Source organism: Falco biarmicus, chromosome 5 (genome assembly GCF_023638135.1).
Source record: "Falco biarmicus isolate bFalBia1 chromosome 5, bFalBia1.pri, whole genome shotgun sequence".
In the NCBI taxonomy this organism is placed as follows: domain Eukaryota; kingdom Metazoa; phylum Chordata; class Aves; order Falconiformes; family Falconidae; genus Falco; species Falco biarmicus.
In genome coordinates, this window is record NC_079292.1 from 92,326,028 (window position 1) to 92,612,933 (window position 286,906).

General features: G+C 44.0%; 8 protein-coding genes across 32 annotated transcripts; 3 read left to right on the top strand and 5 right to left on the bottom strand.

The window, feature by feature from the left end:
• Nucleotides 1–27,958: 27,958 nt before the first annotated feature.
• On the bottom strand, nt 27,959–47,327 carry CASP2 (caspase 2). The gene is made up of 10 exons (XM_056339101.1): nt 46,887–47,327; nt 41,358–41,525; nt 39,639–39,714; nt 38,098–38,192; nt 36,438–36,614; nt 35,122–35,250; nt 34,545–34,635; nt 30,741–30,890; nt 30,540–30,649; nt 27,959–29,972 (listed from the first exon to the last, which is right to left on the bottom strand). Exons 1-10 carry the CDS (start codon nt 47,034–47,036, stop codon nt 29,838–29,840), a joined length of 1,281 nt encoding a protein of 426 aa, XP_056195076.1. The 5' UTR covers nt 47,037–47,327; the 3' UTR covers nt 27,959–29,837.
• A 780-nt stretch (nt 47,328–48,107) lies between these two features.
• TMEM139 (transmembrane protein 139) lies at nt 48,108–52,812 on the bottom strand. Its single transcript, XM_056339116.1, has 3 exons — nt 52,458–52,812; nt 51,132–51,437; nt 48,108–49,859 (listed from the first exon to the last, which is right to left on the bottom strand). Exons 2-3 carry the CDS (start codon nt 51,377–51,379, stop codon nt 49,463–49,465), a joined length of 645 nt encoding a protein of 214 aa, XP_056195091.1. The 5' UTR covers nt 51,380–51,437; nt 52,458–52,812; the 3' UTR covers nt 48,108–49,462.
• Nucleotides 52,813–64,457: 11,645 nt separating this feature from the next.
• On the top strand, nt 64,458–116,645 carry LOC130149445 (rap1 GTPase-activating protein 1-like). Of its 10 annotated transcripts, none has more exons than XM_056339077.1 (24): nt 64,458–64,566; nt 75,513–75,606; nt 76,054–76,089; nt 81,407–81,454; nt 82,521–82,559; nt 82,641–82,832; nt 89,382–89,485; nt 89,895–89,973; nt 90,256–90,309; nt 90,400–90,483; nt 90,732–90,832; nt 91,468–91,597; nt 92,138–92,293; nt 94,583–94,654; nt 94,838–94,924; nt 95,474–95,608; nt 97,135–97,281; nt 98,495–98,598; nt 100,912–101,025; nt 105,820–105,946; nt 106,035–106,137; nt 111,586–111,671; nt 111,837–111,907; nt 114,004–116,645. In XM_056339077.1, the coding sequence occupies exons 3-23, from the start codon at nt 76,072–76,074 to the stop codon at nt 111,858–111,860; spliced, it is 2,004 nt and encodes a 667-aa protein (XP_056195052.1). In that variant the 5' UTR covers nt 64,458–64,566; nt 75,513–75,606; nt 76,054–76,071; the 3' UTR covers nt 111,861–111,907; nt 114,004–116,645. The 10 variants fall into 10 exon arrangements, with proteins under 10 accessions (XP_056195052.1, XP_056195056.1, XP_056195054.1 ...); XM_056339078.1 differs by lacking the exon at nt 64,458–64,566 and adding an exon at nt 67,991–68,095; XM_056339080.1 differs by lacking the exon at nt 64,458–64,566 and adding an exon at nt 70,701–71,064.
• On the bottom strand, nt 114,882–122,396 carry GSTK1 (glutathione S-transferase kappa 1). The gene is made up of 8 exons (XM_056339115.1): nt 122,298–122,396; nt 121,776–121,857; nt 120,849–120,977; nt 120,417–120,517; nt 119,983–120,018; nt 117,097–117,213; nt 116,495–116,588; nt 114,882–115,196 (listed from the first exon to the last, which is right to left on the bottom strand). The coding sequence occupies exons 1-8, from the start codon at nt 122,361–122,363 to the stop codon at nt 115,147–115,149; spliced, it is 675 nt and encodes a 224-aa protein (XP_056195090.1). The 5' UTR covers nt 122,364–122,396; the 3' UTR covers nt 114,882–115,146.
• A 3,901-nt stretch (nt 122,397–126,297) lies between these two features.
• LOC130149434 (scavenger receptor cysteine-rich type 1 protein M130-like) lies at nt 126,298–154,440 on the bottom strand. The gene is made up of 16 exons (XM_056339047.1): nt 154,291–154,440; nt 148,108–148,422; nt 146,245–146,553; nt 144,319–144,633; nt 143,198–143,509; nt 142,455–142,772; nt 141,390–141,704; nt 135,913–136,227; nt 135,091–135,153; nt 134,690–135,004; nt 134,459–134,494; nt 134,029–134,166; nt 133,638–133,733; nt 132,981–133,064; nt 130,546–130,698; nt 126,298–127,189 (listed from the first exon to the last, which is right to left on the bottom strand). The coding sequence occupies exons 1-16, from the start codon at nt 154,385–154,387 to the stop codon at nt 127,086–127,088; spliced, it is 3,285 nt and encodes a 1,094-aa protein (XP_056195022.1). The 5' UTR covers nt 154,388–154,440; the 3' UTR covers nt 126,298–127,085.
• Nucleotides 154,441–162,428: 7,988 nt separating this feature from the next.
• On the top strand, nt 162,429–203,127 carry KEL (Kell metallo-endopeptidase (Kell blood group)). Of its 15 annotated transcripts, none has more exons than XM_056339057.1 (20): nt 162,448–162,751; nt 167,041–167,114; nt 169,489–169,597; nt 179,095–179,246; nt 185,830–186,033; nt 186,598–186,722; nt 187,655–187,801; nt 188,921–189,016; nt 189,954–190,142; nt 190,514–190,659; nt 191,890–192,013; nt 193,250–193,360; nt 194,435–194,533; nt 195,021–195,098; nt 195,531–195,634; nt 196,254–196,364; nt 198,493–198,560; nt 198,802–198,959; nt 199,812–199,907; nt 201,197–203,127. In XM_056339057.1, exons 2-20 carry the CDS (start codon nt 167,099–167,101, stop codon nt 201,371–201,373), a joined length of 2,310 nt encoding a protein of 769 aa, XP_056195032.1. In that variant the 5' UTR covers nt 162,448–162,751; nt 167,041–167,098; the 3' UTR covers nt 201,374–203,127. The 15 variants fall into 15 exon arrangements, 13 of the variants coding, with proteins under 13 accessions (XP_056195045.1, XP_056195032.1, XP_056195043.1 ...); XM_056339060.1 differs by having other exon boundaries at nt 162,451–162,751; nt 188,921–188,983; XM_056339059.1 differs by lacking the exon at nt 162,448–162,751 and adding an exon at nt 165,248–165,345.
• On the bottom strand, nt 167,122–169,482 carry LOC130149456 (taste receptor type 2 member 40-like). The gene has a single exon (XM_056339104.1). The coding sequence runs from the start codon at nt 169,151–169,153 to the stop codon at nt 168,203–168,205; it is 951 nt and encodes a 316-aa protein (XP_056195079.1). The 5' UTR covers nt 169,154–169,482; the 3' UTR covers nt 167,122–168,202.
• A 25,409-nt stretch (nt 203,128–228,536) lies between the features above and the next one.
• Nucleotides 228,537–253,623, top strand: LOC130150773 (transient receptor potential cation channel subfamily V member 6-like). Of its 2 annotated transcripts, XM_056342033.1 has the most exons (15): nt 228,537–228,766; nt 237,853–237,950; nt 238,486–238,608; nt 239,533–239,673; nt 240,836–240,934; nt 241,144–241,319; nt 242,205–242,351; nt 244,627–244,839; nt 245,181–245,267; nt 246,398–246,474; nt 247,635–247,800; nt 248,078–248,144; nt 248,728–248,996; nt 250,045–250,151; nt 251,620–253,623. In XM_056342033.1, the coding sequence occupies exons 1-15, from the start codon at nt 228,636–228,638 to the stop codon at nt 251,891–251,893; spliced, it is 2,175 nt and encodes a 724-aa protein (XP_056198008.1). In that variant the 5' UTR covers nt 228,537–228,635; the 3' UTR covers nt 251,894–253,623. The 2 variants fall into 2 exon arrangements, with proteins under 2 accessions (XP_056198008.1, XP_056198007.1); XM_056342032.1 differs by lacking the exon at nt 228,537–228,766 and having other exon boundaries at nt 237,251–237,950.
• The last annotated feature ends 33,283 nt before the right edge of the window (nt 253,624–286,906 follow it).

Here is a 286,906-nt window from a genome sequence, read left to right on the forward strand (position 1 = left end):
GAGGTACAGAGACAGAAAGCAGACAGGAGGAAGCAGAAATTGTTATCCAGGGGATCTCTTTTTTGACACCGCCCCATCCTGAGCAAGCCATATCTGTAATGAGAACAAAATTCAGTGGGCTTCCTCATTCTCTGCACAGATACCAGGTGTCCAAAAGACTGAGTGGCAATCATAAAGATACCAGCAGCTATGGTGAGACAGAACTAGATGGGTGCACACTCAGAGTCCCAAGACAATTTTTCTAAGTCCATGGTCCACAAGAGAAGCAGCAAGCCCTAGTGGAGAAGTCAGGCATCCCTGTTACGCAGAATGACACCAAATTGCTCTGTGGGTATTCAGTTATGGTTATATGCAGAAATTTATTCTTGATGCTCACTTTTCCACATGCTAGAGCATTCAACAGCTTCTCCTTTCCACTCTGCCACTTGTTTCTCAGCCAGGCAAAAAAGCAATAAGCTCAGCCAACACCCGTAAGCTACGAGCCAGTGACAGGAATTAGAAGCATGTTCCAGCAACGTGGTCTAAAGACACCTCCCAGTACTGTCGGTGTGCTGCCTGTGACCATATGTCTTTTGATGGCTATTAATCAATGAAGGGCAATGAGTTCAAGATCCTAGAAACTGTGTACAAGAAAAGATGGCCCCACATCCCTCAAACACAGTCACTGAAGAGCTACTGTTAACTCCTTCTTCCTTCTCTTGTACACTGCCACCTCTCCAGAGTAATGGTTTCCAAGCTTCTCACACTGCAGAATAAGACATTTGCAGGCAGGATAGTGGGGAGAGAAAGGCAAAACACCCTTCTTTTGGGTCCAGAACATTATTTCATTTTGCTGATCCCTGTAAAACATTTCTCCTGGAGGCTCGTTTTGCTTTTTCTCAGTCTGCATGCTCCTTGAGAGTGGGGTACAAATAAAGTCTTCGAGAAGAAGACATACTTGATTTCCTCCATAAACCACCTCCTTACCTCCTACAACGTTTCTGCTAACCATATCCATACGGATATCCATTAGCAAAAATACCCATACGGATAGTGTTAAGTCTGTACAACCCACGCCTGGTGGCAGGCCAGGTAAGCTCTGAATACTTACAGAAGCAGTATGAGTGCTGACTCAAAACACACAGCTTCATCTGTTTTATTCTCACCAGCACCCACTTCACTGTCAATAAGCCATGTTCCCTGGAGGAAGACTGTGGCCCGTCAGTAGGACAAAACTTGTAATAAACCACCTTAAAGAAGAGTTTCTAAGTGACCATGTCTAGGAACTCAGTGAAGAACACCGGGATACCCCCACAGATTTCCATCATAAAGGCATTAACTATTCCCAACATATTGAGATGCTTTTGGAAGACCAATGTCACTATGGCTTACATAAAAAATTATGCATAGCGTATGCTATATAGTGTGTAAAATACAAAATACTGTATAGAATATGTGTACATCATATGTAGGAAACCTAAAGACCAACCACAGTAAGCCCTAGCAAACTCTGAAGCTGTAATACAGCTCCAGATCTTCAGTTACTATTACATTTACTGGAGGAGAACACTCATCACAGACACTGGAGAAAATTATTGGGAACCTTTACCCCACAGTGCACTCTTCTAGCTCTTGTTTTTCAAGAGGCACAAGAATAGCACATCAGAAATTGCTTCAGTATAAAAAAGAATGCCATACTGCCAGCTAATCAAACTCTACTCTCTGTCTTGCACAACACTGTGGTGGAATTTCCACGGAAAATAATTATATAGTTATAGCGTAAAATAAGATGGTCCTACCCTGAAAAGTTATTTCCTAGAGCTGTCCCTCTCAGCCTCCAAACTGGCCCCAGCCTCACTCACCTCATCGATAAAAGCATGAAGGACCCCAAGGTCAGCATTCATCAAATGGCTCTAGATGCTACTCAAACAAGAAACCTGGAGGAAGACAACCCACAAACCCCCTGTGCCCTCACTCGTACTTTCCGCAGTGTAATACACCTCACTGACTAGACCAAGTGACAGACTGACAGCTACACAGCATGAAACTGAACAACCGTTATGCACACAGCGGCACACGTGTAGACTCCAAGGACCTAGTCCTACGGACAGCTGCAGCTAAGGACCTAGCACTTCTCTCGCTCCCTGTGGGAGACCACTTCTCATCAGATAACATCACTACTTCAAATTTCTGCACCCAGATACTGTCTACCAAGGCAAAAACTGAGAACTGAAATTCACCATTCCAGTGCATGACAAAATATATGCCATTTGTAGAGATACTGGATTTATGTCACATTGTTTCCTGCGTCCTGAACACTAATCCTACCATGCTCCACAGCTTATAAATCAGTCTCTCCCTCTTTCCCCTAGGAGGGAAGTGCTTTGTCAGCATTCTGGTCACTATTAATGTCCTCTTTATCCCACAAGGCACCAGTAACCTTTTGCCACAGCCTCACTGACACTAGTCTAGTTACATTCAAAGCAGCTATTCTCAACTTGTATTCACTTTGAGATCTGCTGCTTCTGCTTCAGACTCAAAGGAAAAACCGTAGACCCAACAGCTTGTCCACTTTTTCCAGCTGTCACAGCTGACCTAATGAAAGGTATTGTCCCAGCTCTGCCCACTGTCTTGTCCACATTTTTAGATGAGCAGAGTCCCAAAGGTACAGAATACTGAGCACAGCCTGACTAGACCTGCCTTTCTGCACTGCTGCTGCCCAGCAACTGCTGCCCAATCTCCCTATCGCTCTTCCTGTAATTTCCTGCCACAGTCCTCCCTTACGTATTTGCTTCACTGCTCATCTGTCCTGCTTTACACTACCAAGACCTAGCTCTGCGTTTGTACCAGGACACAGCAGTGTGGCACTGCTGTTACTTGAGTGGCTGCCCACAGACCCAGGAGACTAGTGTGGAAACAGAGGAGGATGCATCCTGCGCTTGCAACAAACAGAGATGACCTGTATGTATGGCCTGACTCCTCTGGTGCACCTAAGCCTCTTGAAAGGGCTCACCGCAGTTCCTAGCCTGCCCCACAGCACACAAGAGGACAGGTATACAACCTGCTCATACACCAGTTCTTTCTTTGCATATTACAGGCCCTTAGAAGGACTTCAGAGTGTGTTTCTGTGGTACTTTCTTCGAGCAGGACATCTTCATGACAGATAAAACTACAGCTACAGCCTAAATTAGAGTCTTAGGTGAGGAAAAAGAAAGGAACAGAAGAACTCTTACCCAAGATGGGTCTCTTCTCAAGTCAGACATCTATCTTTCTCTCTCTTCTTCCCAGTTTTGTCACAAGTCTCCCTTTCTCTGCCTTTATTTTTTTCCCTGAATGCTTTTCAGGATGCAGAGTAGAACTCCTAGCCTTCCCATCCTACTGCCTTTATAGTGAAAGCTCTGACAGTATGGGAGGAGGGATGATTGAAGACTCGCACTTCTCTCATGGTCCTGTCTCAGGAGATTTATCACCTGAAATCCAAGTGCTTTTAATCAACAGTGTCAAGCTTGATGTTGTTCTCTGTGCCCTGCCCACAAAATTATCAGACATCATACTAACTTCTGAGCCTTTTGCTTATACCAGAGCTTTTTGGTTTTGTTTCTTTAGCAGATTCACCCTAAAAGATCTAGCCCACTTCCTGACCCACTGTGTACGAGCCTTATGACTGCAGCTGCCACTGGAATGCAACACACTGCACACACAAGCACCGCCGCAGAATGTGGTACAGAGCCCACCACCACCCCAGACAGAAGAGTTGGATTTGTGGAGGCAGGGTTATTGTTACTCAGAACCACGTATGCGGAATAGAAAAGCAGTCATTTAAGAATAAAGAAAAGATAATATTCCAAGCTTAAGAGAGCCCAGTCCAAGAGGTCCATAAGGCTGTGAAGGAGACAATATAAAAGACAGGCTACGAGACAAAAGAAACTGTAAAGGCAAAAGGGAAAAAGGGAGTTTTGAAGGAGGAGGTCCTGGGTTATCAGTTGGACTTGATGATCTTAAAGGTCTTCTCCAAACTAAATTATTCTGTGCTTCTGTGAAAGGTGACAAAAGGAGGACTCCTTAACAGTAACAGTGGCTCTAAGAGATAATAACCACAGAGGCAGCAAGAGACAAAGAAAGCACAGGAGGACACGAAGGGATGGGATGCAGGACAGGAAGAAGTCACAGCAAGTGTTCTTTACCTCAAGCAACAGCTGCAGATGGAGCAGCAAAGAGTGGAAAGGCAGGAAAAAGACTTCAGTAGACATAAGGTAAGGTAATGGCTTGTAGAGGAGAACAAGGTGCTTAAATGGGACTTTTTATTAGACAAGATACCCATGGAGGATTCAAAGAGGTACAGGAGGCAACTGGAGCTTTGGGAGAGAAATAATGCTGCTAAAAGTGTTAGGAAGAGGGAGGAAGACTGGGATAAAAGACAGCATTTATAATGAAAGAGAGAAATAGACCGTGGACTAAGGCTTAAACAGCAGCAAAAGACAGAAATTTAAGCAGTGCAGGAGCGCCTTGTAAGCAAGGCTGAACATGGGAAGATGACGACAGAGAACTCTCAGAGGACACTTGAAAGAAGGGTTGAGTTCACAGTAAAAGCAGAAAGAAAAAGTCCAGAAAGTTTAAGGGCTTTCATCGTGGAGACATAAGAAGATAATATGATGACATTCAAGAGGACATGTACTGACTAATACTAGGCTGAATAGAACAGAATGGACAGAAACAGGGCAGACTTTGAGAATCATCAGCTTTTGATAACTCAAACAGGGACATGGTGATGTTACCAGTGGAAAGGCAGAATGGAAAAAAAAAAAAAATCTCTCAGCTGAGAGCAGAAAAACACTTATAGGAACACGGGGTCATGAAGGAGCCATTGAAGCAGATGTTGGAACAGATGAACTTGGATGGAAACTTGAACAGATCATGTAAGACATGATGACACCGTGGTACAACATCATACAACAGCATGATATGCCATGACTTGGCAAAAACCAAATGAGCTTTAAAGGGCAGGCTTATGTCCTTTGTGTTCCATTTATGTTCCAGAAACAACCCAACTGTGACAGTCTGCACAGAGCACTTTGTGAATTCACCCCAAAATCAAATGAAACAAAGCCATATCTATGTTGATGCGGGTACCTAAGGTAAATTACTTATCTTACATCGCAGTGTAGTTTTGAACCGACAGCGAAAAGCACAAGCAGAGAACTTAAACCAAGCAGCAAGAGCCAGACACAGAAAATCAGATAAAAGAGAAGACAGCAAAATTAGGTGTTTCAAATGGATCCCAGCTCATCCAGAACTTCAAAGTGGATCTGCCTAGATGCCCTGGCGAGCGCTTTGGTCAGGACCAGCAGGCTTCAAAACTTAAAATAAAACAGTCTTTACTAGAATAAAAATAAGATTATTTGATTTTTTTTTTTTAAATAGAGAAAACTTCAATATAAGTCAGGAAGCTCAGAAATAAATCTATAGTGTGCACACAACTCTTGCCCACCCACTACACCCTTGGTTGCAATTAACTCGGTGACCTTCTGAGCTGCTAAAATTTTGTGCTTACACTTCATTGCCTAGGAGATTGTTTCCACACCTCCACAGCTTGGATGGCTCCTCCCCTACAGCTGCCCCTCTTCTTAAATTGCAACCCTCAATTCCCTCGGTGACTCTCTACCCTACAGCACCCTGTAACCTCTATTAAACCATTTCTTCCTTGCTTATGCTCAATGGCTTTCCAAAGGAAGAGATGTCTTACTGGTGGGGTAGAGATTGTCCTGTCTTAGAATAAGCTGAGAACAAATCAAATAGGCACAGTGTGTATACAAGTATCAAAAAGTTAAAGCAAAAAAGAAAAATAAAATATAAAAAGTAGAATTAGACTGCTGAGAGGGAGAAAACTTCTAATAACTGTATTATGCATCCAAAAGCAGCTAAAATCAAGAACTAGCAAACACATGATGAGCGGTTTGAAGGGGGTTCAGTGGATTTCTTATTTTCTAGGAGAGTAATGCTGCATCACAAACATTCTCTGAAGTAATCAGCTTGACATTTTTAGCAAAGAGACTAAGGAACATCTAGGAAATACAGATTCGTCCCTAGCGACCAAAACATATTAGAGATGCTTCTAAGCTTGTGAATGCTATTATTCCAGGACAGAGAATCTACAGACTGTCTGGGAAATTGCTCTTTACCTTTGTATCTAGATCAGGGGTCCTCAACCTTTTTAAACAGGGGTCCGGCGCGTGGATGACGTGGCAGAAGGTCATCTGCGGCTGCTCGGTTTCCCCCGCACCAACCTGCGGTGGGGGGGCGGGGGGTGCAAGGGGGTTCTGTAAATACCGGGGGCCGGATTGAGGACCCTGGGGGGCCGTATCCAGCCTGCAGGCAGTAGTTTGAGGACCCCTGGTCTAGATGATGAACTCTGATTCCAAATGGTGAATGTACCCTCCTAATAAGTCACCTGCACCATGACCTGTATTTTGTTGTCAGCTAAAACCATCCTTGAGAGATGGTAGGCAGTCCATGGTAGATAATTCGTGCCTTTCTTCCCCTCCTCCCTGTAGACTGATTGTTGCACAGGTAAAATTAATAATTGCACATTCAATCTATCAATCATGGAACTACACAGCAGCATGACTGACATCGTGAGGGTGGAAAGAAAAGGCAGTGGTCAGCTGTGCAGAAATGGGCTGGCACCGGCTGTGCTAGGGCTCCTGGTTTTCTGTTGGACTTGGCTAATTTCAAGAGAAGAATGCTACCTCTTATGTAAGTCATGGCCAACTAGGAAAAAAGGGTCATCACGGAAAAGTTTAGGAGGAGGACTGGGTTACGAAACAAAATTATTTGGAATAAGATGAAAAGGGAAGGTTTCAAGGACATGTTAGGGGTATGCTTGAGCTGGGGCTGGGCAAGAAAAAGAGACCTTGAGTATGGACAGATACCTCCAGGAGGCCATGGCTAGGATTAAAGGGATGCCAGAAAAGAAATAATTTATTTCATTTTCCTGATAGATGTTCAACTTTCAAATGCCTGAAAAGTCACTTCTTTGAGGCCCTAGAACCTATTGATCTCTCCGAGAGGGTGATCATGCTACTGATTTAGGGGACTTAAGGAGCAGACTTGTTGAAAAGGACAGTCCCAATTTGTTACGTACTGGAACTAGTGACCAAGAAGCTTGAGACAACAAAAAATTAGTTTTCAGCCTGCTCAGATCTCAATTCCAGTTGATGCATGGCCACATGCATGTTAGGAAAGGGGTCAGGAACAAACCTAGAAATTAGGAAAGGGACTGTCTTTTCTGATTGCAGCAGAGACATAAGCAACCATAAACCTTTTCTCAGTAACACTCAGGTCTTGCTTACATTTCAGACTTTCACCATTATTAAAGAAAATGCCACACTTGTATGAATTCTACAGTTGCCAAGAACTAGTTGCTGACTGTACTAGTTTGTCCTGCCCTGTCTCAGCTAACTGAGATAAATGATGTCAATATCAAAAATTGTAGCACTGATATGTTATCACTACCATTAAAGATTTTTTAAATACTTAATTTACTATCAAAGTTATACTAGTAAATCCTGTACAGTTTTGACTAAGCTTCCTGCTCTCCTCCTTCCCCATCCAAACGCAGATTCTGTACAAAACCACCTAACCGTCCTGCACAGCAAGGTTCTTGCCTGTTTCCCATAAAACAATCCCTGGTAGTAATATGAGATAAAGACGAAGTAAATGGAGTGAAGACGGTGGTTCCCTTGGCAGTGCACATACTAAATCCATCACAAACGAGGGCAAAGCAATTTCCCTGCGGCAGTAACCTTTCCTGTTATCACTGGCTGCTGACACAGGGATGATAGTGAGAGTCAGCATAACATTCACAGGACTCCCTCCCTCTTTTATAAGCCCCCTGCTTTGACTTGCAGGGAAGCGTTGGGGGAAGGGAAGAACTGCATGGGGGAAGGGAAGAACTGCATGGAGCAAGCGCATCCAGGTTGAAGCACTGGGTCACACTTCGACATGAGGCTACAGAAAGTCTTTTTCTCTGCAGGATTCATTAAACTAAAGCTGCTGTATACTTCCCAGCAAGGACCAATTTTGACTGTCACGAGGGGAAGAGGTGCAAAAAGTACCCCAGGGCCATGAGGGAGCCACAATCTCCTGATGTAAGGAATGGGTAGCCCTAGTATTTCAAGCCCAGGACAAGATCAATCATTAGAAGAAAGTGCAGGAAATGACCCACAAATGGCATTGCGTACCAGGGCTGACATTTAACGTCCATGTCATCTGAAAATATTCAACCTGGAACAATAATCCAGGGAGTAGCTGTAGATCAGTATTAGCAGCTATTGATCAAAGTCAGGAGTGGTGAAGGGGTAAAGGGCCAATGAAAAAGAAGGCTCAGAGGATAAATTATGGGAACTATTCTAACTTGCATTTAATTTGAGAACTTAAGTTCTAGAAGCTGCTAACTCACACTGTTTATGAGAGATTACTGATTTTTAGATACTATGTTCATATGTTTAATAACATTGCTCACAGTCCTGCTCATGTGCATTGTCTGGTGTTAGGGTCAGCAAAAATCTCTAAGAGTATTTGTGGTACCTTGTTCAGACAATGCTCTTGATCTGCGGTGTAACTCAATTTTTGCCTATCTGTATCACAGCCATACTCTATTCCACAAGTAGTGTTATGTCTAGAACATATTTTGATAGGCATCAACCAGAAAACAAAAAAAAAGCAGAGATGATCCTTGAGAAATTTTTAAAATCCCACTCCCTCTACTCCTCCTCCTTGTCTATCACTAGTATGGTTTACCTTATCTTTCTGCATATTTTGTACTCTGGTATCATAATTTCCCATTGATTCTCTGCCACAAAGGTTTTTATGTCCTGGTATATCTTCTGTTAGGACAAAAGACTGGTCCTACATGTTATTTTAATCCTAGCATTTGCACAGAAGTAGGTACACTGCTACTTTGGTTCTTGTTTTGGTACTCTACTTAAATGGAACCATATTTGTTTTCTATGTCTAAATTGATTGTTCACAGACTCCGAACTGCCCTGCACTTGAGGATACAGAATTATCCTTCATAGAAATGACTTAAAGAAAATGTTTTTTGCACCTGTTTTCTTCTCCTAAATCTTCAGTCTGAAAGTGCACTGATAACCCTCTTAATGTTCAGCATCAGAAGCCTGACTCCCGTAGCTGTGCTGTCCCTCCTGTACAAAGTCATTCTTTACAATAGCCCATAGCATTGTACTACCAAACAATTTCCTCTTCCTTTCGTGGGGTTTGAGCAATCACGTGACTGAGAGGTGACCAAGCTGCATTTATGGAAAACTGTTTTGATGGGTTAGGTTTCTGTTCAATCAATGGCCTGAGCTAATTTAACATTGCAATCATGGGCACTAGATCCATCACGACAGGGGCAGTAGGACAGCATGTCCAAACACAGAAGGAAAAAAATAAGCCTGCCCCTTTCACAGCTACCTACCAGTAGATCACATTATATTGTAAAACTTCACCTTGAAAAGCATAGAGTCAGCTGATATACTGTTACAGAAGCAGTTGTGTCAGACCCACAGTTCTCCACATTCAGTAGCAAAATGTCATAGAATCACAGAACTACAGAATCATTTAGGTTGGAAAAGACCTTTAAGATCATTTGATGGTTGCTCATTCTCTTTAGACAAGATTCGTTTACTACAAACCCAAACACACTGATCTGGGAAAGTGGGGAGAAGGCCAGAGACCCCTACACTTGTAAAAAAGGGGTTGTGTCGGAAGCGGAAACAACTAGACATTCTGAAACAGTCTAAAATCCTTGGGGAAGGATTTGGAAATCATGTGCTTGAGTATTTCAGGGTGTTTCCTTAACATATTATACTAACATTATACTATGCACTTGCTCTAAGGATTATCAGGTTCTGTAAGGTATCAGGACTTAGGTGGCAGAGTAGAATATAAAACGAGCAAGACGGGAAGAAACAGCACATTAAGAAATAATAAGCAAGCTGTATTTGGTGAACTTCTTGCTACCAACTGAAGATACACGAGTTCCCTCTCTTTCCTGCCCAGGACTAGCACTTTTGAAGGAAAAGGTTTCTGTTCCCTAAGACTGCTGAGATGATGGAGCGGGGCAGAGCTCACAAGGGTTGACCCAGCAGGGAACATTGGGCAGTTGTTGGTACTTCTTCACAGGTTTAAACCGTTGTGATTCGTGCTTCAGGAGTGGTGTTTCTTTAACATGCCTGTGCTTACGGGTAGCCTACATAGCATTCGAGCAGTTTCCCACAGTGATGGAACAGTAAAAGTAAAGAGTAAGGGTGACATGGGGTAGCTTAGGCCCAGAACTGAATGAAGGGTACTATGGGGAAGGGCTGCTCTTGCAGATACTCTTGACTCTCATTCTGTGGGCTTGTGGTGAAGGGCTACTAGTCAGGCTGGCACTGAGCCCTGCTGCCCGGCACACTGTGCACCTGCCTCCTCAAAAGCGAATAATGCCTCAGACCTTGAACTTCTTAGTCTCCCTTATTCCACATTTCCAGGCAAAGTGTCAAGTCTGGTCTTTTATCTTTTGGTATGAGGGCAGTTAAAAAGAAAAGGAAGTCTTTAGGGGTCATGGGGTAGGGGTAGTTCAGACTGGTTTTGGTAGGTAGGTAAGAGGTGGGTTAAAGAGGAGAGAACGCACAGTAATTCAAGATTTTTCAGTGTTGGCCTGAACCTTTACAGTTGCCTCAAAATTGTGAGCAGCATAAAGAAAGACAGTCACATTCCTTTCCTTGCACCAGCTCTGATATATCTACCCTTAGCATTGTGAAAGCCAGTGTCATTCCAGTCTTCAAAAAGGGCAGAAAGAGGGACCCAGGAAACTGCAGGCCAGTCAGCCTCACCTCCATCCCTGGAAAGGTGATGGAACAGCTCATCCTGGAGGTCTTCCTCCACATGCTTTGAGATAAGAAGTTCATCAGGAGCAGACAACATGGATTCACCGAGGGGAAACCACACCTGACCAACCTAATAGCCTTCTATGATGGAATGACTGGCTGGGTAGATGAGGGGAGGGTGGCGGATGTTGTCTGCCTTGACCTTAGCAAGGCTTCTGACACTATCTCCCATAATATCCTCATAGGTGAGCTCAGGAAGGGTGGGTTAGATGGGCGGACGGTGAGGTGGGTTGAGAACTGGCTGAATGGCAGAGCTCAGAGGGCTGGAATCAGCAGCACAGGGCTGAGCTGGAGGCTGTAGCTCACAGGGTTCCCCAGGGTCAGTGCTGGGGCCAGTCCTGTTCAGCTTGTCCATCACTGACCCGGCCAAAGGGGCAGAGCGCACCCCCAGCCAGTTTGTTGATGATACAGGACTGGGAGGAGCAGCTGGTACCCCAGAGGCGGCGCTGCCATTCAGCCAGCCCTGGCCAGGCTGGAGAGCTGGGCACCGAGGGACCTCATGGAGTTCAAAGGGAAGTGTAGGGTCCTGCCCCTGGGGAGGGACAGCCCCACACACCAGTAAACGATGGGAAAACATTTGTGTCTTTATGCTGTTAACTGCTCAGGGTCCTGCTCTGATTGAGTTCACCCTAGGTCAGGGAAGCAGCTCTTAAGAAGCTGTTACATGCGGTGGCCAACAGACCATCTCAGCTACAATGTACATCCTCATATGAAGCGTTGGAACACATGTTTAGGTAAGAGCAGGACTTCACTTGACCCCTGCTTAGTCTTCCCAATGTAAATATTTCCATATACATATGGAATAAAGTTCCTACACACGTCAGCTGTCTCTTCTGTCACCACTACACTGCACAGCTGCGATGGGCTCCATCTTCCATTTGCCTTTACCGTTCCTGCAAAGCTCAGGTGAACCTGCCGTTTGTTCACCCTACGGGCCTGGAGCATTATGGACTTCCAGTTCATGGAAATGAGGTTTCCGACGTGCCCTGTTTCTATATGGAACTGGAACTAAAAGCAGCATACACTCAGCGCCTTATCCTCTACCACTGACAATAAACTTGATGCCAAGCAGTGTAACATCAAATACCTCTCTGTCTGGAAAAGGGCTCACATTTTGTTGGCAAGTCATTCAGAGGAGTAAAACCAAAGGCTGGCTGAAGATGACTGAGCAATAAAATGACAGATGAAATAGTCGCAACAAACATAAAGTGATCACTGTGAGGAGGAACAGACATTCTAGCTTTGCATAAACAAGAATCGTCCAACTGTCACTAAGCTGACTTTTACTATTCAAGGTCTTGGGGTTAGATAGAATGGTCATGGTAACGACTACCTCAGTGTTTTTTTTAGAACCATGGCTTAAGAAGTAGGAAAGTAAGACCAAATTAAATGCAATGTGCACCTACATCTTGAGTAATATTTGCATTTCTGTTTCTCCCAGTCTCAAAAATAATATAGTAGACTGGAAGAGTTTCAGAGGATTGTCAAAATTATGGAACAGCTTCTGTATGAGGAACAGCTAAACAGACTTGAACCTCCCAGGCTGGGAAGAGCAACGAGAGCTGGATATTAACAAAACCATGAGTGATATGGAGAAAGCCAACTGGCAAGTTTTGCTTTGCTATGTCTCAGGAGGTAGGCGGTGGGTTCAGAACAAAAAAAATATTGTTGGGCAGACAGTATGCATCTTGTTCTATTAAAGCCACAACTTTTGGGGATTTAGATGCAGGTAAACAGTTTCAATTTGCTTTTCTGTAATAGAAGTAAATGCCATTTTTTTTGTGAGTCCTTTAAAAATAAGGGTAGATAAGAGAGTTCATTACAGATGAGGAAGTAAAAATACATTGTGTCATACACAGAAGACAATAATCTTGTCAACCAGTAGGTAACTTGCACTACTGTTCCTCCGAGTACTTTAGTTAATTACAGAATCACAGTGTATTTGAGCTTTGGATGGGACACCTGCTGTCTTGTCCAGTACCATGCTCAAGCTGTGTTAACTGAAGCAGTTTGCCCTGAGATATGTCCAGAAAGCTTTTGCATATCTCCAAGGATGCAAATTCTACAACCTCTCCAGGCAACCTGTGCCAACACTCAATCACAGCAAAAAAAACCCTATCTCCTTATATTCAGACAGAATTTCCTGTATTTCAGTTTGTGCTTGTTCCATCTTGCCCTGTCACTGGGCACCACTAAGAGGAGCCTGGCTTCATCATCTTCAGCCTCCCATCAGATGACAAGATCCTCCCTGAACCTTCTCTTCTCCAGGCCAAACAGCCCCAGCTCTCTCAGCCTTTCCTCATCTGAGAGATGCTCCAGTCCCTTCACCACCTTTGTGGCCCTTCACAGAACTGTCTCCAGTAGCTCCGTATGTCTTTTGAACTGGGGAGCTCAGAACTGGACACAAAACTCCAGATGTGGCCTTGCCACAGCTAAGTGGACAGGACTTATCACTTCCCACAACCTACGGGCAACACTCCTCCCAATGCCACCCAGGATGCCACCAGCCTTCTTTGCAGCAAGGGCACACTGCTAACTTGCCTTCAAACTGGTGTCCACCAAGACCCCCAGGCCCTTTTCTGCCAAGCTGCTTCCCAGTCAGTCAGTCCCCTGCATGTACTGGTGGATCGAGTTATTCCTCCCCAGGTGCAGGACTCTACACTCCCCTTTGCTGAACTTCATGAGGTTCTTCTCTGTTCCTCCAGCCTGCCAAAGTCCCTCTGAATTGGCAGTGCAACCCTCTGGTACATCAACTACTCATCCCAGTTTTGTATTATCTGCAACTTTGCTGAAGTTTACTCAGTTCCATCATCTAGATAATTAATGAAGAAGTTAAACAGTATTGGATCCAGTATTGACCCTTGGGGTGTACTGCTAATGACTGGCTTCCAGCTGGCCTTTGTGCTACTGATCACTACTTTATGAACCCTGCAGTGCAGCCAGTTTTCAATCCACTTCAAAGTCCATTTTAACCTGTCCTTAATCAGCTTGCTATGAAGATGCTGTAGGAGACAGTGTCAAATGCCTTGCTAAAGTAGAGGTAAACAAAATCCACTGCTCTCCCTTCATTCACCAAGCTCTCTTCTGATCACAGACAGCTGTTAGGCTGCTTAAGTATGATTTTTCCCTACATAAATCCATGCTAGCTACTCCCAATTGCCTTCCTGTCCTTCACGTGTCTGGAAATGGTTCCCAGGATGAGCTGCTCCACACCTTTCTAGAGAGCGAGGTGAGGTGGGCAAGCCTGCACTCTGCTTGACTTCTTGCCTCTTCTGAAGATAGGAGTGACATTTGTTTTCTTCTAGTCCTCAGTCCTCTTCTCCATTGCCTTTGTTTTGCTGCACGTACACCTGTAGCAGTCATTCTTGTTGCCCTTCATGTCCCTCACCAGATTGAAGTCCAGGTGAGCTTTGGCTCTTTTAACCTCATCCTTGCACACTTGGCCAGCGTTCCTGTATCCCTCCCAGGTCACATGACCCTGCTCACACACTTATGTCTGAGTTCAGCCAGGAGCTCCTTGCTCATTCAGGCAGGCTTCCTGCTGCCTTTCCTTGACCTCCTATTTATCAGGATGGGTCACTGCTGAGACTGCAGGAGACTATTCCTGTACATCAACCAGCTTTCTTGGACCCCTCTTCTCTTCAGGGCCATATCCCATGGGATTCTTCCAAGCAGCGCCCTGGAGAGCCGAAGACTGCTCTCCTGAACTCAAACACCATGACCTTGTTTTTAGCCCTCCTCAGACCCTGAGGCTGTCCCAGACCCTCACACCCCCAGCCAGTCCTTCCTTGTTTGTAAGTATCAGGCCCTTAGCACCTCCCCTTGCTGTCTCCTTGATTATCTATGTTAAGAACTTGTTGCCAATGCACTCCAGAAACCTCCTGGATTGTGTGTGCCCTGCTGTGTTGTTGATCCAGCAGACTGCTTCCAGGGACTGTGAACAGGAGGCTCTGCCAGCTGTCTGAAGAAAGCCTCATCTAATTCTGAAGTCTCCTTGCAGGACTGTGGCCTCTACCTAGGCTGACCACATACTCAAAAAATGGGTATTTCTCTGTAGCTGTTAAAGGGAGTAATTTCATTTTAACAGTGAAACATTTTGTCGGCTTCTGTGAGTGATCTTCAGGCAAATTCTGTTCTCGTCAGTGTCCCAGCAGAGCTTTGGGTAGCTCCTCCGAGTCTCAGGTTATAGACATCCATAGTCACTACAGTAGTTTACCCAGAATCAAAGAATGTGTATACTAGACTATGCACCATCAAGACTAACTGGCCTAATTTCAATCTGATACAAACTTGAGGGTCCACAAGGTAATGTACTTAAACACTGTGTTTCCTCACATCATCAAAGCAGGAAAGAACACAATGCATGTAATTTGTCAGTTTTTAATGCTGCAGGTAATGGCTTTCTTTGAAAAGGTGTAGGTGCCACTCACACTTGCATTAGCACCATGCAATAAATACGGTAAAGATGCTCTGTAGTCTTACGTACTTGTAGAATCCACTCCCCATACCGACAGCTGACAGGCAAGATTCTTGATCCATGACCTTTCATAAGTATTTGTGGAAATGGATGACTGTCAATGCCAACAATCACTTGTTTCCTTTAAAGACACATAAGCATCAATTACTTCACCAGGAGGCTGGAATTTGTTATAGAGATACATGGCTCAGTTTTAACAATGTCAGCAAATCCTTTAACCCTGCGCGTATCCTTAGTGATGTCCAAACACTGAAGTCTCTGTTGCAGCAACTTGTGGAGGATCTTTTTGATGCTCCTGTGTTCAGTGTGGAGGCTTGTACCATTATCAAACACAACAGCATAGCATTGCCTTCGCATGAATAACCAGTAATGAAATCTGGTTCCCTAAGTAGTTCTAAGTCACTTAAAAGTAAATGAAAACACTTTAAAAGCAGTTCTGATAAGGTAGCCTCCAGCATTAATACCTACATCTGTCTTCCCTTTGTGTTAACATTTATCATTGCATCATGCAGGTATGTAGAAGCTGTTCTATCAACACTGGCAGCAGCAACATCATCAGCAACTTCCCACTGCTTCAGTAAAGCAAGCGTTGACAAGATAAATTATTTTTAGGTAGTGTTTACTGCCAGCTTCTCTCCAGTGTGGCCAGGTTCTTTGCTGTGATTTTGTGGAGGTTCACAACAGCAGGGGGTTTACCTTGAGAATTTGTAATTGCTCTACATTGCTGTATTGCTGCATTATTTCTCATGTACTGTACTTTGTATGCCACCTGCTGCACAGCTTGGGCAGTAACCTCTGTATTCCAGTTGCCCCTCTACTACCATTGTTGATGATTTTACCAGCAACAGGTCTATCTTTTTTTTAAATATCAGGAACGCTAGTACATGGTCTTTCTGCCCCACCCTGAACTTGTCTGAAATAATTTAGTCTGCTATACTACCAAATTACCATGCCAGTATCAGCTGTCAAAACAATGATGTACTTTCTTAGTCCATGTAAAAAAGCTTATAGCATGCAGCTACACGACCAGGTTTCAAACAAATGTGGAATGCCCCCTTACGCCATTTACACACAAGCAGGTTATTTTACTTCTTACAGCACAAGATCAATGGGAAGGGTTATATTGATCAGCATGCTGCCAGCCCTTAGCATTTATCGCTTGGACATGAGGTCTGTACAGGTTGTGGAAAAGCTTCAATTTTATAGCATTATAAGTAAGGGACATGTAACTGGACAAACCCACTTAAGTATACAGATATTCTTACTGCTACTGTGCTATGGTTGTGACAGCTTTCTCAGGAATAGACCACTGCAGTGCTGAGAGGCATCAACCACCACCACTCTTCAGCTAGTTCCTGGTGTATGAGAGCTCCACTTTGTACCTGGACACCTCGGATTGTTTGGAAATATATGAGAACATATAATCCTGGACACCTTCACGACAGAACCCAGTACCTGAACAGTGTTGGAAATGGGTGAAAAATCTGTTTTTCTGGAAGTAACAGAAAAGGCCCCTTGCAGCACCCTGTCAGGACGGTGCCATCTAGGGTAGGGTGCCTGCAGGCAACCTGCACCTGTCAGGCTGCAACTGCCCCTGCAGTTTGGTATGAGGACAATGTGGGCGACAGCCCGGCAAGATAGTGCTGAGTGGCAAGCAACATCTTTGGTGCTGATTCTGTTGCATGTTACTGTTACATCAAACTTTCTCCATAGGAAAAGCATTTAATAATATAAATCATTATTTATATATATATATGAATTACTAATAATAAATTAATAAAAAATAAATATAAACATAAAGCAGTAATAAACAGCAGCTGTGGGTGTCACCTCAGGAAGTCTTGCCTGGGTTGCTGACTGGAGAGGCTGATGGAGCTGGGTTTATTCACCGCGGAGAAGAAGAGGCTGAAGGGGATGTGTCTGCTGCCTGCCACTACCCAGGAGGGAGGGCATAGCCCAGTCGGACCCAGGCTCTTCTCAGAGAGGCCCAGGGAAAGCCCAAGAGGCAACAGCCATGACTTGCAACAAGGGAAATTAATGACTAAGCAGGGGCTTGAATTGGACACTGCCAGAGGCTCCTTCTCATCTAAATGTTTCTGTGCCTCTCTTGTTTTCACTTCAATAGAGACAATAACAAAATACCGGCAGATAAACTTTGATTATTAATATAACTATGAAGACCAGATCTGCTAGCAATACAAACTGGAAATGATTTGTTCAAGAAGCTGCCAGGTCTCACGGTGGAGCTTATGGCCACAGCAAAATATACGAAAATTTCCTATTCCCAAGTTTTAAATGGGTAGGGTAGCTCTGAACATCTCTCCTTTGCAGTGATGGACATAGCACAACTCTTGTTTGGGGAAGAAGTTCTTAAACAAATTATTTGCAAACAGGGTAGACAGGACAGCTGTTAACAGTGCCTCATGATTTGTGTCTAGGGCCTGGCACTCCGGAGAAGCAAATCTATATTCAAAACACCCTTTAACCTGCTCCTAATCCAGAATCAATGAATGCCATGCGTCTTCCACCTTACTAAAATCTTCAAGTAAAATCCACATTACTTTAAGAAAAAGCTAGTTGTTACTAGGCCTGGTCTCATTTTTCTTTTCCCCAGCCTTCCTCCTGACATGCCTGGTGGCCTGGAAAACCTTGCTGTTGCCCAGTGGGATTCTGAAACCAGCCCAGCCCTCAGCTCTGAAATGTCCAGGCACAGTCCCACAGCACAAAAGCAGGAGGTCTGTTTGCCCGGGGACTGGCTGATGGTTACAGGAGAGGAGTACTGCTATGTGTACATCAGAAGGCAATGCCTTTCAGCTCCCCAGGCATTTGTACCATGCAGCCAGGACAAGACCCTGTCCCTGATTTCTGCAGCAGATTTCTGACAAGGCAAGGTATTAGTTGCGTGATCCCACTAATGGGAAGCAGGGAGAGAAATCAGTGCAGATCTTCAAACATGCCTATAGAACTGAGTCAGTAGATGCCAGAGCAAGGGGAAGTAGACGGCAAGGTGGGTGTGGTGGGTAAGTGGACAGGAAGCCTTTAACTTCAGTAGATACTAAACTCCCATCTGACTTACCGGAAGATGGGCAATGGACCTATTCTTTTCTCCTCCATTAGTTTCAGCAGAGGCTAGCCTGTGAGCCAATAAATACTGCCAGTATCCAAGAGGTGACTCTCTCCCCCCACAAAGACTGAATATGAGAAGGTAAAAATTGTTCTCAGATAGCCGTAGGTGATGCTTCTAAATGCCTGCACTTTTAATCAGACAGTAAGAAACTGAAGAACTCTTTTTCTTCTTTTCTGTTGTCATTGTCAGCAGCCTACAGCTTGCCCTGTAGAGCTTGGCCCTGTATTAACAGTGAATGTTGCACTGGAATTAGCGACAAAAATCAGCAGAAGTGATCTTTCTCATGACCTCAGTTCTCCAGGTCTCTCCTGCCTTCTAACATTACTTTCTGAATGATTGACAACATCTTCAAAAAGAGGGGAGGGGGGGCTGTGGAGAATACCCTCACTGCCTTGGGACAGCACAGGGAAAGGGTCATATGGGATATTTTTAGAACAGAATCCAATGGCAGTGATGTGAGGAAGGCACAGAGAAAAACACAGCTGTGAAACCTAACACTTGGCTTCATATATACTGAGGGCAGGAACAGCAGAGAAACAAACTGAGGAGACACAGAGAAAGACAAAGAGTGAGGAAAGGGTGTGTGAGGATAACAAGAAAATGTTAAAAGCATAAGTGACAGAGAGGCAATAAACACCTGAAAAAGAAACGGCAAAAGGCTGAGCCAGGAGGAGGAAAATTTAATAAGGTGGGCATGTTATATAAATAACCAGAGATACTTTAATCACAGAAGAGATCGAAGGACAAGAAATGGTCTGCTGACTCATCAGCACTCTTATGCAGATGATATGTGACCTTGAAGGCTGACCAGCAACTACCCAGTCTACCATCTCCCCTCATCCCAAGATAAGGGCTTCCTAAGTGACTTTGGTTTTGGATTGTGCCACTGCAATAGATTTTCTAAATCAGAGGAAAACAGAAGTCCTTCCTACAGTCTTTGAAGACAAGTGATAACCTACTGTCTCTCTTCTACTACAGAGCAGCATGCCCAGAGTAGCGATTGCTCTATGTATGAAAACTGATGTATGTAGCATTAGTTTCAAAGTGCTCTCTGCTACTGTTCACTTACTAAACAAGAAATAACATAACTGACTACATGGAGTGCGTAGTGGTAACGATGATACTTGATAGGAATATGCTCCTAATGATAGCATTTTAAGGCATAAATTGCTGACACTCAAGTCCGAAAAGTGTCTGGGATCCACTTGAGGCAACTACATCCACAATTACAGTCCCTTGTTCACGAGCTACCTAACCCTTGTAACTATTCTACATTTTTCTTGTTTTGAGAAGTAATTCATCCTTCATCAAGGTTAGTGATTCAGCATCTACTGAGCACTGATGCCTGGGATTAGATCCAGCAACTAGATGCTCTCAGCAACTAGCTGCCACTCTGTCTGTGATCCCTAAGAACTCAAGTATATATGGTAATTCTTGCAGAATTTCTAAATTTATAGCCACCCCTTTAACAAAATAGGTTGTAGCATAGTTGCCTCCTTATCATAAAGCTCATTATAAAGGGATGTGAGTGACTTGAATTTGATTAAAGAAGTAAGCATTTACCGATGCGAACAATTGAGGGATCAAACAGCTACCATTTATTACACAATCCTGTCCTGTCCAGAAGCCAAAAAAGCTCTCAATGGTAAATATTTGGGATAAATTTTTTAATAAATGAAGATCATAGAATCATTGAATTATTTGGGTTGGAAAAGACCTTTAAGATCATCGAGTCTAATCATTAACCCAGGACTGCCAAGTCCACCACTAAACCAGGTCCCTAAGTGCCACACCTATGTATTTTTTAAACACTTCCAGGGATGGGGACTCAATCACCTCCCTGGGCAGCTTGTTCCAGTGCTTGACAATGCTTTCAGTGAAGAATTTTTTCCTAATATCCAATCTAAACCTCCCCTGGCACAACTTGAAGCCATTTCCTCGCCTCCTATCACTTGTCACTTGGGAGAAGAGACCAACCCCCAACCGCCACAGGCTCCTTTCAGATAGTTGTAGAGAGCGAGCAGGTCTCCCCTGAGCCTCCTCCTCTCCAGACTAAACACCACAATACATTGTCTTCCTCTCCTAAACAGCTATTTAGTAATGTACAAATGTTTTGTCAGACTTGCCTTAGCTCGAGCTACATAGATGATGCCCTTTGAACTCAAGAAGTCTAATACTAGTGTCTTCTCACAAGCGTGCAAGAAAACTGTCACTATTCTACTCTGACTAGTCTAGTTCTAAATTAAAGAATCTAAACTGAAAATTCTAGAGATTCATGAGTTTGTTACAGAAGAAATGCAGCCATTTTTCCCATATAGCATACTCACTATTTTTGCTGTCTCACGCTCTCTTCTTTTACCACTGCATTTGTTCAGGTCTGTAGTATTCCCTTACAGTTCAGTACCTCATACAATCTGATCAGCTCAGAAACCAACTCAGTCTGAATTTTTGACCTCAAAACCACACTCCTGCTCTCCCTCCACAAACCTTACATGTCTGTATACTGTGCCGAGGCCACTGCAATCCCAGTATGTCTGCTAGGCCCAGTCTCAGTGCCCTAGTGTTGGTGTTACTCAATCCCAACACTAAGGATGCTACATTTTGTACTGCACTACAGAAAGCCAGGCCAACAGAGATGAAATATTTCATAATCTAGCCATTCCACTGTAATGACCAGCCTTCAGCAACGTTAGTAAAACACTGTTGAGCTGAGAGCCTTGCTTGTGATGTGCCTATGTGGAGTGCTACGAAATTTACGTTCATTACATAAGTCTGGATTTGAAATCAAGCCTTCAGTCATGAAGGGCTACATGGTCACACTAAACATTGTGCAATTCTTCATTCATATACAAGAGCAGGGCTCAGTAGCAGAAAACGTTGGACCTCAGACCTCAGCTTTCTGTTCCCGAAGGCAACCATACACTCCTCTTAGCAAACGGTGTTCTAGCTTCTATAGAAAGTCTCTCCACCTTTCTTTGCAGCAGCTCAAAGAAGAAGAGATTTAATGTTTTCCTCAGCCCCAACACAGTCTTACTTGTCTCCAAACACTGCCACCTTTAAAACCCTGCGTGCTCAGGCACAAACATGCCACCATTCGTTTTTAGAGGCTGGGATTCCATTTGCACTGTTCCTTAGGCAACCTGGAGTGCAAGATGCCAACTCTCACTTCAGTGACAAAAGGCAGTAGCTTTTTAGATACAGTACAAACTGCTACCTCGCCTTGTCCAGAGAAGTGTGAGGACTCATGAAATGCAACAGATCGCAGTTCTCCCTAGTTGGCAGTAATGTCTTAAAAGTACTTAAACCAGAAAGTGGGGCAACAGCCTATATCCTAACACCTATAAAACAAAGACCCCACTCTCAGATGTGCCCAAAAGACGCCATAGAGCAACACGCTCTGTGCTCTCACAGCACCCAGTAACACCCAGCACCGCAGAATCCTAATCACACCTTCTGGCAGCTGTAACGAAGGGCAGAGACAGGTTTCAGTGCTTTATCTGTGGTTGTCTGGAAAGAGGAAACCTATTTACAACCAGCAGTTGCATTTCTACACAGCTCTGCAGACCAGGCATCCCTACAGACTCAGCCCTCAGTCTCTCCAGCACGTATTCCCTTGTCTGGTGAATACAGTGGTGTATATTTTTCACTCAAGGGAATTAGGAACGCTTCCCGTTTCCATACTGACGAAAGGAGAATATGGCCTCGTTCTGTCTTGGAGGAAGATGCTACTGGGCATGTGCTCAGGCAGAACCTGCACAGATTCTTCCTAATGCAAACTGGGAAGGATATTTTGCAGGCAAAGGAAGTGTTTAGCCCCTTGAACAGAGAAGGGAACCGCTATCATGTACAAAACATTCTGTCCTTCTGCAGGTATTGTACTCACCAGAGTTTGCTGGTATCGGAAGGCTTTTGTTGGAGAGGCATCCCCAGTCATATCCCCAGAGACAACGTTCTGTGGAGTAGGGGCCGTTCAGGGCGATGTCTTCCCGGCTGCTCTCCACAGCAAAATCATGGGTGTGCAACAGACATAAGGCTTTAGCTAGAGTCCCACCGAGCACCCTGAGAGAGAAGGTTACTGGTGAGGGAAAGACAGAGAGGGACAGTGTAACCAGAGACTCCCTGGCCCCTCCTGTTCCCTCTGTGCTGGGACACAGCAGCCGCTTCCCTGCTTTAATATCTCTCTGCTGCCCTGGCATCAGGACAGCTCAGTAAATTAACAGGAGATAAGGTTTCCCTCTCCTCTCTTGGGCAGTATCATTCTTCACTGAATTTGGAAGGGATCAACAGCAGGACCATAGAAAGAATGGGGGCTGATGACGGACTAAGGAAGAAGAGGATGGAAGTAAAGTACCAGAACTAGAGACAAGTGAAGCATCCTGCAACTTCAGAATAATTATTCCTACAACCTGTTTCAGGGACGACTTTGTGAAACACCAGCATCTGAGAGGGCAAGTCCTCCCAGTGGGCCTTGGGAGATCATTCCTTATATAAATTGCATGGCGTCCTAACATTTTAAGTTTTCTTAAAGCATACCCATTATTGCAGATTCCCTGGCCACAACACCTTACCACAGATAAACAGCCTTCCTCACAGTCTTTGTACCTTCATGAACCTTCATCCACTGGCATAACCAACACTCAGTACCTTTTTCATACAGAATCACAGAACAGTAGAGGTTGGAAGAGACCTCTGGAGGTCATCTGGTCCAGCTCCCCTGCTCAAGCAGTGTCACCTTGAGCACGTGGCCCAGGACCGTGTCCAAGCAGCATTTGAGTATCTCCAGGGAGGAGACTTGTCTGCCTCTCTGGGCAACCTCCCACAGTGCTCAGCCATCCTCCCAGTGAAAAGGGGTTTCCTGGTGCGCAGGGGGAGCCCCTGTGTGTCTGTGTGCCCACTGCCTCTGGGCCTCTCGCTGGGACCGCTGAGCAGAGCCTGGTGCCCTCCCCCTCGCGCCCCCCTTCAGGTGTCTGTATGCAGTGATAAACCTCCCCTTGAGCTTTTTCTTCTCCTGGCTGAGCAGTCCCAGCTCTCTCGGCCTTTCCGCAAAGGAGAGATGCTCCAGCCCCATCCTCCTCTCTGTGGCCTGTTGCTGGCCTCTCTCCAGCACCCCCGGTTGTGCTGGGGAGCGCAGAGCCAGACACAGGACTCCAGGTGCAGCCAGGCCAGAGCTGCGCCCAGGGGAAGGACCCCTCCGCAGCCCAGGCAGCGCGCCTCCTAAGGCAGCCCAGGATGCCATTAGCCTCGCATGCTGGCTCCTGGTCACCCTGGTGGCCACCAGCACCCCATGTCCTTTCCTGCCAGGCTGTCTCCCAGCTCTGCCCCCAGCAGGTGGTGGTGCATGGGGTCGCCCCTCCCCAGGGGCAGGGCTCTGCGCTTCTCTTTGTTGAACTTCATGAGGTTGACTTCATGAGGTTTCAACTCAATGATTCACTTTCCCATCTTCCCTCCAATTTGCTTTCTAATGTTTTGAAACATTTTATGATACAATAGATACACTAAAAGAATGCACATTCTAACATCTACATATATGTAATTTCATTCCTGAGAATTATCTTGAAAAGATCTCATATTTTCCTCTTGGGTTAATGTTGGGTTTTTTTTCTTAATCTCCGACTAGAAATGATATGGGAATATAGAAGACTACAAAAAAGCTACGCTTAACCAAATGTTATACCTAAAACCAGTCAAAGCTGCTCACCTGCACAGTCAGGAAGGGTTGATGGGATGCTGAGGATCCTGGACCATCAGTAGTGGTGCAGAGCGAAGGTCCTTCCCCCTGTGTGTTCTAGGCCTTTGGCAGAATACAAGAAAAGCAAGGATGAACTAACAGGGTAGAAAGGGCAAAATCAGGTTGCTGCTCTGGGCTACCACCTTGAGAAACAAAGCACTGAGGGAAGTATGGGAATTTGATAAATTCTGTATCTAGGCAAAACAGTTACTTAGGGCAACATCAGGGCTTCCTGAGCTGTCTCTCTCACCAAATGTTACATAAGGGTATGTGAAAGCTGAAAACACCTCCTTTATTAAGGTTATCCAGGCAAGCACCTTTCCAGTACAGAAGGTGACAATAAAGAAAGGGGGAAGCCACAAACAGGGAGAGACAGACCTGAGAGACGAGCGGTAACAGATACCATGCTAAAGACCAAATGCCTCCAGTCACTATTCAATGGGCCACAAAGGAACTACAGCCACAGCTCTGGAGAGGGCCAGCCGGGACTTAAAACTAATAAGGGGAAATAAGAGGAACCTAAGGATCTGAGATATTTGAACTGGGCAGTAGTGCTATGCAAAACTTGTCAAGGAAAAGGGCTGGGGAGAAACAAAGTGGGGATAGATGGAAAGGGGCCAGTTTTGTGAAAACCAAGCCTGGTCAGCGTACTTGTCTGACTGAGCACTGACTCCTGATCACCAGGGTCTGTCCTATCTCCTTATTAAATCCTTTCTTAACTCTCACCATGAAATCTCACTATCCCACATACTAGTGTTGTAAGGTTGAGGTGCCAACAACTGGCAAGACAGGCACAAACAAATTTGGGGTCAGCAGCTGTACTGAGACCAGGGGCGTAGGGGCTCTGGGGCCAGGAACTGGAGCAAGTGGGGTCCAGCATCAGCAGCTGGAGCTGCCATAGCTCTCTGGATCATCGCACTGGGTGCCCAGGGTGCTAGCTACAGGTCAAATCTGCATGAGGGGACTTGGTGCCAGCAACTGGAGTCAGACCAGGGGTGTAGGCACCCCAGACCTGCAGTGTCAGCAACAAGAGTGGATGAGTGTCTGCTCCAGCCTCTAAGATGGGATCAGTAAAAGCCCTGGGCACAGCTGCAGAAGGGACCAGCATGAGCAAGGTAAGGTGGGGAGGACTCTGTGCCAGCAGCTGGAGCAGGGCTGTGGGTCACAACAGCCCTCATGCTGGGTGCCAGCTGCTGAGAGTACATAAGGTGTTGGCAAGCTTCAGTCTGGATTAACCAGCAAGCAGGAGACCCCGGGTCTGGTCAGGGTTACTGGGTATTCAGTAGGACCCATGAGCATGGGGTGCCTGTGTGAGGAGCATGTGCACCTGCCTGTTTGCTAGCAAGCACCAAGCTGGACTCACCAGCAGGTAGCAGACACACGGAGCAGGTAAGGTGGCCTAAGATCCAGGCAGGAGTATGGGGGTGATGGAGAGGCCACACTCCCTGCATACTCCATGGATCCATGAACATGCCTATGAATCTAGAGAGTGGGGGTGTGACTGCTTTTACTACTGACCTTCAGTCCTTACTAGCTGAAGAGAAGAAAGGGGATGTGGCTGTCTGTATTTATGCTTTGAGTCCTGGTAGCACTGAAGTTAGTGCTGCTGCAGGCAGTGCCTTAGATCTGTCGCAGTCTGTGGAGCCAGCCATGTCAGCATCCTTCATACACGCGTCTGTTTCTGAGATGCACACTCAGCCTTCCTACCATTTCAACCTGCAAATAGAAAATCAGCAGCTACAGCCACCAGCCTGAGACACAAAGCCCGGGGTTTCTGGGCTGGGCAGGAGACAACCACAGTTTATTACCATCCCTTAACTGTTTATGTTAAATCAATTTAGAAAATTTAAGCCTATGTGTGACCTTTTCCCCTCACATTGTCACTTTAAAAGCAACTGAGTAACTAACAGCTAGCTAGTTTGTGTTTTCTTTACAAATTAATTATTTTCTCAATGCAGCATGACGTTCACCTTTGTCAAAGCATGGTTTGTGGGAGGTGTTACTGTTTCTCCTTAATTTGCAGCTGAAAATCAACTTTTAGGAGTGACAAAGTAAATAAACAACTAAACCACAGCAATTCCCGTTCTCTTTCTTAATTTAGAGAAGTCTGAATACAACCCTGAGCTCTTTCAAAGATGTAGTGAATTACATAGAAGATGTGTTCTTAAGAATTTGTGCACACGGGTATTAACAGTTTAGGGAAACACAGTCTGGAGACTAACTTCAATACAACAGGGACCATAAGACACCAAATGCAGATGACAGGAAACAAAAGAATACCAAACCTTCACAAGACAGAGTTCCACAAGTAGAACTGGCAAAAGCAACAACGCTATGCCAAACTGCACCGAGCAGTACTTGGTACTCATTCCTTGTGACACAGCCTCACCAAGGCTGCCAATCCTGTGACAACAGTTGATTATTAACTTCTCTGGAGATTCTTGTTTCATTTCCTTCCTTTTAAAGAAACCGTTTTCTGTATGCATGTGCTGATGACATCATCACTGTAATGAAATGACCTATTAGTAACAATATCTATTCTTGCATTTCCTTCTCCTAACTTTAATAATTTAGTGTTGTGGTGCAGCGAAGAGTTCTGTACCCTGAAGACAAGGGTAAGAACACATTGCACAACACAAGTACAGTGTATGTTAGGTGTGTCTGCTTGGCATAGATTTTATTTTATAAGTTGCTTGGTAGATGTTTAGCCAAATCTTTTCATGCTTTAGAAAGTATATCCTCTTTCAACACCATTCTGTACATCCTAATTTTTAAGGGGATAAATGACTATTTTTACAAAATCAAATCCTTTAAGTATCTCACTTTTGTAATGGCCAAAAGGGAAACAAAATTAGTTTAGAATTGCTACAATTTGTATTCATTTACTGACTTGTTCTATTTATAAATACAATGATTTTCATGCAGCTCAAGATCTGCTAAATACCTCGTCTACATCCTGTACACTGTTGTCACTCCCCATCCCATGAAACTTTTGACCTTTTTTGGTTTCGAGCCAAAACGTGAACCAGTTAAACTTTCCTACTATCCCACAGTTATTAAATGTCATTCCTATGCTAGTTGCTCAAAACTTACTTCTCTGAACATACAACCACACACTGGCTTTCTCCCAGGTGCAGTACTGGGGTCTCAGCTTGCCTTCCCAGTAGTGAGATCACTACTGATCTGTGAAGGTAGAGCAGAAAGCTGTGTTGGTTCTGTGCTGTACAGCTGCTCCCAGTCACCAGTCTTGGGCATTACACATCAGGGCCTCTGGACGTCCCCTGGCATTCACTTCCATGCAGCTCACTGATCCCCTGGACATTCTGCAGCTGGCACCTTCACCTTCTTCCTGGGCCCTTCTTCCCTCCAAGACTCCCTTTTCAGGAATGATTAATTTTGGCACCAACTCTTCATTCACGAACACCAAGCCTGCAATTTCCCCAGTCTAAATATTTTATGTGCTGAAACACATCAGCCTCCTGCTGGGTGGTTCTGCCTCATTCTCTTGATTAACATTCACTTTCATTTAGTCCAGGTGTTATCAAAAAGTACAAGCAGCCCATACTTGCTGCAGCTAGCAAGCAGTAGGCTTCTGCCTGAGAGCTCAAAAGTGCCTCTGTGAGGTACTACCTCAAGAAATGATGCAAAAATCTTTATATAGAAGCTCCATTTCCACACAGAGGTATAACTCTCCAAAAGGGAAGGTACTGCACAGATTAATCAAACAAGAATTATTTATTTTGACACTTCAAGGCGGTAAAATACAAGTATACAAAAAGAATATATGAAAGTGGCAGTGATAATGCAGCTTGATGCAATCCTACAGATATCTAATCCATCAGAGTGGACTGCTTCATCAATATACCTATCTGTAAAATATTGCACCATTTCAAAGAGGGAGCACTCAGGAAGAAAGTGTTCATACTCCAGGGAGGTACAACAGCCCCTAAACTGGTATCTTAAATTTCAGAGTAAGGCACCAACTGGCAGGTATGATCCTTGTTCTGTTCATCACATCATGTTGCAAGGTAAGTGCAAGATACATGTTAATGCTGCACCTTTGTCAGACGGAGGAAACACAGCCTTCATTTTCCTAGACAGAATAAAAAAAAGCACATGACTAGTTTTCCAGCCTTCCTCCATATCCCTTTGTGCTTCCTATTCATAATTCTATCATGAAAAAAATATTTTTAAAGCCACATCTACTTTAAAAGAAAGACAGATACTATGCTAACTTACTGCTACAAAAATGGAGAAGATAGAGACTCAAGTGAACAGACCATAGTCCGTATGTAACCCAGTATATCAGGATTTAGGCTCTACCACAAAAAGAGAACAACGCTCATCTCCCATGTCACATCAAGTGGGAGCAACTGCAACCGGACACAAGCAAGAGACAAATTACAGCATGAAGAGACTGTGTAGGAAATTTCCAAAAGTCGTCATGGATTATGCCACAACATTGTTGATCAGCTGAAATGATGCTTTGCAAAAGTATTAGCTAAACAAACAGCTTTAAATGATGATGACTGAAGAAAGAAAACTCACATAACAGGATAATAATGTGAAACTCTTCTCTTTGATTTAAAAGGGAAACAAATTGCAGTGATATATAATCCAAGCAACATGCCTGGACTGTGAAGAGCTGCCTTGAATATTTTTGTTAATTAAACAAAAGCCAAAAGAGCCTTTTGTAGAACTCTAGGGATTCAGTTGTACAGCGCAGTTTATAGACTCCCGAAAAGCTAGTGGACTGAATGCTGTGCCTGTTGTGACACACAGATACTATGGCAAACAAATTCCTCAAAAGTAATATTCCATGCAGTTGTTCATTCTTGGGACTAAGGGGAGCTAATCTGGAATTTCCAGATTCAAAACTATTTCTGGGGCAGTTCATGGAGGCTTATTTGTCTGTATGAGAAATGCTGGATCTCTGTTTTGTTGATAGCCTGGGATGTCTTGTAGTTCTCTTGATAACTTGGCTGTAAGAAAGAATGTGCAAAAATAGACTTTTAAGTGATCAAGATGGATAGGAAACTGTTCAAGCACTGATAACAATAACCTTCCATTTAACAAGGGGAAGGATTCTCTTTCACAAGGGAGCCCTTTTCTAACGTGCACAGGAGCTGACTGTCCCACATGAAGAACCAGGCAGAAAGTATTTAAAATTTTTACAATACAAGAATAAGTAGCATTTTATGAATCACTTTCCTTTCAGAAAACTTAACTTAAAAAAAGCCGTATGAATAGTCCATTTCCCTTTTCATATTCACTTTGCTTACAAATGTCCTTATGTATTCTTCCAAAGGATGCTCCCAGTTCTTCCCAGTTCCAGTGCTGATCCTCTTTCTATCCATTTCTACATACATGGAATAAGTCAGGATACTAGAATTTTAAACCCTGAACTGAATCAGATTAAAAAGAGAGCTGCCAGACTATTTTAGACAAAAGACATCAAGATTTGGACTGGCCAGATATAAACAAGCATTCCTTGCTTACACATCTGATGTCACAGCCTGTCAGAATGGAAACACAGACATCCGTACTCAGAAGTCCTGCTTTGGCAGTGTCTCTCTTCCAGCAGTGCCTGCTGGGTTATTTTCCTGGCAGATAGCCAGGAAACAGGTAAAGGTCCCGACAGAGTGTGCTACAATATTCTGACATTTCCTTGCAGCGGTGAAATTCTGTGCCTGGGGCATAACCTTCTCGTTGCTTGATTTGCCTATTCACCTAGATGTGAAATTGGAAAAAAAAATATTACTGGAACGATTTAAGATGACACAAGTAATAAAATGTCACTGCTTTCTATACTCATAGATTATTCTGTTTAACTTATTAAGTAGTCCCCTACATATTCTCTAATTATAAGAAGTATAAAGAATTAGGGTGCAGAGCTCCACAGCAGCTCAGGTTGCTGTAGTCACACTGCTGTCTCCACTTCCTCTTCCCTTATTTTCTTAAATGTTTACCTTATGTAAAGGTGAACCAGTTTAGGGAATAAATCCACCTGAAAAAAGCAATTTCTATAGAGGAAAAGTAGTTCTTGACAAGCCAGATTAACAAGTGAAATGGAAGGACTGAATGAAACAGCAGTTTTACTTTGGTTAAACTGCTGTGGAACTGCATATAAATACAAATATATATATATAAAACCATAAACATAAAAACAGAAAGTAGTAATAATTTTGCTACAATCAAGGCAAGAACAATTGCTTTAATTAATCCTAGCAATCTGAGGTACTGGAAGGCTCCTCAGAAACCAGGTAAGTGTGGGAGAGAAAAGACACACCACCTCACCTTCACCAACATGTCAGCCACGTGAGTGTCTCGGGAGTCCTCTGCAAACACAGAGGTGAGAGCCTCAATATACCAGGATCCACGCTTGGTGTTTCGCATGGCTGCAGTGCCTGCGAAGAAAGCACGTATGATAAAGTTTGTGGAACACAGATGCACAAAACCTCCTTACGCCCCCTACCAACCGGAGCCTCTCCCCAGTACCTTTCAGACAAGCATATCCACAGATCATATCAGAGCATGTAGGCAGACGCAGCTTGAGATTTTCTTCCTTGTTTGCATCACTTTCCTCACAACCTGGGGAATCCGACCATTCTTTCCCATCCCTTTGATCCACTCCCCGATCAGTCTCATCTAGGGGGGGGGCAATAAACAATGGGGGCAAGCAGAAGGGGGGGGGGGGGGGGGGGGAAACAAACGAAGAAATTACTGGGTGTAGTTTTCTTGCACTTTCTTTGTTTTGGGCTCTGGTCAGCAATGCCATAACTGCTGTCGAGCAGAAAGCTTTTGCATTAACTTTGAGTTTTAAAAACAGCTGAAAAAGCTTATCTGACAGTTCTTCTGCACAGACTAATGCAGATACCCACACCTGCTGAACTTGCTCAACCTAACAGGACCCTTAGTCCACACACCATTTGATTTCTGCCCCCCACCCCCTCCCCCCCGCCTTTCCTAGGCAGATCATGGGATAACCAGAAAGCAAAGAAGTTTCTGATAGTTCTTCACCACACATGGAAGGATTTGACTGCCTAGCCTTAAAAAAGTTTCTATTTTCCACTTTCACCTATCTTAGAAATGTCCAAAAATGTCTATTCTAGTTTGCAATGCTAGCTACCTACTTACTGCAGAACTCAAATGACAGCTATTATTTTAGTTACTAAGTCCTACCTCCAAGACATCAAGAAAACATGGACCAAATACCTCACCTCGTTGTAAATCTTGACTAATATCAGTTTCTCAATCAAAAGCATAAATTGTGTAATAGTAAAATGCAAAATAAATTGACCCCGAACATGAGAGAGAATTCCAGTACATGGAAATTAGCTTAAAACCCAGAGACATTTAAAGTCCTTTCCAGGATTCATTAGTATGTATTATGACAAATGTAGATATTCTCAATTGGTTGTTTACATGATGCAGAGTTTCAATTGTAATCTAGACCAACTGCTTAGTGGCGATAGTCCAGATATGCTGTATTAAAAATAAAACTGCATTTCACAGGTTTTCTATATGACTTTGCCCTTGTGTTTAAGATGAGAATCTACTATTCTACTTCCATCCTAACAGCACGGGTCAGATTCTAGTCTTAGGAGGCATAAGCCTCCACTTCAGAGCTTTCCTGCTGCGATGATTCTAGACTGTTGTTGCCAGGTCATGCCTAGAAATGCATTTGGATTTCTAACCCTTTTAAAGACAGCGACACTGGTGGCATCTCAGTTGTGCCCAGGAAATGGTCAGTTTGTAAGTCACCAACGTTATTCTTTTCCTCTATGAAAGCAGCAGTGGGAGGGGTGTGATTGATAGACTAGATATAGCCTATAATTAAGGCTCCATAGCTCAATTTCATGATTACTTCCATCAAGTCCCTTCATCATCTCTTTAAGGTTGCAAACTTTTCCATATTTAACCACTTTTCATGGTTTTTATCAAACTTCTCCAAATCTTTACAGTTCTGTATCTTCTTAAAAATAGTGTGCTGTTCACAGTGTATGTTATTTCAGGTAAGACTCAGGTAATTTGACAGTCAGGCTGTATTATTCACACTGACATCATCTCATAACATACAAAGTCAAAACCTTTTTCATTAAAGCTTCAGAATTAGATGTCTTCCTCATGCATTTGTCTTCAAGCATCATTCCAGTCAACTTATCAACAGAACTAAAAAGTGTAAAGCACTAACCCTATCAGGATATCCTCCACATACTTAACCTCTAATTTATATCAGCAGTAACTACCACTCAGATTTAAACAGACAGGGTCAATTCTACTGAAGCTCCCGGATAGCAGTTACTTAAATCAATTGGCAAAACAGCTAACTACCGATTTGTCATTATCTACCCAAGTTATTTATTTTTCTGGATCAACCACTATATTTAAACACAGATGTAAAGTGGCTTAAAACATCTCCTTTTATGCTGTAGTGAAATCCAACTAGTTGTCTTTTCCCATTGCTTTCTGTTGCTATTGGTTTTTGATCCGTAACTGTAGGTCAGCTGCTTCAATCCTTTAGTAGACTTCTGCCAAAGGCCTTTTGGAAATTAAGTAGACTGTACCAACTCTTCATCTACATTTTTTAATGTGTCATTAATAGATGACAGATAAAAGTCTATTACATAAACTTAGGGAGAAAGAATAACCTGTGCATTTCTCATTTTTTTTCAACTAGTTCCAGCTAACTTGTCTGGCAAAGAGATACTGAGTAGTAATTTGAAGTTATCCACACTATTTATACAGTCTTTTAAATGCTGCTTTTGAAAAAAAATTTGTATTGGCTAGTCTAACCTTCAAATGCTAACATGAAAAGATACACATTTTTGTTGATAGCTCAATTACCTTGTAACTATCTTTTCCCTCCGACTATTAATCAAGGTTTACAAGAAAGGTTAAAAAAAGGCAGGTTTGTTTTTGTTTTGTTTTGTTTTTTTTAAATTGAAGAAAGTTTTTTCCCTTTCAGTTGCTCAAGTCTCAACCCTTGGCCTACTGCAGTATCCCAGTTCTACATCATTTTGCACAGTGAGCTTACCACCCTTAACCAAAACCTTTTTGGGAATAGGAAGGCCAAGCCTGATTTGTTGATGTGAACAACCCCTTATGGTAACATTACAGTAAAATAAACCTAATTACCCAATTAGGTCAGTGGCAAGTTCTGGCTTATTACACTTATTTCTACACTGTTACGAGTCTGCATTTTCACATTTGTTAGAGTATCTAAAGGTTGAATAACATAAGGAAAGCAATCACATTCAATTTGTATTGTAAACATGCACATTACATTATTTCCAAACACTTAGAAGGAACAAACATTTCTGATCACCAAAATACTTCACATAGACTTTAGGGTTTTCCCTGCATTGGGATTTAAACACAAGTAGGTAACAGGTGAATGAAACATCCACTTGGCTAGAGGACAAACTATAAAGCTCTGTTAAAAATGGAAAAGGCAGACGACAATGCAAGAAACATGGGAAAAGAAGGGTAAAGAGCATAATGTTAGAAAAATTTCTCTACCACAAGGGAAAAAACAAAGCTTTCTACAACAGAACTTCTCTTTGGAGTATCTGCAGTTTCACAGCAATGTCAAAAAGTCCAGACACTTCAGGGGAAAATTTGTGGTCATTAGCAGATCTGAAAGGTAGGTAGTTGCAGACGTGTGTTTAGAAACAAAAGAAGGGAAAACAAATAGCAGAATAAAAAAGGAACAGAGTGAAAAAGAAAAAGTCTATGAAAGTCAAGAAAAGAGTTCTGTACAACAGTATGTACAAATTCTACTACAGTATGTGAAAAAGGATGTATGGAAAGATGTCATTTGGAGGTTCAAAACAGGACAGGGTAAAAAAAAAAAAAAATACTTTGAGCCCAGTTTGATAGCTCAAGAGACAGCAACACATCCAGGAGCAACAGAAAGACAGGACCCCAAACAAGACTCCAGTGCTAGTGTACCACTCCATGCTGTGCCACAATTTGATGCAGAGTATGCCCCACTCCCCCTCCTGCAGGCATAGCAAGAGAAAGCCTCAACATATGGTGGGATATGATAGAGCTTCACATCGCTATGGTGCTCTGGGGTCTGCAAGTCAATGCACACACCTCATGCAGAGCAAAAGACACTTACAGAGCAACAGATGCAGTGGCAGCAGCAGGGCAGAGGGAGGTGAATATGGGTCCCACTTACACCTGAGAGAAGCAAAGAGGAGAGTTGACAGCAAGTTGAATGTGAGGGTGTGTATGTGTGTAAAATGAGCCTTAATGGCATGCCAAATACATGGCTTTTAGTATTAAGGCACTCACCTCCTCGGCAGGCCTGAATAAAGAACATTTTCGGCTTATTCTGGAGATTTGGACAGTTTGCATTATCAAAGAGCCGGAAAGCCTCCTGCAACTGAGAGAAGAAAGAAGATAAAAATTCTTCACTGCAGCCTTCTGTGAGCAAAACCCAGTGTCACCTTGCTTCCCTGCATTTTGGCGATTACCTCACCAGTCTTGATATTTCCTCCTTTATCTCCAAACTCACCATGTGACAAACACATCCCCTCCCTACCCTTTCCTGGGGCTCCTACTAGTCTGAGTTCATGCACTCTACCTAGTACTTGTACAGGAGGAGAGAATGAAAAAACCTCCCCTACTTGCCCTATTTGTATGCCATTCTTTATCTTACAGACCTCTTATAATAAGACAGCCTCCTGCCCTTCCCACAACCCTTATTTTCTCCTTTTAGAAAAAAGTGACTCTTCAGTCACTTCGTTGTTCTTTGAGCAGGTTTTGGTTTTGTTTGATTTAGGAAAAAACCCAAACATTTTTTCCCCCCATTCCATTGTTACTTTCCAAGAGATAACCTACAACACCACGTCAGAACATAGCAATATACCTGTAGTAGTTTGCCATCACTGCCATAAACCCCACCCTCCACACCGTGGGAAAGTAAAGCTACAATACAGGAATCCACATCCCGATGATCTGGCAGCTTAGAGAATCTCTCCAATGCATTCTGCATCTCCTTGAAGAGAGAAAAAAAAAAAGTTCAATGCTTTCCAGACTTGCACAGAGGAAGTGGGTCAATATACAGGGAAGAACATACACAGTCCTCATGTTATGAAATAAACCTTATGTACAGCAAATTTATAGGACTAAAGACATGTGTTCCATAAAAAAACCACCAGCAAAACATTCTTGCTCTTTATGTAACATTCAGTCTGAAGTATAACACTGTGAAGTAGGAATCACTTAGGCCAACAGGGGGATGCAAGAAGTACGAGTTGGTACACACAGATTCAACATAAGAGAAACCAACCAATATTTTACAAAGATTTTACACTGACACTTGAGTCTGGCTGCGATACTGCAGCAACTTAACAGATACATACCCTGGTACTTAGGCATTCAAACACTAGTGATCAAAACACAATTTGAAATGGAAAACTTTAGGAACTCTGACAACATGGTAAGTACAAAAGTCTTATTATATTGTTGCAAAAGCTTCCTTCTTGAATAAAATATGCTTTTAACAGGTTATGTATCACTTGGTTTCATAGGGATTTAAAAGGAGGAAGAACAAATGAGCCTGGACAAGGCAGCAATTGAATTCCTAGGGAACAAGGCGGCTTCATTCAGTCAGGAAAATTGGTAGCTCCGTGACTAAGTGAAGCACAGCCACTTCTCTAGCAAAGCAAAGACCAAAGCAGTGGAACTGAACCGCATAAATACTGGAAGACTGATAAATAGGATGGCAATTGACTCCATCAGTGAAACGACATGAAAATATCACTTAACACTTGCAAAGACTAGGTCAAATATTTGCAAAGTTTAACTTTTAGGATAGCAGAACACTGGAGAAGCCTATCTAGAGTAAACTGGAGACTTCATTAATTTGTGATTTTAAACACACATGCCAAGTATGGTCTAGAAATTCTTGCCCCTTGCACTAGTCAGACCAGAGTAGTAACTCTTGTGGTCCTTTGTGATCCTACTTTCCATCGTAAGTCCTCTGCCTTCCAAGCTTCTTCATATTTGTCAGTATGTGAGCAGACATTACCACATTTAGCCTTATTTTCTATTCATAAGTGATCATTCACATCTTCCTGTTCAAGCTTAGTTCTACCTTAGGGAACCTCTTCAGGTGTTTATGTCACAGTCACAAACTCTCATCCATACAGATTGTGAAGTACTGGGATCCATCCTCCTTACCTGTGCAGTTTGATCATGAAAGACAGTCACTTGATACCCAAGATGCTTGAAAAGCATCTCCAGGGCACTGCAGTCCACATCTCCCCCTGCACGATACTCCAAGTCCTTCTCACTGCTGAAATGGACGTTGCTGAGAATAAGTGCTAAGCCTCTGGGCTCTGATACCAGTTTATATGCCTGAGAAGATTTAAAAATCAGTAAATTTAGACTACACAAGGAAATAATAAAGTGTTACAGTAGAACAGCAATCACAACTTGATATGAGAATTTCTTGATTGAGAAGTCACAAAAACAGCAGAGGTCAAATTTTTGAAGTTTGGTTTTGTCTTTTGTTGTTTGTTTGGTTTTTTTTTTGATATACAAATGTTTGTATTGCAAAGGGTCCCAAAGACAACTGCAAGTGTCCACAGCTGATGATGCTACAACACTTGCTAAGATGTTACACTAGCTTGCCTTAATTCTCATTTTAAAAGAAACACAGTTAATCCATTTTAAACTGTGAATTAGGTCTTGCTAACTTTTTTCCCTTTCCCCACCTTTATCCCAGCACAGCCCCATATATTTCCATCACCGGCTTTAAGACAATACTATGCAAAATTTAGCTAACATTTTTTAATTGCTGTTGGGAGCAGACAGAGATGTAGAATTGCACATGTGCAATTCTAACAGCACGGGACTGTGAGTCACTGATCCTGAAAGTTATGCAGCTGACAAAAAAAGTTAACAGGGAAAGAACTAATTTAAGAGGGGTATCTTCAGATTAAGTTCCCTCTCTGCCCCTCCCACTAACAACAAATCAATAGTACATCAGTTACTAACGCTCCTGTAAATTTTAAGTGAAATTTAATAATAAAGGAGCATATCAAATAAGGTTTACCCAGGCACAGATGTAAAAGGAGCCAAGTCAAGATCACACCAACAATGCCTAATTAGGTCTCCTCAATAGACAGTAAAAAAAACCCAAATCTGTTTTGCCTGTACACAGAGCCTGTAACAGAGGTGTTAAGTGTTAGCACATTGTGTAACTCTAGCAAAGTCTCTGCCCCCTTACATAAAACTATTTTTTCTTCTTAAGACCACCCCACCATAACCTATGCTTTACAAACAGAATAAAGAGTAATTAGACTCCCTACATAACTTCAATGGTTGCAGAAGATTAGAAATTCCAGTTGATCTACCCAGTACTACGCAGCACAGGTTCTTGAGCATAAGGAGAGACTCTTCTGGGTATAGCCAGCAATTAAAACATCCCAGACTGTGACTACTGGTTGAAATACAGTTTTGGTACCTTGCAGTCAATTGCAGGGTGTGTCATCACACAGAAGGGGATGAGGATGCAGACAAATACAAGGCAATAATACTGACAGCATACACAGAGCAACAGAACAGAAGGCATTCTCCAAAGTTCTTCGTGAACAAAAACCAGAGAGAAATTCATACAGTTACAGAACTTCCCAGAATTTCTTGCAACTTGCAGATGACAACTACATCGAATCGAACATGATTCGATGTAACACAACTAACAAACAGCACAATACTGATCTGCATCCCAATGAAGCATGTGTTTCGACTCAGTTTTAAGTAGCACTTGTTCAGTTCATATATCCAAACACCTCACATCTTTCACATGTGAAGGAGATTTTCTCTGTCAACTACTTACCAAGTGCTGATGATCATGATAAAATTCAGGAGTGCAGTACTTCACCAAAGGTATCAGGGGACCATCTCCATTATCCAAGGAATGTTCCTTTGGTTCTGTGCAAAACAAACGTATCAATAACAGTAACAAATTCCAACTACAAAACCTCTGCATTAAGGTAGTAACTCACAAATTCTGAACTATGTGGTCTAAGGCATATTCCTTTATCATACTATTCATACCTCTAAAAACTTTGCTTGATCATGGACTACAGAAACACAATGAAACATGGCAGAAGAAAACAAAGTACCAGAATGGTATACTTTTTTCATAATTTCAATTGGCAAATACTTTTGTTGTGTATGTGCGTTATCTTTACCCAAGGCCTAGTAAATTTGGTTCTACAGAGTATGAAAACAGAATTCTTATTTCAAATCAGAGCTGTGTGCTTTCTGTCATTTTGCACAGTATGTTATTCCTTTCACAGTTAGGCTGACAAACCATTGCTAGAAATACTCAAATAGAGTATTTTCCTTTCATAAAAGGCCTCCCATGCTCACTACATACAACTGTTTATTTTTTGCTGAACACATGCGTAAGTGATCAAACTTGACATTTCTAACGTCCATAAAATGCAATGCCCTTTTTTGTTTATCTGCCTCTGAACAAGCCTTTCCTCTGGGTAACAGTAGATGAGGGGAATGATAATCAATTATTTGCAATTTGCAGACAAACACTCACTCCTCTGTCCTGAAGAAACGGAGCTAAAGACATTCACAATCTCCTTTCAAATCCTTTTTCAGCCTTCTGAGGCATGGCTCTCCTGGTTGGAGGAACATATGCTCTAAAAAACCAAAACAACCCACCCTAAAACCTTTGCACCTAAATAAGAAAATAAACCTTCAAAATCTAGACACTTATTCTTTAGTATCAGAGAGCTCCTAGTAGCCAGCATACAGTTAAAACCATGGTTAGAGACCATGATTACTCCAAGCATTACCAGAGGTAACGTAAAAACTACCAGGGAGATTCACTCCAACATTTAGTTCCCTGACTGAAGTCACAAATGCTTGCTGAAGAAAAGCTGATTTGCTGCACTTGACAGAAGCTACAGAAATCTACATTGGGCCCACGTAACATACGTAAGGCCTTGTACTTACTTGCTAAGAAGGAAATCTAAGTTAAGGACATTACCCCAAACCAGTATCTTTTCATAGCTCTAGTTCAATTAAACTCTACTACAAATCTTAAATAATATTTTTGAAAAATCTAAATTTTACTGACATACACTGTTTAAGCAACAAGATTTCCAGTAAGAATAAAGGAAGCTACCTAGAAACTGACTGGGTTCTCTTTCCCAGTATGCTACTTAACTTTTATTTTCTAGCCTAATTCTGCCTCCTGCATCTGATTGTAACATGGTCAGTTCACTGTCAGGTTTGTATTCCTGGAACGAGCAAAGTGGTGGCAAGCTTATTTCTAGAATAAAATTAAGACAGTATTAAGAAGTTGGAAGCAACTAGATAGCCAATCAAGTATTCATGATGTCCTGTGCAACTCACCAGTCCAGCGCCGTCTTTTTGAATTACATGACTCACTGGCAGGGAATGGAAGATTTGATCCATAACAGTGTTCAAGCTACAAGACATCCAATAAATCCATGAGAAATAGTAGCACAAAACAGCTATTTTTTTCTCTACGGTACAAGCCTGTAGCCATCATGTAACAAAGATACATGCATTTACACACACACTCATAAAACTACAAATATTCTGGTTCATATCTAAATCAAACGACATGACAGCAACAGCATTTCCTGTCAATGCAAAATTCCTTCCCTCCTTTGCTCATCTTTCCTGGGGATTTGGGCAGAAGTAGAACTTCACACTGAGGTCATGGTATCCTCCTTGATTTTGCCAAAAATTGTCTAGTGACTCCTATATTTTTTGTTTGCTTTCAAGACTTCATTGTATAGTAAAGCACAACTGAAAACACAAAAACAGAAAGGGTAGTCTAATAAAGCCTACATTTTAATAAGGGAACATCTCTGTGCAAAAATATCTGGTCTTCCCTTATTTACTGTGAGTTTCCACGCTTGTCCATGCACTAAAAACACTGAATCTTTGCTAAATTCTTTCTTTAGCCCAACACTACCAACTGCAGACAGTGAAAAGGTGAAAATAACAAAAGAAAGTCTCTCTCTCCTCAACTGACCAGACTAGCTTTTAGTAGCTTTCTACTCAAGAGAATCACTGAACTAAAAGATTTCAGAGAAAATATTTCCTTTGCAGCTTTTGGGTTCTTGATAACACAGCCATTAAGAGTGCGCTGGATGTTAAGAACGTCCAGGAACCTCAACAAAGAGAAGCGCAGAGCCCTGCCCCTGGGGAGGGGCGACCCCATGCACCACCACCTGCTGGGGGCAGAGCTGGGAGACAGCCTGGCAGGAAAGGACATGGGGTGCTGGTGGCCACCAGGGTGACCAGGAGCCAGCATGCGAGGCTAATGGCATCCTGGGCTGCCTTAGGAGGCGCGCTGCCTGGGCTGCGGAGGGGTCCTTCCCCTGGGCGCAGCTCTGGCCTGGCTGCACCTGGAGTCCTGTGTCTGGCTCTGCGCTCCCCAGCACAACCGGGGGTGCTGGAGAGAGGCCAGCAACAGGCCACAGAGAGGAGGATGGGGCTGGAGCATCTCTCCTTTGCGGAAAGGCCGAGAGAGCTGGGACTGCTCAGCCAGGAGAAGAAAAAGCTCAAGGGGAGGTTTATCACTGCATACAGACACCTGAAGGGGGGCGCGAGGGGGAGGGCACCAGGCTCTGCTCAGCGGTCCCAGCGAGAGGCCCAGAGGCAGTGGGCACACAGACACACAGGGGCTCCCCCTGCGCACCAGGAAACCCCTTTTCACTGGGAGGATGGCTGAGCACTGTGGGAGGTTGCCCAGAGAGGCAGACAAGTCTCCTCCCTGGAGATACTCAAATGCTGCTTGGACACGGTCCTGGGCCACGTGCTCAAGGTGACACTGCTTGAGCAGGGGAGCTGGACCAGATGACCTCCAGAGGTCTCTTCCAACCTCTACTGTCTTGTGATTCTGTGTGAAAACTCTCTTCTCAAATTCTTTCCCCTCTGCTTTGACTGAGGCTACTACAAGTTTCAATTTGCAACAAAAACCCAACCTGTCCTTTGTAAACAATTTTTGGTTTTTTTCCCCTTTGAAAAAGATCAGTTTGTGCCTAAACCCAATCTGAAAGGCAGTCCATCCATCTTATTTTTTTAAAACTGCTGTACCCTTGCAATCCCATGGCTCAGGTTGGATGCAGTCTTCAAGATCACTGCCTCCAGATGTTGCTGTTTGGTTTCTTGTAGTGCTTCACAGAAGGCTGAGAAGGCATTGGGGCCTCTCTTGGGCAGCAAATTGAGGAATTCCACATTTTGGCTGAAGCTCCCAGACTTGGCCTAGATCCAGAAAAAAAAAAAACAAAATCCACACTCAAAGTAACACCCCAACACAATCAATTTTCAATGCATCTTCAGGACAACTGAATTTTTTTTACTTCATGTAAATGTTTCACCACTATGCTTAGATATGCTATATCCATTTTTATAGCTCTTCACAGCTGATTTCACTCCCACTTCTCTGTTCGCATTAGGTGAAGGGGAAAAGCATATGGCAACACAGCAAGCCATCAATTCACACATTATGACACACCTCTTCTCTCTAAACTTATTTCCAGTTACTGTTGGAATAGTATTTATTTCCCCTCATTGAATACATAAGTCCAGAGTATGCTTCCACTACTCTCCAATAGCTTATGGTCTCATGAACAAATATGTAAACCCCTCAGAAAGTGTTAAATAAAATACTTAATTACATGCAGTCAATTCCAAGAAGATACTACATAGGTATAGACTGTAACATTTAGATCAACAAAGCAATATACAGTAGTATATGAGAAAAATTAATAACAAAAATGAAATTTATGTATCTGTAAATAATTCTCAACACGTTCTAATTCTTAAAATATTAATAGGGCATTTGCCAACTAATGGTATAATTTATACAGTAATAACCTTCCCCGTGAAATCTAAAACACACCAAAACGTCATGTACTAAAATACTGGGTATCACAAATATATGTTATCCATTCAACAGAATTAATCCTATTTTTTTTAATCACCCCTTAGATCCAAGATCTTAGCACCCATGAAAGGAAGAGAAATAGCTGGTGAGTTACACAGAACCAAGGCCTAACACCACATTTGCAATCGCAAGAAAATCTGAAAAAAAAAATAAAGCCTCGAGTCACTCATGTAAATCCTCTGCTACAGAAGATTTCACATCATCCAATTTCCTCCCAAGCTTGGTGTTAAAAGTAGTTTGGCTTTTATTCCATCACATTATTTGGAAGGATACTGCAAAGTCTTACTGAGCCAATGCTTATGAACCTATTCTGAAATTTCAGACCTATGCTCATTCATGACTGTCTGATAGCATTTATTTATCAAGTGTCCCTTGACTGCAGCCTTCTCCTGTCCTTCCCCTTATTTATCAAGCACCTTTCCACAAATCTGTCTCCATTGGCTACAGTACACAAGCTGCTTTCTTTCAGCATCCCTGAAAATGGCCTCTTCCCCTTGCCAATGCAAGTACCCCTTCCTATTCCCACAGAAACCTCAACTTTCAGAGCACTGTTGCCTGGAAGTGCATACAGCAGTATCTCACCTGTGCCTTCCCAGATGCAAGAAAATATTTGCCCCTTTCTCCTGGTAACACTTCTCCATCAGTCCACAGATGATAACTAGCTCCATACACCTATATCTTGCTGTAAGCCCACTGAATTTTATTCTGCCTAATAAAGTAAAATGACAGCTGATATTCTAAAGTACCTGTTAATCGTTTCTTCCTTTCTAGTAGAACCGTAGCTGTTTACAAGCTTAGAATTATTAATGTTCTTCACTTTATGCCTTCATAGTCTGTGACTCTAAGCCATAAGTCATAACTAAGAACACAATCTGACCTCAAGAATCGAATCTTAAATTTTATAGAAAAGTTAAGAAATTTCCACAAAGTTCATATTCTGCACTTTGTATATACAGCAGTCAGCTCTTGGCAGACTTCTTCCTTAATGCTCCCTTAAATACCCAAAGTGCTGTACCTCCTCATTTAACTTTCACATGAACATCACATTTAGATTACACTAAATAACATTCAGCAAACAACAGAACTAAAACTTTCATAAGACAGATTTCTTCCATTTCATTTTCTAGTACATCCTTAATTTATTTTTGTGCTCTCACAGATGAGTTTGATAATCTGGATAACAGGAACTGGTTGCACAATAAACTGAATTCCTGTCAAAATCCCATAGTATTAGTTGTCTTACTGAGCCTGAACATACACACAGACTCTGTAGAGAGAGCATATATAGTTGACAAACATACTAATGAAATTTGTCACTTTGTCTAAGCCAGTGATCCCTTCATTACTGTCTAGTGATCAACACAGAGCATTTAAATCTCTGTATCTACACAATCTGATCATCTTCCATTACAGTACAGAGTATTCAACTTGTTTAAAACCTAAGTGAAAGCTTTTGCTGTTGTATCTGCAATACTGAAGGTTCATCCCAGAGCTCTGGAAGAACATCTGATGCTCTGACAAGAAAGCATTAATGAAGTGAATTTTGGACTTCATCTTAAAAACAGCTGTTTCCACTTGTCCCACTATTTCCACTATAATTTTTGCTCTGTGTTTGAAATCCCTCTCTTCTGAGCCTTCATCTAGGTAACTATATTTACATCATCTTCTCTGCACAGTGAACGCGGGTTTTTTTTTCTTTATTCTTTCTTTAAAGTGTATACAAATGAAAAAAATCCAATTGCTTAGTTTCTTTCTGAATGACACAGTTTAAACTAATTCCTGTCAGTTCCTACTCTCTCCATTTCAGACACCAAAGGAAGCTGCTCCTATTTATTAATTCTTCTCCAGTGTATACCTATAAATTCTTTACTTAGTCTTCATATTCCTTGTGAGCTCTTCATCCAGCTCAACCACCTTTGTCTTCAGTGGCTCTTCCTGCAACGTCGTCGTCCCCCGCACCTTTTTCTTCTTTGTGGTAAAGTTTCAGTACTTGTTAGCACCTCACACTACTAAGGAATTTCACCCCTCCTTCATCTCCCTGAACTCCTCTGTTTATATCTTAGATTACAAAAGTTTAAGTGAAGTGCCCTATTTCCAGAACCATTTTGTTTATTCTTCAGTTTAGTTTAAATCAAACCAACAGGACCAGTATAATTGTGTTTTTAAGACAAGACAATTTAAAACATAACTACTTATCCAGATCTTGATTTCCTGACTTTTGGGGGGAGCAGATGGATACATAGAACCAATCAGATAAAACAGCCAAGATAATCTATGCTAAATCAACAGACATGGTGGCACTTGTCTCCTCTTGCTACCAATAGAGTACCTGACAATTAGCGTCACAGTAAATGTTCAAGAACAGGCTACCTAACAGGACTCCCAGGAGTTTTGTTCACATTTGAGCCAGAGAGTAGAAGACTGTTACAAATTCACAGACCTACTACAGAAAAAAGAAAAGTAAGTAAAAATATTTTTGACTGAAATTATTTTTTTGATGCTTGTTACTTTGTTTCTCTATAGCATTATTATGATTAGTACTATCCTGCAAATGTTCCCTTCATTTCTATCCTTCTAGTACACTGCATATTTTGCAATACTACTGTTCCAGTTGTGAATGTTTTCCTCCTACCCCAGCCATATTTCTATTTTTGCCACAACTTCCAGATTCATACCCTGCAACAGTAGTTTAAGACACTTTGTTCTCTTGCTCAGGCTGCCGTCACTCTTTATATACATTTAAGCTCTTAGTTATGTGTATACATTGTATTATGCACGCTTTTTCCACTAAGCTATTACTATTTATCTGACTTACCCACCATAACACCTTTCTCCTTACTGATAACCCTAAGTATTGCTGCATCTCCTTTTACCCAATCACACCTGGAGGGGAAGATTCCCTCAGTCTTCCCCTCCATCTCAGTTTAACAGTTCTTAACTACAGCAGCATTTTGCCAAAAAGAATATTTTCTCCGGCATTATCCTACCTTTGAAAGGGTGGGTTTTTTCCCTCCCCTCTTCTCCTTTTCTTCCCTCTCCCGCACTTCAGTGACTAGCTGCAGGCCAGCAACTGAACATCCCTACTAACCACCCAGACTTCATCAGTATCATGTTTAATTCCCGTGGGCTACCATGCACCCATACAGCTGCTCAGCAACCCCCTCCCCAGCAGGATGGTGGGAAGAATTGGAAGGGTAAAAGTGAAAACACTTATGGGGTGAGATAAAGATGGTTTAATATGTAAAACAAAAGCCGTGCACGCAAGTGGAGCAAAATAAGGAATTCATTTACTACTCCCCATCACAGGCAGGTGTTCAGCCATCTCCAGGATGGCAGGGCTCCATCATGCATAATGGTTACCTGGGAACACAAACGTCGTAACTCCAAATGTTCCCTCCTTCTTCCCACAGCTTTTATTGCTGAACACAGCATCATATGGTATGGCATATGCCAGTGATCAGTGTCAGCTGTCCCAGCTGTGTCCCCTCCCAGCTTCTTGTGCCCCCCAGCCCGCTCACTGGTGGGATGGTGTGAGCCACAGTAAAGCCCTTGGCTCTGTGTAAGCACTGCTCAGCAGTAACTACAACATCCCTGTGTTAATCAACGCTGTTTCCATAACAAATCCAAAACATTGCCCCATATAGACTACTATGAAGAAATTAACTCTATCCTAGCCAAAATCAGCACAATCACTTCCTGATTCATTCTCTTACTTTCACTGTCCTCTTTCACTAGAGACCGCAGCTATGCCAGGTGAGACTGCCTGCATCTCCTGCAGCTTAGCACTGGTATCCTCAACAGGCCCCATGGGGAATTTCACATTACCTTTGACACACAACAAGTCAAAATTCATCGGGAAGTTATTTCTTCATTGCTTTCAAAAACCTTACCAGTCTCAGGTCCACACCTTCTGCGCTAGTACCCACCAAATAGCTCATAAATCTATTTTTCAGCATCTGTTTTTATCGCCAGGACCATCAACCTTACTAAGGGACCAAAAAGTCCCTTAATTGCTTACTTGAGTCTTGTGATACACTTGATGTGCATTTTCAGTCATTCTTTTTCTAGTTTACTTTCTCTTTGGAGACTTGTATCACCATCCTGCACAGCCTTCAGTGCATTAGGCTGTAGGATCCAAAGCTATTGCCAATGACTTCTCTTCACAGTACCTGCTGCTCAGGATAAGTCTACGAACAGCATTTGTTATCTGAGAGCGAGTCTTGGATCACACAAGGCTCTTCACACAATGTGCAAGAACACATAAGCGGTACAAACTCTTTAAGTGAAAGGTGACACGACAAACTGGATTATAACATATTCATTTACCTACCTGCACTGAATTCTTTTGGAAACAGGTATTACTCCGACTTCTACAGATGGGGGGGAACGCACGAAATAACAACAAAGGAGTGGAAACTACTCCCTAACTCCTGAAGTGCAGCCTGCTGCATCTGCACACCAGCATGCAAGCCTCCGATAAAATCCGCACTGCCAAGAGCGGCCAGCAGTTCTGCTGCATGCTGCTGTCAAACCCCACTCTACTCTGAGCGTTCTACGAATGTAATCACACTAAAATATTCGGGTAAAACATGAGTTTTACCGCGCTGGCCCTGCCACAAACGACACGAGCTCCACCAGAAGCGCAGCTCACCGCGCAGCGGCCGCCGCCCGCACACCTGTATGGTCTCCACCATCTCGGCGGTGATGATGTCCTTCTCGATCATGTGCTCCATCAGCTCCTTCAGCACCAGCTGCCTCGCCAGCATCACCCGGTTCTTCTTCAGCGCTTCCTGGTGGCACCGCTGCATGCCGCACGCGGCCAGCATCCCGCCGGAGGACGACCCAGGCCGGCCTCAACAGCCCCCAGCTGCCCGCCTCCCGCCCGCGGGGGCGCCGTCGCCACTTGACCCGAGGTCCCGAGGTGGCGGGAGGCCGCGGGGATGCTCGGGGGTAGCGGGAGACCCGGGGGTGGCGGGAGGCCGCGGGGAGGCCCGGGACCACTCTCCCGTGCCCAGCTGCCGCGGAGCACTCCCCACCGCTCACCCGCGCGCCGCCGCTTCCCGGCGGCCCCAGCGATTCAAACCGCGGGACCCGCTTCCTCCGGTCACGTGACCAAGGCCGCGGCCCCGCCCTCCGCGGCAGCGACACTGCGCAGGCGCAGCCGCCGTGCGCACGCGCGGGGCCGCCCACTCCGTGGCTCGCGGCGCGGAGGCTTCGCGCCTCTTCCGGGCCGGGCCGAGGCACGCGGGGCGTGTCCCGGTGGCTGTCAGTCAGCGCGCGTGGCCTGCCCCCCGGTGCAGGGCGGGGCCCAGCCGCGGCGGTGGGGCGGGGCGCTGGGAGGGGCACCGCCACGGGGCGGTGGCCGTAGCCGTGCGCCTCAGGGTGCGGAGCGAGCTCAGCGTGCGGGCAGCGCCGAGGAGTGCGCAGCCGCCGTCGCACGCACCCGCCCGAGCCGAGCCGAACCAGTGCGGCGGAGCCCGCAGAATCGGCGCTGATGACACTTCGCGGACCATGTTAATCTCCGCCGTCACCTGAACCTCGCCCGGGCTGCTGCCCAGGGCCGGGGCTGCCCCGGGCGGCCCCGAAGTTCCTGCACCTGCGCTGTGTGTCGTCCCCCCCCCCGCCGCTCCCTGCGGGGTGTCCCCCTTTACCCCCTGCGAGGTGCCCCCCGCGCTCCCTACCACCTTTGCCCCCCCGGCCATGCCCCGCAGGACTCGGGGCACAGCTGTCGCCGCAGCCTCATCACCAGCGATACCGAGCGGCTGGGGTCCCCCGTTCTAGGGCAAGGCCACCCAGTAAGCAGAGCGCACGCAAGATCGTGGCTTTGTGGGGTGCTTCTTTTGGGAAGAAAACCTGATGATGCCACCAGGCATTTTTAATACAGTCTCATTTATTTGTAAACAACATTAAAGGTCTTTTTTTTCCTTTGAACTATAAAGAAACAAGAAATAATTTATTTGCTTACGGTTTGATGGTTCCTCATATGAATTAAAGACAATGCAGTTGCATGAGACAAGGCTGTGACAGCTGCCGCTCCCCACCATGAGGAGGTTCAGGCCACCACATTTTTATTTTTGCTTTGGACATTGCCCAGGCCTGTGTCAGTCTGTGTACTGCAGACGGCCGAGACGCTGCAGAGCCTGCCAGTGTCACTCGCTGGCAGCTTGCACTGGCTGCGACGCAGAGCCACTGTGACAAGGACGGCGAGCGCGCTGGGGCTCTGACTCAGGTGCCCTCGGCTGTGGCCTCAGCAGGCAGGTGGCCCCTCCTGGGGCTGACAAGAAGCTTCCATGCACAGCTACAGAGAATCGGAGGAGCATGTGCCTTTCTGCACAAACGCTGGCCGTGAGGACAGTGAAGTACAGACAGTCACCTGCTTGGGTGGGTCTGTAGGGCAGCAGAACCCCCCCCTCCCCTGTGGGGCTGTGAAGGGCAGCAGTGCAGGCAGAGGATGCCTCTGTGGGTGCATCCCACTGCTGGCCACTCTCACGGGTGACACATTGCTATTATCTCCCTCTTGCCCACCATGGCGGGCCGGGTGGGATGAGGACCTGGTGAACCACAGAAGTCATTCCTGGTGCCACGTTTGCCTTCAGCGCTTCAACCCCAAATGCCAGGTACCAGGCAGATGAAGGAGGCCCGCCAGCCTCCCCCCAGCTGCGCTCCCACGCAGTGCAGCGAGGATGTGGAGAACGTGCAACAGGGGAGTAGCAACAAGCAGCACAGACCATAGATCTGTATTGCTGTGAAACAGCAGCCTGGGTCACTCTGCAGGGATTTTAGGGTGGCTGGTGACTGCACAGATCTCAGCAGTGCTGCTGTTTGCAATGTGCAGGTAGAACTGCCTCGGTGCAGCTTCTGTCCTCCCCCCTCCCCCAGGCAGCTTCTGGCTGCATCCCACAGTCCTTCAGAGGTCCTTTGGCAAGCTTGTCCTCTCTCGTGGTTCCCTCTCCTCCCCCAGGAAGGTGCATCTCCTGTTTGAGAACTGGTGCCACTGAGAACACAACTGTCCTCACAGTGGTTCTATGTATCTGCCGAGACAGTGTTGTGGTATTGCATTGATTGATATTTTGTGCAAAAATTTTCTAGTGACATTAGAAGCTGCGTCTGTCTCTCCACTCTGGTTGTAAGAATGGTGAGACCAACTTCTGCAGTTCCAGGTGTGAAAAATCTCAGCTCTTTCACCTTCCCTCTAGGAGCATCCTGTATTGGGGTGGAGGGTTGGTTCTGCAGTCACGGAAGGTGAAATTAATCATAGCATGGTAGGCTGGAAAGCATCTTCGAAGACATCATCATTGATGGCAGTCTCATAAGCAGGTGGTGGAGTGAGTGGTGCCAGCGGCTCAAACCTCTCCTCAATGCCTTTCACTTCATGGATGTCGGAAACAAAGCGCTGCAGCCTTGGGGGCAGCACCAGCTGCAGCTGGAGCCTGGAGCCTGCGCCTGCCTCGGGCTCTGATGCCACCGACACCCTGAGAGCCTCCACCGTCATCTCCTCTCGGGAGGACGATTCAATAACTGCGTTGTAAGGAGGAGGCTCGTTCAGCGGGGAGGGCACCGAGCCTGGGTTGGAGGCAATCGTCCATATTGCTGGAACTGATGTGGTCATCACCTCCTCATAGGTGGGCGCTTCGTAGGCAGCGTTCACCCTGGGCACCAAGAGGGGAAAGGCAGTTGCACTGGTTATTTTATTGCTGTTAATGCAGAGGCAGGTAGTCTGGGTAAGCTGCTGTCGGGACCGTGCCACGAACCCAGCCAGGGCTGTGGCAGGCTGTCCCTCCCGCCTGGCGCTGCTGTGTGACCCCCAGCACTGAGCATCGCTCCCAGGGCCAGCATCCCGCACCGCCCAGCCCCGCGTCCTGGGCTTACCCCGCTGCCCCTCCTCTAGAATCTCCTGCCAGTTACAGTTTATTACTAAGAATTACTAACTGCTAATTACTTCTTGGAATAGTACAGGACCTTGCTTTTTTAATACGTTAGCTCAATGTTCATCTGTTTTTAAGGAGTGGAGAAAATTTAGTATTTTCATTTAGTTTAAACAAGGACTAGTTAGTCTGTGTTAAAAAGAGTATCTGCAGAGCAAAAATGTTACTTTAGAAACATTTTTCTTTGTAGGTCATATTTTTAAACAAATAGATACTGACTTTCTTCTAGCACACCCTCCAAGCTAGCAAAGCCCAATGTAGACTTCTTTTTATGTAGTCTTTCTAAAAATAAACACATTATGACATTTTTACCCTCCTACAAACCCTGTAGTTGAGAATGTCAGGTCATTTATAGATGTAGGTAATGATTACCTGGATTTTACAGACACGGAAGCAAAGATACAAAATTAAATTCTTCAATTACAGCAGGCAAATCGGGGTTAAATTGGGTGATGCTGAGAACCTGCGAATGTACATGAAGCCAAAGAGATGTGGGAGCACTCAGAGCCTCTCAGAATCAGGGTTTATCAGTGGCAAGTCGGGCTTTTGAGACTGGAAACACACCCAGTTACAGGTCCCTTTTCAAAAGTTTGCCGAGGAACATGTGCTCTGGAGATAAGGTTTATAGAGCTAAACCCAGCTAAGATTCCGTATTGCTTCAGCGTTTTTTCTTTTTCCTTGTCTGACTCATTGTTTGGCAAGGCTTGATTACTCAAAGGAAAATAAAACTGGGCCCAGATCTGTTTAACCTTGGAAATAGTTAGTGGATCAGCTCATGGTGGGGAAGAAAATACGTCGGACAAGACACAGGACATGCACAGCATAGATGTTTGCAACCTCCACCTGAAGAATGAAGAAAAACAACCTAAAAAGAACCTTTTTCTTCTGGAATGAAGTCTGTGTTTGGTGCCCTAGGGGAAAGGCAGCAAACCAATACGTAAAATGGCCATGGCTGAGGAGAGTTATAGCAAGAGGGGTAGCCGAGTTGCTCCTTACCCTGCTTGGCTTTGCCTATTTGGAGGCGTCTCATTCGCATCACGTCGGTGCTGATTGCTCAGGTAACACTCGACAAACACACTCAGCAAGTAGCCAATGAGGCACACGCCCCCTACCCCCAGGAAGAAATAGCCCACTGGGTTGATGTTAGATGAGATGGCCAGCATGGTGACCCCGATGAGAAGAGCAGCGGTGAACAGAAGCAGCAGGGTTTGGCGGATGTTCTTCCAGTGTGTCTCTAACCACATGGCAAGAAAGGAGGCAGCAGGCAGCTGACAACAGGTGAGCGGTTAAGGGGACAGACATCTGTGGAAGGCAGAATAGTTTTTGCAACATGAAGCATGAGTATCCAAACACAGCACAAGTATCGCAACCAAAATAAGAACATAGGCACTCTGGTCGACACCATCACGAGAACACGCAGCTATGGACATATGTCATAAGCCTGGGAAACCTGTGCATAAATGCATGCCAATATAAGCATACTAGAATTTCCTACACACATGCTCATTGATAATGGGAACACGTGGACACACAATTGCAAGACATAAAATGCATAAATAGACCATCAGCACTTATTGCCAGGGTTATCTAAAAAAGTCTAGCTTCTTAATGGAACTCAGAGCAGTCTGTGGTGCAGGTCTGAGCTTACTACAAAAATGAGACACAGAACACTCCAAAGGTTAACTCTAGGACATTTGTACCTTGCATAATGAACATTCAGACACTAGGTCAGATCCCGGAAGAAAACCAGCCTTATTCACGGGGCCGTCTGCCCCAGTGGAACAAGTGTCTGGCTTCAGTGTAGCGCTGCAGCAATAACTTTACTTCAGGTGCTAGATATAGCTGGGGTATGTCTGGTTTTGCCAAACGTGGACATGCAGTTCAATATTAGCCTGTATCCTCAGTTCTTTTTCTGTGGATGTGCTTTCTTGCACCATCCTCAATCAGGAGAGCCCCTCCTGTCCGCCGTTCCAAACCCCATCTCTGTGAAAGAGTGCCCCAGCTGCTGCAGCGGTCAGTATGGAATGAGCACCAGGGTTCTGTGGTATGCAAGCATACTGTAATTAAGGGGTCATCTTGCAGGTGTTATACTAACCTACATAAATCCCACCATTTTGATGAAGACCCCTTTGAAGGAAAAAAGAATGACAGTGGGCTTATTTTTTATGAATATGCATCTCCAAACAAACAATTTTATATAGTTCCACGTTAAACTTTGTGCTTTTGCACACTACATGCATTCGCTTGTTACAGCAAAAATAGATAGATGTATATATACAAATGCCAGAAAAAGAAATACATTCTTTTCCAGCATATACTTACCAGAGAGGGGTTTTGGTAGGTAGGAGCAGTCATGCTTTAACTTCTCTCTTCATCACAAGGAAAAATGTGCAAGCTCTTTTGCCCCCGCTTCTTCCCCTTCAGACCTGAGTATGGGACACCAGTAAAACTCTCCCTTCCTCCTTTTGAATTTTCTGGTAGGGAGGCAGCAAAGGTTTCTGTTGAAACTAAAAGCTGGAAACTAGTGAATGTGGGAAGATAGGAAACGATGGAAGATCCCGTGGTACAAATTCTGAGCGGAAAACTAGAACCTCGTTTTCCCAGGTTCTGAATCCAAAGCAATTTCTAGACGATCACACACCTTCTGCTCTGTTGCAGCTCTCCCAGGTCTGTCCCACAGAAGCAGGAAACTCATTCGGGAAGAGGGCGGAGTGAGCAGTGGGGGTGTGCTTACCTGTGTTGGAGCTGTTTGGTCCGCTTTGCTTTGGTGAGAGAAACTGCCCTGAAAATTATGTGTCCCCCCTGCACAGCAGAGGAATCCTGATCCCTGTCTCAGAAGGCCAGAAGGGCTGCTGGCCCAGCCCACGTCACACGGCCTCCAGATAAATCTTTTTATCAGTTCTGTAAAGCACAAATCTGTACGTTTTTCTATCCTGATTAGGGGCTGTTTGTCAGGTGTTGGGTTTTGCCCTTTTTGATTTTACAAACAAAAGGAAAAAAGGAGGCAATGGGTTATTGTTTCACGGAGAGCTGAGTTAAAATCCTTTTTGCCCCCTGATGTATCTGGGAATGAGGGGTACTGATAAGCAAAAGAAGAGGTACTGAATTACTTTGTGAAGTCTGGTACCACCTGAACCTTTAGAGTGTATCTGAAAATAGAATAGAATAGAATAGAATAGAATAGAATAGAATAGAATAGAATAGAATAGAATAGAATAGAACAGAACAGAATAGAATAGAATAGAATAGAATAGAATAGAATAGAATAGAATAGAATAGAATAGAATAGAATAGAATAGAATAGAATAGAATAGAGTAGAATAGAATAAACTATTTCATTTGGCAGGGACCTACAACAATCATCTAGTCCAACTGCCTGACCAGTTCAGGGCTGACCAAAAGTTAGATCATGTTATTAAGGGCACTGTCCAAACACCTGTTAGACACTGACAGGCGTGGAGCATCAAGCAGCTCTCCAGAAAGCCTGTTCCAGGGTTTGACCAGCTCTTGGTAAAGAAATGCTTCCCCATGTCCAGTTTAAACCTCCCCTGGCACAGCTTTGAACCATTCCCACACATCCTATCACTGGATACCAGGGAGAAGAGATCAGTAATAGTAAACCAAGGGATGTGATTATTCTACTCTACTCAGCATTTGCTAGGACACACCTGGAATATTGCATACAGTTTTGGTCCCCCCAGTTCAAGAGAGAGATTGAAACATTGGATATGGTCTGGTGAATTGCCACCAATATCATTTGAGGGTTGGAGAACTCTGAGAACGTAAGGAGCTGGGTTTGTACAGCCTAGAGAAGAGAAGGCTTGGGCAGGTGCTGAGTGTCTGCTCACAGTTTTACCATGTCCGGTAGGTAGTTACGGAGAGGAGGGAGGTACTCTTCATGAGGGCACATGGTGACAGGACAAGAGGCAATAGAAAGAGGGTAAGTGCCCCTGGATTTAAGAAAAAAAAAGTCTTTAATGTGAAAACAGCAAAACGTTGCCATTACTTGCCCAGAAAATTGGAGGAATCACCTTGGCTGGAAATATTCAAGGTGCAGCTGAGTCTTAAGGCTCTGCTTTCAGTGGGAGGTTGGACCAGGTGATCTCCACATCTAGCCCAGACTTGTCAATGTTCCTATGTTTCGAATATTTCTTCCCTTATAATTGCCTTTTTGACTGCTGACAGATACAGGACTGTCAGGTCTGGTTGTTACCCATTCTTCACTTTCAAGAGAACTCCTTTGAAGATGCCAAAATTAACTTCCATGTGAAGGGGAGCAAGTCAGGCTTCTGGTGCACGGTAGCATGTAATTTTGCAAGGCTGAAATTTAAATGGGAAAACCAATTTGTTTCCTACAGCTCTTTCAATTTTGGGATTGCCCAGTGTGGAGAACACCTTAACTGCTAAGGAAGACTGGACAAAACTGTTCCCGCAGCCTCTCTACCCAGAAAGCATACCTGAGCTGTGACGGGGTCCGGACGCCTCGGTGCTAACAACAGCTTCCTTCTAACTGGGGTTGCTGGTGGCCGTTAGCACTGTTCCTTAGAGAGAGATTTACATCCCGCAGGGTTGAGGAGGGAATTAAAATATACTACAAATGCTGGCTAAGTGTTCTGTTTACTAAGCTACTGTAATACAAGAGCATCATCGCTATAAGGATTCTAGCAGTGAATTTTCAGAGAATAGGGTTCTACTTTTTGAAGTAGCGAGCGAAAGTGTGGTTTGACAAGGCAGCTGAACAAACCTAATAGATAATAGCTGCAGAACATGGTAGTCCTTTCCCCTGCCTGCCGCTTCTTCATCTCCTCCTGTCCTCCTTGCAGTGATCCTACAGCTCAGCCGATCTCTTGCTGGGCCAGCTCAGCTGCCTCAGCCGGCGGGAAAATATTTATGTTTTTTTAGAGTGAATTTAGTGGGCTGAAGCTTGTCACCAACGGATCATCTAACCACTAGATTCCCATTTGAGGCAAGCAATGGGAATGCATAGCTAGAGTGCTGGAGGGGAAGAGGGGAGCACAGGAATGACTGCCAGGGCTGCCGCAGGCATGGTTTGGTCAGCCCAGCCCCACCGGAGGGGAAGGAGTTTCTTCCTTCTTTGATGGAGCAAGCCCCACAGAAAAGAGTAGAATCTAAGAATCATCTTGTCCTCAGCAAATCCTGTTAATTACATCAGGGATTTCCAGTTCAGCCTGATGACTTTAGGCAACTCCCAGCTCTGGTACTTGCACTGAGTATCACAAAATTCCCCCAACAACCTGACTGTTGTTGAATGTCTGTTGTAAGTACCCACAGGAGGCACTTACCCTTCTGTAAGCTGTGTGGAGGGAGCTGAGGCACTTCACTCTTCTGCACGTTCTCTGGTGAGGAGTGGGCACATGGCTGCTTTGGGCTGGGCCTTTTTGCTAAGTTAGGAGAAAGTCAGGTGAAAAAATTCTTCATTGTTTGGTGGAAAACTACCTCTGTGATGGGAAAGGCTGTATTTCATTTGTGGATGGATAGAAAGATACAGGTTCTGCTGTAAATTTGTGTAGTAGTTTTGATCAGTGCACCATTTAAAAAAATATTTATAGACGTAGTTATGAAATATCAGAGTGAAAAAGGCTAAAAATGGTAGGTGTCTCTGCTGCATTAGTTGTTGCTTGTATTCAGTTTATTTTAGTTGAAGTTCAGAGTTTGGTAACTCCTATACATTTTACCCGTGGAGTTGCATGGATGACTGGGCTGAACCTTTAGGAATTATTTTTATGCATTTACAAGAGCGGTAATTGCCATGCAGCTGTGAAAGCATTGGTTGGATGCATTTATGAATGTGACACTGACTGCTTTGTGGATCTAAGGGGACTAATCGGGATGAACTGTGAACTAACCTTTGCAATATGATTGCTAGCAACACGGTGCTTCTATATGAGGCCTTTTGGCATTTCTGAAGGACTTCCGAAATCTTTACCTGTCTGCCCCATTCTGAGTCTCTTCATGGTCTGGTTCAGACTGTCATTGGTTACCGGCGGCGGGGGGGGGGGGGGGGGGGGGGGGGGGGGGCGGGGTGTCCATAACAAAGAAAAATTGGTCACGTAGCTGCATCAGGAGGTTTTTGGTTATAAGATTCAGAAAATGGGGCTCGGGCAGGGCCTGAGAGGTGTCACTATGCCGTGTTTGTGAAATGAGGGGAAGAAGTCAGGAAGAGTAGACGAGGACACTTCCACTGCCGTCCGACACTGTCTCCCTTTCATGTGCAGTAGGGGTGTTTTTACAAAAGCTTTCCATTCTCCCTTGTTCAGTCATGCTGTGGGGACTCGACTTCGTTTAACAGCAGTTTTCTTTAGTTGAGAGCACAGATTTCCTTCTCTTTATGCTTCCTTTCTTGCAGTATCTCACTGCTGATCGTTGTTCTCCATCCAGTCCCTAGGAAGCATTTCACCTTTCCCCTGTTCCATCTCACTATCTACTCTCCCTCCTGCCCAGACTGCTACTAATTAACTGCGTACCTGCAGTAAGCTCACTTATCAGCTCGTATGCAGAGAAGCTTGCTTTATTCCCAAGGGCTTGTGACATACATACCACAGCATGATTAATCTCCCTGTAATCACTAAGTACATTCTTTCCTATAACCTTGTCCTGAAGCAGTTCCTGAGAGCCTGAGCACGTACTGGGGACAAAGTGCTACCAAACCGCCTTCTCCTGTCTGGGTGGCCTCTCCTTTTGTCTCCCAGGTTCTGCCTAGTCACCTTTGTGAAATATGACTGTGATTTTTCTGTTCAGGAGCACGATGACGTATCTGCAGAGGTCATGGGGCAGCCATGAACTAGGGTTGATATGTTTCTGGTCAGTATAATGACTTGAGCAGGAGAAAGCAAAAGCCAAAGGAAGTTATGTCTATGCTCGGGTGTTCAAAAACTTTGTGTAACTTTGAGAAACCCAGTTGTTCTTGACCTTCCATAGCTGAATGTTCATATATTTCTTGGAAGCTGGCAATCTCCTTTTGTCTCCCAGCTTATTCCAGTTCTTACAGGACAATGGTTGAAAGTTATAGTATGTGTAGTCACTGTATGGTGTTTTTTTGGCATCGTTGTCTTCTACCTGCCATGGCTCTTCTCTTTTGATCAGGGTTCAGATGTGGTTACAGAAGGACTTATACTGCAAGGAGAGTATCTGCTGCTGCTCCTGGCTCCTCAGGTGGCTCAGGGATACCTGAAAAGCATCGACCTACAGAGGCTCAGAGACACTTGTTATGTTGCACAGAACTGTGGATTTCTCTTTTCTGAAAGTCGGGGCATCACATTTAAGGTGAGGAGTGTTTTCAGGGCTGTCTGCATGTTGCGACGGAGGGAAGACACAGTCACTCAATATGAGTGATCAGCAGACTTCCTTTATTGTCTCTTACAGTCACCTTTTATGCCTTCTTATAATTAGCTCATACATATTACAAAAGTTAAGCTCATTATTGGTTAGTTGCCTAAATACCAAGCCCACCCCTAGTTTCTCTTCTGTAGTTTTCTGTTCCCACCTGCAACATTCTTTTCCCACCAAAATCTTCCTGTTATTGTGTAACAAGGACAGCCAAAGACAGTGTATTTTGCTTTACTTCAGATAAGCTGAGAGCGATGTGCATTTTTGTCCAGCCAGCTGGACTATGTCTATGTGACCCTTTTCAGCTAGCCAGTTATCCACATCTGCACACCTAAAGTTCCTAAGTATTTAAAATTAACAAAGCAGCACCTCCTCTTCTGCCATGAGAAGGACAGAAAAGTAACAAGCATTTACCAAGGCTGTGATATATGACGTTTTTTATCTCCTATTACAGCCTTTTAAATTCACTTATGTCACATATTTCACTTTTTCTCTGCAAAAAAGAAAGTGAAGGCTAGAAACTTCATCATCTTTTTGTTCTGAGGTCTCCTTAGGGCAGGGGCTTTAAAACTGTGAGGTTTCATTCACATCAGTAGAACTTTCTGCAGCTGGTTTAGTGTGATGACAGAGCCCGATCTGGTCTGTATTATTTACTTTGTGTTGGGGAACTTTGTATACTTGTGCAGAATCTCTGCACATGGCAGTGCTTCTGCTGGTGAAGGAGCAGACACTGTTGCGTACAGGTTGTAGACAGGTGGTGTGCACTCTTTTGGAGGAATTCACCCTGGTGACTGTAATGCTGCTAAATGGAATACTACAGTAACCCCTCTTTTGTGTTAATTTAGAGCTCCTAATGTGGATCAGACAGAGGAGGAGACAACTTGCCTGTGACTAAAGGTGAAGGAGAATGAGGGCAGTTAAGATCCTGTTCCTGGAATATGGTGAAAGAATCAAGTGGAATACCTAGCATGGGAAGAGCAAGCGAGCAGAAAGGAATAGTTTCAAGATGAAATTAAGGAATCGATTGAGAATAGTTAAAAGAACATGGGAAGAACATTTGCTGTCATTGTAGACTGTACTAGGTGTGTCTGGAAATAAGAGAAAATAAGACCTGTATACTCTGATCTGTTTTACTATAGAACAGTGCGTTTCTTTTCTCCAGGTGTAGTTTCACCATTCCAAAATGGGCAGGGTTTCAGCCAAAGGATGTGAGATGCAGTGAGAAAAGTTGATGTGTAAATGCCACAGACATCCTGTTCTCAATCTTCCTCCCTGGTCCTAGGACATACTCTTGCTGCTTATGTTGCCAAACCTGTTATGCACTGGAGCCTTCCCTGACATGTTCTGAATTGCTAACAGGGCGTAAAACTAACCAAGTAAGAAGGAAAAAAGTGCTATTTTATGTTGGGTTAGTAAACTAACAGGCATGCAAACCTGCTGGAAGCACCAGTATAGCCACAAGAGAGGAGAAAGGACCTCATGGCCTATTTCTGTGCTGAAGGATGGAGGATGCCCTTTTCCTTTCAACAGCTTTAGATGGTTCTGCTAGGGAAGCATACCTGAGATGCTGAGGAATCACCACCCAACATTAAAATATAGCATCTGTGAAACTCATTGTAATACTAAATAATTGTGGATTGAAAAGTAATAGGCATGAGAGGAGGAGAAAGAGGTTGGAGTTGCTGTCGCAGAATGTAGCTTGGTGAGCAGGAATTTGGCTTGGTTCGCTGTTGCTGGTGGTACCCACGGTGCCTCTCCCTCAGGTACTCTTACTTTCCTACTGCATAACGCACTTTCTTCAAATTCTTTCAGTAAATAGTGGGGTGGGAGAACAGGGGAGATGTTGCCAGAAAAAGGGCTCACAGGTATTTTATTGATGAGCTATGCCCTGGAGATAAAAGAGTACAGTGCTGATACCAGTATTGGTCGTTCTCTGAGCACTGTGCTTTACAGCAGGTGCAGCGCAGAATCCCACGTGCTCTTCGGCACCTGCTCCCAGGAGCCCAAGGTGCTCATAGTCTGAGGCAAGTGTGACAAAGCCACAGAACAGTTTGAGTACGGAAGGCCAGAGAGAGACAACTTGGTAAGAAAACAAATACGAAAGAAAAAAAAAAGTAAAATTATTTTAACAAAGGCAGGTTTTGCTTGAAAACTAGATCTATAACAGTGACGCTTTTTTTGCTTCATTAGATGTTGTCCGTCCAAAGGCATGTGGTTTGTCCCAGTGCTGGTTTCAGTGCTAGTTTTCACTGCGCTGTGCTCCAGCCACGAGTCATACAGGCAGCACACCTCTGGAAGAGGAAGCTCCACGGGCTCCTTTCTCTGCCTCCGGAAAAATGAGCGTTACATTTCATTTGGATCGGTGCAAATAGGTGTTCATAGGGGTCAGTGAAAGAGCATTTTCTTGGTTACTTTATGAAAGCAAATGGAAATGGTTACTTTATGAAAAACATGACCTGAAAAGAACACAGCTTTTACCTTGGCATGGTTCCTCAGTGTGAGAGCTGTCAGTTTATTTAGTGATATGTACAGGTTTTATCCAGTTCCAACATGGATTTGCATTTCCAATGGACACCACCAAATTAGCAAGAGCACATCATAATGCATTTCTGGTATGTGCCATGATCATGCCCTGCAGGATTGCAGATTGTATGGCATCTGAATCGTTATCCTGGTACATTCTAGCTTGGCATTGTGAAGGTGTTTGGGATGTTTTTTCCTGTGGAGTGAATGACTGTTTCCAAGGGCAGCCATCTGCTCCAGGAGCAGTCCCGTGAAGAGCACTGTGCCCTATCGCTGCCAGAGCAGGCTGCTGTGTGTAAATCAGCGACAGGAGAACAATACACCACTTCTGCTTTTCCTGAGGCAGCAGCAGTAGTGATACAGCAACTCCTACTGTTTGTGAAGGGGAACTCTTGTTTAATCAAAGCTTCTGTTGCTGAGGGATAGCTTTCTTGTTCACTGTAGGCAATAAAGCCCCAGAACCCTCAATATGTGGAATGAAGTGTATGTCTGGTTGAACAGATGGTGTTGACAGCAGTTACTGATGGTGATAACTGTGCAAGTTTGCTTGTCATGTCTGTATGCATGAGAAAATGGATGACTGGTTGCAAAGGGTCTCTCTGCGAGCATGAGAAGTTTGCCCATGAAGGGAGAATTTCAGGATCGAGTGGTCAGAGTTCGTAGACATCTGTGTTGGACTGAAGTCACACTTGATGCCAAAGATGATCCACACAACAGTGCCACTGTTTCCTGAAAAGAGTTGTCAAGTCTGCTGGCTATTGGCAACCTCTGGTTCATAAGACTGTTCTGTAAAATCCCTTGCTGATGAAAGATGTCAGAGGGATTCAGGAGACAGTGTTAACTAGTTGAAAAGCTCTCATTGACACTCAGTGCCTGGGAGATCACAGGTCTGGCTGAAGAGACTTCCTTGAATATACTGGAACTACCGATGAGGTGTCTATTCTTGTCCACTGCCGCCCCTGTTCCTCCCCGCTTCCTCTGAGTTTTGTCTCACTTGATTAAACCCAGGGATAATAAATAGCCTGTTGTCAGAATCACCTTTATATGACCCTTTACTTCCCACACTTGTAAGTATGGCAGTGTGTGACACCCAGATCTCTCACAATTTTCCAGCCCACACCTGGCTGTAGATCCATTGATACTGACAAAGTTTACAAGTCGCCAGTGATGTTGATGAAGTTTCCAAGTCTTTGATACATGGTGGTGCTATTTTCACCCTGACTCTCCTGCTTATCTGTCGTGAATGGAGTGATGCACTTCACTGGTAAGAGAGAAGCAACAATATACTTTATTGATATAAAGCAGTGGTTTAACAAAATTCAGTGGCAAATGCAACAGTGGTTCAACAAGATTCAGGGGCAAGATGCACTTGATTATGTACTGCACAGAGGACAGGGTCAGGCAGAACCGTCAGGGAGACCCTCGTGTTCAGTCACAAGGTTCAGAAAGGACCCCCTTGATTTCCAAACTCCTTATCAGAGAGAAGCCCGGTGTGGCTGGATCCAATCCCAGTCCCAGACTGGCTCAACGTGTTGTTATCTGTCTCCCCGAGTTTCAGAGTGTGTCACAGTTTCTAAAATTCCAAACCTCAAGTACACGCAACTGACAACATGAGTTTCTACCAGATCAACACACTTCATCACCGGGCTGGAGAAGGCAGAGATACGTTAATTTCCATGCAGACTACGAGTGGCTGATTTAATGTAATTAAGACCAAAGTATGAGTCATTAGAACACTTCTAGAGCTCTTTCCAGAGATTATTTTTTTACGCTCCTATGTTGTATTTTGTTAATTTGCAGGCTGAATGTTTTTCCTACAGGTTGTGTTGAAACTGGTAGGTCAAACAAGAAGTGTAGGATCTGACTGTAAACATGTTTCCAAAATAAAAACCACCCATAGACAAAAGGAAGGCTTCTTGTGAATTGTGGCTCTCTAGATGGAGACATTTTGGCTGGAAATTGCTGCAGTAAGAGGTTTTCGTGGTAGGCGGGTAAGAGACAACTGAAGTGGAACAGCTTGAAGAACACACAGAAAATGGTGCAGAGCAAAACCTGATAATCTCCGAATCAACACTGGATGTATGCCTTTGGACAAGACAAGGGGGGAAAAATTACTGGTTTTTTGGTGACAGATGAAATACCAGTATTGTAAACAAAGGGGCTGTGGTTAGCTGCTTCCCCACATTTGACACGCCCATGCAAAACTCCGCAGGATGAGAGAGCAACTGGTTGTTGTTGCTGCTCCTGAAGTCTCCTGTTCAGCTGTTGACCCTTCTGAGTTCTCTCCACAGCATTCACACCAAGCCAGTTGGAGTTTGAGCACTAGCACAGTAGAAATACTTACTGACCAACAAATCTAAGTCTCCTCATTTTGGTAGAGGAGCTCTACTTGCTGTTAGAAGATTGCTGGATGGTCTCTGTGTTATGTGCCACCAAAGCTTTGCTGGCATTCTTTATTTCAGGTCCACAATTTCCAGGAGTTTAGAGACTGGATGTCTCCTATTCCAGCCAAGTTGTCAACTGCTGTCTAAGAATGGCTGGATGCACTTTATCCTGTGCTGATGTCACTGCAATCTATGAGGGGTTTTTTTATTGTAGCAGTCCAGCTCCATGCAGTCCAGGAATCCCACTTGTCCACAGTGCTCTGTGCAGGGTGATTTTCCAGCGGTGTTCAGTTGTTTGTGCTCTTAGCACTACCCAGGCCAGTGAGGTGCCTAACAGCGTGGTCTATGGAATCCCTTCTCCTTGGTTGTTCGGTCATGTAAGTACGATGTGGAAACACTATTTTGTGGGACGTGTTTGTTGCCTGACAGTGCTCCAAAAGGTTTAGGAAGCATTTCTCTGTAATACAGAAAGGTGAAGCTGTGGATTCAGTTTTTATTGTAGAGCCGATAGACAGGATATATTATGTATTTTATAAATTAATGGGTGCCTACATGGTACAGCCCACACATCCCGAATGGAACCATGTCCTGCTGTGGTATCTACTGCAAAACACAGCAGGATATATATTTAGCTATTCAGGCAAGTAAGGTATCCCCCACATTCTTCATTAACAGATTTTCTGAGTGATTGGGGTCAGCATATGGCTCCGAAGTGGTAGGCGTTCCCTTATAGAATACCAGGGAGTGCTTCTTTTAAGACCTTACATATTTGTCAAAGCGAGCGTGGGCTGTTCTCTGCTGCGGCACACGCACTGCTAGACCCTCCTGACCGCGGTTACCGGCTGGCCAGCACACGGCCCGTTACCTGGGCTCCTGACGCCGCGCCCCGGGCGGCTGGTGGCGGGGGGTGACTGCCCGGCGCTTTCTGACGGAATTGTCCCGAGGACCGGCCGGAGCAGCCCGCGCTGCCCGTTTGCGGCCCCGGCCCGAGCAAGCCGCCAACCCGTCAAGTCCCTCCCCCGCCCCAGAAGCCGCAGCACCGTTCCCGCTTGCTGCAGCCCTGCGGCTGTGGGTTGAGCAGATCCCCCGGGTCGCTGCGGGGCCGCTCGGAGAACGGATGGGTTCGGAACGGGGCCCGCGGCGTGCGCTGTGCCCGGCGTGCGGAGCCGAGGCTGTGCCGGGCTGTGCCGGGCTGCCCCGCAGCCGCCCCGGCGGGAACTACCGCACTACGGCTGCTGGCCGAGCCTGAGGAGCCACCGGCACCGACCGCCCCTGCCGCGGGGCTGCGCGGGGCTGCGGGGGCTCGGGGGGCGCGTCCCGCCCGGCTCCACGGCCCTGCTTAAGGCAAGGGGCCTGCGGCGGCGCCCCGCCCCGCAGCATCGCACTGCCCGGCTCCGCCCCGCCCCGCCCCACCCCGCAGCACACCGCCCCCCCCCCCGCTCCGCAGTGGATCGTGCCGTCCACACTGATGAGCAGCGGCTGCTGCCCTTAAAGGGGACGCGGCATCTTTCTCGTCGCTCAGGGTCTCGGCAGAGGGCGGACGCCCCAGCCGGAGGGGCCTGGGCTGCGGGTGTGCTGTGGCCAGGGGCTGCCCGGCGGGGGGGGGGGGGGGGGCCTGGCATGGGCCGCTCCTTGTCCCCCCACTGTGCTGCGCCTGCCTGAGCCCCTCCGGCTCCCCTCGGGCCGACAGGGGACGCGTGGGGGGCACGATCCGATGAGCCGGGCTGCGGGAGGCCGGGGCCGCTTTGTCCCCAGCTCTGCAGAAGGGCCGTGCCCGCCCGATGGCCCCTCCACGCCGGCCGCGCTCCGCCGTCCCCGGCTGCGCCCCCCCGAGCCTGACCTCCCTCCCCCCCTCGTGTGTCCCCGGCGGCCCCAGGGCTCGGCTGGGCGCTTGTGGGTCCGTGCATGGCGCAGAAACCCCGCCTGGGGCTGCCTCCGTCCCGCTGCTGCCGGCTGTGCCCCCCCCCCCCCCCCCCCCCCCCGCCGGCGCCCCCGGCCCGCCCCGCCGCAGGGACCCGCCTCGCTGCCGCGGGGCCGAGCCCGCCCGCCCGCAGCCCAGCCCAGCCCGGCGCCCTCCCGCCTGCCTGCCGGCCGCGCAGCGGGAGCCCGCTGGCAGGGGGGCTGCGGGCACCCCCATATCGCTGCGCTTGAGGGGCTGGGCTGACTGAGAGCATAAAGTAAGTTATTCTTCGTTCACATTATTAGTTGGAGCCAATTACGAGGTGGATTGTGCAGCAGAGCCCAGGTACTGAGTCCTTCCTCGGGGTGGGGATCACCGCGCAGATGGGCGCTGGGTAACGGGCTGGCCGGAGCCCGGACCCGCCCGGCGCGGCGTGTGGCCCCGTTGGGTGCTGCGAGCCCTGCGGCTTGTGGAGCTCTCCCCGGGGCCAGCGTTCCCCGGCGGAGTGGCTGGGAAGGCTGGTGGCTCCTGGGCGGCAGCTGTCTGTGAAGCACCTCTGCTCGGTTGTGTCCTGACGCACTGCAGCGCTTGAAGCTCTTAGGTTTTGTACAGAACTTTGAGCTTTGGAGTGCTCCATGATACAGGTGTTCTGACGTGCAGTGAGCAAAATCACAGAGTAGATTAGGATGGAAAGGTCTCATTTAGGTCAACTACCCTGCACAAAAGGGACAACCTCAAAGCTAGAAGAGGTTGCTCAGGGCCTTGTCGATACATGTCCTGAAGATCTCCAAGAACAGATTACTCAGCCCCAGTCGGCACTTCTGCCCAGTACTGAACCGCCCTCACAGGGGGAACCAATTTTTCCTCACATATTGCTGAATTTTTCCTTAGTGCAACCTGAATGTTGCCTCTTCTCCTTCTGCTGGACACATATGTGAGAACCTAGGAGGAGCTGCTTCCTCTCTTCTGAATCGTGGCCCCATTCCAGTCATCTCTGAAATTAGCAAGTAATTCCATAACTTCCATCCATATGAATTTTCCTTGCTGACAAATTATCCAGAGTTATAGTGCCAAAAACTCCCCAAATTCATACAGTACTGATGATCAGAAAAATTAATAAATATTTCTCATATCATTAAGTTCTACCAGCAGGCAGCTTTGCTCAAAGCTTGAAAATAAACTGAGTTGTTATCTTGGGGCTCTGCCAGGAGATTAATGATGCAGTTTCACAGGCCAGCCTAAAATTCTGTTGCTTGTGAAACAAGGAGTCCTGCCACATTTCATGTCCATCCCTGGCCACTTTTTCCCATCCCCTTCTCTGCACCAGTAGTAGCAGTGAGGATGCTGCCCGGGCTGGCGGGCTGATGCTGGCAGGGCTGGCGGGTTGGTGTGGTACACAGACAGCTTTGGCCATTGCAGCTGTGCTGAGGGGCTTCAAGCTCCGCTCTCCTTCCCCAGCCCTGGGTGACAGTGAGGGTTCATCTCTCTGTGCAGGTTTATTGGTCTGTGGAGTAGCGGTAATTATGGGAACCAATATCGGTAACGTGTTGTGAGATCTTCGGATAAAGGTGGCAGGGAAATGTGAGGTGTTAGTGCTTATATGGAAACAATTTCTTCTAGATTCTTTATATACAGCTGTGAAGGCTCAGGCTGTTTATAATCTAAGGGTGATTTATAGGCTTGTAGAAATGGCAGGATATTATAATTGTATTAATTAGGTTACAAATAATACTAATTTAAAGTTGTAAGATGCCAGGATAGTCACACAGTAAGGCCAATATGAGTCTAATATTCAGAATAAGACGCCTAATTATATATCTCTATATCTAGGTAGATGGACAGGTATCGATACCTGCTGTTTAGTGGAAAGCTAAACATGATTGCTTTTCTAATGTTTACAGTGCCAGTTTTCTTACTTTCATTGAGTTTTACCATATTTTGTTCTTAGCCTGCTTTTCTGGAAACAAACCTGTATTTTAGGCAGCCCTATGTGGGTGTGTCCATACACCATCACCCCTCTGGTCACCTTTGGAATAGTTCTGCCAAAACCAGGGGACTGAGGTCTCGGAGATAATTTGTTCCTTTGATAATTTTCTCAAAATGGTACTTTGATAATTTGACAATTATCTCTCTGATATAACTTTGATAATTATCTCAAAGAGAACTAGTTTTCTGATCTCAGAGAAAAGGTTCCTATAAACTTAATTAAAATGGTCAACCAGGAAAAAAAATTTTCTGTAAAGGTCCCAAAAGAGATGGAGGTTGCAAAGTGACACTCATCAAAGATTCAGCAGGAGAGAAGGCTCTTATAAGTGCTCCAGCAGATTCAGGCAGAACTCTGAGACCTGGAACAACTAAACAAAACAAATCCATGGGAATTTCATTGCTGTTCCAGCTATAGAACTCATCGGTTCCCATGCTCATGTGAAAACAAGAAGGTGCTGAGTTTTTCTTTATTTAAAACAAAGCATTTCCAGCTTGTATAATTGTGGAGAAAAGCTTGACAAAGCTTGATCCATGAAGTTTTGAAAGCAAGAACATAATTGAAACCAATTGTAGATAAAACCAATCACAGTGTCCTCTTAAAAAAGAGTTGCTGGTTTTCAGGAGTCTTGCTCACAGCTGAGGTTGCAATACTGATAATTTCTATTAGGCACTTTATTTTTCACTTGATTTCAGGAAACTATTACTTCTGGTAAAACTCCTGCAGATATATTTTAAAAATATGGGAAAAGTTCACTAGGACAGAGAAGCCAATGATGACCTAGTGTTTGAGCAACCTTGTATGCTTTTTGTGTCTCTGTGGTGCCTCTGCCATGGCTCTCTGGTCATGGGAAGAATTAACAGAAGAAATTATTGTGATGTTTGAGATGACATAGTAGGAGGTGCCCCTTACTGATGGGACCAGAATGAGTCAGGCTGAGTTACTCCAGTGCAAAATGGAGTGGTTAATTTGGCCTGGGAATTAAACCTGATTTTGCTCTGAGGCAGATCTAGAGCACTCACCCAGCAGGTAATAGCCCTCTGCAAAGGCAAAATGCTTTAAACACCTCACCTAGGTCTGCCAGAACTAATTTTACCATTGCCTATGACTGGTACCACATAGGAAATTCTTTAATTATCGGCAAAAATTGTGACTGAACAATCATTCCAATCCACAGACCGTCTCATGACTAATGATTACCAAAAGCATTTGCAGAAAGTCCCGTGTCACCCCATCCCCCCAGATTACCCCCTTTCAGTGCCTTTGCTATGGGGCTAAGTCAGGACTAAGTCAGCATCTTTCAGATTTTTCCAGCCTGCTACTTTCCCTTCCTAATCTGATCTATACACACTAATTCACATGACCCATTTCACTATCAGCAAATAACTGTCATACTTGAGAGAACTAAAAAAATGTGCTTTTCTGGGGGGGAAAAAAACCCACCCCAACAACCAGCTCTGGATTGTAAGGGTCATGGCTGCGGGGCTCAGCAGCGCAGGGAGCAGGATGGGGTGCATGCAGCCCCCCGCGCTCAGGCCCCTGCCGCTGGCATTGACCTCCCATGCTGGGGAGCAGCAGCGGCTTCTGTGCAGCCCACCCTGAGCCCCAGCTTCCAGCTGACAGCACCGACCTGTCTCACTGTTCATCTGCAGGTGGGGGCAGCGGGGGAGAGAGAGGGAGAGAGGGAGGGAGGGAGGGAGGGAGGGAGAGGGAGGGAGGACACTGCAACCTACGTGAATAATTGATGGTGCAAGGAAAGGAGAGCAGCTGGGTTCCCTGTCTCCATCTGCTCACCAGCTGGGGATGAGAGGTCCTTGCTCAGGTAGGGGACGAACAGCTTAGCAGCTTTATTCTCATCTTGCCTCCAATGCCAATTAAACATATTTTGCATCTAGAAGGAAGGGGAGCAAAGAGAGCTGGGGGAGGGCTGATCCAGATCTCCTGCGCTGCTTGCATGGCGTTGTGTAATGGACGGACCTCGGGGCAGCTCCAGCCTCGGCAGGGAACATGGCTCTGTGATTTTTAAAGAACATTGTGCTGCTGCATTGTATGTAGGGCAGCAGCCGGGAGAGTGAGAGTGGAGATGGGGGGCGCGGGTGCCTCTGTAGGAAATGAGACAAAGTGAAGAGGTGGAGGAGCATGAAAGAGGGTCTGTCCGGACTCAGGGGGAACCCACCCTAATTCTGTCAGCCTTTGACATAAAACGATTCCAAGCGGGCCGTGGGAGGTGCTGTCTGTGCACACTCAGTACTATATTTAGAAGCTGTGTGCATAGATCTGTGGAAACAGCTGATGGGAAAACATGTATGTTTTTATTTGTGGGTGCAGCTCTGGGCTTGTGACGACCAAGTGTAATATTTTAGGAAAACATAAAAAACCCAACCCAAACAGTTTCTGCCCTGAAGAGTTTACTGTTGAAGGATGTGCTGCTGTGTGTACGTGGTACTGCGCAGCTTTGGTGGAGCTTCTGATGCTCTCACAATGACTCAATTAATAAAATTGCAGAGATCAGTTTCTGTTTTACAGCTAATACAGACTTACCCTTTATGAGCGAGATAAAATGCTAATGCAAGTATAAGAAAGAAAAAGTTCTGTTAACAAAAACTGGGAAAAATACATAGCAAAAGGTATAGACACCAATTACTGTAGTACCTGTGTTAACATACCTACAGGGGTACCTGAAAGAACAGAAATTTGTGTCCCAGTCCCTAAGCCACATGATAGCTATAAAATGCATAATGATTATGCAAATGTAGACAAAGATATGGATTACAATGTAAGACTGTAAGTACAGAGAATTAGTCTAGGAACTGAATCTACCTAGTACAACTAAAGGCTGGTATTAGGTGATGTTGTTGCAGTAGCTGTGTGAACAGTAGCAATGGTTAGCTTGATTGTAAGTCGAGGAACCGTAAGGGGAAAGGGGGGCCTGTGATTTGCATACATGTGGAAATGATTTATTCATATGATTATTGCTAAAGAAGGCTAATTAGAACAGTAACTAGGGTATTTAATAATTGTTTGCTTGTGCATCTTGAGGGCATTGTACACAGCTGGAGTTGCACAGGAGGTTAGGTAAAGCTGCGAGGCTGTTAAATTGAGCCCGGTGTGGTTTTGTACATGAACAAAGTTGGCTCTTGTCCACAGTGGCAAGTTGCCAAAGAATGGCAGAAGAACCTGGGCCTGTCCATGTGCTTGGCTTTTGCCGGGGCCAGGCTCACCAGTGCTGCTGCGGATGTCCCGCGGTGGGGGTGGGCAGCAGCCCCTCTCCCCCCAGGAACCGGTTCTTCTCCCTTCTGGCCACAGCGGAGCGGGCAGGCCTGGCTGTGGCTCCTCGCCCTGGCCCATCACGCTGCTTGGAGGCTTGGCCAGGGAAGGACGAGCTGCCGTGCATAGAGCGGCTGCCCTGCCTTGCCCGAGCCCTGCCAGCAGCACTGGACTGGGAGCAAGGGGTGTGCTGTGCCGGCCCTACGCCAGCACCTGAGCTGCCAGGGAGAGGAAGCAGCTGGCCTCCAGGCAGGTTCCTACAAGCAGCAAGTGGATCCCTTCTTCATCCATTCAAAGCTGCCAGCTGCCTTGATTGATTCCTTACTCCTTACAGGCTCTCTTCCCACCCACAGACCCCTGAAGCCCCCATAATTTCTATCCAGGCCCTGCATAAGTAAAACTTGCAGAGAGCATTAGGATGAATTGCTGCACTCCTGTCCCTAAAACTTTGGTGTAGCTGCTTGCTTTCTCTGTTTGTCTTTTTGCCCGTCTATATTAGCAATCTCATGTTTTCTGTCTGGTCTCTCCGAATTCTGCTTTTGCTCTTCCCTTGCGCCTTCCTGCAGCTCCTCCGGCACATGCTGCCTCTGGTCCCATGTTCCCTACTGTCCCCTTCATGGGTCAGACCAAGCCCAGTGTGAGGCTGACACTTACCTTAAAGCTGGGGCTGCTGCCTTTGCAAGTCTGCATGTAAAGAGGAAACATGACATCATCCTGTGGAATGAAATTGGGAATCACAGGCCAAAAATGTGTCTGGAAGCACTCTCTGCTTTTATTTAAACAGAAGTGTATGCGTGCTCTTGCGGTGGACGATCATGTTGTCATCCTCAGTTTTTGTCAGGAATTATGATCTATTGGGGAGTGAATGCTAATACATGTGGCTGAGGGGTTTCTGCCCCTGAAAATTTGGGCTTCCCTGGAGACCAGCTTGCACATCAGGTCAGGGAGCCGTCCCGTAAGGGGGGCGTAGGGCCAGATCTCCACAGCCTTCGATGTCCATCGGCTCCAGGTACCAAGGGCGGTTTTGGTACCCTCCTGGTCTACCCTGGGAGGGCGTGGGAAGCTGGGGGGGTCGCCTCGATGCTCACTTTTCCCGCTGGATACTGAGAGCCTGGGGAAGAGCTGTTGCTGTGCCGTGGAGCTGGCCAGGGGCACCACGTGTCACCGTCCCTGCGCCCCGCGGCCGCCCCCGGGCTCGGCAGCCCCCGCAGCTCCTGCGGCGGCGCCCAGCGAGGGGCGGGGGCTGAGCGTCCCCGGCGGAGGAGGGGACAAGGCACCGCTTCATCCCCGCGGCTTCATCTTCCTCAGTCTCTTCCCGCTCCCCCTGTGCCGCGGATGCGGGGCGCCCTCCGCGCTCTGCTCCGGGGCCCGGCGGCGAGGAAGAGGAGGGCTGGCGGGGGAGCCGGGGGCAGCCGCGGCCCTTCCCCATGGCGGGGCGAGGGGCGCGGCGGCTCCCGGGGGGGCAGCGCGGCCCGGCCCGGCCCCTTTCCCCGGCCGCGGGTTCCCCGCCGCAGTCTGCGGCCGGTACGTGCGGGGCTGGGGCCGGGCAGCGGCTGCGGGCGGGGGAAGCTCTGGCGCGGGGCCGGGTGGCGGCGGCAGGAGGGGGGTCCCGGGGTTCTCTGCGGGAGCCTGGCGGGGGGGAGGGTGGCGGCCGCGCACCCCCCGGCCGCCCGGACCCGGCCGCCCCGCGTCCCCCCGGTGCCGCTGCGACGGAAGGGGGGGAGCCGGGCGGGTGCCGGGGTGGGGGGGGGGTGGGGGGGGGGGCGCGGGGGCGGCCCGCTTGCTCCCCTCCCTCTCCCGGGGAGCGGGGGGCTCACCGGCGTGGACCTGCCGGGCGGGATGAATTCCCCGGGGGAGTTCCCCTTGACCCGGTCCCGCGGGGGCGGGGGCCGGCGGGGCTCCCCGGGTCCCCCCGTCGGTGCGGGGGCAGGAGGGGCTGGGGCAGCCGCCCCGCGGCCGGGAGGGAAGTCGGGGGTCCCGGCTGAGCGCAGCGTCCGTGGGCTGAAAAGTCTGTGACCAGCTGAGAGCAAACTGTCCCGGCGGCAGAGGGACCCCCGGGTTCTGGCCTGGTTCCCCCCGTCCCCCCCGTTCTGGGCTGGCCATTCCTTGGCGGAGTTGTGGGAAGGGGCGCGGGTGCGCACAGGAGGGGGCCCCGTGCTCTGAGGCTGCCTGCGGGTGTGGGGGGAGGCAGATGTGCCTCGCTAAGGGGGGAGAAAGGGCGAGAAGGGGCAGCAGCTGTTGTCTGGGGAGCGGTTGCACAGAATTTCTCTCACAGGCGCCTCGGGGCTGCCGCTCCGGACTCCGCGCGGCGCTGGCTGCCTGGCCCTGCTGGGGGGGCTACAACGTGCCCTTGTCTCACTGCAAGAACCAGCTGTGAGGCTGGGACTCGGTCAGTGTGCTGACTGCCATTCCATAACTAGCTGCAAATCATAGGACAGGTTGGGTTGGAAGGGACCTTATAGACCACTCGGTTCCAGCCTCCTGTCACAGGCAGGGACACCCCCCACCAGCCCAGGTCGCTCCCAGCCCCGTCCAACCTGGCCCTGAGCCCTGCCAGGGATGGGGCACCCACAGCTGCTCTGGGCAGCCTGGGCCAGTGTCTCACCACCTTCACAGTGAAGAATTTATTCCTGATACCTAATCTAAATCTCCCTTCTTTTAGTTTAAAACTGTTCCCCCTCGTCCTGTTGCTACATGCCCTTGAAAAAAAGCCCCTCTCCAGCTTTCTTGCTGGCTCTTTCAGGCACTGGAAGGTGCCCCAAGGTCTTCTGGAGCCTTCTCCGGGCTGAACACCCCCAGCGCTCAGCCTGTCTGCAGAGCAGAGCACTCCAGCCCCCTGAGCATCCTCGTGGCCTCCTCTGGACCCGCTCCGATGGGTCCTTATACTGGGTGCCCCGAGCTGGAGGCAGTGCTGCAGGGGGTCTCACCCGAGCGGGACAGAGGGGCAGAGCCCCCTCCCTCGACCACGCTGCTGGGGATGCAGCCCAGGGCTCAGCTGGCTTTCTGGGCTGCGAGCGTGCATTGCTGGGCCATGTGGAGGTTCTCATCCCCCAGCACCCCCAAGTCCTTCCCCTCAGGGATGCCCTTGGTCTGTTCCCCGCTCAGCCTGTGTCAATACTGGGGGTTGTTCTGATCATGCTGTATTGTTTCTCCTACTGGAAGGCTTCAGGTTAGCAGAGGTTTTTACAGTAGCTATACGCCTGCTTCCCTGTGAACTTTCAGGAGGGTTTACCTGAGGGTTTGGGGCACTTATCTCTTCAGACACTTCTCACTTCCTTAATACTTATGAAAGATGGATGAAAGGATGGATGGAATCTGTCAAGGCTGACTTGTGCTTTTCTCAGAGCAAATATTTGCATTGACTTGGTTATTGAACTGGCTCAGCTATAGCAGATGGGAATGATTTTGAGAGAGCTGTACAGACTGATCCCAGGAGTAAAATAGCAAAGGATGCTGCCAGGCAGGAATACAGGGGGTGAGCAGAGCTCTGTGTGTGGATATAGTGGCTTGGAGGTCTGCAAAGGTCCTTTACGTGCTGCTGAGTATTGAGAGTGGCATTGTTAGTGGTGGATCAGCAGTGCCTACTTGTAGTTTGGCTACCTGCTTGAAATTAATGCACTGGTTACTGTCACTAGTAAAATCCTAGTTTAGTTTTTGACATTTTCTGGGCCCTCTGCTTCCCCTTGTTGCTATTTCCTAAAAATAAAGGTTCAGCCAGGATACATTTGCACATGCGTATTCCTCTCCCTGCAGAACTGGTTTTCTTTCTGAGAAGGTTGATATTCTGCTTTTCTGTGGCCAAGGAGCTTGAAGTTCCAATTTGAAAGGCAGTATGTTCTCTTTCTATAAATAAAGCTTAATGTTTTTCATTCAAGAAGTTTTAAATTCACAAATGGACTTTCAAGCAATAGTTACAATGGCCCCAAGCATTTGTAATATTTTGTGAAAGATAACATAAAATCTAAGTCATTCACCTGGATTTTTGAGTTCCCTCAGCACATCCCTAACCTGAGATAATGACAGAATTGAGAACATCTCTAAATGTAGGATAAGACCAGTGAGTCTGGCATCTGCTGGAGGACCTTTGACACTAGGACTGTGCTTGGCTTGAGCGGTAAGAAGCAGCCCTGTGCGAGGTGCCCTGGCCAGCCCCAGGGGCAGAGATGGGAGCGGGGCAGGACCGGCCACGCTGACCTGCCCTGGGAGCTGCCAGCTTCCATGGTGCTGGCATGTGTTTTGCTCTCTGCTGAATGATTCAGGATTCAAACCAGTGACAGGGCAAAAAAACCCTCTACAGCATGTAGCAAGGCCCCAGAGCATCCAGTTGCACAAAAGTTCTGCTATTACACTTCTCTGGAGATGGCTAGTTTCTGAAAATGAAAACTTATCAAATTAAGCTCTTACCTTTTTAGGGCTTGCAGAGCAGAAACTTCAGATTCCTAAAAAACCCAATGAAAATATTTCGTGTACTGCTTGGACATAAATTTTGCTACTCCCAAACTTGCAAGTAAATGAATAAGATGATAAATAAAGCATGTGTTGGTATGATATTAATATTCATTTAAAATACATTTGCCATCTAACTATTCCAATATTTGTTTGAGGATGTCAAGTCTAACTCCTGCGTCTTTCCTCCCATATACATTACGGCTTTAATCTCTAGATGCATTGCACAGATCTCTCTCATTTTGAATTTTAGGAGAAAATTGTGGGATGGAAGAATTGTGTTATTTTGTGTAGATCAGCCTATATACAAGTTACGTGATGTCATTGGGCTACTAAAATAAATTGTGAATTGTCAGAGAATTGGTGGGCATTGAGATTGTTGGAGCATGTAATGGAGTGTGGCTTCATGATGACGGGAATGCATCGCACTTCCATGCAACAGGGAATGTGGCAAAGCAAGAGCCTGCATGACTTACAGGTGCTGATCCCTTTGCGTGGAAGCAGTAGGAGTCTGTGCATCAAACAGCTGAAGGACAGCAATTTATGATTGTGTTATATGATCACATAACCAGCATATTCATGATTGCATTACAAAGCGGACAAGTCTTGTATTAGGAACTTGGGCTTTCTTCCCCGCCCCACCTATGCGACCTCTACCATGACTTACACCCCAGTTGTCATTGTAGTAAAAACTGTGAGCAGCACAGGAGGTTTATTAACTAACAGTAGGAGAGCTGCAGCTAGCAGTGAGGCTGCCCACAGCGCGGTGGCTGATGCAGGGTATGTCTTTTAAACTACAGTGTATTGTTTGTGTTACTTTTTGCTTTCTCTTCTATGAAGTCAAATAAGTGCTGCTGCTATTTGTTGACACTGCAGCTCCAGCAGGGCCAAAATAACAATGTGTTTTCAACAGAAGATGTGCAGATAAAAGCTCATCCAGCCTGCACGCTGGCTTTCCCAGCAGCAGTAACCCGCAGGCTGCAGGAGGGTTGCAGGCTCCTCTCAGTCCCGCTGTAGCACCATCTCTGCTATGCTGCTGTCTCGGACACTGATACCCAGGCTGTGGCAGCTGGGGCTGTCCTTTGGGTGCTCATTTGTCATTTCAGTGACATTTCAGAACTTTCTGCTCTTTTACTATGGTTCAGCTTTCAGATCTGGTCCCGTAGCTTCCCGTGTCCTGTGTTTATTCTGCTACAGATCTATGATAGAGGAGGAACCTAGCAAAAGAGATCGTGCAGCACTTACAGGACAGTGGTGAGGAAAACAGCATGCGAACAGAGGCGGAGCAGTCGGGGCCAGGCGGCTTTTGCTGTTACATCCAGGACGTTTGCAGGTGGCAAGTGGTGAGCTGAGACAGCTCAGGGAATCTCACAGGGCGTGAAGGTCCCTCATGGGCAGGAAGTGGTCTGGGGAGAGGAATAGTAAGCAGAGGGCAGCAGAAGGCAGAGGCGGCACTGCAGGCAGGCACTGGTGTCTTGAGATATCCAAGAGTTAGAAGATTTTCCTTCTTTCTCCTCCCCTTGCAGGAGGTCCGAGGAAGGGGTGCGCTGCTTCAGTGATGTTATAGACTCTCCCACCCAAGGCTTTCCATATGCTCTCGCTCCTGCTGTCCCCAGCAAGGTAAAGACAGCCCATGTCCCTCTGGCTGAGGTTGGAATGTGCCTTGAACCACTGAGCAGAAGAAATGACTGAAGCAAGCTTGTGTGCGTGCATGTCTTATGGCTGTAGTTGCTCACTTCTGTGGCAATCCCAGGCTTCATTTATTCATTTCTTATGCTGTACTGTACTGAGTCAGTGGTCTGGCCCATTGAAAGAGAGAAATTTCTAGTAACTGTTCAACCAGGTTCCAGGGCAAGCTTTTGCCACACAAGCTGAAGACAATTTGGCTAGTTCTTTTGTCCCTGCTGTCAGCTAAGGAAGAATGATTCCATCTTGTCTTCAGCGAGCAAGTAGTTTCTGTGCCAAAATGTGGAAGGAGCTGTTGGCTCTTTTGGTGTCTGAGTTAGCATGGAAGATAATGTTAGCTTCTGCAAATGTTAAATTCTTTTCCCTGTTGTCTTTTCACAGACTGTGGACTTGTTTGAGATGATTGAAAAAATGCAGGTAAGGAGAAGCTACTCTGTCAGACTTTGACATTTTGTGATTTTTCATAGCCAAACAAATAATTGGCTGCAATTTGCGTTGTCGCTTTGCTCCCAGTATGCTTTAATTTAGTCTTGCAGAATATTTAGCTCTCCCAGGCCCAAGCACCTACACCTACCCTTAAATGGGGTTTCAGAAGTGTTTCCCTGTGTTAATTTTTCCAACCAGCATGATGGAAGGAATAGATGCAAATATTATAGTTATGTTCTTTGCAGAAGTGTGATTCTGAGAAAATCAAAGTTGCATTAAGGTATCTCTGGCATCTTCAAGAAATTGCTTCTGCTGGGCAGCAGCTGCTAATGACAGGTGATTAATAGGATGTTAACATAACTGCATTTAGCAAGGTCAAACAGTTTAATAAATAACTACTGCAGGCCCTGTCTTCAACTTGCACAAGAAAGAAGGACTGGCTTAATTCTGTTACGGCAATACGTGCATTTAATAGCATATATTACATTATAAAATTAAAATACAGTAAAAGGGAGGAAAAAAACCAATCCTGCCCTACCAAATAAAGAGATAATAATCTAATAATGTTATATGTGTTACATATCTAACAACAAAATCTCTTCCCAGAGCATCCTTACAGATTACCGGTATTTTCTAAGTGGTACACCTTTAAAATGCTGTGGGTGACTGGCCTGACCTGACATGGCACACAACTCCTGCCTCCTATTATGTGCAGGAATTAAACTTAGAAGAAACAATTAACTTATTTTCTGGAATTTGGGTGATCATACTGTGGATATGATGGAAACACAAGCTTTGGTGGGAGTGTGAAGGTGAGGAGGTGGACGGCAGCAGCGCAGCACCAAGCGTGGAGCCGTGAGGCTGAAGTGCTGCCTGGCAGGCTAGGAGGGGGTGCGGGGGAGGGGGTCTGAAGGTATGTCTTCTGTACAGGGGGGGTCTGAAGGTATGTCTTCTGTACAGTAATGTGTAGGCAGGCACAGACCTTGAAACCACCGTGCTGCCCCCCCCTCCCCATTGGGGTACGTTCTCGGCACGACAGAACTGCAAGCGCTGGCTGTGCCAGGCCATGGGGCGCGCTGGGGGGAGCTGAGCGCGGGGCTGTGGGCGCTGTGGGCACTGTGGGCGCTGCCACGGCCTGTCCAGCCTCTGCCAGCTGGGTGAACACCGGCTGCTGCCAGGTGTCCCTCACTGGGACACTGCGGTACTGAAGATCTCAGGGTTCCTCAGCTCCCCGTTGGCCGTGTGAGAACTACATCCCACTGGATTCAGACCGCTTCAGTTAGGGGTGTAACGAGGAGCTGCTGAGAATTGCTGGCATATGCAGACCACCTAATTTTGCATCTGTATTGGTTTCTTAGCTGCCCATTGTTCAGACTGTCTAGTAGTTTGTTTGTTTGTTTTTTAATTTAGCTTGTTTTGTCACCTGACTTGCACTAGGAGAATTAATAGCTGCTGCTTAATTATGACAGCAACTTTTTGAAAGAAGGGAGATGTTTTCCAAAAGAACTCTCCCCAATTTATTTTTATTATTTATCTTTAAATTGCAATCTTTCTTTAGATTTTTACTAATTATTTCTTTATCCTTTTTTTCTCTGTATTTGCTTTCCCTTTCCTTCCATTTGACTCCAGCTATCCTTTAGATTTGTTGAATCACTCTTGAAATTTAAATCTGGGATTTTCATTACCAAACAAGTGAGTAAAAGGCAAAGCAGGAGGCTTGGGCATTTCTCCGTAAAATAACAACAACAAAGCCACAGGACAGAATTAGTATCTGAGTACTTTAACAATGGGATTGGAGTAGAATCGCTTGACTGAAAGTTAAAGTAGCCATTTCACATTATGTGTGATGAATTAATGCGTACTATCTTCTTAAACTGAAACCTGCCTCTGAAATCTGGGAATGAAGTTTGCTTTTTTCCTTTTTTTTTCTTCCTTTGTAATCTTAATACTCATTACTTGAAGTAAACGGGCTACTGGCCACATTGTTCTGTGCTGCAGATGTGGTGATGCCACAGGAAATACCCTCTAAGGGTGCTGGGCCATACGATGTTCCTTGGTCGCTCTGCGGTGCGGGCAGTTGAAAAGCAAGCAAATCTGATTTCAGCTGATAAACCCTGATGTTGTAGGTCTTTGCATACTTGCATAGCCAATCCTTCCTCACTTACCTGCTTTTGTCTTTTGTGGTGTGATGTTACCACCTCCAGCCTGCATCCGTATGGTTCCAGCATACCCTTCCATCTCATTTTCTCACAGCCACCTCCATGTTTTCTTTCCTGTCTCCCCTTCGTATCCAAGCTGTCTGCTTTGAACCAGTGCTTTCCCTGCAGAAAGCGGGTGTTATCGTTAGGCCATGGTGGACCCGGCTGTGGGTCCGGGCAGTTTTTCCTCTGCCGTCTGTTCTGTCCCCGCTCAGGCCAGGCACTCCCGGCGCAGGACCCTGGCAGTGTGGGGTCCCCAGGCTGCTGTCTGTGGTGGGCTGGGGGTGGCCAGGGGGGGCCTTGCCCTAAAGGCAGCGCCAGCAGCTGAGCCGCCCCGAATGCCAATGGGCTCCCAGCAGGTGGGTGACGCTGCCACAGGTTGTGCCCCCCTTTGGGGAATGACAGCCATCTCCACCGGTTGTTCCGCCTGCGCTGCCACCCATCAGCAGCGTACGTGCCAGTTCCCTGAGGCCCTGGTCACCCTCTGGAATAAAGCCTCGGGCTGCACAGCTCAGGGCTGCCTTAGAGCTGTGCCAGTACCTCGGGCTTCACTCCAGAGGGAAGCTGGTTGGGTTCGGGCTGCGTCTCCTGCTCCCTGGAGCTCCTTTAACAGTGCAGAGTCATGGAATGTGCCGGCGCATTCCTCCGTGCTCTGCAGAGCCTCCACTGCAGGCAGCACCCCCTTTACAGCAGCCAGGGAAGGTTTCCTTCAGGCCACTCTGAACTACTGGTCTCCTACAGGGACCTCCCTTGTAACTGGAAACTTTCTGCACTTACCGGATCTGCCAAAAATGCCAAGGAAGGGGAGAGAGAACCCGCAAAACCACGGTTTCCCCGCCTGCGTTTCTGTGTGCAGAAATGCTCTGGAGTGTAGCAAGCTTGTCCCAGTCCTTCCCAGGGCTTGTCCTGGAGGGGCTGGGGCTGCTTTGTGCATATGCGTACCTCCCGTCTCAGTCCTGTTTGGATAGAGCATGGGCCTGTCTTGCCCCAGAGACCTGTTCCTGAGCCCAGCACTCCCTGTGAGCCCTGGCTGACCAGGAAACTCCAGGCTGCATCAACAAAATACCCGTTCACACTTGTATTTCATGCACGCCCCTTTCTTAGCCTCGTGACCTCCCCAGATGCTAATCGGTCACTACTGCCTCTGCAAAGGTGAAGATCGCTCGCCAGCCTTTGTTCCCTCTTAATTTCACAACCCACCACATCCTGCTAATGTTCGTTTTGTCAGTGCTGTCTACTGACACTGCAATTTGAAACAGGTCTTCTGATGTTGCCCTATGAAGAATAGCTCTAAATTGGTATTTGTTCAGGCTCCCTGTTGAAAATACAGTTTTAAAAATATACCTTTTCTTGGGGGAGAGTAATTCTCTCTAAGCTCAGCTTTTGTAGTTTGGTCCTATGTCACCCTGTAGACGTTTTGACAAGCTTCTTTCTCCTAATGTAGTTAAGGAAAATAATTCTTTATTTTTGTTATTATTATTGTTTATTTCTGTTGCTATGTTATCTGCAGATTGTTCCTCGCTTGCTTTACTGTGTTTCTGTATTTAACCAACTAAGATTTGTTGTTGTATCTATTTTTTGTGCTTGAACTCAACTTCAGACTTATGAGGAATGCCCTCGTGCATCTGCTACTAGTCTCCCTTACCCTGGCGTTCGGCCATTATAGCTTACTTCTGGTGTTTCTAGGAGTTTTTGGAAGGTGTTATGCATTTGTTGTAAGCTCAAGGTCTGGCTCCTCATAATTTCATGAAGGTTTAGCTCTTTTATGGCTCGTTTAATAAGCTTTCTCATTTTTTTATGACCCCAGTTATATGTGTAATGGATGTCCTTTTTTTCTCTCTCTCTTTTTTTTATTTTTCTTTCTTTCTTTTGTTGCTTCTTCAAGGATCGTTATTAATCCATGTTGTAATGCTGCTATTGCTCGATGTTAATGTTGTTGCTATACTGGAAGTTTTTTCACCCTGCATGGTGGAGCATTGGCCTCAAATGTTTGCTCTAGAGCCTCTTCAGATCCCCACTGCAGGGCTCCAGTGAGAGTTACTTATTTCTACCAGACACTAGTTTACAAGCTAGTTCCACTGTAGAATACTTGCATAGACATAGCTGTTATAAATCAGATCCTGCTTATTTTCAGAACAAAGTTGAGAGCTACTTCTCCTGTCTGGAATCCCTGATAGCCACTCTATTGCGCAGCGTCACTGATGGTGTATAAAAATGTTCTGATATGAGTTACAGGATTTAGGTGCCAGTAGCTGAATACTCAGGTGTTGTGTCTAAGAGAAAGCTGCAACTTAAATCCTGGTCTGCAGCTTCCTATCTGGTGATGCCAGTTTTGCCTCTTACTCTTTTGCGTGTACTGATGTCGGCTTGGACAGTGGCCAGCATGTTGTGCAGCCTGCTGCCCCCCGTATCTCTGGGGCTCCTCCTATTCTGCCTCTGCTCCGTTCATGTTGGCACTGTCCTCGCTACAGTTTCACTGTTCTGTGTGCTTCTGCTGCGGAACTGTGGTGCACACAAGCTACTCTTGCCACAGTGAGAAGGGAGGATGGAATAGCCTTAAGAAAGAAAAGCAAGTCTGGATGCCGGCTGCTGGTTCAGGAAGCAGCCAGGCATCCAGTCATCTCCTGCCCTGCATCCCAAGCCACCTGCCAGCAAGGCTGCCTGGCGAAGCAGCCCCCAAGCTCTGCAGCCGCACTCTGTGGCACATAAGAACAGATGTGTTCTCTTACGTGGATGGGAGCAAGGCACATAACCTGCTTAATAAGAAAAGTCTTCTCGCCTAGCCCCAATTGTCAAAACAAGTGTTTTAAAGTAGCTAGAAGAGATTAGAGAATTAAGTAAGAGCATCAGTCTGGGAGATTGCTTTTGATTTCTGCCAGCTTTCTGTTTTTTAAGAGATGTAAGGTGGCCAGGGGAGCTTTTCCGTTTACATGCCAAGCCAGGGGACTGGCCAAATTCTAGCTTTGCTCCTCCTGTTTACTCCAAACTTGCATAAAGTAGAAAATTAGAGAGGCAAAATATGCATATTGAGGGTACAGAGAAGGGGACAGAGGGTAACAGAAACAGACTTGCTCAAACATAGGATTCACTGTCTGTGACTTTGTTTCCAGGGGAGTCGTCTGGATGAACAAAGATGTTCCCTTCCAGCTCCTCTCAAGGTCAGGCAAAGTCCTTGTTGCCTCCGAAGTTGCTGAGAATGACAGATAATTACTGATCTGGTTTGCAGTGTATTTTCATCTTGAAATGAACATGGAGCCTACAAACAGTGCAAGGACACATATACGCTTGCCTTTTTTTTAAGTCACTGCACAAGAGGGTGAAACTATGTAGCTGAAATAGAATCAATGCTTCCCTTTTTCAAATTTAAGTGGTTCCAGTAAGTGTTTATTATTAAAAAACTTAGTTTTGGCTAAGTACTTTCTTTAATTTTATTCAGTTTAAGAGCTATAATAATAATAATAATTATGAAACCATGTTGCATTTATTTCAGTATGCTTGAGGACTGCTATGGATGCTACTAGAAAGCTGCTCTGTTTCCCTTACTATTATGCCGATAAGAACAGATTCCCATCTTTAAATTCTTAACTCTTCCTCTCCATTCCTCCAGTCTCAGCTCAGCCACAGTAACCTTGAAGTCAGCCATGACCTTGAATTTAATCCTTTAATGGCCTTTAAGAGCAGCCCATAGAGCACTGATGCCGCTGGGCTGTGGTGGAGCTGGCCTGGCTCTTGGTGGTGGAAGGGGCGCCCACCTGGTGTGACATGGCTGTGGCGCTGCCCCTGGCCCTGCAGTCACGCCTCGGTTGTATGCCACAGCTCTAGCTGTGGAGATGGCAGAGCCTTGGTCTCGCTGCAGGTGATGGTACAGTTTCTACCATCTCTGCTGTCACCTGTGCAGAACAGCAGCTGGCTGGCACTGGAAGGAAAGGAGACCGGCTGTCACTCCTGACTTCACCCATGTGCCTGTATGGCTGCCTCCTCATCTGGCGTGCCTGTATTCTGTGTAGTTTCAAGGAGGAAGGTGGGTGAAGTCGGACTCCTAAATTTATTGTTCTCAAAGTTCTGTATGATAATGCTGAGACCTGGGAAATGGAGCCTAACCTTTGATCCTAAAGTAAAGTTCTAAAGGTGGATGAGGGCAGAGCAGGGGCTGAGGACACAGCTTGCGCTGTTGTGAGAGGATAACACTGAACCTTTTTTGCTAATGGTCTCTTCTGATTTCAGACAGAAGAGGAGTATATTCCTTACCCCAGCATCCACGAGGTGAGTTACTACTGCTCATTTCTGCTTTTCCTTGGACTTTACTGGCCTGTCAGCTTCCATGTTCTCTGTCCTTCTGAATAGGTATTACAGAAAGGGTGGCCGTATCCTCTCATTATCTTACCCCAGTTTGGGGGCTACTGGATTGAAGGGACCAGCCACAACCTCTCCAGACTGAGTCCAGCCCTGCCTGATGTGCCCTTTCCATGGAGTGGGAAAGTGAAACTGGAAAGCGACCCTACGGCCAAGCTGTACCGCAAGCACTTTCTGGGGAAGGTAAGAGCCTTCAGAGCCTTCCCTGCCCACCCAGCCTCGAGGCTGACATGCATCGCGGGCTGTTTCTGATAGACTTGGAAGTAACTGTGCCGCCGCTCTGTTTGAACCCCTCATGATGCCTCGAACTAATGCCAATAGGGTACGTGCCCCTGTGTGGCCTGTGGCATGTCGGTTCCGTCCCATCCCCCTGTGATTGTGCATCACCCTGCGCGCTGACAGGTGAGAAGGACTTGCACAGGGAGTGCTTATGTTTGGCCAAGAAGCTCTTTTGAGGCTCCTGGACAGATACCAACCTTGGGGTGACAAGAGGAAGGAAGTGTCATGATACTGGAAACGGAGACGGTATTATTTGTAGAGGGGGCTTTGGCGCTGGCAGCGCGAGCCCCTCGGTCATAAGCCAGATGGTCCGTTTGCCTTGGTGTAGATAAGTAGCGAGTATGGTCACCACAGAATGTGTTTGAAGAAACTGGGCAACATGTTTTATAGTTGTTTAAGAAGGCCCATCTGGGTTGGCCTGTTTAGGGAGTTGGCTGATTCCTGGACTGGATCTCAGGATGATGTCAACCATCAAGAACAAGCGTGAACAAACTTATGATCTTTCCTGAGTTTCAGTTCGTGGCATAACGAGATAAGAGAGCCTGATAAGGTATACTCACGCTGCATCTTATCCAGCGGTTTCCCTCTGGGGCTGCTTAGTAAGTTGAAAAGCAGGAGGAGGTGGCACTTTGAGCAGTGCTGAGGACCTGTTCTGCAGTAGCTGGGCTTGTCTGGATGATCTTGTGTTGCATACCACAGCCACTAGCATGCACCACTAGAAGCTGATGTGGGTACCCCTGACATGTGGAGCACCGCTCCTGGAGCCTCCTCCCTACTGACAGATCTGGTGTACATCGACACTCATCCTTTGACATTCTGGAAGCTTTCAGTATGCAAACTGTAACTATTTTTCTGTCGTGGTAAATTTAGGATTGTGCTTGAAGGTTTCCAGAGCCAGCTAGGATGAGAGGCAAACTGGGATATGATTTTTTTAGTCTGATTGTAGGATTTACTGCTGACCTGGTATTCCAGAATCACAGAACAGTTGAGGTTGGAAGTACCTCTAGAGCTCATCTTGTCCACACTCCTGCTCCGCAGGGCCGTATTGTCGGTGTGCTTCCAAGTGAGATTCAGGAATTCCCCTGTCACCAGACTCCCTGCATTTGCAAAGGTGTCTAGCTATCGTTGCTACAGAAAAACTCCTCACTCCTATACTCTTCCTTTTCTACAGTGTTCAGTGCTTTATTCTTTGTCTTAACTGATTGAAAGTGTGTCCGTGTCCAGTTAAACATGCAAGTCTTTGAGCAAGCCAGTGTCAGAAAAGAACAAGGTGAGCAGGACTCTTGTCGCAGAAACCTCTACCCAGAGGTAGAAGGCTGTTCCTGTGTCTTTACTCGTGGCTCAAAAGCTTAGGTCAGGAGAGAGCTCAGAGCTTTTCCACAAGGAGGGTGTTTCATCAGTGCAAAATCAGAGAGACCAGTGATTTTGATGCTGTGTGGATTGGATCCTTTCTTGCTGATAACACAGGAAGGTTATTTTGAAAGGTAAGGAAAGGTGTCCTGCATGCTTGGAGTAACTGCAGATGGTTCTTAGCTGAAGAAGAGTCCATGAGCATCACGCGATGGGAGAGGCATAGCCGGTGGTTTAGGGAATATCCTTTAAGCAAGACAGGAGATCAGAGCATGTGTGGTATTACAAACTCAATGTGTGTGTCCTTGTTGCGGGTGTGCATATACGAAGTCACTCAAACTCGGACAATTCTTTTGACACTTTTTGCACCTTACAGCAGAGCCTATAAAACAAACAAACAAAAAATTAATGCTAGGACATACAAGCCATAGCCCAGTTCCTTTTGTTTCATGGTCTGTATTTTGTATGACGATTATACGGTAAGATTCATTTTGCCTGTAGGAAGACGGCTGTAAAACCTTCTGTCTTGTGCTGTGGGACTATGATAAAGAGAAATAGCCTGAGGCCAGGAAGGATTTAATAGAGGTATGCACTGGACGTGCCAGGCAGAAGAACCCTGGGGTGCCGTTTCACAAGCATGCGGAGCTGGCAGTGCTGGTTAGAGGAGCTTTCTTGCCATGCATTGGTGCGTGGTCATGTATTTCTCCATCAGGCTGTCCTTTCTTTGTGCTGGTTAAAGTGCTGCTGCTGTAGTCCTGTGGGCTGCTGGGGAGCTGACTCCCTGGAGTCCTCTCCGTGGAAAGAACTATGCTTTAAGTTATTAGTGTGAAATTCTAGCTTAACCTAGGACAAAGAGGCAGAAACCATCTGAAGCAGTCAAAGGACATTTTTGTTATTAGGTATAATTGTAATGATCTCTTCTGCTGTTTTAAAGTCTCTCTAATTTTGTTTCATTACTACAAGTCTATGCTTTTAGTGAACGTGCTGTCTGAGTGTGTGCTTTAGTGAACTTGCTGAGACTGCAAGTCTTTCATATTTAGGATCATTTTCCTCTGGTATGCAAATACATGTCTTTTGGAGCTTGCCGCTATTTTCCTGCCATGGCATGCTAACATCAGCCCAAGATAATATTTTTTTCTTTTTAAGTTTTGTCTAAGCAGAGGTGCAGGGGGGGCCTGCAAGGAAACAGCCTTATCAGGTATTATTTCAATACCAGCCCACCCTCAGTGGGTCTGTGTTCTGTAGTTACCAGCAATGGCAGCAGCTTCCAGGTCCTCGTTGTCATCCAACTGGCAGGCAACACCTTACACTTTTCCAACCAGAAGGCTTGCTGCAATAATGATGCTGTACCAGTAACTTATGTACTTCAGTACCATAAGTTTATTGGTCTTCAGTATTGACTGTAAAGCCTTTTGACGGTTCATCTCTAACTTCGGGACAGCTAACAATAAATGCTTTTGTATGCTGAAGGACTCTTGAGTCTGCCTCTGTTGCCTATGTGCTTTTACAAAGAAAGAAAATCACAGAAGAAAGAAAAAGTAACGAGGAAATTATAGTTTTGTTCATACACGCAATTACTCAGATCTCAGTTTAAAACCCAGGGTCACGTTCAGGATCAAGCTGGGCAGCCAGAGCAGCTTTGGCAAAGACTCCATTGTGTAAGATGCCCACTAATTCTGGTGCCCGTTCCCCTGTGCAGACTGCATCCCTTTGGGCTGCTCTGCCTGGCTATGCTGGCTGCGGAGCTGAGAGCCCAGTCTCCAAAGCAGCAGAGACCCCCATGTGTCAGACCTGCCGGGGTCTGGCCTAGGAAGGCGCATCCTCTTTCCTGGTCTCCGCAGCTCAGTGTTACTTTTGGCTGCAGCTGACCTTAGGCTTTGGCTCCTATTCCTTTGTTCTGACTTCTGGCCCTGACTTTTGTTGGCATTGTGACATCTTTTTTCCTTAACAGCCTGTCTTGGGCATCTGCCCTAGTGTATGCCTTCTTTGGTTTATGGACTTCTTTGATTCCAGACTTCAGCTGACCATTGAGCATGCTCTTGTTTTGTTCCTTGAGTTGGTCTGTTCCTCAGCTGCTGTCTTTCTGCCCTTGCTCACAATGACTGCTGCACCTGATTCTTGTTTGCATCCCAAAGATCTGTTAGTATCCTGAAAGCCATGGTCAGAATAAATAAACTGCCTGCTCAGCCTTTGTGGCTTCCTTTGATTTCAGCTTTTCTTCCCACGTGCAGGGAAGTTCAGTTGCTGTCCTTGACTTGTGTGATGCATCACACTGGACTTTGTGATCTGAGTGCTACAGCTGGAGGCCATGTTATTCTGTTTGCCGCTCTTTACTTACCTTATCTTTTATAGGACCCGCTTGTTTGGCCTGTTTCAGCAGAAGGTAGACTATGCTGCTAGCACCAAAAGCCATGAAGTGTTTTCCATGCAAGTCAGTAGCAGGGCAGTCCTGGCTGTTGATTGATTGATTGATTTATTTATTTTCATCTCAAAGAGGAAGTGAGGATGACGATATCTCTAATAATTGAAGAAGTTCAATAGCTTCATCTCCATGTCCAGGTTCAGGATAGTGACTGTAGTTTTAGTTATTCCCCCCCTTTTTTTTTTCCAAAGTGGGGATTGATTTATGTCTATTGACTTCAAGATGCCTATGTCCACATAGGTATCAGTATTTCACTAGGTGTATCTTTTATTTCACAGTGAGCCAGGAGTATGACTAATACAAAAAATATTTTAGATTTTTTTCCACAGCAAAAGGCAATCTCATCAGCATCTTGAGAGGGGTTGCAATCCACCAGAGACAGAGCAGACCTTCTGTATTTTCTAGGCAAAAGGCTGAGGAAGGAACTGTCAGACTAGCAGCTCTTTCTGATCAAATTATACACTTTGCTGAGTCAGTCCTTATTACTAATTTATTGTCTCTGGAGTATTCCTTTCACAGAGCACATTCCAAGTCATGCAAGTGCTGACCAAACAACTAGGCACCTAACTTGCTGTCCCAGTGCATAACACTTTTGTGTTAGGATGCACTAATATGGTGCCTCCTGTGATGCTCCCTCTGAGTCTTGCAGTCCTGATTACTGGCTTCATGCTCCTTGGCCGTCTTCTTGGGTTGCAAGTGACTGTCCTTGATTTGACATGACTGCTGCTCTGGCGGTAGAACAGCCTGTTTATTATTTGCATGGGAATGGTGTTTTATATCTCTCCTCCATTGAATTTGACCGGCAAACACTTGGCATTTAGGCTGGGGACATCACTTGTATGACCAAACAGCATAAACCCACTGGTGTACATCAGAACAGAATCTGTACACGCTGAAATGTATGCAGAGTACTTTGATTATATCTTTCAAGTTGGTGGTGAGCAACACTATCATTAGAAAATGTATCAACAAACAAGATACCTCTTCTCTGTGAGTGGGTACCTCTTCTCTGTGAAACAGTTGATAAGTGGAATTTGGGAATCAGACTCCCCATTAAAGTGTGTGTATGTTATCTCCTGGGAGCATCTGACTTCTCAATGCATGGACAGAGCTGCTTTTTCCTACAGAACCACAAGTGGGAGATCCAGCTGATATCTTGAAGTACGTCATCTGGGATTTGGAAAATCCCAAGCTTTGTCTACAAAAGATACCAAAAGAAAGCCTTGGTTTAATTTTTTTGTCTTCATTGCCTGAACTGTTATGCACTGAAGATCTCTGTGGGCACATGCCCGATTCAGCTGTCAGTAAGACTGCTATATAACTTTCTTCTGATTTTCATGTTCCCAAGGCATAAGGAGGCACTGATAATTCTGCCTGTGATAGGGTAGCTGAGATTATTTTCATTTTGGTATTCTTTATTTTGTTTTATTTTGTTGTATTCATTATGATTTTGCTTTGCTGAGAAGGAGTTTTACTCCAGCTTCCATCATGGCTAGCTCAGAAGTACCATACCCCTGGGTTGGAGGCTAAATACTAGAATGTACTTCTGCCCATTTCAACAGAAGTTCTCATTAGCAGCAAGAGATTATGATATTAATCTAAGAAAATCTAGTCTAAAGGGAATTGGATCCCCTGCATGACATTCTCATTGATCTCTCTGTCCTGCTATACCTCAAACCAAATAATTTTGCACTGTTTGCTGAAAGCATGAGCTCAATCTCAGCTCTTTGTTTGGTCTGAGTTAATGTAGCAGACAGTTCCAAAACTTGGCCATAAAGTGGTGTTCCACTAGGAGGATGGGAGTGATCTAAGCATTTCTGGGTGATTCCACCTATATAGTATTCTCGTTGTGCTAAAGGTTTCCATTCACATCCCTTGTCAAAAGGCTTCATAATCTTTTGAGGTTAGAGGCTATACAAAGCAATATGTAAGCAATATGTATGTTTTATATACATATATATATGTTAAAAATATATAAAATATATATTGCTATACCCAGACCATTGGAACATGACTGTATAGCCAGAAGAAACGTATGGCCACAGCCACTTCTGTACAGAGCCCGTGAAAACGTTTGCGTTATGGTTCCCTGTTTGACCGAGTGACTCCCTCTGTTGGAGGCTCACTCCACAAAGCTCGGGCGGTGGCAGTGGCACTGCTGAGAGCAGTGTTCATCTGCAAGGCAGTTACCTGCAGCTCTGACTGCATCCTCCTGAGATGCGAGTGCTCTTAGAGATCAACCGTTTGGTCTAACGATCCTGCCGTTACTGTTTGTATAAATGAATTCCCAAGACCACATCCAGCTGAGTGTGCTGGAGACCACTACTTAGTCACACAAAGTCCAAATGGATACAGGAAAATCCATGAAAGATATGAATTTATTTACAAGAAACCTGATTTCTTAAAAATATGTTGCTGAATGTTCTCATCCTGTTCCTTCTTGGGAGCCCTTCGGATGATGCGCAGCTGGGGAGGAGCTAAACTGACAGTGGATGAACTCTGATATGCTCGTGCATTGATTGTCCAGGGGGCTGGGAGACAGCATACACGTGTCTTCAAGCATGCCATTGCTAGGTTGTGGAAAGTTAGCTTGTCTTGAGTGACAGGTTGTATGCAAAAAATCTGGTAAACTCGTGGTAGGGTTGTGTTGGGAGTAATGTATTTTGGCTTCCTGTTTTCAGGAGCACCAGAACTTTTACTCCAGTGACGTGTCCTTGGGCTACCTGGTACTTTCTGTGAAGTACGAACAGATTGAGAAACAGGAAAACCTGCGCCTGCTGCTGAGGTAACGATGCCTGCTGAAGCATATGTCACTGTGCTGTGCCTCTCGTCTTGCCCTGAGCTTCCCCTGCAGGGATACGGGTGTGAACCTCGTGTCTTTCTCCTGGGGAGGACTGCAAAGAAACCTGTGAGCTTTCCTTTCTTGCCTTCTCCTCTCAGCAGTTTTCTTTGGGAAGCCGAAATGGCATTTGCAGGCACATCTTTAGAGTTCATGAGAGAAAAACATGTTCTTCCCTCAAAAAGGAAGTGTGCTTGCCTCCCTCTTTGAGTGATTTTATGCACCAGGCTTAAAATGAGTCCTCTAGAATTAACTGCATTAAGGATAATCTGGAAGAAAGGAGACCGTTAAAGAGCTGCTGTTGCTTGTGCATCCCCTCAGCCTTTGTCCTAAGGCATGTTTTGTTTTGTGTCAGGACTCGGACTGGCACCAAACATGATCTGATCCCAATTTCCTGCCTGAATGAGTTCCCCAATGCTGTCCAGATGGCCAAGGTGAGATCCATGCTTCGCTGTTCACTCCTGACACCTTGTTCTTCAAGTCCTTTTCCCCTCTGTCCTCCCATTTCCTTCTCTTCTGCCATTCCCCAACAGTACTGTCATCTACTTCCCTTTTATACCTTCATTAACTTCTCTCTCTTCTGACTTTACCTCATAATTTTTGCCTAAAAGGACTCGTGCCAGGTAATGATAAGCGGTGCCTATGCCCTTGTGCCCGCAGTGAGCTCGGGCACACGGTAATCACCCTTCTGCTTCCCTCCCTCTCTCACTCCACAGCTGCTCTGTGAGGATGTGAACGTTGAACGCTTCTTCCCTGTCCTCTACCCCAAGGTATCATCTTCTGATGTATCTCTCTATCCCTTTTCCATCAACGTCTGGCTAATGGTGTCCAGCTGATAATTTGTATTTTCATTACCTTAGGCTTCACAGCTTATTGTTGCGTTTGATGAACATGTAATAAGCAATAACTTCAAATTCGGGGTCATCTACCAGAAGCCTGGGCAGGTAAGCTCCCTCAGATCCCGTGACACTTGAGACAAAACACAGAGTCCGTTCCCTTAGCTTAAATGTCATAACATGGTCTACTCTACCCCATGGCAAATGCAGATGCCGTAAAGAGAAGGGAGGGAAGCGTTCCCCATGTCGGTCGGTGTGTTTGCACCAGTCCTCAAAACTGGTTGAACCCCGCGTAGAAGTTCCCACCTGCTGTTTGTACTACTGTGCTCCTTCTGACTCCTCCTTTCCTTTTGAAGACGACCGAAGAAGAAGTCTTCAGTAACACAGAAGAGAGCCTGGGCTTCCTGGAGTTCCTGGATTTCCTTGGTGACAGGATTCAACTGCAGGATTTCCGTGGGTGCGTACCCAGCACAGCTGGAGAGCCAGGCTGGGCCAGGGGATGCGGGTGCTCAGGGCTGTGACTATGACCCTGTTAGAGCCCTGCTTCCTGGGAAGTCCTGTGTCCTCTGAATCCAGTGCAGGTGGAAAAGCCCAGGATGCTCTTGTCAGCCACCATATCTGGGAACAAGTTGGAGCTTTGGTCTCTGCTGGTATTTTCATTTAAAGGTCTCCTGGTCTCTCAATCTGACCCATGGTACCAGTAAAGAATAATGTTATTTGACTGTGTGAATGCATGTTTGTTTTGTGATGGTCAGGGTGGGTGTTGTTTTAGTCTCCTTCTGTGGGGTAGCCCATCCTTTCTGTAGTTGTAAAAGATGGTTTTTGTTGCTCAGAAGAGTGCCAAAGAAAGTACCTCCTTTGAGGATCCCTGGTTTAGCTTCATAGATTTTAGCAAGCAAGGATGCTCCTTGGCAGAAACGTTGTGCAGCTTCAGTCAGTGCATTTGTTTTGGGAAGATGTGGTGCCTCACTATCACTGATTTCTTAAAAATTACCTTTGATAACATCGATGTACCATGCTACTGTTACTGATACTGTCTTTCTTCTCTCCACTCTCTCCCCTTTGTCCTGCCTGACCCATGGACTTTCTCAGGTTCCGGGGAGGCTTGGATGTCACCAGAGGTCAGACGGGCACTGAGTCCGTCTATACAAATTTCCGGGGCAAGGAAATCATGTTCCATGTGTCTACAAAGCTGCCCTTCACGGAAGGAGACTCCCAGCAGGTACTGGAAGGAGAACTGAGGCATGTGACAGCCTGGCTAAGAGATGAGGGGTGTTTGCTGAGGGACAGCGAGGAGGGGGGAATGCCAAACTGTGTAATGTGGGGAATTATGGCTGGAGTAATGGTAAAAATAGAGACGAGGGGTTTGGTTGAGCAGAGGGGTTGGGGATGCTAGGCAGCTGGTGTTTGTGTGGCATATTAAGACACGGACCCCAAGCCAGTGAAGAAGTGAGATCGTTTATTGCGTGCATAAGTGCTGATTATATACAATCACTTATCTACCCAAATTCTGCCTTGGAATGTGCCTACGTGCAGCAAAGCACCTGGGAATATGTCTACATGTAGCAAAGCAGTTGCTCCTTACGAGCTGTTCACGTGCTTGCGGTTTCACGGCCAAATTTGGCCACTTATCTGTACACTAACAGCTCTGCCAATTCAGCCTTGTTCCTCTACAAGGTCAGCTTATTTTCCTCCCTTACATTTGAGGCCCATTGTATCTTTTTCTGCTTTTTTTCACCTGCCTTTATTTTCTCCTCTCCAGCTTCAGCGAAAGCGTCACATTGGGAATGACATTGTAGCCATCATCTTCCAGGATGAAAGCACGACTTTTGTCCCTGATATGATTGCTTCTAACTTCCTCCATGCTTATGTGGTAGTTCAGCTCACCCACGGCACCACTGGGAACACCCTCTACAAGGTAAACGGAGTCAGTGTGTTCCTCTGTACTGACTTGCCATTGCTGATCCTCCAGGTGGAAACCTGTTCTTGTGCCTCCGGGAGAGGTGCGGTTCGGCCAGCTGCCATCTGACCTGTTGAGTATCTACGCATGAAAGTAGAATGCAGTTGCATGTTGTTCGAAGCAGCTCATGCATTCCTGAAGCTTGACACTTGGGAATTGAAGCAGGATGAGTTCAGAATTCAGAAAAATTTTGTTTACATCAAAGAGCATGAGGCACAATTGACCCCATTGTGGGGGATGTCTTGCTTGCATTATACAAGTCGGTAAAACGCATCCACGTCCACGTGGCTTGTGCCACACCGCGCTGTGATGAGAGAGCGCGTATGGCCGGAGCCTGCAGGGCAGATACAGCTGCTTGGTCTCACCTGTGGAATCCATAGGAGGTACATCTGCTTTTAGGGGTCACCAAACTGATGCCCACCTGTCAGGGAAGTGCTACCTGTCAGGGCCCTCCAGCTGAAAGAAGCCCTGCTAGGACATGAATTCACTATCTGCAGCCCTTGGACATGGCTTTTTCCCTGTCACACACCTCTGTATGGGTGTCTATATAACTTTATGTTCAACTTAGTCACTCTGAGAGAGCAGAAAATACATAGAAGCTTGCATTCTGTGGTGGATTTTCCATTGTAGCAACATTTTGATCAAAGTGCTGTGTCTCACATTACGTAGCAATGCTGATTTGGTGATGATGAGCCCTTATGCCTTGGAGGTCTACAAGAACACCACGAATATAAAAATTTGGAGAGGATCCCCATCTCCTCTGCCACGAAGGAGGGTGCTGGAGCAGGACAGCCACCCTACATGGCTCCCGACACTGTGGGCAGCCAGCTCTGGAGGGACACGATGGCCTCATGCTGATCAGGGGCGCGGGGCCCCATTTCTTCTCTCACCGTCGGCTCTGTAGGGTGCAGGAATTCACTGGATGGCAAGAGGAAGAGCTGGGGAAGCTCGCCATTCGTCTTGTCTCTTCCTGCTATTGTTTTCATCTTTGCCTGTCTGCACTGCCACTCTTTGTGTCTGTGTAATAGGGCTGCTTGTGTCTTTTCATGAAAAAGTAGTCCTGGTCAGGACCCTAGAGCCCACACAGAGTTTTCTGCAAAGGCTTTTGCAAGGGGGTTTTAACTCATTCTGCCTTGAAGCACTCGAGTACATCAGAGACTGCAGTTTGGGAAGACTTTTTTCCATCTGTTGTTCCATTTGCTTCAGCTTTAGTGCCTAGTGGTTAATTCGGAATATTAATGGAATTTATTTCTTCAAACTAATTTTTGCAATCACAAAATTAAAAATGCAAAGCAGGATTTTAACTGGTAGATGTCTATTAGGAGGGAGAGGGAGGCCTTGTAATTAGGGAGGCTGGCCTGCAAGGTGAGAAACCTGATTTAAGCTCAGGGCCCTTCTCCCTCCTCTTGTTAAGCTTGTGCCTGGCATTGCCTCTGTGACATTTACACTGGAGTGTTATTTTGAGGCAGTTGCTGTTATTATGACATTGTTCCCTGTTGTATGAAATGGCAAGTAATGGTATTTTTCCATCTCAAACGTGACAAAAAAAAGCCAACTGTGAAATATTCTTAAATGCTGTATGTATCTGGTAAGACAGCTGCATGTAATTACAGGTAAGTGCTGTGAAGAGCCAAGTGACAGTATGTAAAAATTGAACTGCATTACAGTTTCTTTTTCTGGTATTGGTATATCAGGTAGGAGCATGTTTTGTTGTTTGTTTGTTGTTATTTTTTAAAAAAAGCATGCATTTCCATATCTCTTACTGGGAAAGTGCTTTTGTATGTGAACCACATGTGACTTAGAGAGGTGGTGTCACTGAGCTAGCCCCTTCAGCGTGCAGTGCATTTCCACTGAGGAGTCTGTCAAAAAAAATAGGTCAGTACAACCATGTTGACAAAAATTCTTCTAGTGGAGGTAAAGCTTGCAGGCTGAATGGAAGTACCTTAATTTTATATATTTTTTTGTTGTTCTAAACACTCTGGTTATTATTAAAAGTATTTATGAAAAATATTTTTTTAAAAAGCAATTGGTTCAACTGTTTTTTGTTGCTTTTACTGTGTGAGCATCTAGCTTACTGAATTTCTGCGGGATACATCAGCACATCCATTCATGGAGTGCAGAAATAGATGGGTGCACAGGACAGCATGTTAGATCTCTTTTGGCTATGTAGATGATTCAGGTGGGATCAGACATACCTTAGCAGTTTGAAGTTATGATACTTACGTTTTTCTCCTTGTATTGTTCCAGGTTTCAGTCACAGCTCGAGACGATGTCCCCTTCTTTGGACCCCCTCTGCCAAACCCAGCCATATTTAGAAAGGTTCGTTTCTCTGTTCCAGTGTTAGATGGTAGGGATGCGATACACAGCCCTGTGTTCTGGGTCAGTACTGCCAGTCCAGCTAGAGGACTTCGGAGGTCTAAAGAGTAGTAAGGTAGAGCTTTTCTCATGGGATATTTTTATTACTGTTTTCATCTCCAGTCTAGTCTTCATTTTGTCTTGTAGAGCGCAGAGTTCCGCGAATTCCTCCTGGTCAAGCTCATCAATGCTGAGTACAGCTGCTATCGAGCTGAGAAATTTGCTAAATTAGAGGTGAGTCTATTACCTGGTTGCTTCCCTTTAAAATTATAAAACTGTATTACTGCCAGATTAAGAAAAAGTACAATTATTTACTTTCTTCTAATTTTGTGTTGCTTAAAACAGGAAGAGTAAATGTACTTATGCTCAGCTATGTGATGCTTCCTTTGTGTTTCACAGCAGGCATGATAGAATATGAACAGGTACATTCTAAGGTAAAGATCTAATGGTCAAATAAGAATGGGAATGTGATGCGTACATTTTGCTGGAGGAAATTCTGTATTACCTGAAACTCAGTATTGTGCTACAGGATGCGTGCAGATACAACTGGATTTTGGTTCAAGGCACCAAAATCCTGTTCCAGACTCTGCTGCTTGACTGATCTAGAAAAAACATGCCTCCGTTGCATCACCTGTAAAAAAAGTACTGATGTCCTTTATGACTTGCTTTAGAAAGCGTTTAAAAGTTTGGGTTTAAGGAGAATGTGAGACATTGCAAAAACGAGGGAAAAAAGTCTCTCCACTCCCAATGATAGCTGTGTTTTCATTCCCAATGTTGATGCAGGAAAGAACCCGGAGTGCCCTCCTGGAGAGCCTTTTTGAGGAGCTGCAGCTTCGCAGCCGCAGTATGATGGGATTACCCATAGGAGAGGATGACAAGATAGAGAATGGCAGTGGGGGCTTCCTTGAGAATTTCAAGGTGAGCCATAGAGGACTGATTCCTTACCCAGTTGCTCATGCTTAAGCTCATCGTGTGTCCCTCCAAGGAATATTGGCCCTGCTGACCAGCTGTGCTCAGGTCATCTTGCCATCCAGCAGCCTTTCTTTAGAGCATCTTCAGCTGTGCTTCACAGTATTTCTCCAGTAAAGACATTTCCCTCCTGCCTGTGCTCCTTCCTACAGAGCAACAACATAGTCCAGAGTGGAATTCTGTCCTGTCCCTGAGAAGTCAAACTCTTTATGGGTCATGTTGGCATCTGGTGTCAGATGGGGTTTCACTCCATGACTTAGAGAAAAAGGAGTGTTTGCAAGAGGAATTGTAATAACTAGTAGGAAGCAGCTTTCAGTGCCTACAACAGATCTCTTCCAATTAATTTTCATTACAACTGAAGGAGTTGGAAGAGCCACTGCAAGGCAATTTTAACTTACCTGCAAGTGTACTGTCTAGAAAAACTGTGATGCTTTATTTACCCTCCAAAAGCCAGAGTTAATTTACCTTTGTTCTATGTAGATGATGCTTTTTTTTTTTCCTAATAAATCAGGACTGGGTGACAGAATTTACTTTGGAAAGTGATCAAGATGATAAAAGAAAGCAAAGGTTTATTACAAACAGGCAAACTGAGGTTTGAACTGATTATACACAGAGAAACGTACATCACTTTCCTATCTACTTCCCCTTTCCCACTGCTGTGGGAAGTGCCTCGCCACTTCTTTTGTATAATAAGTTACCTGTCTGAACAGAGGAATGTATTACAAACAGCATTTCTTCAGACGACCACCTTGTATGGTAGGCTGGTCAGAGTCTTTAAGGGCTGTGAAACTAATCCATTCACATATAGGTTTGGTAGCCATACGTGTAGCTTTGATCAGAGCTGGGGTGCTTTGGTGAGGTGTATTTTTATGTACGATCAGTCTACTCCTGCTAACCAGGAGTTTCATACCCATCCATGGCACACCCTAGTGATCCCCAGATGTCCTTTTCTGACTTCAGCAGATGCTGTGATTCGCATGTCAATACACAGGTGGCCTTTGTAAAAGGCTGAGTAAACTCAGAAAATGGCTTTTTCAGATGCCTCAGGTTTTGACATGGCAGCTTTCCCCTTGGACCCAGCACTCAGGTTCATGCAGGACTGAACCCCACAGTCTGGAGGAGGAGGAGGAGGTTGATTGTGCGTGTTGCAGCCTGTACTGGGTGGGATGCTCCCAACACTGCTGCCTTACTCAGTGCGCTGTGGTGCTGGTCTGGAGCCCTCACTTACTGCAACAGGACAAGGGAGGGGACAGTAGAGAACCTAGCTGAGGGAGAATCCTTCCCTGGCAGCCAGCTCGGACCAAAAGTGGGCAGCATCCATGTCCGTGCCTGCTAGGAGTTGGGGCTTGTGTGGTTCTGGTGTTGGTCTGTCCCAGCTCTCCACCCAGCCTGTGGTGCAATTCGTACTGCCCTACCGTGTGCATGTCTATATGTGTACCTGTGTTTGTCTGTTTCCCTGCCTCCCTCCTGTTCAGCGGGTGATCAGAGGCCGCAGCCAGAGCCTGGATACCATGGGGATATCCATGAGAAAGCAGCAGCCGGCCACCCTGCCCAGCCGCCCCACTACCGCTGGCCTTGCCCTCAGCCAGAGTGTCGCCGAGGGCCCTAAGGCCATTGCTGCGGTAAGGTACTTGGGTGGGTTCTAAGGAGAAACCTGGCATACCTTTTTGACCCACCCATACATTTTATTTCTCTTCCCTTATTAGTTTGCCCTCTTGTCCTGCTGTGAATCTTTTTGCTGTGTCGCCCCACTTCCCAAGTGGTGGCAGCATGTGGTGCCAGCTGTTTTGTCTGTGCCGATATCCAGCCCCAGATTGTCTGTAAACTAGAGCCGAGATTGATGCAGATGGGGGAAAGAAAGCCAAAGGTGGCTCTGTGTCAGACATCTGTCCTGGATTAGGTCCTCTGTGTTGCCATACCTTAAAAAAACATGTGCTGTGGTTTGACTAGAATGGTGCTGTACTGCCATATGGCAAGAGCTGAGAACTCGAGCTGTCCCATTTCCTTCAGTCCCACTAGACAGGCTGTTTTCTGTAATATCAGCAGGTGCACAAGTTTATTCAAGGTGCTGTTTTGCTGTAAATAGCATGTTGGGAACAAACAGCAGAATTAATAGTTTGGGGTGAGAGAAAGAGTGAATATTTCTAATCACTATCAAAGTCTTTCTTATCTGATAGGGACACTAAACATACATGATCACCGTGAGCGTAATAAATTCATGACAGATGGTTCTGGAAAAGGATCTGTGCTTCTGATAGTGGAAATATGGTTACCTTGGCCAAAGTGTATACAGCTGATTGCAGTCTCTGCACTAGCAATGTCAATACAGGCAAACTAAAAAAAAAATAAAATAAGTAAATCTCTGAGTAAGCCAAGAAGGTGCCTTCCAGTGAAGAAATCTCTTGGTGACCCTTTGTACACATTCTTTATCTCAGGACAACAAAGGCACAGAACTGAGCTGGGTTTCCTGCTTCCTTCTCTCCTTTAACTCCTGGTTTTCCCTACCTTTCTGATTCTGCCTCTCCTTCTGTCATACTATGGGGATACGTCCCTGCCTGGGCCTCCTTCTCTGCACACTGGCTGTGTATCTTGTTCTGCCTTTGTTCCTGTGTCCCGACGTCTCTTTCTCATAGCCCCTTTGCAAGCTCTAGCTTCCCATTCTCACTGACAACAGGTACTCCTGCTTGCATGGAGCTGGGCTGTGCTCTTGCATTGCAGAGCAGAGGAGAGGACCTGATCAGCATCACAGACTCCCTCTCCCATGCTTCCAGTTCTCCACAGCTTTTCCTGTCTTGTTCCCCTCCACCCTTTCTGTCACACTTTCCTTTTTTCTAGTCTTTTGCCTTGCCTGGTAGGAGCCCATCACGTACTCGAGCCAGCCGCTTCCATGGGCGACGGAGTAGTGCCATTGGTATTGAGAACATACAGGAGGAAAAGAGGTATGAGCCATGGGGAGAGGAGACAAAGCAAGGGAAAAAACAGAAGGAGATGAGAAAAGGGAGGTATAGAAGGGCAGGCAGCGAGGGCAGTCCGTGCAATCGACAGGAATGAGAACTGAAATGGAAATGGTTGGAACAGGAAGAAAAGCCCGATCATCAGCTAATGGACAAATGGCCAAAACAAAATAAAAAAAGGACATTTGGGAATGGGGAGAATCAATATTTAAGGAAGAAGGGAAGAGGTGGGTGGAGGAACATGGTAAGATTGCTATGAAGCATTGTGCAGTGTGATCCAGGACTCTTGATTCTCCTGTTCTGTTTTCACCACTTTTAGATAAGAGTTGGAGGAAAGGATTTTCTTGGGAAGGGGGAATTGGGTGCTTGATTGTTTGTTTTCATGTTAAAAAGTTAAAATAGCTAAAACTTACGATCTCTTAAAGGATTTTTTTTTAAAAAAGTCAAGTCAAAATGACTAGTGTTTAAATTGGGTGGTCTGAGAAATAATTATAAAGGGGTACCATATAAGTTGTAGGAGTTATATGGCATATTTGACTGAATTGTAACCATTCAGAAGTTGTCTACTGGTCCTGAGAGACTGGTTAGTTAAAGCAATAAATTTATCTCTGCTCTAGCTGTCTCAAAAGTCACATGAATGCTCTGCATCTAACATGCTGTTTTCCCAGTTGCAAGAATTCCAGGGAACAGCTTAGAGGCTCAGTGTAAAATGGGAGAAGCCGTCTTTAATGTAGAAACTGGTGATTTCACGACAGGAAGAATTACTACATTTTCCCTTCTTTCCATTTATTCTGTTGGGCCTTTCCTTAATGAGGTGCCTATGACTAATCTGGATAAAAATAGCATAGAACTTTCTTTGAGACAAATAAAATCTTCTGAAACAGCTTCCCTGTAACAGCCTAAGCCAACACAGTAGCCACAGCTCCTCATTACTTTAAATAATTTTTTACCTTATGCAGCTGTGCCCCTCAATCCATTACTTCATGTACAACATACTTTATCCCCTTAGAAGTTCTGTAAAAGTTTTCTACAGTAACAAAACCCCTTGAATTTCTTTTCTTTTTTTTCCTGCTCTTTGCTAGGAGGGAGTTGGTAAGCTCTTGGGTTTATTTTGGTTTCCTTTGGCTTATTTGCAGTCTTAGATACAAGGAACAGTGAGCCTTATCTTCTGTTTTATGAAAGACTGACTGGGTGGTTCTTGAAGGTTTTACTGGCAGCTGGTCTCTCCGAACAGCTCGTTGCTACTGGAAAGCAGATGTATTTCCCTTGCCCACTGTCTCAACTACCCCATCCTGCTCCACTCCTTGGGAGGGCTCAGATGCTTAGTTGGACCCTTCGTGGAACTGATTCAGCCCATTAATCTAACAGAAAAAGTCTCAACTTACTCTTGTTGGTTAATTGTCTGCCAGATTCTGCTGTGAACTGGCTCCTAGGGGTGTCTCATGGGTACCAGCATGGGTGGAAGCACCCTGGACAAGAGTGATGGAGGCTGGAGCAGCCCTCTCTGGCAAGGGTGAGCTCAGTGCCTCATGGGCGACTTCGCCCTGCAGCTGTGGTTGAATGATGTGCAGAGGCTTTGATGGCAGAGCTGGCCCAGTCCGGCCGGCTTGTTTGCGTGTCATGGAAATTTCAGGGTTGCCTTAGTTCCAGGTTTGTTTTCTGTCATGACAATTCCCTGTCTTGCAAACCATTGTTTGAGCACAAGTGAGGGCAGGAGACACTGTGATGTGAGGGGCACGGGTAGCACCAACTGGCCAAGGGAGCAGAGGAGGCACTTTGTGAACTCCATCACTGAAGCTACAAAACCAACTCCAAAATATCTGAGTTTTCCAATCCTTAATTAATCACACCCCACTTTTCAGTTACTCACACAACTTTCTTCATAAGTATCTTCACAAGTGCTAGTAGCAATAAAACTATTGTAGCCAGCCTGAAACAGTGAAATTTGCTGAATTCTTTTTCTTTATGCAATAAATATATAAGCTTTCTAATCAATGCTAAAGCTTCTTAAGACCAATGCAATGGGGAGAGTAGAAGAAGTAGTTGAAGAATTACTATTTAAATTAACGTACAGTTTTATATCAATTCAAAAGGAGTTTAAAGTTGGCCATTTCTAATCTATTGCCCTCAACAGGTCACATCTAAGGAATCTGCCCTTTTCAGCACAACCACATTTGCTTCCCTTCCATGTGTATATGAGAGATCCAGCTTTGTATCATGGCTTGTAAGGAAGTGTTAGAAGAGATAGAGGTTAACTCTGGTCCTGGGATGTAGCTGGTTTCTCTTTTGTCCCAGCAGAGATGCTGCAGAGAGGATACAGAAAGTGCTGGACAGTCCAGGAACTTTCTTTGACCTGAAGTCTGATGGATCATCCAGTCCCAGCTCCCCAGAGTTCCCCAGCAGGAAGAGCAAGTGAGTTGAAAATAATTTTAAAATATTAAGTACACTCACTGTGTCTGGTATTTGCTTAAGTGTGGTGCATGTCTTGCTCTGTGGGAGGCTTTACTGAGATTGTGCATATCAGGCATTGCAGCATCTTAAAAGTTAGATGTCTGGCCGTGGCACAGTAATTCAGAGCATGTAAGTAGAGAACTTGGCTTTCTTAAGCAGCCAGTGAAGAATGACTGGACTACTTAAAAGTGATTTTGGCTATATCTGTACTGTATTGTTAGCTTACATCCAACAGGATACGCAAAGCCCTAGCTGTCCAGTTATCCATGCTTACTCATGTGTATGTTTCCTCTATAGTTTGCTCTGGAGTGATTTTGGAGCTTCAGGGAGAAGCTTGGACAAGGGTATGTTGTGGTGTTGGGTTGTACTCAAGTTCTGCCCCTTGAAGCAGGGTTCATGCTGCTGCTCCCCACCAGCATGACCCAGCCTGTCTTCATCCCTCCCAGAGTATTACAGCAGGGTCTTGTGCATTGCCCCTCTGTTTCGCTGCTAAAGCACACCGCACCCAGCGTTCTCCTGCCAAACACTTCCTGCAGTAGCCTGCAAAATCGTTCTTCAGTTTCTGGTGGTCAAAAACTGGAAAAATGCACTTTCCTGGTAGTGCAGCTTTGTTATTGCTAAGCTGTATTATGCTGGGATGTGATCCTATCTAGGATACTCCAGGTCTTCGTGGAAACCACACGTTTACATTTACAAGACTGCAGAGCAGCCTGTCTCTAAATCCAGGACTGCAGCTGGCTTTCTGGAGCAGCTTGCCACACCTGATTTTTTTTCACGAGAACTTGCATGAGACCTGTGGCAAAAAAGGCAATAAGTACTTTGTGGTAGGGCATGTCACTGGGACTGGGGCTACCCTAAGACAATTTTGAAACGTGCCCTAGAACCAGGCCTCTATGGCTGTAGTTGCTCCAGATGCCAGACTGACAAGGAAGGACCTTCCTTCTAACTAGACCTAATGCTCCCTAAGAATCACAGGCTGGTGACTAACTGCAGTAGCCCAGCTCCTCAGTTGTGCCTTGTAGGACTGCCCAGAATTTTGTCACAGCCAAGGTGCAGAGTTCTGGCAAGTATGCTTTTGTGATACTAGATTTAGGGTTGGGTGGGTGTCCAAACCTTTGGTGGGGAGGAGGATGGGAGCACAGCTAGGAGATAGAAACTATTTAAGACGCTAGCTCTAACAGCCAAGGACAAGAGAAAATACAGGACGTGAATTGCTGACTGGTCAGCAACGCCCATCTTCCAGCATTACCACATCATTCCATCTCCCCTTCCTCATCTTGCCTGGGACCTTGTTAGAGAACTGGAAGTTCCTGGCTAGCCATGGGTGAAGGACTTGCTCCGATTAGGTAGCTGAGATAACTTTTCATAATCAGCAAGAATTTTGCCTAGTAAGAAAACATCTCGTAGCTCAGCTAGTGCTGCTTACCCTACTGTACAATGTGTGCGTGTCCTGGGGAAAAAAAAAAGAAAAAAAAAAAATGAAGCTTTCTTGCCATCTGTTCTTGATTTCTGTGTTTGGTTGTGGCTTCCCCCACTTCCCAACACCCATTTTCCATTCATCAGCTTAGGAGGTGACCCAGCTGCAGTTGGTGTCACATGCTTTCGGAGAGCGAACATGGCATGGGGTTTCACTCAACAAAACTTGCATGAATATTGTTGTGCACATGAGGCATGACCTGTATGATTTGGCAGTCTGTCTGCTTCTGCCCCCAGGATTCTCTCTATGCATCTTTTTCCAGTCATGGACTCAAAACCACTTGTACACCAGAAAAAGTTTCTTCACCATTATGGTGGTTTAGCCCATTTCTGGACAGCTGGTTTACGAGGTGGGATGTAGCATGGAGTTTTGCACAACTGGTGATTAGCCAGCTTTAGTTAGAGCTGTGATCTAGTAGCGTAGTGTTAGAGTTGTGACTTCATAGTCAGAGACCATCCGATGTGCAGTCATACCTTCTGCATTGTATCGGGGACAGGGGTTCAAGGCCGTGTAATTCCACGTAAAGCACACCATTTTCATCATAATGGTATTAGCATTCTACTGGAATAGTCTATTCATTGTTAATTGTGGAACCACAAGTCAGGGTCACGATATAGGCATATTTCTAATAAAAAGGAGTTCCAGCTGGTTCTAGAGTAAATGACGCAGCCCATATTAAACATGTTATCCCTGGTAGTATGTCATCAATGCACTCCTGGTTCTCACCAGGGAGTAGCGTCACAGGAAATCTATTGCAAAAATGTCCAGCGTGTTGCTGCTGGTCTTGAATAATTGTTTCCAATTCCCAACTTGAATGATCAAGCTCTTCACCTACGTGCTACTATAACCAACCTGGAAATAAATGCGAAGGGAACATGTAAATAAGAGATTCATACTTTTACAGTAGAGACGAAGCAGGACTTACTTTCTGTCCTTGCGTGCTGATTTCCAACATACCCTTCTGCAGGGATCGAGCAGCCTCCAGTCCCTGAAACCGCATTGTTCGCTTGGGCTAACAGTGTCTTCTCTCCCACATGCAGGGGCAATTGTCCTTAGTTTGTCTGCTCTGCATGCAGGTAGCCTTCCAAACAATCACTCTTCCCAAGGGACAGATGCAAAAGAGTGAACCTAGCCTAAGTAACCGGGTAGCAAAACTCCTCGGGATCAGACAGCTTTCTGGGCTGCATCGGAAAAATCAGGCGCTGTACTGTGTATGTCCATATCCTAGGAAAAGTACATGGGTGTTTTGTGTGTGTGTTTTCCCTCCTCAGACACATCTGAGTGGGGACATCAAGCCTGTCAGGAGTGGACCGGATGCTACTCAGTCACTGGTTACCTCACTGAAGATACTGGCGGGACTTTTGGGGTGAAAGGAGAGCCCTGGCTAAGAGGAGCATGAACTTACTTAGAGGACCTCAAGGACTGTGGAGAGACCAAGTGGCACCAAGTAACGCTCCACTGGCCGTTCCTGCAGCAGGAGTCCCAGGAAAGGGAGATGGACAGATAGTTCCCATTGGAGCACTTTGGCTCTGTGCCCTTCCCATTGCCCAGTCAGCAGCCACTGAACCGGCCTCTACTAATGGTGGGGGAAGGGGGCCACCTTGAGTGCCCCCCCTCCTCTCCCCTGCCCCTCAGATGAGTGAGAAGAGAACCGCTTGGCCTGCAGAAGGCAAGAGCAGAAGAACATGTTTCCACCTCTGGTCTCTAGTGCCTTTGGATGACATAGGTCAGGAAGTGCTGAGGAAGGAGACTGAGAAGGAGATAACTTTGCGGAAATCTAGGTCCCAGCTCACTTAAATTCATGTTATTGATTTGCTCTGCCAAGGGAGAAGCATGTTGGCCTTCACTTCCTCCAAAATATATTTCCTAATCTCCTGAGGAAGTATCTTTGGCCTATATTGGCCCTATCTTTACTGTTCTCCCTGTTGCATGCTGGCATGTAATATGCCTGGGACTTTAGGTTTCATTGCTGCTTGTAGGTCAAGACTGGCCACATTTTGCAGTGCTTCTGAAAGAATAAATATATTTAGTATGTTAAAGGTGTCTTTATCTTTCTTGCCTCTCACAGCTTTTTTTTTTTTTGAGTTTCTTAACATTTCTAAGCACTTAATCTCGCTTTTATTGGCTGGTCTCTTGTGCAGGCAGTGTGTATTTCACCATAAATGTTAGGCTTACATGCACAGCACACCTTCCACCACGTAAGCATATTGGCCTTGTGGGCTGCTTTTTCTCCTAGATGACTGCAAGCAGTGGATCCCAAATTCTGAGCTGGGAGAAGCTGGCCATAAGGGTCTTTCTTGACAGATCTGAAACGTGCACCAGGCTGCCTCAGTGTCCATGAAGTTTGAGAGAATGGTGGTCAAGTGATCCAGTACAGTTTGCTTTGAACATTCCCTTTGTAATGATGCTGTGAGAGCTAAAAGTCTAGTGGGATGGTCCTACAGGAGCCAGTCTGTTGGCAACTAGGCACATGCAAAATCACCAGGATGGGCATCCTGACGTAGGTATGTTCCTGTCTGTAAGCAGGGGGAGGGTTCTGACCTGTCTGTGCAAGAGGTTGGCACTTGATCCTAAATAGTTTGGCACTGAGACAGCCTACGATAATGCAGATCTCAGTAATTTGTTTCTACCTCCCCATTGCTTCCTTAAACTTCCTTAGTTAATCATTCTGTAATACTGGTTAATGTCTCTGTGCTGTCCTGACTGCTCCTGTTACAGCTGCCCAGAAGCACAGCAGTAGCAGTTTATAAGCTCTATGGCATGAAAAATGTGCTTTTACAGTCACCTTGTACTGTCTGGAATTTCACCTGAGACCAGCTGTGACAGGCGGAGAGTGGCTGTGGGAACGGGTGGGCTAGGCTGGCTACCCAGTTTAACACCTTGTCACATTGTGTTTAGGCTCCTGCCATCTCTGACAGCCAAAATGAAGGTATCTGTTGACCTTAACGAATGTCTACAGGTAAACAGTGCTTAAATGCATGTGGTTTACTCACTTTGCTTTAAGACACTTGGATCTGTGACTTAAAAAAATCACTTAGTCTTGTCCTTTTATATAGTTATCCTGAATGGAAACAACAAGTGGTGCTTCTACTAAATAAAGCAGCAACAAGGAATGCAAGGCCGTTCACCTGAAGTCTGTTCCTAGGTGGAAAAACTAGCTGTGGATGACTAATTTCTTCTTACCGTTTCTGACTGCTATATCTTAAAGCTATGTCACAAAAAGTGCAAGCCTGCGTGTAACAGTAAGCATGACGATGTTGAATGCTTGCATTTCACAGAATGCTCGGGAGTCAGACTGCAGGATACTGTGTGATGCAGCCATTCTCACGTTCTTCATCCAGTGCAAGCAGTTGTTGTAGTGGTTTGAGGGAAAATGAAACATCTGAGGAAGAAGAGAACGGCAGGGTGGGTGTACGATCCCCAATGAACATAGGCTACCTTGCCTGATTTTACCAAGTACATTATTAAAACACATCTTCTTTGCCCTCTCCAGGAGCTGACGTGCTCTCTTGAGGGCCCTCCAAAACAAGATTCAATGGTTCAGAGTATGTGGCTGGATGACAGTGACTGCACACCCAGTACTTCCAGCTCACCAGGTAAAAAAAGAAAGAAAAAAGCCTCTGCTTACACTTCTAGAAGCATATGGGAGGTTGAGCCACATCTTTTGTATGCTGCACTTAAGATTTGAGGAGCATAGGTAGATGACAGGCTCAGAGAAAGGGGGACAGAAGCTAGCATGCAAACTTTAATGGGGAGAGGATGGGAGGGGGAGTTGTTTCAGTAGTGTGAATGAGCAGTTTTTTACACGCCATGGACAGAGTTAGGGGAGATTGCAAATAATTAATATGTTTATGTGTTTCTATGGAAAGCATGTATTTCAGTGATTACTTTTCTGAATGCAGTGCCCATGCAGTTTATATCTCCTTATAAACTAGATAATTTGGATATGGGAATTACAGAAACTGCTTCCTGACCAAAGCAGCAAGCTCCTGAGAGGGTGGGTAATCTCATTTCTAGCCTGCACTGCCCTTTTTGACTGCCAAGGCTGGGCTCTTAGTGGAGTACTTGATTGAAGTTGAAGCAGTTGAGTAAAGTCAGCTTGGATCCATTCACAGCGCAGAGATGATTATAGTCGTTAGAAGTTCTTTTTAGTCCCATAGCAGGCAGAACCATTGCAGTATCTGCTGTTGAGGCTGTACCAGCTGCCTTGACCTCAGACCCTGTTTGCGGTTGTTTCACTTCTTTAACATGAACTGTTTGGGATTGAAGCATTTCTTGTTGAGCATCAACCTAAAGCTAAAATTATGGAAAATCTAAATCAGTTTCAATCTGTTTCTGAGAACGAAGCTGAAGGGACTGTGTAAGATTTTGAGAAAGTATGATTGAAAAAGACTAAACTTTTGAGATTGGGAAGTCATTGGGAACTGTGGAAGGCAAAGCTTAACATTTGTTTCTAAAAAATTCTGGAAAAGGAACTGGTTGTGATGGTACGAGGTACTAAGGATTGTGTTGGTGGCAAGGAAGAGAGGTGGCTGGAAGGAACAGAAAAACCTTTATAGGAATTTTGTGAAAAGGAATTGTTGGAAAAGATTACAAGGGTCAGGAAGTGGAGCCAATGTACTCTGAAGACAGATTTTGGTGTCTCAGTCTCTGTAGCGGTCATATCTGAGATACTAAGAGTGGCCATCAGATCCCTGCTTAAAGTTGCTCGTATCTCAGTGACAGCACTTAAGATGTGGTACTGTGCGATGTTCTGCAGAGACCTCTGTTTGGTGAGATGCTCAGTAGAGCTTCTCTACTTGTGCAGAACAACTCACAGTGTGAGTACTTGTATACTGGGAGGCACAGGAGAGCCCAAGGGGCTGGCAGTGAAACTCCAGAACAGGAAAAATGAGCAGAGTTGTTAGTCGTGGGAAGGCAGGAGAGCACCATAGCAAATGCTATAACTAGGAAGTGAGGTGCTGTGTACAGAGCCTGAGAGGCACGGAGTGGAGCGTTAGGTGTGGTGATAAGAAAAAGCAGCGTGTCAGGAACCCTCACAGCACAGGACAGATAATGGGCTGCTATGAAGAGGCAGAAGTTGGGAATGAGCTTCTGCAGAGCCTTGTATTGAAGGCAAGGAAGGGAGAGTTCAGTGTTGCCCACTGAGAGCAAGAGTGATAAATAAATCCTGTAAGGCCAGGAGGCCCAGCACTATGGAACTCTCTCTTTTTGAAGGGCGCTGGAAATGGCACCGTAAAGGTAACATCTCCTTTGTGCCTGGTGTTGCGAGGGTTTCCACTGCATCACCATGGCACGGCCCAGGCCACCATTCCCCCAGGCTGGGATTACCTGTAGCAGGTCACAGCTGCCCTCCAAACGCTTGGGCCATATCCATTCCCTTTGCCTTGCGGCACCACACTGGGAGCAGGCAGGTGTGAAAGGTGGTTCCTGGTTGGAAGCGAATGAAATGCCTGTGTTTACTTGTGAAGAGAAATACTAACGGGAGCAGAAATGTAATGTAAATGCAAACTCGTTTGTTTGGCTCACACATCAGAAATTGTCTATTGGCACCAAGTAAAAGAGTTCAGATTGCTTTTGACCTTGTGGGTAACTGCAGATCCTCTCGCCCTCCGTTCCTGAGTGCACTCCCAGGTGCAGGCACAGTCCTGTGCTGTGTTTAACAGTGTTGTGTGCCTCCCCTGCCATGGCCCATCGTTTAATCCACGCGTGATTTTCCCACAAATTGACTTATCGCTCCCATCGACCCGTGTCACATAAAAGTGGAAGCAAGCCACTGTAAGGCTCCGTTATATTATTGCCTTGGCTTCTCTTTCCTTTTACCCCTCTACTCACTTGTGCAACATTTTCTTTCCTGCAATTCTTTTTCTTGCCAGAAAATCCCACTGAATCCTGGAGCTGTAGCTGAGCTGTGGAACTTCAGATCCAGTCCCAAGTGCTAGGTTGATAGTGCAGCTCGCTCTGAGCTCCCAGCTTGCTGCCTCGGGGAAAAGCTGACTTGATATACTGCCCAGTAGAAAAGCACTGGAGTATTCAGCCTAGCTGTTCCTTTCCTCACAGATATTGGCAGTAGGTGTGCTTTCCAGTGGCCTCTGCTGCTCTTCCCAGATAGTTTCCCTATCTGCTGATGCCTTATTATCCCACGGGTGTATGGACCATTAATATACATCACTGAGAGTAACAATTACAGAGAATGTCATGTAAAGTTAAACATAAATGTTAGGTTTTATACACTCCATTGCCAATGGCAGTGATCTGATACTGCCGCTGCACAACTTTCACTGTGGTTTCTCAGTACCTTGGCATGGTAAGACAGCTGCACCCTGCAGGAGTGGTGATGTTTTGCTGTACCATATCTACTTGTCTATCTTCAGTGCAGATATTTTTTTAAAAACTTTTTTTTTTTTTAAATAAACGTACCCCAGCAAACATGCAGGTTTGCATAAGGATTGAACTGCTTTATGTCAAGAGAGCCGTGGTTAAAAGGGATAAAGATAGTGGATACTTTTTCTGACTAGTTACATCAAGTCATCTAATCTGGAGACTGCAGAGATGTAGTCTTGAGAATGTGTTTGTGGTAACAGATGAAGGGGCAGAGCAGAAGGAAATAAAAGGCTACGTGTGTGTATGAGGTACATGAGGTAGCAGGGTTGACCCTGCATTTTCTAAGGACAAAGTGAAATCTTGTACTTAGGAATTTAAAAAGTTTTTAAATTTTATTTTCCAGACATTCTGACAGTTCTTGAGCTAGAAAAAGACAGGACTAAGAGCAATTTGTTGTGCTAAAAAAAATTAGGAAAAGAAACAGGATGATATACTTATTTTGATTTTTGCAAGTACTAAAATGTTTTCTGTTTATCTACTACAGCCAGTCCTGATAGAAGACTAATTACCAAAAGATCGAGTATGGCAATACATGTTAATATTCTTAGACAAAATGACATTTAAACGAACATTGTTATTTTGGGTTAATCTAAGCATCAGGGAAGAACTGTGATCATCTGTAACCAAGCATAATAAACTGAAGAAATGCCAGAGTTAAGCTAAACTGAAAGCAAAGGAAACACCTTGGGACAGAGCCATCTGGGTGTTTTAGTTTTGCCCTTCAGTGAGCTGTAAAGTAACTACTCAGCTGCAGTAAGGTACTGTGTAAAATTAGACTGAACTGTTTTTTTATGAAGGAACCTAAGACATTTTAGATGCCCCCTGTAGGTCTGGATCTTATGCTGAATGATTCTAGAATTCCTAACCCATGGATATATTCTTGGATTCTCCAATTTGCCATTCAGATTGAGAGAGCAAAGTTACAGAAAAGGAAAAAAAAAAAAAAAGAAAAAAGGGCAGCAGCCCATGGCCATGGGGCTGCCAGAGCTAGATAAAGACACAGAGAACTGCCGTCTTAGAACAGCTGTTTTCTAATTTGGCATCAAAGCACCAGCATGTCTTATAGGGCAGCGCATGTCACGTAAGGCAGATGACTTTCCCCATAGCCTCAGGGCCAGGGTATAAATTAAATTTAGCTATAACCCTCCTTAACATTATATTTAAGAAACTTCTATGTTAGTTAATATGCATAGATGTTTTAGATGTGTTTTTATTCAGTTACTTGGTCTATTAGTCACCACCTGCAAACATACTTCTTAATTAAATTTCAGAGTACTGGAGCTGAGATATACACAAAATGGAGACGAACCCTACTACTGCAAATTTGTGTTGTTTAAAGCCACGGTTTAGCAACAAGTAACAATGATTTACCAGCTATGTTTTTAAACTTTAGAGCTTTAAATTAAATCATGAAACTGGGAAAGAGGGTAGTCTGCTCTTGAAAAACTGCTGAAACATGGTTGCATCTCATCTGTTCCCTAGAAAATACTGGTATCATCATGTATAGGTCAAAAAGAAAAAAAAATATCATTTGAAGAGCATCTTGGCTTACCATCTTTCAGGAGGCCCTTGTTAGCTGAATTTTACAGCTTCCTTAACTTTCCTGATTGAATGGTCGATAGGTATGCCATCAAAGTCATTCCTCTGCTCCTTCTGCCCCCTGAGCACATTCCACACTGACGCCAACTCTTTAATTCAAACTCATTCCATTTTCCTCTAATTCAAGGAAAAGAGTTATAACACAGATCTACTGTTGCAATACAGCTATACATGAGCTCCCAGAAACTACACTGTTTATGAAATTATGATACTTAATAATTTTAAACCATCCTTAGTGGATAGGATGGAGGGTCACCTAAGAATAAATTAGAATGGTGTAAGAAAGAGGGCTGTTACATTAAAGACTTCATACTCATTTCTGAAGATGATCATGGAAAGCAAAAGAATGTTTAAGGTTTGTGAATTTTGCGAAGTATTTCATCCCTGGTTTTGCCATCGTGTTGATATGTGATGATAGGCAAATTCCTTCAGCCCTGAGATCAGATGTGGGAATCTGAAGGGAGGGTGCAGAGAGAAGAGAAGGAAAAGAAACACCGTGAGAGCCCAAGGCTAGACTGCGCTTCACAAAGTGTATTCTGAAGGATAAGGCATTCAGGTTGCGCATGTGTATCAGTAATGGCATTTCATAATTCAGCTGCATGATGCTGTCACCTACTGGAACCTGCCATATTATTTTAAACTTTTTTTTGTATATAACAGTAGACTGTAACAGAAATTGAAAACTGGACTGATGGAAACATTTGGGATAGTTGGAGGATGCCTTCATTACTTATTAGATAGCTATAGGTGTAGCTTTTTCAGGCAAGAAGCTATGGCCGGAACAGATATACGGCACTGAAACACAGTGTGGAACCTGTGGCCAATGATTTTTTTTTGAATGAAAGGAAAGCCAAGTAGTCACTTTCCTTGTGTTTCAAGCTGGAATGAGAAGCAGACCAAGGTGACATTAGTCAAGTTGAATGTAGATACATTCCTTACACTCTTACCTGTGGATGAGCCACAGATCTCTGAAAAGTTTGGGGTAAAACCAGCTATGTGTGCAGCTCCTGTGATACCCTCTTGATCATTTTTTTATTGTTCTGTGCTTCGTTCCCTTCTAGGAAGCAGGTTGCTTCCTTCCAGCAGTGCTGCTGGCTCCACTGGAAAAGGAAATGGCAGCAAAGCAGATGCTCAGCACCATAACCCAGTAAGTGCTTTAATGAAATGTTTCCTTCTCACTTGCACAGAGATAAGGATGGGAGAAAAAGAGACTTAACTGAGTTAAGCAAAGCTTAACTTTGCTTGCTGAGGGTTGAAAGGACAGCAGGCAGGTGCTTGCAGGGGAAGGTTAAAAAGCTGCCTTGTTCTGCAGGCCTCCATTTTGTGCTGCATGTGAGGTGACGGTGGAGGAGCGTCCTGGTGCAGGCTGGCTGAGTGGCGCAGGTAACACACAGGGCATTGCCCTGGCTCAGGCTGGCGGCAGCTCCTGGGCCAGCCTGGCCACCGGGGAGGGTGCACCAAGTGCTGTACGGCTTCACAGCAAACAGTCTGTCCCACATCTTCTTTCCCAAATGATGTTCAATGGCCTGCTGGCTACAGCCTGATCGGTCTGCCGAAGTGCTGCCTTTCCTGGCTGCCTGCTCCCTGCAAGGGAACAGCATCTCCCATTGAGACACCTCTTTCTGCCCCGATCCATGCTCAGTTTTATGCTCTTTTTCTTTCATTGCTCAGCTGCAGCCTAGCTTTCTGTCCTTCCCACACTTTCGTTATTTTGCTGAACCACTTTCATTTGCCCATTTTGTGACTTTGTGCCTATCTCTGCACTTGCTTGTTTGCTTTCAGCCTAGCGTTGGTGGGACCTGCTGCTTCATGCCAGTTTCACAGCCTTTCCCGATGCAGGAAGTGGGACTGGATCTCCTGGTGAGGTCTGTGATAAAGGGGAACACAGCTCCAAGTTTGTTCCTCAGAGTTCATAGTCCAGTTCTGCCTGCATTTCTGCTGCTGCTGAGCTCTTTTGGCTCAAAGTCCCTTTCCTTGCCCAGTACCTTCTCTGGCCTGACAGCTGAACAGCATGCTACCATGAAAGCCATGTGGATGTGAGGCTCTTGGGAACTAGTCTGGCATACAGCTAAGTAGGAGAGAGATCTTTATGGAAGAAAATTCTTCCAGCTATTCCTAAATATCTGGCAGTTCTTATTAGTGCTTAGCATCTGCCCTCCATGCCTGACGCCAGTTTAGATCCTCAGTGTTTTTTCGATGCTCCGTTTTTTGCTGCCCTGGCACCTGGTGGTATTAAAAGCAGGCAGATAAATAGTTCAGCTCCATGCAGTGGTGGATGGCCACAGTGTCACAGCAGACTGGTATTTTGACAGCAGATAGAAGGGGAAGCCAGGTCAAGCTGCTGGTGCTCAGCACTGAGGCTCGGTACTGAGAATGAGAGCGTAGCTGCCAGCCCAGTGTCACTGGGGCAGTCACCAGCGTGCCTGCTGAGAGCTTGTGCTCCTGATCGTGTCTCTGTAACACAGGAGTAAGGCTGCCTAAATAGGAGGCAGAATTTCCTCAAAGTTCCGCTCCCAAACCATGAAATTTTTGCTTGAAGTAGGTACGCGGTCAGAATTGCAGCAACATGCATACTCATGGATACAACTGCAAAGGCTGTAACCACTCACTAGTGGTTACCACAGGCAATAAGCAATGTAAGGAAAATGCCAAGTTTGGATTTTCCTTGTCTCAGTAATGTTTAGGTACTATTTTAGTACCTAAGGCTTTAGGCATTTCATTTCCGCTGATTTCAGTAAGTCTAAGGGCCTTTAAAATAATTTTGGGAAATGCATAGCAATCCATCAGATCTGTCTCATTTGGTCCATCTGCCAAATCAACAATGTAGTCACAAAGGCTGTTTGGTTTTTTTGTTTGTTTCAGTCAAGCTGGTTCCAAGGAGAGTTTCATGAGGCCCTGGCTTTCACCATCAGCCTATTTCAAGATGTTTCTTGCATTCTCCCCACCTTCCCACAGAGTTCATTACCTCCACAGCACTGCATTCTAGCCATTCCTGAAACAGCACTGCCTACAGCAGTGGCCCAGGTCACTGAGGTGATCTGGCTTAAGGTGATGTTTCAGTCATTCCATTTTTATCACAACCTCAGAATCAGTTTGATAGCACAGACCAGAGACTAGCAAATTTTTTGGGGGGGGAATGGTAAAAAAATTATTTAACATGGCTTTAAGGGATTCTAAGAAACCTATGGCATTACCACGTACGTACATAATTTCCCAGCTATTCTAACTCCTAAATGAATGTAGCCTCTTGTATCTCACAAAGATCTCCTTAAATCCCAGTCTGGATTTGCCCAAGGACTAATGGGTGCACTGGTGGAAAGAAGGAATACGTTCTTAAATTATAGGATATTTCCTGAAGAGCTGAAAGAGGTGTAAGAAGGAAAAATTGTGGGTGGGGGAACAAATGATACTCCGCCAACACTTAGAGCTGTAAGAACATGAAGGGTACAGGTTATTTTTTTTCTGATGCTTTGTTCCAGGATTTGCTGTTCCAGTGAACAAGCATGAATATGCTTTACCTTAAAGTTCAGGAAGAGAACAAAAAACAGAATTCCAGCTGCTGCTAGTTCTTCTGCTTCCTTCAGTGATGCGTCAGAGACAGCCACAAATCACCAAGAACTCAAGCTTCATACAAATCAAATTAATTCAAATCCAATTCAGCCAATACAGGGCCAGATTCAAACTATTTTAGCATGAACTTTCTGAATGTTAGTTTGCACATCCTTCCCTCTGCAGACTATGGGATGGGAAGCCCCTCACAGCCACATCCAAATCACCTTCGGATAGGCAGCAATTAGGCCATCCCTGAGGAAGCAAAGCAGAGTCTGATTCAGTTACCAACTAAACTTACATGGTATTCACTGCTGTCCTCCAAAAGACATCACTGTAAAACTGGCATTAACTCAAAACCCCTGGGGTTGGTGCCCAAGAATGCATGTGTGCGGCGGTCCCCTCCAACATTGGTCACTGCAGAGCAAGCTGTACGAAATACCTGCCCAGGAGGGGAAAGTTCATTTTGGAATTGAACTTGATTGATTCCCTAGATTATTCTCTGGGCTGGAATTGTTCCACTCTCTCCCACTTTTCTCTCTCATGTCCTCTCCAATTGCCACGCTGCAGAGTTAAAAGGAAGCATGAATACTTTGTCCCTGTGCTTGTAGCGCCTGTGTAGTACCTTGGACTTGGAATAAAAGAACATGGCCAGCTTCTCATAGGCTGCATGTATGGGTATTTTTAAAGGACAAGCAGGAAGGTATGAGAAATCCAGAGACTGCAGTCCCTTAACAACTTAATCCTCATGCTTTTAGGGTAAGAGATAAAGAACTATTCAGGAAAGAATGTTTTAAGCTGCAAGAAGTTAAATATTTAATGTTTAATCTTTAATGTAAATCATTAATCTGTTGAAAGAAAAGAAGCACATTTGTATTGGTAAAGACCCCACCAGACTGGTAATTACTGGCAAACCTTGAAATTCTTCATCATTATAGAGATGAGACTGAACTGTGAAGTTAACTGTTAAGGATGCGAAAGCCATCTCTCCATAAAATTGGATACATTCAGATAATCACTGAAGATTGACCATGTACATAAATGTTCAATCTTATATATTTCCCTAGGACTTTTCACATCTTGGGGCTTGGAACTGATGGAACTGGTCCCAGCCATTTTTCACCTGCAAAACAAAGCAGCACAGAAGAGAATGTTAAAATTTAATACACAGAAGTGACTGGCTGGTCACATTTCTGCAGCAGGATGACTGTTTCTACTCCTTTTTTGAAGGGTAACTACTGACGATGGAGTACAGATTTGTATCTTGTTTGGTTTGCTTCCACCAGCTCCCTAAGTCTTTCACTGTCTAGTCACAACTGAAGCTGTACAGAAGAATTATTTTCCTGTGTCACAGACAGATTCTGTAGGTCTGGTGCATTCCACACGAGGGTGAAGCCAATTCTTTTTAGGATTTCTTTTTTGAGGGGCTGGAGGTAAGGAAGAGAAAAAGAGTGGAAGGCTGGGGAGTCAGAGAAACAAAAGGCAAATGGGTTAAAAGTCCTTGGAGCTGAGAATACAAACCAGGCCACAACATTCCAATTCAGATCAGCACCTACTGGAGTGGGTGTTGGGTATTCATCTTCCTCACTTCTCATTTTTATCCAGAATATTTTTATAGAATCAGAAACCCATCCAGAAAAGAAAATACCCCCCCCCCCCAAATTTCCCTTCTGTTTAAGCTTATGACTAATTTTAATTTACATTAAGATCTTCTGCTGAAATTTTTCAACAAATGCATCAGAGCTAATGATGTATAGAACTCTTATCTAGTGACAAACTCAAGTGCCAAATCTGGAGATAGCTTGAGTCAAATGCCCTCTAACTCATATAAAAACAGGTGGCTGAGTTTTATTAGTTAACACAACTGATTCCAATGCTCTTTAAAAATTTAAAGTTTGTATTCAATTGACCATCCTTCTCTTCATTTTCCTGTTAATATATGAATATTCGTTAAAAAGTTGTGTAATCAGGTAGTTACAAGACATGGATTGGAGAGCTGTGATAATGTGCTTTTTATTAAGAAGGAACAGCTATAAAACGAAAATCTTAAAACTACAAAAAACCCACAACCCACTACCAGCCATACTCTTAACCTTAGGTAAGACCTAATGCCCAGTACCACAAGGTTAAATATGAACATTTTGAAAACTAAAGAGTTTCAGCAGTAATTTGAGAATGGCATGTGGAGCACAAAGCCTTGAAACATACCGAGAGAGGATGGAGAACTTGTTACTTCTTGCCTGGAAAAGGACTACAAAGTCACTAACTATACCGAGATTACATTCTAGTCTGCAGTTTCATCCCATGAGAAGGATACCACACATTATTTAATATTTGGAAGACCTTAACAGTGTTGTATTTAGCTGTATTAAGTATTTCATTAAAAAGAGGGTGAAAGCATGAAATCAGAAGTACACTCACCTATAATGCTGCCTAGCAGCTCTAAACGATCAGAGCCAAAAAAGAGATGAGGTTCCCCATGAAAATGTGCCACAACAGCAGGCATCCCAAATGCCTATTGACACCATGGACATGAAACAGAGAATGTTATAATGAGAGAAATTTTTGCTGACATCAGTTTTAAGGAATAAAAAGCAGTAACTTTGGCCTTTTTTCCTCCCCTTCTTTTCACCTTCTTCATTCTTAAAGATGAGTCTAAGGGAGCCATCAGAAAGTCAGGAACTCCCTAAAGCCTGTCTGCCCCTTTTTACAGGGCAAAAAAAGCAACCTGACTAATCCAGTTTTGTGCGAAGTAGCAATAAACAGTATCTCCTAGTGCTGGTCCTGTAGGTCCCCCATCCTTGCTCTCCAGATGGAACGAGCTGAATGGGCCAGCCTTGGTTTCCCGGATGACAGTGAGATAAACTACCAACAAGTTAGCTTTCACTGTTCAAAGACCACCTAAGAGAGATGGTCTATATAGTGCTTTCTAATCATCACCTTCATTGTTCCTTGCTTCCCAGTGTTCTCAATAGGGAAGGAATGCATAGCTGTGATGCCACATGGCATGGGAAGCATCTCACCCCGTATTTTAATGCTTCCTCTGTTGTCTCTTTCAGGCGGTTCTTCACTGCAGGGGTTGAAATCATTTCAAGTAGCTTCTGGCTGAGCTCTGATGTTAGCCCAGCCTGTCTGGCAACCTAAGAAACGATGATATAATTAAGAATACTCTTAATACTAAATATTCTAAATCCTACTATGATCTAATTAATTTAATCTTTAGTTTTATCACCTGAAGTCTATTACCAAAACAAATTACAAAATACCCTTGAAGCACTTCTTGCACAACTGTCTTGCTGTATTCCCACCCCATTCATCATTTATCAACCCTCAGATATGAAGTAGACAGGGTATTTTAAAATTCTAAGCCCCAAATCTGCACTTTTTTCAGGAGTTCCTAAAGAAGGAGGGGGGAAGATAAATACCAAGTTCAACCTCTGAGTCAATGACTTATCAGGTAACAGAAAAAAAGAAAAAAAAAAGTTGTTCTGAAAAAGTAAATCTTACTGTACAAGCCTGCCAAGACAAAAACAGTTTGTGAGACAAATGCGGCTGCATAGAACCTCCAAGTGATACTGCATGAAAGAGACTGTCACAGAGGTTCAAGTTACTAGTAGTATTGCTGTATCTTTTTAGCCTCCTGTCTGTCTCTGCCACACAGGAATGAGATAAAGTTGTCAAAGGTAAAGGTCCAGTGTTTATCAGATAACATTGAAGTATTTCACCGAAAATGTTAACTTCCATGCCACCTACCTGGATGACATGCCCTTGCTTCTTCTTAAAAAAAATTAAATGCTTACAGTATTACACATAGATAGTAATCCTGCACATGCAGGTGTTAATGATTTTTTCTTTCTTTCTCTCAATCACTTTTCATGTCACATCCACATTTTCTTGTACCTTCCCCTACTTCACCATCAGGGAGATTAGGAGCACTTTTCTTTCTGACTGCTTGAACAGGAGATTAAATGAGTGTAGCATTGGAGCAGAACAAAATTATGTGTATGCTTGGTAGCCACAGTGTTTAGACTGCCATATTTACACACAGATGTAGTATCTGGTCCTCACCATTTTAGGCCAGAAGGGGTATTTAAGTGGACTGCGGCAAGACTCGAAAGACTACATGTTGCTTCTATAGTAATTTATGTGAAGCTACTGCTGACTAAAAAAAGAAGTTAAAAATGCTAAGGAACTATAGCAAGTAAACAACATTCCATTTTTCTAATTGATGTGTAAAATAAATTCACCTATAAAGACTCAGATGAAAAGGGTTGGGACCCCTCACCAGCCTCTGGATGGATTACTTCCATGAGAGGAAAGCTATTTGCTGCAGGGGTGAATGAAGACAGACACAAGCAAACAGGGAGATGCCTACCTCTCTGCCTTGCCGAGCACAGGCGGATACTCATAGGCTGCCAAACAATAACTGAATTACACAGAGATCTTTCTGAGTATTCAGTTTGTTTCTCTGAAGCTCTGCGTGTCCTTGCTTTATCTTTTTTTAAATAATGATGGATTCAGAGACTATGTGGGGACTTTCCATATATATTTATGTACTGGGTCTGGCTGAGATGAAGTAAGTTTTCTTCACAGTAGCTTCTATGGTTCTGTGTTTTAGATCTGCGACCAAAACAATGCTGGTAACACATTAATGTTTTAGCTTTTGTTGAATGATGTTTGCACAGTGTCAAGGCCATCTCTGTTTCTCACTCTTCCCCCTGCCCCTCTCCCTGCAACGAATAAACTGGGGGGGTGTGCAAGAGGCTGGGAGACGACACAAGGCAGATAGCCCAAACTAACCAAAAAGATGATCTATGCCATACAACATCATGCTCAGCATTAAGAGCTGAGGAGGGGGTTTAGGAAGGTTAGCCACCATTTGCTTGGGAACTGGCTGGCCATCAATCTACCTGTGCAAGGTGGTGAGTGATTGCCTTTGCACCACTCATTTTGTTTTCTTTCTCTCTTCTTCCACTTCTCCTCTAACCAATTTTATCTTGACCCGTGAGTTTTCTTGCTTTTATTCTTCTTTTCCTTTTCCCCTGTCCCACTGGCCAGCAGGGGGAAGTGAGCAAGCACCTGTGTGGTGCTTAGCTACCTACCAGGGTTAACACACCACAGTTTAATTATATCCTTCAAATCTTGCCTCTTGAAAAGGCAAAATGCAAACCTTTGCTGAAAATTCTGCTAAAAAAGGTACACTAAGATGAAGCTGAAGTGCAAGGACTAGACTTCTGGGGAAACACCAAGACTGCTGCAAGTTTTAAGGTTTCAGATAGGGATGTTGGATAGGAGACTAGTCATGGACAATTTCTCTCTTTTCTTCATATTCCAAGAAATTAAAAAATAACGTAGAAACGTGAGCCCTTAAAGAGGATCTCATGGCATACTAACTTACATGCCATTACCGCTTTTACTGTAATAAAATCTAGACAGCAAAAGAAAATATATGACAAGATTACAATTTCTAAGCACATACAAGGGCATTAATAGTAAAACTTGGTTCCATGACTCCAAGGAATGTCAAATTCCCCAAAGTGTTGCATTTCACCTGAGGATTTTATATAGCAGCAAAACCTCAATGCATTCTGGAGACACTGTTCATACTTTCACTACTGTCAATAAAACTATTAACAGACAATTACTTGTCCAGCTTGGGTATCTTGCAACATGAATTAACAAAAAAGGACATTCTGGCTCTGAGTATCATTCAAAGCATGACCAAAAAAACACATTCCAAACAGAGCTGCTAAAGAAATCAAATCTTTTTTCTTTTATCTAGCTGAATTTTTTTAAAACTCACAAGTGATCATTGGAATCAGCTGTCTTCATGCCTAATTACTGATTCAAGTCATCAATAAGAATTTGTATCAGAAATGCAGAAGCACCAACAAAAAGCAGACACTTACAGTCAATATGTTGTCTGGCTGACTGATATCTTCATGCTGGTAAAAGAATAAAACAAGTAATTCAGTACTTAAGAACAAAGCTCAGCTCTGGACTTGAAAGCAAGTTTTCTAAGAAAATAGAAATCAAAACAATACTAGCTGCTGGAGAAATTTCCTCAGAAAAAAATTTAAGCCACTAATTTAGGAGTGTATTAAGTGCTTTCTGGTGTGAACTACGGATCCACTCAGCCCATGAGACCCACCATACATACCTAGAGAAGGCAAATTAAGCTGATTAATTTCATGTAATTAAGATAGCTGTAATGACTCCTGAACGACCACAACCTTGTCTCCTACTATGACTTTTCATTAAAAGACATTTCCTTTCTCTTGGTTGAATTCCACAGGACAGGAAGGGTGACAGGACCAAGAAGCTGGCTTCATAAAATACTGACCTGTGACCAAAAACGCATCCAGAACTCCCTAGATAAATGTTCCAGGTATCGTGGTTCTGTCATATCGATGGCTGTGATAAAGCGCATGGCCTGAAGACTGCCTGGGGTTAGCGGGGACACAGAGAAACATACTGATACAAGGCACAGGATCAGAATCAGGTCTGCACAAGCACTAAGAACAGTATGATCTTCTCTGTAACAATCCCTGAATGGTAAAGCTTATATTGATTCACAGTATCTTCAATGCTAATATCAGTCATAACTGTATTTTTCCAGAAACTCCTTTTATGGTTAAAAATGTACAGACTTCGTATTGCTCACAGATACAGCAAGAGGCTGTGGACAGAGAATTCATCTTCACCTTTACTGTTAGGGAGAATTTGAAGCAGGAGTGCTAGAGCTGAAAGATACCAGCTAAGCCAAGTGTCTTACTTGTACCAAGGATACGACGGAAGACATCTTCTGAAATTTTTACAGGCACTTGGTAGTATTTTGCCATCCTTTTTATGTCCTTCAGCATGTATTCTCCACGCCGTGGCAACATTGCTGGGGGCTTGTTACCTTTCAGGAAAAATTTCTGTTGAGATTTTTCAACTGCATTATAGTAACACTGATCAGAACAAAATCGGACAAATTAAACCTCATGCATAAAAGTGCCTAAGGAAGAGTATAAGTTCATGTTGGCTAACTGAAACATACACAGCTTTCCCAAAGATAATGCTGGGATTTAAACATGGCTTTTTTTTGGTTTTGCACAGATCAACCCTTTCAGTTAGCAGAATCAGTTTTAAACCAAGGTAAAAGTTTTCTAGCAGGGATTTATATGTTTTATATAAATATGTTTATATGTTTTATATAAATATATATTTATATAAAAGATTACTTTTAAGGTAAACAACTACTAATGCATGGGTGAACAAGTGTAGAAACTTGTTAATTTCATGATTTGTAAGTTAGAAGTCTCAGTGATGATTTCCTTCTATTAAGGCTACAAGTACTGTTTTAGGGCATGCTTGGATCCTCCACGCATATTACAAACTGCATGTCTTCCACAAATTACTTCTGGCTTGTAGGCAACAGGAAACTTGTAGGAAAAATTCCATATCAAGTTATTATTAACGTATTTCAGAACTGACAAACTTTGGCAGAGACTATGTGTCGCAAACAGCGGCTCGTAGTTGCAACAGTACGAAATCCCTCCTGTCTGATGCCTCAATCCCCGCCGAGCCCCACAGTCCCGTAGTTAAAAGTTATCGCTGCCAAAACTGAGCGTCAGGCTGGCCCGGCGCTCTGCGCTCGGCAGCTTGCCCGCCAGGTCCCACTGGCCCAGAGGGGGCTGCGCGCCCCCGCCCCGCCTACCCGTCGCCTGCATTATGCCGCCGAGGAAGGCCGGCCGAAGGCGCAGGTCGATGTTCCAGACGTGCTGGTACCGGCAGAGCACCTGCAAGGAGGCACGGCGGTCAGGACGTCCGTGCAGCCGCCACGCACACCGCGGCGCCAGGCGCTGCAGGTGAACCCTTCCGTTACCGCAGCGGCCGCCCGGACAGCCCGGACAGTCCCGACAGCCGCGGGGGCGCTGCCAGCGGACGGGGCCGGCAGGGCCGCGAACGAACGCGAAGCGCGGGCCGCGCCGCCCCAGTGCCCCGCCTTTCGGCACGTGAGGCACGGGCGCCGCAAAAATAACTACATATACTTACATCGGCATAAAAACAACGGTATCTCCCGAGCGGGACGAAAACAGAAGCCCAGCAGGAGGCGGGCGGACGCGCTGCCCTTCAGCCGCCTCCTGAGGGCAGCCGCCGCCGCGGCCCGGCCGGGCGCCCGCCGCCGCACAGGCCCGACCGAGGGGCGCCCCGAGTCGCCCGTGCCCCGCTCCCTCACCTCAAACCCCAGCCAGGAGTAAGGTGACACGACGTCGTAAAACAGCTCCACCACCGTCCGCGCCATGCCGGCCCGGCCCCGCTCCCGGCCCGGCCCCGCCCCCGGCCCGGCCCCGGCCCCGCCCCCGCCCCGGCCCCGCCCCCGGCCCGGCCCCGCCCCCGGCCCGCCTCTCTGCCGCAGGCTGCAGCGCCCCCACAGAACCCGCCCCACCAAGCCCAGGCGGTGGCTGGGTTAGTGTGTGCGCACCGAGAGGGGCTGCGGGAGGCCGTCGTGCGGGGGCCCCGCTGCCGCGGGGCGGGGCCGGGGGCGCTGCGGAGTTAAGGGTAAAGTCCCCGAGCCACGCGGAGCTGCAGGAGGCCGCTGGTGCCATACTTGTGAAAAGCTTGCGAGGAAACTGCGGTGCTGCCAGTGCGGCCGGGCAGATCCGGGTGGGCGAGGGGCTCCAGCTGGGCGGTTCTGCGGGAGAAGGAAGTTGCGGATGCCGCAGGAATTGCATCGCGCTGGATCCCGCAGCTCGGGAGAGGCAAGGCTGCTGCGGCTCCGTGCCCGCCGGGTGCAGCCAGTGGTCAGGCTGAAGATGATTCCCAGTAGGTGCACACGCACATGAGCCACAAATGCACGTACTGCACAGCGTACAGGTCACAGAGGCACCTGGAACACTCGGCACCCATGGCCTCATTCTGCTGCCCCCTGGATGAGCAAGATGAAAGTCCACTAATGAGAGTGTATACGTGTATACACACGTGTGTACGAGGTGGCTTCCTCCCGAGGCTGGGCTCGGACACAGCCTGCTTCCAGAGCTGCCCCTGGATGCCACTCTGCCCCGTCGCTGGCACCTGTAGCCCTTGAGGCTACAGCCCCCTCCAGCTGCTGGTGGTACTGACTGTCGCGTACACACAACACAGAGCCAGCCAGGTCTTCCCATGTCCCAGCAGCTGACCCCCCTGCAGTCTTGCCCTTAGAGACCAAACTGTAGCAAACTACATGTGACTGGCCCTTTTATCCCTTTACTCTGTTTTCCCACATTTATTCCTCCTCCAGTCACCTAAACCTGCCCCGTTCCCACCTTTGGTTCCTCCCCTAACCATCCTGTAAGAAGTCCCACGCAATCCCAAAACGTTCTTCCCCTGCATCCTGTCACGTGTCACAGTCCCCTGGGCAGCAACCCCCTTTAGTCCGATATGTGGTCTGGAATATGCTCCTGATGAATCATCTTGCTGTAATCTTGGTTTTTCAATGAAGCAGCTTTCTGAAATTAAAGTTACTTTAACTCAAGGATGAAAAATCTGAACTGCCAACAATAGCTTGTGACATCTCATTGACATCTTCTGTAACACCTGAGTACTGGGCAGTGAGCCAGCTGTTAAGAAAGGGTTTCAGAGACTGCCAGGAAACCTCAGCGTGTGTGAGGCCTTTACCAGCTGCATTGGTAGACGTGGTAGCAAAAAAGAATTAATGAACAATTGAATAAAAAAGTCTATTTAGAAGAACTGGTAGGGCTTCTTTAAAGGAGAATCCTGCCTTATTGTTTTTCAAGAGGTCAACAAAACTGTAGTGTATGCCATTAATGGATGCTACAAGACGCTGCCTCTGGCATCCTCTGGGGTCTGAGTGTTCTTCCTGTCAGGCTGCTGGAGCCTATGGACGTGGCTACTGCTTCCTTACGTGCAGGGCCAGGCAGTAGTGAGGCTGAGTGGGTGTCCCACAAGATACAGTCGTGTATACAGACAGAGGGGACGCTGACACAGAACACAATGGACAGGGCACTGCCTGTAATGACACTGGCATACACTGCTACCAGAACTCAGAAAGAAAGTGGTGATAGTTCAGTCCTGTTGCTCTGCGGTTTAAGGTCACTAGTGAAAACACACCCCTTCATCTTTTAGATTCATGAGCACATGGGTATTTGCAGGTCTCTGAAATATCAGCATGGGCCCTCAGCCCCTCTCAGGTTCACACCCTGATCATGAGCCCTCTTGCCCAGTATATGGGTCTTTTACTTGCCAGCTAGTTCAGTTCCATGCTCACTGGCAGAGGCATGCACTCACACATTTGTCTCACAAGCACTTTTACACTTGTCGATCCCTTGATCATCAGCAAAGGCTCCCAGCTTGGTCCACGGGCTGTGCTCTAAGCTCCTGTAGCCACCTCCCACTCAGACATGAGTCTTTCCAGGTTTTCCTCCTATGAACTGGGTTGTACAGCTTGAAGTTATTAGGTCATCTGATGGAAAAACTAATCTGCGCATCCACAGAGGAGCACAGAAAGATGATGGGGGGTGGGGGGAAGCCTAAGTGGTACCCTACCCTGGCTGCTTCCAGGCTGTCACAAGAGCATGTCCCATCTCCCCCAGCCCAAAGGTGCTCAGGGGTACAATGGCACATGAGAACCCAAATTCCACTGTTCTGGGCTCCTTCCAGGGCTGTCCCCAGATAGACATCAGCCCCATGGTGTAGAGGTAAAATCCATTACATCAGCAGTGGGGGAAGGTGCTGCAAGGGGGTCTGGGATGCAGGGAAAGATCGTTTTGGGTTTCTGGTTGGACTTTTATGGGAGGAAACAAAGGCAGGGAAAGGAGTGAATGTTGGTGATGTTGGGAGGAATATGGGAAAACAGAGGTATAAGGGGATAAAAAAGGCTGGTTGTATGTAAACGTGACTTGGCTGCCGCAGGGGCCCAGGTTGTCCCGGTGAGCTCTGTGTGCACGCTTGTATGTCTGCATGGGTGGGAGCCTGGCATGGTGCACCCAGGGAGGGGAGGGCCTGTCCTCTATAGGTAGTTCTAACAGGGATAAAGTGTGCTACACCTATTTCTGGGATAGAATTGGTTGCACCTGTCACCTTCTGCTGCCTTTTCCTATTACTTGCAGTACTCACTATTTACTCACTATTTCCACTTTCCTATTTTTTATATTAGTGACCCAGGAAAAGTAGGTGGTGTGATGCAGTTAAATTACATGGGTATATGTGTTTCTCTCCTTCTGTGTCCCACAGTGTGCCTGTAGCATGCCTCTCAGGTCTTGCTGGTGCTGCTGGAGAAGCAAGCAATCAGCAAGAATTCCTTTCTCAAAGCCTTGGCTGCTGCAATGGCTTTATGTCCTCCTGTGATCCTAGGTTTACCTAGGGAAGAAGTAAACCACTCTTGGCTGGAGCTAGATGGCAAGGTGGTTGCTTTCCCTTAGGATCTTTTTTAACAAAGTGCCTTGTCTTCACCAGACGAGCCTTCCCTTCTGCATTTCCTCCTCACTGCTTGCAGTGTAGCTTGGAAAGGGTGAAGGTACCCAGACAGAAACATCCCATGCATCCCAGAATCGTAGCAGTGCCAAGTACTCCTCTGCTTGCACAATATTCCACGGGAAGTTCTGTTTGGTGCTGAGAGGAAGACAGCCAGGGAAGTGCATCTTTGCTGGGATACTCACCGATTACAAAGAAGTATTCCGTTCATCTCAGTGCAGCCTTTTCTGCCTCAGTCCTTGGCACGGGGTGGTAGGGGGTCCTGGTGCTGGGCTAATGAGGTTAGTGGGGTTGTGTGGGAAAGGATTTGCTTATCTGTGTGTCTTCTCAGCTGTCTGAGACAAACTCATATTTCTTTATGTATGATGATGGCTAGAACAACAGTTGTGTTTATGCACAAATGAGTCTTGTCTAGACCGTGCTGACTCCCACAGGTATTTCTTCTAGGCATATGATGCTGGGGTGCTCTGGACAAGTTCTCAACAATCTGCGTTTCCACAACATTTACCCTCTGATCCAAAAAATCATACCCATGTTGAAGTTTCAGACCTTATTCTTTTCATATACTTAGTTGATCTGAATAAGGTTCATTAAAAAAATCCTTCACATTCTTCAATAAATTAGCAACTTTCTTGGGTGGAGAGGGTGTGTCTACTGGAAGGGTATGGCTTGGATTTTGAGCGATAAATGGAGGCCAAGAGAGATGACAGAATGCAAGGGAGGTTTTTTCTTTGAAGGCCTGAAAGAAATTCCATTAGGAGACAAGGCAACAAAACTTCACCTTCTATTGCATCAACGTGGACTTTTTCAAACTACCTTCATATGATTAAAAGAAATTACATGACAGACACCTGTAGGTATGACCACCACTTGCCATTTGTGGAAAGAAATTTTCTCTTACCATATGATTGGTACAGCTTTGGGAGACAATAAATCATCATGGTATAGAGAGAGAAAAGAGAAGAGAAGCTTTTCCCTCCAATCGAATGTGTGATTCACTTGTACATAATTCAGATGACAGACCTGCATCTAAAGCAAGGACAAGAACAACCTTGTCGAGTTTCTCTTCTCACAAAGTGCTCTCTAGAAAATTTTTTCTAGTCCTCACATTCTATGTGACAAGCATCAATACCCAAAAGATGAAACAGAACTTTGATGATTTCTTGCAGTTCAGTCTCCATTCCTAACAGTCTCCAGAAAGCCGTCCTGTGTGTCTGGAAGGAGAAGCATAAATTTGAGAAGAGATCTTTAAACCATTTCTAATAAGAAAATATTGTAAGATGAAAAAAGTTACAAAGAAAATATTTAGAAATAAGAAGCACCAAGTGTCCAAGCAGTTTTGGCAACAAAAAATTGTAAGGGAAATAAGAAAAGTTTTCTTAACAGTCACGCTTGTATGTCTTCTAAGTATGCAATCACTTCTCTGCAAATAAACCAAACTTAGGTAAACTAATCCTACATGCAGGTTGTTCTGGCTCTGCTACTACCCAGTTAGCATTTTATGGACAAAGGTGTATTTCGAAAAGTGGTCGGTACAACTCAGCAGCCTCTGTCACTATCTCAGCTCTTCAATGTCATCATAGCCTGTATCTTCATGAGCAGGGGACACACGCCTCTCAGCCCCAGCAGTCCTGTTTCCTGACGCGTTCGGACTCCTGTCTGAAAACATGAAGGGAAGAACACCGAGGTAAATGGATGTCCTGTGCATATTACCTGTACATGGTTGTGCAGCTAGCAGCATGGGCTGTCAGTTGTCTCCTCCAGAAGTTAGAACCTGAGATACGCATGGCTGTGAAAGACCTGAGGACTGCTTGTCTCATTTTACCTCCTGCTACATGTACACATGTCCAAGGATCAAGCTTGCTGTTCCCAGAAAACAAGCTACTGATCAGACTTTAAACACTACTAATAAGGGCAATTCTTCAAAATCCCTAAATAATTCCATTTTACTACCTCAAGTGTTATCTGACACATTGCAAATTTAGTAGGTCTGTCCTTGTCCATCCCACAAATGTGCCCTGATACATCATGTCCCAGGGCTGTGACGGAGTGCTCAGCCCACTGGGTTTGAAGCCTGTGAAGAGGATGTCACCCACCCTGGTGACCGGGGAGGCACAAAGGCATGGGACTTGTTGGGTCATACAGGGGAGAACATCTTGGGACTATAGACAGCTTACTATGGACTGCTTAGGGGAGGAAACAGAAGCACAGAGAAGGAGGGGTCCATGTAGCTTGGGGAGGAACAAACATGAGCAAATAGAACAGTAAGTGGATAAAAGGGGCTGGTAGCCTGTAAACAGGCTGCTGGCCAGTCTGTGTGTTTGGCCATGCCCTGTGCCTGATCAGCAGTATCTGTCCTGTTGTCTTCTTGAACTCCATCTCTAACTGCTTCCCTCCCAGGTGTCTCTGTTTGGTGTGTCTGTGTGTGCACAGGGGTCTGAGTGCCAGCAACCAGAGCTGGAGCATGGCTCAGAGGGGTCATGCCAGTAACCGGAGAGACTGGAGTGGGCAGAACTCTGAAGTGCCACCAGCTGGGGTGGGACTCAGGGCCTGCCCAGGTGCCAGCAGCTGGGGTAGGGTACCCAGGGGCCAGTTGCCTGGGAGGCTGCATGTCTAAGCCCAGGTACTGGGGGACCAGTAGTGTGCACGTGGGTGTGTGGAGTAACTGGAAAGCCAGGGGCTTCCAGGACCAGTTACGGGATAGGCCGAGTGTCTCAGTTACTGGTGGAAGTATAGTGTGCATGTGCACGGGGAGGTGCATGTGTGTGTAGGTCTGATTACCAGAAACTGGAGTGGGTCCATGGGTGCCCAGGGTTAGCACATGCAGGTGCCAGCAGCTGGACGAGCCGGGTCCTGGGACAGCTGCTGGACAAAGTGCCTAAGGCCAGCAAGGGGAGGAATCCCTGCCACGTGTGTACATAGGCATGTTCCACCAGTAGCCTTTCACCCTGGTCAGCCAGAGTGGGGAACAGGATGAGGCCGTTGGTGCTGCTGGTGTTTGAGGGCTACGTTTGCTGTCTGTGTTGGCTCTGTAAGCCAGCCCTGTGTGCCTGCGTGTGCATGCCTACACGTGCTCAGCCTCACCCCTGGCTGGAGCTCCATCCCACTACCAGATTTAGCAGGCCCTAGCACCTCCTAATTTTTAGAAGACAAGCAACAGACCAGAGAGGTGAATATACCTTAACTATATGCAGTTTTTGCAAACAGCAAAGTTCATCGATACAACTGAGCAGCTTTGTATGAAGTCAACAGCAAGTGAGGTTCACAAGGACACTGAGAATTCATTTGAGTAAGGTAGAAGTGTATAAAACTTTATACATAATGTTAGAATTAATATAATCATGGGCCGTGAAACCCCCCCAACTCTCTAATGTTTCTCTAATCACTTTGAGTCCTAAAATATTTTCATTATTTTTTTCACACCTTCAGTCTGTCAAATATGTTTATCCCTACCCCAAAACGTGGAGCTGATCAGAAAGTGTTCCATGGTTACACTAAGTACACAGAGAAAGAAAAGTCTGTCTTAAATATTTTTTGTTGATTCTTTCTGAATTAAGTGCCTGACAAAACTTAGTGCTAGGATATAAACCTAGCTAAATCCACCCTCCAGGCACTGTCCATTGTCTTTAAGAGCTCAAAGAGATCAGGCTCTGAGGGACTGGAAAAACATGAACAACTTATGCTGATTTTTAAGATGGTGTGTGTGGGAGAAGAAAGAAGATTAGGAGTTACAGAAAGTTCAGCTTCAGAAAGGTATGTGAACAAATAAACTCCTTGTAAGGAGACAGAAGAAAAAAAGCAGGTAAATAACAGGTAACATGGATTTAACAAAAATAAATCACAGCAGATAAATCTGATTTTTCTTTTTGATTATTTAAAAGTGCTTTTATAAGGGAGTAAAGTAAATTGTCACTCAACTCATGGGATATTTTTGTAAGTAAATTAGAGTCTAACTCAAACCTCTGTAGACTGGGTACATATTCAGTGAAAAATGGTATTCTTAGTGTAGCTCACTGTACCAGGTGAAATTCTTTGACAGCCCTAAATACAACTAAGTATTTTCATTAAGTCCTAAGATAAGAGAGACATGTTCTTATTACATTTTCCAGATGATGCCATACTGACAAGGTTTTGAGGGACATAGAATGAAATCTAGTAACAACATTTACAAGACTACAGATGAAGGGGGAAACAATCAACTGCATAATTAGAAAGATCAGTGTCTAATGGTATGTAGCATTTTACAGAGTGGGATTTGAAGTTGCATCAGGCCAGGGACGATGAACCCAGATCAGGATTCAAAGTCAGGAGTGTCATGTTGTTGCAAAAAAGGGAAACATCACACCAACATGCATAAACAGAAGGATAACCTCTAAGACATAAGAAGTAGTCCTTTGGCTCTACCTGATACTAGTAAGGTCTTAGTACCATGCTGTACAGAAATACTGTAAAATATTGTTTCTGAAACACTTATTGGAAGATATGAACCTACTGACACAGCCTGAGTGGAGACATACAGAATAAGCAGAAGTCTAGTCGACAAGAAGCAGAAAATTGACTGATGTAGGTTGTGGTAGTCAGAGAAACAAAATGCAAAACCGAACTGAGGGGGGATATGTTAACAGTCTTCAGGTACTTAAAAAGGGTGTTACAAAGATGAATGCAACTCCTCTATTCCCACGGTCATTGGAATAAGAAGTAACAATTCTAATTTGCAGCATTGAAGACTTATGTTAGGCCGCAGGCATTTTGTAGCTGTAAGGAAGGTACTGCACAGGTATATGTTACCTGTAGAAGCTGTGGGAACGTGGGAATGTGCTACTGAATGGCTATAAGAACAGAGTGATGACATCCAACCTGCATCCTCATGCAGGCAGGTAGCGTTCCCCCTGACAGGGCTTAGATAGAGCCTGGGTGATCCCCTGAGGTACCCTCCACCTTGTTTTCCCCTGCGTTCAGTACAGTAGCTATAGATTATGAAAACAAACATGAAAGCACTGCCCTTCTGGCCTCACCCGTCTGTGGATCCTGGTTTCCGTCACTTTCTTCAGAGATCCCAGTGATTTCCTGTCCATTCTGCCCAGAAGAAGCATCATCTTTAGGTCCAAAAGCTTCTGTTGCATCATCATAACCATCTTCCAGGGCATTTTCAGGCAGCGGGGAGGCCTCTGGAACAGTACAGGTATTAATTATAACAGGGAAAGATCCTCCACGACAGAAAGCAGTAGCTGATGATCCAGCAATAAGGGCCTGTAATACTGATATTATGATGCTAATGAACAATAATAACCCAAGAATCCCCCTGAGGACTCTGAGGTGTTTCAGACAACAGTGATATAACTCCAATAATTGTTATACATTGCTGTTACAAGTAGAAAGCGAAAATCAACACGGAGTAGGGACAGGAGGCAGAAGACGATCTGAAGAGGGAGGCAGTTTGTGACAGGGTTTTATTTCAGACTAAGATTCCCCACTGCATTTCATAATTGCACAATGACAAACTGCTCCTTGTTTATCCCTCTGTGGCACCTGCTTCTTACTATTTTCGTTACTTTAACCACCTTCTGTTAAATTGCCCTGAAATGGTCTAGCTAAGTAGCCATCCTTGGCTGTTTGCATATGGACATGTGGCTACAAGCTTAGGGCAAACTTCTAGAGAAAAATACCTGCAGTTCTGCTCCTTTTCTCCAGGCTGAACAGCCTCAGCTCTCTCAGACCCTCTCCACAGCAGAGGACTCCAGCCCTCTGATCACGTTTGTGGCCTCCTCTGGACCCGCTCCAACAGGTCCATGTCTGTCCTGCACGGGGTGCCCTGAGCTGGAGGCAGCGCTGCAGGGGGTCTCACCCAGGGGCAGAGGGGCAGAGCCCCCTCCCTCACCCTGCTGGCCACGCTGCTGAGGATGCAGCCCAGGGCTCAGCTGGCTTTCTGGGCTGCAGGTGCACACTATCAGGTCATGTCATTTGTCACCAGCAGCCCAGGTCCTCCACAGGGCTGTTCTCAGCGCGTTCCTCGCCAGCTGGTACTGACCCTGCGGATTGCCCTGAGCCAGATGCAGGACCTCGCACTTGGCCTTGGTAGACTTCATGAGATGAGGTTCACATTGGCCTACTTATCAAACCTCTCAAGGTCCCCCTGGGCGGCATCCCTTCCCTCACACGTACCAACTGCACCGCTCAGCTTAGAGTTACCTGCAGACCTGCTGCAGGTGCGCTCCATCGCACTCCCTGTGTCATTAATAAGGATGTTGAACAGTGCCAGTCCCAGGACGGACCACTGAGGGACCCCATTTGCACAGTGAGCTGCTGACTGCAGTTCTCTGGATGCAGCCATCCAGCCAATTCCTTATCCATGGAACGTTCTACCCATCACACTCACTTCTGTGCGCAGCCAGCTCGCTCTCTCATTTCTCAGGGCAGCTAGCCCTGTGGTCCAAACTGCACTGGAATCCACCCCTCAGAAAATACTGGTTTTCATTGTTTTATGGAATATATGTATATATGTGTGTGTGTATGTATATATGTTATATACACATAGACATACAAATAATACATACATAAAATTAAAATACATACAAAAAATAAAAAGCACTCTTATTTCACTTTTTACCTATTACTCAATATTCAATCTGAATAAGAAAAAGAGATCTATTTTGGAATAATTATCCTCTTAATAAGTATTTCAAATCGTGTAAGGAAAAGAAAAGCTTTTAGTTTTATTTTAAATAATAAACCCCCTTAATATAAAAAAAGCAATAGAAAATAAAATCAAAGACATGGTACAGCAGAGAGTCTGGGATATGAGCAACTGAGGTCCAAAACTGCTTGTGCCTTTGACAGTTGATCTCTCAGAGACCGGGCAATAGCTAAGAGAGCATTTTGATCAGCTCTAGGAAAATGAAATTCTTCTCCAAACACTTTCTCTTACTCAGCTTTTTCAAATTATAAAAAACAAAAACAAACAAAACACAAAAAAATCCCCCACATCTGGCAAACTGCATTTTCTTCAGATCACTCAGATTAAAAATCTTTAATCAGCTCCAATGACCTGCCAACATTCTTATTTGGAGCATGTTTTTCCTGTATCTTAATTCTCCTCATTTATCTCAGAAATGAAGGAATAGCTTACAAGCTGCTACAGTCTCAATTTCTGGGAGAACAGTGGTCAAATTGTTAGATTCATATGACTGGATCCTGTGAAGAGTGCAATACTGCCAGTAAACATCTATTTGCAATTTCTCATATAGAAGAGAAGACTAGCACTTATATATGAGATTGCATTGCATTCTCCAACCACAAGAGTTAAACAGAAATTTTTGGTTCACATCAAAACATCACTAGTGGACATGAAGTGCAGCAAGAAAAAAATTTTTAATGGCCAATAATGCTTTGGAAATTAAAAGCTGCCCTGATTTTGAGTCTCTTTCTTTGTAGGATCCCCATCTTCCATTACCTTGAGTTGCTCCGGGACCATTTTCTTCATCACTGTCCCCACTATAAAACTGTGCTTTTGGTTTTGTACTCTCTGAATAAGAATCTAGGCAAATGAGAAAGACAATGGTATCAGATCAAACTCGCCTTAGCTGCTAAGACTGCATCATGAGGACAAGGGTAGGCTACAGTAATACCATCCAAGGTCAACAGATTCCTGGGCAGCCAGTATTACTCCTGCAAGGTAAAGAGCTTACAGCGCAGTAACCAAGGATCCACTAGGAGCCCCATAATGCCTCCTGTGGCTCATGGTGGGGTGCAAGCCACCAAGGAAGAAAAGAGTCGGCAGGGGGAAGCCTACAGAGACACAGCTGCTGGGAGGGAGATACAAATTATTCCTTTATTTGTTCCTGCTTTAAATAATGGCAGCAAGAATCTTTTTATTTGTTTGTTTGTGGCAGGTTTTCTTGTTAATTGGTTTGATCTATATGGCTGCAGTGAGGACAGCACGAAATGAACTGTCCCTGTGAGAGGAACTTGCAGGGTCCAGTGGGCAGGAAACTTCTCAACTCAGATCTAGGAATTCTGTTTCCCTGGATATTTGGGACCTGCAAAGTTTCAGCTTGGGATCTGAGCCACCAGGAGGAATTTTCCCTTGACAAGAGGAAGACACACAGACCTGCCAGGCCAGCCATGCCCTGCTTTTCCTTCACCACGTCGTAGTCGATCTCCTCATAGACAGTCTCAGGGAAGGGGTCATAGGACAGTCGAGAGCCTGCAAGTAAAAGGCAGTGATCAGTCACACAGCCTCTGCTCATACTCAGGCTGGGGTCATGAAAAGGAGAAGTCACCTAAAGGGGTCTGCGTGGCCCGGCCGGTACCCAGGTCACCGAGAGGTGCTGGCTGAGGATAAGCACTGCTGGGCTCTTTCCCAGCCAGACGGTAAGTGAGAATCTCAGTGTAGCAGCACATGCCACTCATCTCAGTCACCCAGCCCCAGCCTCCCCAGCCAACTAGACGCTTGCCAGCCATGTGGAGGAGGCATCTCATACCAGTCCCAAGGGACCCACCTCTCTGCTGTGCCCTGGCATGTCGGATCTGTCCAGCAAGAATGGCAAGGACCAGGCAGAGAAGGGCCCCCAGGACAATGCAGAGGATGACAGGCACTGAAATTCTTGTACTGTCTGTTGGAGGGCGGCGGGGAGGATCTGAATGGAAATGGAGAAGCAACAGATAGAGAATCAGGTGACCCAAAGGGCTGATCCTCTGTGGCCTCCTGCTGTGCCCACGCTGGCAGGGTGAGGCAGGTCACCTGCTGCCCAGTGGTGGATCCCGCTCAAGCAGCTGGAATTCAGCAGCTGGGGATGGTGCCACTGAGCTCTCCTTTACAAAAGGCTGCTGGAGATGCTTGCTGATGAGCTGGAATATACTGCTGATGGATCAGGGACTTTAAATTCTCATTTGATGGAAGAAAGAAAGAGGGAAGAAGTAATGTGTTACCTGCTCTAGTGGGTGATGCTGTTGTTTCTGTCATACCTGCAAAAGGAAGGTGAGTCCAGGTTAAGGAAGATGCAAATGTGAAAAATAGGGAGAACATCTTCATGTCATTCATAATATTACTGCAGTCAGAATTATGAAGGGGCTAGTCACTGGGCTGTACAGCTGGCACAGTGTGGCTCTATCCACCTCCTTCCCAGATCTGTGTAATGAACCAAAGGACCAGTCACTAACCAGAGCAATCCACAGCAGCATCTTCTTTATGATCACAGGTTTTGCCCACCAAGGGCTTGGCAGGACAGTCCCAGAGAGACAGCTCCATTCCTTTACAATGCACCTTCTCCAGCCAGATGGGACCAGTCCCTTCCCCAAAGGCAGCTTCACCCAGAGCAGACACAGCAGATCCACAGCCCAGCTGCCTGCATACGACATTAGCATCTGCCACATCCCAGGAATCGTCACAGACCGTTCCCCAAGAACCTTGGTGCCAAATCTCCACTCGGCCTGAACATCCATCCTCTCCTCCTATGACTCGTAACTTCTCCCTGTCTGCAAGACACAGAAACCTTCTGTATCGCTGAAACAGCAGGAAGGTCCGCAGGGAGTGGTAAGGAGAACCAAAGAGGTAGAGGTACCTGAGCAACTTGTAGCGTTCGGGCACTCAGCAAATGAGGTTGGGGTCGTTGCCTCTTTTCTTCCTGCAAAATTTAAATACCGAAGTAAATAATTATTCTCTGAAAAGTGCAAGGGAGAATAAAATGCTTGAAAATTCATCATCAGGTTAATTTTTTCCTATAACATACATGGCCCGTACTTGGTGAATCACTGTTCGGCTATTGCTGTGAATTAAATAATCTTCCTGATGACTCTGCTTGCTTTCTTTCATTCTTCTTGTGTGAGGCAGCTGCAATCCCTTTCAGTAGATTTAAATGTCATCTAGAATTCATTTATATTACAGTGGGAACCCACAGATATGAAATACTGTCATAAAAGCAGGCACTAGAAATGGACCTTTAGAACTAAACTAATTCATACACTTGTCCATGGCTATGTGCATGCATGAGTGTACATGTACATATGCACTGATGCACCTCCATACATGTAGAAACACATACATGCCTCTAGACGTCTTGAGAAGTCTGACCTTAACTCAGATCTCACAGACTGACTGTAGCATAGATTTTTTGCTTTAAAAATATGCAATGGCACCATCCTATCAGGAACTTCCTTGGGATTTTCACTGTGTAACTGCACTCGGTGCCATTCATGTAACTATAATTTACTCATTTATATCAAGGACATAGACAAAAGAAAATGTTTGTGCCATTTGCATGAAACTAGAAATAATATATACCAGATAACAAATGAACGTGAGGTAATTAGTACAATGTCCATATATGCTTGCGTAGGTTTATGTGTATGTCTGGGCAGTCCCGTACAGATGCATTTCTAATTACCACGGCAAGAAATATGGGTCTCTTCTGCGCGGTTATCACATGACTGAGGATCCCAGGGGTCTGACTGACATTGCCAGAGAGAGCTATGTTGCTCTGTACACTCAACGTGGTCCAGCCACGTGGGCCCAGAACCTCTGCCGTACTGGAAGTCACTTGCGATTTCCCCATCGTCTCCACAATTCAAGTGTTTGCATACAGTTCTTGCAGTGACTTGAGACATGTAATTTGAGCAAATGCTCCCCCATGTCCCATTGTAGAAAACTTCTAGCCGCCCAGCACAGTCATTGCCATTCACCAGCCTCAGAGCCAGGAACTCTAGAAGTGAAGACACAAAAATGTAATTAGCCAGGAACTTGGCTGTGATCAGTGAAATCCAGAATCTGCTAACAATCCTGTTCATCATGCTGAGTCAGAAAAAAACCACTCTGGAAGGGACAAACACTTAAACCCAAAAGTTAACATCATATACCAATCTCAACATATATTTGTTACAAGATTCAGAACTTGTCCCTGCAAAATGCATGAGCAAGAATATAGCTTATGAGGTAAAGTAAGATTACTGTTTCCTATGCCATTTTTGTAAAGGCACACATTTGATTGTTCTTTTTCCAAAGACCAGCCAATAGGCAAACCCTGCTCTTCACACAATAGCAACCACTGTCTTAGGGATTGCAGCTGTTGCAGGCTTCCCAATCCAAGCATCCTCAGGGCTGGCTGGTACTTCGTCACTCAAATAGGCCTAGGTTTTCTCCTGGGCTGCATGGGTTTAAATAAACCATTGCTCAGCTCTACTTTCCAGCTGCCTGGTGATGTACCCACTCCACTCATTCTCAAATGGTTGAATTTTTATAATGACTTATGTTGTCTGATTCCCGCCTAAGCGGCAGTGCCAACAGGTACTGTTTATATATCCCTTCTAAGGTGCTACCTGTGCCTGCTGTCTGAGTGGGGAAAGCTTCTAACCACCGTGGTGGTGCTCTGCCACTGAGACCATAGCATCTGCCGGTGTTGCTGGGGAGGAAGGTGTTGGTCGGTATAATCCATCGCCAGCCATCTCCCAACATTCACTTCTCTCACCGTGCATACTGTTTCATCATTCATGATGCGTGGTGTGTTACTCCACAGACATCACACTGCCACATTGCTTGCATTGTGTCTTTCCAACACAAGCTTAAGCAGCCTTCTCTGTCCTCAGTCCCTCACAGCATGGTCAGCAGTTTCCTAGGCTCATCTGTCTCCAAATAATTTTCCTTTATGCTCCTGTCCCAGATCTCTACTGACAGTTGAGCCAGCTGGTCAGCTTGGTTGCTATGTTTCTTGAGTTGCCTTTGAACTTGGGATATGTGCATTATTAGCATGACATACTAAGTGGGTCTTCCTTCAAGCAGCTGTTGTACTGCTTTCCATACTTCAGCTCAAAACAGTTTTCCTCACTGCTGCCCGTTATCACACTTTCATTCAAGCCATTTCCTTACCACATTTTTTCACTATCCAGGAGCCTGTATACATGGGTCTGTTGGTGCTCCTGGGTATGTCCCAAGGCCCTTTTCAAGGCCTTTCTAATTTCTTCAAGTCTCCTTCCAGATGGCAGCTTCTCCTATAGAGGGGTTCCAAGGATTTCCACCTCCTGTATCCTGCCGTGCTTTTACAGGATCCATCAGTAAAGAAACTCTGTTGTTTATTTTTGGTACTTAATTCACCATATGCTAGGGCTTTGACAGCCAGAGGTGTTTGGTCTTCCTCATGCTATTGATTGCTGGCCATTGACTTAGTTCAACTAATCCTGCTCTGGAGCTTGAACCAGTGAGTGCAGATGGGAAAAGGGCCAGTAGCCAGTTTTGCCATGTAGTTGTGGTTGCTCTTCCCTTGGTGGTGTTGAATCCTTGAACCTAAAATTCAGGATGGCTGGTCTAGGGCGTAACCGCAGTGGCTGCTCTGCGCCCACTTCAGTGGCACCCAGACACCCTCTGCATATGCAGCGAGGGCTTCTTGCTTTATAGGGCAGTCGACATTTTCTGCTCTTTTGTGGCTCTGACACCAGAGTGCCAACAGTGTCTCTCATCTCTTGAGATGCTCATAGTACCACAGACTCCATATCATGTTTTTCTTTCCTGTGTGTGTATATAACAAAGTTTTTACATTGCTACCTACCTATATTGGTCCTAAGGCCAGGGCATGGACTACCTTCTGCTGATTAGCTCCAAAGATTGCTGGTGTTCCTCTTCCCACCCAAAATGAGGCTTAATTTCAGGTCATTTGTTACGTGGGTTTAGTCCATTGGCTATCACCAGAGATATGCATACATCAAAATTCAGCAGTGCCCAAGAAAGCTCAGGTTCTTGTTTGTTGTGTGGAGGTCCATGGTGCTTATCCAAGCAATCTGGTCAGCTGGCATGTATCTGCATCCATTTTGTGTGCCTAAAACACGTATATCTTGAGGGGCCCTTTTTACTTGGGAGTGCTTGATGGCAAACGCAGCACTGAGAAAGGTATGGTTACCTAGAGCCCTGTACTTAGTACTTCTGGAGTTGTTCCTCCAATCAATACATCATCAAGTTAGAGGAAAGTTCTTTGGAATGCTATTGCTTTAAAATCTGGTGGATGATGCTATAGCAAATAGCAAGGGCTGTGTTTCCACGCTTGGGACAGCTGGTTCCAGATGTGCTGCACACCACTCCAGGTGAAGGCAAACTGAGGTCTTGCATCTTCGACCAGTGGGATTGAGAGAAAAGAGAAAAAAAAGTATTTGCAATATGAGTTATGGCATACCTGGTACATTCTTTAGCTTCTAGCTCATACAAGAGCTGCAATGGGTCTGGAACTGTAGCAGCTGCAGCTAAAGGGTGTGTGACTTCATTCAGAGTTCTGAAGTCTATTGTAAACCATCATCCTCCAGCAGACTCCACACAGGTCAAACAGCACTGTTGTATGGTGTGTGTTTAAGACCACCGCTTGCTTTCCCACGGAAACAATTATTTAGGGGATTTTATTGGCAGCCCCATGGTCAGGTTGATAGTGCTTTCAGCAAATCGCTTGGATCGGCAAAGGACTGACACCGGGATCTATTTAAGCAAATTCAGCAATGTTTGGATGATTAGAGAGTCCTGGGGAGTCCCATAGCTTGTTCTCACCTGTGCAAGCCACAGTGCCTATTCCAAAAACCCTGAAGCCTTTCTGTCCCATCCATCCATCTCTGGTGGTCAAGAAAGTCAGTGTCAAGGGTGACAGGGGTAGTAGAGCCAGTGGCAGCAAATAGGGTGTGCCAAACCCGCCTGTTCAAGCTCAGATTCCCTTCCTCCAGAGCTGGGCATGTTTCTCCTCCAGTTACTCCAAGGACAGTTTATTTGTCACTGCTACACAGAGGGGATAGTAAGATGCCCCGAGTGCTGCTATAGTTCAGTATTGACCCAGTGCACAGTGTTGTTGAGGCAAGGGTGCCTGGCCACCTTGTCTGGCCAGCCTAATAACTTTGGTTAACTTCATCCACTGCCAGGCCAGGGGACACCACCCCTCAGTGCAGTAAGTTCAGATCAGCTGCAGAGCACAAAGTGGTCCAAAAGTGGGGGTAGCAAAAGGGAGTGGTTTAAATAAGCTCTCACCTCTCTCCTGTGCTCAAAATTCTAGGTCTATGGACCTAGAGGGCTTTTCCTTCCAGTCTCTCATATTGTCTCCCTTTTCTTTCAGATCCATCCTTAAGTCTCAGTGTGTAGGAGGGGCACACACAGCACTCCCATTCTCATTTTCCTGAGGCTGGCCATGCTGCTGGTTCCTCAGTATTATCCTAGTCTGCGCTGCTAAGCTTGCACTCTTCTTCTGGCATCCTCACTCCAGAATGGTATACATAAGTCACTCCTTGACTTGATCAGCAGGGCATCCCCCCAGGTGGTACCAGAGGGGCACAAGTAGCTGTGCCTAGCCAGTGGAGAACCCAAGCTCTAACATTAATGATCACAAGCATTTCAGGATCTCTCTCCCTTTGCCTGTGACCACACTCCAGCAGTCCAGGAAACTGCAGTTGATTATTCGCTCCTTCCCAGTCCTTTCAGAGGGGTATTTTGTTTGTAGAATCAGCACAATTAGGCACTGTTCAACATACCTCTCCATAAACTGGTCCCAAAGCCCTCCTACGTTGTGCAGTATGATCTTTACAAGTGGCTTATGACCTGAACTCCCCAAAGCCCTGCTGTCTGAAGCTTTCAGCTCTATCTCTTCTGCTCTGGTGTCCCAGCAATGCCACAGCCACTGCAGAGGCCTCTCCCTGGAGCAGTGACTGCAAGTTTCTCCATTTATGCTCAAAGACCCATCGAATGGTCATAGTCTGCAGAGCAGCATACCCTTTTCCGTAGGACTCTGTAATTACTGTAACTAGGGCTGCTGAAAGGACTCGGTTTTTTAATTCATCATAAGCCCCCAGTTTCCCCTTCCAAGGTGTCAGGGTCCACTTCCAGGTCAGCCAATATGAGCTGTAGGTGCTCCCACAAGCAGCAATTATTCCAGTCCCAGGGCATGCCAGGTACTAGTGTTGCTGGAGTGTCTCCTACATTTACTGTCTGCTATCATGGGCAAAACAGTTTCCACTTGGGAAAAAGAACTTTTTTTTTTTTTTTTTTTTTTTTGCACTTAATATAATCTTAACTATTACTTTGGGTAACAAGGAAAAAAGAAAACATTAACAATTAAACATTAGGGAAACTCCTTTGATCCACTCCATTGGTCCTAACTTCCTTTATTTTCCCTCCCAATTCCTTCAGTGAGGGTGGCAGTGCAGGAGGTTGTGTTTTTTTCTGCTCCTGGCTTCTTATTCATTTTCCTCTACTCCAGCATGCATGCATGCTCCACAGCCTGCAATCCCTTCAGGGATTGTATTTTCTCCACTGTGGGTGCTCCACAGGCTGCAGTGCCCTCAGGAGTTTATCTGTTCCAGTGTGGCTTACCACAGGGACAGCATACCTCCTCTGGCACAGAAACCATGTCTTCATCCATGTCCCCAGCAGTGTCTTTTTCCACTTCTCCTTCATTTCTGCTTTCTTGCAGCTGCCACTCTGTCTTAAATATGCATAGGCAGAGCCACCATATGCTCCTCTGATCGGTGATTGCTGTGGGGCCCAAAGGTTTATTTCTGTTGGTGTCAGAGCCAGTCATAACTGACTGTAATGGGGACATGGCAGTTGATGGCCTTTCCCACACGAGGAACACACACAGCCCTTTGCTGTGGAAATCTTTACCAAAACCCTCAAATTTACCACCCAGTTATCCCACTCCACCACACACACATATGCATGTGTGTGTTAATGCAAAATAAGGACTTCTGTAGACCCTTTGCATCTTGGTGGGACCAAGGGGATGGGCTGACCAGCTATGCTTGTAGCCTAGAAAGCAAGAGGCTGTCCAAGCAACTCTCCTCTATTCTCTGCTTCTCCTTCATGTAACCCTTCCCTTTCAACCCACAGACTCAGAAAAGGCTTTTCCAAACATACCTGAGCACAGGACTCCAGCATCCTCTTTGTGTTGGCAGTTGTGCTCACCCCATGCCCTAGAGGGACATGCCCAGAGATCGGATTCAGCCCCAGTGCAGTTCACATCATCCAGCCAGATCTGTCCTGAGCCTTCACCATAATGAGCAGATACAAATGCCTTGATGGCATGTCCACATCCCAGCTGTTTGCAAACAACATTAGCATCTGCTAGATCCCAGTTATCGTCACAGATGGTGCCCCAGATGCCATCATGATAAAGCTCTACTCTCCCAGCACACCGCTTTGTTCCATTCACCAACCTGATCCGTCTGCTACCTGCAGGGAGAAAACCCAGCTGTCAGCACGCAACGTAACAGTGATGCACAGGCCAGTGCAATGGATGCACGTTTAAAGCACTGTTAAGGCATCACGTTCTTGTTATATTCCAGTGTTATATTCTTGTGTTATGGTTTCTTGGGTAGAATGCCTGTGATGCTAAAACCACACAAAAGGGAAGGCCTACTCCTGCATCAAGTAAATGTTTGAACAGTTCCTGTGAGATGTTGCAGAAAAGGAGTGTCTAGTCATAGCGAGTATATGCAAAGATCACCTTATCTTAGAAAGCCGGAGAAGCTGTTTTCTATCTAAACTCATTTAGTTTGGCAGAGACAGAGACAGTTTCTGTTACAGATGGATTACAAGATAAGAGTAGAAACAGTTCTAATTTACCTTGGAAAGACTGCAGCTATCTATACATACAGAAATGTCACAGAATGTCACCTATTTAATTCCTAAGCGACAGCCAGAATGTGTGGCAGTCGTGGCCAAATTAGTGTTCTTATGGCTTCTGTATTCTATTTTTTTTTTTTTTTTGATTGTGTGGGATAAATCCTCTAACAAATCCAAATGAAGGAAACACTATGTAAATTACATTTGCTTCCTTAACTATCGTTGTCCCCTAGAGTACAGAAGCAGGTGGATTTTGCAAGCTCAGCCCCATGCCTGTTTAACACCGGGTGAGGCCACATCATGGTGGGCTAGAGGCAGCCCTGGGAAGCACCGTGTACCTTTTGCACAGTAACTCACCTGAGCAAATCACACCAACATCTTCAGCAACTCCCGCTGGCTCTGCCTGGAAAAGGGAGGTCTTACACAGCATCAGCTGAGTCTCGGTTCCAGCACACTGGACATTTCTCAAGCCAACATGACCCACGCCTCGCTCAGACCTTGGGAGGTAATAGGCTTTCTTGGCAATTCCACACTGGAGCTGCCTGCAGACCACATGGGCGTCTTTAATGCCCCAGTCATCATCCAGGACTCTGCTCCACGTGCCATGGAGTGAGATCTCAACACGCCCATCACAACGGCTGTTACCACCTGAGAGTCTGAGCGATTCATCAAGACCTGGGCTCAAGAGAATTGGAAAATGTATTGAATAACATCTGCCACTCTTACTGCAGTAGAAATAACACGCAGGAAAGATGGGAAAGACAAATCTCTATGTTGGTAAAAGAATAATTCTCACCACTGGTTAAGGAGACTGCATCTGTTAAGGATTTATTTGCTTGCATGCACACAAGGGTCTGTAATGGGAAGCGAGAAAGGCTTCCCTAGCTCAAAGACTAGATCCTGTCAGGAGTCAGGCACATCTAAATAATGTGAAGCCTTCTACTACATGAAGTTTCTGTGCTGAAGTAAAGGTTGGAGGCAGGGGGGAAAGGAAAGGCCATTAAAGATAGGCTGACATACCAGACTTGCTTGGCAGGACGAGATCACCAGCCGTGCTCTGGTCTGAAGTTGCACTGCCTAAATGGCTGCTCCTGACTTACCTGAGCAAACAACAGTGGCTGCTTCTCTGGCTGAGCAGGCTGGATTGCCCAAAGTCACTTGAGCACAGTCCCACAGGCAGGACTCTGTCCCTTCGCAGTGAAAAGCATCTCTCCATATAGGCCCACTCTCCTCCACAAAACGGTCTCCTGTCTGGATTGACTTCGCATAGCCACAGTTCAGCTGATAGCAGAGGACGTTGGCAGCTTGCAAATTCCAGTGGGAGCGGCAGAGCCCTCCCCATGTGTCTCCATGGCGGATCTCCACCCTGCCAGAGCACGTGGTGCCATTCACCAACCTGCCCCCCGGGCACCCTGCACACAAAAGAAGGTGAGCACTGAGGTGTCGCACCGGTAACTGCTCATGGGCATGACCTGAAAGGGACTGGGAAAAGGGAATGAGTTCTCCTTAGCATTCAGTAGCAAAAATTACTCCACTGGACCACTGCAACTTCCATACTCATACCTAGAATTCAGCCCATCCTATTTTACTGAGAAGAACGACTAGAAATCAGGATCTGGTCCCCTTTGCAATTTTTAAACTCAGGGCACCAGGTTTCAGGGCTCTGGCTGAGCCATTAGACCTTGATTGTTCTGACCAGCCTCAGCTGGGGTGTCCAGCTGTGCACCCCCAGGTTGCTGGTCCAAGGCTCTGAAACTGGACCAGACCTTCAGTCCTTGCCTCAACGATGTGACTGGTTTAACTGTCTCCAGTCCCATCTCTCGCTAATCCTGCCAACCCTCTCCAGCTGGGCCCTACATCTGATTCATTACTTTGCCTTGTCTGGAACTGACCATAGACCTTGCCATCAGCACCTTCCCCTGTGCGGGTGGTGTGGACTGTGCCTCGGTGCATAAGGATGCTGCCTGTGTTGTTCTCACCCTCTGCCCCCAACTCATCCTACCTGGCGGAGCAGCCCTGTTCTTGCTGTCCCCTGACACCAGGAGCATTTCACAGAGAGCAGCCTTGTGGCATGAGTGAAAGTGCAGCTCAACTCCTGGAAATGCCTGTAGCAGTGGACAAAAGACAGAGCCTGGCTCCACAAACACCCTCTGGAGTCTGGGTCAGTATTTTTCCTCAAAGAGATTTTTCTTTTCTGCTCTTAGACCTTTCCACTGCTCACCTGAACATACCACACGAGCCTCTCTCCCGGCAGGGCACTCATCGTGACCCAGCACACTCACAGGGCAGTCTCTCGGGTGGGAGCCATTCTTCTTGCAGCTGAATGTGCCGTTCCAGACAGATGCATTTCCTTGCCCAAAGGACCGTCCACTTGGTATCAGCACAGCAACTCCACAGTCCAGCTGCTGGCAGAGGGCATTGGCAGCTGGGAAATCCCACAGGTAGTCACACAGGGTTCCCCACATGCCTCCATGAAGTAGCTCTACTCTCCCTGAACATGTGGTACTGCCATTTGCCAGCCTGTACCCACCATAGCCTGCAGGAAGAATACAGGAACTTAGCAGTTACTTTTGTGTGTGTGCATGCTGTTGCACTGAAATTTGTAAGAGGGATGCAGCTGCAAGGAACTAGCAGTTGCTATGTCTGAAGTTACTGGGAAGCATGTTAGACCAGGATGTTCATGAGCCAGCTCTGAAAATAAGTCTTTATTGTCCATGCTGTAGCCTGCACTACATGACTAAAAGTGTCTTGACTCTTTAAGTTCAGCCTCTCCTCCTCTGCTCTGCTGTCTCCTCCTCCCACAATACTGCTGCTACCTTGCAACATTTTTTTCTCGCAGAGGCAGTTCCAACATCACACCTTGCATTTGGAGCATGTGAGAAACTCACAGCAGGAGCTCCCAGTAACACTCTCTCTCTCCTAGTAGCTGGTCATCTCACACTACCTAGTAAGCAGCAGCTGCTGTGTGCAATTCTCAGCTTTCATCCATGCCACAGCACAAAACTCTGAACACAATGGGCCATGCCCACAGGCAAATTCACGGTAATTTAAGTGCAGCATGGGTAGGACTGTGGTACCCTGCTGCTGGCCCTGTGCAGCCCCGCTGCCTTCCCACGCTGTCACTTGCACTTCCCTGGTCCCTGCAGCGTACTCCCCAACAAGACCTGTATTTCTGCTCCAAGCTGTGACTCTTGCAAGCGGAGGCAGGAATCAAGACTTGCCAGCTACTGATACCTCAGCTAACGGGGCCACTCAGCGGGCACAGCTCATCTGGCACAACTTGGCTGGCACAGCTCAGCACAGCTTGGTGGGCACAGCTCGGTGTTTGGGGCTGCAGGTCACCATGGCTGTAGGGAAGTGCCCACAGCAGCCTTGGACAGACTGCCGCTGCTCAGCTGGGGGGCGGCTGAACTGGTCCTTCCCAGGCATGTCTGGTGGCAGCATGTTGTAGCAGCTCTGCCCCATGCTCAGTTTACTCACTTTGATTTGTGCCCTTGGAAAAAAAGTTGTGTTTGCTAGGTCTACTCACCATTTTGGTAGTGGCTGGCAGTAAGTTAGCTGTATTTAGAGCAGCCATAGACCATATGGAGTTCTTAAATAATGTTATCTGACAGTCACATCTAAAGACATCCAGGCCTCTGACAACTTTTTTTTTTTAATAGATTTGTAACTTGTGCCTCCTTTAACCTTTTGGAGATATGGCACCTCTCCCAGTTTCATGATTAACTGAAATGCCAGGGATTAACACACACACTGGCAGCACAGAAAATAATTCCGTTTCTCCATGTTCCTGCTTGTCTGCTCTGGCCATCTCCCCTTTTATGTGCATGAGAAAGACCTGGAAGGAATTCTCAGCACTATAGAGTGCACACCTCTGGTAGCATAAAATAAGTCACAGCCTTTTTGAGATCAGCACCCCTGGTGCAGAAGTGAAGTGACAGTAAGGCCTGTGTGAGGCGCGGGCTCTCGGCAGAGCAACCGAGAAAAGGCTGGGCTGCTCTCGACTGTGCCCTGGCCTTCCCTGGGTGGCTTGAGGCACGACAGGGGAAGCACCCCGGAGCCCTGAGGCGGGTCTGAACTGTGGGTCAACAGGAAGACGACATAGGAATGTCACCTATGAATGATGCCTCTCAGTCCGAAGTCTCACCTGAACACGCCACAGTGGCACCATGCGAGCAGGCCTCGCTGCGGTGCGGCGCCCTTGGACAGTGTGCCAGGTGAGTCTCATTCCCCACACAGTGAAACTCTTCTTGCCAGGTCACTTCACTTCTGTCTCCAAAGTGAGTTCCTCTCGAGATACCCACAGCGTGGCCGCACGCTAACTCGTTACATACAGCAGAGGCAGCTTTGAAATCCACATGTGAAAAGCAGACCGTAGCCCAGGTTTCTTCTTGCTTTACTTTCAGCTGTCCTGAGCAGGCAGTGTCCCCTCCAGTCAGACGCAGCTCAGAGAAACCTGGGAAAAAAATTCCGAGAAATCCATCATCAAGGGCTGGTTGTACTGACCTGATTTAGAAACTCCCATAACTTTGTGGGCAAGACAAATCACCGCTGTGAGCAAGACACCTCACCTCTGTGAGGACCACTGACGCTTTTAAATAACCATTGTGGCAATTCCTGTATGCCACTAACAAGAGAAAATTGTGTGCAGGAATGCTGATTTCTTAGTATGTGAAAATACTAAATCCTTGGGAAACTACAGAAGAAGGGAAGTTTTGAACATTTGCCAAATGCTTGGGGAGCAGCAATCCCCAGATAAACAGATAAATAAATAGCCATTTCCTAGTGTGTGTCCTTGAGACTCCATTGTTCAAATGAATAGGAAACCAAAGTGTCCCAGAAAGAAGACAGGAAGTTGCACCCATCCTCGGAAAAAGCTAAAAAGACAGCCTGGTGATCTACAGGCTGGTCAGCCTCCCTTGGTACCTGGGAAAAGCATGGAGTGAATCCTCCTGGAACACATTTCTGGGCACAGGAAGGTGAGTGGGAAGAGGCAGCACAGATTTACCCAGGGTAGATCATGCCTGTGTGACATTACTTTCTCTGATAAATTTAAGTGACTGGATTTGTGGATGGGGGGAGACCAGTGCATGCCATTTACTTCACATTTAGCAAGGCCTTTGACACTCTCTTGAACAATAGCCTTGTATCCAGACTAGGATGTTACAGTCTGGGTGGTTGGACAACTACTCGGCTGGAAAGCTAACCAGAGGATCAGGCTCAGAGAGGAGCCATCAGTGGGTGGCACTCTCCCCGGGGCTGGCAGCACGGGAATGCCACTTGTTGGGCCCTTCCTGGGAACTGCTCTGTTCAGAACCTTTTCCAAGAGCCTGGAGGAGGTGGGAGTGCACTCTTATCCGTTTAGGGGGTTGGAGAGATAACCCCAAGGGCAGAACTGCCGTTCGGAGGGACCTAGACAGGCTGGATTAATGGGCTTGACAGGAACCTTATGAAAATCAAAAAGGACAAATGTGAAGTCCTGAAGCTGGGAAGGAAACACCTCCTGCGATGGTCCTTTATCCAAAGAGCAAAACCAAGCACATTTTGCAGAGGAAGGCAGCCACACAGACATTGGAGTTTTTTGCCTTTGTAGATTGTCTTGTCTTAGCTTACACAAAGAGCTGGAGAAGAGTAGCTGTATGGCACAACATAGCGTTTTCTTGCTTCTCCACCTACATCTGCTTTTTTAACTCCTATTCTTGGTCAAAGACAAGTTTAGTACTGCTTACCTGCTGCCTGGGATAGCTGTGATAGAAACCAAGTGTTTCTTGTCCTGTTCTATGTCATTTACTATGTCTGCTTCCTTTCTATGTCATTGCTGTGCCCCAGCAAAGGAGCCATACACTTGACAGTCAGTAGAAGACATAATGCTGATGCAACGTGCTTTGGCGGAGCGGAGGCCATGGAGAAAGCATTACCTCTACGCAGTACCTGGTTTTATCCAGCTAGGACAAAGTTTAATCTCAGCCCTGTAACATTTTCCATTATACAAGGTTGGATGACTTCTTACCTGAGCAGATCACTCCAGTATCATAGTAATGAGGGCAGGTAAAAGCACCCCATCCTGTATGTGAACAGTTCCAGAGATTGGGTTCATCACCACGGCAATCAACCCGATACAGCCACGTCGGTCCAGATCCTTCTCCAAAAGGAGATTGTTCAAGGGCCTGAACAGCAGATCCACATCGTAACTGCTTACAAACAACCTCAGCATCATCTATGGTCCAGTCACCATCACACACAGTTCCCCACTGCTCCTCATATTTTACTTCCACTCTCCCAGAGCAGGGGCCAGTTCCATTTGACAGCCTCAATTCAACAGCACCTTTGTACACAGAGACAGAGCCAGGTTATGGAAAGGACAGTGCCTAATCATGATTACCTATTGCATATGGTTAATGAGATTATTACTACTCTTAATTTACTATTAAATTAGACTTATTCAGTTCACCTTTCTAAATAGTCCAACTTAAACTTTTTTTGCAGGGAGTTGTGTCTGTATTTACAAGTTTGAGCTAACCATACTGCTAAAACGTAAATTATTTCTAATGACTGGTGAGTTTTCTCTTTTTCTGACCTGACAGGGCTCGGAAATGCTGAGTGATGTCCCTGCTGTGTGATTCACAGCGGCTTCAACAGGAACGCCTCCTTTTTCTTTGCTGTTCTGCCATGATGATACTCAGCTGAAAATGCTTGCTGGGCACATCCCCATATTCCTTCATTCCTATGTTCAGTACGGTGTGAAGAAGCAATTTCCCTCATCTGCCTCAGCTTCTTCCTCTCAGACAAACTATTACTTGCACCTCAGTGTTCCAATACTCTCTATTCGTTCCCTCCTTTCTTGCTCGAGACACAGGGTCCCCAACAAGAGAAGAGGATTACTTAAGGGCCGGGGGGGGGGGGGGGGGGGGGGGGGGGGGGGGGGCAAGCTATCTCAGGAGATGCAGCAGCATAAGCAGCAGAAGGACAGGTAGGTCTTCGTGTTGTTCCTCATGCCCCATCATCTCTTGGAGTGGGGCTGATGCCCAAAGAACCCTCTTTTCCTGCTCTGCTCCCAGGCATGCCTCTTTCCTTTGGTATGGATACACTTTTCCCAGTTCTTTTTCCTGTGGACTCACAAAATAACATTGCAGTAACCACAGAGCACTTGACAAAGAGCCTGACAGAAGAGGGAAGATGCACACATTGGTTTCTTGCTCTACAATGTTGGTCTGCTACTACAGATGCTTCAAATACCATATAGTAGCTTAGCACAGGGATTTAAAAGGTAGAGAACACAGAGAATTTTGTTACAGTCAAATGCAGGAATAACGGTGGGACCCAGACGCAGTCCTTAGGAAGCCAAGCTACACAAAAACCTACTGGGACCCAAGAAATGCAGGGGAACAGGTCTGAGTCTGCACCTTACACAGACACAGTCAACACTGGAAAAACTGAAGTGTGTAGTCTAAGGTGTAATGACACCTAAAGAAAAAAAGTTGACTTGTTCAGGAACTGTCTTAATCTAGTTTTTTTTCCGAGTCAGGAATTCTAAGGCAAGAGTTTTGGAACATATTTTCATTAAAAAGTTTCTTTACTTACAGGAAGGTTCATAGCTGCTTTGGTGAAAAGTATACACAGAATCACAGAACATGGTGAGTTAAGGTTCTGAATTGACATAGACAATGATTTTCTGTAGACGTTTGTGGAAAAAAATTGTTGAAACAAAAAAAACCCGCCCAAACCTTCTGCCAAATTCCTTGAAAACAGTCACCATTGTAATTAAACAACAATACAATGGCATGCATTTGTTAGGATATGTGCTAGAAAGCTTGTCTCCACGTGCAAAGGAGAACAGAGGCACAATGGGTGAAGGGGTGGCCCTGCCCTGACCCTCTCTGGGACCCTGCCAACAGAGCCACCAGCTCTGCTCTGCAGCTGTGATCAACGCAATGGCTTCCCCGGTCGCTGTAGAGGCTCAAGGGGATGGAACACCATGGGATGCATGGGAAGAGCATCTTGGACTTGCACAAGGCTTATGATGGAACATTTAGGAGAGGAATCAAAGGTGGGGAAAGGGAGGGATCAAGGATGTTTGGGTAGGAGGAAGTGTGGGAAAATAGGTTAGGTGGACAAAAGGACCAGAGGAAACAGGCACAAATTGAAACACAGGAGCTTACTTCTGAACTTCAGGAAACACTTTTTTTTTTCTACGAGGATGACTGAGCACTGGAACAGATTACCCAGGGAAGCTGTGGGGTTGGGTCCCTTGGACATACTCAGAAGCCATCTGGATGTGGTCCTGCCAGCTGGCTCTGGGTGGGAGGCTGGAGCAGATAGCTCCAGGGGCCCCTTCCAGCCTCAGCCACTCTGTGATTCTGTGAGAAGCAGCCAGGGGTGGGTAGGTGGGCTGCTGATCGGTATGATTGTCTGGCTACACCCTGCACCTAAGCAGCACTGTCCATTATGTCTCCTCAGTAAAATGTTTCTAGCTGTTTTCCTGGGTGAGGTGACTAGTCGGTGTGCATGTGTGTATACGGAGGGCTAAGTGCCGGTGAGTGCGGCTGGACCACAGGTCACAGAAGCACATATCTTTGGTGCTGTACTGGTTTTGGCTGACAGAGTTAAGTTTCTTCATAGCAGCTCGTATAGGGCTGTGTTTTGGATTTGTGATGAAAAGAGTGTTGATTAATGCAGGGATGTTGTAGTTACTGCTGAGCAGTGCTTACACAGAGCCAAGGGCTTTTCTGCTGCTCACACCATCCCACCCCTGAGTGGGCTGGGGGGCACAAGAAGCTGGGAGGGAACACAGCTAGAACAGCTGACCCCAACTGACCAAACAGATAGTCCATACTATATGACATCATGCTCAGCTTATAAAACTGGTGGAAGAAGGAGGAAGGGGGAATATTTGGAGTTACATTTGTCTTCTCAAGTAAGCATTACACATGATGGAGTCCTGCCATCCTGGAAGTGGCTGATGGGAAGTGGTGGCTCCTGCCTGTGATGGGAAGTGGTGAATGAATTCCTTGTTTTGCTTTGCTTCCACACACAGATTTTGCTTTACCTATTAAATTGTGTTTATCTCAACCCAGAAGTTTTTCCTCACTTTTACCCTTCTGATCCTCACTCCATTCGTGACCACTCGCTCAGCTCCCATAACAGCACATGCTGAGGGCTGCTGCATGCCCGAGCAGCGCCTCAGGCCAAAGGGGAGCACCAGGTAGGCAGGACCTGTGCCCAGAAAGAGCCAAAGGGCCATCATAGGGCCACTGTCACCTGCAGAGTGCTGGCTCCTGCTGCCCCTGTCTTCTGTCTGGCTGTTTCTTCAGAACCTGCTAACTTATGGAAATGGTATAGAGCAAACCTCCAAGGTGGAAGGTATAAAACATCACAGACAACAGCACAGAGCTGAGCTGGAGGCTGTAGCTCACAGGGTTCCCCAGGGTCAGTGCTGGGGCCAGTCCTGTTCAGCTTGTCCATCACTGACCCGGCCAAAGGGGCAGAGCGCACCCCCAGCCAGTTTGTTGATGATACAGGACTGGGAGGAGCAGCTGGTACCCCAGAGGCGGCGCTGCCATTCAGCCAGCCCTGGCCAGGCTGGAGAGCTGGGCACCGAGGGACCTCATGGAGTTCAAAGGGAAGTGTAGGGTCCTGCCCCTGGGGAGGGACAGCCCCACACACCAGTATGAGCTGGGGCTGACCTGTGGGAAGGCAGCTCTGTGGGGAAAGACCTGGGAGTGCTGGGGGGGCAGCAAGTTGCCCATAGGCCAGCAGTGTGTCTGTGTGGCCAAGGGGCCAGTAGGACCCTGGGGGGCATGAGGAGTGTGACAAGCAGGTTGAGGGAGGGGATCCTGCCCCTCTGCTCTGCCCTGGGGAGGCACATCAGAGGGGCCAGCAGAGGCTACGAAGATGATGAGGGGATGGCAGCATCTTGTTTACGAGGAAAGGCTGAGAGAGCTGAAGCTGTTCAGCCTGGAGAGGTTGAGGGAGAATCTTATTAATGCATGCAAGTACTTTAAGGGTGAGTGTCAGCAGGATGGGGCCGGGCTCTGTTCAGTGGTGCCCTGCAACAGGGCAAGGGGAAACGGCCACAAACGGCAACATGAGAAGTTCCATCTGAACACAAGGAAGAACTTTACTGTGAGGGTGATGGGGCACTGGCAGAGGCTGCCCAGAGAGGCTGTAGAGTCTCATTCTCTGGAGACATCCACACCCACCTGGACGCAGCTCTGTGCAGCCCGTTCGAGGTGACTCTGCTTTAGCATGGGGTTGGGCTGGTTGATCTCCAGGGGTCCCTTCCCACCCCAAACATGCTGTGATTCTGTTCCTAGGTATCACACTGCTTGCTGTCATTTGAGACTGAAACATGAATATGTCATTTTTATTTGCATTTGAAACCAGACCTAATTTCTCTCTCTGTTCCCTGTCAGTATACCAGCCCATGAACTGATGCTAACGCAGCCACTTCCTTCAGTCACTAACTATTGCTTCATTTCTCTTCCCAGAGTAAACTGCTAGTCAACTAAGAAGTGATTCTGCCTCCATCTCTGTCCGATTGTAGGCTGATTCTTGCCTGCTGCATCAGACACAGACAATGTAGCTCTGACACATGACTTCCTCTTATACATAGGGAAAAGGTTTTACCTGTTTGCTGACAGTGCTGGACTTTCTTACAATTTATTCTTTATTATTTAGATTCTGAAATACAAAAACTTTAAGGTACATTATTCAAGTGACTGACAGCTAGTAACTTACAAAACCTATTTTTTCTGTAGACTAGCCTCGCTCCTCAAGTTTCCTGAGTAAGAAAGTCTCTTACACACGTAGCACGAGCCTCTGATCACTACAAAATCCCTTGTACTTGCAACTTGTTGTCTCAGGAGTATAATCTTTCTGTAAATAATCTTTAAAACTATTCTGAAAGATGTTCTGGAGAGCAACCCACAGTGTATTTGCAGAACATGGTCTGAAAAAGTTTTCACAGCTAAAAGTATGTGTATTTAAAAGAGAAATAATTTCTAAGAGAAGTTCATAGTAAATTATTAAAGGAACAAGATAACTATTTCCATAAGCCATATCCAGGAGTAAAACACAGCTCCTCACTTGACCGATCAACCTTTCTGCAACTACATTTTTAAATAATCCAACACCTGCTGTTTTCAACACGCGGCAGCATGCAGGGCTGGGCGCAGAGGCAGCATAACCCAAGCAAGGGGCCGCGTGAGCGGCAGGGGCTGCAGCGGCGTGGGGATGCACTGCCAGGGCAGAGATGTGGCTCCTAGGTGCTGCTGATGGTCTCAAGATAAAGCTACTCCTGTCTGCATCTGCCAGTCAGTCTCTATTTTACCATTACTATTTATACCATCACTGTTAAAAAGAAGTTGGCAGAAAACTTACTCTCATTTCTACAGTACTGCTCAGCTGACACTCAAACATTGCTACAAAGAGGTCTAAATACAAACGTTTAATATTGTTCTTCCCACTCCTTTGCACAGAAAGGCCTATACCTCCTCCTCCCATCCACTTGAACCATGACTACATCCACACAACCAGTAAGAACCTTTAAGACTAGGGCCATGCTACATCAAAATATCAACCACAGCGAAGTCTTGTTCTTGTTATATGGAGATGCAACCACCACCACAATACCAAAGTGCCACCTCCACGTGTACAGGGAAAAAGATGAGGATTCCAAATCAGTCTTTTATTATCAGCTTCAAACATGTACACAGAGCTCTAGAAGAGCAGAGACAAATAGCGGTAAGCTTCAGATATACAGGAACAACGGAGGGGACGGTACGTTATCCAGCCAAACCCCACTGGGCACACAGAGCACCACAACATCATCTTACTGATGTTGGATAAAAGCCTGGAGTTATTAATTCTGTATACACAGAGCTCAACAGGGGAGGCAAGGCAGTAGTAAGGATACCTAGCTGGTTTCCATTACAGTTTGGCTGTTTACTAAACCTGGGCTCGAATTCCTGTGAGAATGGCCAGTCACTGATGTCTGAGTAAAACACAAAACCATCACACATGGCTTACTCTTCGTTCTCTCAGGATTGCCAAGGAGACTGAATCAAAGACAGAAATGTATTTAAACACCTTCCTGTCACTTTTCCTGGCAGATTGATGGAATAACAACTTATTCATATTGAATTTACAGTATTTTCCTATCTCACTGCCTTATGTGAAAAAAGTATGTACTTACCCAGGGAGGCCTGAACAGAGAGGAGAAGCAGCCACAGCACTGGAGTAGAAAGATGTCCTTTTGCTGTCATCCTGATTGCAGACAGATGAAACATCATGCTCTACCAGGCACTGCCTAGACCAAACTCTGCATGGGCTTCTCTGTGCCTCACGAATGACTACAAAGGAGGAAATATATAGGTTCACATGCTAGCATGAACTAAGTGAAGGAACCAATAGAAATACTGTTCACCTTTTTAGACATTATCAGCAGATTAATCTCAAATCTGAAGGAACCAAAACCTCCAATAAAATTTGAAATTTGTGCCTATGGCCTTATATGAAGGACGATTGCATTTCTGACGCCATTGGTATTGCCTTGTTTTATTATGGGACCAATATCAGTTGTACAGGCAGAGCAGTACACAAAATGGTTATTTCTCACCTGGCAAAGTAATGTGAAAGTGCAGAACACTGGTCATTTTATGAGTCACTTCAGAAAAGAAAAAGACGAAGAAAATCCCTAAATTTGTAGCTTATCCATCTCCTTGGGAGAAATCGTACTCTTACTATAAAATCAACAGAAGTTATGTTTATCATCAGTGGTGGTTCTGTGAGTAAAAAATTATACTTGCACTGTCTTGGAGGCAAGCGCTGCTCAGGGTTTCCTTATTCAGCCCAAACCTGAGGACTGTCTGGGCAGAAGCCCTTGAAAGCCCATCTTCCCCAGGGTGCAAATTACGTGAGCTCCCGCTTCCTCTGCTCAGTTTCTTTTTGTTTCAAGTTATGTATACTGGTAGCTCTGCCTACTCGCTCATTCACTCTAGAATGGTGAATTTAGGGAAATAAAAGCTGCTGTTAAACACACCGTGGCTACTTCCAGTTGCTCATTCTTGGCAACTGGAACAAGTTGCAGGGTGCTGTCTGCTTACTCCCATCTAAACACACGCTCCTCTTTATGACACTGACACACACATGCCTTTTGCCTGATGGCATGTCTGGTGTTCAGCTAGAATCCCAAGCTCTGTGACATTCAGGGTGTCAGGTCCTTTGAACAAGCTCTGTAGCCTCTTCCCCTTCTCCCTGGGCTTTGCCTGCCCATGCGAGGTCTGTATAACCTTGCAGCAGTGTCAAACTGCTGTGGAAAGAGCTGCATGAAGAAGAGCAGGGAGAAGTCTGGCTAGAGGCTCCCTGTTCTTTACTCAGGAGCTCAGACACTTGTCTGCGGTCTCTGCTAGAGCTATATGGCAGCCAAGTTTGGGTCCAGCTGTGAACTTTGCTCATACTGACCCTGAACTGCTAACTTGACTTTATGGTTTTATCTTGGACCTACTATCTTACCACGGCTTTGTCCAGATTGCCAGGACTGCCGACTTAACCTGGTTGCAGTCACTGCACCTACTCTACTTTTGCTGAGGTACTGTGGGACTGTACCTCTTGCTGAGGGACCTGCTTCATGCCTGGCTTGCTGTCAGTGTTGGCTCCTGGGTGACCTTCTCTTGCAGAGCAGCCTGCTTCTGCTGCCTGATATGGACCTCTGAAAAACAGTCACTGCCACTCTATTGGAAGTCTAATCAGGGTGAGGAAGAAAACACTACAGGTGTGTTAATGAGAGACAGACAAGGGTTGTGGTTTAACCCCAGCTGTCAACTGAGAACCAGGCAGCCATTTGCTCAGCCCTGCTCTCCCCTGGTGGGATGGAGAGGAGAACTGGGAAAAAGGTAAAAGTTGTGAGCTGAGGGGAGAATAATTTAATAATAGAAATAAAATTTATAATAATAATAATAACAACAACAATTGTAACGAAAAGGAAAGAAGGGGAGAGGGGGAAGAAATCCAAAAGGAAAAATAAAGCTACAAGTGATGCACAATACAATCTCTCAGCACCCACTGAGCAGTGCCCAGCCGGTCCCCAAGCAGTGATCCACCAGCCCACACCAACCCCCCCCCCCCCCCCCCCAGTTCATATACTGAGCATGGCGCTCTATGGTATGGAATATCCCTCTGGCCAGCTGGGGTCAGCCCTGGCTGTGCCCCCCGCAGCTTCTTGTGCCCCCAGCCTGCTGGCTGGCAGGGCCTGAGGAGCTGAGAAGTCCTTGAGTTGGTATAACCACCACTGAGCCACAGCCGCAACCAGCCGCGGGCTGCCAGCACCGCTCTCAGCCGAGCCCAAAGCACGGCACCGCACCAGCTGCTGGGGAGGAAATCACCGTCCCAGCCAACACCAGGACAAGGTACCCATCACAATGCCTACTCCTGTACCGAGGTTCAGTGGTTTCACTTAGCACTCTTTTCCTTGCTGATTACCAGCTGTCAACAGAATTCTCATTGACATTTTAAAACCTCTCCAGGAAGTCTAAGAGTGAGATCTGTTTCTCAGCATGCAGCCCTTTGATGGCTGGAGTCTCCTTCATGGGCACTGTGACCAAGGAACCAGGTACATGCCAGTGCCTGTGGATGCTAGAACTCCAGAATTCCCAGCTGGGGAGAAGCTGTACTCCCCTTTGCTTCTCTTTCCCATTACAAAGAGGCATGTCATCAGGACTGGTAGTCACTTGGGCCAAGACCAGCAGCAGCAGGGATTCCCTGTGCCCCATGGGCATGAGGGCTTATCTAAAAACCACAGTCCCCACAATGACTTCTAACAAGTCTTGAATATGTCTGGTGACACCAGGATGTGCTTCCAGGTGATCCACAGGACACTTTCCTATCCCACCAGGAGAAGACATGTATTCAAGAACAAGTTCAACAGCAACATGACACTGCATCCAGCCTTATCTACCTAGCAACAGTTGTGAATGACCTTAAGGGTATCTTCTCACCAGACACAGAATGTTCCTCTATGGAAAAGTAACCCAGCGGTTAGCATTGCACAACCCATCAGCACTGTTGGTATCCTTTGTCTTGATAGACAGGCACTCGGGGGCATCTTCTGTGCTCTGGCAGCAGAAGAAAAAATCCAGCACCATCTCCACTAAGCACAAACATCTTGGTCTGCCTATCCAGAGGAATACAAAGTCTGTCTTACAGTCAAAAGGTGATGAAGAGACTAACAAAAAATGTCAGTCTAAGAAAACAAACTTCTGCATCTAAGTATCTTCAGACAGGTTAACACTAACTGCAGGGCTGTGTAATGTGAAGAAAAGTATGAAGTTGGTGTGAAGATATGTAAGACTGGATGTCACAAGGAGGCTTCTGACAATCAGAAAAATGAGCTCCTGGAAGAAACCTCCAATAAAAATAGTAACAGAAAGAAACTTTTGTAGTAAAGGCCGAGGTCATAATCACTGAAAGGAATTACTGGACATGTTTCCTTCAGTTAACACAGGTGTGAACCTGACAGCCAAGGTGGTCCCCTCAATTCCCTTGCCCCATAATTCAGGAATTACCACAACAGACCTTCTGTATAAGCCATACTTTTGCTGTAAAAACACAGCAAATACATAGTGCAAGGTGCAATAGAACTACAAACTCCACTGTTCCCTGGAACTACCCAGAGAAGTAAATCTAAATTTGAAGAGAATGTTGCTGTAGAGTAGACAAAAAGCCCTTACTCCATAGCTGCCATGTGACATTTTCACCTGGTACTTGACAATGGACTCTCCGCTGTAGACATGTAAAATCCCAGATTTCCCTACATCGCAACCAACAAAAGGGGGAATGAGCAATATTAGTGGAATATTTATTGGTCAAGTGAGGTACAGATGGGACTCGGGCAGACAACAACTGATGAGCCTGAGCTAATCCTAAAAAGACAAGCAGGGGCAAGATGGTTTCATGAGTAGAACTATGAATTTTGCTGACAGGTGTCCAAGTCAGCGAAGACCACAGTTGATGTTTATTAGATCATCTTTTCCTGGTTAAACTGTTAATAGAATTAATCTGTTATTATGAATAGCAGATAACTATTCACAGGGAATGCTCAGTTACCGCCTCCCATGCAGACACCAACAGTTACCTGTTTAGAGCAGGATCTGGGAGGCCCATGCGGTATGCCAAGGGCTGGCACACCAGGACTGCCAGCTGAGCTCAGGAGGAGCCTTTAGGGCCCATTTTCAGTAGGTCTGAATGCAATCCTGTTATCTTTGTGCATGGAAGTCACTGCATCCTGGGAGGCAGTCGAAGTTACACAAGCCACTGTTGGTATCATTGCATGCTGGTTAACGCCAAGAGACTTGAGGTTCTTGTTCTGTTTCCGTGTTCTTGTGGACCCACAGGACTGAGGGTCTCCACACCATGTGTGTTTCCGGAAGACTCTTGCATGTTGCCTTTCAGCACCTACCCGTCCTTCCTTTGATCTGATTTCTGGTTACCGTTTTTCCATTCACACACGTAGGCACCACTCATTCAGGCAAATTCATCTGATATGGGCTTTTATGACAGAAATGCAGTGCCTGAGCTGATCCATAAATCTGCATGTGATCCACAGGACACTTCTCTCCAGATTTCAGCTCGCAGCTGCGATCTTTACCACGAATCCCTTTGGACACAGCTCTCTTGTATTTATGTACAATTTATACCTTTATGGTTGCTGCACATTAAAACCTAGAATTTTAAAATATGTCACTCAGTGCAAAGAAACCAGGAGGCAAATAGCTATAGCCCGATTGTTTTAATTCGGTCTACCACATGCCGAGACACTGAGCCCACTCAGATGACAGGAACTGGGTCTCCACAGAGCTCTGTTTTCTGCAGTTTTGGCTCCAGGGGTGTTGGGTTTCTAGTTAAACTGGCAAAGCACAGCAGATCCTTGCCTATAAGTTGTGGGTCTCCAGCCCGCGCAGCCGGACAGCATTCCAGGGACTGTCATCCTGCAGCTGCTTCTGCTGGCCCTCAGCTGCTGCCCCGTCAGCCCCTCTGGCCCCAAAAGGTGGGCAGGTGGGGGAGCCTCTGCCCCAGCCAACATAGCCACTTGCTCTGCAGCGTTCAGGGAGAGCTGCTGTACTCCCCACTTACCAGACAGTGCTGTTGGTAAGGGCTTCTCGTAAGCTGTCAAACTGCTGCAGGTAAAGCCAAACTCCTAAATATTTATCCTACAGTGTTATTGAATGGACTTAATCAGGATACGAACCTTTTTGTGCAGAAGGCTGTATTCATTTCTAAAAGACTCCTCCAGGTCTTAAGACTTTTAGTCCCATAGGTCTGTGAAAGTGGGTGAGGAAGATAAACACACATCTTGTTATCTAGAGTTAATACAGTCTGCTCCAAAACTTGTGTGGGGGCTATATAAGTATGCATCTTTGAACTGCTGTTATCTTAAAACAAAACATAGATGGAGCTAATACGCGATGCTAAGGTAAAGATGATTGTGTCTGCAGGAAAACAAGCAGTTAGGAAGGAAACCACTTTCTTACTTGGGCTGTGCTGGAGGGATTATGAGTTTCAGAGAAATTAGATGTATCCTGTGGTTAAGTTAAACCTGAGCATTGATAAGGATTAATCTCTGTATCTCAAACTGACAATGGTTTAAACAAACATCTGAAATGAAGTCATCTGAAGTGGCATTTACCTTTGTGTATCTTTACGAATGTATTTTTCAAAAACTTCCAAAAGCTAGTCATACGTTTTGTTACTCTTGTGGGCCCAAATGCTTTCGGAGAAGTGGCTGTAAGAAATCTTCCAACAAAAGTATGACTTGAGAAAAGTGTACTTTAAAAAAACACATGTATTTGACAAAATTTGTTTTTATAGAGGGCTTAAGTGCAAGCCAATATGATTTATATTGTAAGAAAAATTAAGATGTCATTCAGTTTCAGAATAAACTATATTTCAATCTTATGATCCATTGAATGTCTGTGTCCCCAAGAGTTAAATAGAAAGTAAAGTCTTAGTGACTTTTTCTTGGAATTGTGGTCTAAGGCAGATGTTTGTGGTGCACTTTCTCTGAGACATTTTAATTTATACATGGAAACTTTGGTGGCTTCTTTTTGTGGCTATTATTTCTTTCTGTCCCATTTTTCCTTAAAAATAATAATGAAAAAAATCTTTTAGTATGATTGTGTTGCTTCCCCCCCCCCCAGTTTTTATTAGTTCCAAGTAGTCATGAAATCACTGTTTATTCAAGCCACGTATGGTAAAGTTAACTTGAGGTAACTGTCCACGGTTTCATCATGAGTATGCAATCAACTAACGACAGAACAACTGATCCAATGGCTCCTGAAAAGTTGCATTAACGATGGTGCATTATGCTGTGACCTTTGCTTCAGAGGATTGTGAGGTGACCCCTGTTTTTTAATTAAATGCCAGGACCTCAGTTCTCAAGATCAAAATGTTTTTTTCCAAGTTTCAACAGAAGGGAGGTGATGTGTGTATGTCTGTGCTTGTCCCTTTTCTAAGATAAGATTTCTAAACTTTTTCTCTAAATTTTTAAATCCTTCATCCCTGAACTTGAAGGCACAGATAAAAACCAGTGGATCAGGTGTCTCTGGCAGCTGTCTCCAGGCCCTCAGGTCCTCCAGTACTTAGCTCCTAAGCTTCTTACTCTACTCACCAGCAAGCCCAGCTTGAAGTTTGCTGGTACACCACCATCTCCATCTGCATCTGTGTGGTACCACACTAAAAAACATCAACTTTGTCTTACATTTAGGTGTGTTTTGTAGCCTATCAGCAAAAGCACAAAAATTCTTATCAGCCAACTGCCAAAACCAAAACTCTGCTGTGGACCTCCTGGGGATGCAGTGGAACCAGCGATGCCCAAAAATGCCAGGGCTGGCGTGACAGCTCATGGATGCAGGCTTCCCTCTGAAGGAATAAAGATGCCCAGGGACAGCTGTGCTCCAAAAGCCACCAAACATGAGGGGTAGCCAGTGGTGCTGGGCTGGCTTCCTGAGCTGCTTGTGTGTGGTGAAGGAGCTAGTAGCACCCAAAAGCACCAGGCTGTGGCATAACATAACCCCAAATGTTGGAAAATTCCAGAGAACACTTGAGAACAGGGGTTCCAAGTCCCTCACTTCTGCCAGCCACACCTCCCCAGGATGGACTTCTGGTCCTTCTGGTTTGTGGGGAACAGAAGAGTGGACAGCACTGCTATGTGTATCCCATAATCTCCGTTGTTGGGGGGTTGGGAGGATCTTTGAACAGGAAGCCACGAACCTCCTATAATTTCTTCATAGTTCTGAACCTGAGGCCTCGGTTTCCCCAGGAAGTCGAGGCACATCCTCCTGTCCCCCTCCCCGCCCTCCCAGAAGAGCTGCACAGGCACATGCATGGGGGCTGCTGGCTGTTCTGCACACAGGGTCAGGGTCAGCTCTCCGTGCAGAGGGGCTTGTGGCAGCCTTCTGCAGGGGGTGGGGGGTGGGGGGGAAGACCAACACTACCCCAGGTGGGGCTGGAGGCTCTGCTGCCTTCACAGCTCAGACGTGGAGAGAGCAAGAGGCAGAAATCCACTGGGCAAGAGAGGAAACGTGGTTCCAAGTTGTGGTTAAAACATGCAGTGACCTGGGTTAGCTGACAATGACAGGTAAGAGCCTTAAAAATTGTGGAACAGAAATTAAACCAGTGAACACAAATGGAAACATTAAAAACAACTGTTTTTCAAGGTTAACTTTCCATAAACATGTAAGAGTGTGTCCATGTCCTTGTCCTATGTAACAAAGCAATGCTTTATAACATCTGTTACAAGTGACAGTCCATAACAGAACCTCTTTAGGGTCACAGCAGAAATTGCACTGAAGGAGCATCTCCCCTGAAGTGAGAAGCGCTGTTAACAGGTTTCTACATGATGCAAGTAAACAAGCAGGACATGTTGGGGATGACAGGAAATTACTTTGCATAAGTTATTTTGAAGTGCATTTCAGAAACTGGAGGAAGCCTTTTCCCAGATAAACTCCACAGGCTGGAGTTCCAGCAGGAATTATTCTGGAGTGAAAGGTTTTACTAGAGCATGACTGAACATTTGTTCTTCAGGATTCTTTTTCCCTAGGTATCAAAGAAAGATTCAGAAAGAGCGAGACTGAAAATAACTCTAATCTAGCTTAAGAAAGTGCTTTCAGATGGTGATCCTAGGGATGCAAATCAGTTAATAACTTTCTACTGCTGCCCACAACATTTGCATATTTTCCAGTGCTAGTGATTGATTGTTGCTAATATTGCAATTCTGGTTTCCTTTTGTAATTACATTAGGGGTGTGTGAGTGAATCCTACACATACAGGAGAAAAACAGGAAAAACCAATTCTATCTAGTACTGTAGGAAGGAAAAATACATTTAAAGGAAGTCAAGGGAGTGGAAAGAAAGACTGCAAAAAAGATCTGAGCACCTCTTCATGCTCACTGTTCTGGCACAAGATCTTCTTGCAAAAGTTCTCATCACTACACCACAAAAATCATTCTGTATGAATTTGTGTAGGGTGCAGGTGGAGAAATATTTAACAGAAAGCAGCAGGTTGAAGAACTGAAAACTGCATGCTTAGAGGTGTCATGAGAATGTCTCCCAACCACTGATACACTCCAGGCACCAGTGGTACTGTGGAACCCACAGGAACTGGTAAGTTCAGAACATGAGAAGACTGACGGATGGGTGCTCAGCCACCAGCACCCACTGGTGTCAGCACAGGTTGAATAGCTCAGGGCACAGCCAAGGAGGCAATGGGTGTTATATACAAAGATTATAAGATTAAATATATACATATCTATGTATATTTGATGAGAGGAAGGATCCCTTTAGGAATTTTCTGAACATTGTTCTAAAAGCTGCAGTTGGGCAGCTGTTGAATAAACAGCTGGGGCTGGTCTCTCAGCCATTACTCTGAGCAGGCTACTGCAAGTGAGTATGTGTGTGTCGGGGGTGGGGGTGGGTCTATGTGAGACAGAAAGAGAGAAGGGAACTGTGTAAGGGGGTAAGCATGTACTGTTCAAATAGCTATCTATTAATGAAAAAGGTATTCTAAGAAAACAGCAGCTTAATTAGTAAAAGACATTAAATATTTTTTGTGATCTGGGTTTCTCCAAGGTGTAATCTTCTGTCAAGGAAAGTAGGATTTGCAGTAACCCTAATATCACATGTATTGATACACAGAAGGAGACAATCTAGTCAAGAGTTTTAAGTGCTCCTGTTATGTATGTCTGATTGAATCCTTACATTTTCAAGTTTGGAGAATAGAAAAATGCCTGTATCTTTCCAAGGAAATAATTTCAGCACTGAACATTTGGGTGCCAAGTATGATGAGTCACTTTTGACTAAACTTTCAAGGTTTTTATATTTTTACATTACATACAACATATATTGAGCACAATTTCAAGATACTGTCTTAAAATTATTTATCACCCTTTGCAAGTACCATCTGTGTACAGACATTAATCAAACTAAAATCAGGATAGCAGTACTGCTCTTCAAATACTACTGTGATAAACGCAGAGTTGTGGATCCCTGGGAAAGCCTCCAAGATGCCATAGGATTTTCCATTTCTCTTAGCTCAGGAAAGAATGCTTTGATTGTAAAAGCCCCTCAGTAACCACAAGGATGCAAACTACAGTGAATGGCTGTTTGCATATACTGTTTGAACCATTTACCTCTTTCTACATTTAACCTGTATTGTCTTTCTGCACAGTTCCATCTTGTGTCCAGAAAGAACAGGCAATAAAAAATTTAGGAATTAACTGGAAGCTGTGCCAGTTAAGCTGCATTTGCTTTGTAACTACTGCCTGAAGAGTCTACAGAAGTAGAAATGAGTATTGCACACCTAGAACAGAGCTGACCTAGCCAATACCAATAACCAAGGCTCTGGAGGTTACATGACATTGATTAGGGAAAGCAGAGGGATAGAATCCCCACAGGGGATTTGGAACCCATGTACAAAGAAAGAACACTCAGGGCTTCTCTAGAGCAAAATATAGGCCAACAGCACGTAACCCAAGCGTAAGCATGACATCAAATCCCCAGGAACACACTACAGCTCCTATCTGTAGGATTGGATCTGCGTGGGGTTTTTTTCCCATCCTATTTCTACTGGATTTTTGTCCAATAAACATTTCACATAAACCTGATAACCCATGACAGAAAAGGAACTGGAAACAAGGACTCTGCTCCCTGAGCTTGGACAAGACTTGTGCAGCCTGCCATACCAGATACACTGTTTTAGGCACACGGAATAGCTGCATTCCGCTAGCCCCACAAATTATGTGGGGAGGAAAGAAAATGAAGTGTAATGAGAAACTATGCTCTTTTAAAAGATCTATTATTAGGTTTAATTAGTTATCCAGTTTAATGTTGAAGTCCTGCCTTCCATTTCTGTAAGCAAACGCAGAGGTGTAAAGAACCATCATGCAAGACACCTGGTTGTCAATATATTCCTATGCATGTATATGTTGGTGTGTGCCTGTAGTGTTCATTTCAGGAAGGTCTGTGAGGAATGAACTGTACATGTACTATTGATAGCTCTTCCTATTTCTTAAAATGATGTTCTGACGGGCATTGAAAATAGCATCCATAGCAGGTTTTCCAGAGTTTCAGTTATGAAAATTCCAGCTGTGCTTATGGGTATGCAAAGCAGAGAAGGATCCTGTAGTGATCAAGTCTGTCAATTACATAGCACATCTTTGCATTTCTTGCCTGGAGCTAATGACTAGAATCAAATTACTGTTTCATTACTTGGAAAAAAGGCAAGACTGATTTAGAAAACAAATGAGAGCTGTTTTCCTTTTCTTTCTCTGAAGTACCCATTGATGATCTTTTATTGTACAAAGGGATTTATGATTTACCATTCATCTGTAGGATATTTTAATACCATATGTTGATATTATCACAAACCTGAAGTTCTAACTGTAACCCATTTTATTAACCATTTTGTTCAGAGCCTTTTCAGTGTATGGCTTCATCAGTATCCAATAGTCCACAGTCTCATGCAGCATAACAAATTGCAATTTGGATTAAGACAAACAACAAAGATCGTAATACACCCATATCAATTAGTTGCAACGGCTCACCTCTCACTGTGTCTGTTATGGGGCGCAGGTTCTCCCACTTGCCTCAGCTACGCTGGGTGCCAGTTGTTGCAGTCAGAGCCCAAATCAGTCAGCCTCACATGGGGCACCCACTGTTGCAGCACAAGCAAGCTATCAGGCTGCAACAAGGCTTTTATGGTCAGTCAGATTCTACTCTCCATGCTTTTTGCTCTTCCTCCAGAGGCCATGCCAGGCCACACTCTACTCCTCAGGGCTATTTAACTACTTAGCAGGAACAAGCTACAGCGGCACATTGTCCATGTCAATCAACCCACTGCCTTGGTAGCAAGGCCACAGCTGCAGATTATCAATGCTCATCAACCCTCTGCCTTCACTCCTCTACAGTAACAGAAGTAATTTTCTGTCTGTCTGCTACAAAGGAATACTAAAGGCCATATACCTTGTTAAAATACAGTCATAATGTTGCCATACTTTAATACTTCCCTTCAGGGAACAGAAATCACATCACATAGTAATTTAAGAGGAATTTGGTCCTCAGACAAAAATAAAGGCTTCTGATTAAACCAGAAAATTACAGAACTCCAGAAAAGTCTTGTTAGCGGAAAAGAGTTCTGTTTTAAATGCTGGCATCTTTGTTTTATGCTACATTTGAGCAGTTCCCTAGAAAATCTTGTCTTTTTTCTTTTGTCTTTTTTTTTTTGTTCCTGCATCCTCAATACAAAGAACTATAAGACAACATGATTTGTATCATCTCATTCTGCTGACATTAGAACAGGATAAGCTTTGAACTTTGCTTGTTTCCTGATCTGATTTATGATACCAGATTTTAAATAGACCTGCCAGTGCATCTAATTAACATTGGCGTGTGTGGAAATAGTTGGGATGTTTTAGAAAGATCTGGTAAGATGAATTTCCAATCTCCTTCGTGATGGGGGAATCAAACCAACTTCCAGCTTACAAACAAAACAGAGAAAAGAAAAATGCCTACTATCAGATAAGATGCATAACATTAAAGAATCTTAACTCTAGTAACTATTATTTTCTTACTAGCAAATGGGTTGGTTTTTTTCCCAGAACAAATATTTGTCAATCTTATTTAATAATTTATCTAATAGAACAACAAGGATTTAGTAGACTGTGAGATGCATTTTAAAGATATTTTTATTAATATGACAAGTTAGCTGTTACAGAAAGAAGTTACAGAAAGAAATATCTGCCAGAACATTGACCCTACAAGGTGTATTCCAGTATTTCTGCCTACTTTCTCTTTTAGATTCCAAAACGTGTGTTGAGGCACAGGTAACTCTTTCATTTAACTCTAGGCAAAGAAAGCTTTGGAGGGAAGACCCATTTAAAGAGCCTTAAAGGTAACACAGGAACCTCTTTCAAAGCACATGTCCACTGAGGAACACGGTTAGGCTCTTTGTTCATGAGGGGGGAAATGGAAAAGAAACAACATAATGTAAATCAAATCATATGATAAGGGCTATTCCTGCTGAGCAGCCACGTACCTTATGGCTCAGCCTGCAGCAGGACAAAATGCATGTTCTCTGGGTTGACCGTACCCCATGTGTCTTGCTTGTTCCTGTGGCCAGAGAGGTCAGAGTTTGTTTCCCCAGGGCCAGTAAGAGCATGCCATACAGGTGCAGAGGGTACACCAGACCTCCCAGCACATGTGTTTTGTGCTGCTAAGCTGGGAATAACCCTTTTTCACAGATGGTGAAGATGCCACATCATGGTGTCATTGCCATGTCCTGCCATAGAAAATTCCTCTGTGAGCCACTGCTGTCACCTGTGGAACAGTTTATAAGGGGAAGAATGACTCCCAACAGAAATAATTATTTGACTTGGTATTTTTAAATCTCTTTGAAGACCCAGTTCCAGCACTTGCTCAGTTGACAGATAGATTGCTTCAAGCAGACTGAACGTGATGACATCAAAACCAGGTATGTGAAATCAGAATGGGCTTTGTCCACACAAGTGATGGTCACTTTAAAAGAACGTAAACTCCCACTGCAACTGAAAAAGATCATAAACTTCCAGTCCTAGTCTAACGATAATGTGCTGAGTTTTGGACTCTGCCAAAACATGTGATTTGTCCAGGAAATTGTAATTTATTTCTAAAGCTGAAGGAATTCCTGTGTAGAAAAAATTATAGGACACAGCTTGTCAAAATTGAGACACTTCACGAAGATGTGCAATTTCTAGAAAATTTTAAAGATAATATCAAGCCATGCATTTAAACATTTCTGAACTACTTTATCAGTAATGCTAATTAATTAATTTAAATATTTTAGTAATTTAATGATACTTGACAATATTTAAATGACAAAAATCCATGCTTCTGATTTGAAGAATCTATTCTCCATAGCAAATCCCAAAATAGTATCCTGTCAATTCATTATTCAGAAGAGTCTGATATTAAGGAAATTCTTTTTCCTATCCAATATACCTTTTTGCTGGGAACAGAGACACTGATTACTAGTTCATCAATAGCAGGAAGCTCAGAAGGCTGTCTCATTCTTTACCAAATCATACTGGAATCTTAAAGATGCTTTTAGAATCAACAAATATTTTTCTACTTAGAGAATCAACAAGCAGTCAAAAATTTTTGGGAATTCCTTAGCATCCTCATTATGTGCTAACTGACCAGAAACAGCTTTCAAGTTTCATATTCACATTTAAAATTTGCACGTGCTGGTGCTTAAGCAAGTCTGTTCTGTCAGCATCATGAGTCTGATTTGTAACTTAGAGCATTTTGAGTGATTACATTATTGTCCAGGTCTTGGCCTTGTTTTTCTGCTGTCTTAGAGAAACAGTGGTGATTTCTAAAGAAATACAGCAAGCAGAGTACATGTATTCTGCAGGCAATCATCTTTCAACATAGGAGAGAACTTTTAGAATTCTTCATTACAAGATCATGTCTAAGTGAAGCAAATTCCCAGCTTCTTCGCGTTTCCTATAGCCTACTCATTCATGCTTCTATTACTTCATACCTCTGGTGGTGACTTGGATCTAAACTGGAAAGCCCAGACTAGCCCACTGTCTTTTCCATGGATCTAGTTCTGACAGGACAGCTTGCATGGTGCAAAACCCTAGCTAGTAGCTCTCGAAATTTGGGGTTGCTCCATATTAAGACCATTGAGTGTCCTGCAGGACAGGCAGCCATTACAGCTATACACATGGCTTCCCCGATGCTTAAAGGTAAAAAAACGTCAGCTAAAATTGGAACCAAAGAAATAAAATACGTAACATAGAAGATAAGGAAGGAAAGGACTGACTTGATGGCACCAATATGGGCCTCTAAGCTGGGATTCCTGAAGCCAGTTGCACTGTTTTGTATCTGCCTGGTGTGTATCCAGAGAGATCTGATCAGCAGGATGCTTGAAACCACAAACACTATTAAAGGCAAAGCTATACCAGCATTACAGAGAATAATCAATAAAAAGAAACTAGCTTTCATTGTGACTCTCCTTTCTGAAGAATTTGTCATGGTTGAAGGAGCAGAGAAGTTGTCGTGCACATCGTAGACATCCCAGGCGAAAGGAAGAGAGGTTGCAAAGGAGAAAAGAGATGATGTTATCAGCACCCAGGGCACGAGACAGGAAATTCTTTGCTTCAACCAGATGAAGAAAGACTGAGTAAAACTAGCAATCTTGATACAATAGAAGGCACTAAGCCAGGCTGCAGACCAGAAGCTGGAGTAGTTCAGAAACATAAAAACTGTCTTTAAAATTACAAACAAATGTTCTTCATAATAGGAAGTTTCGCAAAACAGACTTAGGAACAAATCCAGCATCATCCAGGACTGCAAAAAGAATCTGGATAAACTCAGAAAGATCATAATTGCATCATATGAGGACAATATTTTGCTCCTGATGCAGCTAGTTGAACTGGCAACCAAAATAGTTCCATTTCCTAGAAGTCCTGCCATGGATTCAATTATAGCAATTGCTAGAAAAAGGAGAGAAAGTAACATGGACATAGCAACTCAAGAACTCGCAATTTTTACTCAGCTTTTCATGGGCTCCTGAAAGCCTTAGACTTTCAGGGCAATGCTACTAGCTGTTAACAGTGCATGCTCACCTATTTATATCAGAGGAAGAAGTATCATAATAAGTCATTTAATATCTATGTTATTTTACATTTTTTGATGATTAAAATAGCTCAGCTGTTTTCTCTAATCATGCAAATTCGATAAAGATTCAGTTACAGACTTTTCAGTTCAGAAAAAGGATTTGCATTTAAAGGGCTCAGATGCACTTTTAAAAACTTGTGGTAATCCAGTTCACAGAACTCTCTGAATTTATGTATTTACAGGTGGAGAAGAGTTTCACATGTGTGTATGCTGTCTCATGCTAGGACTGGGCCCCATGCCCCTGTCTGTCGGGAGAGAAAGATCATTTCAATATCAGAAAGTGCAAGAAATGTAAGACATTTTCAGAAAATACACAATTAACTAAATTTTGTACACAAATGCTTAAAGCATCTTAAACCTGTTTGAAGAGCTTGATCTGATTTCCACATCTGGCCATGATGCAGTTATTCTTCCTCTTCCCTCACTCCTGCACCTGTTTGGCAAGCATTCTCACTGTGGGTCCTAGGTTTGCAGAAAAGACATTCAGCTTGGCTACTATTTGCTTTATTTTTCCTAACAAAACAAAGGATTCAGACCTTGGTTCAGCTTAAGTAACTAGAATGGAATAGCTAGTGCTACCTAAGGGGAGCATTTGTCTGGCAACTGACTGACAAGCTAACTGGTGCTGCTGCCATGCTGCTGGGTTTTATTCTGCTCCTGCTGTCGTCTCAGGTAGATTTATCCAGAAAGTACCGGACCAATCTTTTTCTCCAGGAAGGGGAAAACTGAGGTGCTGGAGGGTAGATAATTTCTTCACGCTGCAGAAGATGACCCTCCAGCTCCTGAGGTCGTATGGTGTTATGTGCCTGGGTGGGCCACAGGAATGGCCAAATTTTGACATCAAGAAGGTCACCTTCAAGGTTCTATGCAGTAACCTAGTGCCTGTCACCAAGTGTCACCTTATCACATTCTGGGTGCCAACACTTGTGAAGAAGGTCCTCTACTGCATTGTGTAGCCTTACCATCTCAATGTTGATTGCTAGGCAGCCAATTTGAAGTTCATAGCACAGATGGAGGTGCAGGTCTCCCAGGCCATTTTCCAGACTGTTTACCCATGAGTCAAAGACATCACAGAGATAAGATGGGTGTTAGCTGAACCTGAACTCCCCATCTTCATGGACACAATGTGTACGTACATATCCCTGTATGCTATTTATGAAGAGGCTAACATCAGTACATTTAAAAAGCTACTCAAAATGTTGCAAGTCCAGAGAGACAATTATGGATGAAGTATGCATTACAATGGCCATGGGTGTCAAGGAGTATCAGGAGGAGCTGTTCCATGAGGGAAAGTGAAGAAGTTACCAGAAGGCAAGGCAGGGACAGTAAGGGCAGGGTCCAGCATGCCATCCCACAGCATATGAGCAAGGATACCAGATAAGCTCTGTGATGGTAACTGGGGTCAGCCAGCAGCCCACTGATTGTCAGACAAGTCCATAGTGATAAGGCATGTCCAAGACCAAGCCAGGAATTCAAGTCTGCAGGTCAGGATCAGCACCCAGACCAGCTGAGCATGTGTCAAGGCACAGGCATAGCTGCAGTGCTGCCCAGGCAGAGACCAAGGGTGAGCATCCTAGAAGCATCTCCTGAAAGTATGGGGGGCCAGGCCCCACTGCAGCTTCCCGCAGCAATCTGTGTCAAGGCTGTGAGTGCTGGCTCTGCACTGAGGCAGGCAGACACCTCAGCAGGGGCAGGGAATGGCCCAAGACCTGACAGCACTGCTGGGGCAGCACCTGAGAACTTTGTCAGTGAGTCCATTCCAGTACCATCTTTCTGACATCTGGTGGTAAAACGAATAATATCAGTGCTATTCAACACAAGTAAATTCCAAGGGTTCGACCAAAAAAACCCAGTTTGTTTAAACAGGATTAACTTCTGCAGTAGATAGGTAGTTAATTACTAAAGTAGTTCAGTAAATGTATAGAGAACAAGTGTACCGTGTACAGTATTCTGGGCTGTTTGAACAGGAGCATAGCCAGTAGACCAAGGGAAGTGATTCTCTCAGCACTTTTTAAGACAGCATCTGGAATGCTGCATCCAATATTCAGGGGTAATTTTATTTTTCTAGTGACTGGAGACTATTAAATCTGCAGATTCAGTAGGTTTGGATTAGGTGCAAAGTTTTTGGAAGACAGATTCAGAATTCAAAATCATCTTGACAAACTAGAGATGCAGACTGAAAAAATATGGACAGATACTTATAGACACAAAAAGACATGCATAAAAATGCTGGATGAGGAAGAAGGTGTCAACAGAAGTACAGGGAAGGATCTGGTGGGTACAGCAACAGTTGTGAAGACAATCATAAAACTACAGCTGGGATGCTGTGAAATACAAACAGCAGTTTTTGTTTGCTGTACAAATTAAGGCATTGTACTGTTCTGTGTAGCTCTAGCAAGGTTTTTCTGCAGAACTGCAAATTTAAAAAAAAAAATGCACAAATTGAAAGCACCAGACTTGTTTAGTTTAGAGAGAAGAAATCTGCAAAAGGTCTTACGCATGCAAAAAATAACTCTGAAGCTCTTCTCCATGTACATTATGGGGAGGGCGAGGAGTGTCAGGCTTCATAATAACTAAGTCTGATCCTTTTTACAATTAGAGTGTTAAAACTCAGAGGAAAAAAAGTCACATATATTCTTATTGCAAAATTTTTAGAAGATTTTGAACAAGAAGCTGCAAGAGTGTCACAGAGGGAAAGCTGATCCTGCCTTTGAGAAAAGAAGTGAATGACAGCACAACTTGGTCATTTAACTACGTAGAAGTCTAGTAAACATGCATTTGTTTCCACTTCATCAGTCTGGGAGAAAATCTTTCCCAGCTAATTAGGCTGTTCAGTTTGTCTTTTGACTTTGTGTATTGGAGTCTTTACTTCTTAGTAATACCTCATAGTCACGCAGGAAATTAGCTAATTTCAAAACATGCCACATTGCTGGGCAGATACAAACCACTCCATTTACAGATGCATCGGTAAGTTACCTGGCAGCTCAAACCCACACGGTACGTCGGGATCAAGGAGTGGAACGCGAAATCTCCAGAGTCCTGAGTTTAGGCCTTAACCGCTGACAGAGTGCAGCAGCTGGAGGTACCAAACAGGATGAAAAGCATAGGAAGAGACAAGATAAAATGAAAACTTAGTGGAAATACACACCAGGCAATTGAGGGTTCGGCTCAGGAGAGACAAGGTGACTTTTTCTTTTTTTTTAAAAATATGTCAGTCCTCTTTGTGTTTCACAAGCATTTTTTGTGATACTGCAAAGTATATGAAGAACTTTAGAATCAAGTACAATCTAAAACACAGAGGGGGACAGCAGATTTGGGGCCTAAACAGAAGAGGAGAATTTTTATGACCGATGACACTTCAATATCTGGTCCACAGCTGTAATTAAAGGTGAACAATATGGACGTACTTTTATTTGTAAAAAAAATTGGAAAATGGTGTTCTTGCTGACACCTTTTAAAGCATTACCAATGGCCCTGGAATTCCTATAGTTTCTAATTTAACTGTAAACACTATGCTTCCACATAATTTCTAGTTGTGGCATTATAGTTAAAACATACATGTTGAGACACAAACCTCTGAGTTTTGGTCATGACCATTGATTTTAACAGTCATGACTCAAGTGATTCTGCATCAGAAGAACTTAATCTACACATGAAATATAGTTGATTCTGTTTACTAGCCCCATAATGTCTGGAATTACTCTGAAATTTCACCTCACACATCAGCACCCGTTAAGTCATAAGGCTTAGCTCTATTTTGCTGCCACAATCACAGAAGTTAGCCTGGGCATGCTGTAAGCAGGTATTAGTGAACAGCTCCACATCTCACACAAGGCTGCCTCTCATCTCAATCAATTCTGTAGGGCCAATGTGGGCCATAGCTTCGGTGTCATTAAATTCACCACTTTTGATTGTGTTGAATATGAAAGGGGATTTTTAGTTCTACTGACTTTTCAGAATAAGAACTGAATTTTAGAGCAAATATCCTTTTAAATCAGCCTGTAAGCAATTTTAAAAGACAAAGAAGGTAGCCAGTACTTCAAAGAACTATAGAAAATGTTTTTTTAGGATGTATCTCAGAAGGTGGGGCACTGCGAAGAAGCAAGAGCAGAGCTGGTAGACATTCAGTTCTAACAGAGTCCATCTGGCAGCCTGCTCGCCTCAGACATTCCATTTGCCTGACCATGCCTCCACAATAGCAGGCTGCATGGCTGCTTATTCAGGGATTATGTTTTTACCCTTTCTTGCCCTCCTTCATTTTAAATAAAAGTTTCAGAGGCTAAGGCTTGCTTTTCTGAATGGAAAACAATGCTTCGTGGGGGTTTTGGGATGATTTCACTGTTAATGTTTGACTGTGTGAAAAGACAGGCAACTACAGAAAAACCTTTTTAATATAGGTCTTTACCTGGTTGCATAGAAAAAAAATTCAGGTTTGCACTAGTACAGTAACTGCAACAAACTACAAAATCATTAACAATAGCCTGAAGTGTTATCATAATTAAGCTTATTTGTCCTTAGAGATTGTGCCCAGTGAAGCAATAAAATGAGACACTAAAGTGAGATAGACAGTAACACAAGACACTCACATAGGGCAGGATTATGCCCAGGGAAATCCAGGAGAATAGGGTGGGTGTTTTGTAGTTTCAGCTTCAACATCTTCTGCCATTCTTACTTTCAGTGCTTTCCCCTTCTGGCTTCTTTGGCTAACCTTCTTTACCCTTCTGTCTTAATTCTCAGGCTTCCCTTCTCTACTATCTGAAACCCACCCCTTTTCTTTTCTGCCATCAAGGCTACCCTTCCTCTCTACGTCTGATTCACACGCCTTGCATCTCTTTTATCCACTTGGCTTCCAGGCCTGAGTATGCTCTTCCTTTTGGGTGGGTTGATGAACCTTCAGTTAGAAGGACCCAGACAGGTCAGGCTAGCCCTCCTTTTTTCTCATCACCTTTAACAGATTCAGCCAGGTAACTGAACTACCACACACTGAGCTAGTCCATGCTTACAGCCTTTGTCTTTCCTCTTCTTCCTGCCTCCTCTGAACCTAATGTCTTTTGCCTGATGTTAGTGGTTAGAAGAATCAGCAACTTTTCTGTCCTTTTTCCTAAATAAAGGTGTTAACAAGTGGCCCAGAGAAGTTGGAAGAACAAGTTGCCCAGGGAAGCTGGGGATGCTCCATCACTCGAAATGTTCAAGGCCAGGTTGAATGAGGCTTTAAGCAACCTGATCAAATGAAAGATGCCCCTGACCATGGCAGGGGGATTGGACTACACAATCTTTAAAAGGTTCCTTCCAGCCCAAACCATTCTGTGACTCTATGATTCTGTGTACCTGGTGGGCTGAAGGTAGATGGGAGAGCAAGTATTTGGTGGGATAAAAAGGCAGTGAAAAGTTCCCATCTGCCTATGTGACTAAGAGTCTCTGAGAACAATTTTGCCACAGAAGGGATCACTCTGTGCTACCCATAGGGCAGTTAGAACACTCTGCTAGATCCCTGACTGGCAGCTCCTGTTCTGGGCTGCTTAAAATGAGTTTATCCTGCTATCAGTCCTCCCATCCACAGCAGAGGACGAGGGCTCTCAGATTATATTGCCTCCAGTTTCCTGAACTTCTCTAGTGAAGCAGCAAGCTCTCGCAGTGCTTTGGTGTTCTGATGTTTTCAAAACAAATTTGTGCTTTTGGTGGTGACCAAAACTACTACTAGCCTTTGGCAGACAGTCTTTCATATAAATAAGAATTTCTTTCATGTTGCTTTACCCCACAAATGACACTGCTCACTGGTAGTAGGGCCATCGGTGACCATCTGAGGTAGAAAAGCTCGAGTTAGGCAAGCTTGTTTTTGAAACTAAGCAATCTCTTTGTAAGGGATAACTTTTCCACATGAGTTTCCAAGATGTCTGGTGACATTAACATTGCTGCATCATATTTTTCTAATGTTCGTTTTTTCCTTTAATTACAAAAATCTGGCAAATTTTTGTGCAGTCTATGATACATACCTATTTTGGAAAGGTTGAAGCTGGGATATCAATCTATGAAGTAAAATTTTGCCCTGCCAAAGTGCTGCAGGGGAATTTACCATTCACACAATGCTGAAGATCAAAGTCCCAATTCAATTTCACTTCAGGACAGATATTAAGAAAATAATTTCTGAAATCTGCCTAATTTTCTAACTCTTGAATCTATAAGGAACGCTTATAACCCCATCTGTCAAGCACACATCAATGCACTTAATAATTCCACATTTCTTTGAACCATACACCTATTTAAATCTAAGTCTAAAAGATAATTGCCATTAAACAGTTTTATGTGTGACAGCTGGAAGGCCTGTCCAACACTATTTTTTTCAATGTGCTGATCAGTGTTACATTTGGAAAAGCTAGTGTACTGCTAGCTAGAGAAGAGAAAGAGCCTATCACACAGAAAAAAGCCAGGGGTCCTAATTTGTGGACTCCAGAGAGCAGAGCTGTCATCTGTGCCTCAAAGATAAGAAGGGAATCAGCCGATAAGGATTACTCGTGACGTCTCACACACACACACACACACCAGTCCTTCTTCCTGCATCAGTAGTTAGAAAAAGTTTACAGGGAAACTTTGTTGTATTCAGCAGCTGATAAAGGCATCTTTAAAGAAACTTATGTGCTAGCAGGAAAAAACAGCATGTATACAGCACCATGTTCTTGTACATGTGAATACTGCACGTATGCAGCTCACAATATCCCTGAAGCTCTACAGGCTGTATATTCAATAAAGACGTTGGACTGCACACTGCCATCATGCAATACCCTCCAAGGCAGACCTTCTTCAAGGCTTAAATGCATATGCAGCCATTACACTGTCCTGTGGCACCTAACTTGAAGACTTCCATATCCTATTGATAGTGTGGAAAATGTAAGATATGCTGCCCCAGCTTGTTGCTGCCAGATGCAAATGTGTTCTGCCCTTACTCCAATATGTGCAAGAAACTCTGCTTGGAGAAGTACATAACTGCAGTGTCTGAGTTACTCAGCTTCAGCTAATGGCCACAGTCAGGTTTTTCTGAAGCATGGGTCATCTAATTTGGGGTTAAATATGTCTTATACCTGTGTATCTCAGAGCACAAGCACAGAGAGAGCATATGTGTGAAATAAATCCACATTTTCTCCAAAGAAAGATATGGCTTTTTGAATAAATACAAATCTTAATGATTTCATTCTCTCCATAACAGTTCAACCTTCCTACTGAATTATTTAATGAGCTCTATGCAACAGAATGGTGCTCAGGAGCACAGTCTTCCAATGGAAACCAACAGTCATGTCTGTCAGATCCAGTGTATAATGTTATTATGATCTGTGATGACTTAAGAGATGGAACATAATCTCCATGCCAGATCTTGCAAGACAGTTTTCTCAGCATCACAGCACCACTGAAGCGTGTACTAAATTCGAAGACCCATGCTCTTCACTGAGAAACTGATGTGCATTTCATGTCCTGAAACATCCTATGCACACCTACACTGAGACTGTGATCCAGCTACTTTTCAAGATGTGTCCTGATTCATTTACAAGATCGGAAAAAATTGTCCGTATATACACATTCAAAGTGTTTCTAGATAATGCATGTGGGACAATCCATTTGGTGTGGCATTATTAATGTAACATTTTGTCAAGTTATTTGGTAAAATAACATTTAATCAGCAGGAGGTAGCGGACCTGTTAAAATATACGGGCTCATGAAACCATGTTAACTCCAATCATAACTCACTGGCATATTAAGCAAATGGCTTTTTTGCTCTTCCCAAATTCCATTTTAAAGCTGAATACTTCAGCCAAGATTTTATTACTTTCTTCAATTTGAATTACATTGTGTTCAAAATGATCATAGCCACTTTATAATCAAAAAGGCAATAAATTCCTTGTCCAGAGAAATTTCAAAGCCTAGAAAGTGTTCATGAGAAAAAATAGAAGTAAAATTAATTTCATTACTTAAAGCTTGAGAACTTTAGGATGCTGTAATTAGAAGATGGAAGAATTCAGACACATGGATAAAGCAGATAAATAACCTACATAATGTTATGAACAAATTTGTCCCGTCTGTTTACAAAGGTAACTCCACAGTAAGATCACTTACAGTTAAACCTAGCCAGGCCACTATTGTACCATTTCTTTGTCTATACTACCAGTGCAACTACTGAAAAGCATTTGTGAGAGAGTACTGGAACTGCAGATATTGTGAAAAAAGATGCACAGTAGGGAAGAGTGGAAAAGGCTCAAAGGGGAATGCAGCAGAAACATATGGAAGACTTAAAGCTATGTTAAACCAAAGGATTAAATGGGTTGAATTTTCTTACATATTCCCATTTTGCCGTTTACACAAAGATTTGAGATTTGACTAGCTGTAAATTAATTTAAGCCACAACGAACAGACCACCTCTGTATCTGTTGGACAGTGTGGATCACAGTAATGCTGCTCCCAGCAATGCAAGAGTTGTGACTACCAAGAGCATCTTGTTACTTCCACTAACAAGATTCTCAATCATTTATGCAAGAAGTATTCACAAATTGGATTCTGATGTTAAGATGAAAGGAAGTAGCCTATTGCAAGGCAAGAAAGGTCAACAGGGACCTTTTTTGCTGTATGCAAGGGCCTTTTTTACAGTATGTAGAGCTGTTTGGTAAATGTAGAAATGTATAGCTACCAGCGACCCGAGTGGTGGAGAGGACTGGCAGTAAGTTACTGCTTTCAGTCATGTAAGAAGTCTGTTGTCACAGTATAATCAAAGATGTTAAGAAATTATGCACCACTACAGGAATAGGGGAAAAAGTCAAATTGATGAAGGTGAGAAGATTTGGACTTTAGGACAGTGACCAAAGATTTGGCAAGCTCTGAACAACTGGACAGTTATCTAATTATCTTCAGACTAGTGAACCAAGGCACCATGCTGCCCTGAGAAACCAGTGAGGTGGGGAGGTAAACAGTTCTCTCCTGGTATTCTGCTTGGTTCAGTCTTTTTGGAAGCTGACACCAAACTGCTCCCCACCATCTTTCTCAGCTCCTAGCTGCCACTTGAGAAGGTCTCAATTCCCAAAGTCCACTACTCAGCTTTTAACATCTTAGGGAAGGAATCTGGTTCCCAGTCCGCAAATCAGAGAAACTTCCCTCTCAGATCTTTCCAATATGCATCCTTAGGGAAACAATGACCCCCAGGCTGGGCCGTCACCTGAGAAGCCACAAACCACTGTAAATAGAATCCGTAATGAGCGGTTTCTTTTATGCCTCTTAATGAAAAGAAAAAGAATCAGAAGTAGTTGTGTATTCACCCCTTGAATGGACTTAGGGGTGCAGATGAGCGACAGCACCAAGAGAGTCAGGATGCTGGCCTTGCCTGTGCCGGGGGAGGAGCACGGGATCCAAACCCATGCTATCTTGTGATAGGCAGGGGCCTCCAGGCCCCAGAGCAGCAGGTTGGAACAGGTTAGCAGCAGTGAGAATATCAGACCAAAACAGGCTCGTTGGGTGGGCAGGGTAGTAAGGCTGTTGGGGAGAAAGGGAGCAGCAAAGGGCTGAGGAGAGGCTGGGGGAGCTGGAGAATCACCTACTTCTGTTCGAAAAGGTTTCAGTCCCCTCCAAGGCACAGAGAGACACGTGGATCATCAAGGGAGGCAGAAGGGAACAAAAAAATACACTTTTATGAGAAGCAGAGGTGTTGAGAAGAGAAGGTGGTGGAGAGCAGATGAAGTGTATCCATCCCCCCCTCCCATCTTCTGTAAGGGTGTTTTTCTCAGGGCTTTCCCTTTCTTTTCTCCTCCCCACAGCAATCAGCCAAGCTGGGAAGAGGAGATTGTCTCTGAGCTTAGCGGCGTGTCTCAGCACAGAAGACTGGTAGTAAACAAGCAACAGATCTGCCGGCTGTGGAAGCCACAGGAGCAAAGCCTGAGCAGGGACCAGGATGAGCACTCCTGCAGAGGTAAGAACACAGGCTTGCCTTGCGCCCTGCTGTGCACCTGCGCTGCACCCCTCTTTGCACTGCTGCACTGCGCCGCTCACTGCCCCTGGAACCGCAGCGGCTGGGTCTGCAACAGGGTGTTCAGAGTTAATGATGTGGTATGTGGTGTGAGTAGTCAGAGGTTCTTGCCTTTCTTGTTCCTCATCCTAAAGGCCACTCTGAGGCTGCATTTGGATCTGTCTGAAGCACTGGCCAATACATAGTAGTAGCAGTAGTAGTAGTAGTAGTAGTAGTAGTAACAATAATAACAATTAACAATAACAATATCTTTTATTGTATCCCCATTTTTTTCAACAAATTATTTTAAGGAGTTACTAGTGCACAAAGACACAGATTTTTCCCCCACAAATAATTGTGGGTAAACATGGCATAATGTTCTGAATGTATGCTAAGCCTAATTGCTCCCCACTTAATGCGTTGTCCTTTTCCTGATTTGATGTCTTATATAAATAACTAGTGAAGTGCTAATTGCATATTTACAGGCAAATTGCACCAAACTGAACTGTTAGCTCAGTGTTGCTAAAATGTACAAAACATTCAAGGACAACAGAGATAAGTAAAGTTTTCTGTGTAACTAAATAATACAAAATAGAAATGTGTATGTTTTGTTGTGTGAGAGCTGTTCAATGTATTGCAAGAATTGTGTCTGTAATACAGTCACTTTACCTTGTCTGTAATTTTCCGGCTGAATAATGTGCAGAAATGTTTGATTTGTGCATCCATTATCATATTTCTGTGTGATAAAGATCAGACAACAACCACAATTTTAAAGTTATTGGCTGTGGTTATGCTTCAGGCTTTTAGTACTCCAGAATATGATTCAGCAAACTTTCTGTTTAGTTCCTCATGTTAGCAGGTACTATGGCTAAAATACTATTTCTCAAATGGCATACAATGTGCTCAGTTTATATGCTTAGGTGATTTACTGACAAAAGATAAATTTAAGAAAATGTTGATGTTTTTCTGAGTATTGAGGCATTAGTCTGAAAACATGTCAACCATATAAATAATGTGATAAACACAATTTGGGTAATAGCCAAATTCAGTAATTCGTGGATAATCTACTGGCTGAAAAATAATACACCAAAACTGTCTGGTAAATAGTTATGAAAAATAACTCCCATTCTCCCTGCCTTTGATGTCTTTATTTTAATTTACTAGATTTTCATAAAAGTTAGATGCTTCTATTTCTGCATCAGCACTAAAACACTGGGAAAATGCAAGGTGAGGAAGAAGCGCACAAAAGAACTTCAGTGTCCCTTGCAGAACTGAAGAATGGCTCACAAACAGAAAGAAGGAGATGCTGAAGGAAAATAAAGTTCTTTGGCTGATTTAATTGCATCAAATAGTTCTTGTTTTAGTAATAATAGTACCTGTCAAGATTCTGCTAGCCTAAATCACGCTCATATTTGAATTGGCTGATTCATGTAGTACACAAATTCAAAACTATTCATTTTATAATTAAGGACAATTATAAGTCAGCTTTTAGTCATTTTACAGGCATTTGATCTCACTTAGCTACAGTGAAGCCATTTAAATCTGAGCACTTGCACATTCTTCAAAGAAAAGCATGAAAAAACTGAAATTGTAGTGGAAATTACATTCACCTTCAACTTCATGCAAATACGAATCATCCTTCTCACTTACTCATAATCGAGGCCCATATGGAAAACCTCTGTCAGAGCTTAAAGGCGTTCTATTCTGTTCCACAGGCTTGTTCAAACTATTCACTTGTCCCTTTATGTGGAGCATGCTGGCTGAGGCAGCCAAGCCTCAAAACACACCACAATAAAGTGCTTCTGCTTCCTGCAAGTGTATAATGCTCCTGCATCCTGAGCGTGAGAAGTGTTTATATCCCATCTCCAGTTCCATCCAGTCAAATGCATACTTCCTCGACCAAGGGTCTCTGAATTAGGAAGGGCTCTGTTTTTCGGTGCCTGTGAAACATTTAGTCCATTTGTGGCATAAAAGTGGAGGTCACACAAGACAAGGATTCTGACAGGGCTATTGCCCAGGTCAGTATCTTGACAAGAGTACTGAAAGAGCAGGTGTTTGTATGGTTTTCTTTAAGCTGTTGTCATGGAAAAGATATAAGGGAAAACTAAGTATGACTGCCTTCCTCTATTTTCTTGGTTTATGTAAGTCCACAAGTTCTCTCAAATTCATCCCCAGTAACAGAGTAAAGATTAGAATGACATTCCTGTTGAAGGTGGACTGTTTGAAGAACACTGTTTATCCTTATGGCTCACGTAACACAAACCTTAATACAGTTTCCAAGTAGAGGCACACAACCAATTTCCACCCTTGTCTCTTCTTTTGGCGTATGCTGTGCTCAGCCAGCTACTTCACTAGTTGTTTCACATTGGGTTCTTGAGGGGGACAGTCTAGCTCTCCTACAGTTTTATAAAAAAACTATTATTTAATGCACTTCCCATTTCAAAACGAACATAATGTATAAGCCCAATATAGACCTACTGTTAACTGGGATTTCAGCAGAAATTGCTGTGACAACCTTAAAATACCACTGTCTTGCTAGGATCTCCACAGCCATGACATATCTTACTCAAAAGAGAGAAACAGATGTCCTCTGATAACATGAAACCAAAGAACTGCAAACTTACCAATATTTTGTACTAGGAATAGGTCAGATTTTCAATGTGAAAAGCAAAATGTTCATTGCAGTAGAGAAATCTGGAGCATTGTGAATGTAAATAATTCACTCTCTCCCAAATGGTGAGAGATGAGGGCTTGCATGTTGGAGAATACTTTTTCTTATTCCTTTTCAGCCAAGCAAATTTTCTTTCACTCACTTCCCTGCCATACTGTTAGGTCATGATACTTAGTCTCTACTTGAGAGCTTTTTTACTACAAGGGGTGTATGAAAGGAATTTGGATTTCCTGCTTTATATTTCCTACACTGTATTTTGCCAGTATGATCATGTTCTGTATCTAGCATCTTTTAATGCCAGGATTCACTTGTATGTACTTGCTCTCCATTTAGTTATTCTGCATCCTGCCTAAAGAAGTCAGGAGAATAGTATTTTAAAAGGGAGAAAAGCTGTTAGGCACTTAACCCTTGTTAGCATTTTCCATGAGTCAAGTAAGCTAACGTCTGCTCTTGAGAGGCTTCTGTTAATGACTGAATAAAATGCACATTTGAAAAATATAAAATTATGAGGTCCATTTTTCTGTTTCTTTCTGTGTTTTCTGTTCTGCTAATATTTTTGTACAGGAATTGTACATAGTATATTAGGCAAGATCATTAACAGCAGACTTATTAATTTCCTTGGCTTTCCTTTGCTTCATTTCTTCTTGTGATTTTTGTAAAGATCTGTTTTCTGTTTTTGTGGAAAAGAAGACAGATACAGAGTGTAGTGACAAATGCGGTTTACCTACTGCATGTAAGGGAGCAGCAGGGTAGGCAGTCTAGCAACTGAGAGTCATGACAAGGCAGGCAAAAAGTAAAGACTTCATCAGCAAGGGGTACACCCCCACAGCATGGGAATGGGGGTAGCGGGTGAGGCAGGTCTGGTGGCAGTAGCCAGGGTGAACCAAGAATGCAGATTGCCAGGCAAGTCCATTGCAAGGAGGCAGGACCAAGGTCAAACCTGCAGAATCGGGTCTGCAGGAAGGTCAGGACCAGGGCAGTGGGTTACACAGCCAGCTGCAGGCACAACTGCTGCTGCAGCGTAGCTCAGGTGGAGATCATGCACGGCAGCTGCATAAAGCAGCTCCTGGGTGAAGAAGTGGGCACCTCCACCGAGGCTGCTTCTAGCTTTTTCTCAAAGAGTTCCAAGGGCTGTCAAGGTTTCCCAAACAGCTTTCTTTTATTGGAGAACCAGGCTTGAGCACAGGGAGCTAAGCTTGAGGCTGTTGGGACTGGCCCTGACACTGGCATGTAAGACTCTCCAACTAGCACTCCCATCAGTTTTACACCTATGAGTTTTGCTCCTTGCTTGCTGTACTATTTCTTCTCTATCCCTGTTCCTCTCGGGTTTTCCATTATCTTCTGCTTTTCTCCCTTTTGCCTCCATTTTCTCACTGTATATTCTTATTCAGTTATTCCACTTTTTTTTTTTCCCCAGTTCTTTCCCTTTCCTTATATTACCAGCGTCCATTCCTGATCTGTTCTTTTGTAATCTGCTGTTCTGCCCTCTTATGTACATCAAAGTAGGTAGAACCAGTGGACACATAAAGTAAATGTCACTTTATCTAACTTTATTCAGGTAGACATCAGAGGTGTATCCTAACATAGTCAGCTAGCTTCCTTCATAGTCAACAGAGAAAAAGACAGGTAACTGGGCAGGACACTTCAGCTCATTCTAAGGCAGATGTCTAAAACAGAGCTGTCCCCATAAGGTGCCTGGCCTTCTCCACTGGCTAAAGAGACACACCTAGATTATGAACACAACTAAATTAAAGTGAGATAAAATCTGTATATAACATCTTCTCTGTGACTTACTGCAGTTTTTAGACTAGGGCAAGTCTTTTCTCCTGCTTGAATTGGACTAGAGTGCTTAGGATCCAGGAGCTATTTCTTCAGGAGGAATAAGAAATTAGTGCCCAGGTTGCCAGACTGTAACAGAATAAAGAATGACCAGTCCTAGCCATCCTGTTATTAGCTTTATGGGCTCAAAAAGGCTTTGATATCTTCAGGAGGTGTATGCAAGGTGCATAAACCAAAAGGAACTATGGCGGGACAGACCTCTTCAAGGCAAGCTGGCTTCTCAATGCATTATTCATAACACTGTTCAACAGTTGTAGCTGGAAAAGACAGGGAAACGAAGGAGGTGAGAAAGCCCCTTGGAATAGAGTCACCTAGATGACTTGGATGACTGTTGGTATTCTGGCAGTAGTCCTGCAAGTGATTTTCTAGTAGATTAGATGGAAGACAGAGTATATGACCAGTGCTAGCTTTAATATTAATTTTTCTGTCTTCATTTTTTGTCTTATTTTTCTCTCTTCAGACCTGTGACCAGCAGCTGAGAACAGGTGCAACAAAAGAACGATGCCTTCAGGGGAAAAGCCTACTTCTGTGTACACTTCTTCTCAGTACTCTCCTTGGCTTTACACTGCTTGTCACCTACATCATGATGACTTGTGGTCTAGGTATAAGATGGGATATCCTTTTCCCTGCTTCCTCATCCACCCCATTTGTAAGACCCCTTTCTCTCCTAGATGCCTCCATTGTGTATTAGGCTTCGCATCTCTCTTAAGAATCAGATTTTCAGTATCTCAAAGAATCCTAACACCAATTGTAAAAAAGGTACACTATTCTGTATCTTCCTTGGGTCATAGTGGGGAGGGAACCCCAAACTTGTCCTCCTTCTCTGCCTGCCATTTAGTATGCCTGGGCCCAGTTTTGAGGGAAAGCATCATTATATTGCTTGCATCTTATCATCATGTCATGCTCTGTCTGTAGTCACCTCCAGGAAACTGGACTGAATATGAAATTTGGAGCTCCTCCTCCACCTTTTTGTCTCTGACTTAGTAAGTCTAGTCCTAGTTTTCTAGTACAGATCAGTGCAGTCATAGTATCAAAAGAAAAGCTACAGTCCCTCACTAATGGGGGAGCTGTGAGCATAGCCCAGAAATATTAATTTGCCTTTCAAATTTGCTAAAGGACTATCTGAAGAACGGTCCATGTAAATGTTTATGCATATGGAATGCTTGGTACTAAAAGTGCAATTACATTGGTGGATACACACATTCCCTGCTCAAAAATAAATCATTGACTCTTCATGTACTATTATTCTTTTGCCCCTGTTATGTGTTGGAAACCTACATAGACCGAGGGAAAACTGTTAATTTAGATCTTGTCTGCTTCTACTCTGCCTACCTTTTACCATGTCAACTGTTGAAACCATAGTATAGAATGCTTTACTTTGATTTACAAGTAGCTTATCTCAGTAAATAATTGATCTGAACTGATGTTGATACAAGACACTGAACCAAGATGAGAACACATACCCAGTGATCTACAGCAGTTTAGATAAAGGGAGTTTTAGATCAAAGCAAGATGTACTAGAAAGTCTTTGTCCTGATTTAACAGATGTGATTGCTGAGAAAAGTTTCCCGTACATGAACATCTCCCTCCACATTTTAAACTTGGCTTCTTATTTTCTCTGTGCTCTGCCCTTCTTTTGCTCCATACGTTGACACCATCAGTTGCTTCTTGCTTATCATTTGGCCAGATTTGGCTGATTCAGAGAAAATACACCGAGAAGGCAGAATAATCCAACCTGTGACTGCCTAGGCAGTATGAACGAAGGACACCATCTCTGGACTGATTACTTGTCCTTTATTCAAAGTATCTCCCTTGTAATGTGCAAAGGCAGTCTTCCTGTGAAGTGAAAGAGCACGCTTTGTTGCATATTCAGCAAAAACTTACATGGAATTCAACATTCTGCATGCAAAGGGGTTTGTACCAAAACTAAATCTTTCAGGGGAAATGTCCCACAGATAACTTCTCATTTTTTCATTTGGAGTTGTTCTCACTCTCCACTGTTACTGTTCAGTTCTCTCCTATTTACTTCCTGCCCAGGATCCTGTGATGCCGAGCTGGGTCTTACACTGTTGGCCAGACTCCTGAATTCTAGGAATGACACTATAGACCCCTGTGAGGATTTCTACAAATATGCCTGTGGCAGCTGGGAAGGCAAACACTCAAACAGAACCACAGAAGAATCACTAAATGTATTTGATGTGTTGTTGGAAGAAAACCAGTTGATCCTGAAAAGGCTCTTAGGTAGGGACAGATGATTGGTGTGTTACCTTCAGCATCTTCCTCAGTCAGAGCTGGGAATACTAACTGAGAGCACAATCATTCCTAACAGGGACTGTGTCCAGCCTCTTCATTCTTCTGTGTATGACAATCTTACATGTACAGATTTATTCTTGATCATATCATATTACAACAGCTGCATTTAAAACATTTTAGTACCCTTTACCAAATCTAACAGATGAAAGTCACACTTTAAAATTCTGACAGCAGCCCAAACCATTTCCTGTTGCCTTGTAAAAGCAGACACTGTGCTTGTCTGAATGTGCGCTCTGGTCATGTGTCCTGACTCCAAGTGGGACTGAAGCCCAGATGTGTACCACCTTCTGCTTGTGCCCCTGTTCCCATGCAAAGAAACTCATGTATTTGGCCTCAGGAAGGGTCATGGCACTAGAAGGTCTCTTGCTTTGAGTGACCATGGAAAGTGTGGATGTATTTACTAAATTGTTCTGAATCAAAGCACAGTATAATATTTTCTCACAGCTTTCTGTGCTCTAATACTGTCCCAAATTATTTTTTTTTTTTCCTCAGAGGCCCCACAGTCTGGGATAAGAGGCTCAGCTAAGGAGAAAGCAATCCGGTTCTATCGATCCTGTATGGATACGCAACGGATAGAATCCCAAGGAACTCAACCATTGAAGGACTTCCTAAATCAGGTGAATGTTTCTGCTGTCTCCTCTCCCTTTAGAAGGTAATTCCTGCAGGGAAAAGGAAGTTAGGATCATATGGCCCTACATATTGGAATTTTGCTGGCAGCTGGCCCTGAAATAAGCTCATGGTTCACAGTACAACTTCTAGGTGTTAAATCAGAAGTCTAGCTTTAAATGCTGTTTCAAGATGTGATTTTCTGACATCAGGTATCTGAATCATTCCTCATGACCTTACATATTACTTCAGGACTGAACAACAACCAAGACTGCAAAGAGGGATCACTTTTAATCTCAGAAGCTCAGTTCAATAGGATCCAACTTCCAGATCAAGGATCATCTTGCAAAATGGGTGAAATTTTTGTGTCTGAGATGTGATGGCCATCCACTACTCCAGGCTTCAGGGGAGCTTGTTTAAAGAGGAAAATGCTTTTCTTTCCATTCTGGGAGACTCTTCTCAGTGCCAGGGATGGTTGTACATGGCTGCCATGCTAAATGTGATTACACCCTATCTCCAAGGAGGATGCAGAACCTTCCAGCAGAAGGAACAGTGACTGCAGGTCTATCTGCAAATCTGCTTGTCAGGGAGGTGGGACCTGTAATCCCTGATCCCTGGCTGTCCTTCTGGATGGCTTTAGAACAGAGACCTTTTTCGTCTCACCTTCTCCTGCTTTTTTCCTGTATAACTTGTTCTGTTGAATACCATTCCTTTTCCCTGTGTCATTTTGCAGTTCATTGCTTTGCTTAGGTGAAAGTATCAGGTCATTTTAAAGCCAACAGGGTATGTAGACTTCTTCATGAGTTTTCCCTGTTGCTATTTGCTTTGTTGCTTCTCAGTTGTCATAATGACTGAGCTCATAGAAGTGAAAAATTATTTTGTAAATATGGACCAAACAAGTGTTTTTCTCACCTGCTGTCATGCTGTGTCTCCCCCTCTCTAGGTTGGTGGATGGAATATGACAGGTGCAGGGAAAGCAGAAGACTTTAATGAAACTCTTCGGACTCTCATGGGCAGATACAGCACATTTCCCTTTTTCAGAGTCCATGTAGGACCCAGTCCTTTTGACCTCAAGACCAATATTATTCAGGTAAGCAGGTTAAAGAAAGAAATTTTTCAGGAAGCACTGGGAATAAAGAGTCAATTACATGGCCCATGAGACCCAAACTTGCTGAATTTAAGCCTATGTTCTTCTGTGAAGAAAGTTTTCCCTAAATTTCAGTAAACTTGATTTTATGACATAAAAAGCACTTATTTCTGGAAATAAGCAGATAAGGAAGAATAAATTGCTTACTTCTTCTCACTTCTCCTGCCTGACAGTGTAGACTGTACTTCATTGTGGAAGGGACTGTTTCTTCTAATGCTGATTGGTATGACTAGTACAATAACGGACTCTGAGTGCTAAGTGTCTAATACACAGTGTACTATGAATTTTGCAGCTCACTGTTGTGACTGAAACCTGCTAGGCAGCTAAGCACCACACAGCTGCTTGTTCACACCCCCACCCCAAATCAGAAGTATAGAAGTGTGAAAACTCACAGGTTGAGAAAAAGATGGTTTAATAGTGGAAAAAAGGGGGAAAAAAAGAACAATAAGGTAAAAAAGGAATAGATGCAAAACCCACCAATTGCTCACCATCAACTGACCACTGCCCAGCCAGTTCCCAAGCAATGGCAGCCCTTGCCAACCTCCTTCACACCCACTTTTATTATTGAGTACAATGTCATGGTATGGCAAACACCGGTGGTCAGTTGGGGTCAGCCGTCCCAGCTGTGTCCCCTCCCAGCTTCTTGTGCCCCCCAGCCCACTCACTGGTGGGATGGTGTGAGCAGCAGAAAAGCCCTTGGCTCTGTGTAAGCACTGCTCAGCAGTAACTACAACATTCCTGCATTATCAACACTGTTTTCATCACAAATCCAAAACACAGCCCTATACGAGCTGCTATGAAGAAACTTAACTCTCTGTCAGCCAAATCCACTACATCATGTAGAAATATTCAATGTGGTTTACATTTGACCATCAGTCACTGCAGATTGTAATGAGCTTGTAAATGAGCTGCAGAATATGACAGAGCCACAAAAATTACTTAGCAAACATTTTCCAAAAGTAAAAGTAAGACACAGAAATTAACAAAGCCTGTTAAGCATATTCTCACATTTCTAGTGTTTCTGAAAATAGTGAGATGCTTTTCCTTTACTCCTTTTTGCAGATTGATCATCCTGAGTTTGAGATGCCACCTGAGAGTAAAATCAAAGAACAAAATTATCTTGAGGTAACATATCAGAGGCTGAAGAAAGGTAAAAAGGTATTTGGTGTAGGAATTTCCTTGAAATGCCTCCTGGCTCAGAGTGGTCTGTTTCCGTGGGTTACAGTCACTGACCTCTGAAAATGTCTCCAGAAGGAATTCTTTACAAAAGTCTCTACTTTTCCAAAAAGGTAGTTTGTAAAGTGCAAATCATTTTATATGCCAGGATTACAACTCCTAGTGTAGAAACAGAATGCTATAGTTCAAATTTGTATTTGCTAAATAACATGAACCTGGGCTTCCCTCTAGGTTCCACCTTGAATGAACATTTATAAAAAATACCATCCAAAGAAAGGCTTTGTAACTTTAAATCTGTGTATTGGGGGAGGGGTAACTAGCATTTTAGAAGTTATTTTAAAATGTTTTAACCTAAGCAGGGGAAAAAAGCTCTTTGACTTTGGGAGTCATTGCAGCAAAATTAATTTAATCAGAGCTCTGTAATTTTTCTGAACTTTATAAAAACTGAGTTTATTTCAGTTTCTCGGTCTGACTTTCAGAGAAGTCCTCAAAAAAACCCAAAAACCCTGTCTACCCATCACAAGCATTCCTTTGATACCTCATAAACATAGAAGTAAGACTCTGGCATTTTGTTTCCATCAAAAATACTGGTTCATTGTATTACTACACATCTCTCCTTTGCCTTCAGAAAAGGCAGGCCTACATCCCCAAAATTACTCTGGTATTTAATGTAATTGTAAGCTGGGACAAAAATAACCTCTTGAGAATTCAGTGTTCTTCACTGAGAGAGAAGCTGTACTTGGCAAACTGATTCCACATGAAGAATTACATGAGGATGTTGCAGTGAAGAAGACAGTTTTAGGTACAGGGATGCAGTGGTTTTGAAAAATTGAAGCTTATATGGCCAAGGTGGTTGGATGGGTGGGGTGACTAATTTTCGGTCATGTTTCTCCCGCTGATCATATGCTTTGTATTGCAGGTTCTCCGTGTGTATCTCTCATATTTGAGGAAATTGGGGGGCCTACTTGGAGGGCCACTGGATGATCCCACTGATTCCTTTTCCCTTACTTTATCCTTCATCTCTAACCTCCAGCGAGTTGTCACCCCACTGCAGGAAAGACAGCAGAGGGGGATGCTGTTCTTTCGCACTACCATTAGGGAGCTACAGGTATCTATGCCTTCGAACTCGAGCAACACAATTCCATGTGGCTCATACATAGACATTCCTAAGATCTAGATTAAAACAGATATGAGACAGTCTGTTTAGATACTATTCCTTTGCAACTTGAAGTCTGTTGAGCTTTAAATAATCTATTAACTTACGATCTTTTATTGACAGCAGTTGGATTTTTCAGGCCCACCCCTTCCCCAGTGCTAATTTGATAAAAAAAGGCAATTGTCCTTTTCTACTATAATCAATACCCACATTATGAAAGCAGTTTAACTTGTTGGAAGTATCTCTTTACACAGTATTAGGGAGACTATCCCAGGTATTTCTTGGATCCATAGTTCAGCATGTAAGCTCCATTTTACTTCTAGGAAAAGGCACCTGCTATTGACTGGCTGTCGTGTCTCCAGGCTGTCTTCCACCCTATGCCAATGAACCTCTCTCAGCCAGTTGCAGTGCATGACATGGATTACTTAAGAGGCATGTCACAGCTCATCAAACAGTGGCACAAGAAAAGGTAGGAGTCAATATCTCTGGTTTTAGTTGTTCACGCCTCAAGAAATATTAGAGGCCTATGTTAAAGCCTGCTGAATCCAGTAGCCTAATGATTGCAAGGGTGCCGTGGCTCTGTATCCACAGGTTTAGCCAGTACTAAGGCTTAGCATATATTCCAAATAGACTTGCACATGCACACACCATATATGTACACACATACAAATGTATGTGGTGTCACACAGATGAACAGAGATGGAACAGAGTGCCTTTACTGGCACCCACCCATGCATAGCATTCATACAAACATGAACAGCCCAGACAGCCTGATCCTGTTCCTCCTCTCCAGCTGATCAGTATTGGTCTATACTAGTGAAATATATATATGAACATACACAGTAAGGATCACTCCAGTAGCTGGTCTCAGATATTCAGTCTGTCCAGAAGCTGGGGCCAGATCCCCTGGTGTCCACAGCTGCTGGCACCTGGATGTATGAGTTCCCGAGTCCTGCAGCACCACTTTGGTTGCTGGTACTCTGGTACCTTCCTGTTACAAACACACATATACAGGCAGATCTCTCCAGCAGCTGGTCCAAACTGCTAGTCTCTCCAACAGCCAACCCTCAGACCCGTGCTGTCTCCAGCAGCTAGCCTGAACCAAAGTCCCTCCAGCAGGCAACTCTCAGACTCCTTGTCTCTCCAGTATCCAGTCCCATCCCCACACACTGAGAACAGAATGTTATTTAAGAACAGCATTTAATAAGATAGGACAGATTCTGGTGACCATGTGCAAGGCTCAGTCAGGCAAGCCACGAGTTTATGCTCAACCATTCCCTCTTACCACTTTTCCTCTCCACTTTCCCACACGTGTTTCCCCCAATACACCATGATCCCTTCCCTTTCCCTGCCTTTGGTCCTTCCCATAAACATCCCATAATAAGTCTTAACGAATCCCACAGACCCCTCAAAATACTCTATAAGTTTCACCCAGTCCTAAAAACACTCTTTCTCCTGCTTCCCACAAAGAATCCTGTGCCCCAGCAGGCAATTACCCCTTGAGTCATCAGTGTTCTGGGGAGAGCATTTCTTTGGTTGACTCAGCCCCAGGTGTAGCCCATCCAGAGTACTTCATTGTCATTGTTCAGGTTACTGGAGTTCCTCTGCATTAAATTATTCCTCTGATACTTGCCACGCCTCTGTGTTTATTGTGACCAACCTTCAATCTTCAGTCTTTTTAAATGTCATTTTCCTACAGGATCCTTCACATTTATATGATTGTTTGTCTGGTTGGGAATCTCTCACCAGCCCTTGACAGTAGATTCCAAGATGCACGCCTGGAGCTATCTAAGATTCTTTATGGAAAAATGGGATCTAGAATGGTGAGTTAGCCCTTAACCATCTTCTTCAGACTCCCCAGCAGCTGAACACACCAGGACATGCCTTCTGGATGTTCTCTTGATGCCTCATCTGGATGGAGTCTCTCAAATTTGTGACTCTTACTCTTACTGGAGCAGGGGTCCTCAAACTACAGCCCATGGGACGGATACACCACCACCACCCCCACCACCACCCCCACCACCACCCCCCACCACCACCCCCACCACCACCACCCCCACCACCACCCCCCCCACCACCCCCACCCCCACCACCCCCACCCCCACCACCCCCACCACCACCACCACCACCACCACCACCACCACCCCCACCACCCCCACCACCCCCACCCCCCCCACCACCCCCACCCCCCCCCCCACCACCCCCACCCCCCCCCCCACCACCCCCACCACCCCCACCCCCCCCCCCCACCCCCACCCCCCCCCCCCACCACCCCCACCCCCCCCCCCACCACCACCACCACCACCACCACCACCACCACCACCACCACCACCACCACCACCACCACCACCACCACCACCACCACCACCACCACCACCACCACCACCACCACCACCACCACCACCACCACCACCACCACCACCACCACCACCACCACCACCACCACCACCACCACCACCACCACCACCACCACCACCACCACCACCACCACCACCACCACCACCACCACCACCACCACCACCACCACCACCACCACCACCACCACCACCACCACCACCCCCCAGGGTCCTCAATCCGGCTCCCGGTATTTAAAGAACCACCATCCCCCACACACAAACACACCCGCTGGGGGCTGGCAGGGGAAACCAAGCAGCCACAGATGATTCCTGACATGTCATCCGAGTGCCAGCCCCCTGGTTAAAAAGGTTGAGGACCCCTGCCCTAGGGCATTAACTGCTTCCTTTTTCTCAAAAGAAATGTGGGAGTAGACATGACACAAAACTTTAGAGAGCTAAGTGCACTGTATCATGGGGTGTCAGCTAGCATGTGAACTTCATCTTGTGTGGAAGTAAGTGAAGTAAATCGTAAGAAAATCAGTCTTCTACTTGATTAAAGCTTTCTGAGGTAGCCTAAATGGAACTACATTACTTATCACTCACTGCTGTCATTTTTAGATAGCGGCGTATTTGATACTGACTGCATGTTTACATATCTTTTTACTGTCTTCCTATCTCTTTGGCCTCACTCTCATGTCTTTATTTCTTTCTCTGTTCTTACAGGTCCCAACTGAGCGCTGGAGGAAGTGCTTGACTGATACCAGCTCTTTCTTTGAGCCAGTTCTAGGGCAGATGATTGTGCAAGAAATTTTCCCTCAGCAGACCAAGAAACTTGTAGGTATTCATCCTCTTAACCATCAAGCAGAGCTCAGCTTCACTTCTTTCTTTTTTTGGCATGCCAGTTTAAGACCACATTAAGGCAGCAAAATCATGTGTAGGTTTTATACCTTTTTACATATTCCCATACTTACACACTTCACCTCCTATTTTGGGTATGAAAGATGTCAGACCAAGACATTGCTGTCATTTCTAGAATAACCTATGTTAAAATATTATTAAAAAATATCTTTATCTCAATTGTTAGCAAAGTCATGTGTGCAGCACCAATATCTATGACAGCCCTACAAATGCATGCAGTCTCCCTGTGCTTCCTGGAATGGCAGTATTAACAGTATTCATTACCAATCTGACATATCAAATAAGATTTTCAACTGCAAAGCCATTAAACCATTGTATGACCAGTTGTACAAAAACAAATCAATGCCAAAACATTCTGAGTAGATCCACAGTAAAAGGAACACCTGCCTGCAGTGTGGAAAAAGATATATTTTTTTCCTTTGATGATTAGCGTTCCTTTTTCTTTTGAAGGAAGTTAATGTAGGTGCTAGGTTTTGTAAAGAGTTTGCAGTGTAAAAAGTGACAAGAGTAAGTAATCCCAAGAAAAGTTAATGGGAAAACTAAGACTATGTGTAGTGAAGCACAAAGCTGAATGAACAAAGCATAATTTTGTGAAGAGACTCAGATTGCCATAACTGTGGAAAGGGAGACACCAGCATGAAATACTTGTGGATACTGAATTTTCATTTCATTAAAAAGTGGGGCAGTCATCTGGTCCATTCCTATCCCTGCAGGGATTGAATGAAAAAAGAATTATGTTTCCCTAAGTTACCATGAGAGGCAAGATGAAAAGGTGTATGGGAGAGAATGGTGAGCCCTGTGAGGAACCACTGAATGCCAAATAACTCAACCTAAATCGTTGTAGAAACTGAAATCTCCTCTTTCATCACAAGAAAAGGAATTTCCCCCCAGTTATTCTGTGGCTGAATTGCTGGAACATGGAGTGATGGTACCTAAGCCTGAGCAATGTTTTTCTGTAGTCCTGAATGTGCCTTCTTTTCTCCGTGGCAGGCTGAGCAGATGTTCTCTGAAATCCAAAATGCTCTCTATGGCCAACTGGATCAGTTGGAATGGATGGATGAACAGACCCGCCAAGAGGCTAAAGTCTTGGTGAGTGCAGAAGGCAGGAGTTGCTGAGGCGTTCCTTTCCCTGAAGTCTTTGGAGAAGGAAAGGAAGGGGCCTGCACCTTCACATATTCCACCTGCTTCCACAGGCACACAGCCTTAAATAGATGTCTTGTACACGGTGCAAACTGTATGTGGTGTCTGCAAGTGCTATCACACACATGTGGTCATACGTTGATGTGTAGGCATAGAAAGGCTCATTGTTTATTTGTCCACAGATAAAAACTATGCTCTAAAAAAAAAAGCAGAGTAGAATAACATTAGACCTCAGGTCATTGAGTTAAGAAAGCAGAGTAGCAAGAGTAGAAGTCTTGTTGAAACAGAGTAGCTGTCATTTTGAAGGGTTGATTCACAGATTATATTTAGGTTGTTTAGAAATAGAGTTTAAATAGGACTTCTAGAATGTAAAGCCTCCCATCGGTCATGTTTCTTTTTGTTTGTCTGTTTGTTTGTTTGTTTATTATAATTTTAGGTTTCCAAACTACAAGTGGACATTGGCTATCCAGCTCACATACTCCAGTCTGCCAAAGTGAACCTGGAATACCAGAATGTGAGCTATACAATGTAAACATGCCTGCCTCATTATTGGCAGTTTACCTGTACCAACTGCTATCTTATCTGCTGCTAAAAGAGGCTATGACCTCTGGAACAATAATAATTTCCTACTGTTCATTTTCTGGGAACATATGGGCCCACAGAACCTTTATCTGTTGCTTCTGTACTGTTGCCTGTGCTGTCTCCTATTCAGAGTGGCTGGCCTGATACAGATTGTTTGTTACCTCCTTGTATGTTCTGTTCGGCCTGCAGATAACATTCCTGTCATATCTTAAACTGAAGATCTTTAGAACTGGGGGAGAAAACCCACAAGTATTCCATTGGTTTGTTTTTTGATGAATCCTTTTTTGACCCATGAGACTTTTTCTCATACTAATTCACTTCTCACTCATGCCCTATGAGTCACATTACCTGTCTCTTCCCTCAGTTGGAGATAAATGAAGACACTTTTTTCCTCAATGTGGTGGCTTGCTTGAAAGTACTGAGGGAAAATTCCTACTTGAAACTCCTTCAGAATCACTCACAGGATAAGTAAGTGACAGATACTGATCTGAAAAATATAACAGAATCATGCACTTGTGGACTAACTGAGGTTGGAAGTGACCTATGGAGATCCTCAAGTCCAACTGTCCTGCTCAAAGCAGGGTCAGCTAGATCAGATCACTCAGGGCTGCGTTCAGTTAAATGTCTGTCTCTCTTCTTCTGAGGAAGGAGGGACAGGACAGGAGGGACGGGCAGGGAGGTGGGGAGAGCTGGACACAGTACTTCCAGCTGTGGTTTCACCAGTCCTGGATTAGAGGGACATAATCACCTCTCTTGACCTGCCAGCAACGCTTCTAATCCAAGACAAGATGCTGTTGTCCTTTGCTGCAAGGCTGCATTGCTGCATGCTGCTTAAAAAAGCCTTGAAGTTGTGAGAGTGAATCCCCTAATGTGTGTGAAAGTTAAGCTAATAGGTCTGACCATCTGTAAACAAGTGAAGGTTTATTTCAAACACCTTTAACACCAGACAATGTGAATTTCATCATTTGCTGCTGCTGTATGAATAATTGTATTGAGGAGACCATTTTTGCAAGCCCAGTGGAGGAAAGGAGCAAGGTATGAGATAAGGAGTTAACACATTCTCTCATTTCTCTTTTTCTGCTTCTAGCTGGTATGTGTCCCCCTGGACTGTGCGTTCTTACTACTCAATAAGGCACCACATGGTGGTCTTTCCTGCTGGAATGTTCCGCAGCCCTTTTTTCCACATGGAGTTTCCCAGGTATGGAGGGTCTGCAAAGGTGGAAGATGGATGTAGGCCCTTGGCTGCACCATGTTTCCAAGGAAGAACCTTAATGGGTCTGTCTTTAACCTCTTTCTTACTGCATCCCAGAATGACACTGTAAAGGGGGAAAAAGTAGCTTTTTCTAAAGCCACATGGATACTGCCTTATGAATTCTGAAAGAGTGTGATCATTGACTCTGCTGGAACAAAATCAGAATCTAGGCGAAGCTAAGCTAAGCCAAGTATATTACTCCAGAGCGAAAAGACAGAAGTCCCATGTAGCTTAACTGCAAAAAATATGTTTTACATTTGCCTCTAATTTCTAGACTCCAAGAGTTCCAGCATCTAACCCATAGAAATCTAATGCAGAGAAAATAGGAGCCTCACAGAGCAACTTCTTATCAGAAGTCTTTTTCAAATGGATCAAACATAGTTCTTCTCTTCCTTTTTTTTAAAGAAACTTTTTCTAAAAAGGAAATACATTTTTCATTCTGAGTCTTCCCCTGCAACAATGACACTTCTGTGGGCTACACTCTTAGAGCTGGGTTCTTTCATCATATGGAATAGATCTATTAAGTGATTTTTTTCTGATATTAAAAGCACTTAAAACAGTTGACTGTAAAAATATTATTTGATGTCCTTTTTTACACAATAATGGATAGAAACTTCTCCTAATCCCATTGTACTGAAAGCTAATCTCACATTGTGGTAAGAGGCTGCATTTTGAAAGAAACATGTCTCAGTTAAAAGCAATTATTTTCTCCATGATGATCTTCTACCACTAGTTGTATGACATCTTCTAGCGCTTGCAGTATTTAATGAATTCATTATAGCATGAAAAACCAGACACCTCAAAAGAATAACAGGAAAAAATAAATTTTCCAGTGGTACGGGCTGTCACCTGCCATATCCTTCCTCTCTGAAAAAGTGTCTACAACTTCTTAATCCTTTTCTGTTGAGTGTTAGTAAAATATATTTTTCTCACTGTCATCCCCATCGAATGAAATAAGTCAAACTTGAACAGCTTTTGGTGAGTTGGCACAATAACATTTTCTCAGATGATGCTCCAAAGCCTAAATCTTACTGACAAAAGCCAAATCAGATGACTGTAAGGGAAATTTTTAAAATAAGAAGTCAGCAAAGCAATACAATTGTTATGGAATCCTAGAATCATAGAATGGTTTGGGCTGGAAGGGACCTTTAAAGTTAACCAGTCCAATCGCCCTGCCATGGGCAGGGACACCTTTCACTAGATCAGGTTGCTCAAAGCCCTGTCCAATGAGACCTTGACCACATCCAATGGTGAGGCATCCACAGCTTCTCTGGCAGCAATTACAAGTTATCAGCTACAGAGCTTCTGAAAGAGCAGTTCTAAAAGAAGATAAGCATTAGTTGTTTTTTGTCACTTCCTAGTGAGTTCCCCGTGATGATCTACTACAATAATTTCATGCTTAAGCAATGTTAATCAGTACATGTAAAGAAAGAAAGAGCTCATAATTTCATATTACGGAAATGCATTTTGAGTGTACTCTTGTGTGACTGTAAATTCATTGCATAAATCATATATATTCTGATTAGAAAGAACTGCTGGAGGTCTCTTGTGCAATCTCTTGCTTGCAGTGAGATCACCAGTGCTAGACCAGAATAACTGTAATCAAACTTTCATGATTTTAATTTGCCTTGCCAGTTTTATGCATCGTCTTTCATTAGACAACTTTTGCAAGATTGCTTCTCCAACCATCCTGCTTTTGTATGATTACCATTGCAGTTAGTTTGTGCAGTTCAGCCCGTAGTGGGTAAATAAGGCCATACCCCAACAATAACAAATATGAGTTAATAAAGGCAGAATCTTGTTCACAGACTCTTCATTATTATGATGGTTTATTAGCTATGAATACTTTAAAGCAAGCCCATAGTACAATTTTAAAGATTAATAGAGTAATTTACACTTGTATCTGCATTTTTACAGTGTACCGCATCTGAGAGACAATAAATAGAAAATGCTTCTGTGTGCTGTCAGAATAGAATGTTCCTGTGTAGCCCACAGTTGTGCTCAGTGGCTATAAAGAATGTTCATCTGCCCTCTTTTTCTTTTCAAAAGCACTCTTTTCATGTTCATTTTTCAGTGCTGTGAACTTCGGAGCCATTGGGGTCTTCATGGCGCATGAACTTCTTCACACATTCTATGGCTATGGTGGGTACCAGCTGTGGTGTCTTTCTTTGCTCTTCTGGGTCCCCACTGGTGCTTTCCCTCAGGGCATCTGAAATCATGGTCCTTATATAAATGTATAATATATATATTATTAAGGTAGATGAAGGTAAGGAAAACCCATTCCAGGCCATGCTGACTACTAAGAAGACTCGGTGGTTAATGTGAGGAATACAGGTGAATGCCAGGAATACCTTTACTTTCCAGGATTTTTTTCCCCCTACAGTGCTGCCTGGGGGCTGTCCTACATGCAACAGTAGTGCACTACAGAAATCTATAGACTGCTTGGTTGAACAGTATGAAAGCTATGGCTTTAAGGTCAATGGTACTTTTACACTGTTGGAGAATACAGCTGACACTGGAGGGCTTGCCATCGCTTACCAGGTATTGTAGTCTACTTAATTCTCTAATCTCACAGCCTTACCACATAACTCAATGGCCATATCACAAGACTGCTCTGCTGCATCCCTCTCCTGCATGCTGCTCCAGTTCGAGATTGCTTGCACGCCTGTGCCAGTGCAGCATGTGTCCTGCATGTCCTCTGCTAATCCAGACACAGGTTCCTCACAAAGCTTTGCTCATAACCTCACTAGTTCCATGTAAGACCGCTTCTCCCCTTCACCAGTCCTGGGATGGGCCTTTCTTTACTTCTCTATTTATGTCATGCACACAAAACCATGTCATTATTTATATGTTTATGTTATACCTGAGGATCTAAGGTGAGACATGAACCAGAATTCTGTGTGGTGGTAAAATGACCCCATAATGATGTTTTCAGCAATGCTTTAGTCTAGAGAGAATTTTTTATTTGCTCAAGCAGCTCAAGCAGCTCATGAATGCAGGGTGCTCTGGGATCTCTAGGTCACAGATTGTTACTTGTTACGTTCTTGCACAAAGAATGTTGGGAGGGAGAAAGTCTTTTAATTTTTCTTCAAATACTTGTGACTTGCTTTGAAAGTAATTTTCATTCTTTCATGGTGCAGTCACCCCATCTTCTGTTATGACAATGTGTGGGTGTGGTAGCGTCTGAAATGGGAAGGAAAGGGGTTATATTGTTATTCTCCCATCTTAGAGTTATTCAGGGCATGGCCAGCAGCAGGGAGCATCCCAGTGAGGAGAGAAATATACAAATTTGCGTATTTATTATATATTAGATTGATATAATTCATTGACAGAAGACATGGTTTTGGGACACTGTCTGAGGGGGGATTTATTAATAATTTTCTTTCTCCGCAGGCCTATAAGAATTGGCTGAAAAAGCACAAAGAAGAGAAGGATTTACCTAAGATTGGACTTTCACATGACCAGCTTTTCTACCTCAGTTTTGCTCACGTAATGAATTCTAGGCTAGCCATATGTCTCTCACTCTCCATTGTCTTCCACATTATTAGAGTTTGTCTTTCTCAATATTTAATCACTTTTCCTCTTATTCACAGAACTGGGAATGTCCGATGTTCCCGAGAGATGCAGAATCTTATTTAGAAAACTAAATTTCACATGTAGGGCCCCTAACCTGTTACGGATCTCAAAGCTAGCAAAGGGCTTGTCTGCAAATATATCTTTTACAAAGCTTTGAAATCTACCAAAATTAAGCTGTAGCCGATAAGCTGTGTCAGGGAAAGCATGCTTCATTGCCAGCTTCTGAGTATATTTTTCGCTGTTGTGAGCAATGTTACACAGGGAAAGTGGAATTTTACTGGAAAAGGCATGTCTCTTTCCATCCCTTCCTTCATCTGCCTCTCTGTTGTGGTGAATAACTAGATGTTGTATCATTGAGTGACTGATAGTGAAAAAAGAGAGTTTAGAATGTTATTTAGAGATAAAGAACTAGAAGTACATGTACACCTAGTTCAGGATTTCTGTGGGAACCTGGTTTAAGGATTTGTGCCAAGTTGTGTAGTTGTGCATAACTGTACAGTTGAGTTCTTCATCATAGATCATTGGATTTCTAAGTCACACCCTTGTAAGTCACTGTAATTGTACAAAGGGAAAAGTTTTGTGCATGTATTGACATTAGGTCAGAGCAGTACGTAGAAAAGCAGTTCTGAAATCGCATATTATTGGGTCTTGGTGGCAAGATTTGCATTTCAGAGGCTATCTGGCAGCTACTGCATAATTTATCAATGAATAAAGACTGAAATCACAAGAGTGAAGACTTGGAGTGCTAGTTTAACACCAGTAAAGTCACATAACCTTCCCCTCAATCTCTCAAGTAGTAATGAGATGTTGTGTTCTTGATGAGCTCTCATTGCTTTTGCTTAAGATGCTGAATCTGGACACTGAGACTACATCTATACCTTTATTTTAGATGGAGTCCAAAGTTGCACGAGCCTAAACTCCAAGGTGGTCTAAATTCCCTGTGTTCTGGACTACACAGTATAGAAAGAGAGCAGATGGCTTTTCAGATAGGAAATTGGAACAAGGAAGTTTAGGGAAAGAGAAAACAGTCAGAAATTGTGGTGGTGAAAGGAAAAATCTGAACATTGTCGGCACCCACATAAGTGTGTTTCATTGTTTACTCCAGCAGCCTCAGTCACATGGGTGGAGGCACGAGGAGCCTTAAGTCTTGTTCACACAAGGACTTTCAGTCAAACTGACTTTCCTGTTTTGCCTCCTTTCAGGCAATGTGTGGACACCAGGATCCTGAGAAACTACAGTCTTCCCTGAACACAGATCCTCACAGTCCTTTGCCACTTCGTGTTTGTGGGTCTGTCAGCAACAGCCAGGACTTTGCCAAGCACTTCTACTGTCCCAGTGGATCCCCAATGAACCCACACAAGAAGTGCCACATCTGGTAATCTGCCTGGAAAAGGAGGAAGAGAAGTATGTCCTCAGTGAGAGAAAGACCTGACCTCCTCTACCTTTCTTTTCTTGTTATCCTTTCCTCAGCAGCTGATGGTAGCAAATTTTTTCCACTGAGCTCATAAGGAAAGAGGCTCTCCTCCTACTGCTCTCAGCACACTGTCCCAGATTAGACAACTCTGGAGTTCAGCAAGTCCCACATTAGTAAGATGACTAGCCAGTCTCTAGTAGGCAACATCTGAGAAGCTGTAAACAGAAGGACTGTTACATTATTAGTCCCTCTGTTCAGTGTATTTCCTTGTCTACTCCAGCAGCCTCACAGTCATGTTGAATGGACAGGTCAATAAACTGGAGGTCTAAGACCTGTTCATGTAAGATTGGCTCTTAGGGAAATCCTGTGCATTACTATGCAAACCACACATGTAAGTTAGCAGAGAGGGAAGAATCTTCTTCTTTTCTCCTGCCAATAAATGGAGATGGGTACTAGGAAAGACTCAGTGGCTGCAGCTTCTAGGCTGAAGGAGACATCACTTAATAATGAAGGTTACTGAAGGCCTTCCCAGTTCTGTTTTTGTTTCATCAGGAAATCTCCTAGAACATCCTTATTGGTGGGAGGGGACTGGAGGCTGAGCATAGATTCTCGTTCTTCTTCCTTTTCCAAAAAGGTTGTCTTTTTTTAGTCTTTATTTATGGTTGAGGATATGGCTGAAGGTGGAGTATGGGACAGTCACAAGGGTTTCTAGAAGTCTCTGAAGACTGAACAATTAGAATTCCAAGAACTTCTCTGGATCTGAACCTGGTTCTCTCATGCTAAAAGTTCTTTCATCACTACATTTGTAAATATTTACCATCCAAACAGAGAAGCAGAGCTGCTGTAGGATTTTACTTTCTATTTGAAATTGAGTTTTAGGTATTTATTTACTTTAGAGGAAAAAGAGAGTAGGAAGTAACGTATTTTAAGGTAGCAGGAGAAGTGCTTAAAGCACATTCTCAAGATTAACACAATAATCATATCATTTTCAGGTTCTGATAATTAAAAATTTATACCAATGTTCTAAAATTTACCAAAGTTAATAAGTATACAAAATACTCTTACTCTTTGCATACTCTTCAAACTGTTCTTGATTATGGGAGCATTTTTATTTTACTTGTTATGTTAGCTGCCTGGGGATTGTTTGTGGAACAGGTGATGGCAAGTGGGAACATCCCTTATCGATGTAAGCTTTGTAAAAATTGTGACAATCCTAAAATTGTGTTAATCTTTTCCAAATACTGACCAATACAGCAAAACATTTTCTAAGAACAGACTGTTCAGAGATATTTTTTCATTAATTAACTAAAATATTAATAAAGTGTTTGCTTCAGAGGAAAAAATTCATTGCAAACTCTTTATGACCAGGCCCACTTCTTTGTTCTGTATTTGTACTGTTCCCAGCATGACTGCACAAGTAATAAATAATAATACCTCAAAACAATTTGACTTATTTACCCATCATGAAATATAAAAAAATTGGGCTTGTGCTTATCTTTACCATTTAAACACTGTATGCATTTACTCTACTCATTTAATTGATTTTGTCCTAGCAGAGTGTCCAGACGGTCTTTCTTTTAGATGCTAATAGCAATTAACATTGTACCAGACCTTGTGTGTAATACAGAAGTTATTTTAGTGTAATGAGACTACTTGGCTTCTTTGTTTATTATGTATAGAAAAAAGCAAAAGCTATTAACAGTCTCCATATTAAGCATCTTTAACTTTTCTTGTATCTATCTTGTTAAGTGTATGGGGGGAAAGTTCCCTGGAATATGCAGTTTTTTCTTGTTCTTATAATGTATGATGGATTTACGAATACTCTGTTCAAAAGGCAGGGTCACCCTTGAAATTGGTGAGTTGAATCAATTCTTGTTTATTATCTATGATGTTTTTACACAAAGCACATATGGGAAGTGCAAGAAGGGAAGTCTGGCTTAGAAAAAATTGCATGAGTCTTGGACTGAGAATTTATTGTGTTTCTCAAAAAGATATGTGCACAAGGCCCCTGCTCTTGTTCTCAGTGTTGCAAGTTCCCTGGGATGTGGTTGGTGAAGAGAAGCTATGCTCCCTAGTAGGTAATCATGAAACGCAGGTAGATGTTCAAATTGTTATCATCCATGACCATAGAAATTATTTCATGCTTTATGTCACATATATAAAAAATAGAACAATGCTGACAGTGTTCAGGAAAAGAGCCAGATCCAACAGTGGATCTTTCACCACTGAATTCCTCAGTCTCTGTGAGTCCTCATGCTGCACCATGTCGATCACCTCCATTCCTTCTCCCATTGACGAGGCCACAAATGTTTCCTCCATTTGCTCGTACCCTGTAACTGGGGGTGGGTAAGAACAACATAAGCTTTCTTATTCTCTTCTTTCATACTTGGATAATTTTCGCTTCTGTTTCCCTCCCTCTTTTCTCCCCCTGTTTTCTATACTTTCAATTCCATTTCAACCTTACCATGTGTCCATTTTCTCCTTCATACTACACAGGTTTTCATCCATACCCCTTCCCACTCTCCACTTCCCTTGTCCTTGTTTCTATTCTTCCTCATTAAGTATATATTCCTCTATGCCCACCCTCCCCATAGCATCCTCATAATTCCCAAGTGTGTTTTCTTCATGTGTATAGATGTGAGTGCGCAAGCCTGACCTAAACTTCTCTCCCTTTGCCCTGCTAAGGGCATGCAATTGTAGCAGGGTGGTAAGTGGTCATTCAGGAAGGTGAGACCATCATTACTGCTATTTTACAAGGGGAACTGAGGTACAGAGAAGCAAAGTGCTGGAAGGACTAGGGACTGGAATCTGGACTCCTGTGATTTGACACTTGCAGGATTTTTTTTTGTTTCCCATCTTTTCTCAACACAATCTTTCCCATCTTCTTGTCACAAGTGCGTCTGTCTTCCATTGATTTCTCTTCTCTCATTTTCTCACTCATACATTTGATCAATTTCTCACTTATTCCTCCACACACTTCCTCCCTGACTGTTGCCTGTCTTGCTTTTTCTCTTCCCACACTGGCTCTGCTTCTCAGACTTATTCTCCCTGAATTGCAGCACTTTGGTTGTTTCCTGGGTATGCTGTGTGCTGTGACAATGTCTCATTTTTCTTCCTCAATTTCATTGCTGCATGACAGACAGTAGAAAAGTGTTCAGTTGAGCAAAGAGGTAGGAGGACGGAAGAGGAAAGAGGAGCATCACTCAGGCCCTTCCCAGGAAACAGTACTTGAATGGCCAGCATGTCACAAGCTGTAATTTGGTTTTTTTAAAGAGGAATCTATTGTCAGGTGGAGAGGAACTGAACACTTCAGAAAAGGTGCCAGATCTTAAACTGAGCCACAACTCCAAAGATAGCAGATCAGGGTCAGAAGCCGTTGCCTTTTCCACTGCACAGCCAGTTAGGTATTTTTAGGGGCATTGATTACCGACTTGTCACAGGCCAATTTAAGTTGTTTTAGATATTGTTCTCTCAAGCAGCAAACTGATTTTTAGAAGGAGTTATGTGTTAGGAAAAGTTGCTGCTTATTGCAGGTAGGATCTTCTCAGAATTTATCTTCTTCTTAGAAAGTTTTAACTCTTGCCTCTAAGATTCTGACAGGACTTCTGGCTTCCTGGTTCCACCACACTCAGAGGAAACTTGGCTTGGAACAAACCAACTGCTTCCTTAAGGCTCTATTCTGAGAAACCACTGGTTTTGGGGCAAAGAACTTTAATATTAAACTATATCCCCTTGAGTAATAGTAGGAGATGTGGCACAAGAAAGACTGCAACCACAGTGGCAAATGTGACTGTCTCCTAGAATGACTATCCGACTTTGCTCTCATTTCCTGTGCTCTTCCCTTGTAAGAGTCACGCCAGATTAATTCTTTTATCTTTTCAGAGCCATAACTGAATAGGCCTTAATGGCCCCTACCAGCCTCAGCTTGGCATCTCCACCCCCATCCCCTGACCATGGTTCCAGGGGCAACATGTAAGCTCAGACCTGAGTCTCCAATCTATTTGTGGTCTGCTGCAAGCATACCTAGCCCCCACTCCAGTGCCACCACAACTGTGCCTGACCATGGATCCTGTTATTCTGAATCTTGGCCTACAAACTGACTTCACGGTTTGACCTTGAAATATGGCTTATCACTATGGGCTTGCCCAGTAGTCATGGGACTGTGCCTGACCCTGGTTTCTTTCATTGGATCTGATCCTGGCCCTGGCTCACTGACTTTTATTCCTGGTTTGACTTTGAGCCTGCCTTATGATTATGGACTTGCTTGATGGTCTGTATTCCTGGCAGAATACCTACCTATCCCTGCCAATGGGTACCTAACGTCATCCCCAGGCCTGCCTCGTGTGGGGGCTGTGGGGGCTGGGCCCTTGCGCGTGGGGCACCTGCCCAGCCATCTCCCTGTCCCCTAGAAAGCAGCTGGAACTCGCTGCTCCCTGGAAGTTAACTCGGGCTTTCTTGAGCACTGAGGTGGCTGCCACAGAGACAGGCCTGCTGCCAAGCGGGGCAGAGAACCCTCTTACAGGAGCAGCCTGGCCCTGCGTACTGCCCCCAGGGTTCTGAGTGAAGCCTCCTGCCCTTCTGGCTGCCCAGCCTCTGGGGCTCCCTGGCAGGGCCTGGACTTTTCTTCTCAAGCCCACTGAACCCCCAAAGCTCCTCTTGGGCAGCCTGGCCCACACCTCACCCCTTTTCCCCAGGCTTTAAGCCCCCCATATGCCAGGCCCATTTCCCAGTCTTCCATCTCTTTCCTGGCTCTTTACCTTTAGAAGTTGCCCTGTGGCATCCCATAGCAATTAAGCCACTCTACAGCATGTCCATTCTGAACCCAGCTCTCTGTAGGTCATGAGGGGGGCCTGCCGAGATGGGAGGCTGCCGTCAGGAACATGAGTGAGCCAAGGTGCCTTGATGTCCTTGGCCAGCCTGAACCCATGTGCCTTATCCCTCAGCCCCTGCCTTGCCTGGCTGCCGGGCTGGGCAGCTGCGGGACTGCGTCTCTGGTCACTGCCACTGCATCTGGTTCTGACACTGACCAGCATTCCTCCTTGAACTTGGACCTATCTCACCATCGCAGACTTCCCTGGTGATCTCTTGTATGATCCTGATGACGATCCCCAGGCCTGTCCTGCAGGGAGGGGGCCCTGTCTGCCTGCTGGCCTTGCCACTGCTCACTTGCTGGCTCCCTTCTCCTTAGGGATCATTGGACCCCTCTGGCCCCTGGCACATACCTTTGCATTCCTCTTCCACTTTTGTCTTTGCAAAGCCGAGCTTCTGTGAATACACTGCATCTCATTTTCTGCCTTTACTCGCTCTCCAAGCCTCCTCTTTCTCATTGTCCCACCTCAGCCCACCCTCCCACCTCCTGATGGACTCCCTTCCTCCCACTGACCATTGCTGGCTGTGCGAATCATGGTCTGGCTTTCCAGCAGTGTGACGGCTTTAGCGAAGGCTGAACAGTAAGTGGCTGGGAACACAACCACCAGACAGATGGTAAATCCCAGGGGAGCTCTCAGGGCTGCATTACCCTCCATCCGACTCTCCCATCCAGCACAAGACACTTTAGCCCCTCAAGCCTTTCCAGCTGACAGAGTCAGGGTTTCCCAGTGCCACGGTCCTGCTCGGGCACATTGTGACATCCCTGGGCGTGTATGATGTACAAAGGTGTCTCGTACACTGTTCTGCAGCATCATGTGTAGCTAAGGACACCCTATAGCATGAAAAGTGTGGAAGCTTTTGGGAATCAGTAAAAGTATGTCTCTGCTCGAAGTTAAAAGAAAATGGAATATTAGATCATAACGACCCATCCTGAGAGTTTCTGTAGCTCCCCCTCAGAAGCAGTGCTCACAAATAACTGACTGAAACTGGACAAAAAATGCTTTATAAAACTGATGCTAGTGGAGGGGGAAGGAAAATGTTATGACCTTCTCAGTTCATTGCTTAACTAATTATTAGTAGCTTGTGCTGTTTGGCTCACACAGCCTCTGTGAATAGAAATCAATTTTACTAAACCAACAGTAGAATGACAAGCATGTGTTTTCAAGTGTCCCCTAGATGGTGATCTAACAACGTCGTGCAGAAACAGCTCACCTTACAAAGCACCCGCGGGTGGGGGGTGTGGATCTCAAGTCTTATTAACCCTTGCCATTCACTTTGCGAGACCAAATTACCCACTCTAGTTGAGTCTGTCCAGACCACATTTTAGGAGTCTAATCATGACTTTCCACCATGTAGCCTGGGAGACAATTTTCTATTTATTTTCAAACTCAAGTTTAACGCCAACTATCATTTGCTGTACTAAATATCTTCCACACTTCTTGAATTTACATACAGTTGTATGTTACCATTGGCTTTCCCTTTTCCTTTTTGGGTTGGTGTTTGTTTGTTTGTTTGGGGGGGTGGGGGTGGGGGTGGGGGTGGGGGTGGGGTGGGGGTTGTCCTTTTCTACTATTAATAATGGCATTTTTATTCAAGACCTTCACATTTTTTTCTGAGATGCCCAAAAAACCTGTCTGGAATTTAGGCAGGTTGGGAATTTAGCTTGTCAAATCAAGATAATAATTATTCCAAGCCTTTGAAAGTCACTACAGAAGGAAGCACATGCAAGGATATATAGACTCTGATTTATAAACACTGAGATTTCTACACCAGGCGGTGGTTCTGGGTCATCTTGCTGTCCAAAATACTAAAGGATTTTTTTCCAGCTAGTTTTCAAAAGATTTTACACTCAGCCCAGAAAGTGCTAATTAGAACCAGACTTCAGGAACTTCAAAGATTAATTTGTCAGAAATATTCATTAAATTGAATTCCTGAATATTACATGGCTGTATAAAATTCTTATATACGATCTCCTACTGAACAGTGTATAATAAGGAGTGAGATGAATATACCAGGTATGAGTAGTTGAGTACTCTCAACATAGGAGAAGGCCAGAAGCTTCAACAGATCTGAAGACAGAGTGCATTGGATAGAGTAAGAGGGAGTGGGACTGGAACTTGAGATTTTCAGTCCTGCAGCATGACTAGTAAAGCAACTTCAAGGGGCATGTTCCCTACAGAGATCTCTGGATCTAAAGGAATCTGTACCCAGTTCAGCGTAAGATTATATATCAAAAGTGTTCAGCATTCCTCACAGGGAGTGTGGAATACTTACAAGTCCTCACCCACACCTCTAAAACTCTTTATTTAAGCAAAGTAGGTAAGTAAATAGATGCCAGATGTGGGAAATCATACTTCTACCGAGGTCATGGTGACGGACTTACTCTGACATCAGACCAAGCTCCTGCCTCAGGAAGGGATCCTGCTACCAGACTCTTGCTCCTACATCATTTCCTGTGTTGGTGTGACTCAGTTAATGAGGTATATTAGGTGACAAAACCATTTTAAATACAGGCTTTACTAGGTCAGTTTTCTAATGGATGAGTTTTGGATCCAGATAGCTGCAGTGACACAAAGGCTAGTCTGCAGCAAGGCAGAAGACACAAATGATTAGGGTGGGATTAGGCTAGGCTGCCCTTTACTGAGTGCCGGACACTACACATTCAATAGAAGCCATGGTCTTCAAAAGAGACAGAGTGACTACCAAATCCTTGCTTGAGTTCAGAAAATTCTGGCTCTTCTTTCTCTTCATTTGTTGTTCTATATGTTCACCAGCAAAGAACATGTTGTGATAAAGATAGGAAAGGGATGTACTAAGATGAAATGCAGAATGAGAAAGATTCAAGCTAATAGCAGCACTTCTGAAACACAGCTCCATCGCTGAAGAATTGATAAAAATCAAAATGCAAAATTATTTTTTTAAAAAATAAAAAAGATGGAGAACAGAACCAGACAGTCTAGCAAATGGATTTTTGCTCAGTCTGGCTGACAGTAGTAAGATATTCAGCTGCCCATCTCAGACCTTATATGTATATTTCTCTGGATGTTCCTTGTTACAGTGTTTTCCATGTGTGGGTGCAAGTATGTGTGAAAATTTCAATTTCCATGCATTCAGCATAAGAAAGATAGAGCAAAGAAAGGCTGAAAGAATTAATATGGCCTTTTTTCCCTATTTAATTTCTGTTCCCATAATTAAATCATACTTTGTCTGCATTGCCACCCCATGTGGAGGTAAAGATTGTTCTACATTATACAAATCTATCTTCAACACATTAATTAAACTGATTTGTTTAAAAAGTTGTTGGATATTGTGTCTAAGTTGGACATGTTTTGAACTGAGCCTTTTGGTGCTTGGGCTCCCCTGGCCTGCACACTAGTAGGTTAGCATCACTTTACTTCTGAAGAGGGCTGACTTCTGTTCAGAAATCCCATTCCACATGGCCTTGTCCTTTCCTGGAATCCTCACGGTCATTTCTGCTTATTGTCACACTGACTGTGCTGGACATCAGATCCTGGCCTAAGGCTGTAGTTTTCTAACCTAACAAGAGATGCAAGTTCTGCAGACAATGGAGCGGATTCTTAGTGTAGTCCAAAGGCCTGCCCTTGGACTACTCTGAGGTAGAGGTTCCGAGGTAGAAAGGAACTGTGGATATGGATTCCTCAGTCCAGACAGTGGATCCAGAGTGGCAGGAAATGAGCAGCCTATGAGAGACATTAACACATTGAAACAATTGGATAAACCAGAGTCATAGCAATAATTTCTCTTTCTGGAGATTTTGACTCAATATTTCATGTTTTCCTCCCTTAGCTAATTCTGCAACATGACCCAGTGTGAGGTGCAAAGGCAAGGAAAATATCCAAGGCAGTACCGCATGCTGGCCGCTGGTCTCAGATTGGGCTGGGACAGGAGGATAAAACAAACTAATTAATGTACGCTTTCTCCCTCACCAGGCTGGACAAGCTGGTGCATGAAATCTAGTAAAGCAGCTCTCCGGTCCAGTGAAGCACAGGAGAATTGGCAGCACCAGGAAGGTTATCACTGTCTGCATCAGATGACTCTCCTATGTGAGGTCAAAGCTCCATGGATTTGTAATGAGGAGGTGGAGGAGGCTGCAAAGTCATTTCCAAGATGGAGCAGTGAGGGCCTTGAGGCAAAAAGGAACCAATGGAGGGAAGAAAGGAAATGGACAAAAGATCATAATCAGTGAATTTCTGCATCCTACCCCAAGGCTGTATTCCTCAGAGAACAGGGTAATGCCAGGAAACTAAAGGCACACAACTTAGTTGATGCCGTGATCAGAAAACTGAGATGGAGAACTTGGGGATACTCTAGTTGTAATGGGGAACTTCTGAGAGCAGATCCCCTTAGGAGTGCCCAGAACTACGAGGGCCAGGGTAGGGAGAAATGCCAAATGCAGAACTGTGTGAAGATCCCAGAACAGGAGTAAGTGGACAGATGCAGGGCAGGACAGAGGGAACTGGCAGAGGTTTTTTGGGACCGTAGGATGGGAATGGCTGGGCAGCTGCAAGACAGGAACGATGGGTGTTGGAGGTTCTGGGCTGGAGATGAATGAACTCCTCAGCTCAGGGCACAGACACTTGCCAGTGGAGGTGATAGCAGCGGGTGCCGGGTGGAGCTGGACGTGTGTCGGCGGTTTGACTGAGACAGGCGGAGCGAACGGGCTGTTAAGGGTTAATCCAGGCTACGAACCCCGTGTGCGCCGGCAAACGCCGTTGTGCAAAAAAGGCCCCTCGCAGAGGCAGCGCCCCCAGGGGCGAGCGGGCGGGGGGGGGGAGGGGGAGGCTCATCCCGGGCAAAGCTCGGTGCAGCCGGGGAAAGGCAGCTGCGGCGGGGGGAGATCGGCACCCGCGGCCCGAGAAACCCCCCTGCCCGGCAGAGGGGGAGGCTGAGCGCGCGGGCTGATGAAGGCGCGAAGCGAGAGAACGTAAGACAGACGGGACGGAGCACTGAGGAGTGACGGATCTGGGTGGCTTGTAACCGCGGGGGGCTGATGGGTTTGTACGCCGAACTGCATAAACCGTGCGGGCCTTTGACAGCGGGGGGCGGCGCGGGGGGCGGGGCGCAGCGCCGGTGTGGGGAGGGGCAGCGCCGAGGGCAGCGCGCGGCCCCTGCTCCGCGCGAGGGAGATCGGTGGGGGCGGGGCCCGGCGAGGGGCGCCTGCAGGCAGCTCGGCTGTGGCCGCGGGGCTGGTCGCAGGGAGCCAAAACGCACACTGCAAATTCCGCACTGGAGATAGTTCTTTTTATTTTTCTGCCACGCTTATTGTCAGATTGGTAACTAGTCTGCTGGAATCTCATTTTCATGACTGTCACATCCGTTACACAGGAAGGCACTCGTTCTCCCTCTTCGCTTTCTCATGCAGAATTTACAGCTGCTGAGGTCATCAGTACACAGAAAACTTAGAAAGAGGAGTGAGAAAGAGCAGCAACCTCTCTGGAGTTTCAAAAAATGGCCATTTTCCACCACTAGTAATGGATCCTGAAACTGAAAATGCCTTGCTGCTTCTAATAGCAGATAGCAGCAGGCAGGGTGTATCATTCCACACAAGAGATGGAGATAATCTCCATACCCCAGAGGTTTAATCTATCTCACCATGACACAGTACAAGAAATTAAAACCTCCTGAGCTGGGAGCCATGGTGACAACGGCTGATGATCTTGCAAAAAAACAGTGTGACATGGATTTCCACTGGAGGATGGGCTGTGTTGCCAGTTTCCCTGCTCATCCTCTTCTTGTCCCATTTCTGTTTTCATCTGCCCTTGTCTTGATTGCTATTAATTATTTAAAATAATAACAGTGGAAGCATAGGCAAGCTACATTGTGTGAATCAAAGTGCTATTAAGCCTAATCATCTTTGATAGCAAGAGGAGGAGTCACCTCCAGCAGGGAATCCTTCCCAACTAGCTCAAACAGCTGCACTAGGACAAGATAAATTACTTTTTACACTAACTCAGACCTAACTATATTTTAAATACCTAGATTTAAGTGAGATATGCACCACTGCTTGTAATTTTGAAGAAAGTGAATTCAGATAAAAGAGGACTTTCACAGCTGGAAGCTTCTAAATCAGACCACTCCATCGCCTGTCAGGCCCCTTCTTTTAAACACGAGGAACGTGATGCCTTCAGCAGCAGCCGAGAAGTCAGTGTAGCCAAGGGAGAAGAAGTTTTAACTGTTGGAAGCACCTTGCTGTCTGGCCTATCAAGCCTCACATCATTTATCCAAATACTTTTATGGCTCTCATCAACCACCTCCCTATGCGTTCAATAAATTCTGAAATCTCCTTTACAGTCATCTTATTATGTTTGTTTTAAAGCATTTTGCTGTTTTTTTCTCTGATTTACTTCAAGCTACCCTGACTGAATTTAGACACAAGATAAAACATAAATGACTTCAAAAGAATTTCAGCTTCCCATTATTTCAGAAAGTCACAGTTGTTAAGCGAGTTCTTAAGAAAATTAGTAGACTATCTTTAAGATTATAGGAAACACAATATGGGAAATTTTGTTTTCCTTATGCTCTCTGAATATACTTGCTTAATATTTTCAGCGTTCTTTTTTTAGTAATGAAATCTAGGAAGTCACTTTTTTAAAAAACTGCCAAAACTCAAGGATGCAGTCCAATATGCACCATAGGCTTTGAAGGTCTTTCTGCAGAAGTCATCGTAGTGCTTGTACAATGCAAGTTATGTTCATTTCCCATGGAATCCACGTATATCCATCCCTCTGATTTTTATGCAGCTTTTATGATGTAAATGTTAATGTTTTTCTTCGTGTGTGAAGTGATATAAGGCGTATGCAGAAACAGAAATAATTTCATGATTATTTAATCAAATTTGTAACTATAATTAGTTATTATTGTTTAATACATTAATGTATATCATTATGACAATAGAGTGAGACCTCCAAATGGGTGGAGGCTACATATACTCAGGGTTCTTGCAAATGAGAATGTTAGGCAACTCTCCATGGGCTTAGGGAAAGTATAGAGAAGAGGAACAGAATAGCTACTGTGGGAATGCAAAAGTCATTAGGTGCATGGTCAGGGCCTGGAATCCCTTCCTCCCCAGGCAAAACATCAGTGGCATTGTTCTGACGTGGTTTTTTTATGAATGGGCAATTATACAAGGTTCTGTCTTAATTTCTTTTGAACCTGTTCCAGAGCTGACCACATGATGTAACTATTCATTAGATAAGGTACACAAATCACTGCTACAATCTTCTTCCAGGCTGTAATTTGGTTTGGGGTAAATCAGGGCAGTACAATGATAAGATGGAGATCCAAGATAATCAGGTAGTTTGTAAGAAAGACTGTGATAGTTCACTGCTGCCAGAGGTGTTACTATGAACTGTCCCTGAAACTGCACAATCTGTGTCAAGCAACATGTCTTAGTCACTCTTACTAGCGAAGAATATTTAGCACTAAAAGAACTAAATAAATAATTGTGTTCAAACTTTTAAATGTGATTATTAAGAAAATGAGTCTTACTTCATTCTTATTATTCTAATTGTTTTCTTCTAAATAGCCATGGAAGACTGTGTTAACCTCAGTGACTTTCACTTCTGAATTCCCATGGATCAGTTATCATTCCAGTGTTTCTCTGTTCAGAGAATTTTTACTCTTCCAATCTCACTGTTTCTTCTTTCAGCATTTATAAGCCTGGTTTTTCCAATACTGACTTGCTGTATGGGGATAGGCAGATGTAAGATATTGCACTGCCCCTTTAAATGTAACTGCACCCGGCTTTTTAAAAGAAGTTGCAAAATAGGAATGCCTTAATTTGGAGCCAAGATTCTTTTTAAGTAGCATCTGCATATGTACTAGCTAAGTGGGAGTATTACAAATACTCTTCAAGGTGTTGATGCAGGCGGTTACACAATACAGTGCTCCGGATGTTTCAGAGTGCTCCTTGTTTTCCATTGTTTTTTGGGGTTTGGGTTTTTTCTTTCAGTTTGCTGAAACAAAACCAGTTAACCCACAATTAAAGGTTTGTGTTATTTCTTGGTAAATCATTTGAACTTTACAAACAACAGAGTTGTCTGGAGAGGGAGGGAGAAGTATTTGTGGCTGTGAAGCACTTGGACTGAGAGGACTGTGCTGCAGGACAGACTGGACAAGTAACGGCTGGCTGCAGCTGCAAAGATAGGATCTTAGATGCTTTGCATTATCTGCATCTTCTGTAATGTGCTTGACCTTCTCTTTATCTATTGGATAAAGTTTTTTTAAAACTGGGGCCCTCCCTTTTACAGAAATTCCTTCTAAAATGGGAATACATATGTACTACCAACAGGTGACATTCCCTGTTTATAATGCAAATGGACACGTTCTGAAAACCTAGTTGTGGCAGAATACTCCCTGGCACCATGATACTGTCATGCTTTCTCAGAATTGCGCCAGAGGGCAGAAGCTGCCAGAATGTACATTCTTCCCATAATACTCTTGATAATGCGATGCCTGACCCTCAATCTGATCTGTATGTTCCGGCATGCAAACTGTGCCCACAACTACAGTAGAAGCTCAGCTCCATGCCGAGTTTCTTTGTGTGTCCTGTAGTCTAGCCCTGGGAAACAAATAGCAGAAGTTGTTTTGAAGATTTTTTTTTTTCTGTTGTTCCTCTTTCTTTCCAAAAGATAGCAGATTCACAAGCAGATTCACCCAAAGGTGGAGAAGTTCAAATGCCTTACATTTAATAACTTACGTGACTGCCTTCTGAGCTCCGTTTCATGTGAAATGACATATCTAAAATGTATATTTGTAGGGTTTTCTTCCCATGAGTTCCTACTCATGGCTTGGAATACTTGTTGTTTCTACGTAACATAATCAATAAGCATACTGTTAATATAAAATATGTTATATAATTTCATAGGAAAGGATGATATTACTCAGAGCACAGACAATATTAAAGAACTGACTCAAAAGATAGAATGGTTGAAATTATATATGCTTTCTGGTAGTGAGAAATATTCTTAAAATTGCAAAATGATCTTTTATTAGCCCTATGGTAATTTACTCCTGGTTTTTAAAGTAATTTGTTCATTTGGGTAAGGTTTCAATGTATATCACTCTCCTTGGGCAGATAGGTGTGGAAAAACTGACCATTTCAATTATTTGGTGTTACATTCTCTTATACTTTATTATTGTATTATCATTCCTCTATTATTAAAAAAATTATCTCCCACAAGTAATGCAAAAAACTCAACAGTAACTGAATGACTGCCCTAATTCACAGAGTCATCACCAGGATATCTTTACAAAACACTCACTGTATGGCAGCATGTGAACTAAAAATGCAGCTAAGATGCACAATGCAGTTTGTTCATCATACCACAGCAAAGAAATCAGTATAGGTAGTTTCAGATGTAGTTGCAGTAACAGAAGGAACTACCAGTTCAGATAAGAAGTTCAGTAATACAGTTTAAATTTTTATTCTTGGTGTTGTTGCTTCCAATTTTTCTATAAATAGTAAGTAACTATCAGTCCTCAACTTCTTGACAATAATGTGTCCTTTTCAAAGGCATTTTTAACCAAAAATGCTATGGAGCTAACAGTGTCCGTGAAACAGTGGCATTGCTGCAGAGCACTCATGGGTCTGCAAATCAGTAATGTTTTGTGAACTGTGGAAATCAGCTGGCAAAGTAAGTCCTATAAGGTTTCATAAGGATTAGTGTATTCGTTATATGTATGTGCTTCCCATACTCCAAGTTCTGATTTCATTATTTCTGAAAAATAAACAGGTATCAGGGTTTTGTTACTGGATGATGGAAATGAAAATGTCTCAAACTGTTGGGAAAAGGAAAAGGAAATTTCCAAATGAGGAAAGATTAAAAACACTACATAGTTGTTTTCTTCCTAAAGAAGAAAGGAGCAAGAGGTGACATTACACTTTTTAAAGACTGGAACCAAAACACTAAACTGATAAACTGATCTGTAATAGAAATAATCTGTTTTCAAACAAAGTTTGTATATGGTATCACATGAAAATAGATTGGGAGTCAACATTTACAGTTGATTTCAGAAGGAACTTAAGAGGCAGAGAAGGCTTTAGTATATAACAATTTTCCTTGGCAATTGCACATACAGGAGAATAAACTTGGTGACTCCAAAGGGCAAATTATGGAAAAATGCCGTGGGTGCACTGGGGATGTTCAGGTGGAAAAATACTTTGTGGACTTTTCCCCAGGGTTTGGATGAAGGTCACCCAGATTCAGTGTTCCTACAGCAGTTCTAGAGATGTGGCCTCTGATCTTACAGGCTTAAAATCAGAAGATGGGCAAAGACTTGGGCCGTAGTGCTGGTTACTCTGCCACATTAATGGGAAATCAACTACTCAAGAGCTTCAACTGATCTGATTTAGTGTTTGTGAAGGTCCCAGTCTAAGTGAGAGGCTACACTGGATACCTCAAGAAGTGTCTTCCTAAAAACATGTGATTCTACTTTTTTTCTTTTTTTTTTTTTTTTTTTTTGAGAATGATGGCCTTGAACCTCCAGCAACTTGACTCTGAAAGCATGACGAGCAGATATGAAGTTGCTTCTTCCTAGCTATAAATGCAAAGTTCATATGTGTTTCAAGAGATACCAGATTAAGAAGCAGAATGGTTCATGGTGGACTCTTGTGTGCAGAGAAAGCTAAAAGGGTTTTTGTTGAAGCAGGTTTACCCTGCAGTCTGTAGTGATGAGATACCCCAGCTAACCAAATTAGCTAGCTTGGTTAGTGGCAGCAGTATCAGTTTACACTGAATTCTGAGCTGCTTTGGCTGTTTGGTGGCAGGTTCTGGTTAGCTATATCCTTTAGCTAATACACAGAGCTACCATGCTGACTACAGCATGGTTGTACCCTTGGTGTGTATATATTCCAGACAGGTCAAGGTTAAAATTATTTGGTAGAGGGTACATCTTGGGAAGACAGTTGTTTTCCAGGCATTATGAGAGGCAAATTATTCTTTTTTCCCTGAAAATTGAGATCTTGCAAGTTTATTTTAGCAAAATTCAAATCCTCCAAACCACACGTATTTCAGCTCAGAAAAGAGTTTTAAAAACAATTCTACAATGTGAGTTGATCTTGTTTCCTAAGGTCAGCTTTTAAAAATTAATTTTCAGCAGAAATAAGAATTGCAGCTTTAGCTTTCTACCACTTGTAAGTATAATTTGTTGATTTAGCTATAACAACTCATGACTATATCACAAATAGAAGCATGTTTGTAAGCAGTATTCAGGTCCAGCAAGTACTGAAAATACAAATAGGCTTGTTCGCACACAAAACCCTGAAGAACACGTTTATTGGATATTTGTTCACCTCCAGTATCTATTTTGGCTAACACTTGAAGAAGACAGTGATGTAATTTTGAGGGCTGTACAGTTCTAGCATGTACTAATTTCAGCGAACAGGTAATGATTAGATACAGAAAGTCCATATGTTAATGAACAAAATACAAATTCTAAAGAGTTGTCAAATTTTTTGTTCTTAAAAGCACTTCTATAGATTCATAGTCTTTAAAAGGGCTGTACTCTCTCCTTGCTCAAAGCAGTGAGAACATCCAAACTAGATCAGCTCGCTGAGAGTCAGTTTTGAAAAGCTCAGAGAATGATTTCACAGCCTCTCCTGACCACCTGTTCCACTGCTGAACCATCCTCACTGCAGTGTTTGAAAGTTGTTGTTTTTTGTCCTTGGTAGCTCTGAGAAGAGTCTGGCTCTGTCTTCTCTATGCCCTTGTCTAAGCTAGTTAAACACTGCTATTAGACCTGCACCTTCCCCTCCCCTGTGGCTATCTCCATGATAAACCCAGCTCCCTCAGTGTCTCCTTGAACAGTGTTGTCCATCTTAGGGTCACTCTGCTTGACGTGCTCCTGTTTGCCAGTCTCTCTTCTGTGCTGGGGAGCCCAGCCCTGGACACAGCCTCTTGTGCGCAGTGTAACCCCTCTGAAATGAAAGGAAATAATTCTGCTTGACGTACTGTCTACAGTGCTGCTAATGCAGTCTTGCACGTGGTTGACCTTCATTGCTGCAGGGGCACGCTGCCGGCTTCTGCTTGACTTGGAGACCCTTTTCTAGAGAGGTAGCCCCAGACCAATCCTTCCCTAACCTGTACTGACAGCAGAGGTTTTCCAACCCCAGACCCAGCACTGGCTTTGTGTCTGTTGAACTCCATGTTACTTCATTTTATCAAGTAGCCTCGGAACAGCAGCCCTGTCCCCCAGCATTGCAATCACTCATCACACTTTGGTGTCATCTGCAAACTTACTGAAGGTGCCCGTTGTGCTTTGAATGTATGTGTGATACCATTAACGATATGAACAAGCTTTCACCCATCCAGAAGACCGTGGTCGGTCTCTGCTAAATAACCCACAGGGCACAGAGGAATTTCAAAGCATACGTACACCCCTACACCAGCTCCTGAGTAGGTTAAGAACTAGGACACCCACTACGGAGATCCCTGGGAATAACTAAATACAGTATGCATTTATGTTTGTTACTCGGTTGTTGGGCATTACATGAGCCTTGAGCTTGTGTTTAGTGAGAGTGGATATACAGTGACCACACCTCCGTCTCCGGACACAAGGACTGAATCAAGGAGAAGTGAGGTTACTACTGAGTCACCTCCTAATGCCATTTTATGATATCACACCTGTAGTAATTTTTTAAGTTGTGATCTTTGTGTCTCGTTATCTATACTCCCTTCAGCAGCACAAGTGATATTTTTGTTGCTCACTCAAGGAAAAAGTGTCATTTTGGATCACCTAAACAACAAAAGAAAGAAATCCTTCACTAAGATGTAGTTTAAAGAATATTTAAACATATTTAATTGTTTGGTCCATGGCCACTGGTAATAAGAGACTTCAGGGAGGCTATAAATGAGCCTTTGACTGGAAAATGTCATGAATCATACTTGAAAAGGGAAAGGTAACTTTTTATTTCAGGTTCTATTCTTAGAAACCCTCAGAATGATAGAATGCTTGCTTTAATAGTTTGTTTTCTAAATGTTTGTCCTATTCAGAGTTATCTAAGTCAACGTAACTTCTTTCCCCATAAGATCCTAGTTGGTAGTTGTTGCAAACATGTGCTTTGTATGCTTCAGGCAACTGAAGAATAGAAAAATTCAACTGTTACTTGGGGGGGGTGGGGGGGATGGGACAACAGTTGAACACACACCAGAGACAAGAAGTTCATCACTTTGGCTAAGCCCAGTGCCTGAAGACCTCACTTCTCAGCATCACTTTTGCTCTGTACTCAGTTTTTAATCAGTGCAGGTCTGTTTTAAGGAACAGCTTCTTGGTATATTCAACATTCTCAGTGGGAAGAGAGGGTAATGTTTAATTTTGGTCATTCATCATGTTCTTAATTATGTGGTTGTAATGACAAACCTGTTTGTGCTGTGGAGTAAAATTTCTGTCATCTTGTTGGCGGGGGTGGGGGAAACAAATCACCAATGCACATACAGCTGTTGTAGCTCTTCAGGTGTCATGGTATATCAGGCTGAAATTCATTAGCTGATGAAGTCTAATTGGATAACATGAATGTGAAGAAAACCTCAACATAATGCAGAAGAATGATAATGAAATGAAACTTTCTGATCTAGCACAGTGTTTTGGCAGGCACAAAAAAGGATTCTGCATTATTAAATAGGGTGAAAACAACAGAATCTGAGGAAAAACAAAAATTCAAACAACAAAAATATCTCAACCACCAACTTTTCCAGCAGAAAAAAAGGGGAAAATAACTAACTGCTAATAAATAACTAAATTTACAAATAAATTATTTGAGTCTTAGCAGTTAAGAAATGCATTAAATAAAAAAAAATAACCAGTTCCACTTTACAGGAGATTTGTCATTTCCTTTCTCAGTGCTGTTAAAATTTCTTATAAAGTTTAGTTCCCTGCCTTCTCCCTGAATCAGTTTCACTTTGCGTACAGCACTCTTCAGTTTCTACCGTAAAATTTTCCATGAGGTGTATAACAGTCCTTTTCCCAGAAGTTCAGGACAATGAGTGCTACAGCCTTTGAGTATCTTTCTTAACTATTGCAAATCAGTACTGCACAGAAAGAACAGGATTACTTGCAGAGTAACACAGGAGCCTGAACCTTCCCTGGCTTAACTAACCAAAGATGATTAACAGACAGACTTCCTCTGTCTATAGGCGAGCCCATTGATGAATATCCTTCTTCAGCATAACCTGCTTGAGAGGAACATTTCTAGTTTCTATGCTATTTTTCAGAGGAGACCTCTTTAAACTCTCTCTGCTTGGGATCGAACTCACCTAATCAAAGGGCTTCCAATAGTTAATGCAAGAAACCACTGGATCCTTTGTCACTTCTCTGCCAGAAAAATTCTATAAACAGTTCTTCAGATACCAGAAGTGGACTCTACCATTTCTCGGTGATTATTTATTTTCTGTTGTTGAAAGCAACAAGTTCACATAAGCAGAGATACTTATTTATACTTTAATATTACTTCTAGGAACAGTGGGTTATCAAAGCTGATTTTGCAGAACAGCCAGTCAGATCTGGCCTCTTCCCATGATCTCTTGCTACTGCCAAAACTTTCAGAACAGGTCAAGACTTCACTGGGACAATCTTTGATGCTGCAATTTGAAGAGTAATAAGTGCAGAGGTATTTATAGGACCACTTAAATTGTGAGGGAAACATTAGGAAGCAGCAAGGGCTGGCTGCACCCGAAGGGATGGGAAGCTGAGCATGACTCCATGCCAGACTACAGAGGCCTCATCACCCCAGGTACAGCCCCACACTGCCAGAGCGAAGTGAGCAGGCAGGCCTGGAGATGGTAGCCAGGTTCAGGCAAGAGCCTATATTGTCAGGCAGTTTTGTGGTGATGAGGCAGGTCTCAGATCAAACTAGGAAGCTAATTCATTGATCAGAATGATGTCCAGTGGTCGTAACCAAGATTCACTTATCACTAGGTAGGGTCCATATTGACAAAGCAAGTTTGAAGTCAAGCTAGGAGTTAGTCAGCAGGTCAGGGTCTAGACCTTTGGAGCCCATGGCCAAATACAAGCAGAGCTGTAGCTGAGCTAAATATTTATGCTCCTACAGAACAGATCAGGAAGGAATTGAAGACACAAGACAGATTTTAAATGGGGCTCCATACTCGTGGCCAGGGTGTATGTGTGTATGTGGTGTGTGTGTTTGTGAAGGCTGCGGGCTAGACTAGTCAGGGCCAACAAAGCCCATTAGTGTACTCAGGAACCTAATAGTGTCCCCTCCCAGCAACATGTATCCTCACACCTTACAAGTATCTGGGGTCAGAAAGGACTGTTAGCAGAGTGGTTTAATTGTGGGGATTTGTAGGACTATCTCAGGAGACACAGCACCAAGGACAGGGTACTGAGAGAAAGAAGGCGTGGGAGACTTGGGGCTGGGTAGCAGAGCAGGATGCTGGCCAGGTTTGAGGTGATGAGTATGTGGGTGGACACCCCATGTGACGCTGGTCAAGGCCATTAAAGCAAGGCCATTACACTCAGGGACCTGGCCAAGGTAGGAGAGGGGTATAAAAAAAGAAGTAAAATATTTTGACTGTAATCTGTGATTTCACAGGTTACAGGTGTTTATAGCATGCCCTATGATCTGTGATATATGGCTCTAAGAAACCATCAGCAAATAACATTCTTAAAGACAAATATTTAACAGAGCCCAGATTTCCCATGTTAGCCAGGACCAAAGCTGGACCTTTGTCATAAGCAGTTACCCTCAAAATTCTCCCTTTTCCACCAAAACATATATTCAGGAGCTCCCTAATGATGCTTTGGACAACAGCATAACTCAGAGCTGCTTGTTCCAAGTACTAAGTGGTGTCACCTGTTGTCAAACAAATAAACCAGCCACAATCCAAGTTTGATTTCTTGTCTGTTATCCTGACACAGTAGCACAATTACCACGGGCTAAGACCCAAATAACTCAAAGTCAAGCCAGGACAGATTCATTTTTCAGAGGTTTCTAAGAATCTTCAAAGCCTGATGCCAGCAAGCTATGAAACTGGGAGCCAGCGTGCTCACACTCAGTCTGAATTCAACACTATAAGGCACGAACACCCAGCAACTTTCACACTAACTTCTTCCTTTTTCCAAATGGAAAAGTGTTGCTAGCCACAGGTTTGGGGGTTAACATTCCGGTGTATGCATCCCAAATACATATTTTCACCCTTTTCTGTATCTTCAGGAGAATTTCTACTAAAAAGCAGGGTGTACCAATTCCAACACTTCCATGCAGAACTTTACAGTTACTGAATTAAAGACAGGTATTCATATGGCACTCCTGACCACAAGGTAAAACTAATTAGTGAGGGGCTCTTTTTTGCTAATGCTTTCTCCCATGGTAGAGGCTGGTTTAGAGATTCTTAGTATCACCTTTGGGCTGTTTTAAGATCCCAGACCTCATTTGAAGAAGTCCAGTTGAAAAGGCTCTCATGGCTTGATTTCAACGTCTCAAAGCTTCAGGTCCTACTGTAACAATTTTTATGCTAGCCCACAGTCCAGGTGAGGTTCCAAGCCCTTTTCTACATTACCTATTTTTATGTTAGGACTCACTACCAGTTCCCTCTGTGTAGAACTAGAATGCTGGTTTCATGTTCACTCATTCCATCTTTTCCAAAGGAATATACTTCTGCTTTTATTGAGTACGTGAGTCCCTGAGACACTGTCCCTGAAGGGGAGGTTGGGGGTTTGGTCTCTCACTTAAACAAATGGTAAACTCTAAACTCCCCAGCTCACCAACAGAAAGCTTTCTGACTTAATCTAATAGCTCAAATGACAGCAGTAGGAAAGCATCCAGGACTCCCCAGTGGGGCAGAATCCCACTGACCCACTCATTCAAGGTTACTTATGAATTAGGAAGTTTCTTGACAATCCTCTTTTCACTAAAAGCTTTCCTTTACTATAGCTGCACTCATCGGGGGCCTTCATTTCTTGCTATTGTCTCTTGGCTTTTCCTGGAAACACTACAGTCTACTGCAAACATTGGTGGGGTCAGTTTTATGAAGTCTAGTGATCTTTGTGCCACTGCACCAGGATTTTCTGTAGCACCCAACAAAACTATGGCAGCTCCCTCATCTAACTCACCAAGACCCTGGGAATGCATCTTTCAAAAGGCACTGGTGCTACCATTCCCCACCACAGGTAGCTAGCCTTGCTCCTGCTACTCCAAGTCAAAAAGTAGAGATCTACTTCACTTTAAGTCTCTTCTTAAACAGGCTTACTGCCCACACATGTTCACAAACAAGAAACACACACTATTAAGATAATTCAGTGTAGTATTTTATTTAAAGCAAGCTTGCCTCTAGCCTTTTATGTTTTTTCAGGCTGGGAGAGGGATTAGCAGAACTGCCCGCCAGTATTAAATGCTTAATATATTGTAGAACCTTAAAGATTTCTTGTTTTTTAATATAAAACAATATTAGGCCTTAATATAGTTTTTAATGCATTGTTAAGTTACCTCTATTTCTAAGTTATCTGTGATATACTGGTAGTTAAAGTAATTCATATTTATACCATAGAGGAGATCTTGCGACCATAAGAGTTTCTCAAGACTGGTAGAGATAAGACTACTAGTATGCTTCTTCTGGAATATCTACTTATTTTCTTTTGTTACTTAGGTTTGGGTTTTGATATATGTCACCACTCAGTTGTGTGATATGAAACTACATAATACTATGCATTTGCATGCAATTATCCACAGCTTTGTTTTCCTATGCTACACAAGTAAGATACTGTAACTTGAATAACTGGAAATATCACAGTCCAACAGGATTCCCTAACATATCTGTAATACATCAAGAAATTGTTGGCTAGTCATTATTACAACCTTCTCCAGTGGAAGATTATCTATTATACATATGGAGAAACTACATCACTGCTGACTTGGTGAGTTCTGGATTTTGTTCTTTGGCCTGTCTATACTCAGAAACTTATCTTTCATTCCATTTTCCTGTACTTCTGCTTCTCTCATTCTTTTCTCTGGTAAGTCACATCTCTAGGGCTTGTATTAGGTGCTGTGATGTCAGAAAAAGAATTGCAGTAGAACCAGAAATGTACAGGGGTGATGTTGAAAGACTGAAATCTGGTTGTAGGCTGAACTTCCACTCTTGCTCTTAAGATGGTAGCCTAAACTTGAGTATGCAATCCATACGCTTTGGTTTTGCTGTTGCTGAAATGACAGCATTTGTTTTATGATTTCTGAAGCAGGAATCTTTTAAGAGCAAAATTTTATGAGAGGTAAGGTGAAAGATTGTTGCAAACGGGAGCAAATAATAGAAAATGGCATTTTATTTTTAATGTTTGAGCATGTATGTGATTCTGAAGGAACATATGGAACAAGACAGGGAGAAATATGCAGTGGAAGAATAAGGTCATTCTGAAATGGCCTGGAAGCCTGTGGCTCTGGTGCTGTCCACAAGTCAGCAAAACAGGCAAGTCTTTTTGCTGAAATTTGTCCAAGCAGAAAGGCTGGGGCAATACTTATCTCTGTATATAGACAACTTGGGTTAACTAGACTGACCAAGGCAACTTAGCCACTCAGTGGCTCCACAATGCTCTGAAGATATGTGAAGCATCCAATTATGCTACTTTATTTTTCTACTGGATATTTAACATGGGGTTTTGGGGTAAATTTGGAAAGCAAATGTAGAAGATAATTTCAATTCATCATAATATATAAGTTGAATCCTCTTTTTCTTCAAAAGCCACTTTGTCTAAGTTGTCCTGGTACCATTCATTATGTACTTTTCTGTGATTAACAGAAACCTTTAAGATCTTTTCGGAAGATATAAAAGGGGGACTCCTACCATGTGCAGGTAATATTGTTTCTCCTGTAGGTTCAACAGGCTTCCTTACTTTTACAATGCCTTTTGTCTTGTTTCCTGCTAAGCACAGTTCATAGTCTCATGGATTTTGTGAAAGACTGGGATTACATTTAGATCTTTGTAGTAATTTTAAAATACCTTGTGGCTCTTGTAAATTTCCCCCTTCTAAAGAAATTGTAAGAGAAAGTCAGAAAAGGCAAAAAAAGAACATGCACTCCCATGTCACCAGATAAGCACATTTGATTCAATCCTACATGCCTTCAGCACTCAAAATTCCCAGGAAGGTTAACAGGAGTTTTGTGAAAACGTGGAATATAAGGGTCAGGGCCATTCAGAAGGAAAGGAATCCCTGCCATGTACTATGCAAATTATGTCTCTCTCTGCCTTAGCACTGAATCTACTTTTATGATAGGTCAGGTAATAGCCATTTTGGTTTATCTTTGAAAGAAAGAGGTGGATGGGATGAAGACAAAACTGGAGATTATGTAGAAAATTTTCCTGTAGTCTTTATCTGTAATTTTTCGTTTTCAGGCATGTTGCTAGAAAAGTCTAATTTAAGTTCCAGGGTCACCAAAAGTCAAGCAATTCATACTTAGCTATTCAGATGTGGTTGTTTTGTTGTTGTTGGGGGGGTGTGGGGGGGTGTGTGTTTTGGTTTTTTTTTTAATCTAGGCTGAACTGAAAGAAATGCAATGCACTACAAAAAAGTGAGAGTAGTGTCTGGCAAGATCATGATCCCCAGTGGCAAAAATGGCTTTCTTCTTCCTTTGTAGAAGGTATGTGAAAACAGGAATTCCTTGGTTATTGCTGAAGTATTTCCACATATTGGCTTATTTACACAGTTTCTATAGCTCTGCAAAGGGCAGCACATGCTAACTGCCATATGTAATGTTGATAGATCTTTTAGAACCATGGGGTGACTGAACTGCCCAGAACCAATGTTGTCCTATCATTGCTAGCCCACTTCCAATTTTGTGTTGTTAGACACTGTGGTGTGAAGAACACATTTGGCCAGGTTGTGTTTTGTAGGTCTTCATGCTTACATTGCTACTTGTGGCCTATGGACATATGAGGGAAATTGTGTGTAAGACTCTGACATCAGCTGTCACATTTGTTAGGTAGGGCCAAGCTGGAATCAAGAGATTCTAGGAATTGGGTCAGTCAGTGTCAGCCCAAGTCAGAAATGGGAAGTCAAGGCACATGACAGGAAAGGGCATCACTGGCAGCTGGGATCAAGACCCTATTTGCAGTGGGAACCTGGGAAAAAGGACAGTAGAGCCAGAATAATGTCAGGAGCTACAGTCAGGCCTGGAGAACAAGGACTGGGAGCCAGAGCCACAGTTGGAGCTGGGAGGGGAGCTGTGGAAAGGGATACAAAGAGCTAAAAGCAGATCCCAGGAACATGGAAACCCACATACACTGAAGCTGTACAGATGTACAATCCACCTCTCAACTATAGGCCTTATCAGGCCCTTGGTTTCTGAAAAGCTGTTGGCAGCCTGCTGCTAGACTGAGAGCCCGGCAGTGCTTAGGCAGTGTGGCCACGATCTGCCAGAGGCTTTGGTCCATGTGATACTCGCATCTTATTTCACCCGTCTTTTGTCTCTGCGCTTTGACCTCTGTCATGAATTACAAGAAAACATCTTTTGCAGTATTAAGATATAAATATTTATGTAACAAGTGGGTAAAGGAAAACTATGGAGTCAGATTTAGTGCAACTTGAGGCTATCATGAAGCTGTAACGAACACCCCAGACCCTGTGGGTAGCCCAGTTGACTCTGCCCTAGTTTCAAAGTCCCTGGGCCCACCCTCCCCTCAGCCTGCTCTCTTGGCTTCCTCTGATTTTGCACCTTGGAGTAGCGTTTCTGGGTGGCTGTAGCACTGCTGACCAAGGGAGGGAGAATGGTGTCCCTGCCAGCCCATCCTGCCAATACCAGGCTTCTAAGGCTTTTGCGCTTTGGAGGGGCAGCAGAAAGTATTCTCTGCCTGGGAGAACTGCTCAGGAAAACAGGGATTGTGTCTTCACACATTTAGACTTCAGTGTCTAAATACCTTCTCAACTTTGAGTGGGGTTGCTTCCCCTCCTCAAGAATGTTAGGAGGGATACATTACTGATATTGTTAAAACCCCTCACACTTTGCTAGTCGGGTCTGCCTGGTATTATGCTCTAACCTCTCAGTGTAGCGAGTAATAAATTTTTCCCATTCTGACAGTTTAACTCAACACTTCCTCCCAGAACTGGACAATTCAGTGAAGCTTGCATTGTACGACATGACTCCTCAAGTCTGCCTTAAAGCATTGTTTTTTCTGTGTGGTAATTTATACTTTTATAGGATAGGACAGGACACATCATGAGTTTACTGAAGTTTAGATGTGAATCCTGGTTTGGTAAGTAAGTGACCTCAAAACAGAGCAGGAGTTTCCAAGAGGTGACTTAGCCCTGCTGCTTTACACACTTTTCCCCCTGACCCACTGATTCTGCCCAGCACTCTGAACCAAATCCTTTTTCCACTACAGCAGGAGTAAGAATGAAGGGACATGTCTGTTGATTCAAGATGCAAGAATATGACAAGTCTTTAGAGAAAGAAGACTGGAAACTAGGAGCTTTTATCTTTTTTTTTTTTCTTCTCCTGTAGCTTCTAGCTTCTTTGCAAGAAGAAGAATTATCTCCTCTCTTCATTTTGATATCTTGTCTACTGCTTTGCAGACACCGCCCTATGAACTTGACGGTGTTTTTTTCTATACCAAAACCTAGGTTCTGTTACATAGAAATTTTCATCCCTTTCCTAAATAAGCTTTTCTGGAAGAAGTGTGAAGAAAGAGTGAGAGATTGTAGAACATTAAAGGAAAACAAATATGCAAAGTTTACACATTAATCTACATAAATTCTTATTCCAGCTTGTGAGGTAGAGTGATTTTGTTTGATGCAGAGGAGGTGGAGTCTATAATGATGATTTCTTTGCTGGGATTTGCAGCCAGCTGGGGTGGAGGTGTGCTCTCTGTGCTACCTTCCCAGAGCACGGTGCCTTTTAGGGCACGTCCCCACATGTTCACTCACTTAAACGGTGTTCACCTGACCTGTTCAGCTGTTGATTTCAAAATACCTTACATGTTGCTTTCCAGAGGAATTCAGAGATACATAAGAAGGATGATTGCTTCTCAATTCTGGGCTTCAGAAATGAACTACTAGAAGCCTAGGGCATCGATGCTGTGTGAATTCCTCGGCGCCGTATAGGGTCTTTGTGAGGGGCAGGCTCCGGGTGAGCTACTTCTAATTAGACACACCTTTGGGTTGGGCTATTTTGGCAACTAAGTACTTCATGAGGCTCAGGGTACGGTCTGCTAGGGGCAAGTGATTTTATTTTGTGTTTTTACATGTACTTCGATCAGCTGATGCACTGATGGACAGTCTTCTCTGTGGCAGTCCAGGGGCAGAGGAGTCGTGACCTGCAGTGAGCCTTCCCTGAGGTTTTCCAAAGTGAGGATCGCTGGCTTTCAGGCAGATAGGCAAGAGAAAAAAAGGCACGTGCTATGGGGGTGCCTTTATTTGGGGACAGCAAGCCCTTCTATTTCCGAATCTGGAGTGGAGTAAGTCAAAAGTTGCAAAGCAAAAAATCCTGGGATAAACACCTGGATGAAATCTACTTACTGCAGCAGAAAAGGTACAGTGTGTTTCAGCCTTCTTCCCTTTCTTCTGCTGCTCTCTCCCTGCAGCTGATTCTCACTCTTTTCCCTTAGGCTTTTCTGCCAGTAGATAAACTTTAAACAACCCTGGAGCACTTTTCTCTATCAGATTTCTTCTTTCAAGGTGGAATGCTTCTGAAGTTCCAATCTTATCTGCTTTCACAGGTGGGTTTACTAGGTCGCAATTTAATTACCCTGAGTGCCGGACTCCAGTCACAAATTAATAATGTACACTCTTGTCTTCCCTGCTTCATTGGCAAAGCTCATGAGAAAATACATGAGGGTTTGATTTCCTTTAGTTATTATTAAGAGTGTGTGTGACACATACGCTGCAGCCAGCTGAAATAATGGCTTGGTTTTTGCAAGGATTCTGCTTTCTTTTTCTCTAAAGGTTGCCCTTGCTGTGGGATAGAGTGGATTTAATGTTGTTCCACACCCTGGTGGTCAGCCTCTTGCTGGGGTCGACTGCTGTCCCTCACTCCCATGGCCCAGGTGTCAACACATACAGCGACTCCTGTCAGATTATCAAGATTTCCTGTGTCTTCACATGTAAATACTGAGTCAAGGCTGTTTGTTACTACTGTACAGGGTTGCTTCCTCTGCACACAGCCATGCAGGACTATTCATGGAAATCCAGCTGAATCTGTTTTTCATTGTTCCTTGTAATTTCTGCATGCACAAACTCTACAGTACTCAAATAACAAATTGCTTCCAGTCCCTTGTAAATTTTTTTCTTTCATAACAACACTTTGAACATCTCTGGCGACAAAACGGTGGCTGTGTGGGACAAAATCTAACTATCTATACACAGAAATAAGTAGGATAGTACCTTAAGAGGGACAAATGTACATATCTGTCTGTAGACATAAAAACTTACATATATCATCATCTAACTCCTGACCAAATAACAGAAGCCTGTTCTATTATACTTCAGAGAAGTGTGACTTAAATATGCGTAAAAGGGGAGGGACAGTGGGAACATTAGTGTCTCCACAGAATGCTGAAGCCTTTACATTTTAGTATATCCATGAAAAGCATCACAGGTAACTGAAAACTGAGTTCTCAGATATTCTGTAATATCCAAATGAAGGTGTGCCAAAGAAAAGTATAAATATATCAATATTTTTATAATTATAACATTAACTTCATGTTTTTAAGTCATTGAGATATGGAAGGGACATCTGGACATCTCTGTCTAACCTCTCCCTTGAAGCTGGGCTACTGCCAGCAACAGATCATGCTGCTCTGGCTTTGTCTAGCTTGGTCTTGAAAGCCTCCCAGGGCAGAGATTCCACCGTACTTTTAGGTACTTGTTACAGGGTTGTGGTAAACTCCTAGTGAAAAAGGGTTTTTCCCAAATGTTCAACCTGAACCTCCAAAATCATTATTTGATGCTGTAGCCCCTTGTCTTACCATCTGTTGTTACCAAGAAGGGTTTAGCCCCTTTTGTTGCTCCGTTTCACATAGGCTGCTATTAGATTGCCATTCAGCCTTCTCTTTGCCTGACAATCCTGGTTAGTGATGTGCTGCAGGCACATGAACATCTTGTGTGTTGCTACACATCAAGGGAATCAGAAAAACTGTTAGGCATATAAACACTTCTTCATAAACTTCTCTTAGAACACTACAGTGCAACTCCAGTGGTCCCAAAAACTAACATTTTTGGTCTTCTTTATCAGACTCTGTGTAAAACCACATTTTCTGCTTATGATATTCTTGTCTGTGAAATCAGTGTTGCATGGGGACACAATTCTTCCCTTCTGTTTTAGCTGTTTCCCACAGCTTTCAACTAACATAATTAGCCTTCTGCTATGTGGTCAGAAATTCCATGGTGCCAATATGCAGATACTCTTCCTAAAGAGGGACGGGACCATTTCTCCCTCTTATTATCTTATCCTTTCCTTTCTTGTCCCCAGAGATGCTCAGTTTGAGGTGAAAGAAAATGAACATTTTGCAGAGGACTGGAATCAGTTTTATTGCTTTCATATTCTTAATTATGTCCAGATAAAAACCCAGAAACACCTGTGGTGCCTCATGTGTGGGAAGTACTCTTATAAAACTTTTGCTTTTGTGGAAAAACTGTTGTAAGCCAAGAGGGCTTTTACTTCATCCTGTCGCTTTGTTGTGTGGAATTGCAGTGTTATGGCTTCAGCTTGAGTTCTTAGTGTTAATGGTGCTGGAATACATACAGTAATAAGCAGCAATTAAATTCTGCTATTACCTTATTGAAAACCATTGGTAAATATGTTGCTATTTAACTAGTATGCTCTGACTGCACAGAGGAAGTCTGCAAGAGAACTGTGCTTTTTCCTGACCTGCATCTGGTGATGACGATACCTGAAAGCTAACTTCTTTGGTACTTAACTTGAATTTATTTTGCCTTATTTTGCTCATTTCTTTCTGTTCAAGGCTCTTGTTTTTAAACAGCCTGTGTGTTTTAAACAGCTCTGTGTGGAGTCCCAGGGAGAGTGGTCACATCTTGTATGTCCTTACCAGAATTATCTTTGAAAATAAACTCTGGGATCTACACAGCCTGGAGCACATGAACCTAAAACCCCAACACAGTTCATAATCATGGGGAACAAAGAGATAAATACTTATGAAAATTCAGACCTGACAGAGGTGAAAAGAAATCACATGCCTGTCACAGTCTAATAGATCTAATAGATCTTCCAGAAACTGAGAGCTATTGCTTGAGTTTTGTTTTGTTGTGGGTTTTTTTGTAATCTGGTTTCCAGTGTAAGATGTTCTAAGGAAATGTGAACAAAATCTCCCTAGCATGTAATTTTAGAAATTCCACCATATGAGAATTGCAGTGTTCATAAAAAATAACTAGTAAATGAATGAGAGGAAGGAAGCACATGGATCCAGGACAATTGTTATGTTTTTCTCTGCTGTAGCCTGCCTCTATAATTTTGGTTGATTTAATAATCTATCTTCTGTGTGTCTCTTCTCTCTCACAGCTGCTGCTTAAGAATTAGCGGTATCACCTGGCCTTCATGGGATGCTCTGAGGCTTGATTATTCTAATAATGATAAAACAGTTGTGTGATACATTAAAAAAAAAAAAAACCAAAGCATTTTTACACATTAGTTAACTATAGAAATTTGCGCTATGAGAAATAGCGCATTAGAGGTGCTTGGGATAATTTGCATAACTAGCAGAAGGCCATGGTCATTCCAAACATATTGCAATAAAAAGTTTATATCCCCTCTAATTTCCAAATCTTTTTGTGGCTCTTCAGTCTTACAGATATATTACTGAAGTGCTTTGCTTACCCTGAAAACGAACATGGCACAAATAAAAAGTAGCTCAGCCTGACACTAGTAAACTAAGTTGCTGAAGAGCTGTACAGGGACCCAGAGAGCCTGCAGCTTCTAGACAAGTCTCTCTCAAGCTGGTGGTGAATAAGAGATATCGCCATAGTTTTGCTGTTTGTCTAAACAACTTCCCTGAGTTTTCAGTGCACAAATTCACACAGGACTGTCCTGCTTAAAATCCACAGTGTCTGTCTCCATATGAATCTGTTCCTTTGCTCCCAAAGGTGACTGTGCAATAAAGATGCCATCTCCCAGCTCCACTGCTGCCCTTGTGCTGTGTCTCAGTAACAGCTTCTGAGCAGTCCAGAGGCAAACAGCAGCCTGTTGGTAACTCTTCTGCTCCATGAAGTAAGATGAAGTCAAAGCAGCATTTCTGGACTTAAGCTGTTACACTTTCATCCTAATGGAAGTTTTAAGACTAATAACAGGCAAATGTGCCTCCTTAATTTTGCAGGTGTAAAGGTCCTGCAGAGCTCACATTTTGCCAGCAACACACAGGCACATGCACAGCTGCCCTCAGTGCCTGAGACACGGATTGGGCTCACAGATTGAGGAAGCAATCTGCTACCTTAAACTTGGCTATAGGTTTCCTTGTGAAGAAGTAAACATGAAATTTGTGTTCTGAAAATTAAAAACAAATCCTACTTAAATTTAAGAAATTGTTGGCGAAAACTAATTAGACACAGGGTAAGGAACACAACCTAGAATAAAACTGGAAAAAAAAAACCCAACACCCAGGCTGGAAGTTTTGATGCAGGATGAGGTTTATGCTTCAGAGAACACATTTGTTTTATGAGTAGCTCAGTGATAATAAATAACAACTAACCTCTGCTGAACTGATAATCCAGTTCTAGCATGAGATTGTTCTTAGGATGGTCTCAGATGCAGAACTTTAAAAAAGGAAATTAATGCAGGGAGTTTGCCCAGCTGGAAGTGACTAAGATCTCTATTGTTTAGTGTGGTAGATGGCTAAATAGCTGAAAGGAGAAGGCTTCCCCATCAATTTATTCTCTAGTAGAATCAGCAATTAATAACCTGTTTAATTTATTTTCAGGCACGCTCTGTTTACTGTCAGCTGAGGGGGCTTTGGCATACATGCACAAGAGATTCCAGTTAATTTGCTGAGCCTTGCTGTCGGTGCTGAAGGGATTTGCTGACCCTGACTGCCCAAGGCCCTGTTATTTGCCTACTTTTCACTTCATGCTATTACTTCCTAACTCATTTTTTAGCATCTTGTTAGGTGATCACTCTGATCCTTTTTTTCTGGCTCCTTGGCTTTCTCTGAGCACTTCTCTGCTCTCTTGAAGTCTTACACATGTTTACATAGACATAATAGCAGAAGGAAGGAAGAAGATTAATCTTCTCTGGCAATTGCATGATGAAGTGCTGAGCATGGATATTCTGAACACCACAAGAGGGGAGGAAAAGAAAGTTGAAATAATACCCTGCTGATGAATTTATAGCTCAGTTAGATAGAATTGCTTTAGACCCTCAGTAACTGACAGCCTTGGGGATGAAGCATGAAGCTAGCAGATGCCAAACTTAAACTAGAGCAAACAATAAGAAAATTGCATACAGTGAATGACTCAAGTAGCAGAATCTGAGAAGGGAAGGGAAGAAAGAGATGCTCCATTGCACCTCTGGTGAGCTCAGCCTTGAAAAAGAATCTTCAGATTGGTGGTTGTCCAGGCAGTTCACATATTTAACTTATTTCCTTGTTTTAAAAGAATAACCTTATAAATCCAAATTCTTCTTTTCATAAGAGTTAAGACTTATAGACTTGCCCTTGCATTCTTTTCCTCTTCATAAGTGTAGTGAGAGGGATGCTCTCCAAAAGAAGTGTTTAAGAAGCTGTAAATCGGAAAGGGTACATGGTACCAGCAGAAACTGCTTGTGAAATCCTTAACCTTGTTTAAAAGCATTTTACATGACTCCCTCAGTTAGAATCTGACCTACATTCTATCTGCTCCTTTGTTTCACAATGAATTTTCAGTTATCCCTTATTTTGTCCTCACCTATATTGAAGAACAGCTCACAGCTTCCTAAGCATATAATTGAATCATCTGTTAAGAAAACTGACTGACAGTAATGCATGATCGAGGCTTACCAAGTGCCTCAGCCCAGCTAAGTTCCTTAGCTCAGTAAGAACAACTCAGGAATGCTTCCAGGTGGATACTGTTGTGTTTTTTGTTGCCCATCAGAACTACTGGCTAGCTGTGTAGCTGTGCCTGTCCTAAACTGATCCTGCCAGGCAACATCGGTATTGCCTAGTGTCACAGACCTAACTCAGCTGCCTCAGGAGCTGAGTGCCCCTTGACTCCATAGCTGATGAAGAGAATGATTTAGAACAGGAGCTTAACTTAGATGTGCTGATTATCGTCTGAGTGTCTCAACAGGTCTCTGCTGAATCATTCTCCGAAAGCCACCCACTCCATCCAGTGACGCAATGGCACTTTACAGAAACTCAGCGTCTGCTGTAGGCAGCGCTGTTAAGAGACTAAGGTACAGATTTCACCTGCTGCTGCTTTGACACACAGGAACTAGAGTTGTAAAATTCATGCTGTGTTTGATGGGTCTGGAAGAAAATTGGTTAGATATGCAGAACTTAAAGAAATTCAAATGTTTTGAAGTGTATAGATTCAGTTGACTTTGTTTTATTTTTATATTGGTGAATTTGGCTCATCTAGTACCTCGCATTTATACACTCAGTACATTGCTGTAATGTATCAAAAAGGATTTGATAATTATAATGGTATGTTTTAAATGGGAGCAAATTATTTCCCCAAATATGGGACAGAAAATTAAATGAGAGTAAAAGCGTATGGTATAAACATGTAAGTCAGGGACCTTAGAGGCATCAGGGGTAGTGTGCCACAACACCTACTAACCTTTCTGGGTTCTTCTCCAGCCTGCTGTTTGGCCTGGGATCTCCAGTTCTTTAAGCCCAGTTGGAGGTTCCTACATAATTAGAAAGGTTTGACAGTTTTGCCCTAAATTTCTGAAAGGTGAGTATATCAGTTATTAGGTATCTCCCTCTTTGCAGGCTTGTAGTTTAATTAGTTGTTTATAAGGGCTTTGGAGAATTTTGTGAGAAGGGTATTGTGTTTGTGTCCTCCCACATTGTCTCTTGCCCAATCATTCCTCCTATCTGAAGTCATTTGAGGGATAAAGGCCTGCCCAGTAAAACACTAACGTATTAATTGTAGCAGTGTTTATACTATAGAAACCCCACCTCCTTCTCACGTCCTGCCTCTGACACTTCTATTTTCAGGAACACAGGGTCTTTCTCAGCCAGGCTAATAGCAGGGGTAGCAAGCTTGCCTTGCTGATACCTGCCCTTATGCTTTTGCTCAGAGTGCCTTTTTATTTTGTTCCTGTTTGCCTGACCCCAGGTGCAGTGTTCTCATCAAATCATCTTGTAATTAGCAACTAAGGCAACTGGCACGTGAGGAAGCTGAAGAAGGAATGCTTCTCAAAGCAGAAAGGCTGGGAGTTTGAAGGACACACAAAAATATCTCAGAATGGCTCCCTGGGTGGTTCAGGTTGATTCTTCGTATTCTGAACGTTTTTATTTCTCCTATGTTCTTCAGCATTTTTCTAGTCTAGTTTCTAGTGACTTAGGTAATGAGGTGCTGCCAGTGACAGGAAATGCTCCTTTTGTGGAATGATAAATATAATGTTCAGTTATTCTTCTATTACTTGTAGCATATGCCCATTAATTTACACTTATTCAAATTGCTCCTATTTATCTAACCTGTCCCTTTGTTTTGCTTTATCCCCCAAGTCCTCTCAAGTGTGTCAGTATCTTTCTGCTACAAAGGTGTGCAGAACTTCCACGTTTGAGGTGGATTAAATTCAGAGATAATGGTGTATCAAATGTTTTCTTTTGCTGTGAGATTCTATTGTGCATAAAAGAATCACTTAAAGCAAGAAATGTACATTTCTGTAAGCACCAGAAGGTATGTTGCCTGTTTTCCTATAGTTTTATTTTTAAATTATCCATACCTAGCAAGCACAAGTTCCGAGAAGACTTTTGTGCAATAGGCCATTTTATATTCTCTGTCTCTTTCTCTGATCTGGGGTTTCATGTGACTAATGATAGAGTTATATTCATAGATAACGTATTCTAACATCAGTGTTATCACTTAATGCAAAACACCTATTTCTTTATATAGTAGTAGCCTTATAAACTGTATCCCCAAAGTCTCGTTAACACAATAACCCCAGAATACAAGGAAGACCTTTGGGAGGTCACAAGGAGAAAGCAGTGAATGTATCTCCAGGTTTGACTAATGCATTTGTCCCATATGCTTTTTGTGCATCTCTGTGTTTGTGTGAAAGACTAACATCCATCTGTTGGTGGCTGTTAGATGGTAGTAAAAGGACAGACAGGGACAGGTAAGAAAATGAGGGCTGCCATTCTCCTTGTTCATAACAGCTTGAATTTATTGTTGTTTTACTGTGCTCCTTAAACTTGTTCAACATCACACGTTACAGCTTGACCTGAGCCATGCTAGATATATTAATCTATCTAGATTTTTTCTATTAATAATAATATATATAATTCTTTAATTATATAATGTATATTATATAATATGAATAATATATAATATTATAAAAATAATAAAAATAATTATCTATTAATCAATAGATTAAAAATCTGTACTACAGGAAAGCAGAGGTGAGATAAAAGCACAAAATTTGCTTTGTGGAGAAATCTCCTATGTGGAGAGAGGAATCTTTATTCAATACTGAAAATTTGTGAGATATAGTCTGTGTCTTTGGGTTTGAGGGTGTTTCTTCCCCTTAAATCTTTAGCTCCTGAACTTGGGCTACTAGAATTCTTTATTTGCATAAAAACAAAAATCAGAAAGCCCCACTCCAAACCACTTTTTATGAATGTAAAGTATATTCTCAAAATATTAGAGGATAAAATAAATATTTACCCCAAATTTGTGGATTTTGTCCTATTTTTTGTGATTTTTGGGTGGCTAACTCATCATTTTGAATATTGGCAAAACCTGTTTGGATGCTGAGCAAGCGGTGTGGCAGGTAGCTCTTTGCAATGTCCCCTTATGTACTTAGGCACACTGAGGAGAATTCCAGCTTTCAGATTTTGCCTCATAACTTTGTATGATGAGGAGCTACATTTCAGAGCTCATTCTTTTAATTATGCCATAGGAAGTGTTGCTACAACACCAGGTGAATTCTTGTTTGTACTTTTTCTTTTCCATTCCTTATGGGAGTAATTAAGATTCTGACCTTTTTACAATTTATTATGCTGTGTAAAAAAACAAACAAACAAACAAAACCCCAGAAACCACACAAACCACAAACTACTGCCTTTTTCTGGCCTCTGAGATACCTAGTCTGCTGGCAGGAAAGATATCAAATGACCCATCATTCGCTGTCTTCTGTGCCTCAAAATATGAGCTGTGTAATGCAGAACATGGTGGTTGCTGGTTTCTCCATCCTTCCCTCTGCTGCCGCCGCACGGTTGAGCATCGTGAGCCAAGCAGTGATAAACTACCTGGGTTTTTAGATCTGCACTTTCCTGCTTTTCCCGGTTCTTTTCTTGATTTATTTTTTTGCATTCAAACAATACCTCAGACAGTAAGTGTGCATGACCTGTCCGTGGCGATGCTGAGGATACATGCTAGTCCAGGCAAAGGCCATGCTGGCTCTGCAGAGAGGCACCACGTACCTGACTGCGTTTCTTATCAGCCAGTTTTTCTTGACTGCAGGATCTGGGAATCCCCGCTCCTCCAGGCTGCCAAAGAGAACAACCTCCCAGCCATCAGGAAGCTTCTCACTGATGGAACATGTGATATCTATCAGAGAGGTAATGATTATTTGCAACAAATGGCTTCCTGTGGAAGGCAAGAGCCTGCTACAACAAACAGAGTAGTATGTACGTTGGTTTGCTGCAACATTCGCGTTAGCAACCTCAAACTGCTGAAGTCTGTGTCAGCAGCTTTGCAACCAAGTGAGTTTTCTGACTTGGCGAGCTCATCAAACCCTGCAGGAATGGTGAAGATCAGAGATTTACAGCTTGAATGGGCCTTTTGTCTAGAGGGACCACGGGAGGTGATTTGCTGTGGAAGGTGGCCCGTGGAAGGGATGGGTGCTCGTTCGCTTCATGCCAGCGTCTGCTGTTCCTTACAAGCACCCAAGTCCCTGTTCAGCTATCAGGCTTTGATGAAGGACAGAGACTGTGCAGTTACATGGCTGTGACATGACATCTGATGAGGTGGCACCCGGCAGTACTTGAGGGAGGACCTAGCACTCCTGCAATTCTCCACCCCAATAAATCCATTTCTGCTTTTGTCCAGAATAGGTGAGCATTTAGATGACTCGCATGCTTCTGCTGTTCCTAGGTGCGGTGGGGGAGACTGCCCTTCATGTAGCTGCCTTGTACGACAACATGGAGGCAGCAGTGACTCTGATGGAAGCAGCTCCTGAGCTTGTCAATGAGAGGATGACTTCAGAGCTCTATGAAGGTAACACCTCAGGGAAGGAGGATGGGCAGGATTCGGCAGGGGAGAGAGGGGGTACTACCTGTACATTTAGGGAAGTGACCTATATGGTTCCTGGTTCAACATATTGCTGAACTGTTACACAGCAAACCAACATACAAATGGGACCATCTGTGGAAGGCAGAATTATATTAAAGCCAGGTACAGACATGTGCAAACATGCCAATGCGCAATTGACAAACCCGCAGCCACAGGTGAGCCTGCTGCTGTTGCGGGATTGCCAGGGTATGTGCAGTCTGCTTTCTGGCATGCTCATGTGTAACAAAGGGGATACCCACCTGGTCTCCTCTGAAAGGAGAAAAAACTAGTTCTTTGGCTGACAAAGAATGGGGATTGAAAACAAATGTGGCCACTGCTTTTGAGTCTAGACTCTGAGCCAAGTTTTTAAAAAATGGTTCTGACTACCAATGCAGGTATGCCAGACAGAATCTTGAAACCACTAAAATAATAATGATGAGGTTTAAAACACTCTAATACATAGAAAAATTAAAGTAAATCTTCTTTGGGAGCTTTGTTTTGACCTAGCCTTCATGTCTCATGAAGGAACATATAGTCACGCAGCTTTCAGTGTGCTTCCTGGAAGAGTGTGGCATGTCTTGTTTTCCCCCAGAAAAAATCTAGAAAGTGTATCCTGTTGGTTTTTTTGGCAGGTTGCGAAGTCAGTTTTCATGAACCCATAAAAAGTTTTAAGTAGAATGGGACCTCTAAAAAATCTGTAGTCCAACCCTCTGCACACAACAGGGGCAACTTCAAAGCTAAATCATATAGTCCCTGGGGATGCAGTCCCAGACACCTCAGATTTACCATGACTGAAATGTGAACTGCAGGCTACTGATCAGCCTGAAAGTGCTTCCTTGAAAGGCAAGGTTTTATTTCTGTGTCTTACAGGGCAGACGGCTCTCCACATTGCAGCAGTGAACCAGAACATCCCTTTGGTGAAAGCTTTACTCAAGAGAGGGGCCAACGCCTGCACGGCACAGGCCACTGGGCATTTCTTCAGGCGCAGCTCTCAGAACCTTCTCTATTTCGGTACAGCCTTACCTCTCCCCCTGCAGCTACGGGTGGGAGCTGGCACAGTGATGAGGGAATATAAGGGAGGCTTGCTCTAGTCCTCATCTGAACTGGATAAGCAGAGGCTCCTGTCCCCAGGCATCATCAGTCACACACCTTTTAGCAGACAATAAGACTCCTCCTGAATATGTAAATACTACATAAATGTAAATGTATAAATCATACACATTTTATACATTTGCATGTATACAAAAATATATATTGCATTAAATTATAATTTATTTTCTTCCTATCAGCATATACTACAAATTTTCCTGATTTCAAATAGGACAGAGTTAATTTTCTTTTCAGTAGCTGGTGCAGTGCTGTGTTTTGGATTTATTATGAGAATACTATTGATAGCACATTGATGTTTGCAGTTGTTGATAGGTAATATTTATACTAAATCAATGACTTTTCAGTTCTTTAGGTCCTGCCAGCAAGAGGGCTGGAAGGGCACAAGAAATTGGGAGGGGATGCAGCCAGGGCAGGTGTCCCAAACTAACCAAAGGGCTATTCCATACCATAGAATGTCATGCTCAGTATATAAACTGGGGGGAGTTGACCAGGGCCAGGCGATCGCTGCTCAGGGACCAGCTGGGCATCGCTCAGCGGGTGATGAGCAGTTTTATTGTGCCTCACTTGGGTTTTTTTCCTTTTCCTTTTGGATTTTATTACTCTCTCCCTCTCTTTCTCCTCTTCATTACTAGTATGACTACTACTACTATTATTATTATCATTATGTTTCATTTAATTTCAAGTATTAAGTTGTTCATATTTCAACCCATGAGTTTTATCTTTTTCCCAGTTCTGCTCCATTTTCCACCAGGAGAGAGGGGAGAGCGAGCAGGCAGCTGCCTAGTTCTTAATTGCCAGTTGGGTTAAACCATACCACTTGTCAACCTTCTTATGAAGGTGATCCCCTGAAAAGAATACTTCTTCCTTTGTGTTGTGTGGGGCAGGTCTTTTTTTCCCTTTCTGAGTAGATGAGGAGTGGGGCAGAAAACTTGCAGGTTACCTGAAGTAACTCTTCCTTTCATATCTTCTGGCTTCATAGCATGGATAGCCTTCCCTCAGTGTGCTTCAACCTCTCCTGCCTCCTGAGGTCTTAATGTGGATTCTCCCATTCCTTTCTCTGCAGGAGAGCATGTTTTATCATTTGCTGCCTGTGCGGGAAATGAAGAAATTGTACAGTTGCTCATTGAAAATGGAGCTGACATTAGAGCTCAAGATTACCTTGGTATGTGCTGTGAGACCTAGTGATGTGCATACAGTGGATCTGGACACTTTAAACCAGACTGTCATCTGTGCATGCACGTGTTTTTCTCTCATTGCAAACAGCTGTGAGATGAGAGATGCAAGAAAAATGAAAGTAATCAGTCAGTTGTGCCAGTCTTTGCATGGGGCTGGGCTACTCAAAATACTTCGTCTGGTCTGCTTCCTTCGTAGGTAACACTGTCCTTCACCTCCTGGTTCTCCAACCCACAAAGACGTTTGCCTGCCACATGTACAGCCTGATACTTTCCTATGACAAGAGCAAAGAGGGACCTGGATCACTTGAAATGATTCCTAACAATGAGGGGCTTACTCCCTTCAAACTGGCTGGAGTTGAGGGCAACACTGTGGTGAGTTGGTGTGACACGGTTGCCCCATACATAAGAGAAATGGAGAACTTGAAATAACATCAACCAGACCGTGAGGGAGTGTGTGCATGTCCTTAGTGGGTAGAAGATACATAACAAATCCCTTTTCCTCTTTTTCCTTTTTTGCCAGAAGTCTCTTGTAGGACCAGAAAACCCTTTACAAGAAATTTCTTTGTCTTAATGAAAAAAACAAGTGCTTAAGTTATAGAACTTTACACCAAATTTTTGAAGCATTTGAGTTAAAAAGATATTAACAGAATGATCCACCCCAAGTAATTTTTTTGAAATTATGACTGAAATTATACTCTTTGTCTAGATTTCATTACCCTAAATGTGACACATGGGAAACTTCTTCATGTATCCACAGGCATTTATTCATAGGCAAGAATTCAATATTTAATGTAAAATCTCATCCTTCCACTTAATGAAAAGGCAGAGGTGGTTAGTGTTTCTTCTGTAGATCCATGAAGGACAGGGTCATTTCTCTTGCAACACCTCTTTCCTCATAACATATAGAAGATTATAAAAGGTATAAAAGGATTTTTTTTCTAATTCACATATAATTCCATATGAAATCTACTGTCAAGATTTATAACTGTGTCAAGTAACTTCAGCGGCTTGATTAGACTTTAGAGTAAAAATCACTCCTTTACTTCAAGCATGAGCTAATAGTCCAATGGGAATCAGAATTTCTTCCACTTCAGCTGCTCTAATTGTTTCTGGGAGATATGAGAACTACAACAACTGCAAAGTTCAAGGAAAATACACTGCAGTTAAGGGCTTTTAACAATTTTATCAGTTCTCATTGCAAACACACTATATACTGGGAAGTTTCTAATATTCTCAACCCTCTTCTTTTCTCCTCAGATGTTTCAGTACCTTATGCAGAAGCGCAAGTACAACCTCTGGTCCTTTGGCCCCTTGACCACTGTGCTCTATGATCTCACAGAGATTGACTCCTGGGCTGAAGATCAGTCTTTCCTTGAGCTCATTGTCTCAACCAAGAAGAGAGAGGTACCACGTGATTTCTATGTGCAGGCCACAGTTATAATAAAAGGAGAAGAATGATGAGGTTAAAGGTTCAAGGTCTATACTATTGCGTAGAGCAAGGGCTTTGTACCACGTGCTGCAGGGAATACATGAAACACATCAGCTTATTCATGATCTAGCTACATCCAGTGCTTCCTATACCTCATTCTGAGGTGTGAAACTTGCAGGTGATTGGAAGAACTTAGTATGAGCAAACTACAAAAAAAGACACTGTGGGATTCAGTGAAGGGTTCTCTGTCTTTCACCAGGCTCAAAGAGATCAGTAACAAGTATCTTTAAAGTAGCTCTAGCAAGTAGCTTTCTGTAACCAATACTGATTGACTCTTAGGATGTCCCTGTGAGACACAACTGTGTTCAGAAATCCTAAACGGGAGTGCATTTTGAAACCACTCATTGTTATTATCCCTTAATCTAATGACAGGTTATGGCCCAAAACAAAATGGGCAAATATCTCTGCTTTAGGCTCAAAAACTTGTAAAGGGTTCACTAAGATAAAAATAACTTGATGGCAAGCTTAGATCTTCTTAAGACTTTCAAGGTGCACTACCCTATCAGTTGTAATTACCTTAAATAATCCTAATAGAATAGGAAATTAATCAGAAGACACTTTAATTAGCACAATTCCTCCCATCCTGTGTTATTTCAATCTAGCAAAATTTTAGCCAAACTCCTCTAACAAAAGTTCCAGCTACTGGAGAGCTTTGCAGAGCGTGGAGGAAATCTGTGAAACTCTCAGATGCTTTTACTTAAAATCCTCTAAATTTCTGTGTGGTGATGTATTTGGAAATTCAGGGGAAAGCAGTCTCTGTCAAAAAATAGAACAACCTCAGACACTGTCCAGAAGACTAAACCATAATCCTGAAAGAAAGCAGAATATTGTGCCTCTGTCTTATCCCAAAACATACAGTGCATGCGCATCCAAGATTCCTCATTTCAGATAACGTGTCATCAAATACCAAGAGTTATTATGATTTCTTTATTTTCCGTAATGCTCTTAAGTATGGGCATTTACAATTTTTGCGTGTATAACTAGTAATTCTTTTTTGCGTTTGATGTATGTTTGGCCCGAAATGTTTGCTGTTTCCTCCAGAAGAACGTTGTGTGTCATCCCATCCTACCATACCTTCCCAGTCCAGTACTGGATTAGAGGAGCATTTTTAGGCCCCAATCTGAAGAAGGTTCCTCTTTTATTAAGGGGGTTGCATACATAAATAGGTACTAAGATATATTTTCTGACCCATAAGTGGATGAAAAGTGGAAAAAATAGAAGGCAACTGAGCTACAGGAAGATTAAAGTGTCAAACTTACATCATTCCTTTGAAAATGAAATTTACTCTCCTATGGAAAACATTCTAGAATACAGACTTCTACAGAAAAGGGAAGACCTAAGGCTATCTAGCTAGGTTAATTATCTCTCACTTAATTTTGATTCTTTAGGATATCCCGTAGGCCATTCAGGAGTTCTGTTACTCATGTCTGTCTACTGAAACATACATATTCCTTGCACTTTGCCCAGTCTGTTTTTGGCTGCCTTAGAGGCAACAGGCCAAGGTACCAAGAGAAAAACATCCAGAGTGCCATAAGGAGTTTTCCTTTAACCCACTCATGCCAGTTTGACTTGCGCCTCCTTTTGGCTTATTGCAGTGTTCCCCTAAACATCACTGTAGGAAGTAGGTCTAGAAGATTTTAAAAAAGTGTGTGGGTTGAATTCATAAGCAAGATGTAAACTATACCCTGTTTGCCTGACTTATTTGGAAAAATGTTCCAGTTCCCTTACCCTAAATCATCTGATACAGATGCAGATAGCCTTGTAAAAGATAATGGGATCTTTCTTAAAACATGCTATCAAACACTATTTTAAATAATACCTTTTATTTTCTGCAACACATCCTCATGTATTTACATTCATGGACTTAGATTATAGGTCTGTCTCAAGTGTTTATATACATCCAGGCCTACACAGACAACAAACTTATTCCGGTATCTAACATGGGTTTTTTTGCATTCCCACTGGCATTCAGGAAATATCTTTTTTTCTTTTTTTCAAAGCTCTTCACCAGCAAACCGAGCAAATCCAAACCCACTTGCCCATTCCAGTTTTGCAAAATAAGTTCAGCTTCCTAATGCCAGCTAGAGTAGTTGAGACTAGATTGCTAATATTCTCCCAGGGAGCAGTGTGAATGATGCTTATAAACAAATGCCCTTATGGCAATTAATTCCTTCTTTCTATCCTTCTCAGGCACGTCAGATCTTGGACCTAACACCTGTGAAGGAGCTGGTGAGCCTGAAGTGGAATATGTATGGTCGTCCCTATTTCTGTTTCCTGGCTTTATTCTATATACTCTACATGGTCTGCTTCACCATGTGCTGCGTCTACCGGCCTCTGAAACCCCGAGCAGGCAACAAAACAAGCAGCAGAGACAACACAATCTATGTCCAGAAAATGCTGCAGGTACTGTGCCTACAGGAGCCAGGGCCACAGGGGCCAGACTGGGCAATTCTCATCTAACCTACTGAACTGGGGAGCCCAAGCCTTTCCCAGGTTCCCACTACTTGTCCGACACCCTCCCCTCTTTCTGCCAGCTGCCCTTTGCCAGCACAGAATGTGCAGCATGGTCAGTTCCCTGTGCTGGGGCTGGGCTGGTTCCTGTGCCCTTGTCACACCTAGCCATATTCATTACACTAATGGGCCTTCTTTTCCTCCATCCTCTAGTTTAATTTCATTTCACTCCCTGTAAAGTGTCATTTTAATTTCCATTCACTTTTTCTTTTTCCCCTCCCCCTGTCCCCCAGGAATCATATATGACATACGAGGATGAGCTGAGGCTGGTGGGGGAGCTGATCACAGTCATTGGAGCTGTCGTGATTTTAATCCTTGAGGTAAGAGAAACAGTGAGCTAGATACTTTTGAGTTTCATCAAGACAAATTTTACATGCTATACAAACAGGAGTTTGTGCTCACAACTTGGTAGGGGTTATTTGCTTAGTCTAAGGGCTTTGATGTGTCTAGGGCAATAGATGTTGTCAACAGTATCTATCCAATGAAACAGAGACAGTGTCCTAATAAGACTCCAGGCGCAGAAGCAGCAGTTGGAAGTACTGGCCGCGCTCTCAAATACCATTTGCAGGGTAACAACACAGTTGCCTTTAGCAGCATCTGTAGGTCCAGCTGAATCCCAGCTGCTTCATGAGGTTCTTAGAGATTCTTTACCCAGCACACCTAAATACTCATGTGTTTAGTGCTGGGTGAAGCAACTTCTGAGCATACACAGAAAGGTTTCTGTTTAATTGGAGATCAGTGACTGTACAGATCTATATAGGAGCCGTGCTCAACCAGAGTTCTGCGGTGGGCATGTGTAGGTGTTCTCCTTACCATGAACTCTCTCTCAAAAAAAGGAAAAGTTCTTTAAAACAATACTCCACTTGATTTTGTTATGATATGTAATATAAGTCTGAAACTTCTATATGAGAAAACTCAAATGATGATGCCAGGGAGAACTGAAATCAAACGGGGCTTGTTAACAACTTTCTGTCTAAGCCATGTGTGTTCCAGAAGGGCAGGTCCTTCTTCTTGCATTTGGTCAGGACTCTGGGGCTACACTACAACCAACACAGAGAGAATTATAATAGACTTCTTTGATTCCTCAAGGTCTTTTGCCTTCATTTCTGAGGCTCAGCTGTTTGTATGATCTTCTCTCAGTAATCTGTATGAACTTTGGGCTCACACCTCTCTGCTACAACATCTCTCTGCCACATACCAAAGCCTCTCTGTTTACCCAGGCAAACAGAGTTTTTTCTTAGGTTTTCCAGCAATCTCTGTCACATCCCAAGAGGGGCACACCTGACTCAATCATTCTGTTTCTAAAGTAATATAAAATTCAAACTGTGAACCTGCAAACAAAGCAGATGCATTTGGCCTGAAGATCCTGTGAAGATTGCCCATTACCATGACATTTAATAGTAAAATTGAATCCATTTGTGTCCTAAAGTCAATAGGATGTCTCTTTTAGATCCCAGATATCCTTAGAGTTGGAGCAGCAAAATACTTTGGACAAACCATCCTAGGAGGACCTTTCCACATAATTGTGTAAGTACACCACCTCTTGAGTCTAATAAATATAACATAATATCTCTCATTTCCCCCACTGCTGTCTTTTGCTAGTTGAGTCACTTTCTCCAACCTTTTAAAGTATTCCTCATCTTGATTTTTTTCTTCCACTGGATTAGTTGGTGTGTAGGAAGCTAGGCGACTAGACAGGTAGAATTGATGGTGCTAAGAGGTCTCTGCCTGTGGAGCTGGTGGCTGTATGTTCCTGTCTTGGAATTTTTTGAAAAGAAAACAAAAAGGAGGGTAAGAGGATCTCCAGAGGGCCTGGGTGCCATCCAGAGGGACACTGATAGGCTTGAGAGATGGGCCTATGCAAACCTCATGAAGTTCAACAAGGCCAAGTGCAAGGTCCTGCATGTAGGTTGGGGCAATCCCAAGCACAAATACAAGCTGGGCAGGGAACGACTGAGAGCATCCCTGGGGAGAAGGACTTGCAGGTGCTGGGGGACGGGAACCTCCACATGGCCCAGCAATGCACGCTCGCAGCCCAGAAACCCAGCTGAGCCCTGGGCTGCATCCCCAGCAGCGTGGTTGAGGGATAGGGCTCTGCCCCTCTGCCCCACTCGGGTTAGATCCCCTGCAGCACTGTCTCCAGCTCGGGGCACCCAGTATAAGAGGGACACGGACCTGTTGGAGCGAGCCCAGGGAAGGCCACGAAAATAATCAGAGGGCTGGAGCACCTCTCCTATGCAGACTGAGAGGTTTGGGGGGTTTCAGCCTGAAGAAGAGAAGGCTCCAGAGAGACCTTATCCCAGCCTTCCAGTGCCTAAAGGGGCCAACAGGAGAGCTGGAGAGGGGCTTTTTACAAAGGCATGTAGTGATAGGACAAGGGGAAATGGTTTTAAGCTCAAAGAGGGTAGATTTAGGTTAGATATTGGGAAGAAATTCTTTACTGTGAAGGTGGTGAGACACTGGCACGGGCTGCCCGGAGTAGCTCCGTGGATGCCCTATCCCTGGCAGGGTTCAAGGCTAGGTTGGACAGGGCTTGGAGCGGCCTGGGCTGGTGGGAGGTGTCTCTGCCTTGGCAGGGGGTTGGGTCTAGGTCATTTTAAGGTCCCTTCCAACCCAAACCATTCCACGATTCTATCTATAAAGATTACTTTACTGAACTTTTTTCACTGTCTCTTCTTTCTTTGCAGCATCACATATGCTTGCATGATTCTGGTAACCATGGTGATGCGTCTCACCAGCACAACTGGCGAGGTGGTGCCCATGTCCTTTGCCCTGGTGCTAGGGTGGTGCAATGTCATGTACTTTGCACGAGGCTTTCAGATGCTCGGACCCTTTACTATCATGATCCAGAAGGTATAAGACACAAACAAATATGGGTGTTACGCACTTCCTGACACATCTTTGCAGATATGGAGAGCTGAAAGAACACTTTTTTTCCCTCAGGACTCTAATGGGAAATGGGCAAGTTCTTGCCTGCACAGAGGGTTTGGGACTTTCACATTCTCTCTTTAGAGCAGAAGTTTCCTTCGGTCTGCTCATGGTCTTAGAATGTGGGAAACTGTTTACATGGGGTTGCATTGTCACTTAGTGGAACGGTTGGGCCTTATGGTGGGTTCTGTCTGCTCTACAGATGATATTCGGAGATCTTATGCGCTTTTGCTGGCTCATGGCTGTGGTGATACTAGGCTTTGCATCAGGTGAGTCTACAAAAGGAAAACAGCAATGCATTACCCCGCCAACTTCTTTAGTATGAATGAAGTGCATGGGTTTTGGTTCATTCTCGGGTTGCCCGCTGAGTTAGCTGGTGGAGGTTATGATGATGTATAGCTTCTATTTCTTGGAGCACAGTCCCTTTCCCAGTACCAATTTCTGTTCTCATGAGTTTTCAACTCTTGTTCTTTCCAGTGTAACAGGAATTAGGACGATCCAGATAATTCCACGTATATATATTTATGTCAAGGTTTAAAAACATACTGCTTTTATGGTATTTGTCTTTGGAAAATGAGAATAAGATACACAACTTTACTATTTGAAGAAGAAAATATGAGTATTTTGAGAACAAATAATCAAAGTAATTCTTAGTCATTTTATAATACAGATCGGTGACTCTAGTCAGGGGTTTGTCCTTGTTATGCTGGGTACTGCACTAGCATAGAAACATATGCAGCTGCTTCCCAGACCACTTCGTGTTGTCAGCACCTCTTACAGGGACGCTGTTGTTCTTGGGATGTGATTCCTGTTATTAAACACTCTCTTTTCCACCCCGTTGCTCTCCTCTAGCTTTCTACATCGTCTTCCAGACAGAGAACCCTGAAAAACTTGGGCAGTTCTACAACTACCCCATGTCCTTGTTCACTACCTTTGAGCTGTTCCTCACTATCATTGATGGCCCTGCAAACTATGATGTGGACCTGCCCTTTATGTACAGCGTGGTATACTTTGCCTTCGCCATCATTGCTGCCCTCCTTATGCTCAACTTGTTAATTGCCATGATGGGTGACACCCACTGGAGAGTGGCCCATGAGCGGGATGAGCTCTGGAGAGCCCAGGTAATGTGATTTACATGGTAGGGAGTTCTCTTTGAAAGTTGTCCAGGGAAAATGTGCTAGACAGTGCAATTACTTACTCTGCCACCCGAGCTCTAAAGGAGGTACTTTGAAACCTTTCCCTGACCTTCACTTTTCTCAGGGGCTAATACAAGAAGCCATGTCCTTTTAATTCTGTTTTACAGCTTCTGTATATCATCCACCAAATTTCTTTCACCCTTGTTATGAGTCTGAAGTGTCTAAGCACAAGACTACTCTTCTGCACATCTTCCCATGTGAAACTGTTCTCCAGTACATCTTTGCCATGCAGGCATACATACCTTACTTCAAAAAGCAGCTAGAAGCCCATCCAGTCTTTCTGGACCATTCTGTGTCTCCTTAGCTGTTTGTTCTTTACGCACGGAATCTCTTGATAAATAGAATTAAAGTTGCAATTTTTTTTTTTTTTACAAGTCACATTCCTGTGTAACTGAAAGTTATAATTATAGGGATTGACTGAGGGGCAATAGAATACAAGGTAATGATTACAAGCAGGTCAGTAATGTCTTTTGATCCATTAAGAGAAGTTGGTCTGACTCTCTTGTTCAAAAGGCAAAAAATTCAGCCAGATCAGTTATATAGCTGCCTAACAGGAAATCTATTTTCTAGTATTTTTCTGTGGGAAAATAGTAAGTCAAATGGTTACATGTAGTTGTGTGGCCACATTGGGAAGTTCTGATGATAGCTAAGGCAGATACAAATACTGCCCTCTTCTCTAGCTTGCAAATTAACTATCCTACTCATTGCAATCAGGTAAAAAAGGAAAGAAATTTAACAGTGTTTTAAGAGCACCATTGATTCCTCAAAACACTGCACAATTAGGACTAAAATAGTGAATTTCCCTGTAATAAATGGAATATTGACTCTATGATTTTTTTTCATTACATGTGGAGCTGTAATGAAATATGTTAATGGGTCACTACGTAGGAAACTGATAATTTTGAAAGAGAGTCTGATTTTTTTTTTTTCTAATTCATTCAAGTTCTTTCTTTTTTTCCTTTTTATTCTAAAGGTTGTTGCTACTACTGTGATGCTCGAGCGGAAACTGCCGCGATGTCTCTGGCCTCGCTCTGGAATCTGCGGGCGGGAGTATGGGCTGGGGGACCGATGGTACCTCAGGTGAGGTCTCTTCTAGTGTGCATGCATAAGGATCCCAGAGGAAGAATCCAATGTATGGATATATGGATGTTAGTAAGGAGCCTTTCCAGTGGCCTAGGGAGGAGTGTCTGGAGTCCTTCCCTTGCAGAATACAGATCCCAGTGTATTTTCTGTCTGCAATTGATAGACAAGCACTGTTCCCCTCAGAAAGCTCTGCTGTGCAGTTCCTTTTGAAATAAGCTGATGTTTTCTTATCCAGTAGTCACAAGAGACAGAAATTGCATGGGTTATAAGGCCTGATTTTTTCTTTCAAATTTCTTATGAGTACCACAGTACTTTACTGCTGGGTTTGGTTGTTCCTACGTTAGATGTGTGAAATGGCAGAAGCAACATCAATCAGTTAGGCATTCAGCATCAATGACCTGCACTATAGATGATTCAAAACCAAAACAGGAATAAAGGCAAGGTTTCTTTCTTGTGTGAACCTAGTAACTATGTTATACTTTGCAAAGACTGCATTATGTGGCAAAGTTTTAGGTCCAGGATTTCTGTTTAGGTACTGAAATAACAAATGAGCTATCTGTAGTCTAGGTAACACTAGATTCCTCATTGTTTCTGATTTTAATCAAAATTTATACAAGGGTGAAGAAAAATTAAACTTTGGGCATGTGTCTTTTCTAAATGCCTCATCTTTTGCTGACAAATCCAGAAGGGGGAGTGGTGGCTGTATGAAATGGGAATTTCTGCAGGTTTTAGCAGAGAAATTAACCTCATAGATTTTTTCAGATTTGCTGGGCAGAACAAGCAGACCTAAAGTGGTACCAATATGCAATGCCTTCAGTCCAGGGTCCAGAATATAACTTTGCAAAAGCAATATTCCAGTGACAATTCTTCATTGAATGTTCTGAGAAAAGTGTGTCAGTGTGATCTAGTTCTGTCGAATTACATGTATGCTCATTGTGTGTGCTGTGGTCCAGTATTTCAGAAGACAAGTTGTAAGTAGTGTAGAGAGGGGTTGGTGGAAGTGAAGCAGTTACATAAAAGTTCGACAGAAGATAAGTGACATCCTGAGGCTAGCAGCCATGGAGTGTCAGAGGAGGAAAGGCAAGGGCAAAGGAAATGGATGAATACACGCATATGTACAAAGGATCTGGATCTGGAGTCAGATGGGGCAGGTCTGCCAATAGCTTGCAGCTGGCAAAATAGAAGGGGCAAATGATGATCGGGAAATGAGTTAAAGGACAGGAAATCATGGGCAGATAAGTGTACTGAGGTCAATGACAGGGATGAAGGTCTAGGAGATAATTTTGTGCTAGCCACTGCTAGCACCATGCCTATAACCAGTTTCCTGCTTCCATGTAGATTTTCTGGAATGTCTGGGTCAGTAGACATATTTTTGGGAGTGTCTTGCTTCTTGTGGCTGCTCGGTCTTGTGGATAGACAGACACATTTCTATGAATTCACTTTGTTTTTTTAATCCTCTTAACAGAGTTGAAGACAGGGTTGATCCCAACAAACATAAGATGATGCGGTACACAGAAGCATTTAAGGCTCAGGATAGGGATAACTATGACAAAGGTTTGGAAAAGCTGGAAATCAATAGGGACATCCTGTACAAGAAGGAACTGACCACTCTGCCATTGTCACGGAGCACATCCAGGACTAGCTCTCACCGTGGCTGGGAGATCCTGAGGCGTAACACCTTGTACCAACTTGGTGGAGAGGTTGGTCATGCCATGGAAGAGGAGGTCTATGATGTTTAAGAAGCCTGGGATTTTTTACCTCACAACACAGATTACTTTTGCAACAACAGTTGTCTTCTCCAACTTTCATACAGACTCCAGCATGTTGCACACATTGGTCAGCCTTGAAGAACTCTGCTGGTGAACAGTTCATGGCATCTATGCTACAAGATATGAATGCAGTCTTTTCTGTCCTACATCTGAGTGTCTGCTGTTGCACTGATATTTGCACCAAGCTGATAGGCTTGTTGAGCTGTGATCTGTGGTGGTTTGTTATCCTTTATAAAGTCCTACAGAAATGAGTGAAGGAGGCCAGCATCCATTTAAAAGAGAAGTGATCAGTAAGACCTCTTCCAGACTGTTGCATACAGTATAATCTCACCCTCCAGTTCCACAAAATCCCAGTGCTTTCATAGCAGAGACCTGACTGAAGTTCTGTTTTACGATCTGGTATGGAACTGAGAAAAACCTTGTAAGCCCCTGCTTGGGGACGAAGGTAACTGTGACACTGTGACGATTAAAAGGACTGTAACTACTGAACTGGCATGCAGGGCCTGACAGACTCTGCCCTCTGAGGAAAGGCAGTCTCTGTGAACTGCATTTTCAACGTTGCTACCTTGGCAGGACTGTTGGCTTGGTTTGGTTTGCTTCTTGGGAGGGTGGGTGTGTGTATTGGTATGGTTTTGTTTATATTTTATTTTATTGTCACTCAGGTGAATGCACTATAAGCTTTTGAAAAGAAGTGATTGCTATTCCTGGGAGGATTCTGAAGGGTCTGAAGTGGGAAATTCTTTTCCTAATGAGAGCATGTATAACCTGGTTAGGTGACACTTAGTAGCGTGAAATTTCAGCAAGAGCTGTTAATCTCCCGAGTGAGCTGAAGCGCCTCTTTTGTTTTCTGTGGAAGAGTAGGATTCTGAACCATAGCTCTCTGGCTTGTAACTGAGCCATCAAGGCTGGGTTGAGCTACATATATGAGCTACAACATAGCATTGAAAGAAATGGAGAGGAAATGTTGGGTAGATGAGCAAGCTATAGCACAGGCAGTTCAGAAACTGGTGCACTCTCTCTCTGAAAGTCTAAAACTATGCGATGAACGATGGAGTCATCCACACAGTTCCCTCCCAGGCACTGTGCCAGTCTGTTAATTTGTCATCTGCCTAGGGCCACTTAAAGAAAAATGGGGAAATGGTCACGGAAATGGACTGTCATTTCAGGCTGCTTTGTATTCTCAGAGAATGGACTTTCTTTCCAATAGCAGAAGTGGAAAGAAATCCGTGGTCTTAACATTTCCTTCCAACAGGACTAGTAACAGGCTTTGTTGAAGAAACCGAGGATTATTATCTAGCATGAGATTTTGAGCCAAATTGTATTGAAATATCACTACAAATATCTCCTCCATCTCCTCGTTTGCAGGTGCTGTAATGGGCATAATGATCTTTGTGATTATGTGTATTTATTTCAGTATGTTCTTCCCTTATTTATGTTCTGGTGGAAGACTGACAGAAGACTGGCTGGAATTCAACCGCGTTCTTTTGAGTTGACTCATTTTGTTGAATTGGAAGTGTTGCCTGGTCTCCTACTGAAGTATTGTCAGCCCTTCCCGAGATCCTTGGGGTTTGTATTGGCGGCCTGTGGAGATGGGGCCATGCGGTGTGGTACCCAGCGCTGCAACCTGCTGCTCTGGTCGTAGAGGAATTTTCTTTCACTGTGGATGGGCGATACCGCTGTTGTCCCCCGAGCGGGCTCGCTCCCTGGTGCCCCTCCCCACACCGGCGCTGCGCCCCGCCCCCCGCGCCGCCCCCCGCTGTCAAAGGCCCGCACGGTTTATGCAGTTCGGCGTACAAACCCATCAGCCCCCCGCGGTTACAAGCCACCCAGATCCGTCACTCCTCAGTGCTCCGTCCCGTCTGTCTTACGTTCTCTCGCTTCGCGCCTTCATCAGCCCGCGCGCTCAGCCTCCCCCTCTGCCGGGCAGGGGGGTTTCTCGGGCCGCGGGTGCCGATCTCCCCCCGCCGCAGCCCCTCTGCCGGGCGGGGGGGTTTCTCGGGCCGCGGGTGCCGATCTCCCCCCGCCGCAGCTGCCTTTCCCCGGCTGCACCGAGCTTTGCCCGGGATGAGCCTCCCCCTCCCCCCCCCGCCCGCTCGCCCCTGGGGGCGCTGCCTCTGCGAGGGGCCTTTTTTGCACAACGGCGTTTGCCGGCGCACACGGGGTTCGTAGCCTGGATTAACCCTTAACAGCCCGTTCGCTCCGCCTGTCTCAGTCAAACCGCCGACACACGTCCAGCTCCACCCGGCACCCGCTGCGGCCGGGAAGGGGGACGCTGCCGCCCCCCCCCGCCAAGGGCAGCAGCAATGCCACCAGTTTAAAAACCTGCAGAAATACAATGGAGTCGCTTATAGCTATTTCTACAAAAGTACTCCTCTTTGTGACAAATAACAATAATAATTAAAAAGCTAGTTTGTAGCATAAGATGTTTAAGCCCTGGTTCTGATTTTGTGTTCTTCATTCCTATAAACAATAATGAGAATGTTGATCTTGGAACTCAAAGAAACATACTGACATTGCAGGAGGCAGAACAGAACTCCTTTAACAGTGCTGGGCCGTGAGAGATTTCCGCATCTGCTCTCCATAAAAAGAAAACAAAAATCCAATAGCAGATATGTTTAAGGAAGTACCTTCTCTTGTAAAATTACACTCTGTGATAGTTAGCTTTCAGACTCTTTGCTCAGAGCAGCATCAGAACTGTGTGATTTATTTCCTGTCTTTGGAGTTGCCTAATGTAAATAAGATAGAAAATAATGGAATATTTTGGGTGGGAAGGGACCTTTAAAAGCCATCTAGTCAACCCCCTGCAGTGGGCAGGGACACCTTCAGCTAGATCAGGTTGCTTAGACCCCCTTCCAATCTGACTTTGAAGTCTTCCAGGGATGGGACCTGGGCACCTCACTGGGCAACCTGTGCCACTGTTTCGCCACCCTCATGGTAAAAAAATTCCCCGACTATTACTGAAGCTTGGCTTCCAGTTTCCTGAGGTGACTTGCATATTAAAAAAAAAAAAATCCTGGAAAAAGATCGTATTTTACCAATAGTAATTGATTCTCCAGCCTTTTTGTTGATAATGCGTGGTGCAGAGTATTTTTAGCATAATTTATTTGATCTGGAGAATAAACAGCTGTAGAAGAAAATTTGAGGTAGGAAAAGTCAGCAGATACAGTGGGCACACCATTCTGCCAGATGTGGAGTACCTGCCCTCTCCTGCTGGTATGCATACATGTGAGCTGTGACCACGTGACCCTCAGATGATGAAGTAACAGGAGGCACTAGACTAGAATAACATTTGGGCTGGCTCAATGCAATCTGGCTCAGTCTTGGAAACAGCAATGACTACAGTCACACAAAGGCAAAGCACCTTTGCTGTATATATTCTGCAAGAATTTGCTGCTTCAGTATTTGCTTCAAATTTTTGCATTTTGTAATGTAGTTATATCCTAAAGTTCTAAAACAGTCTTGGTGCTCCTTACCATTGCAAGGTGTCTTTCCTCTCCCTACTAACAATATTGCAATAATTTCAAAGTAGACATTCCTCCTCTCCTTGAAACGGCTAACCTCAAACTATCTTCTACATTACTGAAGCAGCTTCTGAGTTTATGATGTGATAAGAATGAATGTCTTGATCCAGATGCTTGTAATAAAATGAGTAGTATTTTGCTGACAATAAAAATAATAAATATATGGAGCACATTGTTTGCTTCTTTATGTCTAAAATAAATATTATGGGTCAATTTTTGTGTTTGTTTCTTTAGTAGCAGTCAGGGACATTAGCTGATAAATTGCTTGGATTGTCACATGCAGGTTCATGTTAAATTTTTTGAATTAAAGCTGGTTTTCCACAGCAATCCACTTCAGAAATTTCTTTATACAAAATTTGTATAGAGTTTCAAACACTGACCTCCAGGTCAAAATAAGAACTATCAAGGCCCTTGTGTTTTACAGTCATTGAATATTTAGTGAAAACTGCAGTACAAGCTCCCTGGAGAAGACATATTTTCATGTTGGTGGAATGACCTACTTTGGGTGGTGAGGTGACATATAAGCTATAGCTGCCTGCAATTAAAATTCACATAGGTACAGAGAGTTGTCTCAGTAATACACATGCAAAACAGACGCAAATAGCCCAGTTTTGCATGTATAACTATGGTTAATTGTAGTTCACCGAATTCGGTGTTTACACCATTTCATAAATTATTACTAAGATTTCCTTTCTAGTCTGGGTAAGGGCTTCATCTTACATTGCACATTAAAGCAACCAAGGCAAAGAAACTGCAAGTCAAACTAACGGGATGAATCCTGATTAATGAATTCCCATAAACTCCTATCAAAGGGCGTTCTGTGCTCTTGAGGAACTCAGATGTAAACAAAGATTTGCTTGTTTATTAGATATCAATAAAATTGCTAATATACTAAAACAATAGCTTTCTATTTGCAGTTGGGTTGGGGGTTTTTTGTTTGCAATATCTAGCTTTAGTCCCCATAATGTGTTATTTTTTTCAGATTTTTATAACAAAAACAGTAACAAACCCATCACTATCTATGTCTTTTACAGAAGTAAACAAGTTAAAGCAACAATTTAAGTACTTGCCCAGTGTTGCTCTCATTTGTGTTGTATAGTGTTCTCTCGCTTCTCCCATTATGCTTCTGATAAATAATAGAAAATTCACTAGCTTGCCTGGAAAAACTCTTCTGGAAGGAGATTTGACTCAGTCACCCTTCATCCTTTTTTTTAAGTGTTCAGTGCTTGACAAATAAAGCTCTAGGTTTTCACCTAGAGGTGAAATAGACTGGACTAATTCTTCCCACAAATAAATACTATTGATTCGGATCACTAACAGTGGCATTATCTACAGGAGAATTTTACAAATCAGCTTGAATTTGAAGGTATAGGAAAAGCGAATGATTAAGAAGTGAATGAAAGATTTGAGGTTAGCAGATTTCTAGCAAGATTTATCCATTGGCTTATAGAAAAAATAGTTGTAAAGGACATCTGTGATCATCAAATATCAGATTATGTCCACCATGACTTTGTCTTCCAGACTCTTGAAAATCTTAAAGATGGAGATCCAAAAACTCCTCTGTGTACCTGTTTCTGTGCTGCACCACGCCTTGGTAAGAACTTTTTTTCTGATGTCTGGCCTGAACCTCTCAAGTCACAATTGATCATTGTCCCTTATTATTCAAACATTAATAGCTGCCTTTGACTCCTCATCCCCACAGAAAATGAAAAAGTAAGTCCATCATTACTGTCTCCTGTAATTTCTCCTCTCCCATCTGGTCTTGTGCCTGTATTTTGTCATCCACCAGCATTTTAGAGCTTAGTATGAATTTGTATAGGCTTAAATATATACATATACAAACCACATTAATTGCTGCAGTACTGAAGAGATGAGTTTTATATTTACAGGGAAAAAAAAATTGAGCTAAAAATATTTGCTTAATTCCACTTAGCAAATAGTATTAAACTGTACATCTGTCTTGATGTTTTTCTGATCCCTAGTGTGAAAAATAGCCTTGTAACCCCTGGGATTAAGGGTACACCTGATAGCGCCATCTGCCTTCTGGGTCACCTTGCACACCAGTAAACTGGGGAGCCCTTCCCTGCCGAAGGACACCAGCTGAAGCATATTGAAAGGTCTCTGGAAGAAATTTGGAGGGTGTGGGTCTTCATAAAGTTCCTACTAGGCTTCAACAAAATGTTGTATACTGGTAATTAGGACAAGAACATTAATTTTGAAAACTGTTCTCTCTGAGTGCCTTGCTTAAGGCATACTGACAAGGCAACGGGAGGCTGGTTTTGCTTTGTAGCCTCAAAGACGACTTTCTGAAGTGCTAAGCTCACTGTGTTTCGCAGAGTTCACAGTTTGTGTGATACAGAAGACTGAAATAGTTCAGCCTGTCATTAAAAAAAGTATGAGGGCTTCCTCCCAAGTCGCTGAATCTACACCCCACCTTAGTTTGGCTGCTTTTGCTTAAATTGCAGTTCATGTGCAATTTTTCATGATCCAGCCTTTCCCTGGTTGCAGAAAGTTGACAGCACATATGTGTGGCTTTCACACTGCCATGCTTGCTGGCCACAGCAGGGCTCAAACTAGCCAAGAGGAATCAGCCCTGCTGATCAGGGCTATGCATGCTGCAGAAGAAACTGGTTGCTGTCACACAGAGTTCAGAGCAGTGCCCCTGTGAGTTAGTCAGGAAAGCTGATTTTCACAGACATTGTTTCCAAACTTTGGGACAATATAATGGCTAAACACTGGAGAATGATTATTTAACTCCAAACTTTAGACAAAGTTGCTCACCATTTTAAAACTTTGCTTTACAGCAGGGATGCAACTTTGTAGTACCGTGATGTTGTGATACATTTTTAGTATCTTTGAGTTGACAGATTCCAAAACACAGAAACACTTCTTTGGCAGAAATAAAACTGGAATTTAGTGATCATAAAAGTTTAGTAAGTGCTAATGCAGACATTTGGGGATTAACAAGGAACAGACATGGGTGCTTAGGTATCAGGGTGTTTGTGATATGATCAAATCATGTGGGAGGAAGAAGGAAGGAGGGAGGAAGGAAAGGAAGGGTGGGAGGGAGGAAAAGGAGGGGGAGAGGAAGCAGGGAAGGAAGGTTGTAGGGAAGGAGGGCAGGGGAGGAGGAGCAAAGGAGAGGGTTTTTTTTCTCTTTCATTAAGGAAAGAGCTTCACAGTACAGCTACAGTCAGAAAACGAGAAAAGAATCACAAATATCCAATTTCTGAGGCCATTTTTACATTAAATCAGTGTAAAGTGTGCATTACAGGCTGAAGGTTTTATTTTCAACTGTTTGCTTAAGCTGGTTATAAACTGAGTTCAGACTAGGTTTCTAAAGAAACCTGCAATAAGATTTTTGGCTGTAGATGATGATGTTACATGGCAAATGCTAGAACTTGAATTAAATGTGAAAAATCCAAACTTTTCAAAGATGCAAAGACTAAGTGGGATATAATTAATCTTCTTGCACTTGAACTAAAAGACAATAAAATGACAAGAATAGGTTTTAAGGAGGTGCAAGGCAGATGTAAGCAGAAGAATTTGAACTGAGTCTTTTTCACAAAGCAATGAGATCACAGCTACTCATAATTTTCCCAGAACTCCACCTCTGCTGCTTCTGCACATAGACGTACATACTGCTTCCACGTATTGTCCTTTATGACAGACACAAACCGGAATCTAATGGATTCAGATAAGAGTTAGTTCTTTATTCAGTTACTGTTCTTTTTTCAGGTACTTGGTCTACTGGGAACAGTGTCCGGGCTTGTTGAAGGACAGAGACTGGCTCACTGGTGCGATGCACTGGGGATGTAGCTGAGGTGCTTGCGAACACTGGCATGCTTATTCCTCCTATGTCTCAGTGTTTGGGATGAGCCTCACCAACTCCCATCAGTAAGACCACATGATATTCCACATATGAAATAATCAGGAATGGATCATGAAAGTCAGTGTGCAAAAGGTCACCTTCATGGCATTGTGTCAGCCACTGGCACTGGCTCCGAACAGCCTGTACACACATACCTGGGTGTCAATCGTCATGCTAAAGCAACTGACCTTTAACAAATACTGATCTCACCAGGGAGGGGCTGATGAAAGGAGTGGCTGACCAGCTTGCAGATGGTGATCCTAGCTGGTCTTAGCACATAACAGTTTCATCAGACCCATGGTCTGCTGGAATCCATGCTGAAAGAAGGCATGTGGTCTGCGTGGGTTATTTGGCTGTGCTGTGACCTTTAGTCACCACCTTCTCATAACCAGCCTGGATGTTCTCCTCCTATTCTCTGTGAAGGGCAAAGGTATAATACTCTGAAATGCTTTTTACATATGGTAGCAACGTATTTCCCCCTTTTCATCAGTCCGAAGGGAGTTGCCATTTATGGCTTTGTTCAACATTTTTCCTTCATGAAAGGCAAGTTCTATAGCCTTGAACACTGCTCAGGTAAAGAAAGCATTGCTGGAAGTGATTTTTGAGTGTTTTAAGAGGGCTTTTCAACACCAGTAGTTGGTGAACTGGGTATTAGGATGGCCTGAGGGAGCACTCCGTTAGAAAAGTAGTACAAATGTAGACACAATGGTGCTGCTTTTCCTGGCAGAGCAATCAATACAGACCAAAGGAGCTAGTGTCAGATCTACCTTCTCATAATACAAAATAGATCATCTATTTAAACTCAAAGATATATATGAATGCTGAAACATGAGGACATTTTGTAACTATAGCACAGTTCTTCACTACTAAAAGGAAAAGGGTAAAGTGATATAGTCAGGAACTCTGAATTTTCTTGGGAAGATCTTTTCAAACTTTACCTCACCAATAATTTCCAAAGACTTAAGTCCAAAGATTCAGGCATATGATTGGATGTTAAAGTAAAAAATTGTTTATATTTAAGTGTGTCTACCTATATCAGACTAGCCTTCCTACTGACTGATCAAAGGATATTGCTAATAGCTAATTAAATAAATCCTTAAACTTACAACAGTCATGTCAGTGTTGTTGGTGGTAAGGGGTTCTGACACCCATTTTGATGATCTATGCTAAGAAATACTTCCTCTAGATGTGCATTTGTCTTCACATTTTAACCTCCTGTACGTCTGGATTTTCTTTAGCAGGAAGGAATAAATATTTTTCTGTTTCTGTCCTTCTCTTTGTTCATTATTCCAGCAGTTCCTTCCCTATATACTTCTATATAACTATTTGAGTATGGAATAATCTGTCAGCTTGTCTTTTAAAACTCTCTATTTTTATCTCAAATGCCTTTTGTCAATCAGTAACACTGGGGCCACTTCCTGACAGGAAAAGATATGATCAAGACTTTCCCTGATTTTATTACATGATAGACTTAAAAGCTGTTTTAGAGGGTTTTGCAGCTGTGACAAATAGAAGCTCCCTTTTTAATATCATGTGCAACCTGATGCCAAAACTAATGTGCACGGCCTGTTAGAAAATGAGATTTTATAGGAAGATCTTCTCCTGGGGCTCAAATGCAGAAAAAATCTCAACCTTCTGAGATATTCTTCACATGTATATTCTCCTCTGGGTCTTTTCCTAATCTTTTGTCTACCTCTTAATCACATCAATTTCATCTTCAGGCACAGGGTCCTTCTGGAGCAGCACACAGTTCAAAGGGGTCTAGAACTGTATTCGTCTGTCAAGCACCTCCACTTAGGCACTAAGCCCTATGCAAAAGGTATGCAAAACAGTACCTTCAGTATAGGCTTAGAACAAAATGCAAGGGAATCTAATTTTTAAAAAAATGAAATAAAGGGAAACATAACCACACCTGTTGTACTGCTGGCTGTGTATATAATGTACTAAGAAGATGGGGCCCATGAGAACAAGGGCATAACCATTTATTTTCCACAGTAATATAAAAAAAGCTACCTTGTCCCTCTTTATAATGGACTTGTCATGCAGAGTGACATTGCTGAAGGTCAGAAATTAGATGGTTGACCAATTTACAAAACAGTTCTTCATTATTGTCTTTACAGACTCCAAATTGCTGAAATCCATTAAAAAGCCTATCTGTCCACCCATCCAGACCACAATGTCCTAACTTGAATACAAGAATACTGAGCAAGAAAGCATTGAGGGCTTTGCCAAACTTGGTGTAAGTAACATCTGTTACTCTCCCTTTATCCACAAATCAAATAATTTTATCACAGAAAGAAATCAAGTTGGGCAGGCATGATTTAACCTTACCCAATCTATGTGGACTGTTCCAAATCACCTTCTGTGCACATCCCAAGAGGATTTTGTCCAGTGACTAAAGTGAAGCTATTCAACTTGATGTTCCCCAGTCTGTGATCATTTACTCAGCCTTCCACTGGTAGTTCTCCTTCTCATTAGACTCTCCTGCCAAGCACAGAGGCCTAAGAGGGCTTGTTGGTGAAGACTGAGCAAAGAAGGTTCTGTGTACCTCAACCTTTTCGATGCCCGCTGACTCTGCATTCCCCAGCCATTCAACAGTAGGCCATCGTTTTCTTTCTTCTGCCTTTTACTACTAATGTGGCAATAGAAGCTCTTTTTGTTGATCTTGATGCCCCTGCAAATGCCAATTCCAGTTGAGCTTTCACTTTCCTAACATCATTCCTACCTGTTTATGAAATATTTCTCCTCTGTAGATGTAGAGGAATGAAGGCAGGTTAATTAACATTGACAATATACAGCTGTGGGCTGGCTTCAGGGGCGGCAGGGTGGCTGATGTGGATAAGGTGCAGCTGTGGCTGGTTCCTGCTAAGTAGTTAAATAGCTCTAAGGGGGGGGGGGGGGGGGGGGGGGGGGGGGGGAGGAAGAGGAGCAGCCAAGGAAGAGAGAGCTGGAAGAAGTAGATGGAGGAGAGTGAGTGCCCTGGATGAGGAGAGACAAGGAGAAGGCAGCAGAGGGACTGGCCTGAAGAGTATGAAGAAACAGTAGGAACAATAGATGGACCCTTGAGATCTTGTGGGGGATTGGTGGCTGTGCTGGGGCAAGGTGTGCAAACTACTTATTGAAGTTAACTTGATATGTGATGGTAAAAGCCTTGTTGCAGCCAGCTAGTTTTGGGAGTGCTGTGACATGTAACCTGACCTTGCTTCCACTTCTGTATGCTGTCCTTTTGCATTGGAGCTCCACCACGAATTTCCTGCTTAGCCAAAGCAGCCTCCAGGGACACCTGTCTCAGTGCCTGAGTACTGGGATGGACTATTCCTGTACTTGGAGGGTGCTGTCCTTAAAGACCTTTGGGGCTTCCTGGGTGTTTTTAGGGATCGCTTTAGAATTTCCTCCTGTGGAATCCCACCTGCCAGTTTCCTGGAGAAATTTGAATCTGCTCATCTGAAATCCAGGGTCTGTACTCTGCTACTCTTCTTCCTCACACCCTTCAGTACCATGAGCTCCCTTATTTCAAGGATGTCACTGATTATAATAAGTGCAACCAGTTCTTCCTGCTTATCAAGTCCTTCTGAGAACACTTTCATTGTAGCTGCATAATAATTCAACAAGATTTTACCTGAAGAGTCACTGATTGATGACAAAACATTGGGTTTGGTTGTTTAGGTGTTTTTTTCTTTTCATGTGGGAAGCACTGGGCTTAGGTAGCCCTTCCACTCCCATTTCCTCTGTGCTTCTAGATGCGATTTTGCTCAGTCTATGGGGCCAGGCTTTATGTAAATTCCCATACTGATTTATATAATAGTTAGGGTCTGTGTTCCTTAAGGCACATAGAGATGTTTGAAACCTTGAAAATCCTTTTCTAGTCAGTACTTGGTACTCTATTTGATAACATCTCACTACAGTGGCAAGAAGGATGAAATGTTTTGTGCTGGACTGAATGTGCCTGAATTTGGAACAGATGTTGCTGTCCTGTAATGCATCCTGTAACATAATCCTACAATGCATGTAACACACTGGGTTCTTTGTCATCTAAGAGGGTTTGATATATCGAGCAAAAAAGAATCGACACAGGTTGCTGATGTGAGTCAAGATACCCTGACAGTAATCTCTCTGTTCTGCCTCCAAACAGCATTCATCCACTCTCCCTAACAAATATCCATGTCAGAGTAGAGGAATGATGTAGTAGTGTTCTCAAAAGAAACTTGTTATCCTCCTATGTTCAGGCATTGTACCATAATAATCATGAAAATATAACAAATGCATCCATCAGACATACTAGACGTAATACCAATAGAAGCAAAATGTAAAGAAAAATGGCATATTTTATTGCTGATGAGGGTTTCCTAAGTTCATTTTGACAAGACACCTCGGCTGTGTGTGATAACCTAAAGGGTGGCTTGTCCCTGGGGAAAGCCAGCTAGGTCCATGTACCCATGCAGAAGTACAGCACACTCTTGCTATGTTCAGGCTGTCCTGTTACCTTACTCTTTGCTGCAACCAGGAAGGAGCATCCACAACAGCCACACGCTATTTATTACCTAGTGCTGAGCAGGGAAAAACTGTCATGAGATGTACCTGGTGCTAGACTTCAAGTAAAGAGGACTGAATGTGTCTGACCCATCCATGCTCTAAACAATTCCATGTTTGGGTCTACGTTGTCTATTCTTATCCCCCTTGCCCAAAAACTTGCTGGTGCATGATCTTTTATGCAAACAGTTTGAGTACACATGAAGCGTGTATCTGAGCACGGGTGTTTGTGTCCTGCTTTCAGCTGGGACAGAGTGAATTTTCTTTTTGGTAGCTGGTGCAGTGCCGTGCTTTGGGTTTGGCTGAGAGCGGTGCTGGCAGCCCGTGGCTGGTTGCGGCTGTGGCTCAGTGGTGGTTATACCAACTCAAGGACTTCTCAGCTCCTCAAGCCCTGCCAGCCAGCAGGCTGGGGGCACAAGAAACCGGGGGGGGGGGGGGGGGGGGGGGGCGGGGGGCAGGGGCGCACAGCCAGGGCTGGCCAGAGGGATATTCCATACTATAGAGTGCCATGCTTGGTATATGAACTGGGGGGGTTGGTGTGGGCTGGTGGATTGCTGCTTGGGGACCGGCTGGGCATCGCTCAGCAGGGGGTGAGCAGCTGCACTGTGCATCACTTGTTGGTTTTTGTTCCTTTTGGATTTAATTCCTCTCTGCCTTTGTCCCCTTTTCATTACAATTGTTGTTGTTGCTATTATATTTCATTCTATTTCAAATTAAATTGTTCTTATCTCAGCCCAAGAGTTTTACCTTTCTCCTGATTCTGCTCCCCAATCCCATCAGGAGAGAGCGGGGGAGTGAATGAGCAGCTACCTGGTTCTTGGTTGTCACCTGGGTTTAAACCATAACAATCTGAGACTTCTCTGGAAATGGGAGTAAATAAAATGATGTTATTCTCTTCCTTAAATGCTGTATTAATCTATGCACACAAATACATGGCTGACTGACAAAATCTGAAAGGTGCTACTTCAGCAATGTAATGTTGTCATGGTACATGCGTGTCACTTTGTTCTGCTTGGTCACCAATGGGTGAGTGCACATCGTACCTTCTTACTTTGGCACATCGATGTACTCCTGCTATCTGTTTATCTAATGGAAGCACACATCTGAATTCAGGTCAGGTTACTAGTACATGGATGATGGAAACATAAGCAAAGGAAGAAAGCTGAAACTCAGCTTTTCATCAGCATCCTGTATGATCTTGAAGTGCTTGAACTCTGCTTGCAGATTGAACTTTAGCATGGGAATATAGCCCCATGACTGAACATCTGCTTGTAAAATACTAAAGATTTTTAAAAAAATAAAAATAAGCAGATTGAGGACCTGTTCTGTTAAAGCTGTAGAGAGGAAAAGTGCCAAGCAGCTCATGGACACAATGAATGTTAGTATAGCTACTAGTAGACACTTGCTCTTCAGACTATGACAAAGGCAGAGCTTTGTTACAATTTAGAACCATAAGACTCTATTGACTCTTCACCAATTATAACAGCTACCAGAGCTGAAGTGATTAGCATAAAGAAGTGTGTTAGATATACTGTTTTGAATCCAGAGATAAGTTTTTTTTAAAAAAATATTAAAAATAATTCTATTTCAGCAAGACCCAGATGATTTAGAAGCCATTATACAGTCATGGGGAACTGCAGATTGTAAAATTTGATAATCTGAAGAGGAGATATACACCCTCTGTGTTAGAGCATGAAGAGATTCCTTGGACAAAAGTGGAAAAATCTCATACTAGTTGTCTGCAGATGTAACACTGCGCTGAAAATGCATATGTAAGTAAAAGCAATGAGAACTTCATTGAAAAGAAATGTTTTTCCGAATGACGAAGAAAGTGAGGGGGTTTCCATGTATTACTGAGTGCAGGAAATATCACCACAGGCAGTGCAGTGAGTGACTGTGGTTTCCTAGGAATTTGATTTTATGCAGTAGCCGGAACAGAGCCCATGATTACTTCAGATCCTATTAATGGTGGTGATTTTACAGGGTGGAAACACCATGTGCTGCTATATTATAAATATTTCTTAGCAATGAACCAGAAGATATGCGTGCCCTTTGATACTTGAGGCTGAGGAAGAACATGGAACTATTAAGACATGTAGCTCTGGTGGAGAATTTAAACAGCAGTATTATATGGCAGTTTACATAGGGAGCAATGGAAACTTTGGTGATCTGTCATGTTGGGAACCATATCCTTTCTGCTTTATTCACACAGACACTAGGAAAATCTCCAAGTATAACATCAAAGTTACAGTATAATTGCATTAAATCGACATTAAGTCTTGTCGAATCTGGTCCTAAGTAGCACTAAAGAAAAAAAAAAGAAACTAAGGAACCCCCAAAATATGAGGAAAATAATATGAAGATAACGATTTCTTGCGATCTGAAAATGGTAATAAATTGCCTTTTCTTGCAGCAGAATCCTTTGGGCAGGTACACTCTAGTACTGAAGACTCCTAAGCACTCCTGACCCCGTGTTTCTACCCATGAGGTAGCCTGGTCATCAACACTTCCTTGATGAGCTATGCATGCAACTATCTAAATTCTGGTTTTTAAACCCTGGAGGGATTCTCAGATTTCCCTGGAAAGCTCATGTGTGATACTCTTAGGTATGTTACCAGGCTGGGCTAGTGGCTGTGCTTAGCAGATAGTCACTAACTCCCACCGTTCATTCTTTCTCATTAAAGCAGCAAAAAATGTCTGAAGTACTCTTTAAGGAAAGGACGGTTTGGAGGAATGTGGTTTAGTGTATATTAAGCCTGCTTGTGTGTATGAGTTTAGTTTTATTTGAGAAAACACATGAATCATTCCATCTGGACATGTGGATTCAGTTATTCCCATTCCTCTACTGCTTTGTGGTATCCTCTTTGCCAAGTCACTTTGCCTTTCCAATAATTTGTTTCTTCTTTTGTTTGTCAAGCCAATAGACATTGCTTCACAATATCTGTTGTCTAATAGAACAATGTTGGGGAGCTTTTTTAAGACTTGGAAGCATAACATAAGTACCCAGTACTTAGAAAATAAAGGCACTAATCACTCTTTGAAGCTGCATCTCTAAAAGAGTAGGTGGAAAAGAAAGGAATCAATAACTTGCTATGTCCAACATTGCCCAGATTTGCTAGAATAGGAGTGTGAATTATTTTCCCTAACATGTACTGAAATCCTGGCACAGCAGAGTACCAATTGAACCAGGGTTAAAAGATACTCTGAAATTTCCATTTGTGGCTGAGAGCTTCCTGAGCAGCAGCTTTGGCCAGCCCACGGATAAAATGAGTGATGGAAGCTGAACCTCATGCAAGTTGTTTCCCCAGCTCGGAGGCTGACAATACACACCAGAAAGAGTGAGGTTTCCCAGAACCATGGAGCAAATGCAACAGCAGACCCCAAAACATTGTGGCATGAGGGTGGCCCCAGTGCAATACGTGCACCAGATTCTGCCAGGTCTTTACGTTTTCTGCTTAAGGCATATAGAGAAGACAACAGTTCCCATGAAGTGTTGTTTCTGCTTGACCTTAAAAAGTCTTAAAGATAGAAGAAGATAACAGAGGATCAGAGGGGTTAAAAGCAGATACACTGTTTCTCCCTATGAACTCAGTGATTCAAAAAATGCAGAGGTGAAAAAAATCCTGTGTAGACTGAAGAACGAAGTAGAAAATAGCTCAGATTTCTCATTACAGACAGAGGAGTGGCTAAGAGGGCATGCAATGAAATGGAGAAAAGCAAACTAGAAAAACTGTTGACTATTCAGAGGGCCAACAAAGGACAGCAATTTCATTACAGAAGATTAAAACAAAAAATTTAATCCTCTAAGTAAGCTCATAAAGGACTCTGAGCTTTGGCCTCATTCATATCTGTGTGCCTGTCACTTTGTGAATACCCATGCGTGCACACTCACATATGAATTTGCTTTCAGGTTCTGTCATTATTTTTTCTTTTCAGTACCTGTGTAAGGTGAACATCAGTCTGGTGGCAGTCTGGTAGGGATACTTTTATATCTCAGAGATGTTTTTAGCTGAGTGGTGTCATAGTAAAAGCTTTTTCTCATAACAGCTACCTAATTTACGTAATAAACTGTTAAATTACAGTTGATAGTTTCAGTACCTGTTCGTGTTGGGTCATGTTAGTATTCAGACCTCCATACTTCAAAGAGAAACAGCAACGTATGAGTCAAGCTTTTACTCTGAGGAAAATAAGAACACTAGAAAACGATAATGGATAAGCAGAACTGGGGAAAAAAATGCATTTTCTAAATCAAATAAATTAGGACTTAGAACTGCAGTGTCAACATTGAAGGTAAGTGTAGGAAGAAAGAAAGAAAGAACAGAATTTACGTGTGTGTGTATGTATGTTGGAGGCTGCTGACTGCTTTAATTGAAAGTATGACAAAAGTAAAAAGCAAAATCAGATTTTCCTTTAAAGGCCACTGGAAAATGAAGTTTTAAATAAATGTTCAGAAAATCTACAGCTTTTGTTAGTGTAGGCAAACATTATATACAGAATTGTCTCGTCTCATTTTTCCAAAAACCTGACCAAACCTCAGAATTCTGTTTACACAGATTTAAGCAAATCATCCTCAGCTACCACCTTAAGTGCTATCCAAATATTTGGTTTCATTTTCTGACTGAACTTGACTGTCAGTATGCCTGATAAGGCAGACAATCTTTCTTCTCACCAGCAGATAACTTCCCTCTCTACTTTCTTGAACAGTATTTTCTCTGTTTCTGCTCTCCAGGAACAATCTCTTCATACCTCCTTCTTTAGACTAATAGTGTACCTTATTTGTCTTCTTTCTTAGAATGTAAAAATCTCTCAATAGACAATGCTCTGTACTAGTAAAATTCTCTTCAGATTTACAACAGAGCATAAACATTTTTTGGGAACTACCAGCATCTTAACAGAAGAGCTAATGCAAAAATCAGTAGTCAAAATAAATAAACCATCCAAATAAGATATTTGTCACAGCAGTTCCAGTTTTATGCCCAAATAGTGTTTTTATCCCAGTCACCAACTGGTTTGAGATGGTAACATATCAAATGAATGGACATTGTAACAAAGTATTAGTTTGTCATACTTAAAAACCATTAAAGAAATTTAAAAACTTGCTATGGCATCACAGAAATCAATGATGATTATTAGGATTATGGAATAGGGATTCAAATTTTGCCAATGATAGGTGTGAATTCTAATACGTTTTTCTTTCAGTCTCATTTTTTTTAAAGTTGTATAAAAAATTTCTTCCAATATTCAAATTTATTTATAAAAATTATGTATGCAACAGCCTAAAGAGTTAAATTATAATTCTCTCATGTAAGAAAGGGGAAAAGAGAGTTTTGTGTCTTCATATTTGAAGCTATTTACATGGTCATCTCTAATATCATACGAAGTGTTTCAAATAACACCTTGGGATTTACATATGGATTTTACATATGAGCTCCTTGTAACAAATGCAGCACTAATCATTCTTCTTTTCATGCAAATACAGTTGCATGCTGATCACTTACAGTGGTCCCTGCTTTTGCCTTTATAACTGTATTTTCCAGAGCACTGACAAAACTCGGTCTTACAAAGTATAACTTTACCAAGTTAAGCTACCACTTCCTTGGTGAGCCATAAACTAAAATAAGACAACTAATTCCAGGGTATTTTCACATTAAGAAAAGAGAGACTTGGATGTTTGGTTTTGTAATGAAAATAATGCCCTTCTGATGTGACCTTACCAGTATGCTAGCTCTTCATGCCCTTCCATATTAACAGGCAACACGACACTCCTCTGCTTTACAGGAGCTATTACAGGGGCAGCTGAAAAATGGAACAGAGAAAAAAATGGGTTTATATTTCTCCATAATGTCCATCTTTCATGTGCAATTTCTTCAATATCTTTGGCAAAAGTTACTTTGTAAAACATTGTCTTGAAAACATTGAGCATCTTCTCTTAAAGTACAACTCTTCTGCAATGTCTATCTGTAAGAAAACAATGGTAGAATCTGTACTTTTAGGCAACAGGCTAAGCTCATCAAACATCTTGTACTATAGAGCTCCTGTTCTCTGGATCCCAAAGGAGGTTAGAATAATGGAATAAACAGCCCAGCCTATTTGGAACTTGGGCACGTGTTGTAGTAATTCTAGACAATTTCTGACCATTCTGGTAAAGGCTTACTTTAATTAAATAAGTAGGCTACCTGTGGAGAGTGGAAGCATCCACTCTCCAGGTTGAAGAGAGTTCAGATTTACAATGCTGGACATATGCTCCCACTTTCTAATTGCATCTTGCTCTGTAAGACCAAATCATGTGGTCAGTTCAGCTCAAAACCTTCCTCTGTGTTTTGTTTCCAGAGTGTGTAATATATAGCCGGCCTTCACCTGCTTTCTCATAACTTTGAGTGTTGTCAATAGCATTTACATTTCTGTGTCCAGAACCATGTAGAGATGTCAAAACACTTGAAATATCCCATAAAGTGGGACACAATTGTGCATCCTAGCAATAGTCACATTGAAGGAACTGAAAAGAAGAGTCATTGAAAATTCTTACAGTTTAGAGGAAGTTTAGTTACTGGGTCTATCAAATCTTTACTCAAGATCTGAAGATCCTGAAGTGTTCAACCTAAACGCTGCCCAAAATTGCATGAGAAGATACTATTAGACCTCAACACAGAAAATTACTCTTCTCTCTGTTTTTACACGTTCTAACCACAGAACTGCCTTCCTGTCATGACCTTCTGCAGCAATGTCTCTTGGCCAGCTTTACTGCAAATTTTTATTAGCCTCTTTATGGAGAGCTAAGCTGATCTAGAACCAGATTGACTAGCACATACATTAAGAATGAGTATTTCTGTGCCACAGCGTCTGACTTAACACAGCAATTCAGCACTTACGTTCCAGGAGCAGCAGGGAGGGGTTTAAGTTCTTTAACAGCCATTTTCCATGTTGACAATGCATGGCTCTCTTCAGTCCATAAATCTCTAAGTAATTCACAACTACCTGTTACTCAGGGTGGTTTTTCCCATTAGACATATAGGGAATTGGTAGTACTGCTGCCCATATAAGAACACTCTAAATCTGTTTCTCATACAAACAATAACCCTGTATCCATGGAATCTTAAAAGACATTAGTCTTCTATAGTCTTCTGTAGCAAGACTTATGTTTTAATTGTAATGAAAGTTCAGGCACCAACTGCTTAACTGATGTCTATCAGTTTCTAGCTGTACTAGGCTAATGAAGCTAATGATACATAGCTAAGTGGATGTGCTTCTCTATCCAGAGCAGTGATTGCCCAACAGTGCGCTCCAGTGACTGCTTCCTCCAACAGCCCCCTTGTAGTTGTCTTGACTAACACCTCTTTGTTCAGGAAATCGACACAACTGAAAAACACGTTAAAAGGCTTTTCCTTCATTCCTTATATACAGCTGATGTCAGGGTTTGTTCATATGGCTGTGTTTAGAGATTGTTTTCAAAGCTGGGAGGTATGTTAGCTTTTTTTGCTAATGCAGAGAGGTAAAAATATTCCATAGTGCAAAACTATATATACACTGTGTGCCAGGAAGGATCACAGATTTTGATTCCTCACTATCACAAGACTATAATACCATATAATCCCGTTCACAATCTTAACAAGCTTTAAATAAATCACACAAACATTAAAATGTAAAGAAATCTCATACAGAAATACAGGACCATGAAAAACATACCAAAAAATCACAATGGAAAACATAGACATACTTCTCCACACAAGGTCATCTACTTAATTCCAGCTAAAACTACTCAGAAGTTTATTTCTGACTTCAGGCAGTGGATTTCCTTTAAGTTTAACCATGTGAATATTAGGCAGCTGCTCTACCTCAGGTTTTGTCAATGGTCAACAGCAGGAGACTGCTTCAGATGGGAGCACATCCAGCCTTGGGAGCCTCTCTCGGTTATAGAGGGAACTTTACTATCTGACTAGTGACATACAGATGTCTACAATTTACTTAAGATGTCTGCCCCTACATCAATCAAGACCTAATACGCTGAGCTGCAGGGAAGTTAATTTCCTGATCACTCCCTTGTGTAGCAGGATTTTGCTGTGATAAGATACTTGTTAATTTTAAAAACACATGTGTGACTAGTTTAAATTAGCACTAAGTGCAGGTTACTGATTATTTATGACCTCTCAAAGTAGCAACAATTAGTGGTGTACATTTCAACTTTGATTCCTCTGCAAGTGGTCTACTTCTTAGCAAACATTTCATCCATTTGGGGGGCCTTTTCTGTATTATGATAAAAATCTAGACAGCTAGTTACAAGAGAGAGAGATGTATTTGAACCAGAAATACAACAGCGTTGAGGCACTAGATAAAAATGAATACCTTCATGATTTTCCTTTCAGTTTCCCTTTAGGGGAAGCTTATAGTGTTTCCCCTTTTTAAGTGGAAGTGCAACACAATTAAACAGGCATCACTTCACCGGCTTTGGGATTACAGCTGAAGCGTTGATCTATTTAATGTTAGCACTTCACACAATTCATAATTACAGAAGGAAAAGGAACTCAACTCTTTCACTGAGCTCAGTGTCACTTTGGAAGTCTGCCTTCTGCTTTGACCTCAATAACCTCATTTGCAGTAGGAACTGAATGCTTCCAAATCTCAAAGGCAGGGCTACTTTTCAGTCAGAAATCCAGAAGGCACTTTTAGCATGTCAAGAAGGCTTACTGGTAACTTCTGGTTTTTATATCCATAAATATCTATCAGTCCTTAATTTTTTCTGATTATTAGGATCTGAAAATTTGCATCAAGAAGAGCTTGCTTATTTGAGATATTTGTTATTTCCATGCTTTAAAAATTTCAGTAATCCAGTCAGGGAGCAAAGCCATTACTGTGTGATTTTGAAACTCATCCCAATTGAATACACTTGTTTTATTTGCTACTGTGTAAAATCATTGTATTAATGTGTGAGAACTGTCATCCTGCACTGCTGATCTATCACTGCTTTGAGATCTAGCATGCTTTGCAATGTTGTTTTTTTTTTTTTATAGGATGACTAAATTTGGAGAATAAAAAGTAAGATTGCTTACCTCTTAGTCCCCAGGTTAAATTTGTAAAAATAACAGTTAATATGGAGCTAGACAAATTCATATTTTTCAAATGAAAAACTTGAAACAGAGAGGCTACTACCAAAGAGTAGATGATAAGTATGGAGTTCTATGTAGGGTACATATTTAGGGTTCAATTCCCAAACCTGAACTACACTTGAAAACAGCTGAATAAAAAAATAAAATCAGTATCCCCAGATACCAGATTTTTTGCTCTGGTTGTATTTATGGATGAAAGGGAGGAAATGGGAATGCATGAATGCACTCTCACATGAAGTTAGCTAACTCATGATACAGTCCTAATTGAGAGAAGGGTTTTTTAGAGTTAAAAGGTAGTACCACAGCCCACTTAGGCTTAAACTTGCCTTGCTAAGTGCAAACAATAACCTCCACAAGACCACATACTCCCTTCTCCCTACCCCCCTGCAACAGTCCTTACTATCGACACAGCAAATTCAGTATGTAATTAACTGATCCTCTTCCTCTGCCTTGCACAATGACTCTTAAGCATTTCCTAGCATCTCTTGCCTACAGAGGGTTACAAACATTAAAGACATAAAAGCTATTTACCATAGTAGTATTTGAGATTATCATTGAAGATTGGGAGCTAATTGGTCACACTAAGACAAATAAAATTTAGTGTTATTGTTCCCATTTTGCATACCATGGAATTGAGATACAGAGTTAAGCTGCCCAAGGAAATAAAAGTATTTGGCAGCACAGTTGCTGTCACATTAACATCACTTTAGAGTATACCTAAGATACATATAGTAGTATAGCGAGCAGGCCATTCTACTGGATGTTTACAACTATCTATAAACTATGGGCTCTGAACAAATTCAGGGGCACACTGCCATCCAGAGGGACTTCGGCAGGCTGGAGAAATGGGCTGACAGGGCACCCATGAAGTTCAGCCAGGGGAAATGCAGAGTCCTGCACCTGGGGAGGAGCAACCCCACGCACCAGCACATGCTGGGGCCCCTGGCTGGGAGGCAGCCTGGCAGGAAAGGACCTTGAAGTCCTGGTGGACACCAAGCTGACAATGAGCCAGCAAAGTGCCCTTGCCACAAAGGTAGCTAAGGGTATCCTGAGCTGCATTAGACCAAGTATTATTAGTGGCAGGTCAAGGGAGATCTTTCCCCTCTGCTCAGCTCTGGTGGGGCCACACTTAGAGTCCTGTGTCAAGTTCTGGGCTCCTCAGTACAAGAGAGACATGGACATAATGGAGAGAGTCCAGCAAAGGGACAGAGTACCTCTTGTATAAGGAGAGGCTGAGAGAGCTGGGACTGTTCAGCCTGGAGAGAAGCCTTGCGGGGGGGGGGGGGGGGGGGGGGGGGGCGGGCGGGGCGCGGCGCGGGGATCCATCGATCTGCACAAATACTTGAAGGGAGGAGGCCAGGAGGATGGAGCCAAGCCTTTTTCAGGTGGTGTCCAGTGGCAGGACCAGAGGCAGCAGGCACCAACTGAAACACAGAAGGCTCTGTTTGAAGTTCAGGAAACACTTTTTTTGCCCAGGGACATTGCAGAGTCTCCATTCTTGGAGATACTCAAAAGTGGTCTGGACATGGTCCTGGACAGCCTGCTGTAGGTGACCCTGTTTGAGCAGGGGGGTTGGACAATGGCCTCCAGAGGCCTCCTCCAGCCTCGACTGCTCTTGTGATCTTCTTATGTTTTCCAGTAGCACTGATTAGGTTGGTGTTAAAGACACACAAAGACCACTTACATCCAAGCTGATATGAATCACAAGTGTAGCTCAGTTATCTGTACTTTTGAGACCCACAAGTGTGAGAAGGAACATATTTTAAATGACCAGCAGCTGTATTGTATATAGATTGGTTCTTTCATTTCACCAGCATTTTGCAGCTTGATTGCATTCGCAATAGGACTTCCTTCTCATGCCAAACACTGAAATGCTTGATAAAAAGAATGTCTCCTTGCTTGGTCAAATCGATGTATATGGCTGCTGTAAAGCTGAGTTACCTAGGATGAGAAATGGCTGGCAGAAATAAAGTACCTCATCGAGCATATAAAAATAGTGTAAAATTTGGAGGGAGGAGAAGGATCAATTTTAAATTATAAGGACAAAAGCCTATCTACATTTCAAAAAATGAAATGCTTTTGAAAACACTAGAAAAAATATTTTGATGTTCCAGGATATTGTCCCCACAAACCTTAGGAAAATCAGACAATCAAACAGTTTCTTGAACATTAGTAACCTGATCTTTTTTGTCTGGGCAAATTTCCATTTTCCTCTGTGTGTATTGGAGTAATCTTATTTAAAACAATAATTTTCAGTTTGACTACTACATTGCAACATGTACTTCAGCCCCATCTGGGTCTGCAGGAATCCCCCCTTAGTACATGCACCCATGTGAATGCTGTGGCATCCAAACTCATCTGTGTCCGCTTGTGGACAAACTTATATGCTGTTTTGGTGGCTGCTCAGCTCTGAGGAAAACAAATTCTGTCTATCTAAAAAGTTCTGTTTGCTGTGCCTGATTTGACTCTTCTCAGTAAAGACATGGGCCAGCTCTTTCAAAGTACTGAATGGCTGACAGGGAGTGAGATGGTTCTGAGAGGGCAGGGCAGGCTTTTCTAGGCCTTTTCCTTGTCAAAAGTCAGGGCCTTCATATTTAATCACTTTTCCAGAGACTGTTCTTCAGCTAAGATAACTAGAACAAAGTTTGTCTCATCTCTCTAGTAAATGCTCCTGAGAATACAACCCACAGAGCAGTTGTGCATGAAGCAAGGTGCTGGCATGAACACGTGTTCCTATCTAACCTGAACCCACTGTCACAGGCCCTCATGTGAGACAGATGCCAGGCAGCTATACGGATTGAGTTACCTATGTTTTCCCCACCCCTTTAAAGCCATTTACCTGTTTGCAGAAAGACAGATCTCCCACCCTGACTGTCCCTGATGCTGGAAGGCAAGAGACGCTTATGTTCCCCGTCAGCAAGGTTCCCACACCTGTCCTTGCCCACCCGCCCCGTCTCCCCACGAGCCCTCTGGCAGGAAAGCAGCGGTCTTACATGCATCGGGGCAGTGAGGCTCTGAGTTCACAGGGTTTATCCTCCTGCAGCTCAGCGGTTGGTTCGCACCCAAAGACCTGGCTCGAGCGAGCCTGCCAAACCTGCAGCAGATTACAATCATTCCAACTCATGCTTTACGGATCAAAACAAGTTTTCTTTGATTTCTGGTCATGATTAGGGAATGAGACTGCCATTCTGGGTTTATGGTGCCAGCTAGATTATACTGTGGCTACGTTATATCTGTTTAACAAGAGACCCATAACATAACTCAGCCTCACATGTCAGTTTTGGGTTGGTGTGCTTTTCATGTTCAGTCAGTTGGGTAGCATGAGAGAAAGAAGAAATGACAGCCTGCTTCCTGGGCCCTCACATTTTTTTATTGCCAATCTACAGTGATGAAATTTTTCATTCAGGGATAGCAAGTACTTGCAAGGATATTTTTGTAGGTGTAACAGAGGTCTGCACTAAAGAGAACTTACAGAAGTGACCCCTTCTCAATCCCTTTGCTGATAGACTTTTGGTTTAATGACTCACACATGGGGAAAAGAACATCTTAGGACAGCCAGAGGGCATAGGTAGGACAGCCAGGACTGGGTTTTAAGCATATGCATGCTAGCTCACTTGTGGTAGAAAGAGATGCAAGAGAGAAGCTTGCCTAGAACTTAAAGCAAGAGGTGCTTCAAGCAAATCTTCCCATTTGGTCTCTTGTCCCTATCAGTGTTCCCTCTTCTGCAGACAGTGACAGAATGTACCTGGAAGAGAAAGAAAGTGAAAAGGAGAGGATGTAAAACAGAGCCCCTAACAACCCTTGACACTTCTCTTGTAACTCTGCTGTTTCTCTTAAAAACCTGTTCTTGAAGATATGTGCTGGAAGTCCTGTGTGGACCACAAACAAGACTTTCTGCAGAACACAGCAGACCTCTTGCAGCATCTGAAGAAAGCTGCCTCCCTTTAAATCAGGAAGGGGTCTGGAAGAGAGGTGCTTGCTACCTCTTCTCAGCAACCCTGCAGCAGGCTGCCTGTCTCTGAAACCCAGACAGGTTGTCTGTCTTAGCTAAGGGTTGCAGTTCTCTGACTTTCTTCTGCACTATTTCTGCAGAAGCACCTGTTTCCACTTGCAATGTGTTACCCCATGTAGAACTGAGAGGGAAAGAGATAGAGGCAGCAGCCTGAGCTTGGCTGAGGAGGGTGCAGAACTGTGGGGATGGTCCTGCCTAAGGATTGTGTGTTGCTCCTCTGGAGCTTTTGTTCCCAGCTTACAGGGTGAAAGAACTCAGGCTAGGTGCCTGGACAAAATCAACGTACTGCAGCAAAAAAAGGTATGTGCAAGACTTGCTGTTCCTTCTGCCTTTTGCTTCAGGGTTGGTTGGTGGTTTTTTCTTGTCTGTTGTTCCCACCTGGCATTTACCAGTGTTTTGCCCTAGACTTCGATGCAGAGAATAATTGCTGTCTCCAGGTAGTTTGGAAACAGTTCTTGCTTTCATATATCGTTGGGCGTTAAGAAATGGGCATTCCAAAGATGCTGAGGACAAAATGAAGGACACTACAACACAAAGGCATAGCTGATTTGACAACTGGGAATTCAGCAGCTCCAGATTGTCAGGGAAAGCACAACAGACATAAGAATCTTTTGCCATCATTAATAGTTTGTGGGCTTGAGGGAGCCATGCTCTGACCTTTGGCCCAATTGCAACCAGAAATTTGATATGTCACACCCATATTTATATCATGTCCTCTCTGATATGTCTCTTCTCTGCCAAAATATTTGTGGCTAGGGACAAATTTTTAAAGCTTTTTAAAATGTGTGACTGTGAAGAAGAATAAAACAGTGATTACAGGCACCTTCCACCATCTAGACGCATAGTCCTAGGGGAAGAAAGTCAGCCAGTGAGTAATTGTAGAGCCTCTTTGGTGAGGCTGAATTGATGTGGTCTCAGTAAGCTGATGTTATGTGCTTTGGCTGCCACTGAAAGCAGAAGTTTTCTCCTTGTGTCCAAGACTTTCTATGTCTACTGTATCACTTCCCTTGTGAACACGCCAATGTTAGTGTGGCATGGCGGGGCTGTGTGCTGGAGCAGAGAAGTAAGCTTGTTGCTTGTTGCAAACTGAAACCTGAGAAAAAGGTTTGTTCTCAGCTGGGTGGCTTCTTGATGTGTTGTGAACTGAACAGGAATTAATCGTGGCAGAAGGAGATGTGGGAGATCACATACCTGGGGCAGAGACAAGGGTGGGACTGAGCTCCCCCCACAATGGTTGTGCAGCTGCAACCCAAGACAGAAGGTGCTGGCTGTTGATCCACCTTGCTCTGCTGCCATGCTTTTGACATCCTTTTCCAACAGTGAGGTCCAGTGAGGTGAAGGATAGTCGAACAGCCTGAAATCAGGCTGGCAAAGGGACCATCACTTCAACACTGGCACACACTTCAACGAAGTGTGCTTGGTGAATGGGTAGCCAACTAGTTCCTCTGAGTTTTAGCTGTCTGAGAAGTATCTCATCCCTACTTGCAGGGAGTTAGCAATCACGGCTGTTGCTAATTTTCAGGACCCACACCATAGTAGCCATAGCATCAGTATTATTGGAATGATATTTAGGAGAGGGAGGGGATGATCAAGGTGACCTGCTGCTCTATATCTGGGTGGTCAGAATACAGCAGGAGAAAGAAAAAATTGTTGAAGGAAAAATGTTCATAGTGCTAACATAGAAGCTGCTGTGGATTCTGCTCTTGCAAGGTGTTTGGGGAAACAGAACTGCAATGTGGGTGAGTACTGAGCACTGTCCTGTGGGTGGCCAAACAGGTGAACCACAGGACTGGCTTGATCAGTTTTCATTCTATTCAGTCTTAGGGTGTGCATGCTGTAATTCTGTTTGGCTTAATTGTGATGGCTTGCACCTGAGGAATTCACAAACATGAAGGCAGTAAAACCTGGCTTGAGAACCAAAGACCAGAGGGCCAGTAATTGTACAGTAACTAGAAGGTTAGCAACTGGAAACCTTTTTCCTAAGCCCTCCTGCTCTATTACCAAAGTTCACTACCACTAAATTAATGAACTGTTCAGAGCAAATACTGAAATTAATGGAACGTGTCTGAAAACAGGAAAGTGGTAAGATGTTAGAATATTTTCATTGTTAGTGACTTCCTTTTTAAAAATTTTAGCCTATTTAAAAGGAAGAGGATAACAATGAGAATATTGTAATGCCTAGGGCTAGAAGCAGCCACAAGCTGAATGAGAGAAGTGACAGTCGCGGAGCCACCATCCCGCAGAAGACTTATTCCTGTCCCATTCTGTAAATGAGTAAGACACCATTTTGCTGGAATCATGTGTTCGGCCTTGGTTATCCTGTCTCAAAAAAATAAAGGGAATGTAAGAATGGATACAAAAACTTATTTAAAGCATGAAGAAAATACGATGTGAGACAGTTTAAATTGTTTGGTTTAGAAAGATTAGTAAGTGGGAGGGTGTGTGCATAGAGGGAAGATTTCCTACAATACTGAATGAAAAGGGAAGGTTGATTCTGTCCTTCATTTGATGGAAGAAATAAGAGATGTTGCCAACTGAAAAAAGCAATGCTTTTTACAGAAAGTGTAAATCACTTCTGGAACTGGGTATAGTGAGGTAAATGCACAGCACAATTGGAAAAAAAAAAGTGTAGAGAATCTAGAGTTTGGGGGTGGGTTGGCGTTTTTAAGGTAGATGACATTCATACCATGGCTAATACCACAGATCTAGTGTATGCAGTGGGAGATGCAAGAGACTTGTTTAACAGCATTCTCAAGGTGAAGCCCTACCAGGAAAGAGACAGTTACAGGCACTGCGGATTGTCCTGTCCTCAGTGCTACTATGCCAGTTTATATGGCACTGCCCCTGCCCTGCAACAGGCACACTGCCTTGTGTACTTTATAAACGGATCTGATCCGGACACTAGCATTTAAAAATCCTCTGGCATCTTTCTGCATCATACATGTCTCTGGCCGTGTTCTCTGACACAACACTGAACTAGTGAGCTGTCACTGTGGCACAACGTGGCCAAGGCTATGTTGCCCCACTTTCACGCAATAAAAAGAGTACAAGCAGCTTTTAATCCTGAATTTTAAATTAATAAAGGTGCATGGCTTTCGATAACTTGTATTACCTCTCCCCATTTTCAACCTCACAGTGCAGGGAGAGCTTCCTTTTTGGTGAACTCTTGTCTCCCAGTAGGCTAATGCTGAATAAAACCTTTGAGTATATCTTAAGGGGTAACATACTGTAATTTTGTGTTGCATTAAAAATAGGACTGAGTTGATTTTCCAGAGGTTTTTTTTTATTTAAATGATTATATATATATTGATTATGCATTTTAAAATTATTATAGATCATTAGATTATGCATATATCACTAGAAAAAATGCATAACATTTCTCAACAATACATGTGTTCCTGATGTAGGTAAATCCAAGTGGTATCAGTGGTGTGCTCATGTTTTGTGTTACACCAGTGTTGTTTATTCACATATCTAAAAAGCACCCCACTACCTAGCAGGAACTGGAATTTCATGTAGAACTGTCTGTGACATTCTTCTAGATGATTACATAGATAACATGCTGAGGAATGCAGCACTGCTAATAAAGTATTAGGAAAGTAGTCATTACCATAAATGACTGTATTTTTAAGAGTGACTTTTTCTAACAGGTTTATCTAAAGGTTTATTATGTAACATAAACAGCCCACAGCACTGCATTTTTATGAGCTAAATCCTACTCTCAGTGACACTGTCCAACCTCATTGACCTCAGTTAGTCTGTCCAAGTGAGCCCAAGAACAGATGACCTTTTGACCAGTATTCACATCCTCTTCTGTTGTCTCATAAGGCTACACCAATAGTTCAAGGTTGTTTTCATGTTTGAAATCCAGTTTAATTTTCTTTTTAAATTAGAATAGGATAGTATATTTCTAGTTGGAAGGACCTACAACGACCACCTAGTCCAACTGCCTGATCACTTCAGGGCTGACCAAAGGTTAAAGCATGTTATTATGGACGTTGTCCAAATGCCCCTTCAACACTGACAGGCTGGGGCATCCACCACCTCTCTAGGAAGCGTGTTCCCATGTTGGAGCACCCTCCCGGTGTAGAAGTGTTTTCGAATATCAATTCTGAGCCTCCCCTGGTGCAGTTTTGAACCATTCCCACGTGTGCTATCACTGGATACCAGGGAGGAGAGCTCAGTGCTCCCTCTCCCCTTGCCCTCTTTGGAAGTCACAGAGCGCAGGGCCACCCCTCAGCCCCCTCTGCCCAAGCCAGGAAGACCCAGTGCCCTTGGCTGCTCCCCATGGAACGTGCCTTCCAGCCCCTCCAGCAGCTCTGTTGCCCTCCTCGGGACGCGTTCGAGGGTCTTTGCAGCCTCCTCACAGTGTGGGGCCCAGAGCTGCCCCCAGGGTGGGAGGTGAGGCCACCCCAGCACTGAGTGCAGTGGGATACCCCCCTGGTCTGGCCGGTGACGCTGCGGGTGCTGCGCCCTGGGGTGCGGCTGCCCTCGGCTGCCAGGGCTCACTGGTGGCTCCTGCGGGGCCCGCTGCCCGCCAGCACCCCAGGGCGCTCCCTGCGGGGCCATGGCCGGCCACTCTGCTCCCAGCTGGTGCTTGTGCCTGGTGTTCCTCTCTCCCGGGTGCAGAATTCTGCATTTGTTGAATTTCAGCCACTGGTGACTGCCCGGTGCTCCAATCTATCTAGATCCCCCTGCAAGGCCTCTTGTCCCTCAGAGAGTCAACAGCACCTCCCAGTTTGGTATCATCAGTGAACTTGCTGGCAGTGCATTCAGCTCCTTCATCCAGGTCATTGATAAATACATTAAACAGAAGTGGCCCTAGAACTGAGCCCCGAGGCACACCATGGGTGGCCAGTCACCAGGGAGACACAGCCCTGTCCCCTAGAGCCCTCAGAGCCGGGCTGCCCAGCCAGCTCTTCACCCAGCGCATGTGCACCTGCCCAGCCCGCAGCAGAACAGCTTGCCCAGGAGGATAGTGTGAGGGAAGGTACTGAAGGTCTTACTAAAATTGAGATGAATTACGTCTGCTGCTTTCCCTTCACCCACTGGGTAGGCAGCGTTACAGTAGAAGGACATCAAATGAGTTAGGACGTTCCCCAGTGAACACGCTGGCTGTGCCTGATGGTTGCATAATTCTTTAAATGCTTTTCAATAGCAGCCAGTATAATTTTCTCCATAATTTTCCATGTACTGAGATTAGGCTAACAGGTCTGTATTTTCCTGGATCTTCCCTCATGCCCTTCTTGTAAATTAGAATAATGTTGCCTAGCTTCCAGTCAGCGATGACCTCCCCAGGCTCCCAAGGCCTTTGTAGGCTATTTCATCAGGTAGAGACATGCATAGTAAGTTCAGTGAATTAAAATAAAGGTAGGTGGGGCAGAATCTACTTAAACACCATTTTGTGCTCTACTTTACAAAAGAGATGCCTTTAGCAGGTCTGCTTTTTTAACAAAAGCTGAGGTACAGGGTTGCCAGCGCCCTGGAGATGGCCTGCCACAGCCGTGTGAGAAGAGGGAATGAGTCTTTCTGTGCAGGATGCTGCTCACATTACTGAACTATAGGATTCTTCCAGAATTAGCAGTTCTCCATCTTTTTACTGTTTCCTTATATATTTATACATATATATATAAAAGAGAAGCTATCTTCCACCTGGGGATATGGGGAGTGATTTAATACAGAATACTTGGTAGGAGTCTGGTCAGAGCCGTTTCTGAGACTTTAATTCCAGTCTTGCTCTGAATCGTATATTATATGGTTTTAAATTGAGTGCTGCCACAGAGTAGGTGACTGAATTGAAAGACACAGTAAAGTATTGCTTCCTATTCTTTTAAATTTTGGTTATGATAGTTCTGTTATTTGTGCCTCAATCCAAAATCCATAACAGATTAATACTTTTTGGTTATACATTTTTTGTAAAATTTGTTTCAAATTGCTGCATAGACTTAAAGTCCAAACTACATTTTCCTTTGCAAAAATTACGAAACCGTCCCCAACAAATCCTCAATTCCATTAGATTAAGTGGAGTAAACCCAAGTATGAATATTAAGACATGCAAAGTGTTTGAGTTCTGATAGATTTCAAGAAGTTTGATGTGCCTCTGCACTACTCTAGTCAAGAGGTTCCGCAAGTGCATATCACAGGTAACTGGAAAGGTATTCTTTTTATTTGCACAACTACTCCAGGTTCTTGTGGTGACATTCCATCAACCTTGCTCTAGAAGCACCCTGTGGCCAAAAATAAGATAAGGTTGAGTCTTACTTTCAGGAGCATTAGGTCCCAATCTTAACCTCAACTCAGGTTTATTCTAAAAAAAAAAAGAACTCTCCAGTGTACCAAATCAAATACCTCATGCGCGATACTATTTGCTTTGATAGTCATCTACTCATAGACATTTTTTATGTTCACCTATGTTTTCTTCAATAAAAATAACCTAATTAGGAACTCAAACATATCCACTTATTTCTTGCATTTATGCATTAGAAGTTCAGTATGCAAGAGCTTCTCAAAGAATAATATAGTATTTAAAGTCATGGACGCCGGTACCTTATAATGTCATAAAATCTATATTCCTTCTAATGAAGGTCCTTCCGCTTTACCACAATCTCAAAGACCTCAATTCCTAACTTTTTAAAAATGGAGATATATCAGAGATGAGATAATCTTTCAGGGCATAGGAAATCCTTATCTCCCGAGTTACCTGTTCCTGGAACGAACAGAGTAGTAGATACTATGCTTCCAGCCTAGCTGTACTAGCTGTATTTTGGAGGAGAACTCTGGTCTATTAAGAAAACATCATGAGTTTTATTTGGAGCTTTCCAGATTTTTTATTTTGATAATCATAGAAGAGGGGTATTTGGTAGTGTTCCTTAAAATTGTTTTCATCAAATAGATCTGAAATAATAAACTATTATTTCAGTGGTTTTAAACTTGGACTGGCCAGAGGCTTTTCTAATCTAATATACCACTACTGTTGATACCCTGTGCTGCATGGTTCTGAAGAAGGTAAAAGAGCACTCACAGTTAATACGTTGTAAAATAAACTATTCACCTTTGGTTTTTATTTTGAAACAAAGGCTACATTTCCAAGGCTTACTGGTGTGCCCATAGAGAATTGCCCCAGATCTATTATTTCCAATAATACCCTGAATATAGTGTGCTGGCAGTTCTGGTTGCTGCTGAGGTGGAGGTGAGGATGGTTACATACGAGCTTATGAAGACAGTGATTCTAATCAAGTGCTTTGTATGGATCATCCCTAAATCACATGTAGATATGTCTGGAGGAGCAAGACAAGGCAAGAAGCAAGAGGGGAAAGACTAGTTCAATTTGCTTAATTTCATGACAACTGAGTTGTCATAGCATATTCAGAATGACGAGCAGAAGGGCTAACAAGAAGTCTTAATACACCAAGAGATTGTGTTTTGATCAGAAATGGATGTGCTGAAATTACTTGAAAGGATTGTTAGCATTGACTCCTTCTGTAAGATATATCATCAGTAGCCAGCGTATACATGTTTAAATTGTTCCTGATTAGAAGCTGCATGGACTTTGCAGGACCAGTTTCCAGAGAATGGCTGCTGTTGCAAATAACGGCAGCATTAGTCACTCGTTATGAAAATGTTGAATGTGTTAATTACAAAAACTATATGCAAGGGGTTTTTATTCGTCTAGACCAACAGAACAGTTTTTGATGTAGGTCTTAATTTCATTCAAAAGATACCTTTGATATAAGTTTAAACTATCTGAAAACAAATATATTTTATTTGCAAATTATTTTAGTTTATATCAGGAACTGTGGGAGTTCTATGAAGTTCCATTTTCTGAAAGGAAGCACAAATATAAAATTGTAATATAGAATTCTGTCTTCCTATTTTTATTTTTGTTTTGATTTTATGTTCAGTCAAATGGATCATATGTATGGAAGTCTGTAACTTCAAGAACAGTTGTGATGAGGGTGACATCTATGAGCAACCTGTTCTGTGAATACTTAAAGTATTCATAGAAATCCCATCTGAAATGCAGCTCAGATGGATCCAAAGATTATCTGCTAACACCCTGATGTTCTGGGGCATAAGAGTAACAAGATTTCATGATCTCAGTGGAGCACAGGACATGCCCTATCAGCAGAGATAGCTGCTGGTACGTTCAAGATATCTATATAAGTCTTCTGAGGTAAGAGCCAGAGTTACATTGCTCTGGACCCCTGTGTCTGGGCTGGTGACCACAGGGAGCACAGCACATGTGCCTGCAGTGCAGCAGAAAGGATACGGGTGGCTGTGTTCCTCTTGGGGCCTGCGGCTAGACACAAACTAGGAGCTGGGGCTCTTTGTTGCATCGTTCTTCTATTCATAGTGGCAAGACCACTGGTATAAAGGCAAGCCTACTTGAGATGACAACACATGATTTTCACAGTGTTTTTCATGTCAGATTCCCAGGGTATTTTTCAGGGGTTACCTGAGCATCTGAGACATGAAAGGAACCACTCTGCCCACAGCTACAGAGCCCCGGAACTGACCCAGGTCTCATCCAAATCTAGTGTGTTGTGGAAAGTACCAGGTCCTTGTTCAAGGCCTTTGCTGAGTGTAGTGTGAGAGGATGAAGGTGACAGAGAGTTGGTCCTCTTCCAGGCTACTGTCTTTTACTAGTGACTCTCCTTGTAGATGGAAGAGCCCCCAGGATTGTGCTATGCCAGAGAAGAAAGCATAGGGCAAAAATTTGAGAAAAGCAGCACATTTCGGATTGCCATTAGGCAATCCACTGAGTTCAGACACCTCCTATTATTCAGAATGTCTGAGCAAAATGTACATCTTTGTGAAGTCACAAAATGCCTTTGTTTATGACCCGTGTGTACCCAGAGTGTTTGCTGAACGGCACTGTAGCAATAGCATGTCATAGGTATAAAATGTGACAGTGCTGGCTCCAGTTCTGTGCTGAGAGATGATCTGTAGCAAGGGCTAGTGGCAGGGAATGGGAACAAATTAAGAAAACACCCATCGTTCTGCTGTTTTATCATTTTAGAATTGCTGTATCCCTGTTCCAAGCCATAGATACAGAAGTGAAGGTAGGGAATTGCTCCAGGAAAAAGTTCTATGCTGAGCCTTGCTTCTACACACAGCTCTTCAAACTGCTTATCTGATTTGACTCCTAAGAACCAAGCCTAAAAGGGAACACTCCCAAACTGATTTTGAACTAATGTAAAAAAAAAAAAAAAAATCATGTTTTTATTATGGACATTCTGATTCTGAATAATTGTATGCCCTTGTGTTTGGAGAGGCACAAGCTGGGCACTAGGGCTGACTGGGAGGATCACTGTGTTGATAGAAATGGTGAAGTTCTAATACATGCAATGGATCAGTCTATAGCTTCAGGCACATCGTATGCCTCTGTATGTATGTTTCCCCATTTGAAGATATTATGATGTTGTGTAGGAGGGATATATATTTCACTTTGTCAGAATTACTTAACCTACATACCATGAAAGCAGTGTCTGTTCTAATGATCAGGTTTCAAGGCTTTTTTCCTTCTTGCCTTTCTCTGGCTTCCATCCTCCTTGCTTCCTTTCTTAAGAAGTTTTGCCACAGGCCCATGGAAATATTTTTCTATTGGCAAAACAAAGAAGCACCAACAAAAATACACATCAGTTCCATTGGTTGCCCTGTTTGCCTTGGGTGTAATTAAATAGATGAAATTATTCAAGCTCAAGAAATGCCACTGGTTTTGTGTGTGTTTAAACCTTTCCAGACTCTGTTGCAAAACCTCTATAAAGGGGGAAGAAAAAGGCTTAAAACTCAGCTTAGCCTAGTGACCTACCTAAAAAGGAAGGAATTAATCCTATGTATTAATACAATAATTGACCACATATGCACAGAGATTACAGGCCTCCTAACTGAGAGCAGACACTAACTGTTGACCTTTAGAATGAATTATTTTATTCCAGAGGTACAGAG

What these genes read in the sequence shown, in the direction of transcription:
- CASP2 (XM_056339101.1), bottom strand. Translation starts at nt 47,036, where the DNA reads ATGCTGGCCGCGTGCGGCATGCAGCGGTGCCACCAGGAAGCGCTGAAG. An exon ending in AGATGGTGGAGACCATACAG is followed by an intron (nt 41,526 to 46,886) that starts GTGTGCGGGCGG and finishes TTCTGGATCTAG; the next exon opens with GCCAAGTCTGGGAGCTTCAG. An exon ending in TTCATGATCAAACTGCACAG is followed by an intron (nt 35,251 to 36,437) that starts GTAAGGAGGATG and finishes TCTCTCTTCAAG; the next exon opens with GAGATGCAGAATGCATTGGA.
- TMEM139 (XM_056339116.1), bottom strand. Translation starts at nt 51,379, where the DNA reads ATGTGGTTAGAGACACACTGGAAGAACATCCGCCAAACCCTGCTGCTT. An exon ending in AATAGGCAAAGCCAAGCAGG is followed by an intron (nt 49,860 to 51,131) that starts GTAAGGAGCAAC and finishes CTTGGTGCCCAG; the next exon opens with GGTGAACGCTGCCTACGAAG.
- LOC130149445 (XM_056339077.1), top strand. An exon ending in TCCCTGTCCTCTACCCCAAG is followed by an intron (nt 90,310 to 90,399) that starts GTATCATCTTCT and finishes TCATTACCTTAG; the next exon opens with GCTTCACAGCTTATTGTTGC. An exon ending in CTGGGAACACCCTCTACAAG is followed by an intron (nt 92,294 to 94,582) that starts GTAAACGGAGTC and finishes GTATTGTTCCAG; the next exon opens with GTTTCAGTCACAGCTCGAGA.
- GSTK1 (XM_056339115.1), bottom strand. Translation starts at nt 122,363, where the DNA reads ATGGCGCGGACGGTGGTGGAGCTGTTTTACGACGTCGTGTCACCTTAC. An exon ending in ACTCCTGGCTGGGGTTTGAG is followed by an intron (nt 121,858 to 122,297) that starts GTGAGGGAGCGG and finishes GCCTCCTTGCAG; the next exon opens with GTGCTCTGCCGGTACCAGCA. An exon ending in AGCCAGACAACATATTGACT is followed by an intron (nt 117,214 to 119,982) that starts GTAAGTGTCTGC and finishes ATCGTTTCTTAG; the next exon opens with GTTGCCAGACAGGCTGGGCT.
- LOC130149434 (XM_056339047.1), bottom strand. Translation starts at nt 154,387, where the DNA reads ATGATGTTTCATCTGTCTGCAATCAGGATGACAGCAAAAGGACATCTT. An exon ending in AGCCACTGTTGTTTGCTCAG is followed by an intron (nt 142,773 to 143,197) that starts GTAAGTCAGGAG and finishes TCTTGAGCCCAG; the next exon opens with GTCTTGATGAATCGCTCAGA. An exon ending in AGCATCACCCACTAGAGCAG is followed by an intron (nt 134,167 to 134,458) that starts GTAACACATTAC and finishes ATTTCCATTCAG; the next exon opens with ATCCTCCCCGCCGCCCTCCA.
- KEL (XM_056339057.1), top strand. An exon ending in CAGAATCACTCACAGGATAA is followed by an intron (nt 195,635 to 196,253) that starts GTAAGTGACAGA and finishes TTCTGCTTCTAG; the next exon opens with CTGGTATGTGTCCCCCTGGA. An exon ending in TCACACATTCTATGGCTATG is followed by an intron (nt 198,561 to 198,801) that starts GTGGGTACCAGC and finishes TTCCCCCTACAG; the next exon opens with TGCTGCCTGGGGGCTGTCCT.
- LOC130149456 (XM_056339104.1), bottom strand. Translation starts at nt 169,153, where the DNA reads ATGTCCATGTTACTTTCTCTCCTTTTTCTAGCAATTGCTATAATTGAA.
- LOC130150773 (XM_056342033.1), top strand. Translation starts at nt 228,636, where the DNA reads ATGGGGGTGCCTTTATTTGGGGACAGCAAGCCCTTCTATTTCCGAATC. An exon ending in TACTTACTGCAGCAGAAAAG is followed by an intron (nt 228,767 to 237,852) that starts GTACAGTGTGTT and finishes TCTTGACTGCAG; the next exon opens with GATCTGGGAATCCCCGCTCC. An exon ending in TAGAGCTCAAGATTACCTTG is followed by an intron (nt 240,935 to 241,143) that starts GTATGTGCTGTG and finishes CTTCCTTCGTAG; the next exon opens with GTAACACTGTCCTTCACCTC.